The sequence below is a fragment of the Ascaphus truei genome, chromosome 5 (assembly GCF_040206685.1).
Source record: "Ascaphus truei isolate aAscTru1 chromosome 5, aAscTru1.hap1, whole genome shotgun sequence".
NCBI lineage: Eukaryota > Metazoa > Chordata > Amphibia > Anura > Ascaphidae > Ascaphus > Ascaphus truei.
In genome coordinates this window covers 272,856,859-273,103,626 of record NC_134487.1, presented here as the reverse complement: position 1 = coordinate 273,103,626, position 246,768 = coordinate 272,856,859, and the positions used below count along the sequence as shown (strand labels likewise).

Genomic DNA, 246,768 nt, shown 5'->3' with positions numbered 1-246,768 from the left:
CAAGTCCCCACACCCCCTCACCTCCCCTCCACCCCCCTTCCACTCCCCCTCCACCCCACCCTCACACCCCCTCACCCCACCTCACCCCCTCCCCCTCCCCCCCTCACCCCCACCCCCTCCACCTCCCCCTCCACCCCCCAACCCCTTCACCTCCCCCCACCCCATCCCTCCCTCCACCCCCCACCCCTTCAGCTCCCCTCCACCTCCCCCCCTTCGCACCACCTGCCCCCCCTTCCCACCACCTCCCCCCCCTTCCCCCTCCTCACCTCCCCCCCCCCTTCCCCCCTCCTCACCTCCTCCCCCTTCCCACCACCCTCCCCCCCCCCCTTCCCCCCTCCTCACCTCCTCCCCCTTCCCACCTCCACCTCCACCCCCCACCCCCTTCACCTCCCTCCACCCCCCACCCCCTTCACCTCCCCTCCACCTCCCCCCCTTCGCACCACCTGCCCCCCCTTCCCACCACCACCTCCCCCCCCTTCCCCCCTCCTCACCTCCCCCCCTTCCCCCCTCCTCACCTCCTCCCCTTCACCACCACCCCCTCCCCCCCTCCCCCCCCTTCCCCCCCTTCCCTCCTCCTCACCTCCTCCCCCCTTCCCACCTCCTCCCCCCCCCTTCCCACCTCCTCCCCCCCCCCCTTCCCACCTCATTGGTCCCTTGGCCCGCCCCCGCACACCTCTCATTGGCCTGAGGCGGAGTGACGGGCCAAAGGACACACAGGGACACACACACACACACACACACACACACACACACACACACACACACACACACACGTAGACACACACACACACACACACGTAGACACACACACACACACACGTATACACACACACACACGTATACACACACACACACACACGTATACACACACACACACGTATACACAAACACACACACGTATACACACACACACACGTATACACAAACACACACACATATACACAAACACACACACGTAGACACACACACACATAGACACACACACACACACGTAGACACACACACACACGTAGACACACACGTAGACACACACACACACACGTACACACACACACACGTAGACACACACACACGTACACACACGTACACACGCACGCACGTAGACACACACATGTACACGTACACACACACACACATGTACACGTAGACACGTACACACACACACATGTACACGTATACTCACACACATGTACACCGTACACACACACATGGAGACATACACTCACACACGTACACACACACGTATACACACACACACGTATACATACACATAATGTATACACACACACATGTATACACACACACACACACGTATAGACACACACGTATACACACACACGTGTATACACACACACGTGTATACACACACACGTGTGTATACACACACACGTCTGTATACACACACACGTCTGTATACACACACACACGTGTGTATACACACACACGTCTGTATACACACACACATGTGTATACACACACACATGTATACACACACACACATGTATACACACACACGTGTATACACACACACGTATACACACACACACATGTATACACACACACGTGTATACACACACACGTATACACACACACACATGTGTATACACACACAAACATGTTGTATACACACAATATATACATACACACAATGTATACATACACACATGTATACATACACACACATGTATACACACACACGTACACACACACACACACACACATGTATACACACACACACACATACAATGTATACACACAAACATGTATACACACACTATCCCAGCACCACCACATCAGCACACCGGTATCCCATGCCCCCCAGCACACTGGCATTCTCGGCTCCCCGCCATTCCCAGCCCCCATCAACACCATCAGCACCCACACATCGCCACCTTTGCACCTCCTCCATCGGCACACCCACATCCGCACCCCCACATCAGCACCAAACCCTCCCAAATCAGCACACCGATACAATCACCATCAGTACAGCCACAGCAGCACTACCACCGCACATGGGCCGTGTGGACCACTCCCCACCCAAATGCCACACCCACACCACAAACATCCCGGGCAACGCCGGGGCTCTCAGCTAGTTAATACATACAAACCTATGTGTGTTTTCCCTTCCAATTAGACATAGCCACCTGAGCTACCTAATTTGCTCATGGTAACAACTGCTTCACCTTAATAGCATTTATTAGATCCATACCGTTGCCTGTTTCCAACTATTGTGCTCCCCCATCCCCCTTTTTATATTCACAACAGTATTTGTGTCTTCTAGTAAACGAGCAGGATGCACGACGTTCAGTGAAAATCACTGCGGCACCCGAGCAGTTGAAAACATATAATTTTCATTCATTTTTCATGAAAGTTCACAATGCACCATTTTTGCCAAATGACCATGACTTTTTGTGGCTTTCACCCAGATGTTTGTGAAAATTGCAGTACATAAAGACCGCGTGACCCCAGAAAAAAAATGTGTCCATTTATCTGGTAGTCATGGTTTTTTCTCAATTATTTGCCAAGTGATAGTAACATAATACGTTTAAAATAACAACAAAAGGAAAAAAATGTCTGGATCCACAGTTTATACATGGGGTGCTCAACTTCAGTCCTCAAGCTCCCCCCGCCCAACAGGTCAGGTTTTCAGGATATCCAGTTTCTGTACAGGTGGATCAATCAGTCCATGCTTCAGCAGAGGTGGCTCAATCAGAGCCACTGATTGAGCCATCTGTGCTGAAGCTGGGATATCCTGAAAACCTGACCTGTTGTAGGGGGGGATGGGGGGTGCTGGAGTTGAGCACCCCTGGTTTATATAATAGTTTATAAACAGTTTAACCTAAAAAACATTAGAGTCTTTGTTATTCAAACATACAGTTGTGTGAAAAGAAAGTATACCCTCTTTGAATTCTATGGTTTTACATATCAGGACATAATAACAACATCTGTTCCTTACCAGGTCTTAAAATTGGGTAAATACACCTCAGATGAACAACAACACATGACATATTACACCGTGTCATGATTTATTTAACAAAAATAAAGCCAAAAGGAGAAGCCATGTGTGAAAAAACTAAGTACAGTATACCTTATGATTCAATAGCTTGTAGAACCACCTTTAGCAGCAAAATCTTGAAGTAATTGTTTTCTGTATGACTTTATTAGTCTCTCACATCGTTGTGGAGGAATTTTGGCCCACTCTTCTTTACAACGTTGCTTCAGTTCATTGAGGTTTGTGGGCATTTGTTTATGCACAGCTCTCTTAAGGTCCCACCACAGCATTGTCCTGTTGCATGACCCAATTTCGACCAAGCTTTAGCTGTCGGACAGATGACCTCACATTTGACACTAGAATCCTTTGATATACAGAGGAGTTCGTGGTCGACTCAATGACTGCAAGGTTCCCAGGTCCTGTGGCTGCAAAACAAGCCCAAATCATCACCCCTCCACCACCGTGCTTGACAGTTGGTATGAGGTGTTTGTGCTGATATGCTGTCTTTGGTTTTTGCCAAACGTGGTGCTGTGCATTATGGCCAAACATCTCCACTTTGGTCTCGTCTGTCCAAAGGACATTGTTCCAGAAGTCTTGTGGTTTGTTCAGATGCAACTTTGCAAATCTAAGCCATTCTGTCATGTTCTTTTTAGAGAGAAGTGTCTTTCTCCTGGCAACCCTTCCAAACAAACCATTCTTGTTCAGTCTTTTTCTAATTGTACTGTCATGAACTTTAACATTTAACATGCTAACTGAAGCCTGTAGAGTCTGAGATGTAATTCTTGTTTTTTTTTTAAATGTCTCTGAGCATTGCACAGTCTGACCATGGGTGAATTTACTGGGACGTCCACTCCTGGGAAGATTGGCAACTCTCTTGAATGTTTTCCACTTTTGAATAATCTTTCTCACTGTAGAATGATGCACTTTAAATTGTTTGGAAATGGCCATATAACCCTTCCCAGATTTATGGGCAGCAACAATTGCTTCTCTAAGATAATTGCTGATGTCTTTCCTCCTTGGCATTGTGTTAACACACACCTGAATCCTCTAGACCAGCAAACTGCTAAAACATCGGCTTTTATAGAGGTGGTCACACTTGCTGATGATCAATTAATCAAGGTTATTTGATTAGCAGCACCTGTCTGCTACTTAGCATCTTAATTCCTATGGAAGCAGTAAGGGTGTACTTAGTTTTTCACACATGGCTTCTCCATTGTGGCTTTATTTTTGTTAAATAAACCATGACACGGTGTAATATGTCATGTGTTGTTGTTCATCTGAGGTTGTATTTACCTAATTTTTAGACCTGCTAAGGAACAGATGATTGTTATTATGTCCTGATATGTAAAACCATAGAATTCAAAGAGGGTGTACTTTCTTTTTCACACAACTGTACTTGTTTGATATTCCTTAAATCACCGATGTGGAGCACATTAAACACGGCACTTCCATTAGTTCACTTCTTTCCTAGGAGGGACTACTACTTTCATTTTCTACATTACACATTTTCTGAAATGAAAAATAGCCGGAAAAGTAGAGAGTTCATGAAATAAAATGCAATTATTATCTCTAAATGGGACTTGGGGCTGTAAGTCAGAGTGAAAGTTCTGCAAATAAATTACTGTAAGTGTGTGAATATGCGATGATGAACTGTGGGTCTCTATTATTAAGGAATAGTAAAAAAACTATGTGCAATAGGCTCATTGTGGAGTGGGTGAGTGGGTGCTGCTAGGCTGCAGTAATAGTACAGAAAGCAATGGCTATCACACAGCTTAGCACAGTAATGAGGATGGTGGAGGCTGATTACATTCTAATACTGATTGGGAGTTGCGTGCAGTAATTAGAATATCCCCTGGCATATGGATTTAATGCTGATACCAACAAACACATTAACAGAAAAATTTATCCCATCTCAGACATCTGATGCTGCCATCAAAAGCAAAGGACCATGGGAGATTAAAGAAATTCCCACACTGCCTCTCAATCCAGTGCCAAACAGAGGATGTATAAACTCATACACAATATCAATGCAGGCAGCTGAGATAGTAAGGGTGGTGGCTGAAGGAAAGGATTGGATTGCAATGATTTAGCAGTGTGTGTGTGTGACAGTCATTAGTGGAACAGAATGTGCTGCTTTTTATGGCAACATTGAGGAGCCTTAAGGGTAATATACTTACCGTAAGTCTATATACTCCGAAAACGGGTATTCAGTGAAATGTTTGGCTGAAACTTCCCATTATGGCCGTTTCGGCAGATATAGAATTACAGTAGAGGCAGCGATTATTCTAACAAAAACCAGTGGCAATTCCCCAAAAGACCCAGGTACACCCAGGTACATTCTGAATACATGCCTTAAACTTTCCTTAAACTAGCCCAGCATTTCTGCATTGATTAATGGGCCTATCAGATTAACAGCGGGGGTCCCTGGCAGTCCCATTCAAACTGAATGGGACTGCCAGGGATCCCTGCTGTGTTAATCCTATGGGTCGTTAGTCAATGCAGAAATGCCTTAAACGTGCCTCAAACTAGCCCAGAACATACCCAGCACATACCCGGAATGTAACCCGGCTAGTTTAAAGCAAATGTTAGAATAAGCGTTGCCTCTACTGTACCTACTTCGAGCTGTATGAGGAAAGGGAAAAAATAGCGGGTGAAATGAGCAATATGCAGAACTAGGTGTACATTGATGGAGGGTTCATATTGAAATAGCAAGAGGTGACAAAGTGCTGGAAGGAGACGCAGTACCAAAGCTGGGTGAGCAATGTAATAGCAGGGCATTCTACTGGGCAGTATTGAGGGAAGATAGCAGACCTCTATGTATGAAGAATCCTGTGGCAGATCTTTATAGCAATAGAACAAACTCCTGGGTTGATATTAGCAAACAGTAACCCAATCGCTGCGTGCCTTATTGCTATAAAATATTGTTTTTAAAACCCGTGTTCCTTGGAAATAGTGATGCGCAAAATGTTCAGTCAAGTTCACAAATCATGCAATTTGGCCCTTTTTTTGTTAGCTAAAAATATTGCAACACATTTTAGTTTCACCAGGAAAAGATTTGGGATGGGGGAGAAAGCAGGGAGACTACAGTAGTTTAGTCGAATACCAATTGACTTGTATACCTCCGTATAGTCACTTACTGTATACTCCACGTGGAGAGATAGATTTGAACACACCCGAAATACCCAGAAAGTAAGCTAATTTAAATAGACAAATATGCTTATCATCCACGTACTGTATCTCATGTGTTCACACGAATCTCTCCACATAGAGCAGGGGTAGTGTAGAGGGAGAAAGGGGGTGGCCCGGTATTAAAGGGGTTACACCCCATTTGGCCATCCCCTGACCTCACCAGGGAGACAAGGGGTTAACTGGGCTGCGGTCCAGAAATTTGGTCTAACCCTTGTTATAACATGAAAATGTATATTCCCCTGTCCCCATGCTTTATTGTGATATCTGGTTATATCGGTGTCTGCATCACACATACACTGGGATCCATCCAGGAGGGCAAGGGTTAATAGTTCTTTAGTGATTATAGCCCTTTGTGTAATTTTCCCGCCTTTTCAGGCACCATTTTGCAGAGTCCCATAGGTCGCCATTAGAGCTCAATGCATTTCAATGGCGGATCTTGCTGTTTTGGACCTGTTTCCCTCGAAGACCAGCAGGTGGCGTCCGAGAGGAGGAGCGGCGGTTTCCCATTGTAAGTCAATGGGCTCATTGACTTCAATGGAGATTCCTCGACGGCGCTTTCCAGGAACGAGTTGGCTGCCATCCAAACCGCAAAACCGCAAAGCGGATACTTTGTCTGAAAAAGAGCTTTGATCACTGTTAGTCAAATTCAACGTTAAGTGGCGTGGGAGTCTCCAGTTCTAGGGCACCCAGAAATAAAATTATTTTTGCCCCTAGTTCCTAGACCTCCCCCCACTCGACCACCACCGGGTCCCCGTATCCTGGACCCCCGAGAAGGGTTGTGCCGAGAATGCGGGTCATGCCATAGGTTCCAATGGCGGCGGCAGAAACAGCTCCGGAATTTGACTAAGTGCGAAAAGCTACAAACCATGAATCCATACCTCCGGTTCCGGAGGGTCCTGAGGGCCAGGGTTTGGGGTACCTGTAGGCACTGCTCCGGCATGGCTGCAGAACCATCCTTGACCCTCTCGGACCAACCCGACGGAGTATGGACCCCCTTGAAGGTTCGGGAATTCTCCCATAGACTCCAATGGCGGCCAATTTCCATTGACCGGCTATGGCGGAGAAACCCCATGGACTTCAACGGTGGCGATGCCCCGTTGAAAGTCTATGGCGGCGGATTCCCATAGCCGCCAACAGCGGCGGTTTGCCATTGAAAGTCTATGGCGGCGGAGCCCGTTGTTTTCAATGGGGATTTAATGAAAAGCCGTGATTTAATTTACAGCGGAGATTTTTGTATTAAAATAGGAAACGGTTTAAGTTGTATTTGTGTAACTCCGGTTCCGAAGGTCGTAACGGGCTGAAACTCAGGCCATATGGTGTCCCAGTTCCGGCATTAAGATCTGGGTAGTTTGGACCCGCTTGACCTAACGGAACCAGATATTTTAATATGTTTGTGTTTTACCTTTAATACTGTATCCCAAGGCAGGGATAAAACCCAGAGGAAATTCCTTCGGACAAAGGGAAGCAGATGGTCAGAGAGGCGACCCAATGTCTACAATTTAAGTACTGTTCAAAGGATTTTGTCACCCTCACTGTTTACCTGAGGGCGGAGACGACTCAAACCAGAGCAGTCTGTGAGTGTCACATTTTACATCTTCCAACAAAGCGTATCCTGCCAGAAATTCCATTTGGTAGACTGGCTGGCATTCCTGATGTAAATGTGGGGCTACAGAAATGAGACCTCAAGGTCCTAGTGCGCATGAGCTAACCAGCAGAGGGGCATGGATTAAAATGTATTCCCACGTTAAAGATTGGATACAGCTAATTGTTGTCCAATCACCTGTACTTAATGTTAAGAATAGGGTTACAAAAGATATATAAACTGTGGTAACCCCTATATCCATTGTCTTCTATACCATCTTGATTGTTACTTGATTGCTGGAGAATTGCTATTCGATACTTCTCATTCCCCACCTACAAGTAAGTGTTACTTCTTGCTTGTTACTGTACTATATTGCTGTGTTCACCTATGTAAGGAATAAAAATACTTTATTATATCTAAGCCTCGTTCAGTTCAACCCAGTTATTTGGTGTATTATTATAGCCTTTCACAAAGCTCCCGTCACAGGTAGACAACCTATTTTTCCATGTAGCCACAGTTGTGGCGAATGAGAAGTGAAAATAGCCAAACCATGTAAAAGGTATTATGTTGCGCATGCGAAAATGGAAAAAACACAATGTTAGAACAAGTTTATTCAAAACATGAACACTTTGACTACTCAGTTACAACTGCGTTAGACACAAATGATGAAAATGGTTCAAATTGAAAATGTAAGACCATCATCATCATCATCTCATTTCCCCCCTCGTCATCATCATCATCATCATCATAATCATCATCATCAACATCATCATCAATCATCTCCTTCCCTCCCTCATCATATCCTCATCACCCTCATCCTCATCTCATTCCCCCCCTCATCATCTCCTCACCACCCTCATCATCATGATTTCATCCCCCCCATCATCATCATATCATCTAATTTCACCCTCCTCATCACCCAACTCATCTTACTCTTTAATTTATAGCTTTTCTCCTTTACCTTGCAATGTTAATGTGTATGATGTTTTACCGTTTTGTGACTGATGTACAGTATGTATGCAAAAGCTTTTATGAGCACGTGACTTGAGCTATAACACCTTTATAATGTGATATAATAGTTAAGGACTTGGGATCATATACACAGGAGTCTATGCATCAAGACAAAGAAAATTGTCCTTTGATGTAGAGAATTTTTTTCAGTTTGTAACTGTATCAAATGTAATAAGCTTGTTTATGTTAATCACGTCGTACATCTTATGCAGAGCATTAGACAGAGAGGTTATGCTGTCTCTAACGTGGAGAAGTTTTTGATGCTAAAACACTGGGATCAAAAGGATAGAGACACATAACATCTCATTATAATGTGTCTTGCTTAACTCCTCCCTAAGTATTTCTTAAATATTAACAGCTCCCAAGACAAAATCTGGAGTGATTAGGACAAGACGGGCGCTAAATATATTTATCTATTCGCACTAAGAGATTCAGAACAAAAATACCTTTATTAGGCTCCTATTAAATGTAGTTCACAGTTAATGGATTAAATTCCATCCACTTGGCTGGTGCATTATTAACTGTGGTGTACTACACTTCTGAATATAATTAATGGGGCTTTATGCTTGTGACTATACATGCACGACTGTTATAGATACATTATATGTATGAAATTCTGCATTTCGTAATGATAATTAGAGATGTGTGAAATTATCAGGAAAATTAATGCATCTATTCTACACCTGCTGGTTCATTGTCCAAATTCCTACACTGGCTACCCATACACAGGAGAATCAAATGCAAGGTTCTGATTCTCACCTACAAACCTCTCCATGACAGAGCCCATCTCTCCATTTCCAATCGAATGCCCGAGAACTCTCCCACATGCAGTCAATGCTCAGGTCATGACTTAGGGCTCTCCAAAACGTCTCCAGGGCCGTACTCCAACTGTGGAATTCCTTACCCCGCACAATTCAACTCTTCCCCATCTTTCCCACTTTTATAAGTTAGTGAAGGATGCCTACCCTGCCCCCTCCTGACAAACCAATGGTTAATACCACGCTGAGTTGCCATTTACCTAGAGATGGGCACATTTTTGGTGCGAATTTGGATTCGCAGCGGCTCGGCCGTTTCCTTTGGTCCGCGGATTTAAGCAGATTAATCTCAAAACGGGCGATTCGCCTTTTAATTATTATTACCAATAGACTCCACGGATTCCGCAACCCATGGACGGTTATGTAGCATCTAATTCGTGGATTCAGCAATCCGTTGGCGCATTCTTATGCATCCGCCAATGGATCGCTGAATCCGCGGATTGGATTCTACAAATCCGTCAACGGATCGTATCCAATGGCGGTGTTTGATGAATCCTCGAGGATTAAAACCGACCAGATCCGTTTGGGCATTTTACACCGCGAAACGGATTTTGGGGAGAAAATGCGAAAAAATCCGGCAAACGGATGTGGGCAGCTTCACTCGCCCATCTCTCCTTACTGTATACCCCCACCTATTCTTACGCCATCACTCTCTTCGGCTGACTTCACCCAAACTCTTCCTTTTTACATTTTCCAGGACGAAGCAGCTACATCGAGACACTGCACTTCATACTTTGAAACGAATAGAAGAAGATTGGGAGTTTCCATGTGACAGTGCCCCGATATGCACTACCACAGTTTAATTATTAATCCCCAAAGAGAAGCCCTTGACAAATGCCGCTCTCAGGGCCAACTAAAGGACAAAACGTTTTCCGTGTTCCTCGTTCATTAACTTCCTAAACATTTTGGAAATGAAAGGTATTATGCACATAGCAGTTATTATTCGTGCATGAGATGAAAACAGTGTAACAATTCTGGCCGTGCAGGAGAGCGGGCTTAAGATAGAGATTCAATACAGTTCCTTTCCAAAACCTTGGTGAGGTTATGGCAGTTGTTGTGCTCACATTGTGGACGACTGTTACATTCTCAATGGCTGTGCCGTGTTCAAGCGCGATGTTTTATTCCTCTTTGTCTTGCTTTCGCTGCGCCGTTGGCGGCTTAGAAAGAATTCAGTAAAGAGAAAAGAAAAAAATTAACTGGCTTTTTTTTTGACAGTGGAAACGGTGCAATTAGATAAAAAGCACTTAATGTTAATGTTCAACCCGCTCTCTCCCTCGCCTCCCCCACCTTGCCCCCTCTCTCCTCCCCCCTCCTTTTCATCTCTCCCTCTCAATCTCACACCTCCCTCATTCTCTCCTCCTCTTCATTTCTAACCTCACCTCTCTATTAACCCTCTTCACTGCAAGAGGGGCCTGCCAAGCAATGCAAAGTAATTGGCAGCGGGACTCTCTGGCAGTGAAAGAGTTTGTATTCTTCCCATTGTTTTTTTTACTCTTTTCACCCATCTTCTCTCTCTTTCTCAATCTTGCTAATGTGCCTCTTGCTCTCCATTATATCACTGCACAATCCTTCTCCCACCTTATTATTCACATACTCTCTTTCTCTATCGTTCTCTCTCTCTCTCTCTCTCTCTCTCTCTCTCTCTCTCTCTCTCTCTCTCTCTCTCTCTCTCTCTCTCTCTCTCTCTCTCTCTCTCTCTCTCTCTCTCTCTCCATTCTAATCTCACTCTTTTTACTCAAACCTCCCTCCATTCTAATCTCACTCTTTTCATTCTCCCCTTTTCTCCCTACATTCTATTATCTCTCTCGCCCTCTCTCCCAATCTCACTCTATTCATTCTCTCTCTCTCTCTCTCTCTCTCATCTCACTCTCTTCCATTTTACATTTTTCTTTGTTTCTATCTTTGATTATTTCTCATTTGTGATTTGCCTTTCTTCCCTTCTTTAGACTTTCCTTATCCTGTATTGTACTCTTTTCCACACCCCACTTTTCTTTCACATTCTACATTTCTTAACCAGTCGACATCATACTTTGCCATACTGTATTATACAATAATGATGCATTTGTGCTTGTATCTGAGGGGATGTTACTTGGCTAATTAGCTGTACAACATGTATCTAGCAGCTTAATTATCCATATAGTCACACTATATTAATTTATTAGTGCTATGATTTGTTCTTCAAACATTAACCTTTTCCTTTACCATAATATATAAACAAAATGTATGTTTAATATACTTGTAATGACTTGTTGTATTTTTTACGTTTACTTCTGTGTTAGAAGTAGGGTGACCAGATTTTCAAAATTAAAAACCGGGACACATTTATAGATCATTTTTAAAAACAAATTACATCACATGACGCACCCGTTGCCATGACAATGAGACACTGACGTCAGGCAGTGACATGTTGCCATGACAATGTGGCATCACCTGATGCCTCGGCGCCATAATGCGTCCCGTTGTCATGTCAACGTGATGCCGCGTGACGTCACGGAGCGTCTCGTTGTTATGGCAATGGGCATTACGTGACGTTGCGCAGCCTTGTTGAGGGAATTTGGAGGGGAGGTTACAGCCAAAGGCAAGATAAATAAATGTATAATAAAAAGATCTACATTTTTTTTGTTATCTCTGGGTTAGCCTTCAATAGAAGGTGGCAACCCTGGCTGCAGTGTGTGTTTCTGTATACAGATGTGGGCCCTGCTGTGTGTGTGTGTGTATAGAGGTGGGGGCTGCAGTGTGTGTACTTAGAAGGCCTTATTCCTACTATGGGCCTTACTCTATAAAGTGTGATAAGACTGAACCAGCACAAATTAAAGGAGCAGACCCCCCTCCCGAAGGAGGTATGGGTCTGTGGAGGACAGAAAGGGAAGTGTGGTCCTGGAGGGTGTGTGTGTGTATGTGTGTGTGTGTCTGTGTGTGTGTGTGTGTGTGTGTGTGGGGGGGGGGGTTATAGGCCTGGAAGATAGGGGGAGAAAGAGGTTTGGCCCAGGGTGGGAGCGGATAGGAGGTCTGAGTATGAGGGGGAGGGAAGAAAAAGGGGTATGAACAATGGGGGATAGGTATTGGCCTGGGGGGAGGAAGTGTGGGCCTGGGAGAGGAATGGGGAAAGAAAGCGGTATGAGCCTGAGATGGGGGTGGGTGGGGAGAAAGAGGCATGGGCCTCGGGGGGAGGGGGGATAAGTTTGGAACCAGTGTGAGGTGTAGGGAAAGGTAGGCCCACCCAGGAGCTGAAGTTAGAGGCGGAGTGAGAGTCAGGTCCACCCTGGAGCTGGAGAAAGAGTCAACTCAGTGTAAGGTTCGGGGAGCCACGCCACCCTCGGCGCGCTCCCTGCTCACCCACTTCGGGTGACTTACTCTACACTCCAGATGTGTCCCTGTGGCTGTGGGTGGTGTAATATCCATCACCACCTCAGCACCGTGGTCCCGCCGTGTTTGTGGTGAGCACAGCGTGACAGTATTTTCAGCCGAACAAACATAGACCCCGCTGAGGTGGAGAGAACCCTGACCTCTCACGCCAATATGTTCTCTAGACTAGAGAGATACCTCGAGCAAAATGACCATCAGATGGACCTGCTACAGCAGAGCCTCCATTCCCTCACTGTTCAGGTGCAGACCGCCCCTCCCGTATCTACTCCCCCGGCAACTGCCACTGCTTCTGCCAACCCGATTCCCATCATTACTTCTACTGAACCTCATTGTAATGCTCGTGCTGCCGACAAACTAGACAAGACCCCGGTACTGAGGTAGGAAGGAAGAATACCACACACCCACAGCAGCGGAGGCGTGCCCGGAGGTTGGTAGTTAGCGTTGCCGGGTCTGGGCAGTAGATAAAGGGTTAGTTGGTATACTTGCCGGGTCCTGGGTTGGAGATAGCAGAATAATCAAAGTCCGAAAGCCAAGGTCTGGGGTTAGAGAGGGCAGCGTAGTCAGTATCTGTGGAGCCAAGTTCAGGGTTATAGAGGTACAAGAGGTCGAGGGTATGCCGAGGTCCAATTCCAGAGAGGGTTCGCAGGCAGACCTGGTCAAGAACAAGGTACTGTAGCAACTGAAATACAAGACAAGAGCAAGGCACAAGACACTTGACAGCATTAGGCTACGAGGAATTATGCTGAGCACTGATTGTGAGCAGAAAAAGGATATTTAAGGGACCAGGAACCAATAGGAGAGGGGGCGGAATGGAGGCATGGTCCCATCGAGGACCGGGATAGGGCGCACGAGACGAGGAGATCATTAGTACTTGCTGCGTGGCTTGTGATTGTGGCGCGACCACGTGTGTGGGACGCGCTCGCAGAATGCGTGACGCACCGGCGGGGGCAGAGTTGAGCTCTGTGGAGCATGCACAAGAGGAGCGGGTATGCCCACGCTCTGTAAGAAGAGTGGGGTTGCGCGTATGGACAGCGGAGGCAGCAGCAGCTGCAATACCATGAGTGGGTAAGGAGCTTCCTCCCTATTTCATATCTCTCAGGGAGACCGATCGGTCGCCAGATACGATCTGGAGTTCCGCACTATTGCGTTCAAGACAGGATGGAATTATCCTCCGCTGGGCGAGGAAGTGAGAAGAAGGAGATCTCGGTCTCCGCTGTTGACAACGGGAACGTTCAGATCTCCTTCCTGCGTTGGTCCACCCAAATACAGACCGCAATCAGCTCCTCCAGATCAGTGGGGCGTTCCTGGGCTACAAGTTCGTCCTTGAGGTTTTCAGCAAGGCCTTGCCAGAAGGCGGAGGATAGTTTCAGTTGCGTTGAATTCACCTCTTCTCTGTCTCCACAGTCTTGTCCTGTCTTGCCTTGCTGCTTCTTCCTGTGTACCGACCTGGCTTTCCACGACCATCTGCTCTTCTCCAAACCTGGCCTCGGCATTTGGACAAATTACCATTCTGCTCTCTCCTACCTTGACCTCAGCAAACGGATCACGATGACTCTACTCTCTCCAATCCCGTCCCCGGCTAATAGTACCTGCAACGTTCCGTACCTCTCCTCCTCTGACCCCGGCATGTATAATGATGACCCGTACCTCTCCAACCCCGACTCGGCTATTCTGACTTACTCTACACTCCAGATGCGCCCCTGTGGCTGTGGGTGGCATAATATCCATTCCACCTCAGCACCGTGGTCCCCCTTGTTTGTGGTGAGCACAGCATGACACTCAGGACCACCCAGGAGCCGAAGGAAGAGCTGGGCCCACCCAGGAGCTGGAGGGGATATTTGTGGAAATTAGGCCCGACTTTCGCTTGGGTTCAACTTTCTGTTCAGGGCCACCGGTAGGGTTGCCAATTGTCTGGTTTTGAACCAGACAGCCCGGTATTTTGCCCCTGCGCCCAGTATAAAATGAAAGGTAATACCGGACATGTATGTGTCCAGCATTACCTTTCTCCAAAGTAGGGTGCGCAGTTGCCGCTGGGCCCGGCACTCCCCCAGCTGCAGACTGTCTGTCCCACGTCGAGGTGTCTGATGCTGACACGCGCCAGGTCTCTCTTATGTCAGCGCGCATGGAAAGTCAGCTGGGCTCAGCTTCCGGTGCGCACCGGCATGAGAGGGAGGCCCGGCACGTGTCAGCATCAGACACGTCGGAATGAGACAGACAGTGAGGGAGAAGCCTGCAGCTTGGGGGGAGCAGGGCTGGCAGAAACTGCACTGACCGGCTGCTGGCCCATCAGCAGCCACTGCCCCACCCTCGCAGCCACCACTCCCCCCCCCCATTATTTTCCATCCTCGCTGTCACGAATGCACTCTACAACCTGAACTGGACTGCAGGGCTGAGGTGGGGAAGATTTATAACCACCTCCCTAAGCCACGGGGATGGGTCTAGATTGCAGAGTCGTGGACGTGTAGCCGGGTCAGGGTAGGAGAGTGGAGAGGGTAGAAGGTACTTGCCTATGGTCCGGGGTTGGAGAGTGTAGAATGGTCGAGGTCCATAAGCCGTGGTCGTGGAGTAGAGAGAGTAGAAGTCCGTTAAACTAGCCGGGGTCCAGGGGAGCAAAAAGAGACAGGTCAGGTACAAGCAGGGTCACAACAGGGATACGTAAACTGACAGAGACAGGTACTCAGGCTGCAAATGAGCACGGTGCATAGAAGGGGCTATGCTCAGCAACAAGACAGAAGGCTGGGTGGATATAAATAGGAAGATGGACCAATGAAGAGAAGGCAGGGGGGCGTAACTAGGAATAGGTAGTGAACTAATTCTGTAGGCTGTAGTTACCTGTAACGCTTGCGCAGCCCACGAGCAAGATAGGACCCCAGTACTGAGGTGGGGAAGTAGTAAACCACGCACACACAGCAGCGGAAGCGTGCCTGGCAGGCAGATTGTCAAACATAGCCGGGTCTCGGTTGGAGAGAGTGGGTTAGTTGATACTTGCCAGGGTTTTGGATTGGAGAGGTCAGAATAGTCAAGTCCGTTAGCCGTGGTCTGGGGTTGGAGAGTTCAGAATAGTGGAAGTCCGTATAGCCGTGGTCTGGGGTTGGAGAGTTCAGAATAGTGGAAGTCCGTATAGCCGTGGTCTGGGGTTGGAGAGTTCAGAATAGTGGAAGTCCGTATAGCCGTGGTCTGGGGTTGGAGAGTTCAGAATAGTGGAAGTCCGTATAGCCGTGGTCTGGGGTTGGAGAAGTTAGAATTGTAGAGATCCGTATAGCCATGGTCTGAGTTGGAGAGATCCGCAGAGTTGAGGGTAAGCCGGGGTCAGTATTCAGAGGGGTTCCAAGGTCAAGTCGGGTCGGTACACGAAGTGTCAACTGCAGGATGAGATGCGGGATTTGGCTTCTCCTCACTTTTAAAGCTTTACACTATTCTGCTCCTCCTTACATCTCAGCCCTAATTTCTCGTTATGCACCATCCCGACTCTTGCGTTCTTCTCAAGGATGTCTTCTTTCTACCCCCTTTGTATCTAAAGCCCTCTCCCGCCTTAAACCTTTTTCACTGACTGCCCCACACCTCTGGAACGCCCTTCCCCTCAGTACACGACTAGCACTCTCTCTATCCACCTTTAAGACCCACCTTAAGACACATGTTAATGTTACTTTTATGTCTGAAGCACTTATTCCCATGATCTGTTATTTATATTATCTGTTATTTATTTGATTACCAAATGTATTACTGCTGTGAAGCGCTATGTACATTAATGGCGCTATATAAATAAAGACATACAATACAGGAGAAACACAAGGACAGGAAGCAAGGCACAACGGACGCAGGAGCTCAAGGCTACAACAAGTTATGCTCAGCGATGTGGGAAAGGAACTGCAGGGTATCATCACGTGTGCGCGCCACGCGAGAGAGAAGCGCGGTGCGTCCGAGGGGGCGGAGTCACGCTCCGTGGCACACTAGAAGAGCTGCGCTTACACGCGCGCTCTGTAAACAGAGCAGGGGTGCGGGCATGCACTGGTGCCAGAGTGGAAGTCTGAGACAATGCAGGTAAGGAGGGAACATTACGCAAAGGACGTGTTCCCCGATTCCTTACATTACCTTGGAGGCCAGTGCAGCACAGCTGATGGTAGTCCCTGCATTAGTTGCTGCATGGCGTGCATGCGCGGGGGGAGCGCGATATGCACGCGCGGGGGTTGCGCGATGTGCACGCGTGGGTGGCGCAAGACATGAACGTGCGGGAGGTGCGCGATGTGCAGCGACTGCGTTGCTGTCTTGAGCAGGCGAAGTGACGCCATCATGGGCGCGCGTCTGCCTGTTACAGTGCTGGGCGCGCACTCAGAGTGTCTGGTGTGAGGTGTCGGGAGGCCGGGGCTTCGGCGCGACCCTTACACTCGCTACCTCATCGCTCAGTCGCCTCAATCCAGCACCCTGAGTCAAGGTAATTCATACTGAGTAGCCACATAATACAGTACACTGAGAGAGAGGGGGGGAGAGAGAGAGAGAATGATACAACTACAGAACTACTGTATGTGCCAATTTGCATGTACATATTATATGTCATATTACAATTTATACTGACAGAGATTTGTCATCATTGATTAGAAGCTGTGCCAATCCAAGTGAAACGGTGTTAACTCTCAACAGCTGAAAAAAAGAAAATGATTATATATATATATATTATAGGGCTGATGTGCAAACCAATTATGTTTGTTGAATGAATTAAAGGGTCATTCCCATGTAGGTCCAAGTGACTTAATGACAGTGTTATGTTTTATTGGTTCAAAGGTCCCTCGTAGGACTAAGTGACATCATGACAGGCAATCTTGGGAGTCTTGGAGAGATTTAACTGGAAACAGTACCAATCTTGATCCATACACATGTAGTATACAATTTTATAAGCGATCTGGAATTCTGATTAACCTGTAGCTAGGTGCCTTGGAGCTTACAGAGGCTTATTAGAGGACATTAGAGATAATGTTGACACTAAGTTGTCACTGGTGCTCATTCAATATGCTGTTTCGTCTCAGTTCCTGTCCTGAAGAAGAGATGAACTCATTTCAGATAAATGTGACTGATATATTCTTTAGTACGGGGAAGCAGCTTGAGTAAGAGCCATCTACTGTAAAACATTTCTGTGTGGTTTTAGAAGGAGTAATAATAATACCTTTAAGTTACTAATTTAGCGGGTACAATATTAAATTGCTTTAGCTCTGTAAATAACACTATGGATCTGGAGTACCTGTCTGGAGACATAAGTTGGTAACTTTGAACAACCAAAACGCTTTCATTTCACGTTAAACACGTGAGTGCAAATTTTATAGAAACTCCAGCATTGAAGCTATTTTGTTGGAGTAGACAATATTGCACTATTTTGTGTTTTTACTTTCTTTTACATGTCCTGATGTGATTTGCGCACCTGTTTCTCCTTCGTTTGCTGATTGAATTTGGTTTGAATTCTACGTCAGGAGCTGCACTCATTAAGGATAGTATATCATCTGTGTTACCTTTGATTTATTTGTGATATTATTTGCGCTTGTTTTTTCTTTTCACATGTAAATAACACTGCCATGTTTTATGCATTATTCATCCCTAGAAGAGTTGTGGATGGGGAACAATGTCACAATGTTTTACAATTGGGCAAGGTTATATGATTTATTACAATACCTGATCGTAAAAAATGATTTAAACACTACCTACCACCAGACAACCTCCCCCCCCCAAAGATGCTTATAAGGTATTGCCTTACTAACCCTTAGTAACAAGGGGATTAACACCTATCCAGTGGTGGATTTACAAATCTACAAATCCGCCGCCCTTAGGCATCTGGTGCAGCCCTCTTCCTTCATGCCACCCTGCTCCACCTTCAGCGTCACGGCGTCAAATGACACTGTGCTGTCACATGGTCGCATGGAGTCGCAATGCCATGGTAACGTGATGGTAAGGCATCGTTGCCATGACATGGCGACACTGTGTGATGTCACATTGCCGTGGCAATGCGACACCATGTGACAACACAGCATCATTTGACACCACAACGCTGAAGGAGGAGGGCAGCATGAATGACAAGGTAAGAACTTTACAGAGGCTTCACGATCTCCCCCGGCAATCAGTGGGGAAGAGAGTGGAGCCTCTGTATATGGGGAAAAAAAAAGGAAATTTGCCGCCCCAGGACTGGGCCTACAGGTGCGCCGATGAGCATTCTAAAACTTGCCTTGGAAAATCTGGGGCAATCACCAACAAGACCCAGTACATGCTGGGTACATGCTGCAACATTTCAGTGACATTTCTGCAGACAGACTAATGGCCCATCGGATTAACACAGCAGGGGTCCCTGGCAGTCCCATTCAGTTTTAGAATACTCGTCGGCGCACCTGTATTTGACCAAATGGGAAATCCGCCACTGTACCTATCCTCTCCCCTCAAGGGAACCTATCCACCCACATCAAGTTGAGAGGACATAGTATCCCCAGTGGCATTCTATGTATTAATGACAATTTCAAATCTATTTCAATCTACTCTGTAATACTGTTTTATACCATGTTTATTTTTAACAGTTGCTTTTGATTTCTGTTTGAAGCATGACCGACGGCCCTATTAGCCACCTATGGTTAATAGTGCTGTGAGTCAACCCTATTGACAGAGGGGGAGGGTCGCTAGGAAGGTGGGTGGTTAGGCCTGAGGGGGAGAGGGTCCCATTTATTAAAGGACACATTTACTTATGTACCTCCAAATAGAGTCACTTATGCTCCACGGGGAATGATGGTAATTTAGATTAGTATAGGAGTCTGGATTTAAAATGTTTGGTATATTCCTGGGAGAACTGTTAGATTTTCATGATTTGTTGCTCAACATTAGGTCATGTGAAATCTATGGCGACCTTCACACATCTCTAGCTGACACAGGGATATGAACCAGTCTCCCCTGCTTCAAAGTCAGTGTACTATTTTTAGAGTCAGGGCCTTTACTCACTGAGCCGCTCCTTCAGCTGTATAATAGGATATGTCAAAGTCTACACCTGTGTTCCCCGTGTTTTCTTTTACAGAAAGCTCGACAGTAACTTGGCGTCAACGCTCCTAGCGAACAATCTATATCCAATATAATAGAAACTAGAAATGTGCAATCTTGGTTTGTTTCATGTGGATGTACCTGTTTTACAAACATTTCCCACAACAGTGAAAATATTCGGCAAAGCTTCTTATGCATTGTTCTACTTTCAACATGTAACGGTGTTTCCCCCACCCAATGGGAGATTCCCCTGTCACCAGGTGTATGGTGCATGCTACCTGTTGGCTCACAGAATGCTGAGTAGTCTGCCGATGGTTGTGGGGACTGCAGGACAGGCTTCTGGGGTATATACCTGATATTTACTCCATGGTACACAGCGCCTCCATCTGCCGCAGGCTCCAGATGTATGGAGGCAATCTCCTACGGTAGAAACGGTTACCTCTCCCCCCAGTAAGATCACACACCAGGCAGGAGGTATATTCAACTGGAACTGGTTTTATTCTTCTGCTCACATACAGTATCAAGGCAATCCCTGCCCAATACAGTCACTGGCCTGGTCTCCAAACTTAGGATTGTCCCTGGACCGTCACTATGGGTCAAGGGCCCCCGCAGCAGTCCCTGCTCTTCCCGGGCCCTCTACCAGGACCAGGGGAAAAGGTAAACACTCACTCCTCCCCTTAGGGGAGAGGACCAGGTCCTGCCAGTGCACAGCAGCCCTGCGGGATACCTTGTCTCTCTCAATGGTAGAGACACTAATGAATTTCGGGTTGCTACTCCCTTAAGTACAGTAGGGGGAAGGTACTAGGTTTGAACCCAGGATTTGGCAGAACACAGACCTAGTCCCACCGCCTACCCTGTCACTCAAGGGAAGCTGCCTGTGTGGGGAAAACCCATAATTGGCACTGCCTGCTCTTACCATGGCTTGCGTGCCTACGAGGGCAGACTGGTAGCCAAACCAGGCATGGCTACAAACATAAAAACGTTCCCTGTGGAAATTCACCAATTGTTTTGTTATGATCACAAAAAATTACGAAGCTGGCAGCAAAAACAACAAAGTTTTTCAAAAAAATCCACAAACTTAATGACAAAAATTAAATTTCTAAAGTATTGCAAGATACTGGGTTTTGCCAATGTATGTATAAGTCTGCCATGGTCACAAAAAAATCGAGAAGGTCCACAACTGATTAAGTTCGCAGTCGTGCAGAAATATTTCAGTAATTTCTAGTAAGAGCCTTGATTATAAAGCTTCTTACGTAAGATACCAAAGCAACCATAAACCGCCCCAGAAACATTTTAAACAATGGATTCTCCACCGTATATATTTTGCTCGTGCTCAAAAGCTTCAGCTAATTGGTTCAGCTGGGAATTGGTGACATACTTACTATATGTATTCATATTGATGGCCAACTCAGTAGCTCAGACAAATGTTTTTGTTTCATCAGAAGGATTTGTGTATTAAATTTATACAGGTATTAACTCGGATAAACGTTTATATCAGAAGGAATGTATCAGTTCTCCTGTAGCATAAATAAAATTCACTGATACAGGGGCTCAAGTAAATGTTTTAATCATAAAAAGTGTGTCTCCACTCCTGCTGCATAAATGTATTTAACATCTCTGCCATTGCATATTTAACATAAAAAGGAGCCAATTGAATCTACTTTTCTGTATGTAGGACAAGTCTACTTAGGCTTATAATATATAATTGGGCCCCCATGATCTTAATATGTTTAAAGTGTATTCATTTATTAATAAACGTATTACTTTATTACATATTAAAAATGGGAAACATTAACCCTCATTAGAAGTGGAAACTGCTGGCAATGTTTTTGAGTCTGACATGCAGGTAAATACCCTGTCTTGACCAGTGTAGATAATCAGTTTGCAATGAAGTGCAAATACATGGTGTAATCAGAGGTTACCTATTAATCCCATATAATCTGGGGTCCTTGTAAAGTGACCTGTTTCCTACTGTAAGAAAGTGCTTTCTATGTTTTGATTAAGGTTGCTAGCCCAGCTACAGTCAAGTGAAGTACTAGCCATGCATCCTGTAAATACTTAAGTGAATGTACAAAATATAAATTGCATTTATATAGATCTTTAATATCTGAAAATAGTTAACTACCAATATAATCTAGTGTACCCTACCCCATTTCTGTATTTGTATTGTATTGTATGTCTTTATTTATATAGCGCCATAAATGTACATAGCGCGTCACAGTAGTAATACACATGTTGTAATCATATAAATAACAAATAATATAAATAACAGGTCATGGGAATAAGTGCTTCAGACATAAAAGTAACATTAAGGAAGAGGAGTCCCTGCTCCGAGGATCTTACAATATAATTGTATGAATATCAATGGGTTAATTTCACTAAGGGTAATGTGAATGTACAATCTATTTGGCCATTTTCAAACCCCACAGAGGTGTGACATCACTGGAAGAGAGGAGTGAACTATAGTGTATACAAGACCTAGCCCATCACTTTCCAGATAAGTATAGTTTTGTTCCAGTTAATGTTCATGTTGCTATTATGCTCTCTAAGGCTGAGATTATAGTGCTCGCCATGGCGCGCGTGTGCATGTGCGTGCGTGCGTGCGCAGCGAGAATAACAGACTTCTTCCCTATGAGGCCGCCCATAGTGCACACAACAGCGCTAGCGATGCAGAGAAACTGCGCAGAAGATTTTTGAAAAAAACAAATTATTTTGTCTTTTTGCGCAACGGCCACGTCACGTGAGCGGTTCAGCCAATGAGGGCGAACCAGCCTTGTGACGCGTCCACCAAGGCCCCGCCACGCCTCCCCATCGCCCCAGACCTCAGTGCAGGGAGCGTGCGCCTACTATAATCTCAGCCTAGGTGTTTAGAGAGCTTTTCATTAGTCCCTATGTGTATTATTTTATTAGACGCAAAGTAACTTTAGAAGTATTAGAGTTATATGATTTCGACCCTATATAGTTAGGTTAAGTGAATATAGGATAAAGATTCCTACTGTAAGACACCAAAAAAGATCCTTATTCCTCAGATCCGGGATGAAGTATGATATTCTAAAAGCTCCTATCTAAAAGGGACATTGAAGAAGTGTCGTATCCAGAAATCTCCTTGTTATAGGGATCCCGGGGATTCCCAGGGCTCCGCAGAGACAAACCCTTCGGGTCTCAATGGCAGAGTAGTGCATTGTACTTAGATATCAAATACTGATATTTCTCAAGACTGTGCCTTCTCCGTATGATATCTGTGATATAACAGAGGATGAACCCGTTCCCTACTGTCCGTGTGCTTATTTTTCAACCTATTCTGTGGCCGTGCTTTCCATATCGTCTAATTAAATGTCTCCATGTTCTTTTGCAAATGTCTCTGGTGACTATTTTTCCATCATCTTTCACACATGCCCAGCCCATGGCCGAAACCAAAACCCCAGAGAAGATATGCAATAGTTAAGAGGTAAGCTCAGCGTAGTGTTCCCTGCGTGTATATCTCTGCAGCCAGCTAGGAGTTACATTAGATTGAATGTAGGTTGTGACACCTTTTAGCGGGTCAACATTAGGGTTTTTCATATATGAAATTATAATGTACAGAGCTTTTAAAACCTCATAGGTTTCTTCTTCAAGTGTACGCTAATCAGTGGCCTATACGTTTTAATTTCTTCCATGGACTATGAGTTGAATTATCTTGTTATCCCTCTGCTTCAATGAGGAAAACTATGACTGCATCTCCAGTATTGCCAAACTGGTTTTTGGTTTTCCACATAACTCTTTTCTGTAGAGATACAGGTTTAATAATAGCCGGAATCCACTGGGATTAGCGTTAGCTCACATGGACAGGACCAAAGTATCAAGATGACATTGAGCCACCTTGTTAATAGATAATGGGCTTTAAAGTGCTCTGAAGTTTAGCACAATTTTACGAATATGGCAATATTGTGCGAAGTATCAAACTGCTACTTTATACTGTGCAAAGAAAAATGTTTCTCTGGGGTCAATTTGCACCAGGGTCATGTGTAAGTTGCTTTTTGCACTTTTTCCGTTTGATGTCAATATCCTAGGTGCAGAAGTTAGAGCTACTACAAATGTGACTCATTTTATATAAGCAAAAAGAAAACACAATGGAATTGTATGTATGTGTAACACGGTTCTCCCTCCCCCCTTCCCCCCAATCTCACATAGGGACCAGTGCTGGGGAGATAGGCGTATTACCATGTGTGTGGTGCTATACCTGTAGGCTGCAGGAGTTCTGAGTCGTCTGCTTAGAGGGTAATGGGACAGGAACAGGACAGGCTTAGACAGATCTCTGGGTTCTTACTGGGTGTTTTCAGCGCCTCCAGCTGTGATGGAACCCACGGTGTGTGAGTGTCAGCCCCCATCACTGCACTCCTTACCCCTCCTGCCCAGGAACTGACACCAGGCAGAGGTATATTTGAACTGGATTTATTATGGCGATTGCTGCAGCAGCTCTTCATGGCAGCATAGTATCTCTGAGATCCCAGGACCTCTAGATGGGTCTGCCCCTATAGTGTGGGGCTCTGGTCTTGATGGTCTCTAGGCCATCCGGCCTAGAGTGGGCCTGCTTTCCCCCGATGGGGAAGACTGACAGCCTCCCTCTCTCCTTGGGGACCAGAATCAGACTCTCTAACTTTTAGCTACTCCCCTTGTAAAACCCTGGAAGGGGCGGGCTTATGGACTGTACCCACCTCCAAGGGGCTGTGCACAGGCCATGAGTCACCACCTTCCTACACTTTCAAGGGAAGCAGAAGGGGGGTCACTGGCCCATAGATTAACCCACTACTGCCTGGAACTTAACAGGACTTACATAGCAGATATACTATGTGCGGAAAGAAGGGTCCAATTGGACATACCCTGTTATATATGTATGTATGTATGTCTTTATTAACATAGATAATAATATTACCCCATTTGACTTCTCTCCTATACTGCTCCAACAACAACTCGCAGATCTCTCAATGAGTGGTGCTAAGTTGAAACAAACCAAATTCTTACTTCTGAGAGAAGAAACACACCATAAATGTGATGCTCATCTTCAACTTGAACTTAGACCGCGTTTATAGTGCCGGCGACATCACCCGTCGCCACAGGCGAAAGTTAAACTTTAGTTTTAAGCGACGTCGCTGGCGACAAGGCCAGTGACGTCACCAAGGAGGAGGACAGCGCTCTGTGATTGGTTTAGAGACAGTCACATGTGGCGACTGTCTCTAAAAAAAATCAAATTTAACTGGCTTCAAAATTTCAATTGATTTGTTTTGGAGCGATGTTGCGTCGCCAGGCACTATAAGCACAGCCTTAGTCTTTACAGAGTAAAACATGCCAGTTTGGAGGGGTTGTTCTTCTTGTGTCTTTGTTTGATGTTTTTTTTTAGAACTACGCACAAGCAATAGCTTGGTCTGTCAAGGTTGCCATATAAGCAGATTCTCCATGGTCTATAGTTTTCAACACTTGTATGTGTTTGTGTCAGTAGCCCCATTTGATCATGTTAGACTTTGATCTGCCCGTTTGCGTGCGTGGCATTTCAGCCATCACCATACTGACCAGTCTGTATTGGCCCACTGGGGAAAGTCCTCCTGGGCTTCCAGATCTATTTCAGTTCATCTTAAAGCATTTAGTCTTTAATTCCATAACCTCAGTTGTGCCTTGCCACCCAAAGGCACAACACTGGTCATAAAACTCAATTTAAGGTATTTAGTTACTCCTGTGTGAACATATAGTGGATACCTTAAAATCTTCCATCTTCAGTGATCTTTCTCTTTCTTTCTCCCTTCTGATATCAGCGGGTGCAATGCCAGACAAGTACGGACAGGTTAACATTTAGTGTTGGCTTTAGGCATCTTGTTATTCCATGACAGCTGTCATTTAGAACAGGGGTTAGTTTATTGGCATGGAATTATAGTTAATACATACTTTGCTGTGGAGTTTATAGCAGTGGTTCTTAAATTAGCTGGGTTGACGTTCCATCCAATGTCACCCCAAGTAGAAAGGGTTTGGATGATTAGCCATTGAGACTCTCCATCCCAGGTGATGTTGAGTTTCCTTTTATTTCTCAATGACATAGGTGAACAGCTGGCTACCTGTGTCTTTGTTGAGATGGTGCCACGCTTTTGTTTCTTTGGCGAAATAACTAATTATCAAAAACATATGTTATGTTGAATGAAGAAATAACAAGAGCTTCATTAATAGTTAAGGATCTGCAGGTTTTAATGCAGTATTGATGTTGTAATGTGATTTCCAGCTGTCTTTGAACTACAATGGTATTTACAGTAACTCTCCATCAATATGGGACAGAAATTGCCCTTTCTGTCGGAGTGAAAATTCAACCCAGCAGCCACAATGTTGCCAGGCAACATTTTGATACCTGTCTTCTGGGGTATCAGTCAGAGTTGCCATGGTAACTACATCCTGTCTTCCTAGGGACCAACTATGGAAACTGTTGTTACCATGGTGATATATCAGCTACAGCAGAGCAGGGTCATAGTCCATGACTATAATCTGGACAGATTTGTTTTATTATCACCCTAATGTCATTTATTTGTTCCTTTAATTGTTGTGAGCACTCATTTGTGTTCTCCAATATTAAGGATGATGAAAATCATAAGGGTGTAAGGGGGGCAGATGTTTGGAAAGTAGTTGCCCTGGCAACAGAGTTAGGGCGTATCAGATGGTGGTTGCCATGGAGATCTGGATGCTGACGACGGCTGGTAGGGTTGGGAGGACAGATTGGCTTCATGCTTATCTGCAGGCTTGTCAGTCAGAGCCCTTGCCGTCCTCACCTTCAAGATAACAGAGAGCACCCAGCAGAAGGGGAGTAAGACAGAGGAATAGTAAGAGGAGAGGAAAGAAAAGAAATAGGAGGCAGATACGGAGGGAAGAGGTGACCAGGGAAATAGGGAAATACAGGGGACATTTAAGGAAAGATATATTATTATAAACATATTTAAATATACAATATATTGAGAGAGGGTGAGTGAAAGGCAGATACAAGAGAGAGAGGCATTGGGAGAAAGATAGAAAAGGAGAGAGGAGGGTGAGAGACCCATATAGAGGGAACAGGAGAGAGGGAAAAGGAGAGAGGGAGAAGGAGAGAGGGAGAGAAAGAGAGAGAGATATTAATGGGATATATATCCATATAATTATATTTAGAGAGAAGATATTTCTATTAAAAACAGGAAGTGAAAGAGATTACCTAACTAAGCAAAGACCCATCCTAGCTGCTGTGATACCTTTATCCCACCACTCTCCAAGCCAGTAAGGACCATCACAGGGTGATACCAGCATGGCAGCCATCACCTGCACACGTTTCAGTGAGGAATACCAACTCTTCGAGGAACTGGGAAAGTAAGTTATAAGGGGTTTGCATATTTCCCTGCTGCTTCCTTGGGATTTTATTAAAAGGTGGTTAGGGAGAGGGGAGATACAAATATATTATGGGGCTTTTCTAAACCAAAATGTAGGAGAGGGTAAGGCATTCAAATATTGTTGCCGAATTTCAAAGGCTGATATATGTTTTCTATCGTTGGGCAATCAGGGGTAGGTTTGCCATCAGGTAATGTTACCCTATGGACTGTGCAATGCTATTACCTGGTGATAACCCAACTACTGATTGCTTCATTACATCGTAACTTACAATGCTAGGGTACATTTAAATGGAAAGTTATGAAAGGGTGTAAACATGTTGGTTCATGACATACTCCCAAAGGACATCTGCTCATTGTGGTTGCATTGTTTAGGGATTAAATTTGGATCTGGAACTGGTTAGAGACCATGAGGCTTTGTGAAGGAAGCTCTGTGTGTGCCCTATTTACAATCTACATGCTTTCTTCAGTCTCCTCCAGTTTCTGTAGGGGTAGATGACTTCATGGTAACAGCTGTTGTACTGTATTAGGGTTTATAGCACTCCCCTGTCATTACCCTGTTTATCTGTATATGTGTCTTCATTGCAAGACATGGAATCCCGGTTTGATGGGCTGAAGCACCAGGCAGCTCTGTGGTTTGGGGTTGGGTCCTCAAAACAAATCCACTGCCTTAGTAACATGCTGTGTTTTTCAACCTATGATTGTTAAAAGGTGACTGTAAGCACATAATTGCTGGAGCAATGATTTGCAGACCTCCTCAGCATTAATTACATATGTTAACACATTACCTGCAGTGAATGCTATCTGCTAATAGCTTCAAGGTTAATCATTTCAGAGTTCCTTATAGGAAATTGGATCTACAGTAACATATGGTTGTTTGGTGTACTGGGAATTGTCTAACACGAATCAAGGGCATCTTAACCCTTCCAATTGTCAGCTTGTCAAGTGCTATCTACTGTATGTGAAGAGCTGCCTACAATATTTCCTGATGTATGTTACACAATTCTGTCCCTGCTTTACTAATAATATATTGAAGCATAAAAAGCGTTTGTGCTACTCTAATTCTAATGTACATAAATGCATGTGGAAGTGCATCTGTTTGTAGATGCCTAGTTAGAACCTACTGTATGTGAATAACAGTGTAGCAGTAATTGTGTGCATACATTTAACATTGTGTATGGATAGGTGGTGTGTATTAAATGTAGGTCAAATATATAGGAAAGTGTCCTACTGGCAAAACTGTGACAAAAAAGTGGTTGAGAATAACAGCACCAGATTTATTAAAGAAGACCATCACATCGAAATCTGATGCAGTTTGCATATGTATTTATTAGCCCCCTCTATGTGTAAACGAATGCTGTGTGCTTGTCTAATTATACCAATGGGCAAGTACTGACCTCCAAGCCTAGTCATCTATGCTTTAACCAACAGTGAGAACAACAGAAAGAGCAGCAACAGCAGCATGTGTATAAAAGGAAATACATCCTGTTGCGAGCAAAACATTGGTTTAATCATACATCTGGTGCTAATTATTTGTCCCACTATGGCACCAACTTTGCATTTTTTTATATATGGCCCCAAATGCATGTGAATGTTAATCTGTTTGAGTTTGTGTGACCAAGAATGTACAGGCTGAACAATTAAATGTGATATTTGATACACCCCAAGCTGGAACGGCTGTTTCTCATACAGCTTCTCCCCACCCACTGCAGTGTAATGAAATGTAGCACAAAAAGCTTTAATGGGAGACCCTTCGCTGCTCTCCAGACCAGTCCCTAGAGCCGGGGTGGCCAACTCCAGTCCTCAAGGCAAACAAACAGGTCAGGTTTTCAGGATCTATCTGCTTCAGCACAGGTGGCTCAATCAGTGTCTCGGTCATTACAACTGAGCCACTGATTGGGCCACCTGTGCTGAAGCCAGGATATCCTGAAAACCAGACCTGTTGGCGGCCCTTGAGGACTGGAGTTGGCCACATATCAATGGTACTTTGCAGAGACATCTGAAGGGCCATTTGCTGCTTCATAGATTGGCTGCAGTTTTTAGCACAGCCCTCCTATGCAAAAATGAGTTATGAAATGAATACAGTACAGAGCTTTTGACTCCATGTTGGCTTACAGTATTTCAATCAAATCTAATTAAACAACAGAGCTGAAGCAGGTAGCACTTTAGGCATTTCATATGGATAGTGCACATAAGTGGCACAATAGCTTCTAATATGTCCATTGACCAAATTATATGCCAACCATTTCAACATGCAAATTCCTGGTGAAGGGCATTTTACTAAAAATATAGTTTTGTCTTTGTCATTCATGGGAATAAAAATGTAGATGTGATTTAATATCTGCTAAACATATGTTCCTATTTCTGCCAAGATATCTTGAAAAATAATACACTCACATTGATGGGTATTTGATAAAACAGACCTGTCAAGTAATTTGTAATAAGTCCCAGTTGTTGCCAGGAAATCATCAAGTCCCAACCTTCAGACAACAAAGAGTATCGTTCATCAAAGTCAAAATTATTGCATTTATTGTCATACAGTGGGCCAGAATCTTTGCGTTATTTGATAGTTAGGGTATAAAGTGCATGATTGAATGATGAAAAATAGGGCATTTAAGGGAAGCAGTGCCTCTTCGTTTTTTGAGGCATCGAAGCCTCATCTCAGGCTGATTAGCCCTGTTATTAAGTCAGAAGGGCATTCACACTATCTTATTCTGTACTTCAGCTCAAAAAGGAACTGAAAACATATTTAAAAAAAAAAAAAAAGAACATCAGAGTGTTTTTAGGTTACAATAATTCCGTGAGCCAAATCCTTAGTCCATCTCATAAAAATGAATTTGGTCAGGTGAGCATTTTCCTTGTTTTATTTTTAAGCCGTAAATATTAGCGTAGGTAGGAAAAAAAAGTTGTGTTTTCCATACAGTAGATTTATCTTCATTAAAACCAGGGAGACGGGATATGATGTCAGTAGTACTGTATGTATGCAGAACGCAATACATGCTTAAAACAAAATACCAGTACAGTAAGACCCCTGAATTCATGCTGTAGGGTACAGATGACAGGTCTATCAATGACCTCTGATGCTAGTGTTTGATTACAAGGTGACCAGTGCCAGATTAAGCCTTTTTATTTAATCCCTGTGTCCTGGTAATTAGAAACGGCTACTTCTACAGTAAAACCTGATTAGTGAGTAGCCCATTTTTTTAGTGTCTCTTTAGTTGCAATGTAATGTATGGGATTAGGTGAATATTGTCAAGGATCCGCATCCATTATTTCCTTGACTTATCCTGCGCCATGTTTACTAAGCAAGTGTTCACTCTGTTCGCGAGTAAAACATTCAGATTCACAAGTACCACACCATGGAATATTCTTGACTACATAAGTCTACTTGAACTCTGCATAAGGGCACCTGAGCATTTTTCTACATACAGTATTTACTAAGCAGTCTTAAATCAGAAGATACTTTCCAGCGCTGGAAGGCACCCTGCAGCCCTTTAAAAAATTAATGGGCTGTAAGGTGTCTTCCAGAGCGGTAAGATGTCTTACGGCAGAAGACTGCTTAGTAAATAGGAACCATGATGCTCTCTGCTGCCCCAGAATCCAACAAGTCTTGTTAATCCTGCAAAGTTAAATGTGGGCAGTTCCCAGTTTGTGGACAGTTCCAGGGTTAAAGAGTGTAAGGCCTCCTAATTGAGAGAAGATCAGGCCATCTTTAGTACAGTGTATACATCTTTTCGTAAAGAGGCAAGCCAAGCTGTTTTTTTCTCCTAATTTAATTAATTTTTTTTTAATAAAGGGGTCTGTGGCGCTGAACCCTATTAATTTCAGCACAAATTACCCCCTGCTTCCTGAGGTACTCACCTCCATGGTGGGTGCCGGTAGCCACTCCAGGGCTCATATTATGGCTGCTTTTCAAATCTTCCTGTGGGCCAACAGGAAGCAGTGACGTCACCCAGCCCATCCTATTGGCCTATGTGACTGGGGGAGGGGCGGGCTTTAAACTGCAGAAACCTGCAGGGGATACCGGCACACCCCCTTCGGAGGCAAGTATCTCCGAAAGCAGGGGGTCCCTGGATCTGAAATGAACGTGGTTCATCTATGAAGACCCCCCTGCTGCAAACCTGTATTTTAAAAAAAAATGCTTTGATTGCTCCTTTAATGTACCTTATATTTGCAAATTGGAGTTAAAAATGCAATGTGCGTTATCAGTGCGTTATCAACCTTCTTTTTGCAGTAGACATGCTCATTGATGTGACTGTTCAGATAGCCTTACCTATGGCGATGAAAGTCTATGCAAACTCTCTTTTTCACACATTGACACTGTCCAGTAGTTAACTCAGACTATTCTAGAATCCGAGAGAGTCCCCCTTTATATTTATCTCTGCCCTCCCCTCCCCCCTAGTGGGACAGGCAGCTCATTATACCTTAATTTCAAAGGAATTACCTGCTGGACGCATTATTCTGACCATTAAAATTTTTATAATGAGTCCTCCATCGCAGTAGCATACAAAGATGGCAAAAACCTTTCAGAAATTGCAACAAAAAAAAAGTGATCACTCTCTGCAGATGTGCACAGAGCCCAAAATTATGCAAATTTGCTCACCAGGTTAGTGTTATGCAATTCTACATAATTAGACCTCAGAGTCGTGGGAAGCCTAGTGATATATGTGCACATACTCTGACTATACACCCTCACTGAAGCACATTTTAGGTTTTTATTCCTTTCATGGTTACCATGGTAACATCAGAAATGTTTAATTATAAAACACTTTGATTTCCAAGAACATGATCATACATACTTACTCACAGTTGTTTGTTTGTTTTCTCTCTGCTAATAATGCTCTGTGTTTAGAACCCCACAGTACAAGTAATTCTTCGTTCTATATCACGCATGATGCATGTTCGTCCTGTAGGTCACATGCAGTGTAGCACTTTATACAATGACATTCTTCTTGGCAATGCCCTGGTTTTGGCTCAACACAATACAACATGTTCTTGGTTTCTCTTAACATTTCACAGTTTCTCTTTGTAATGCTCTTGGATTGGGTCACCCATGGTTGGCTCTAGCAATGTTTGGTCCTGTTCGGTCTGTGCATGATGGTGCCTTCTACTCCTTTCATGATACCACTGATAAGCCTTCTACGCCCACTACATTAAATTGTGTAGGGAGAATGTTAAAAGGGATAAAAAGTCAGACCCACTTCAACGAAAATGACCCAATAACCAAGGCTTTGGAAATGTTGACTACCTGCATTGGTCCACTGTGGGAGGCCACTTGTCCCCGTGGGAGCCTCGCAACAAAAAAAAAAAAGGCTACAGCTGCTGCGGAGATTTTGGGAGCACAGCTGTCAATCACCACTCTGCTTCTCCAAGTCACGCACCACAATACCTAGTATAGCATTATTATGTCCTGTATTATGGGACGCGAGTCGACGTCTGGTAGCAGAGTCGCTCTCGACTGTGGTCTTTTAGCTCCACAAAATAATCAGCAATTTTCGACGTCCCAACATGTGTTTATAGATTAAAGGGTCAGTCCCATGTAAGATCGATATTATATAATAATAGTGATCCCATAGAGGTTGAGGGTAGCAACTTGGTACATATTTCACAGGAAGCTGTGCAAACCTCCCTGGCTCCAGCCTTGGGTTCATCATAGCAAGGCATTTGTACTGAAAAGGCATTGGCTATTGATTTTTCTCCCAATAGAACAATATTGTTACACGTAATATTATTGCTAACCAAAGTGTATTCCTATGGGTATGCTCTATAGTCGACACCATGTCATGATCATACCAGAGTTTATCATCTAAATATATCACTTTATAGAGTGGCATTCTTTGGGGTAGTGTTATACATTTGGCACTTCGTATTATGTTTGAAATACAGTTCAGTATTTAACACACTCTAGCATAGATTTACTTGAGTTAAACATTGAGTTTGTCATGGTATGTTAGAATGAATTCTCTGGGTTTGACACACTATATTATGTTACATATTAAGTTTATACTAAAACATGGGATTTGTTAATGTAGTAATCGGTTTGGCACACTATTGCTTTGGTTTCCTAGGCAGAACTCTGCACACTGTGTCATGAAAACCAAAGTGCTAGTGATCTAGTCTTAACCCAATAAAGTAAAATATTCTTAAGCGGTTAAAATGTTTGACACAGTATAATGTGGTTTTCCTTGAGATAACACTGGTCATGGATATGCTACAGCACAGCATTCAGACAGGCAGTGGATCAGTCCTGGATAGTATCTAGTAGACATGTTCAGAACTCCTGCTGTCTTTAGGTGCCATTATTTCTATTCTGAGCCCCGGTGCAGCTTCTGCAACAAATTCAATAAACTATTGACCAAACCATCTTTTCTTTCCTAGGGGAGCTTTCTCTATCGTCCGCAGATGTGTAAAAGTTTTATCTGCTCAGGAGTTTGCCGCAAAAATCATTAACACTAAGAAGCTTTCTGCCCGAGGTGAGTGTGGGGTAAAGAAACCAAGAAAACTTTCTGCGCCCCAGATGTTTCAGGTAGATAAAGTCAAACTCCATACTGGGTGTGCATCAGGAATACACCTGGATATTAGTTATGTGAAACTATAAAGATGAATGTAGGATGGAGATGGAAAGTTGTGCATGTGGAAAAAATATGGCAAAGAAATGTTAAATGTGGTGCGCTGCACAATATGGAAAAATATCATTGATAAATGTATGGTATATAATAATTTGCACTATGGTACAAAATCTCTTCTGTGGTTCTCCCGTAAGAAATAACCCACATAAACAAAGCAATAGAAAGAAAAGCAGAGTAAACTCTAATAAGTAAGAGTCTCCACACTGTTTGCTTCAAAAGTATTATATTAGTCAAACAAAAGAGTAAAAAGCAAAATTAGTATAACAAAGGCATACAGTACAAAGAACCGACACAGAACCCTTATGGCTTCGGGACAACACGTCAAGAGAAATGTGTGTGCCAGACACGGAAGTGAGGAAGAAGTAAAGAAGGGTGTAATGTACAGTAGGAGACAATCATGTGTATAAATGCACAGGAGACCATCGGGAAGAGTGTGGGAGTGAGTGAATATGGGAGAGAGAAAGGAATGGGATAGAGAGAACTGGAATGTCTCATTTATTTGAAATGCGGCTCACTCATCAGAAGGCAGTTTTTCTGTTATTAGAAACTTAGATTGTAAGCTCTTTGGGGGACAGGAACTCTTTTTCCTAATGTTTAAGTTTATGTCACGTGGGGTACTGCTGTAAAGCACTATGCACATGGATGGCCCTATATAAATAAAGATATACATACATTAGCATAGGAGTACCAGTTGCTCAACAGACCTCTACTGAGTCTCACTATTTGAAATCAGAATGATCTTTTCCCACAAATCTCAATCACTGTGATCCTTAAAACGTGGTGGCTTTGGGAAAAGAGTGTGAGAAAGACGTTTTGAGAATGTGGGAGCAAAATACAGATTGGATGACAGGGGGAAGTGAGTTGAAGAAGCGAGAGAGGTGTTCTAACTACAGTAAGTGCTTGATTGTGCATATACAGTAGGTAGAGCATGGCGAGTGAGAAAAAGTGAGAGAAAGATGGGGAAAAACAAAAAACGCCATACTTTCTAAATGGCGTTCAATAAATTGAATTGGTTTTTAAAATGTGCCAAAATAAATGTTTGTTTAGTAAATCTGGGTCAAAGTGTACGTGGGGAGGATAGAGTAAGAAAAGGATCAGGAGGAGAGACAAAGAGGTAATAATAGAGATGTATTTATACTAGAGAAGGGGAAGAGGGCAGATAAGAGAATAAAAGAGAGCCAGAGAGACCCAGCTGTTGTAAGAGGAGGTTTCCCCATCCTCCTCCCTTATTTTCTCTACACCATACATGTAGTCAGCAGGCAAGAAGAGCCTTTTTCTGATTTCAATGCTGCTGGGTGAGTTAACAGCAGATGGGAACCCGGGGAGGAAAGTGGCAGAGAAGCGAGTAAGATCAAACCTGCCGGCATAGCTGTGACAATGGCTCCTTATCCCTGTTCCACGAACCTTGAGACTGCCCGGAATTTTGACAGCTCGCACATCGGCAATGCTTCCATACAGTATTTGTGCTATATCCACTGCCTCTGCTCAAAATATTTTTGTGCTGTTAAATGGGACAGGTTAAAGCTCCTTAAGGCTTACTTGAACCGTGGGGACCTCTTATGCTGCTCCATTGTCCCCTGACGTCTGTGGACCCCCCAGTTCTCCTGCTCTCGCACCAGGCAGAATATGTGCCCGCCAGACGCAAAATGGCAGCAGAGTCCGGGCTCAGCCATGACGGCCTGGCAGCCATGCGGCTTTCTACTGGTGACCCCACGACCATCTTTGTAGTTCGGCAGCCATAATTGCAGATGTGTTTGTCAAAACCGACCTAAAAAAAAAGGACAAACATGTAGGTAACTGGCGGGTCCTGAACTCTGGGGGATTGAAAAAGATAAGGTAAAAAATATATATCAATTGAGGGGACGTGTGTGTGTGGGTAATTTAAAAAAACTTCTTGCTCCAAAAAACTTAAACTAAACAAGGCCTACATTGAATTACCCTTTATTTAAATAGATTGTTTAAATAAATTGTCCTTCCCTGCATTCAAGTACACTATATTTTAACCTCGTCTGCTAAAGCAATGTTTTGCTGGCTTAATAAAACTCTGACCAAGAATACAACATACAAAAAAAAGTTCAGGACTGAACAAAAGAAAAGTCAGTCGTGTGATTCACAAAATGCACACATTTTTTTAAATGGGACAAATTTGAAGAACAGGTGCATTTAAAGGCCACTAAAATCTCTTGGCAACAAGAACAGGCAGTATATGTGCTGCCAGCATAGAATTGTTTGTGATGGTTTTTCAGTGATTCCCCACTGTTTGATTACCTTCTGTTCCCTAATGCAATTACCCTATCATTGTGTTGGGGGAAAAAAAAAGAGTTTAAAGCACAGTGCTGTTACGCATCAATGGAACTGACCAGGGCGCTAAAGCCATGGCATTAATATTGGCCATGAGCACCGTAGGCTTTTTCCTATCGGATTATTACACACTCACATGCCAAGATCCTGAACATGGAGTTATATTTTGGTAACTGACACCCAATCATGCTTAGGTCCCATAAAAGACACATGGGCCTGCTCAAAATGTTATGAAACCCAAAGGTAGTCAAAAACACATTAACCTATGGCAGGGATCCATCAAGCCGCGATGCGGGAGTATCATACCCATGTCTGGCGGTAGCTGCAATTTAAGTCAATGGCAGTTACAAAGTTACATAGTTATGAGGTTGAAAAAAGACATACGTCCATTAAGTTCAAGCTATGCTAAATTTAGATGACAGATACTTTATCCTATATTTATACTTACATATATATTGATACAGAGGAAGGCAAACAACCCCACCGTGAAATAATGATCTCTAATGATATCTTCCAAGGGGAACATCCCTGGATCAACATCCTTCCCATGTTTACTTATTTGGTATATCCCTGTATACCTTCCTTTCTAAAAAGATGCCCAATTTTTTTTTTTTTTTTTAAAGATAGCTATTGTATCTGCTATCACAATCTCCATGGGTAATTAATTCCACATTTTAACTGCCCTTACTGTAAAGAACACTTTCCTTTGTTGCTGGTGAAATCTCCTTTCCTCCAACCTTAGGGGATGCCCCCGAGTCCTTTGTACTGCCCTTGGGATGAATAGTTCTTTTGAAAGCTCCTTGTATTGTCCCCAAATATATTTGTATATAGCTATCATATCATAAAGATGCCTCTTTTCTAACATAAACAAATCTAATTTAGCTAGCCTCTCCTCATGAATCAGAAGATCCATCCCCTTTATTAATTTGGTGGCTCTGCTCTGCACTCTCTCTAATTCCATAATGTCTTTTCTATGGAGTGGTGACCAAAATTGTACTCCATATTCAAGGTGTGGTCTTACTAATGCTTTATAAAGGGGAATCATTATGTTTACTTTCCTTCCATCCATTGCCCATTTAATGCAAGATAAGATCTTGTTTGCCTTTGCAGCTACTGCATGATATTGAGCACTATTGCTAAGCCTGCTGTCTACAAACACTTCTAAATTCTTCTCCATCAAGTTTTCTCCTAATTTATCCCCATTTAATTTGTAAGTTGCCTGTTTATTCTTGTTTCCCAAATGCATAACCTTACATTTATCTCTGTTAAACCTTATCTGCCATTTACCTGCCCAGGTTTCCAGTCTATCCAAGTCCTTTTGGAGAGAAATTACATCCTGCTCTGATTCTACTACCTTACACAATTTAGTGTCATCAGCAAAGATGGAGACTTTTATCTCTATGCCAACCTCAATGTCATTAATAAACAAGTTAAAAAGTAAGAAGTACTCCACTCCACTCTACTCGCAACTTTAGCTCAACCTTAAAAAGTTCAATTTATTACAACACTCTGTTGTCTATCCTTCAACCAGTTTTCAATCCAGTTGCAAATATCTTTACCGAGTCCAATTTGCTTTATTTTGTACACCAACCTCTTGTGTGGTACTGTGTGAAAAGCCTTTGCAAAATCTAAGTAGACCACATCAACTGCATTACCCTGGTTTAAATTCCTACTTACCTCCTCAAAGAAACTAATAAGGTTAGTTTGGCACGACCTTCCCTTCATAAATCCATGCAACTATTACTAATAATGTTGTTTTCCATGAGGTATTCCTGAATATTATCCCATACTAAACCTTCTAGTAGGTTTCCCACTATTGATGTCAGGCTTACAGGTCTGTAATTCCCCAGTAATGATCTAGCTCCCTTTTAAAATATATGCACCGCATCTGCTTTATGCCAATCTTGTGGTACTGAGCATGTTCAAATGATATCCTTGAATATCAAATGTAATGGTTTGGCTATTACTGCACTTAATTCCTTAAGAACTCTTGGATAAATGACACCGGGGCCAGGTGCCTATGAACTTCTTCCTCAGCTCCAGCACCAGCAGGTGTGATGCGCAGACACCCTCTCTTCCCCCGAGCCCGCTCCAGCACCAGACGTTGATCCAGTAGGGTGACGCGCTCTTGCAGTGTGACACGGAACTTCTGGGGTCTGCTACTAGAACGCGCTTCTTACCTCGCAATTCACCTACAGTACTTGCCCTGATACTGGTAGCTGCATTGCTAATACCTTGTAGCTGAGGCCCACCGCCACTTTTTCCGTCGCCGCTTCTTCCGCCGCCACCGCAATCAGGTAGGCATGGGGGCACATGGGGGGGGGGGGGGGCGATTGATGATGAGGGGGACTGCTGAAAGGGACTGGGGGAGATGAAGGGTTCTGGGGGAGATGATGAAGGGTGCTGGGGGAGAAGATGAAGGGTGCTGGGGGAGATGATGAGGGGTGCTGTGGGAGATGATGAGGGGTGCTGGGGGAGATGATGAGGGGTGCTGGGGGAGATGATGAGGGGTGCTGGGGGAGATGATGAGGGGTGCTGGGGGAGATGATGAGGGGTGCTGGGGGAGATGATGAGAGGTGCTGGGGGAGATGATGAGGGGTGCTGGGGTTTTTTATATGTTATTTTGTGCATTTTTGTATGTCTGCGGTCTCACCAAATAAACCCTATTTTATTCAACAATGTTGTCCTGCCTGGTGGATTGATCCAAGAAGTTATAAAGGTGTTAAATGAGCTGGTCTTCCGTGACAGGCTTTTAAAAAAAGAAATGTATAATTTTCTATATCATTCTGCTTGAAATTAGACTACATTGTGAAAATATAAATTATAATTATTATTATTATTATCACTGACTCTTTCCTAGTTCCTATTCCTATTCCAAACAATAACTACAATGTAATTTTGTTTCAAGTAAACATCGCAAATAAATGTATAATTTTGAATAATAAATGCCGTTTTACCCGTGCGGCCCGAATCTGTTTTCCTTGGAGCATTTCGGCCCTTCTCACTTTACAAGTTGTGCAGGCCTGATATAGAAGTTGTCGTTTCCTCCTGCGGCACTACTACAGTATTTCAATTGAGTCTTCCCTGGTAAACACAGAGGCAAAGCATTTGTTTAATACCTCTGCCTTTTCCTTATCTCCAATAATTTGCCTGCCCATCTCACACTGAAAGGGTCCTATATTTTCTTTTCTAATTTTTTGTTATTAAGGCACTTAATGAACTTTTTAGGGTTGATTTTACTTTCTATTGCAATCCCTTTTTCATTATCCATTTTTGCTCATTTGATTGCCCTTTTGCAACTTTTGCTACATTCCTTATAATTCTGATACGATGCCTCCGTCCCTTCTGACTTCAAGAATCTAAATGCCTGCCTCTTCTTTTCCATTTCCTCCCCTACCTGTTTATTTAGCCACATTGGTTTAGACTTGTTTCTTTTATATTTATTACCCATGGGTATATACACTGATGAATGTGCTTTTCTAACAACGTTTTAAAGACTGCCCATTTATCTTCCACATTTTCCCCTGCAAAAACATCACCCCAATTTATTTTAATTTATGGCTGTTCCTGCTGGATCGAGTTGCAATACCCTGCATCACAGTTTGATGATTTTGAGACTATGGGACCTATTCTGATCGCTCCAAAGTGTTACAGACCGCTTCTAAAGGGCCCTTTAGAAGCAGATTGGTATTCTTTATATTCTGTAAGCCTCATTGCATGTCCAATCCGTGTCTAAAAGAGTTTTTTTAGAAGCGCTTTCACTCTGGCTCTGCCAATCCGATTGGTTTGTTAAAAAAAGCCTCCAACTCGCATTTTTATTTCAAATAAAACTGCTATTCCAGTAGCTCCGTTATGCAAATCGCTTCTAAAAACTCTCCTTTTTTTCACGCCACCTCAAGGGTGGCCAGATTGGTATTGCGAGATACATCTACAGCCTGAAATATGTGGTTAGGCTGAGAGAGCAAAACCAAAAAAAATCAGATTGCAGATGGAGTTAGCACCACTTCAGGTCATTCCATTCCTAAAACAATCTGGGCTGTTTGACTGTTAAAACGTGTAGTTGGTCAATTTTGTTTTTAGAAGCGGTTTAGTAGAAGCGATTTGCAATAAAGAATAAGGTTTTTCCCACATTTCATCCTGCTACTTCTGAACGTGCCAAACCATGAGGTTTGGCAATGACAACTTCGGAGCTATGGGAACAGGCCCCTATGTCTCTGCATTAAAAGGTGCAAAAGTTGGATTTCACATGCAAGACTCCACCATTGGAAATCAACAAGTTGCAACATTAAGCAATGCTTAGTATGACCACGCAACAGAGTAACCCAGGGGTGCGTAAAGTTTTTTTTGCTGCGCCCTCTCTGTGTGCTGGCCCCAGCGCGTGCATCTCCCCCTCTCCAGTGACCCGGCGTCAAATGATGCCGAGGGTCACGTGACATCGCGTCACTCACGTGACCCCGCAGCGTCATTTGACGGCCGTTACCATGACGACGCGCCACGTCACATGACCCCACGGCGTCGTTTGATGCCGCGTTGTCATGGTGACGTGACCAGAAACCGGTTGAATCCCAATAAGTTGAGGTTGCAGAGGCCTCGCGTGGTCCCCTGGAATTTAATTTAAATGCCTCGGGGAAGAGCGCGGGGCCTCTGCAACCGCCCGCGCCCCTCCCCCCCCCACCCAGGAAAATCCCCAGTTTGCGCACCCCTGGTGTAACCCATAGAACTAATAAAAGCCCCAAATATGCACATGTATTTATAGCGGTTAACTCCAGTTGTCCAAAAAGCAATAGTGTGTTAGAACTATTATGGGGAAGAACTCTGTTTTAGATTGTTGTTCTACAACCATTTGGGAAGGCAACACACAAGGTGCAATCTACTAGCTGCAAAATAGGTACACACCACTGCAGCCCAGAGACTGATAACTGCCCCCCAAAAGGATTAAATCAGATCTCAATAAGATTTGTTCATTGGGATATTTTAAATTATGGTCGGATACAGTGGACCTTCATGCTGCAAAGTATTGTGATGGGCACTATTTGCTGCTACTTCTTTTTATACAAAGTTTATATCAGCAATCCACACGGTGCTTTTTGGGACCTCTTGGGACTGCCGGTGACATTGCTGAGAGAATTGTCAACTGCTCCTTCATTTTGTGGCAATACAACCTGAGATACTTCCCTCGAGTTTCACTCCGACGCACCAAACATCAAGACACAGTTGTGGGTGAAAATTGCCACAGCATTTTATTCACAATCTTGTACATAAGTGAAGAGGACCTTGCCAGTACCACGTGTATATGTAGAGCTCCAGAGGAACATGTACACCAGCCACCAGATGTACTACAATCCGAATTCCGTAACCAACACTGCAGGAGAGCACAACACCAGGCCCATTACCACAGAGTATTAGTATTAGTGCTGCCTCTACTTCAATGAGACCACAGCACCAAACTCTACCTTCAGGCATGGGCTGTAGCCAGTAGTGGGATTCAGAAATGTTTGCAACAGGTTCTCTCTCGACACGTTTGTTTATTTTGGACAATAATCATCCGTGGAATAGCGCGAGTAATAATTGCGACCCTGGAATGTGAATAGCAGCCGTACAGCTTAGGACCAATGATCTGTAAATACTGACATTTTTCACACAACCTATAGTGTTATTTTCTGTACCAAAATAACTACATTTTAATGTGTCTCTGCTAATAGAGGGGTATATTTAGGAGCCCATGTTAGACACGTGTTAAGTTTCTCAGGTATACAACCCCCCCCCCCTGCATCTCACATCACCCTCCCCCCCTGCATCCCACATCACCCTCTGCCCCCCCTCACATCTCCCCCGATCTTCCCCCCATATTGTCCCCTTACAGCTCCCCCAGATCTTCCCCTCACATCTCCCCACACATCTCCCCCAGATCTCCCAATAACCTCAAAGTACGAAGTGGGATGGCAAGCAGCCTCCCCCAGCATGCTCCGGCATTGAATCTCCAGGCATCTTTCCCCCTGCATCTTTCCCCTACAAATCTTTTCAATATGGCCACGCGACGTCACATGGCGCCACGTTGCCATGACAATGCGACACCGTGTAACGTCGTGATGTCACGTAGCGTCCAGTTGACATAGCAACGGGCATCACGTGGTGCAGTTACGTCATGTGGCGTCCCCGTTGGCATGGCAATGCGGCACCATTTGACGCCGCGCGTCCATATTGAGAAGAGATGCAGGGGAAAGATGCTGGGAGATGCCGCCCACCCGCGCAGGTGAGAGAATTAAGGACCGGTTCGGCGAACTTGTGAAATTTTAGGAACAGGTTCGCATGAAACGGTGCGAACCGGCTGAATCCCACCACCGGATGTAGCAATGCCTCTCCCCAATGCGATTAAAGCACTGTCACTCTCGGTAGTTTGAACTCTATCCTGCTTTGGTCACCATTAATTAGCCACTGGTGCTGGTACACTCACGCGGCGTCCAGCTCAGCCGCTCACATTCAACTGCACAACAGAGTAGGTGCCAGGAATAGTGAAACTCGTGGTGTTTATTCATATCTCATGTGCAGAGATGTGTAAACACACTACATAACATTTCAGGGGTGTAACCCCCTTTGGCCAGGTGTATATCACCTACTCTGTTGAGCACCGCCTCTCTCACCATGGGAGGACAGCACTGTCTTGCCGCTCACCATTGGCATGTAGCGCTGCCTCTCCCTCCATGAGCAGACACATGTCACCTACTGTAGCATCACTTCTCCCAATCCACCTCCCAGCATGGGAGATAAAAAAAAAAAAAAACATTTTATAATTATTAATTGAACTCAATGCCATTTTTAATAAGTCTTAACGCATAGTTTGATTTCTATAGCAGGTTTTAACCCCACCTCCCAAGCAGTGCAAGATATTTGCAACTCTTTTCTGTTTGGGATAATTTGTTTTCAATAGTCCCAGCAGTTTGAGCTGCAAACTGTAACAATAGATAATGTTACTTTAGTAATCTAAGGATATATTGTAGCTGCTGAGTTAGACTGACTGAAGTAGCTATTATGTTAGGCACAGAATCAGGATTTTTTTTACAGCTTTATTAGAGGAGCACCAAACTATTGCCAGTTTAGGCAAGAATGTAGATTATACATTGTCACGTGCTTTACATATAAAAATAAAGAAAAAAGAAAACAAAAAAGGGGAGGGGGAATGTACTGTAATGTTGCTGCTTTAAAGGTAGTACGTGGGTGGTTACAAGAGCATAAGAACAAAAGATTGGCGAAAATAAGACTATATTTATCAAAGAAAAAAAATCCAATTGGAATCAATGTACAGAAAAAATGTTTGACGCACAGAATCAAATGATATTTCTGCTTCAAATGTAAGAGAATTTCTTATGTATCACATAGGTTATTAGTCACCTCAGACCTGACACATTTTCTTTTACGCTAGTTAACTTCTCGCTGAAGCAGAATTTAATACATCCCATTATGTGGGACATGTAAATCCTCATGCACAGGGCTCCTATTGACACTCACTATATTTCCAGCTGACACACACTGGATCACATTTGAGCAAAGTGATTGATTCTAAGAGACGCAACGTGAAAATGACAGTTTTGCTGTGAAATTGCTTTGACACATTGCCCCCCTAGATAACGCTAAGGGGGTAATAATATATACTCTAATATTGCTGTCTTCAGCTGAAATCCCCACTCAAGTTACGGGGACTTCCGAAAACAACCCCAATAGCTGCATCAGATGATAGTAATTGAGGCCTTAAGGTCTTTATTCTATATCCACCAAAACGTTAATTCAGGCCATTTTTGGGGGGTACTTTCTATTGACTTCAACTGAGAATTACGCAGGAAAATAACCAAAACTGCCACTTTGCTGGATATAGAATTACCCCCTAAGTGTTTCTATGTAGTGTACCTTTTTCAGAAGGGGAGGGGGGATATTCTTCAAACTCATCATGAAATGGTTCATTTCCAACTATATTGCCGCTAAAACTCAAACCAAGGCGTTCATCCTGTGCTCTCATTCCCAGCATAGCAACAGGGAACAGCGGAGAGTTGCTTCACAGGTAAGGGGTTAACGAACCATTAGTGACTAATCCTTTAGCAGAAATTTATAACACTTGGCAGCTCCACTATTTTGTTCCCAGCTGGCACTTTGTTTCCGCCACAGTTGCACAACTGTGAATGTTATTTGTATGTGTTTGTTTTGGAGAAGGAAGATATTTGGGGGACATGCACTGTGGCTTCCTGTGCTGTGCCTGTTAAGTGTGTTAACAATTGGACTGGGTATTTGTACATTGCTGTTGCCCAATGCCCACGCTGTTTCTTTGCTGTGTATGAATGCAGGGTTTGGTACAGTATATCACGGTTAGGGAACATGTGTCTTCCAGCAGCTGTGTATTGGGTTACGTTTCTTTGATTTTGTCCCACTTTCAACAGCATGCGATTTAGTAAGTCATTAATATTTCAAACGCTGTTGAAAAAAAATAAAGTAGTGGTCGTATGCTTGCATGCAAGAGAGCACAATTATTTTTTAATAAGGGAACCAGGCTTTTTGTACATCGTATTAAAGCTGCAGTTCAAGCTGCTGTTTAAAAAATTTAAATAAAAAAATTCCCATTCAATATGTGCATCAATACAATCTGCACACTGACAAGTGATTAGCTAAGCTGCAGATCGATCCGTTCTCCTGTAATCGATCGCTTGCTCAGGGTTATTTAATTCAGTTCTTGCACAGCATTGTGGGCAATGTAGTCCAACAATATTATGTGACTGGGCAGTTACTAGATACAATTGGTGCACTGCTAGAGAGAGGGTGGGGCTCAAGAGCCAGAGCATATCAGAAGGGGAAGGGGACTGTCACTTTGGAAATGATTCCTGCATTAGAAACATTAAAAATGTCTTTAAAACATTTTTTTTAATGTTACAAGTATTTTCTCATAGTACAGAACTGATTTATTTAAAAAAAAACAAAAAAACAAAAAACACATGTAAGATATTGCTTGAACTGCGGCTTTAATAGAATTTAGATCACGTCATCTATAATACCGGCACAGCACAAGAATAGCAAACAAGGGTAATTTATTGGGGCCAAAAAACACACACATTTCAGTCCCCAAAGGGATGTGTCAGGCCTATGTGTGTTTTTGGACCTAATACATTATCCTTATATGGTATTCGTGTGCTGTGCTGGTATTATAGATGATGTGATCTAAATTGACTTTTTTTTATTTCCTTTACCAGGTCTTCTGTGAGGCACTTGATCCAGTGAGTGTGGTCAGCTTGTTGAACTATATTATCTATCTATCTATCTATCTATCTATCTATCTATCTATCTATCTATCTATCTATCTATCTATATCTATCTATATCTATCTATATCTATCTATATATGTAGAGGTATCAGTACCGTGTTAGCCGAGCTTCAATAATCAAAAAATAAATAGATGATACCGTTCTGTGGCTAACGAAATGCTTTTATTTGTGCGAGCTTTGAGTATGGCAACCCTCAGATCGTTCATCTTACATTTCTCTGACTCTGGCCATAAGATGAACGATCTGAGGGTTGCCATACTCAAAGGTAATCTTAAAACCCCGAAAGAGAGATGGTTGCATGAATACAAATTTATGCAACTGTTCGGGACACTTAGCAGTGGCCTAAACAGAGATCGAAATTTTATGAGTCATTACTGACACTAGCGAACTCTCTTCCCATGAGCGCTAAAGGCCATGTCTGTACATACTGTGCTATATGTATGCACACACAGCTGTCTCTCACACATACTAATACTCCTTATTTTTCCATTCATATACACCAATAGGGACCACATAGTATCCACACACACTTTTAGTTGTGCTACAAACTCTCACATTTCCACACCCACCCACACCATTTATATCCCTCTCACTCCACACACACCTTGTGTAGAGCACTGTTTATACTGTGGGCTCTCCATTCATTTTTATTCACACTGATACACATACACACTCTTTCTTCACTTGCTTTCAGTTACCCTTTGACACCTCTAGCCATAAAACACATCCACACCGGGGGAAGGAGAAGCACAGATAACATTCCAAGAGACACTGTTTTTAAGTTATCCTTGCTTCATTCATTGTAACATCGCCGGAAGAAGAGATCAGTGTATCTCGAAAGCTCGCACAAATAAAAGCATTTCGTTAGCCACAGAACGGTATCATCTATTTATTTTTTGATTATATATATATATATATATATATATATATATATAGACATACGTTACCGTTCCAAGGTCTGGTAAAGCAAGAGACAGCACTCAATTGTAGAAAACTTCACAAAGTGTATTGGTGAAAATAGTGGTACATCAAGAAACCCAACGTTTCGGTCCTCCAAAATGGGACCTTCCTCAGGGGGATACATATATATATCTGGTGCAACCACTAGGTGACATAGGTGGTCGCCTAGGATGGCACATTTTGGGGGGCAGCTGTGGGAGCAGAGGAGGAGGAGGATGCCAGGCCATGGGAATGGAGCAGGGCGTCGGAAGAGACGGGCGGCAGTGCGAGAGGTGGACCATGGGAGTGGATGAGGATGGCCGGAGAGGAGCACGCCCCAGCAATCTGACCCAGAAGTCTTCACTGACTACCGGTGTCTGCCACTACCAGGGCCACCAACAGAAATTTTGGGGCCAAGGAGCAGGCTCCCCCCCGGGCCCATAGCACACCTAGCATGAATGTTATTTTTAGGGTGCAACTTTTACTTAAATGGCAGTGTTGCAAGCCCTATTTAACACCTCGTGAGACCCCTCTATTTCCCTCCCTTTTCCCATGTATTTCTCTCCTCTCCGTCTCACCTCTCACTCTACCCCCTCCATCAATTACCCCATGCTCACTCAATCCCTGCCCCCCGCCTCACATGTATTTATGTCCCCTGCATCTCACTCTTATGCCCTCTTTTTCACTCACCCCTCTCTCCTCTCCCTCTGTCAATTACCCCAACGCTCACTCATTCCCTCCCCCCTCACAAAATATATACCAAAAAGCTTCCCACCCCCAAATACATACAAACAAAATCCCCCCCCCAAATATATACAACCTCCCACACCTCCCAAATACATACAAAAAACCCACCTACCCAAACAACACATACACTGGCGACACACTTTATTCGAGCTCGGCTAGTCCCACGAATTCGGGTATACCCGGGTGTATTGAGGTTTGTGACTGTTTTCTGCCCGAGTGCATTGAGTTATTTTCCAGGCAGGGATTGAAGCATTTTATGCCCGCTGGCTGCAATACTGCACAGTATATATATATACTGCATTACAATTCATGAATTTATGCCATCTGGTAGACACGCGAAGCATTGCAGCCTATTAAATCCTAATCATTATCATTTAACAGATCAGCCGCCCATCAGCCAGGCATGAACCCAGGCTGGGAAGGCAAATGCAACGGGGCTTGTCAGAGGTGAGGAGCGGCGCATTCCAGGTATCTGCCAGGTACATACTGGGTATTTGCTCGAATAAAGTGTGTCGCAGCAGTATAAAACCCACCCAAATACATATTAAAAAATCCCAATGCATCTAAAAAAAGCCCCCCATAATATCTACAGTACAAAAAAGCCCAATCCATTAAAAAAATAAAACAATACAAATAAAAAACAACCCTCCACAATACATATAAAAGTACCCCCAAGCCTCTCAATACATATAATAATTCCCCCAAGCCCCCCAATACATATAACAATTCCCCCAAGCCCCCCCAATACATATAAAAATTCCCCCAAGCCCCAAAATACATATAACAATTACCCAAAGCACCCCAATACATATAAAAATACTAATGTAATAAAAGCTTTATTTGAACGAGTTTCTCTGTCTTTGGACTATTATGTTTCGTTTATTAATATTATCAGGGCTGGCAAAATACTGTGAACTAGACAACCCTAATCTACGTGAATGTAAGTAATAATACTAACACTAATAATAGTCAAGGATAATATAACAAATAGCAATAATATTATATATTTAGTGTACTTGTAAAATCATGTACTAATACATAGTTACATAGTAATAACTGTAATGGTGATATAAATACTACGGGTCATATGTAATAATAAGAGCCAGTTCCCCACACCATAATACTACTAATAATAAATGTGTCGTCGCCCCCTGTGTTTTGTTTTGGTGTTTTAATTGTTAATTGTGGTGTTTATTTGGTATTTTAATAATTGATTGCTGGTAATTTTGTTGTGTTTACTTATTTATTGTTGTTTATTTGGTGATTGTTTGGATTACATTGGATATTGTTTGTGGTTGTTTATTTTTTAGGTTGACCATTGACTGCCATAGTGTTAAGTCATGCCCATATTATATGGGCATGATGTACCCACTGTGCCAATCAATTGGTTTATTGGCATTTGTAATGAGTTTAGTTTTCTATGTAATGTGTTTTATTTTGGGCCTATTTTTTGTTTGCTTCACCATTTATTGCTATAGTGGTAAATCATGCCCATATTATATGAGCATGATGTACCCATTGTACTAATGAATGGGTGGAGGGTGGTGGTGGTTGCCTGGGGAGGGTGGTTAGGCCTCCTGGGTGGGTAGTGGGGGATCGTGGGTTAACCCCTTAATTACTATAGCGGTTATTAATCACTAAAGTGACTAAGGGGGAGGAGCCATTAGATTGTATTTTTATTGCATTGTTTATGGCAACAGAGGACATGGACAGTAATGATGAAGACGGCCTTCATCGTGGCAGGCTGGCAGGGGTAAGTGCAAGTTTTATTTACTTTATTTCTGCTTGTTAATGTTATATTTTAAATGGGCAAGTGCACTATTATCCATATCTGGATAATAGTAATTTTGCCCATTACTGTACTGTATGTGTTAGGGTGAAGGGGGTGGGGGAGGCGGGGAGAAGGGAGAGAGGTGTATTTATTTCACAGTATTGTAAATGTTTTATTTGGGCACAGGATTGGTAACGTAGGCCAGCGGGGACCCGAGGACCCCCGGACATCCGTGGGAACCACCCGAGGGCCCCCTGGACACCCACGGGGACCACCAGGAGGCCCACGGACACGCAAGGGGACCACCTGGAGACCCCCGCCGGCCTCTTGTATCAATGGTGTGCAGAAAATAAAAAATAATGCTTTTATTAATGGCTCAAATCTTTTTTGCGCCAGCCTTTAGCTGGTGAAAATAAATTATGAGCTTTTACAGTGCGATTCAGTTATCACTGCTTTGTGAATCTTGCAGACAGGCAAAAAACGGTGGGTTTGCCATTTTTTTTGCCGACCGCACAACTTTTTTTTTATCACCGACAATTTTTTGGTGATAAAAAGACTTTTAAACACGATACTGCAGTGTTATCACTGCTTTGTGAATCACGCAGCAGGCAGTATCGCGCTATAAAGGCATTTATCATATTTAAAACACTTATCACTGCTTTGTGCATAGCCCCCACAGTGTGTTAAATAGTAGATGATGTTGATAAAGACATGTCTATCGAGTTCAACCTATGTTAAATTTAGATGACAGATGCTTATCCTATATCTGTAATTACAGTACTTTGATCCAGGTGTGTGTGTGTCTAGGGAGAAGTGATGAGACTCTTGCATTGCTGTTACCAACAATTCACCTGTATTTTTATAACTGAATGGTTTTGAAGGGCAATTGTTAGAGTATGCAGAAGTGAGGTGTGTGTCTGACATTGCACCTGCTTATGCTCTGCATAAAATAAAGGTTTAAGAGAGCAGTTTGCATTTGGTTCGAATTAGAGGACAATGGCACTGTTGATCCCCCACTTTACCTGTGTATTTGGGGGAATGGGCAGTGCTTTGGTATTCGTGTTGCCAACACCCCATCGGTGTTTGCACACATTGAAGGCTTCTCCCGGAAGTATTCATGGAGAATGGTTCTGGCATTGTCGGTGCCCACACTGTACCCGTCTATGTAAAGACAGTATATGAAGAGAAAGGCTGGCACTTTTGCTGCCCACACTATCCTTCACTTGCCAAGGCCATGTGGAAAAAGGGTGGTGGAGATCTATCTGCCATATCTGTGTATAAATGGAAAACAGTATACAGGCATACCCCGCATTAACATAAGCAATGGGACCGGAGCATGTATGTAAAGCGAAAATGTACTTAAAGTGAAGCACTCCCTTTTTTCCACTTATTGATGCATGTACTGTACTGCAATCGTCATATACGTGCATAACTGATGTAAATAACACATGTGTAACAGGCTCTGTAGTCTCCCCGCTTGCGCACAGCTTCGGTACAGGTAGGGAGCCGGTATTGCTGTTCAGGACGTGCTGACAGGCGCATGCGTGAGCTGCCATTTGCCTATTGAGCGATATGTACTTACTCGCGAGTGTACTTAAAGTGAGTGTCCTTAAACCGGGGTATGCCTGTATGAAATCCAGGTTGCTTTCCACCTCCCTCTCAACTTCAACTTGTCCCCTGATCTTATTTTCTTTCCTCTCAGATCACCAGAAGCTGGAACGAGAGGCTCGAATCTGTCGTCTGCTGAAGCATCCGAACATAGGTCAGTCCCTGTAACTTGCACAGATGCAACACTGCTTATTCTTACATTTAAAAGACACCCTCTACTTATTTGCAAGGGATTGAGTGCTGGCCAATGTCACCAGGTGTAGAGCAAACAAACATAAATAGCTAGGGCTAATTTGATTGGGTCTATTCCCTAAAATCTCCCAGCGGCAAAACTGGGTCAAAACCAGTGCAAAAAACCGCACCATGGTAATCAAAGAAAGGGATTCCCATTAAAAGCAATCAGTGTTTCCTTTGATACGTCTGGTGTCATTCTTTTGCACTGGGGTTTACCCCAGTTTTGCAGCCAGGGGACTTTACTAAATAACCCACCTGACTTTAAAGATCAACAAGAAACTCCACATCGTAACCGTGCAGTTATTAAGGACGGTGCTGAATCACTATATGGGTATCTATGCCCTTTTTGCCCCATTTCATTACTTAATACTCAATTATTTACTGTGGGAGATGTATACATTCATTTTTCTCTTCTTAGGTTTCTTTATTTTCCCTACAAAAAAAAAAAAAAACACATTGAAAACAACTGCAATCTAAATGAACAATCACAATTACCTTCTATGGTTCATGGGTAGCTGGAAAGGAGGAAAATGAGTTCCAGCCCCAAGGGAGGGGAGATCTTCTCTCTAAACCAACACCTCATTGACTCTCTGATTGTAATAACCCTTTGAGTGGAAGAGCGGCCAGCAAGGCATTGCTTTGCAACATGTTGCTGGCTCCTCTGGAACACAAGGGGTTAATATGTCATTTTCTTGCTTGAATTATTTTAGAAGAAAACTAGACCCGCTTCCTTGTAGGAGCTACAGTACAACAAACATTGACAACACTTACGGTATCATTGAACTAAAGAAGAATCCATGGAATACTAGATTACCATTTTACTATTATTCTTAGGATCTAATACTTAATTTTTTTTAAATACATGCTTATACTGTAGGACTGAGGTGCTGCTAGATACTACACGATGGTATGACAGTTTGGTGAATAAGTTAGACACAGGGAAAAACAGGTGGGTATTAACCCCTCTGTAAATAACTGTGTCAACCGGCGCTCTTACTGACAGAAATAATATATATATGCATACTTGCGCATACAAATAGAAGGGATTTACACAGTGAAACAGAGGGAGAACAAGCAATAAAAAAGAAAAACAATACTTAATACTTAGAAGAGTTTCACAAAATGTGTTCCCAAATATAGAGTCCAATCTTGATTGAAAAAAAATGGGTATGCAGCTTCTTTACATCTGGAACCAACCTCGGGACCAAAAGAAACTAGAGACAGGGGAAACAAAAAAAGAAAAAAGCGCAAGGCCCATAGAGTAGTAAAGTTACTGTATGTTTATAAGCAATTAAAAACGGTTATAGACACTCACAAAAAAGTAGTTGGTACAGGCACTTCGGTACTAAGAATGACCGCAGAAACAGAGGCCTTTTGCTCGTCTGCTTGTTAGAATTGTGTGAGTCTCAGCCCTCCTCCTTCTCTCAATTAGCGATCTGTTTCACTTCCGCGTCAGATGACTCGTGACGTCGGCTTGTGTCATCGATCGGGGGTTGGACTACGGGTAGCCACCAGCTCCTTCTCCAAACTCGGCGCTCAGGAAACTCTGTAGTCTGCGTCTTCTCAGCAACTTAGTGTAGGTTAACAGCACACAATAGCAACCAAGGTTGCTATTGTGTGCTGTTAACCTACACTAAGTTGCTGAGAAGATCGATGACACGCGCCGACGTCACGAGCCATCTGATGCGGAAGTGAAACAGATCCCCTGTCACCACATGATGGTGACTATGTATTGGAGGTTTAAATGACCAAAATTCTTGACCACGGGAGAGCTTCCCGCGGACTGCAATGTAGCCACTGTTGATGACCATGGCTGCACCTTCCCAAGAAAACGAGAATATTTTTTTACCACGACTGCAGGGAAGGTAAATTAGGCTACATCTACTGTATGTAGTCTACAGTATATAATGTATTTAGCATCATTCTCTAGTTTTATTATATAATATAGGCTTTTCTCTACGGTCTACGAATGTTTGAAGGTCGTTGCATATGGAAAACAACAGAGGGTATTACTGGAGACTAGGGGGATACTGTTGGTGAATGGGATTCCTAAAACTGATTATTTGCCGAGTGAAGTAAACATAGGATTCAAATTGCAGGTTGTACTCAGGATTGGCAATAATCAGAACTTCCATAGCATTTCGGTATTACACAATACTGTATAAACACAGCTTTCCAGGTTCCTGCTAATTTGGTATTTGGAGTCATAGATAAAGTCTATATAATCTGAAGTGGTCATTTCATAAATTTTTGAACACAGATGGCCACTTCAAACTATTTAGAATTACCATCCTAATCTCCGGCCAGGTTCTTACTTGAAGTAGAGTGATCCCTGAGCTCCTGATGCAGAGATCTGTACTGCATATCGTCCCTTTCTCAACTAAACTCCCTGAAACTTTCCCAATCCACTCAACTCCCTCAAGAGCGCTGCTACAGTACTTCTCTATGATTTAACCCCATATGATAATGGTATGGCATCAATGTTTGTGGGGATTATTCCAGAAGATCCAAAGCGGCCCATTGACTTGGGAGCAGCTTTGGATCTTATAGAACTAGCCCCTGTGATTTTTTTTTTTTACTACAATATTCCTTATTTATTATGCAACACAAACTTGCTCATTTTAAACTTTAGAAACTTTCTCGATAGCAGACCTGTTGTAGATAAAGATAAGAAACTGGGGTAACAAGATGATTTCAGTACAGTACATACAGTAAAGTATGATACGCGCTAAGAGATGAAATAGGAATCGGTGACACTGCATGGTGTAGAATCCCAGAGATCGATACATAGTTCCTAATGTTCCTTGGGCTATTTAGCAACCTTTTGTCTTTCAGTATGAGGTAGTATTGGCTTAGCATTTACAGTAAATTGTGCTACTGCTACTTTATGTTTTTGAATCAATAAATAACTTTTTGGTCAACACATCCAAGCTTTGCTATTTGGATCTTTCCTAGTATGTACAGTAGTACTACGTTTGAGCATCTCCACCACAACAAGCTATTCCCAAGTAATTACGAGGGACAGAGATAACAAAAACATACAATAATCCTGAAGAGCACACACTGTAGATCTGCTCCTACACCAGTAGGAGGTGCTTAATGATAAGCCCCTGTTGTAAATCAGAGAAGACTGGGTATTAACTGACTACCAGTACCTGCAGGTATCTTGTAAGCACCTCCAGGGTTTTAGGTTCTGCATTTTAAATGCCCAAAGGCAGAATGACGTATTTGGCCATTTCACTATAGATGGGAGGACTGGTCCGAACCCCCTTCTCTGATATTTTAGACAAAATCTGATCCCCAACACAAACATCCACCTGCAGACTGCATATTAAAAAAAATCAGAGCGGATACATCTAAATCCGCCATTAAATCCATTCTGTCCACATTTTTTTCCTATCACTGAAAATCTGCACTGCAGGTTCTGGATTTTTAACGAGGATGAGGAGTTCCATTTGAGTTATGTCTCCAGTTGTGTGTGCAATATATATATATATATATATATATATATATATATATATATATAAAAATATATATATATCATGAGAACCAATCCAAAGACCAGTAAAGAGACAGCAAACTGCACGGGGTTAATCCAAAAAAGTTGTATTCAAAACATAGATACACGTAAGCCGACGTTTCGGTCCCACATGGAGACCTTCCTCAGGGCCGTGCAACCAACAAGTGATAGTGACCAGACATATATACCCCCACCAATGATGCACCACAACAGAAAAAGACCAATCACCAACACCCAATCAGAAATAGCAATCAGCGCAGCTGTGTTCCACAGCCACATGAACCAATACCTGTAAAGCAATGCGATGTCTGCACCCACGAACAGGGAGCAGTCAATCATACAATCAGTGTAGCCCACTCTGACACTCGCGCCCAAGTTCCCAGCGTCGTACAGGAGGCGCGTCACATGTCGAGCATGCGCAGTCAGCATACAAGCGCTGAGAGCCGGACCGCCAATCAGGATAAGACACCGCGCACTGCACTAGTACACATGAGTCGTCTAATGTATCCCTGGCAACATAAGACGCCGGCAAACAGCCTGTGCATGCGCAGTGCTAAACTCTGACAATGATAACGAATACTGTATATATATATATATATACATATATACATATACATACAAAAAACACAGAAAGAAAGAAAAACCCCATAAAGCACTCTAATTAAAAAACTTTTTGGTATATTCATTATTTAAGACCAAATCTAAAATGAGAGAAATATTGTAGATAAAAAAAATAGACAGATTAAGACCAAAGCGGGGACCAACAGAAAACCTCACACAAAATATATGTAACACAAAACCCATAGATATAAACAGAAGATGTAAGGGACACAAATAATGCATATAATGCATATAATGCATTTAATTTCTAATGAAAACCTACTGACACAAATGCATCATATAAGGGGAAATGCCCTGACCCAGACAATGGGATCTGATTAGTTCCCATTGAAAGTAATGACCTGTAAGTCTAAAAAGCACACATACAGTATGCTGATAGAACAGAACTGCTATGCAAAACCTATCCTGTGGCAAAAATCAGTAAAAGAAATGCAAACATTGAAGGGAGAATGGACGTGTCCAAAAATAATACGACACTGTTCCCAGCAAAAAACAAGATGTATAATAATCATGTAATGCTTAATGATCAGAGAAAAATCTCTGAGAATGTAGAAACTCATTGAATGGTGTAAATGAAGCATATCAGCACAGTGGCATTCTGTGCAAGCAAATTTCCAAAGCACTACAAGCACTTGTAAGTATCAATAGACATAGTCCCACATGTTTCTGTAATGGTAATGGGTATAAAGCATATACACATCTTCCATACCACATAAATATGTGGTGATGAGAGGCAGTTTTGTTGTGGCATGAAGGTAGTAATAAGTAAAAAACAGGGTATGTATCAGCCTGTATAGCAGAGCGTAGCCTTGCTCAGAGGGGGAATGGGGATAAAGGTAAAAAAAAGTCCATATCAACAGATAAACACGGCTCATCGATTTGCCAACCCTGCGCAGTCCAGCCACTTGTCGCTCATCAGTGAAGGAAGATGGTAAGGAATAGTTAGAGGCTCGGTCCCAGGAGTGTTGATGGGATATATATATATATATATATATATATATATATCCTCAAATCTAGAGAGAGTAAAGATGACTGTGCTCAAAAACGAGCACACCTGAGGTATCCTGGGAGATATGCTAATGGTTATGCAAAGTATATTTAAATGAGTCACATTTCACACTTCCTAAAAGGCTGTCCCATAAGAACGATACTGAGTTGACAAGCTTAAGGCACCTAATTACTGGACTGGTGTCAGACCCAGTAACCTCTGCTACTCTGGGCATCAGCTCTAGCAGTGTGAGCTAAACCAGCTGATGGATAGTGCAGATGGCTAGCATACTTTTGAGCTCTACTTCTCACTGATTGCTCATGTTTGTACCAAACACCTTCTGGCATGGGATGACACCTTATAGTCCATTTATTTGAATAGCCTGTAATGCATTCCAGCAGCAAAGGTGCCTTACGACAGAACACTACTTAGTAAACATTGCCCACTGTCATTATCCTTTATAAGATTAGAAGTACTAACTGACTTTGTTATATTACCTTCTCTCTGCACCTGCTTTCTTTGCTGTGCTTCACCTTGTTTTTACTTGTGCGTGTCAGAAAACCTGTTTTATTTCGTCTCTCTTGGCCTCAGTAACTCATAGCCCTCAGTACATATTACTTTGTGCTTGAAGTCTTTTCAAGGTTACAATCAACAAAATAGATATCCCTTGGTGATACGCTAGTAGACAGTTATATTAGCACAGGCCATCTGCTGGTTTAACTCATACTTCTAGAGCTGCTGCCTAGGAAAGCAATGGTTGTGGGTGCTAATCCTGTTGGGTCTCACACTAGCATACTATTCCAGTCACTATAATAAGTGCTTTCGCCTTGTCAAGTCAATATACAGTAGTTATTATGAACAGTCTTTCAGGAAATGTGTGTTGTGACTCATTTAAATATACTATGCATAGCCATTTGCATATTTTCCAGGGTACCTCATGTGTGCTTTTTCAGCACAGGCATCTCTCCCTAAATTACTTGGAGGGAGGTTTGAGGGGCTATACATACACAACTGGGGACACTACTAAAACGTGTCTCCTCTTCCTCGTCCATAGAGGCGGATTTTGACTTTTTGAGACTGATCCGTGGAATTGCGCAGATGAATGGAACTGGCCAATCGTCGGCGGATTACAATTCGAAGAAAACATTCGCCCACCTCTATATTTCACCGAACAAGTGTTGCTTTTGAACATACGCTAAAGAGACAGAAGTACTCCCCAAATATAGATGCATACATTCCCAAACATACAATGCAAACACTACACTTGTCAAGTGGTTTATATTATAGTACATTGTGTTGAATTACAATAAAAGAGGCGTAAACTCTTTATTACACATGAGAAGGAGCGGCTCAGTGAGTGAAAGACACTGACTCCGGCACTGAGTTTGAAGCAGGAGAGCCTGGTTCAATTCCCGGTGTCGGCTCCTTGTGACCTTGAGCAAGTCACTTTATCTCCCTGTGCCTCAGGCACCAAAAGAACATAGATTGTAAGCTACACTGGGCAGGGACCTTTGCCTGCAAAATGTCTCTGTAAAGCGCTATGTAAAACTAGCAGCACAATATAAGAACATGCTATTTTTATTATTATTATTATTATTTGGTCACATACAGTAGGCCCATCTGTAGCCTCTAAAGCTTATGTAAGATAACATTTCAACAATTTCCATGTTGGTGTAGAAATGATTCTTTTGGACCAATATAAACAGTAAAACCTTATGCTCATTGCAATAGATTGCAAAGTGCCTTATGGTTTGGCGCTGTTTTGTAATAATGCCCCATCATTCCTTACACAAATATATTCACACACGCATTATTAGACACAGCCTCTTAAAGTTACAGTCTCAATTGGCAACTAACCTTGTCACATGAATAATATGTTGGTGTCACAATGGAGAAAAAGCATTTGTCCTCATCCCTTACACACGTTTAATAATCTCAGTTATGTTTATTAGCTTTGAAAATGTAGGCCTATAAGCCAACATTGGTAACTGTCCCTATTAGAAGCATTATGAAATACACAATATAAACTACAATTTTTAGGCTGTAATTAGAGCTTTATCCAAACTATGTAAATAATGCTGATGCGATTCCAAAGTTGCAGTTATCAGGGGTAGGTTAAAAAGCAAAAAAAAATAAAAATAAATCACAATGATAGTTTTTAAGAGTTTCTTCATAAGATTTACATAATTTTTCCCCTCCAAAACAGAAAACTGCTACAGGCTACTTGGAGGATTAAAAATAATAATAATAATTCCCACAAAGTGGGAATACAGCTTGATGACACATGCACAAAATAGTCTACATTTCTCTCTTACACATGATCTCTCCCTGCACATGCACACATACAGAAATCCTAGTGTCGGTGCTTTATTAATGTTTCATATCATTTATGAGCAGCCTGTCAGGTTCAATTCATCTCCCCACAGCTCCATGCAGGGACCTCTCTTTATATGGGACAGGAGAACTGCCTTTCGCAGTGGAGTTTCCATGGCAACAGAATTGAGAGACACACACCCACACCAGCCCATCACCACAGCACCACACCAGCACATATATACATGAATAAGCGTAATTACAAATACACATAAATAATGTAACATTAAGGTGACCATCTGGTTTCAGATTGTATGGGCTAGTCACTTCTTTCTTTGGCCCATATTCACTAAGCAGTGCTATTTAATAAGGCATCTTCCAGTGCTGGAAGACATCTCATGTGTCATTGAAGTGAATGTCAGGGCACTACTTGGTAAATATGGCTCTATTTGTCAAGAAGAAGTAGCCATTTGATTACGAAAACTGATCTATGAAATTGGAGACCCAGTGCCCACACTCTCTATTCCTGAGCTTCTCACGTTACCTCCATGGTGCTATAGATTAGAGTGTGAGCTCCTTGGATCAGGAATATAGTCGGCCTGTTTTATGCCACGATGTGCAGCATACATTGTCAGTGTTATCTGGTGCAAAGTTCTACTTGATGGCTGCACTGATACTAAAGAGGTGCAGATTTGTTGCAGGTTGTGGTACCTTTTAATGGATCAATGAAAAAAAAAGATCTTCATAGATTATATTATAGTGTACAGAAACGTCACACATCTCATCGCCAATACACAAGAACAAAACCTCTGTGAGCTATCAAAAAGTCAGCACACCACAATTTAATCTATAAAGAGCCATGTTGTTGGTGTGTAAAAAAAGACTATGCCAATCTACAACAAATCTACTAAAGTGCCATGGAAAAATATACTGCCGTACAATGTATACTGAGCGGCATTGTCATCCCGTGTCGCTTAGCTTCAATTATAGCCAGCTTGTTATCTGCGGACACTAGGAATGAAAGAGTAATAGGGAGGAGATAAGTGATGCATGATGTTGTACTGGGATGTAATCGAATCTTAAAGCTCTGTCATGTCGGATATGGTGTAACACCTCAGTTAACAATATGTACCAGCGCACACATCCCAAGAAAAGCTGCCCAAGCTGCCATTATTGACTCGGAACCTGGGCCACTAATTAATCTGTTACTTTGACATTGTGGTGACTAGATGGGGATTTTTTTTTGGGGTGGGGGGTGGGAGGGCATTCATGCGACGAGTACCTCCACCTTTATACAAGAACATGATTTAGGAAATGTTTTAGTGATATACAGTAATGTGCTTGTGTAGCTTTTGGAAGTTATTTAATATGCTCTAAAGCATTATTTTTATGGTATCACATCAAGACTTTGAAACAGAGAGAAACAATGTACTGTACATATATATCTTTAAACAACAGTACTTTCTTTCTTGGTATTTAAACACATATTCTAGACATAAGGACTTAAGATATTTCATTAAAGCTAACACAAACTCTATATTAGTTTGAGATCATTTAGATATTTCTGGACTTCCAATCAGGAGATTGCAACCTTCAAACCTTTTAATGGATCAACAAAACAGTTCTTCATCACTGGGTTGTACACATCTTTCTATAACTCCCAGGTCTCTGTTTCATCCGTGCACGTGGAGAAGAAACTTGCAAAGTTTCAAAAAAACATTTGCCTCTTTGCTGTCTTTTTACTCCCTTAAAATGTATCACAACCTGTCACAAACGTATACTTCTCCAGGATCAATGTGACTACTAGAATTTTGCATTAGACTCATCATTCCTCGTGTGTATAATTTTACAATAAAATCCTGCAAGAACCGACACATAAATCAAGGCTTATACACAAGGCACATCCATAGGTAATTAAAGCCCAGAACACAGCTATGTAACACTACAGGTGTATGGAGATCAACAATGTGACATCAATTTATTCTTGGCTATAGATTGCAGCAGCAACATGCAGCTAATGAGATTCTTATTATAGCCCCAGAGCAGACACATATTCGTTCTCCCTTTCTGCTACAGCATTCCCTTACTTCACTGCCCGAGAACATTTAAAAAGCTGTCATTTATAAAAAAATCTTGTATTTGAATAATTAGTCACTGAGATGATACAAGAGAGAACAAAAGAAAGCGGAAGATTGCAGCTATATGGGGAGAGAAGCAGAGGTGTCCCTAAGAGTCGTACACTAAGCACTTGCTTAAGGCTCAAACAAGCTCAAGGTCACTAATTATTGTGTGGAAAAGAAGCCAGAATGATGTCATTAAAATGTAATTGGTGATTAGCACAGAAGAACCCTTGAACCTAACTCACATAGGTCTTGAGAGATGACTGTCTGTGTGGGAAGGGAGGATTCTAGTTAACGTCTTCACGGAGATGCCCCTCCTGCACAAATCAATCCCTAAACATAGAGGTCAATGCTAAGAGGCAGTGGTAGTGCAGGGTTAGCACTGTGCAGATTTTGTGCTGCATGACAGTATTGAAGTATTGCAGTGCAGTGACAAATTTGAGTGGGTGTTGGGCCAAGTATACAAATAGCAAGGAAAACTGCAGTGTAGAATGACGGTATAGTAGCTGAGCTGTGTATCATGGAATAAGAAACTATTAGTAAAAGATAATGTAATCCAGAACTGATGTGCAAAGGCTGCGTCCATAGAAGCACCGACAGCGCTCCTCCGCGCTGACGCTGAGGCTCGCCTGCTCAATCAGGAGCGATTACATGGACTAGCAGGCGAGGCAGCGTGCGCGATCGGAGGCAGGGCATTGATGTCACTGCGCCAATAGCCCGCGAAGCGCCGACATCATTGTCACGGCGCCGACACGCTGCTTCGCTCTGATTGGGTGTTTCAGCCAACAGCACGTTCGGGAACAAGTTCAGCTGTCGGCTGAAAATCCCAGCGCTTCAGCGCGCATGCGGACGCTCGCGGAAGCCCCTTCTGAAGGCAGCCTCATTGAGGATGACTGGGCTCATCGCGGAGCGTCCGCACTGCTCAGCGCTGTCGGTGCTTCGATGGACTCAGTGTTTATGTATGCAAACTTCTGGTATATGAGCAACTTGAAGCCTACCTGCGAAGGTTTCCCCCTTTCGGTTCAATGCACCTTGGTTTTAGCGTGGGCAGTAAGTGCATTACAGCAGTTCATAACACCTGCTTCTCATTCCAACCCCTGGAGAAGTAGGTCAGACGAGAGTAGCTTCTCCCTAGGGATGCCAGTTTGAAGTGGAAGAGTCTGCTGCATTGTCAGTTCTAGAGACTGACAGACAGTCAGCTCTAGCACATTGTTACAGCTCTTTGCCAGAGAAGATTAGCTGAAGCTCATTGCTGTAGACATGACATACCCTCATGCTGTCAATCACTTCCAGCTGTCATTGTTTGCCTCTAAATAAATAAAAAAAATCAAACAGAAAAGGGATCCTGAGGAGTAGCAAACCCTCTTAATAAGAGCAGAATACACGTATTCACACACATAAAAATGATATGAACTTCATCATCTGTGGAAAGTATGTAATTATTCTATGTACAGATCCCTATTCAATGTGCTGTGAAGCAATCTTCCCCAAGGTGGAGAAAATGTTCATCCCATTCATTTGAATGGAACTCTTCCCTGGCACTGGGAAAACTTCAACTCATTTGAAATGGGGGCAATAGGGTAAAATAAACTGCAAATACCCTCATAAAAGAGACATAAATGTGTTTCCTTATGTAGCACTATCTGTGCAGTAGCATTGTGTATAGGGTATTTTAGGCACAACCAGTCCCCCCTGTAGAATCTACAAACTCATTTTTGAGCTTGAGGCACAAAGAGATAAAGTGACTTACCCACAGCTACAAGAAGAGCTGACACAGCAGGTTTACCTATAAATACAAAATGTCATAAGAAATGGTTATTATAGGTATGTAGCACTGCTCCCCCCCCCCTCTGAGAGATTTGGCCCTTGCTACCGGTGGTGTGGTGCATAGTACCTGTTGGTTCCAGAAGATGCTGAGCTTCCGCGGTGTTGTGGGGAACAGGACAGGCTTTAGGGCTGACTTCATGTTCTTGTCTCCGGTGCTGCACCTCCATCTACCATGGGCCCCAGGGTTGCTAGAGGCAATTCCCACGATAGAACTGATTCACTCTCTTCCCAAGTAACTGCATCTGCAGGCCAGAGTATATTGAACAGAGGAATTTATTAGCATCCACTGCAATCAGCGCATACATCGAATACATTGGCAGTCCTAGCCTATTTATGGTCTTTGTATAGCTGATCCTCTAGTCCTTCTCACAGTCCCCTAAGGGAACCGATCATCCAGTCCCACCACGCAGGGTGAGACACAGCTTACACTTCCAGGACTTGGCTTAGAGCTGTACACCTCTCAGGAACTTGAAATGCACTCAACAGAAGCTTTAACAGAACTAACTATAATTTAGGTATGCCTCTTCCTTAGTGCAGAAGGGGAGGGTCCAAGGTCTGCACCCGGATTGGGCAGTACACAGACCCTGTCACACCTTCACTCCTGCCATTCAAGGAAGCTGCAGAGGGGGGGGGGGGGGGGTAACCCCAAATTGGTCTTGGCACTCAGGTCCACCAACAGAAATCGTGGGGCCCAGGACAAACATTTTAAGTAGCCCCCACCCCCCCTTGTCGGTGGTATTGCGAGCCCGCCCCCCCCAAGTCACACCTCACGAGCCCCCTCTCTTTCCCCCCCTCGTCCCATATATTTCTCTCCCTTCCGTCTCACCCCCTCTCACTCTCCTGCCTCGCATTTATTTCTCTCCCCTGCGTCTCACTCTGACTCCCACTTTTCCTCACTCACCCCCAAATGCAAAAAACGTCCCTCCCCCAACTACATACAAAAAAACCCACCCCCCAAATATATACAACCTCCCCCACTCCCCAAATGCATACAAAAAAAAAAACTCGCCTACCCAATACATATAAAAAACAATACATATAATCCCCCATATATACATATACACACACTATATATATATATACACACACACACACACACACACACACACACACACACACACACACACACACACACACACACACACACACACACACACACACACACACCATATAACAAAACAACCCTACCCAATACATATAAAAATATCCCCAAGCCCCCAATACATATAAATAAGGCGCCCAACCCCAAATACATATAAAAAGGACCCCCACCCCCAATACATATGAAAAAGACACCCACCTCCCCAATACATATTTAAAAAAAAGTCTACCCCCCAATACATATGAAAAAAAAACTCCCACCCCCCAACACATATTAAAAAGACCCCCACAATACATATAAAAAAAAGACTTGACTTGTGGATGATCAGGCCAGGTCCAATGGATGTGGGGGCCCGGCAGCCGGCACGGCAAGTTGGGCTCGACCTCTGGCCAGGCCCAGCTGCCGGCGATCTCGGGTCGGACCCCGACTCTCCCCTCAGCAGCAGCCTGCATGCCTCTATCCTTTTGTCCCACGCCGAGCTTCCGACAGGCCTCCCTCTCATGCCGTCGCGCTGGAAACAGAGAGCACTGAGGTCAGAGAGACCCGTCGGCGTGGGACAGAGGGATAGAGTCATGCAGGTTGCTGCTAAGGGAGAGCCGGTGCCCAGTCGCAAGAGGACCGACAGACGGGCCAGGTCAGAGGTCGGGCCTAACTTGCAGTGCCAGCCCCCCCCCCCCCCTGAGTCACCGGGCCCGGGACGCCAACCCTGGCAGACCCACCCTGTTGGCGGCCCTGCTGGCACTGCCTGCACCTGCCAGGATTTATGTGCCAGGGAGGGCAGACGGATAGCCGGAACCAGCCATGGCTATAGGTACAAAACTCATTAAAAAATTCCTCTATCAAACAGACTGGTTCCAGTCTCTCACGCATGATATGGTATTTAAATTGTAAATATCAATGCTCTAAGGTCGGCATTCACACAAGAACACAAAGGGATTTGTGCTTTGAGTGCAGCAGAGGGAAACAAACATTATTTTACAAATACGTGGTCTTTCAGTTATCCACTGTTTAATACAAATAACAGAATTAATTGGGTAGGTGTAAGGTTGCAAACTATTTTCAGATGCTGTTTTTTTTTTTATTGTCATTTAGGGAAACCTAAACAAACCTAAACAAAAATGCTGTTTAACACATATTGAAATATTTGGGGGCAGACAGATGTGCTCTGAAGTGACATATTTATCTTTTCAAACCATAGCTCAGTTAAATTAAATATAGTACAGTATAATATTAAACTCATCGAAAGCTTTTCAGATAAAATGTCAATATGCCAGTGATATCAACAGACATCACATTATTTTACAGATTCTTTTAACAATTACAAGTGATCATTTGGTACATCGCGCTGACAAAACTAAAGCTGGAAAAAATGTAAGCTGGAAACAAGAAGTGGGAAAGACAATGATATGACTGGTGAATTACATATTTCCTAGAAGGACATTTTGCTCCACGTGTGAATTTTTACCGCCCAACCCAATGCATCCTGTAAAGACTTCAAGATCACAGAATTGACTGATTACAAATGTATTACCGGACCTGAGAACGTTGATCTTCATGGCAATAGGGCATAATAAGAGGTAGGTTGCCACCTGGCTATAAATAATCTAGACAGGTCAAACAAGTCCAGGCTAGAGATCTAGAATTGATCCTGGTTTGGGTTTTTCTCAAAGATATATTTTATATTTATATATATAATATATTTATATTTTCTCAAAGATATTTATATTAACCATGGAAGCTCCAGCCAGCTCTGGATTTTGATGCCCCCCCCCCCCCCCCATCCCAGATTTAGGGACCTATTTTAGTAGCTTCGGTAATTTTATTGCAACTTCGAACGTGTTGGCATGTTCCTAGCTCACGGTATGAAATTTGTGAAAAACAGTATTCACTAAAGCAAATCACATTTTCTATACCGTTTGTTACAAAAATGACGTACCGCACTAGTTTGTAATTGATTTATAAGCAAAATGAGCTGAATGTGCAATTTCCCTCCACCAGTTTGTAAGAACTGAGCAGAGAGAGGAGAGAGATGCGGCATCTTCCTGCACAGGTCTTACATGCGATCAGGGCGGTTATAATGGTTGATTTTACTACATTGGATTGAAGCAGGTGGTCTCCGGAGCTGAACCGCATTAATTTCAGGTCCAGGGAACCCCTGCTTCCCAAGATACATGCCTCTGTATCGGGGGCCGGTATCTCCTGCAATTTTAAATGTCCCGCGTCACGTGACCAGGAGATACCGTGCAGGAGATACCGGCAACCCATACAGAGGCCTGTATCTTGGGAAGCAGGAGGTCCCCGGATATGAAAGTAATGTGTTTCAGTTCCGAAGACCCCCTGCTTCAATCCTATGCTGTAAAAATTAAAACAGAGCTTCATTACCTTAGTGGCTAATCTCTAAGATAATGAAAGGGTTATCCACCAGTGCCTGGTTTGTTGGTGGTAGAGGGGGGGGGGGGGGGTGGGTGAAGGTTGTAGTTTCACAAGGGTGGGTGGTTAGGGCTCCCTCAAGGTTTGTGGGAGGGGTTAATCCCTTCATTACCTTAGCAGTTACTACCCGGGAGGCCTAACCACCCACCCTAGAGTAACTACCTCCCCCCCCCCCAACAACAACCACACAGGAATGGGCAAAAGTCCTATTAGTCAAATATGGGTAATAGTGCCTTTGCCCACTCAAATATACAGTACTGCACATTACAAATAAATAAAATACAAATGTTAAAACAAATTAGCCATTAAATCAATTGATTGTCCCCGTGGTTATCTATGCCCTCAACGGTGGCACAGATAGCCACGTTGGCAATCAATGGACACCCTGCAACCCACCCCTCTACACCTAATAACCCCCCCCTCACCACACACAGTAATGAGCAAAAGTCCTATTAGCCAGATCGGTCAATTATAACTTTTGCTCATTACTGTGTGTGTGGAGGGGGGGCGGTTGTAGAAGGGTGTCCTTTGATTGCCAATGTGACTATCTGTGCCCCTGTTGAGGTCATGGATAACCACAGTGACAATCAATGGATTAAATGGCTAATTTTTTTTATTGTATTCTAATTTGTATTTTATTTCACTGGACTGTATACTTGAATGGGCAAAAGCGCTAATAGCCATATTTGGCTAATAAGCCTATTGCCCATTCCTGTGTGTGGTGCTAGTGGTAGAGGGGCTGGGTGAAGGGGGTAGTTGCCCCAGTTGGTGAGTGGCTAGGCCTCTCAGGTGGGTAGCAGGAGGGGTTAACCCCTTCATTACCTTAGCAGTAGTAACTACTAAGGTAATGAAGCGATTAACCCCTCCCACAACCGTCCTGGGAGTCCTAACCACCCACCCTGGAGCAACTACAACCTTCACCCACCCTCTCTACCACCAAAAAAATAGGTACTGCTATTTAACCCCTTCATTACCTTAGAGGTTATCCACTTAGGCAATGGAGCTTGGCTGTTTTTTTATTAAATAGGATTCAAGCAGGGACTCTCCGGACCTGAAATTAAAGGGGTTCAGGTCCTGAGACCCCCTGCTTCAGTCCTATGTAGTAAAAATAATTGATACACCATCTAATACAACTCACCATCATTGAGGTGGTATTAAAACATTTTTTATTAAAAAAGTGAGCATTTCAGCCATGATTTGCATCTCGGAACTACTTGAATAGCAGTTACTGTAAAATAAAATGCGAGTTTCAGCATTTTGTGAGCTATCGCATGGATTGTTGCAGCAAGAGTGATAAGACAAGTAAAAAAGCAATGCGATAAGGCAGGCCTGCACAACTCCAGTCCTAGAGGGCCGCAAACAGGCCAGGTTTTCAGGATGTCTCTACTTCAGCACAGCTGGCTCAATTATTGGCTCAGTATGACTGAGCCACTAATTGAGCCAGCTGTGCTGAAGTAGGGATATCCTGAAAATCTTGCCTGTTTGTGGCCCTCGAGGACTGGAGTTGTGCAGGCCTGCGATAAGGGCTTACTGAAAAATCACTTGTAAAATGCACTTTATATGCATTAAGGCACTTATAGAAGCTACTACCTCTTGCTCCTACTATAATCCTTACGCTCACACAGATTTTTTTAACTCCTCCCTCTACTCTGGAACCTTTCCCTCCTCCTTCAAACATGCAACAGTTATACCATTACTCAAAAACAGCAAGCTTGACCCTACCTGTCTTTCTAACTATCGGCCTGTCTCCCTCCTGCCTTTTGCCTCTAAACTTCTTGAACGTCTTGTATTCTCTTGCTTACTCCATTTTCTCACCACCTATTCTCTCCTAGACCCTCTACAATCTAGCTTCCGCACTGCTCACTCCACTGAAACATCCCTCACTGAAATAACTAATGACCTCCATGCTGGCAAAGACAGAGGTCATTACACTCTGATCGTATTACTCGACCTCTCTGCAGCATTTGACACCGTGGACCACCCTCTTCTCCTTCACATTCTCCATACTCTTGGTATTTGTAACAAAGCTCTATCCTGGATCTCCTCTTACCTCTCCCATCATACTTTCAGTGTCTCTTCTGCTAACACCTCCTCCTCCTCTATTGATCTCTCTGTTGGGGTACCCCAGGGATCTGTCCTGGGACGTCTCCTATTTTCTCTATAAACACTCTCTCTAGGTGACCAAATCACATCTCTTGGGTTAAAATATCACCTCTATGCTGACGACACACAAATTTACTTTTCAAACCCTGACCTTACACCTGCTGTACAGACCAAAGTTTCTGAATGTCTCTCTACAATATCATCCTGGATGGCCCACCGCCGACATAATATGTTAAACTTAACATGTCAAAAACAGAGCTCCTCATATGTCATCCCAGACCTGGCCCCACTACCTCCTTCCACATTAGTGTTGGAAGTTCTGTCTTACACCCAGTAGCGCAAGCACGCTGCCTAGGGGTCACACGACTCCCCTCTCACATTCTCCTCTCACATTCAAAATGTATCTAAAACCTGTCGCTTTTTCCTCCGCAATATTACAAAGATACGCCCTTTCCTCTGTTGCTCGACTGCTATAACTCTGACACAGGCCCTCATTCTCTCCCGTCTCGATTACTGTAACCTCCTGCTGTCTGGCCTTCCTGCCTCTCAACTGACTCACGTACAATCTATCCTAAACACTGCTGCCAGAATCACTCTACTCTTTCTTAAATCTGTCTCAGCGTCTCCCCTGCTGAAATCCTCTCCTGGCTTCCTATCAAATCCCGCATCACACACTCAATTATCCTCCTCACTTTTAAAGCCTTACACTCTTCTGCCCATCCTTACACACTTGCTTAAGGAAGCATACGAGTAGCTCCGTGGATGATACTATACACCTGATACATAAAGCTTGGCCCCCCTGCAGACGCACTTACCAGAATGCCCTCCTACTGTATCAGTATGTTCCTCCTACCAATTAGATTGTAAGCTCTTCGGAGCAGGGACTCCTTTTCCTAAATGTTACTTTTACGTCTGAAGCTCTTTTCCCCATGATCTGTTATTTGTATTATTTGTTATTTATATGATTGTCATGTGTATTACTACTGTGAAGCGCTATGTACATTTATGGCGCTATATAAATAAAGACATACATACATACTAGAATAGGTCCCTTAATGTACTGGACAAAATATACTTTTAGATTATGGCAGCAACCTGGTAAAAACACAACACATCAGGACCCGTTCAACAATCACAAACAGAAAGCCGACAGTAGCGTTGCCAAGAGTAGCGTTGCCAATTGGACCCATGTTAACTTCAGCCAGTGCTGGATTTTGTGGCAAAAGATTTACGTGCACAAACTGTTTAAAGCTGCTGTTTAAATTTATATATATATATATATTTGATATCAATCTGAGTGCTGTCTCGGTTCTTGCTGCATGGTCTTGGACTCCTGGTCTGCCTGGTAAGGAATCTACATTTTATTCAATATTATATGGGACAAGCACCGGCTTTCTACCTTTATTGCGAGTGACATCTGCCTTTGTACATATAGATATATATATATAAATATATTCTCCCCCCCCCCCCCATTCAATATGTGCATCAGTACAATTTGCACACGGACAAGTGATTAGCTAAGCTGCAGATCGATCCGTTCTCTTGTAATAGATCACGTGCTCCGGGTTATTTAATTCAGTTCTTGCACAGCATTATGGGAAATGTAGTCCTAGAATATGATTGACTGGGCAGTTACTAGATACAATTGGTTCACTGCTAGAAAGAGGGCGGGTCTCAAGAGCCAGAGCCTATCAGAAGGGGAAGGGGGCTGTCACTTTGGAAATGCTTCCTACATTAGAAACATTAAAAATGTCTTTAAAACATTCTTTTTTTTTTTTAAATGCTACAAGTATTTTCTCATAGTACAGAACTGATTTATTAAAAAAAAACCCCACACATTTAGGATATTGCTTGAACTGCTGCTTTCAGGTGTAAAAAGCTTTCATAAAGTTAAAAGCAACCTCTGATAAATGTGTCTCTTTAATCTGGCATCAGGGAGCAACCCTAGAATACTGTAAAATGTATCTGTATAAGAGAGATTACAGTCGGTTGCCAGCGATACTTATTTCAGAACCCCAGGAGATTTTTCCTGGTTGTCTGGTGATAATCTAAGAGAAAAAGAACCCAACAAGTAGCACTCACATTCCCGATCTGATTGATTAGTGTCAATATTAAAACGTAAACTTTAATGGTCATAAAAGTTAAAATAAAGGTGATTAAAATAGACATATAATGGACGCATGCTACTGATCCTGTTGGGTGTAGTGTGCACCCTGGATCAATAGTTTTAAAAGTTAATTGAGATTAATTGGATCGATTAACACTAAGAGGATATCTGATCACTGTGTTCTATACGGAGTTGTCTGGTGTTCACAGGCAGATGTTCAGTGAATTTGTTATTATACCATTTACAGAGGTTCCTTGGAAGATATTTACGTCTCTAGCTATAAATGATCCCAGTGGTCTGTAGTTGGCTCCAGTAGAGAAACGTCCCATGCCAATCCATCTCTCAGTGCAACCGCTCTGCAGTTTATTCTATGATTCCCTTATAAAACGCACACAACTTTGATGCACTGAACTTAATGCAGCTGTGCCACCTTGCAACCCAGCTGAACATCGTTCTAGTTAGCATTCACCATTACGTGCTGATAATGGGTTGTACGTGGAAATCTTCCGATTGAGATAGTAAATTGGAGGCGTTATAGACTTAGACTTCGGGAGGCCTAACTTTAGATATTACTGTAGCCACTTAATGAAAGAATGTTCCGATACTCTCTCGCGGTCCAGTTAGGGAGGGGGCCCTCTCTCAATAGTTACAAAAGGCTTAAGGTGTCTCAAGTTGTGTCAATTAGTGTGACTATGAATGCACTTTTGAGGGCACTTCACACCACAAATATGAGTGGGTTATTTGTCGACTGATTAAATAAATAATTAGAGGATTTACTTGTTGCAATATTAAAATGCAATATACAGCTCAACCCCCTTATAACGCTGAGCTTGGGGTCCAAAGAATCACATCGCGCTATAAGCGGATTGCGTTCGAAACAATGTACAATTGTATGCATTGTACAATAAAGTATTTAAGATGCCAAGAATCGTGTTGTAAAGTATTCATAAACACGAACATTGGGAGCCACGCTTGCATCGCGTTATAAGCGGATTCGCGTTGTAGCGGATCGCGTTATAACGGGGTTGAGCTGTATTAGCATTTGCACTTGAATCGGTAAAGGTCTGAGGTGGCTTTAAATGTAACAAGCACTGTTTGCAATTTTCTTACACAACATTTATGCAAACTGATACTAGCACTGCATCAAAGCACAAATATTGGCTCATAAACCACTGAGGAGGCCCTGTCATTAGTAGACAGTCTGGGGGTTATTCATTAAACTGTGATAGTGTGAATCAGGGTACTATTGCACAAAAACTCATTAAAGTCCATAGAACCGTGTGATATTGGCCCATTCAGCACTGTTGAAGTTGAATGACTAACCCCCTGACTGTCTGCTAATGATAGGACCTAATGATATAGCAAAGAACTTCCTGTGAAACTGTACACATTTTACAGCAATGCTCATCAACTAATTTCCCAAAAGGCCGGATTACAAGAATTGTACAATTAGAAGGGCCAGAAGCGTACTGTACCAAACTTCAACATTTTGTAAGCATTGATAACGCCTGCACCATATATTATTCTTACCTTAGATGTGTAGTACAGCCGTGTGAAAAATAGCACTAAGCTCAGGGATGGCCAATGCCAGCCCTCAAGGGCCACCAACAGGCCAGGTTTTAAGGATGTCATTGCTTAATGGATCAGTCAACGACTGAGCCACCTGTGCTGAAGCAGGGATTGTGACGGTAGGGGTAAATGTGACTGCTTTTAATAAAGTTCAAGCCTGCCATTACCCCTACCTGTCAATAATACATCTGTATTATATAATATATATATATATATATATATATATATATATATATATATATATATATATGTCACCCACCATAACTTAAATAATGTGTGGTGAAGACTTATTTAATGTCTCAAATTACAAAGCTAGTATAACCAACCTCACACTGACGAGACCCACAAGGTCGAAACAGTCTGTCTGTGAGTGGGTTTATTGGCTTTGCATCTCATCCCAGGCTATGTTTAAAAGCTGTGTTTAAAGCAGCATGCATTGGCCTAAGGGTTTAACCATGTAATGTGGTCTTGAGACAAAAGGTGGCACTGTGTGCTCAATTGCATGTCATTTCCCAGAATCCCTTGCTGCAGTGGAAGTGCTGTAGGCTAAGGGATAATGGTGAAGGGCAGGGTTGCAGACCTGTCTAAGACATGTGCATGTGCTCACAAGATATATATATATATATATATATATATATATATATATATATATATATATACACACTAGCTGAGAGACCCGGCGTTGCCCGGGATGTAATTTTGGGGGGGGGGGGGGGGGGGGGGCGTACGACAGGGTTAGGCTTCCCCCCCCCTTGACAGCTAGGTGGGTGACTGAGTTGACTGAGTGTGTGGGTGACTGTGTGGGTGGGTGACACTTGACTGAGTGGGTGGGTGGGTTGGTGACTGAGTGGGTGACTTTGGGTCGGTGACTGGGTGGGTGACTTTGGGTCGATTTGACTTTGGGTCGGTAGGTGGGTGACTTTGGGTCGGTGGGTGGGTGACTTTGGGTCGGTCGGTCAGTGGGTGGGTGGGTGACTTTGGGTTGGTGGGTGGGTGACTTTGGGTCGGTGGGTGGGTGACTTTGGGTCGGTTTGACTTTGGGTCGGTGGGTGGGTGACTTTGGGTCGGTGGGTGACTTTGGGTCGGTGGTTGGGTGGGTGAGTTGGGTCGGTGGGTGGGTGAGTTGGGTCGGGGGGTGGATGACTTTGGGTCGGTGGGTGGGTGACTTTGGGTCGGTGGGTGACTTTGGGTCGGTGGGTGGGTGGGTGACTCTGGGTTGGTGGGTGACTTTGGGTGGGTGGGTGACTTTGGGTCGGTGGGTGGGTCAGTGACTGGGTGACTTTTCCAGGGTCGGTGACTGGGTGGGTCAGTGACTGGGGTCGGTGACTGGGTGGGTCAGTGAGTGGGTAGGTGGGGTCGGTGAGTGGGTGGGTGGGGTCGGTGACTGGGTGGGTGGGGTCGGTGACTGGGTGGGTCGGTGACTGACTGGGTGGGTGGGTGACTGACTGGGTGGGTGAGTGGGTGGGTGAGTGGGTGACTTACTGACTGACTGGGTGGGTGACTGGGTGACTGACTGAATGGGTGACTGAATGGGTGGGTGACTGAGTGAGTGGGTGGGTGACTGAGTGGGTGGGTGACTGAGTGAGTGGGTGGGTGACTGAGTGGGTGGGTGAGTGGGTGGGTGACTGAGTTGACTGAGGGGGTGGGTGGGTGGGTGACTGAGTGGGTGGGTGGGTGGTTGACTGAGTTTGACTGAGTGGGTGGGTGGGTGACTGAGTGGGTGGGTGGGTGACTGAGTGGGTGGGTGACTGGGTGAAAGTGACTGGGTGGGTGGGTGACTGGGTGGGTGGGTGACTGGGTGGGTGGGTGACTTTGGGTGACTTGGGTGGGTGGGTGACTGGGTGGGTGACTTGACTGAGTGAGTGGGTGGGTGACTGAGTGAGTGGGTGGGTGACTAAGTGAGTTTTTGGGTGACTAAGTGAGTGGGTGGGTGGGTTACTGAGTGGGTGGGTGACTGAGTGGGTGGGTGACTGAGTGAGTGGGTGGGTGACTGGGTGAAAGTGACTGGGTGGGTGACTGAGTGGGTGGGTGGGTGACTGAGTGGGTGACTGAGTGAGTGGGTGGGTGGGTGACTGGGTGGGTGGGTGGGGTGACTGGGTGAAAGTGACTGGGTGGGTGTGTGGGTGACTGGGTGACAGTGCGTGGGTGGGAGACGGTGGGTGACTTTCCTTGACCCCGTGGTTGGGGCAGGAGGTGAGCTCGGGAAGCTGGGGGGGCAAGAGTGGCAGGAGACCCGCGCCGCGCTTCCCCTCCATCCGGGAGCCGGCGCACGTGATGGGGAGTCCCGCGCCGCGCTTCCCCTCTCCGGTAGCGGCGCACGTGAGGGGGAGTCCCGCGCCGCGCTTCCCCTTTCTGGTAGCGGCGCACGAAAGGGGGAGTCCCGCGCCGCGCTTCCCCTCTCCAGTAGCGGCGCACGTGAGGGGGAGAGCAAAAGGCCCAGCCCGCGCTTCCCCTCTCCGGTAGCGGCGCACGTGAAGGGGAGAGCAGGAGGCCGGGCCGCGCCGCGAGGGGGGAGGAGCCTGGAGTTTGCTGCTGAGCAGGAGGGCCGCGGCGCACGGTGAGGGTGATGGTGCGGCTGGGGATGTTGCGGAGCGTGGGGATTTGGGTGAGGTGGGGGGAGAGAGTGAGGGGCACCGGGAGAGGAGGGGGGTGTGTGTGTGTGGAAGGTGAGCTGCGGTCCAACTGACGGGGGAGAGTGAGGGTGTGTGTGTGTGTGTGTGTGTGAGGGTGTGTGTGTGTGTGTGTGTGTGTGTGTGTGTGTGTGTGTGTGTGTGTGTGTGAGGGGGGGTGTGTGTGTGTGTGTGTTTTTTTTTTTTTGCCCATCACTCTGCCTCAGGCCAATGAGAGGTGCGGGGGCGGGCAGGCCAAGGGACCAATGAGATTGCCGCTAGGGACGCAGACATACAGTGCTTTCAGAAATATATAGTAGATATACACACACACACACACAGCAAATGGAAATATTACTTTGTGCTCATTTGCATGTCTTAGACAGGACTGCAACCCTGCCCTTCACCACTATCGTCCAGCATACAGTGCTTCCACTGCAGCAAGGGATTCTGGGAAATGACATGCATATGAGCACACAGTGCCACCTTTTGGTTCAAATCCATTTTGACATGGACCCCTATAAGCTTTTGCTTGCTGCATTGCACAGCTTGGGTTTAGATGCATAGCCAGTAAACCTACCGACAGACAGCTGTTTCGACCTTTTGGGTCTCATCAGTGTGAGGCTGGTTATACTGGCTTTGCAATTTGAAGTGTAGGTATCCACCAACCATTAGTTAACTTATGGTGGCTAAAACAAGTGACATATGTATTATGTAGCCTGGATCCAGCACTTCAGGGACAGGGGGTTAATTTTGTTTTCAGCTAGAATGTGGCCAAATGGGCCGTGATCTTTCCAAATAACTCTTTTTGCAGGTAAATTGGTTTGTTGTTGCATTTCCCTCCCCACCAATCAAGGAATGGGTCACATTACCAACACTTTGGGGAAGGTAGACTCCTAATCTCAGTTTGTTTTGTGGGAGAGTATTTTTAAGAAGAAGCAGCAGCTTGGGAAGAACCTGGGAGAAGCTGCAGTGTCCACTCCAGTGCTGCTGCTAAGCCTGGAGTCCTGTTGCAGTAGACTCTAACAACAGAGTTTCTTTAGGGAGGTGCCTGCACCCAGGTTCATAGGGTACCCCAGTTTCCCAGTTGTAATGGGGTGTGTTGATTTACTGTAAATAGTTGTGGATATTTATTTTTCCAATAAATTAATTGTATAAACTCTGTGTTCTGTCTGGCGAATTGATCCCTGGTGTGTTAGTCCTGGTCTCCCGTGACGGGGATATTCTTAAAATTTGACCTGTTGGCTGGCCCTTGATGACTGGAGTTGTCCACTCCTGGATTCAAGCAAATACTTGTTACTATTTTTTTGCCGATAATTTATTCTGTTAAAGTAACAGGCAATGGGAAACTAAAGCAATATGTATACCACATTCTATAAGACCATGATAAGAAATACTACCATGGAACATTATTACTCTTATAGTCAAAATTAGATGGGGATTGGCTCAGTGATTTGGCAAACAGAAGCACAATGATTGACTCTTGCAGGTCTCAAACTGCCATTGATCACCGGTTTTCTTTCTTTGCTGATTATGGCTCTACTCACTGTGTGAATATAGTGCATATGACGGGGGAATTACACTACAATTAATGCATCGAAAGCTAAATTACCAGGCACAGAACGCACAATTGGGTGACAAAGGACAGAAATAGACCAGTATTCCCTCGTTGTTAAAGGCCTCCAAAGATGTAATTACTGTGTCACCTTATGGAGTCTCTCTCCTACCTTGTCCGCCCCACACAGCATGCTGGTTTCCATAACTGAGAGGGTTAATGCAGCAACCCCACCTAGCAGTGTGTAGCAGAGTTGCAATAATATGTAATCACTAAACCAGTGACTTTCATCCTGTTTTTGGTTAAGGAACCCTATGATTATATTGTGACATTCTGCTGAACCCCAACCCTGTCTAATAGCGCGTCTGAAATCAGATGCATTGTAAGGAACCCAAACCCTCTCTAATAGCGCGTCTGAAATCAGATGCATTGTAAGGTGTCCCAACCCTCTCTAATAACGCGACTGAAATTAGATGCATTGTAAGGAGCCCCAACCCTCTCTAATAGGGCGTCTGAAATCAGATGCATTGTAAGGAACCCCAACCCTCTCTAATAGCGCGTCTGAAATCAGATGCATTGTAAGGAACCCCAACCCTCTCTAATAGCGCGTCTGAAATCAGATGCATTGTAAGGAACCCCAACCCTCACAAATAGCGCGTCTGAAATCAGATGCATTGTAAGGAACCCCAACCCTCTCTAATAGAGAGGTCAGGTGCATTATAAGGAACCCCAACCCTCTCAAATAGTGCGTCTGTGATCAGATGCATTGTAAGGAACCCCAACCCTCTCTAATAGCGCGTCTGAGATCAGATGCATTGTAAGGAGCCCCAATCCTCTCTAATAGAGAGATCAGATGCATTATAAGGAACCCCAACCCTCTCTAATATTGCGTCTGAGATCAGATGCATTGTAAGGAACCTCAACCCTCTCCAATAGTGCGTCTGAGATCAGATGCATTGTAAGGAACCCCAACCCTCTCTAATAGCGCTTCTGAGATCAGATGCATTGTAAGGAACCCCACCCTTCTCTAATAGCTTTCTATGGTATGTATGAAGACTTCATACATACAGTATGATGCAGAATTAGTTTTATTTTTGACATATCCCTTATGTTGAATATTGATACAATTTAAATAAAAACAGTTTTTTTATGTAATTAGTATTAGTAAATATCACTTATTATTGTAATATTATTATTTTAATAGTCATACTGTGAAAATACAAATACATTTCTGGGTTTAAATAGCAATAATGGGAAGGATGTTGATCCAGAGAGAAATCTGATTGCCGTTATTTGGAGTCAGGAAGGAAGTTATTTTTCCCCCTTATGAGACATCGTTGGATGATGTTTCACTGTTTTTTTTTGTTTGTTTGTTTGTCTAACTCTAGATCAAAATACTGTAAATACAAATATAGGATAAGGATCTATTGTCTAAATTTAGCATAGGTTGAACTTGATGGACAAACTGTACGTCTTTTTTCAACCTCATCTACTACAGTATGTAACGGTGTAACTTTAGTCTGTGCTAGCACCACCTAGAGTCTTTTTTAGGGTTTACATTTTGAAGCACTTTCATTGATTTGGCGGGCACAGAAATATATATTTTTGGTACATACCATCAACATCTGTACACCAAGCAGAGTCCATTTCTGTGCACCAAAAGAAAATATATATTTTTGACACAGCTGCTGCAGAAATGTGTGGGTAATATATATACTGTAGGTGCACTCAAATGGAGTTTGACATGCGCTCATTATGCACCAAAAAAGCCGTTTGTGGCGCTCCGTACATAAGCCCATAAGGGGTCTATTCATTAAAGTCTCCTGGCGGCAAAACTGGTGGAAAATACTGCCCTTGGGTTTAGCAAAAAGCCCATGGAAAGCAATGTGGGTTTTTTGTTGTTGGTATTTTTACCTTTGATAGATTTGATGCAGTTTTATTTGCACCAGTATTGTTCCAGTTTTGCAGCATGGGGACTGTGATAAATGACACCCTTTGATCAAACAATCCAAATTAGTATTAATTGTACTAGCTGTAGAAAAAGATACATTGTTAATCAGTGAATAATTATACAGTCCTTAGTAAAATCAGTTACAGAAAAGAATCAATAAAAGGAGTGAAAATGTATCCGTTGCTTTTTGGGCCATATTAAAGTAAGCAGTTGCGCTGTAAGATACCTTACATTTCAAGTCAGTGTGCTCTAAGTCGTATTCCAGTCCCACATGGTGTCAAACTTTTTCAGCTGTGGCAGCCCTTCAGACCTTTAAGGAGTGGCATTAAAGACCACTTGTGGGGTTTCCAAAGCTCTGTATAATTTCTCCATAACTCAATCTATGAAGACATTTCCTGTTGATCCATTAAACCTGCAATGAATTTACACCTTTCCAGGATCATGGTAGTTGTGAGAACATTGGGGTCTATGCACTAAGATTGTATTTTTGTGGGCATCAAAATGTCAGTGCTAAAAAGTAATACAAATCTTCCAAAATGTGCATCGTATGTGTTGTATGAAGACTTCATACCCACAGTATGACGTATAATACGTGAAATGATCTTTGACGCATCCCTTATGTTTAGTACCCGATTGATACACTGTACATTGTAACAGAATTCTGTGTATGTTTTCTTGTATAATTAGTAGTTGTAAATAATAATTAGTCGTGCAATATTATTTATAATCGCTGTACAGTGTAAACCTATATTATTAAACATCTGTAAATTTTTGGGTTAATACCTAGGCACATCATTTGGCGCTACCACCATTAAGAGTTTTTTTTAGGGTTTACACCAAGTTGAACTTGGTGGGTGATTGTAATGCACTTTTAATTGATTTTGTGGCACACAGAAATATTCTTACATCCCATTTACTGTAAATCTCTACGTAGTATATTTTTGTACAGAAAAAAAATAAATCAATTTTTTCATAGCTTGAGAAATGTTAACTTAGTAAAGTCCTCGCTATCCAACGTTTCACTTTACAACGAATGGCATATTACAATGCAACCCTACGAGCCGTTTTTCGATGCCGGAATGCGTTATCCAACGCTCACCGCCACTGATTAACACGGGACTCACGTTACAGCGGTTTCACTATCCAACGCTACTCCCAGAACGGATTCCGTTGGATAACCGAGGACTGCCTGTACAGTACATCATCAACACAGCCAAACGCAGTTGAAATTGAGTTTCACGTGCACTTATTTTGCACCAGAAAAGTATTTTGCGACGCTTAGCACACAGTGCCTATTGTGTTGCTGGCATCTCTGGAAACCAGGGGTCATAATTTGTGTTTACAAAATACTTTATTTGCCCTGTCATACTTCCCTGGATCATCAGCAGAGTTTCTCACAGATATAATTGTGTGTACAGAGAGTTTGAAAGTTGACGTCTTTTCTTCAGATCGCACAATAATGAAAATAGTCAAACTGAAATGGTAATGATGAAACATGAAGGTACCTAGAATGACTATTTTTTTTGGAGGTGGTGTTGGTCCCAGGTGTGCAAATCAGTCAAGTGCAAAAAGTTTCATTGATTGACACTTTGTGTAATTGTTCCGCAGTGAGACTCCATGACAGCATTTCTGAGGAGGGACACCATTACCTGGTGTTTGACCTGTAAGTATTTAATCACTGCGTATGTATGTTCATTGGTGACTGCTCAGCAAATAAAAAGATTACTTGTGAGCACATTCACGTCTCAGACAGGTCTGCGGCGCTGCTTTTCCCCATTATCTCTTAGCATACAGTGCTTCCACTGCAGCCAGGGATTCTGGGAAATAATATGCAAATGAGCACACACTCACCTTTTGCTTCTTGTGCATTTTAACATGGACAACCCCTACAAGCTTATGCCTGCGGTTTTACACAGCTTTTCAGCACAGCCTGGGCGAGCGCTCAAATTGTGTTTGCGAGTGTGTATATCCTGTGGGCAAAACACCAAGCAGTTGTACGGTTCTAAAACCAAGAACGCTAAAGCCTTTGAAACATGGTGTCAAAACTCTGTGGACACCAATTTCAAAAGGTTTCTATAATATTTAAGTTATAAGAACTAGAAGGTTAGGATTCCCTTTAAAAAAATAAAAAATAAAAAAAAAGATCAAATTTTCTATAAAACATTGAAGTTCAGTTTCCTAAATAAGTAGTGATACTTGGCACTAACATACACCATCACATTTCCATTATTCTAAAAGTCGTAAGACTTGTGCTTATATACATGAAGGCTGCGATATTATAAGTAGATATGCCGGTGCCCTTTTAGTCTAATGCAATGGTGCGCATACTCCCTGTGCTGTGTCCCCCTACTTTCTCTCCTCGGTTGCGCCCCCCTCGCCTCTAATGTTGCGTCAAATGACGCTGCGGGGTCATGTGACGTCACGTCACGTGACCCGCGGCATCATTTGACGTCACGCCTCTATGGCAATGGGCGTCATTTCACGTGTCGTTGTCATAGAGACACATGACTGGAGCCGGGTAAGTAAACGTAGCCCCTCCGAAAAATCTCATGTCCCCCCAGTTTGCGCACCACTGGTCCAATGAATATTGACAGTAAAACATGGTTTATTGTGTTCTAAATATTAACTTAAAAAAATGTTAGTACACCATAAAATAGCAAAGGATTGGGTGGGGGACTGCAAGGCGTTTGCTCATTTTTGGAATAATGCATATTAAAAAAAGTTAGCAGCTCAACAGTAATTAGCAAAGATTTTGATAGGACATAGATTATACAATATTGTCATTTTGCCATCTAACGTATAAAATATTGTAATATTTATTTTTGGCAGAATACCATTGCTGGTATATTTCAATTAAAAACACATATTCACTCATTGACTTATTAACAAAATGTGTGTTTTAAATTACAAGTTAATTGCATTCTAAATTAATTTGGGTCTTGAATATAGACTTGGGGTGACAGACTCAGAGACACCATTCGGAGTTACTCATACAGTCAGGGCCGCAGACAGATTTCCCGGGGCCCAGGACTAGAGTTGCGTCCAAACCCCCCCCCCCCCCCCCCCGCGGTACCACCCCAGCGCTATTGTGAGTCCCCCCGCCCTCCATTTCACACCTCACGAGCCCCCTCTATTTCGCACCGTCTAGCCATGTTTTTCTCTCCCCTCCGTCTCACTCCCTCTTCCCCAATCACCCCCTCCCGCCTCGCATGTATTTCTCTCCCCTGCGCGTCTCACTCTTACTCCCTCTTTTCCTCACTCATCCCGTCACCTCTCATTCGCCCCTACCTTCCGTCAATTACCCCACTCTCACTCAATCCCCACCACAAAATACATACCAAAAAAAACCATCCCCCAAAATACATATAACCCCACCCCGCAATACATAATGAAAATACCCCGCCCCTGCCAATACAGTACATATTAAAAAGGCCCCCGCCGCCCCAATACTTTTAAAAAAAGATCCCCACTGCCCCAATACATTTTAAAAAGACCCCCCCCCCAATACATATAAAAAAATACACCCCCCCATCAATACATATTTGTTTAAAAACAGACTTACCGAAGACACGTGGGGGGACCTGCAGCACCCCACTACCGGGCGGCAGCAGAGGAGCCTGTGTCGGGTAGGGGGGGTTGCTGCGGATGCCAGTAGGGTCGGGGAGGGGGGGATGCGGATGCTGGTAGGGTCCGGGAAGGGGGGGGGGGGAGGGCTGCGGAATCCGGTAGGGTCCGAGGGGGTGAGGGGGCTTTGCGGATACCGGAAGGGCCTGGGAGGGAAGGGGGTGGCCTGAGGTTTGAGGATCCGGAGGCCTAGGGCCCGGGTGGCTTTGTGGGAGGGAAGACACGTGAGCGGGCTTGCAGCACCACTACCGGGCGCCACTAGAGGAGCCTGCTGCAGATGGCCCGCGGAGGACTCAGTGCCTGGAAGGTGGGACTGGGGGGTGGGGAAGGGGCTGCGGATGCTAGTAGGGTCTGGCAGGGGGTGGGATGGTGGCTGCAGATGCTGGTAGGGTCTGGGGGGAGGAAATCAGAGGATGCGGTAGGGCCGGTGGGGGGGGGGGATCAGAGGATGCCGGTAGGGCAGCAGAGGATGCCGGTAGAGCTGGGGGGAGCAGAGGATGCCGGTAGGGCCAGGGTCAGAGGATGCCGGTAGGGCCGGTGTCAGAGGATGCCGGTGGAGCTGGGGGGAGCAGAGGATGCCAGTAGGGCTGGGGGGAGCAGAGGATGCCGGTAGGGCCGGGAGGGGTGATCAGAGGATGCAGGTAGGGCCGGGGTCAGAGGATGCCGGTAGGGCTGGGGGGAGCAGAGGATGCCGGTAGGGCTGGGGGAGGATCAGAGGATGCCGGTAGGGCCGGTCAGAGGATGCTTGTAGGGCCAGGGGGGGAGAATAGAGGATGCCGGTAGGGCCCGAGGGGGGGTTAGAGGATGCCGGTAGGGCCCAGGTGGGGGGGGGGGGATAGAGGAGAGTACTCACAGTTACTCAACACACAGGACACTACAGAGACAAACACAGGGTATACTATACACACACACACACACACACACAACAGTACATGGTGATACAGATAAGTATTTACGTGCGCATGCCGGGAACATTCAAACACGTTTCTCCCGCCTGTGCAGTTGCTTACATTAGCTGATAGTCCCCGCCCACGAGGAAGGCCCTAATTGGCTCTCCTCTCCTAAAGCATTTCAGCAAAAAAAAAATTCTGACACGGCCGTTGACAGTGCCATGTGCCCTCCTACTCACCGGGCCGCCAACACCGGCTGTCCCCCCCTGTCGGCGGCCCTGCATACAGTTCCATGTCTGAAGGTTCTGGATGTGAGAAAAACAAACAAAAAGGTGTCAGAGTTTAAAACATTGCAGCCTTCTGGGTAATGTCACATCTGGGATTTTAAACGGTTGGCGTCAAGTGCCCTCAAGTGTCACGTGTCTCTCTGCAGGGTTACAGGTGGGGAGCTGTTTGAGGATATCGTGGCTAGGGAATATTACAGTGAGGCCGATGCCAGGTCAGTGCTTCCTACAGTTACCAAAACCATTGCTGTACTTTGTGTATAGTGCACCTTTTCCACTGACTAACATACATTAAAGCCTTAAAAAAAAAGTGTAAACACTCGGACTAATTTCCCTATTACGTCTTTTTCTCATTGCTATATTCCCTACATCTGTTTTCTCTCTCTCGTGTTTGTCGTGGTGTCCCGTTGATTCCGCTCTTTGACACTGTGCTCTTCCAGCGATGTCTTTTTCACGCTGTTACCTTGTCTCATGTCGCTGCAGTCACTGCATTCAGCAGATCCTAGAGGCAGTTCTGCATTGCCACCAGATGGCGGTGGTGCACAGAGACCTGAAGGTGAGCACAGGTCTCAGGAGTCTGAAACTACTGTACCATGCACGGCTACAGAGACTCACTCCTGTAACTAATACACTGCTAGACAATTCTAGTGTAACACTTCAACTGAGCCATATTTAGAACAGCTCTTGATTAACCCCTTCTGTCGTTGTCCTGCTAGACTGAGCTGTTGACAGTTTACTTCCTTAACATGGTCAGAGGAGCTTGCAACTCATTCCTTTGTTATCCTACTACGAAAAACGAGTAACTTGCTTCAGGGACCTGCAGAACATGTCTCTGTCTGGAGAGATACATAGCATTGCTACATTATACCCTTCTGTGTTAGACAGATTGACAGAGCTTTGTTTCATTAACTGCGTCTTTTCTGGAGAGATATGCAGAGTAATACTACAGTACTGTACCAGAGGACACACTTGCACTGTGCCTCATCATTTACAACATGCAAGTAAGATGTACAAATATAACACAAACTCAGACAGCATGGGCCATGTTTACTTCTGCCGCAAGACTCTTTGGGGCACTGGAAAACACCAGTCAATGGACTTTAATGTGTCTACCAGCGCCAGAAGGTGGCTTAGTAAATATAGGCCCATATGCAATATATTATACAAATGTGCTATGCTGCAAAATATGCTAACACCATATATTATTATTAAATTATATAATAAGACAATATGCAAACACACACAAGGCAACCTATACACTATATAAACACACTCTATTAATATATATATATATATATATATATATATATATACACACACAAACACATTATACATACACAAACACGTATTACACAAACACTTATGTGCCATCTCTTCCCAGTTTCACGCAGCGCTTGGTGATTTGCAGGGTGTTAAGGAAACACTAATGATATCTTTTATCTCTGTTCCCCTCCTTTCTCACACAGCCGGAGAACCTCCTGCTAGCTTCCAAATTAAAGGGAGCTGCTGTCAAGCTGGCGGATTTTGGTTTGGCCATTGAGGTGGAAGGGGAACAGCAGGCATGGTTTGGTGAGACCCCTTACAACATATCTTCAACATCCCAGTCTGCATCGCCATACCACTGTAACACCGAGACACCATTGAACACTTTTGTTGTTAGAGGGGCCTGCAATGCATTGAAAAAGTCATGAGTTGATGGTCCTCCTGGCAGCAAAGGGGTTAAAGTTAGAGAAATATACATTTTTGAAGAAGCATATTTAAAAAAAATGTACATTTGTGTCCTGCGAGGGTTGGCAAGATAAGCGTTTACTAAGCATTAAAAAAAAAGGTAGTAAAATAGTCCAATGTTACAAAATGTATTGGAAGCCGTCCATACTCACTTCAAAAAACTGAGAAGGCAGCAACAGAGTAATGCTGGGGTCACATTGTAACTCTATGCTTAGTGTCACCCTGTGAAACACTGTGCTTCCATTGTAAAACACTAACACAAAATCCCGTTTTGTAACTCTGTATAATACTGGCCTTCTGTAACAATGGATACTTGTCTCAATGTATAAATGGTATCTTTTCTTTATGGCACTTTGCAAGACACTGTGGCCTATTTATCAAAGTCTCCCGATTGCAAAACTGAGACAGATCCAGTGCAAAAGAATTGCACCCGATATATCAATGAAAACAATCCCGTTACTTCCCATGGGATTTCTTTTTATTTTATAAATATGGGACTGGTTTTGCGCTGATTTTAACCCAATTTTGTAGCTGGGAGACTCTGATAGGTAGACCCCACCATGTTTCGTGGAATAGCTCCACAGTTCTTTGTTGCCATTGGAACATGTTTTAATGTCAGTACCAAACAAATAAGAGGTGTTCCAAACTTTCAGCAAGAATTAGATTTCCATGTGACAATAATATTACTCCATTTTTCCAAAATGTGTGTCTCACCCTGCACTCCACCATGCGACTAGTTTGAGATATATATGATGGTGGTGATGCATCTCTGAACTGGTACCCCCCATGCTGTCTCTGTATAATGTCCGAGGGGGAAGAGGGCTGAAGGAGTGACTCAGTGAGTAAAGGCTCTGAGAACAATGACACAGAGTTTGAAGCAGGGGAGCCTGGTTCAAATCTCAGTGTCGGCTCCTTGTGACCTTCGGTAAGTCCCTTTATCTCCCTGGGCCTCAGGTACCAAAGTTAGATTGTGAGCTCCAACTGTGCTATATAGCAAAGAATATTTAGATATATGGTTGCACAGATCTGTAGATAAACGATTAGGTCAGGGATGGACAAGTTTAAAAAATTAAGAGCCAACCAGATTTTTTCAGGTGCCATAGTTTAGGACAGGAGGAGCCTAATTTGTCTCCTCCCCCCAGTCAGCAACTATGTGTTAGTGTGTACAGTATGTGACCCACACACAGACACATACGCTTCTCCCCCCTCCCCTTGTCATAATTGAGGGCAGGAGTGGGCAGAGTCCTGGAGCGCTCCGCCTCCCTCCCCCCCACCGCCAGCTCTCTGATACAAATCTCCACGTACCACAGATTAAGCGGCACAGCGCTATGGGACCTGTCAGTCGTCACCCCCAAAGCCGGTCACAACGTGCCCTATCCCGCTTTGCAGTCGCACTAGCAAACCATGATGGGGGGTGCTGTTGTCAGATGCCAGAGGCAAAATTTAAGGCGCCTGGGCAACCTCACATTTTTCTATCCCGTGTCTAGTTAGCCCACCGTTACATGGTATACAACCCCTTCGTTACGTGTACCTGGGGAAAGGGGTTGTGACCCCCCAGGCTTAGCCTTATCCACAGATTTGTGCAATCGTCCTCCTTTCTCTTCAGTGGATACCATATTAGATTCCTGGGGACTGGATTCTGTTTTCTCCCCACAGGGTTCGCTGGCACGCCGGGCTACCTTTCCCCTGAAGTCCTAAGGAAAGATCCCTATGGAAAGGCAGTGGATCTTTGGGCCTGCGGTAAGGCTTAACCCATACCATACAAGTTGTAGCTGTTCTAGTATGCATGCGGATTCCTAGAAAGCAGTTTCCTTTAGCTTTTAGAAATCACTATGGGCCTGTATATGTTTTCTTTTTCTTCTTCATTTTGACATAGATTGTTGTTAGGAACATTTATGCCGAGTAATTGTTGAGCTTTCAGAAAAACAAAACGATGAACCGAGCTGTAGACTGTGACAGATCCTGTACAGCTGGAGGAGCGGATCAGTGAATAAAGGCACTGGCTCGGAGAACAATGACACCGAGTTTGAAGCAGGGGAGCCTGGTTCAAATCCCAGTGTCAGCTGGTCCTTGTGACCTTGGTCAAGTCACCTCTATCTCCCAGTACCCAAACATAGATTGTAAGCATATTGGTGCAGGGACTGTCTGTATTCTATGTACAGTATTGTGTACCATGTGCTATATTGTAGTTGTGAAGCGCTTCCAATGGGGACAAAAGTGCCATATGAAATAAAGTTATTATTATGATTATATTTAATTAAAATATTATAGCAAGAAACATCCCTTAGATATCATTACAATTTCTAGTAGGTCCATTGTTGTACTTCTTATGTGTGCTGCATCCTGTTGGCAGCCTATTTGTCATGTATGTACGTACATAAGACAGACAACAACAAGTGAGGATTTGATTAGCAGACTAATTATAGTAGCAATTGCCTTTTTCTTATCTACCATAGAACATGTAGGCGAGTGTATGAGGGCCCATACTAAGAAGGGCAGGCATGATCAAAACATTAATAAAAGATCTTGAACAATGGTCTAGAAACCAAATCTCCTGGATAGGAAGGGTTAACTAAGTCAAAATGAACCTCCTACCTAGAATACTGTATTTATTCCATACTTTGCCTGTACCAGTCATATGCAAGGATATACAGGTCTTACAAAAAGCCATATCGAAATTTATATGGAATAAAAAAAAAAAAAAAAAGTCAAGAGCACTCTACTACAATAACCCTCAAACTGTGGGACCTGGCTCTGTCAAACGCAATGTCCTATTGTAGCGCGACACACGAGTCAATTGACTTATTGGCATCTCCCTCAAGACGGCAAAATATGGGTGGAATCCATGTCCCTCCTAAATAAGGATTTTTATATGCTTTGCCTAACAAAGCAAGGCCAACGTTGACATTTCCCCTTTCCACAGTGACCCACTCATTAAAAATATGGGATGCAGTCAAATTAAAGCACTCACATCAAGCTCTTCTATGTTGCCATTGTATAACAATCTGGACTTTGTTCTGGATCTTAGCCCCCAGCAGTTATGAGGTTGGAGTATAGGGGGGTGTCACGATAATTCTCCACTTGTGGCAGGCTGGAGGGCTTAGACCATTCGATTACTGGTCCAGGGACTTACCATGCTTTGATTGTTTTCAGTTCCTTCAGCTGAAAGCATTTGCTACCTTAAAACCTCCCTTCTCGGAACTCGCACAGTTCGAGGATTTAGGTATGAACAAAGGATTTAATTTCTGAAGTATGTAATCTTATAGCCCTGGCTGATTCAGCGGTCAAATCTTGATTTATCTCTAAATGGGAGAATCTGGGGGTAGAATTAGATCCAGAAAAATGGGAGGATCTTTTTACAAGGGTAGCAAAAAGCTCAATTTATGTGGTCATCAAGGAGAATGCATTAAGCTTCTCCATCAATGTTATCTTACACCCCTTAAGTTGTCTGTCTTTTATCGTTCTTCCTCCAGCCAGTGCACAAGAGTGTGGCCAAATTGGCTCCTTCGTCCACACGTGGTGGTAGTGCCTGAGAATTAGTGTTCTCTGGGAGACAGCACATGAAATTCTAAAACGTTGGAACAATGGAGAGTATATACTATTGGAGTAGCCAATTTTCCAAGGATTCCTCTTGGATATAAACTGGGGTTCGGGGTATCTCACCCTAGCCGGTGATATATTTTAAGTAGCCTTCAGTATGGTGTTGGGCATTGCAGCCCTTTGCTTGTATACTATGTTTCAGTTGGAGGCTAGTTATCTCAGTTAAACAGATGTACGTCATAAATAGAACCTATATGACTTTGTGTAATATAATTATTGTCCTTATGGTTTTTTCTTTTGCTGACGCCCCTCCCTCGTGTATCACACCCCCTTTTTCATGTCAATTTTAAACTTTATAATAACATTTGGGATTTAAAAAACAAAAACAAAAAAACAGGGCAGGAGGTCCAGAGAAAGAGGTTTAGGAGGTTTAGTAGTGGATGGTGTTTTTTTTTCATCTGTAGGCAAGCAAGAAAAAATGAGCAATGCTAGGATATTTATAGGCAGAGAATCAGTTGTAAACAATTTTATTTGCTATAACAGGGAGGAGAAAAAGCATGGAGTGGAATAGCTTCTCTCTGTACCACAAATATTGCCTTACAAAGTATTATGACATGTGCATATTTACTGTGCACAAAATATGCCCAAATGTTTCTATGCTGAAGATCAATCATCTGGGAGTCACGGATACTCTGAAGACAGTCATTTGATGAACACAACACTGGTGTGGATTTTGCTCCCAATCAGTTGACATACTTGCTGCATTGGTATCCTGTCCATTTAACTACACTATCAATATTTCATAATGTATGAGATTTTCCCACGTTGTGTAGGACACAAATTCTCAGGTTTATAGTGTGAGTTTTAACAGCTCCGTATGTGGTTGAAACACCAATATGATGTCTGTGTTGACAGCGTGGTACCAGAATAGATGTACAAAGCACTCTTGAAACCATTCAAGTGAATTTATTGCATAGACGTTTCAACCCTCACATTTCAACCCCACGCCCTCACTTTGTAACATACAGAAAGACTGCCTGGTATTTCCTTCTGTTCTGTCTGTACAGTATTACTTCCAGATCATAGACCACCTGACTTTAATGTTACAAGATGTTTGTGTGAGTGCATCTTCATGCAGAATTAATGTTAACATAGGGCTACACAAGTGAGCTTTTACTTCTGGATCTTGCTCATTATGTTTCTTACCTTTCCCGGCCAGGCGTTATTCTGTATATATTGCTTGTCGGCTACCCACCTTTCTGGGATGAAGATCAGCACAGACTATACCAGCAGATCAAAGCTGGTGCTTATGATGTAAGTGGATCCACAAACCACAGGATATAAATCGCATCTCTGTTTTTTTGCCACAATCTATAGTAATTGCTACTTACCTCACGGTCCGCAAGGGTCGCTGAAGCATTTCATGCGTTGGGTGGATGATTGATGGATGGATGATAGATAGACACTGTGCAAAGAATAGCGATAAAAAAAAAAAAAGGTATCCAAGAGCACAAATGTGCGATCACACTTGGCTGACAAATACAGAATATTACATTTGCAATGGAATTGGCCTTTAAAAAACATGATCATCCTTAAAGTTAAAATGTCACGTTTTTGGCTTCTTTGAACACTGAGAATGTTTGCAGTATGGATGCTAAAAAGCAGAGTGCATGTGGATTAACCAAGATTGATCAACACGTGGGAGAAAGAAGGTTGGAGGGTACTTTGCCTCTGGAAGTTAGAGGCAAAGCACTGCTGATCGGTGGCAGTAGATAAATGGATTTCTAACCACTCTCGAGTATGTTACCAGGTTTGTAAAATTCAGGTTGCCGATTTTTTTCAGATGCCTTCAACATTAAATTTATTAAATGTACAATGCACCAGTCACATAAACATGCCACTGGGGTGAGTGTAGTGCCAGGAGGGGATATATCTTAATATTGGATGAAGTTGACAAATGTAATGCCAGTGAGCAGAGCATTCAACCTCATTTAGTAACTGGTACTGCGGCATATGGTAAATTGGCCTTGTTTCCATTCATCTGGCAGTGGTTGTTAAACCAAGTTCTCCAACAAGGCTGTTCCTGTTTGAAGATCATGAACCTTTCTCTATTGCACTTTACTGTAGTTTGCTGTGCAATGAAGTTCATGAGGGACAGGTAAAGTGCTGCGGGCCACAGCAATATCAAATATTCCTATTCCTATCCATCACAGTTTCCTTCACCTGAGTGGGACACAGTGACTCCAGAGGCTAAGGATCTCATTAATAAGATGTTGACCATTAACCCTGCCAAAAGAATCACTGCAGCAGAAGCACTCAAGCATCCATGGATTTCAGTGAGTCCTTCATTCCCTTCTCCTATGGTCCTTTCTTCATTCTTTCCTATTATGCCCTTTTCATCGTTCTTCCTCCATCCCTCCTTTTCATTTCCTCTCTTGCTTGCTTGCTTTCAGCACCGCTCCACAGTGGCTTCCTGTATGCACAGACAGGAGACGGTGGACTGCCTGAAGAAGTTCAATGCCAGGAGGAAGTTAAAGGTAAAAGTGAGAGTGAAATCCCATGCTGGATTAATACTGGACATAGTCGCCAAAAGGTGCAACCATCCCATGTCTTATAATAAGACGTTGGGACAATATTGTGTGTTGGGGAGATTTTGGGGCCACACAATCCAAGGGCTATCATGCAAAGTGGATGATATTCTGAGAACTTGGCTAAAGCTAGGCTTATAGTACTGGCTACAGTGACAGCTACGCGACCCGTGACATCACACGTCGTCGTTGCGAAAGTTGCACTGTGGTGGGCTATGTCGCTGGCGGAAGGGGCTATGTGATTGGCTACTGCCAGTCACGTGGTGCGGCTGTCTTTGAAAATCTCAAAATCTTTTGGACTACAGCGATTTTGGTCGCTGTGACATCACAACTCGCCATCGCGCCCACTATGGACGACTACATTGAGTTGCTTTGTGGCTGCACACCATAGGCCAGGACTATAAGCGCAGCCTAAGTTTACCATTCTGCCAATTGGTAAAAATGAAGAGCGGGGTGGAAGGCTCAGCGCCCTTATGTTGAAATTCAGAAGGGGCTGCAACAACCCCTGCAGCTTCACAGTACATGCAACCATGTGTTCCAGCAAGGCTAAATTAATCTCAAGTAATAGCAGAATTACTCTCAAGTAATAGCGTATTGAAGAACCAGGCACTGCATGGAAACATATGCTTGTTACACATGCTCCAAATATACACACACATTTGACTTTAGAAAAGATATGGTGTTGAATTCCTAAGATGCACTTATCCAGAAACATATACTTACTAATTCATCTGTTACCTCAGGTATAGTAAAAAAAATACAATGTAGTTTAATGCATTCTTAATAAAAATGGATAATGACTTTTAAATTACATTTGCGGGGCACCAATGCCAATAGGGGACTTGCTGGAATCGGTTCCCCTAAAATATAGATATAACGATGAAAAATATCAGCGGGCACTCCCAAAAACTTCCTAAGAAAATGTATATATTATATTAGCATGTTAAGTCAAGGCCTGTGCATTTCAGTCCAAGTTGGGACTGTCCTCAGGGTCCCAAGACCGAAACTGCATGATACTGAATTGTTTACTAGTAAATCAATATTAGTAGCTGTCTCTATGATACACTGCATGTTTAAATATATTCTCACTATATAACATGGTAATCGGAAAATATGTGCTGGATAATCCATATAGTACATTACACTGCATGTGACTATATGCTTCTTAATCCTTGTCACAACACTGCACTTTAAAAAAAGTAATCAAAGGACACACACACACACACACACACACACACACACACACACACACATATACAGCTCAACCCCATTATAACGCGATCCGTTACCACGCGAATCCGCTTATAACGCAATGCAAGCATGGCTCCCAATTTTCGTATTTATGAATACTTTACAACACGATTATTGGTATCTTAAATACTTTATTGTACAATGCATATAATTGTACATTATTTCCAACGCGATCCGCTTATAACACGATGTGATTCTTTGGACCCCAAGCACAGCGTTATAAGGGGGTTGAGCTATATATACACAGCAGAGACTGCGACTATTCTAACACAAACTAGTGGCAATCGCCAAAAAGACCCAGGTACACCCAGGTACATTCTGAATACATGCCTTAAACTAGACCCAGCATTTCTGCATTGATTAATGGATTTCTGCATCAGATTAACAGCGGGGGTCCCTGGCAGTCCCTTTAAAACTGAATGGGACTGCCAGGGACCCCTGCTGTGTTAATCCTATGGGTCATTAGTCAATGTAGAAATGCCTTAAACTTGCCTTAAACAAGCCCAGCATATACCCAGCATGTAACCGAGCTAGTTTAAGGCAAGCTTTAGAATAGTCGTGGTCTCTTACTCTTGCTATGTGGATTAATGCGATTACTATCTTTATACAATATGCTACAGCATTTTGCAGCATGCTGACTGGAAGTCTATACTTTATGATCCATCCTGATCTCTTTATCTAATCTAAAGGGAACGTGTTCTTCCTAATCCTTACCAACACATTGTAAATTATACTGTGTTAAATATATATCTGCGACGTCACATAATATCAGAATACTAAACATAGATTTATGATCACTGCTTACTGCATGGTGATGCATGGAAATATATTCTTAGTCATCCATATGACATTCTGTATGTACTGTACTAAACAATATTAGTCAGTATGTTTTTCACCGCATATTTAGAAGAACTCAAAGAAAAACAAGATACATCTGTATATGCAGTACATGTTTATTATGAATATGTGTATTGTACTAAAACTTGCTGACCAGCATTGTACATTCACAAATCTGGCAGGGAAATAGGTAATAATCCAATGTGCTTTTGTAAACTGCATGTGTTTAATTTTAACCACTAAAAAATATATATGTTTCCTAAGCAGACTGTTTTAAATCGGTGAACAGTAGCAGTTTAATCATACGAGTCCATAGTTACACTGGGAACATATGCTATGCAATTCCTAACCTTTTGGTTGGGACTTGGCATGTTACTCTGGATATTACATCAATGTTACAAAAACAGGGGATGTTCCCAGCACTCAGATGAAAAAGTTATGACAAGAATCCGTCAAAATGAATTTTTTACTAGTTTAAAATGTTGCTCGTGTCTGCATTGCTGTTTGACATTGTGTTTATACACACATGGCCCTGATGTATTTAAACTAGTAAATATTCATTTTGACAGATTCTTGTCCTGCCCTTTTCTTCTGAGTGCTGGGAACATCCTCTGTTTTTGTTATATTTATTGAGGGGAATAGGGTTCCCTTTATTACTCCTGTTGCACCTCCTTTTTGTATTATCGCGATTGTTCTATTAGGAATGCTGTTTGACCTCTATACATTTTTTTACATCTATGTTACAGAATCTAGAGTCAATCAGCACTACTACATACATGAGTAAAAAGAGTGGTGCACACAGGTGTAAGGGTCTCCCTAAACCGATACAAAAATAAGAGAGTACTTGCAGCACTCAACCCGCTGTGACACTAATAGGGGTAAAACAAAAGCAATTTAATGTAAAGAGAGCAAACAAGTCTCAAAGCATATTGCACAGGGCACTATTAAGATGCAGCTACCCAACCAAATACTCCCCCAGAGAGGGGTAAACCGAAGAGGAAGGGGGACAAGGAAGACAAACAACACACTGATCTACACACTTCAAATATCACAATAAAGTCCAAAAAGGTGCTACACACTGCCAAAAAGGCATCAACACAAAAAAGAACACAATCCAAAAATCAAAGGGTGCAGCTACATCTCGGGCACTTAGCCCTTCTTGGCCCGTTCCCACATAAGAGTGGCACTGTACTTCCCTTCAGGAGGAAAAAAGGCGTCCCGTAGCTACAATGCAACCTGTGAGTACTTAGTTTGTAGGAAGGTGATGTAGATACGATCTAAAGATCATCTTATCTGCTGCTCTGCAACCCCCACCGTCCGGCATGCAAGGGGAGCGAGTAACATCACACCCCACCATCCGGCATGCAAGAGGATTGTGGCTTTACCCCTCTCTGGGGGAGTATTTGGTTGCGTAGCTGCATCTTGATAGTGCCCTGTGCAATATTCTTTGTTTATGAGACTTGTTTGCTCTCTTTACAGTAAATTACTTTGTGTTTGACCACTATTAGTGTCACAGCTGTTTATGAGTACTGCAGGTACTCTCATATTTTTTAATCTATGTTACCTCCCTTATTCTTGGATGTTACTCTGGATGTTATATCAACTGCATGTCCAATGATCCTGGGACCTGGGATATTACTCTGGATGTTACATCAATGTTACTTACCATGTTCTTGGGATTTAGGATGTTACATGTGTGTCACAGTACTTCCCATGCTCTGTAATCATTACTGTGTATAATACTCCAGTTGTTACTTTGTTAACTGTAAAACCACACTTTGTCTCTTTATCTAGGGGGCTATTTTGACCACAATGCTGGCGACTCGCAATTTCTCTGGTAGGTGGGCGGTATACACACACCTCTTACATTGCATGTTTTCCTGCTTATGCCAATACATTTTTTTTTCTGGGGGGAGATGCCTGGCATGCTGCCAGAACCCCAACCCTTACAACTGTCATTACAATAGGGCAATCCTCTTTAAACAATTATTCCTCCAAACACTTCATGAGATCACTGTCCTAAACATTTAAGGGAGGTGTCTCTCTAGTTGATTCTTGACTTGGCTCAATAATTTTCTGCTTGCATCATCCTGCACCAAATATATGAAAGCTGTTATTGGAGTTTATTATATCTGACTGATCTGTTAGATACAGAATAGAACACCACCTCAAGCCTGATTTATTTAATGGACTACACAAAAAGAAGAATATTGCACTGAGCAATGTCATCCCTAATTCATTTTATAACTACTGGCCAGATTGCTCCCTGGCACAATTGAGGCAAAGTTGATGCAAACAACCTCCATACCTGGACACAAATGTATGCAACCAGAAATATACTCTTGTAGCTTATCATAATGCAACACATGATACACACCCCTTTAGTCTCCATTACTGGGGTACACAGTAGTGAAATATCACTCTACAGGAGGGTCATTGCAATTAGAGGTAAAAGACATTGTAACATGCCAATCTACAGTCATTGGTTTAATTTTAAACTCAGCTGGGTGGGGGTAGGGGTGGGGGTGGGGTTGTAACAACACTTCTACAGAAACCCCTCTACTTCTGCACTCACTACCCCACTCCCTGAATGCCTGAAAGGGGTTTAGGGATGTACTGCCTCAGATTTAAGGATTGCACAGGGGAGTGAGAAAGACGCTGAAGGACAACTGTATATCATGCACTTGTGCAGCTGTCTTCATAGGATATTGGCTTCAAATGACCACAGAATTATTGGTCTAAAATTAGAGAGAGAGAGAAGGGAGGGCGGGCTTACAGGGGAAAGGGAAAGGAAATAAAAAAAGGAGGAGATGTATTGGCAGAGAGAAAGAGACATGCAGAATAATCTTCAGCAGAGCAAGAGAGTGTGATAGGGGAGTCAGAAACACAGGGTGATACAGGGAAAATGGGAAAGAGATTATAAAATGAATGGGAATGTCAGTGTCTGAGTAAAAATAGAATAGAGGATTGGAGCTGGGGAGTGTGGAAGGAGAGGAGGGAGGTTATACAGATAAGAGAGAAGAGACAGAGAGGGTGAGGGAAAGAAAGGTAGCCAATTGAGGGAGACAGTGACAGATTATAAATAGGGAGACAGAGCAAGAGAGAGGCAGGGAGTGGAACAGACAGTCCTGTTATATATAAACATGTTTAGGCCACAGAAGCTGGACATACAGTAGGATTTGTGCAAGAAGAGTCCCTTCACAGGCATCTCTGGTAGTAAGGTGTCTATGACATGAGGGGTCCCCCTAACCCCTTGCTGCAATAAGCTTATATCACAGTCACAGAAGAAGGGGCAGTGTGTTGTTTGGACTGATAGTTCTTGGATACTTCTATTCACTCTGGCTCTGTACACAGAGGAAGGCTCTGCTCATCTCACTCATTATGCTTCTCCTCGCCTTCTGTGTCCTGGTGGTTCCTGGCTTGGGTCTTCTTACCGCTTACCTTCTCTTCCTAGGCAAGAGTGGCAACAAGAAGAACGATGGAGTCAAGGTAAGGACAGGTTTGATTGGAAAATCTCTGATAAAGTCAGGGATTATTACGGGTCTTATTAAAGATGGACGCCACTGTAAGTTTGCTCAAAGTTACTATTTAACCATGCTGTCATCTCTGTTAGTGGAGCCAAAAAAAATCAACTCTCTCAAGATAGATAGTGTGGGAATTAACTTAATGAATCCCCAAAGATTTCGACTTTTGGCTCACTGGTTGCAATGCTGCTATTTACAGTTTCAGTTTCTACAGATTTCTGGCAACTTACCTCAGTTTCAGGCACATTTTTCACCTGCCAGAGGTTGCCTAATCTTCACCTATGCTTATATTTCCTTTAAAAAAAGGTCTGAAGTTAAAGCAACAGTATCCCCCGGATTATTTTTTATCCCCCATTTTGTTGTTGTTGCCATAATGGGAAGCAGAAGCTGAACCCCATTAATTTCAGCTTCAGGGACCGCATGGTTCCCGAGAAAGTTGCTGGTAAAAGTAGTGCGTTCCCGTCTCCAACAGAGGGGGAAAAACGTTATGGTTTAAAAGCAGCAGAACATGTTTTTGTTTAAATAGGTAGGAAGCAGAGGTTCTCCAGAGTTGAAACGTGTTACTTTCAGTGCCGGGGGACCCCTGTTCCCCAGATACTTACTGTACCTCCGTAGGAGTCTTAAAACTCTCGGTTATGTGGACCAATAGGGAGCCGCAAGGGATGACGTCACGGCTTCCTCTTTCCCTGCATGAAGCGGGAGCTTTAAATACACCATTTCAATAGCCCCACATGGTCCAGCCGGGGCTGCTACTGGCACCCTCTCTACGGACTTAAGTATCTTGGGAAGCAGGGCCCACGGAGCAGAAATGAATGCAGTTCAGCCGCGGAGACCCCTGATTCAAACCTATAAACGCTAGAAAAAGGAAATAAAGGAAAGCAGGACTGCTGCTTTAAATCTCTAGCGTTATGCAGTCCAATGGGAAGCCAGAACATCATCCCTTGCGGCTTTTTATTGACCCATTCAGTCAATAACGGCGCCTCTGGCGCTACTTTTACCAGTACGTATCGCGGAAACTAGGCAACCCTTTACCTTCATCCATGAAAAACAGGAGGGGGAACTTCTGCATTGAAGAAGCAATCCCTCTAAAGGACTAAAATGAACTCATAGCAATGGCATGTTTGAAGCTGCAGTTCAAACAATATCCCACGTGTGTTTAAAAAATAAATCAGTTCTCTACTATAAGAAAATACGTGTAGTATTTAAAATAAAATAAAAACTTTAAGATATTTTTAATGTTTTCTAATGTAGCAAGCATTTGTGTTTCTACAGAAACCATTTACAAAGGCACACCCCCTTCCTCTTCTGAGACCGGCTCTGGCTCTTGAGCCCTGCCCTCTCTCTAGCAGTGCACCAATTGTATGTACGGCCTACCAGGTCACATGATCTTCCACACAGAACTTTGCATCCTGGGTACTCGTGCAGTCCTAGCGGATTAAATAACCCCTGATTTGGTGATCGATTACAGGAGAACGGATCGATCGGAAACTTAACTAAATCGCTGGTCAGTGTGCAGATAGTATTGATGCACATATTGAATGGGATTTTTTTTCTTTTATTATTTTTTAAACGGCAGCTTGAACTGCAGCTTTAATAGATTCAATTGTTAATCTCCACTTTTCTTTTCTGGAAACTTACTGTAGTTTCGCTGCCACCATTAGCCAAAAGCCCAAAGTTTCCCATAATTCTATTCTTATGTGGAACCCGAAGAAAATAGTAACTTATGTCATTTGTTATAGGAAACAAACAAGTGAAAATGTTATTTTAAAGGGTGATTGACTCTTTATAAAAGGAAACAACTTATATTGCCAAGTTGTTTCAAATAACTTTTCGCTTGGTATGTGGGGATGCCACTTTAATGCTGTGCACAAGTTTTTGCAGAAGGAAATTGTTGTTTAATAGTGCTACTGTATGAAGCCTCCTATTTTGGGCAGCCTGCACTGTGTTCCTCTGCAATGTGTTTGTATGCTCCTCTGAATAGGTTGACGCTACCAGAAGTAATTCTATAACTCTGTGTTTCAGACTATATGTAAGTTACTACAACTGCTACAGTGAAGAAAAGTTGTAAAAAGGTGCATTAACTCGGACGCATAGTTAAGTTAACTAACATAGGTGTTTAACGCTATTTCTGGATCTGGATCGGGAGTAATGCCAAGACATACGTATGACGTTATTGGAACATAATGCAATGGTGGCGGGACATGAAGCCTGTGCAAATAAAAGATACCAGGGGAGCGCAATCTTTTCCCCCTACCGGCTGTCCCCCTCTCCTTACCCCCACCTTTCTTACCTTGTCTCTGGCATCACGTTGCCATGGCAACATGAGGTCACATGGCCCCGCGGCATCATTTGACGCCGCGTTGCTATGGAGACACGTCACCAGAAGCCGTCTGGACCAGTGTAAGGAGACGTTACAGAGGCCTTCGCCGCTTCCCCAATATTTCATTTAAATGCCTTTGGGAAGTGCGCGGGGACCTCTGTAGCCCCCGAGCCCCCCCTCCCCCCCGCGCAGAGAATATCGCACCCCTGAAATATACAACAGACTTTGTTTTTGCAAAAAATGTAGCTTTGTAGATATGCATTAACCTCAGGGATAACAACAACAGCCGTTACTTTTTAGGTAATGTCCTGTTAGGAGCCCGGATTTAATGGAGCTTTGTGGGATCGGGGCCTTTATTTTAGTACTCGAGTCCCTTTTAGTAAAAGAGTACGCACAGTAAAATTTTTCTGTCTGCGGGTCACATTTAAGATGAAGCCTTTATGATATTTTCCTTCTCTAACAAAGACATCCACATCTTATCATCCGTGGTCTGGTTGCTACAAGTTTATGTAAATGAACGATCCCAAAGTATGAGAGGAGGAGTGAGATAACATGGACATTAGGACAGATCTGAAGGAGCACAACACAGGTCTCTGTGTGATGGTACTAGGAGGAGTATTTTCAAACATGGAGTATTACTCTGGTTACTTTATGTGCAAACGTATACTGTAGTCTCACTTTCTTTTGGAAAGAAAAAAAAAGTGTTTCATGTTCTAATATTATTTCACCAATTACTGTATTGATTTAAAAAACAAACAAAAAAACAAACCAAAAACCTGATCTGCCTTTCTGTTGTAGAGCATAAATATTTTTTATTTCAATGGGATTCAAAAGCATTTTGCCCAAATATTTAATGCTTTAAAATGTCTCAAAATTTGGCATGCTGCCACTAGTTTTTTCGGGATTGCGGCCTCTGTCCTTTATGTCTACAGGTTTTAATGTGTAATATAATGTACAGTACAGATAAACAAGAAAAAGCATGATTAAGGGGTATGTTTATTGAGCAGGGCATATATTCAATGCGCAAAGAGATTTCCCATTCTGTCCATTCCTCATCTTTGCCGAATTTAGGGACCTTTCGAATGAAAGGTCTTCATTGTCATTGCAGTCTGTTGGAAATGTTGATGCTAAGAAATACAGAATGTCATCTTGTTATAGGAGATACTTTTCTTACCTCCGCCCTATCTTCCCCTATTGACAACCCCCAAATCATAATCTAATGACACTAAGCAAAATAATGTATATGTTATCCTCAATAGATGTATGCTCAGAGTTGCCCTCTTTCATAAACGTTAATGCCATGTTAGAAGAGGATATAAAAAAGGACCTGTATATAGTTACATAATAGATGAGGTTGAAAAAAGACATACGTCCATCAAGTTCAACCTATGCTACATTTAGACAACAGATACTTTATCCTATATCTATACTTACTTATTGATCCAGAGGAAGGCAAACAAAAAACCCCAGAGTCATATCATCCAATGATATCTCATAAGGGGAAAAGTAAAATCCTTCCTGATTAAGTATGAGTACCTTGCAAGACTGAAATAACATTTAAAAAAAAGGGTGAATGCAACTTTACAATAATAGTAATACCATTGTTGGAATCCTACGTAATATTTATATTGATGTACTTCCCTTGCTATGTTTCTATTCTGGAGAAATTGACATGAAGATAATATTTGAAGGGTGTATATACAGCACCTATACTGTTACATGGGCAGCGCAACTTTTTTTTAAAAATTAGTTTCTTTGGCATTCAGAAATGGGGGGGGGGGGGGGGAAAGGCGTTACTTGTGCGAGTGCTTTCATTTTATTGGCAAATGACACTGTTTATGGATTGCAATGAACCCACCGTTTTAACAATGCAATGTCTCATTAAATTTCTGTGCCTTCTAGTGTGGGTTGAAGCACTAAAATGTACACAGGGAAATGTAGACAGAAAGCCTCTGTGTTTAGAATTGGATTTGGTTTCCTCAAACCAGATTGATTCAGCATGTTCACTCTAGGATGCACTGCATCCCATTGAGGGAATCTTCAATAGATTTAATTCTTGGTGACAGGTCACCTGCCCTTGGGGCTGTGATAAGAGGAGAGGACCCCACAAAACAGTTGGCTATCATCAGCTGCGCTCCTGCTGCACACTGTCTCACCTCAGTCACTGCACTGTACACGGTTTCAACTCAGTCACTGCACTGCACACACCCTCCCACAATACTCCACACTGTCAAATGCTGCCTCTATGTGCTGTACATATTTGTCAATTTACAACACAGCCCAACCCGCTGCATCACTGCACACAAACTCACTACTGCCCCACTCACTGGCTTACCTGTTGCCTCACATTACTGTCCTCTACCACATCGATTGCCTTATCCCTTGCAGGTTCACTAACCTGTGGCCCTCCACATTGCAGACTGGTTTATTAGTGGCCAGTCACTGCACATTGCTTCTCCTGCTCCCTCACGGCACATGACAGGAGAGACTTCAATCCTTGTCCCTTTGTTTAATCCCACCTCAAGCCTAAATAAATCTGACACCAATCATGGAGGTAAATGGCCACAGCTTTATTGAGTTACAACATAACCAAATAATGCCTGATCAGATTGCCCAACCAGCAGGGTCCTTGACACCATCTGAAACACCACTTAAACACACTAGCGGTCTGACCTAGTAAGACCCCTTTTGTGACCAAACAAGGCCACTAGAAGGACAGTGACAGCCCCACTGCCCTAGTCAGGGCCTGCCACCACCTTCCCCCCATATAAACACTCAAATCCATGCTGTATTTAGCTCAGGTGCAAACATGTAGCCATTAGCTGTGAAAGCAATATATCCACATCCTTCCCGATCCATGCAATAACTTCTCAGCTTCTGGATCAGTTACTGGAAGGGCTACCCTCACCTGATCCTCTTTAATACCACTTAATTCCCACCCCCCTACTCTCACTTGCCTTTCCTAATTCACTAATCACACATTAACCCTATTCTCTTCAAGGGACCTTCCAGTCACCTCCCCCTTTTCTTAATTGCCCTGGGGCGGGGTCTAATGCTCAGCAGCTACTTTATTCACTGCTCTGTCTCACTCACAGCATTATATACAGTACTGCTTCACCTGCTCTCTTTCACGGCATACAAATTGCCATATACCTTGGTAACTCATGTATACTGGCATTTACTGACTGATTCATGCACCTATAGCCTCATTTCCTGCATACAGCCTTAAGGGATGCTTTACAAGTGGCACACGTTCACCTGTTGTACAACTCCCTGTGCACTGTTTTATTGACGGCTTCCTCACTGCAAACCATTTCCAATATGTCTCCATTTCCATGGCACAGTTACTGCACGCTGAATCACTTGTAACACTCCCTGAACACGGCTACACCTGCAACCTGTTTTCTCATTCACTACACTACTACCTCATCCAGTATACTGCAAACCACCTTAAATGTCCCATTTAAATCTCTCTTGCTCTAATACCTCCCCTTTATTAGCATTATCAAAGCCTCCAGAGGTACCACCTCTTGGTACCTTTCTTAATGTATATATCACAGTTCATTTTACTGATTCATTTATACCTCATGCCCCTGCCCCACACACAGACTCACTGCACTCATTCTCTTGCTCTGGTTGGATTTTGGTCACTGCACTCTTACTGACCATTTGCAATATAGTCCTATTCTGTACCACTCCCTTCTTGTGCAGATTGACATTCTGCTGAATGTTACGTTCCACTTTTAATTTGTCTTCCACTGTGTTCCCTCTCTTGCACTTTTTGTGTGCTTATGCCTCCCTGTGCTTCTCTGTCACCCAGGCTATGTCTCATATTTCCTAGTGCAAAACCTTTTAGCAGAAAACAGCACCAGACGTATGAATGGAAAAATGCCATGGAACTTTTTTCTTTGCTAAATCTTGTGCTCATGTTTTCCGCAGAATGGCACATCTTTTGCACCAGGGAATCTGATGCATAACCCCAATGCTTCTAGCTATATGTGCTTCCTGTGCTGCTGTGTGCTTGCTGCCTCTCTCCCTGTATCACTGTGCGTTTTGCTGCTCTCTGTATCACCTTTACTAACTACCTGTGTTTCTGTGTTGCTCTGTGTGTGCTACTGGCTGCATGTGTTTCTGTGCAGCTCTTTGTGGTCACTGTGCTGTTCCTTGTGCTTCTCCCTATAGTCACTGTGCGGCTGGCTGGCTGCCTGTCTCACTCTCCTTCCTATCTGTTCTCCTTGTTTTTCCAGAAAAGAAAGTCCAGTTCCAGTGTCCAGTTGATGGTGAGTCTTTGTTTTGTCTTCTTCAGTGCTGGTTCCTCTGGGTCCTGGAGAAGACCAAAGGCTGCTCGGGCTAGCACAGAAACATCAGAGATACTGTAACACAAAAGCCTCAGGGAAACACAGTTTAGTCATACATGCACATACATAGGATTAGTAGCATTATCTGAAGAGAGTTTTGTGCATAGGATGAGGTGTAGGATGCTGTGTGTGAAGATACAGTTGGCACATATTGAAAATATGGTGATTCTGGGAATGTGTGTTGATTTATTATATTATTATGGAATGCTTTATGAATACAGCTGATTGAATTGGCTTCTGCATAGGAAGCTGTATGCGCATCTGTATATGTGCAGAAAGTAGTCTGACATTATTATAGGTGTATGTATGCAGTAGTAATAACAGGTAGTAGCATAAGGCACTGTATGTGGAGTAGACACAGACTGTATAGCTTAGCATAAGGTTAGTGTTGGATTCTGTGTGTGCATTTGAATGTGGGGTTCGCAGGAAATATGTGAGGGGATCCGTGAGTTTACTAAAGCAAAATGAATTAGAGTGAACACACATAGGTAACATGGGTTGCAATTCTGTGCCAGCCTGAGCAGTATTCTGTCTTTGTCCTCTGACTGTTACTGAGCAGGACTTGCCCTTTGCTAAGCAAGAAGTGGTGAAGGGCAATACTTGGAGAAAGTCTGTGGCTTTATTGTGTCCAGTTCTTGTCCTCTGCCTTCTTGTCCAGCAGAAGGCTCTGCCAGTCTCGGCATTTGGGATCACAGAGGAATGAGCAACTGTGTTTGTAACCACAGCTCTGTGCGCAGTCAGCAGGTGCAGCTGATATAGGGTTAATTTCTGGAGGCAATGGGGTGTGCCATCTACATCCTCAATGGAACACTGCTTACTGGGGGATTGTGGACTAAGCCAGCATACTAAAAACGAAGGTGCAGTAACCCTTGTTCTGCTGCCAGCAAAGAATGGTAAAACCCCTTCTTTGTCAGGTCTGCAGAACACTGAAGGGTTGAGAGTACGGCATTTCTAAACATTCTAACTTGTATTTTTTTCCTGGTGAGTGGTGGCCACCCATGGTCAGTATAACAAGTGCAGGGGCATCTGGACGTACACGGGGCACTACTCTACAGGTTTCAAGGAAATGTGCAATGACATGATGTGTATACAGTATATAAATCCTTCTTCAGGACAGGGTGCTGTCCATGGTACCAAAAACATGGTACTGGAGTTTCTCCTGGAGTAACACAGCTCTTCCTCCTTTTTGCATTTTGTTCAGGAATCTTCAGAGAGCACAAACACTACTATTGAAGATGAAGATACCAAAGGTAAGTAGGGGAAAGAGGCAAGAGTTTCTACTGACCCTATAGAACTTCCAGATGTTAACAGACTGCTGTTGGAGCAGAGTTCAAAGATGGATATTCATCACAGTCTTGATTCTATTCATTATGGTGCAGACTTGTTCAATAATGCTGCAAAATACAGCATTGGTTATATCAGAGAAAATGCAATTTGAAGCAGTGAGATTTTTTTCCATTGAAAAATGTATTCTCTGTGTGTCCTTTGGAATACACTTCCTATCACAGCTTCTATATGCTCACTACTCAATACTTTGGAACTTTCCCCCTATAATTTATAACTATAGTTCATTGGGTACGTCCTATAAATAAATGCAATATTGTCTATTTTGCTATGCATTCTAAAGACAGAATAAATTGCCGGTACCTTGGTGTTTAAAGCGAGAATACTTTTATTTTTCTGCAGCCCCATCATTAAGGAATTAATGAATGCTCTTATTCATTCATTTAAATTATAACAGTTGCCTGATTCTAAAAGGTGGTGCTCGAACACTGAAATTGCATTAGGAATCATGGAGAATTGTTGAAGTCCCACTTGTAGCCAGTCATGTGGTACTGCGTTTTTGGTTACAGATGTTCATCTTCGTTTTGACTCCATGACTAAAGAAATAAATCGGCTACCCAATCAGTACCCCAGCACTATACAAAATGTCAATGGCCATCAGACATTTGAATTATGGAGTATATCACCTTTTATAAAGTGCTTTGTAAAGACCCTTATGCACTTAATACAGTATGTCCAGCAACCGTAATGTCTGATGTTTTACTAGACCTCATTGAAGAGGGTACGTGGTGATCTACGTACAAAAATACACACTATTCATAGTTATGTCATCAGAACACCAGCTAATTAATAAAACCACAGCAACAGATGTCAATAGTCAACCTACAAAACAGTAGAAATTACATCTAGTGTAGTTACTTTAGCTTTAAAGACTTTAACTTTATTTATGGGCATAATATTCCAGGCAACCTTAGTGTGAGGCTCCGGAGTTTCACCAGCTCTCACTGACAAGGATAGATGTCACTGTTGGATACATATTATTACACTTCTGTAGCTATTATTTGAATGTTGACAACCAATGCATTTTATTGAAGTTGTATTAATTAGCTAGTTTTGTTGTGATGATATAATTATGAACCATGTATGTATTTTTGTGCCGATGTTCAACATTGACTAACTCTTTGAATTAGTTATTTACATGTCTCTATACAGCTGTTTCCTTTCTTTCCTTTGTGCTTACAGAATGTTATGACTTTTATTGTAGTGACTCCAGTGAAGAGATCTGGAGCAATTTATGCACAGTTATCAGCAGTTAGTTCTAGTGATTCTCCTTTCAGCTAATTTATCTGCATTCATATCAGTCTTCTGCTGTTTACTCTGTCTATTCTGTGACATTCGAAACTACTGGGTAGTAAACCAAGGCTGAGGTCCTGATCTGTGTGATCTCACTGGCTTTTCTCATTGTTGCAGTAAGGAAACAGGAAATTATCAAAGTCACGGAGCAGCTGATTGAGGCAGTTAGCAATGGGGACTTTGAATGTTACACGTGAGTATTGCAATCAGGGCAGAGCTGGAGTGACAAGTAGAAAGTGGTATCCACTTAGCCAAATTAGCCAGTCAAGTGGACCTACCAAGGATTGTTGGGGTCACGAGCAGGGTTTGGTGGCAGGCAGCAAGCAGGATCGTCGGGGTTACAAGGAGGGTTTGGCGGCAGGCAGCAAGCAGGATAGGGGAGCAGGGACTGAGACTAGGAAGCAGGGACTGAGACTAGGAAGCAGGGAACAAACTGGGACAAGCCAGAACACTAGCAAGGGCATTTAATAAGTACCAGACTCAATACAGAACAGAACTGGGCAGAAGCATGAGCATGGGAGTCTGGACACAAAACAAAGGCAAGGAAGGAAAAGGAAACTATAAGGGCAGAGGACAGGAGCAACAAGAGGAGACAGACACACAGAGGAACCCCAGAGCAGACGGAAACCAGAGCACACCCGGTGGACAGAGATAGGAACTATGGATAGAAGCAGGATGCCTAGGAGGCCCTGACATTACTCCCCCCTCTCGAGCGTTCTCCGGACAATCCTCCAGGCTCTTCCCAGAAGCCTTGATGAAAGGCAGACTCAGGGTGACCCACCTCTGGTGGTTTGTTGACGGGCAAAATACTTGTCCCCACCACGACGATGGAGGAACCAGTAACCGGTACATCGGGCGTTACAAGGAACTTCCTGATGGGTGTGTTTAACTTAAATGCAGGGTCATGGACATCAGAAACATGGGCATCAGGAACGTGTGCATCAGGCTCTCCATACGAGTCAGTGGGGGCATTGAGTTCCCTTTCCGTGGTCTCTTTTTGTGTCCACCATATTTCCTTTTAGTTTTGGAATCTCCTTCTCCAACTTCATCTTTCAGACTCCAATTTAGCACGAAATGTCTGTTCCTTGTAAACCTTGCTCAGGTCTAGCAAAGCCTCTGCCAGCTTGCTTTTGAATTCTGTCTGATGTCCGGAATCTGTTTCTACTGTCCTAGTCTCCTGCCATTTTGTGGTATCACTTAATGAGCATTTAAGACCAGCTATTTGAGTTTTTAGCTCTTGAAGTTGTCCTTTTGCATTTCCTTTCCCACTTACCGTGATGCAGTTGCCAGTTCAGCTTCCTTGGAGTTGAGTCACGATTTCACATCTCCCAGCTGACTCAGAGCAAGGCTTAAATCTGTTTCCTTTTCTTTATTTCTGACCTGCAGCTGCCGGTGCTCCTCCCGGACCTTGTCTAGCTCCAGCTGCAGCCGGCCTTCTCACGGGCTGTGTGGTCAAGCAATTTGCAGGCATAGGCCATTTTGACCTCTAAGCACAGTGTCAGGCCGGCCACTTGATGGACGGACACCTCTTCTCTCTTCCCTTTTAGCGAGCTGTATTTTGAGCTCAAATATAGAGATGGATAGATGGACATATTAAGAGCAGCTAAGTGAGATTGTAAAGAGACTCCCAAGTATGATATATAAAGATTGGGTAGGTAGTAAATGGTATCCTGATGTAATGGTGTGCAGTATATATGTCAAGGTTAGTATCTTATACACTCACTATCTCCAATGAGCACTTGTGAAAACACTGCAACACAAACTACATTCAGAAAAGGACCATATTAGGAACGCCAATTACCCAAAATATATAATGACTCAATGATAGAAAAATATTGTATCAGCATTCTATTCCTGAAATATTACGAATGTAGATCACTGTTTGTACTAACGTAGACATCAATGGAGTATAGCAAATATATTTATCTTAAATAGATATGCCTCTAATGGACATCTTCAATGATAAACTAATATCTATATTCCCACACAAGTATGTGTCACTACTAGTTGGTACACAGTACAGCAGTGGCATGGGCGTCCGCAGGAGGGGGCAAGGGGGGGGGGGGGCTTGATCCAGGGCCACCAACAGCGGGGGACAGAGGGCACTGGCGTGACAGGATTTAGCGCGCTCACAATGTGCAAGGAAGCGCGCGCGTCTGCAAAAATAAAAAAAACTCCCTTGTCTCCTGATTCGCTGGCGCGTGTTGGCACGCTGCCAGGATTTTTTTTTTTTTGGCCCTCGCAAGCTCTATCTGAGCCTGCATAGCGAGGCCCGCCCTTTGGAGTATTCCAAAGTCAGGTGAGTATTGCTCCATGCCACTCTCACTTCCCCCTTGTCCTCCTGCTCTGATTCCCCCCCCCCTCTGCTCCGATCCCCCCCCATTCCAAAATCTTCCCCCTGGTCTGGTCCCCCCCGTTCTGATTCCCCCCCCCTCCTGCTCCGGTCCATCCTTCCCGTTCCGATTCCCCCCTGCTTCGGTCCCCCCCCCGTTCTGATTCCCCCCTGCTCTGGCCCCCCCATTCCGTTCCCCCCCCTGCTTCGATTCCCCCTTGTTGCGAGTGTCTGAGTTTGTGTCTGAGTGTGTGTGTGTGTCTGAGTGTGTCTGAGTGTGTCTGAGTGTGAGTGTGTCTGAGTGTGAGTGTGTGAGTGAGTGTGTGTGTGAGTGAGAGTGTGTGTGTGTGTGTGTGTGAGATCAGGGGGGGAGGGAATGAATGTGAGGAGGGCGGATTCAGGGAGTGGGTTTGAGTCAGAGGGGGATAATTGATGGAGGGGGAGAGTGAGGAGACAGGGGGTGTAATAGAGGAAGAGAGGAAGAGAGGGGTGAGGGGGGAGAGTGAATGAAGGAGAGGGGGTCAGAAAGAGATGGGGCTACACCTTGGGACTATCTGCATTAGAGTGGCACCAGACAAGGTGTGTGTGTGTGTGTGTGTGTGTGTGTGTGTGTGTGTGTGTGTGTGTGTGTGTGTGTGTGTGTGTGTGTGTGTGTGTGTCTGAGAGTGAGAGAGAGTGTCTGAGAGTGAGAGAGGGATTCTGAAGGGGAGGGAATCTGAGGGGGGGGGGGAGTCTGAGAGAGTCTGAGGGGGAGAGAGTCTGAGGGGGAGAGAGTCTGAGGGGGAGAGAGTCTGAGGGGGAGAGAGTCTGAGGGGGAGAGAGTCTGAGGGGGAGAGAGTCTGAGGGGGAGAGAGTCTGAGGGGGAGAGAGTCTGAGGGGGAGAGAGTCTGAAGGGAAGAGAGGCTGAGAGAGTCTGAGGGGGAGAGAATGTCTGAGGGGGGGAAGTCGGGGAGAGGGAGAGTCGGGGAGAGGGAGAGTCGGGGAGAGGGAGAGTCGGGGAGAGGGAGAGTCGGGGAGAGGGAGAGTCGGGGAGAGGGAGAGTCGGGGAGAGGGAGAGTCGGGGAGAGGGAGAGTCGGGGAGAGGGAGAGTCTGGTCTGAGAGGGAGAGTCTGGTCTGAGAGGGAGAGTCTGGTCTGAGAGGGAGAGTCTGGTCTGAGAGGGAGAGTCTGGTCTGAGAGGGAGAGTCTGGTCTGAGAGGGAGAGTCTGAGAGGGAGAGTCTGAGAGGGAGAGTCTGAGAGGGAGAGTCTGAGAGGGAGAGTCTGAGAGAGTCTGGTCTGAGAGGGAGAGTCTGAGAGAGTCTGGTCTGAGAGGGAGAGTCTGAGAGAGTCTGGTCTGAGAGGGAGAGTCTGAGAGAGTCTGGTCTGAGAGGGAGAGTCTGAGAGAGTCTGGTCTGAGAGGGAGAGTCTGAGAGAGTCTGGTCTGAGAGGGAGAGTCTGAGAGAGTCTGGTCTGAGAGGGAGAGTCTGAGAGAGTCTGGTCTGAGAGGGAGAGTCTGAGAGAGTCTGGTCTGAGAGGGAGAGTCTGAGAGAGTCTGGTCTGAGAGGGAGAGTCTGAGAGAGTCTGGTCTGAGAGGGAGAGTCTGAGAGAGTCTGGTCTGAGAGGGAGAGTCTGAGAGAGTCGAGTCTGAGAGGGAGAGTCTGAGAGGGAGAGTCTGAGAGGGAGAGTCTGAGAGGGAGAGTCTGAAAGGGAGAGTCTGAGAGGGAGAGTCTGAGAGGGAGAGTCTGAGAGGGAGAGTCTGAGAGGGAGAGTCTGAGAGGGAGAGTCTGAGAGGGAGAGTCTGGTCTGAGAGGGAGAGTCTGAGAGGGAGAGTCTGAGAGGGAGAGTCTGAGAGAGTCTGGTCTGAGAGGGAGAGTCTGAGAGGGAGAGTCTGAGAGGGAGAGTCTGGTCTGAGAGGGTCTGGTCTGAGAGGGTCTGGTCTGAGAGGGAGAGTCTGCGAGGGAGAGTCTGCGAGGGAGAGTCTGCGAGGGAGAGTCTGCGAGGGAGAGTCTGCGAGGGCGAGTCTGAGAGAGTCTGGTCTGAGAGGGCGAGTCTGAGAGGGCGAGTCTGAGAGAGTCTGGTCTGAGAGGGCGAGTCTGAGAGGGAGAGCCTGAGAGTCTGTCTGAGGGGGGGGGAGAGTCTGAGGGGGAGAGTCTGAGGGGGAGAGTCTGAAGGGGAGAGAGTGTCTGAGGGGGAGAGAGTGTCTGAGGGGGGGAGAGTCTGAGGGGGGGGGGGAGTCTGAGAGGGTGTGTGTGTGTTTGTGTGTGTTTGTGTCTGTCTGTCTGTGAATGAATACAGACACCAGTCACCCACCCAAGTGTCACTCAGCCACCCCGTCACCCACACAACCCCCACACCCACTCTCTCTCTGTCTAGTTAAATTTATGCCCCCCCCTGAAAACATTTCTGCGGACGCCCATGAGCAGTGGCCATAAAGGGCTTGTACAAAAGCACAAAACACCCGTACATAAACAGTGCTAGCTTATGAGGTGTTACTAATAACGGCTATAGAGAGCCAGCATAAGGGTACAGTTCATCTGCACATAGGTTGTAGTGGCCGCGGAGGACCAGTAAAAGGAATAATACACACTAATCCAAAAAAATGTCCAGCACTCACTGTCTATAGAAATCAGAATTCAAGAATGGGATAATTCCAAAAAGCATAATTTAATATATACACAAGAGAACCTATAACAGAAACGCATACCCTACATCCAATAAAGTGAAATAGCAATATGTCAAAGCATATGGGGGGGAAGGAAACAAAATAAAGAGGACAAGACAATACACAGGTGGGTACACTGAGGGGAAACAAAAGGGGGGCAACGTTTCGGGGAACACCCCTTCATCAGGCCCGTTCCCCCTCGCTCCAGAGGAACATAGGGGTACTTCCCTGTCCCCACAACCCACAGAAAGTGTCAAGCCCCCCAAAAAAGAGACTTAACAGCCCCCACACAAATTTGAAGATAAATAAACTTTGCTATATGGCAATTGATATATATAGTATAATTCGCAAAGGGAGCAGAGCAAATATACAAAGGCAATACAGGCATACCCCACATTAACATACGCAATGGGACCGGAGCATGTATGTAAAGCGAAAATGTACTTAAAGTGAAGCACTACCTTTTTTCCACTTATCTATGCATGTACTGTACTGCAATCATCATATACGTGCATAACTGATGTAAATAAGGCATTTGTAACAGGCTCTATAGTCTCCCCGCTTGCGCACAGCTTCAGTACAGGTAAGGAGCCGGTATTGCTGTTCAGGACGTGCTGACTGGCGCATGCGTGAGCTGGCATTTGCCTATTGAGCGAGATGTACTTATTCGCGAGTGTACTTAAAGTGAGTGTACTTAAACCGGGGTATGCCTGTAATATGGACAAAAAGCAAACCACAGGCAATCTGTATGTAAGTTCAAAAGTCCTGCTCCTCTCATATGCAAAGGGCGTCTGTGATATGCATATATGAGAGGAGCAGGACTTTTGAACTTGCATACAGATTGCCTGTGGTTCGCTTTTTGTCCATATTATTGCCTTTGTATATTGGACACAATAAATCTTCTCTATCTATATAGGGGGTGCAGTGGTGGGTTTGCTTTAGGAAAACTAAAAAAAAAAACGTTTTCTGCTGAAATTCCCACAAAAAAGAAAAATGGAACTCTTCTCAGGGACAAAAATCAGGATATAACAAACCCTGAAGAAAAACTTGAAGCAAGCACTTTAGGAATTCACAATTTCCAAACACCAAGAGAGTACTTATCTTCAACCCAATGCAAGCAGGAGGGTCTGCTGAAGCAGGCAGGTGATGAATCTGTTCCAGCGAGGTCCAGAAGTGGCCTTTGTTTTCTGTCAAGGGGAGACTCCTGGAGCGGGTAGGACCTCGGTGGCCAGAACAGCGGGGAGCAGGCAAGGATTGTTGGGGTCACAAGCAAGGTTCGTGGCAGGCAGCAAGCAGGATTGTCGGGGTCACAGGCAGGGTTCGGTGGCAGGCAGCAAGCAGGATAGTCGGGGTCACAGGCAGGGTTCGGTGGCAGGCAGCAAGCAGGAACTGAGACCAGGGACTGAGACCAGGGATTAGGGAACAAACGGGGACAAGCCAGAACACTAGCAAGGGCCTTTAATAAGTACTAGACTCAATGCAGAACAGAACGGGATAGAAGCATAAGCATGGGAGTCTGGACACAAAACAAAGGCAAGGGAGAAACAGGAAACTATAAGGACAGAGGACATGAGCAACAAGAGCAGACAGAACCCAGCAGCACACCCGGTGGACAGAGAAAGAACCTATGGCTAGAAGCAGGATGCGTAGGAGGCCCTGACAGATTGCATATGTCCAATCCCTCTGAATCCCTAAAAACTAATAATACCCAACTACATAATTTCTTTTGTAAGGTTTCTCTATTCTCTTCAGTGTTTTCTTCATCTCTCATTCTTTGTTTTTTCACTTGTGCCCTTTTTCTGCCACTCTTTTTTTAACTTTCGATTTGTCTCTTGCCATTTGTTTTGCCAATCCTTTTACTCTGCTTTCCTTTTTAATTAACCCCCATATTTTGAACCCCATTTGCCTTTCTGTGGTCCTCTCTCGGTCTCCCTTGCTCTTTGTCTCCATTGCCCCTCTCTCTCTGATCTGTTTACTCTCTCGCCCTCCTTCTGCTTCTCCCTATACTCCATTACTCCCGCCTCAATTCCATATTCCCCATATTTCTAACTATCTTCTTCTCTGTTACTCATGATACCCTCTCTAAGCATTTGTGTCCACTTCCTAAACTTTCTGCCATTTTTACCATCTCTGTGTATTACTACATCTCTCCTTACATTTAGTATGTTCCTCTCCTTTATTCTGTCTTCATTTCTTTGGCCCTCTGCTGTCCCCTTACTCTGTCATCGCCAACCCTTTTTAACCTGTTCACCTCTCTTCTCGTCTAACTCCAGTAAGATGTGTGACCCTGGAATGACTGCGTTTGAGCCTGAGGCCCTGGGAAACCTAGTGGAAGGCTTGGACTTCCATCGCTTCTACTTTGAGAATTGTGAGTTACCTGCTGCCTTTGCGCTTGTAGTGGGGTTTGCAGTGGGGTAGGATTAGCATCACATTGGGGAGTAAGAACCTTCTTGAGGGCAAGTAAATGTTCAATTCATTTTGTGGTGAGTTTTCAAAGATAACTTCAAAGTCACAGTCCTTGGGACTAAAGAAGGGAGAGAACGGCATATTTTAATCCCATATTGCAGTTGGAACGGTACAAAACATATGATTGCACAATAATTTCCATGCAACCTGAATGTCTAAATATTTTGGGGGACATTTTTATGCTTTGGAATTGCTGCAGCTATCAACCTTTAGTGCCCTTATAACGTACCTGGCTCTACAAGGACCCTAATGCTACACCAAGTACGTCATGGACACTTGCTTGTTTATTAAGGGCAGATCGCACTGGGGTCTGGGGCGCACTGTTGTCGGACCCCTGGTACTGTCAAGGGATATTTGGAGACCTCTCAGTATTGAGTTATGCATATCTGTCTTTATGATTATTTGCATGCACGTTTTGTTACAAATATGCCCTGTTTCATGAGATTTGTCTCGATTTGCACTGGTGCAGGAGGGGGAGAGAGAGTAACTGAACCTCTGTATTACAGTAATCTCCCTCTCTCCCTACCACCAACACAAGTAACCTATTCAACTGGTGAGACACGTATTTAAATAAGAAATATGCATGCGTAATATGCAGCAAGACATGAAAACTGCATGCAGATTTTATTTTAAGTTGACCATTTGATTCTTACCTATCTAAAACGGTTACCCAGTGTTGTTGGTATATAAGGAGAGATTAAAACGAATTTAATACAGAGGTTCTCTTGCTCTTTCTTCTCCTCCCTCTCCCTCTCAGTAGACAAAAAATACAAGATTTTCTGTCGCCTTTATTGAATAGCATGCCAATACTTCATTTTTTTGAGATTTCCTGATTTTTCTATGTGACACGGAATTTCAAAGCCCAAACGAAACTGCTAACTAACAGTTTTCACACGGTTTGGGCTCACGAGTAGTCCATAATGAACTTTTCATGTTACGTTGTCATTACCTACTTGAAAAGTCCATTCACACACTTCAATGATTTAGGTCCTTATGTGTATTGCATTTGCATTTCAGTGCTTGTCTTTGTATTGTGCACATTGGCAGTGTTCGACAAACCTATACATTTGCTCGCCCCGGGCGAGTAGATTTAACCCCCGGGCGAGTAAATATTGGCCCAAGCAGCACACGTTTGGTACTAGGTGGCGAGTAGATTTTTTTGTGTGGCGATTAGATTTTTTGGTGATTTGTCAACCACTGCACATTGGTATAAAAATGAGCTAATAGCAGCCATCTGCCTTTCTTCCAGTGTGGTCACGAAGCAATAAACCAGTTCACACCACCATCCTGAACCCCCACATCCACCTGATGGGAGAGGAATCTGCCTGCATTGCCTACATCCGTATCACGCAATACCTGGATGCCAGTGGTGTACCCCGCACTGCCCAATCAGAGGAGACCTGTATCTGGCACCGCCGTGATGGCAAATGGCAAAATGTTCACTTTCACCGATCAGGAGCTCCTTCCGTACTCCCGCAGTAAGAGCCTCACTTAATTCCTTCTAATTGTGAATAATTTCCCTTCCTGAAAAAACGTCAATTAAGACCTAACGCAGCAGTAATTGACCAACAATTTTGGGAACCACTCTACTAAGACTTATGAAATGTTGCTTGATTTATTTTCCCCATAGAGCCCTAAACTGCGTCACTTAAGCCCTGCAACTCCTTATTCTCCAATGTCTACATTCTATATGTCTATATTCTCCGATGTTAAATACTGTAGGGATGGGCGAACTTGGCGAAATTCTGTCCGCAAATTCAACGCTGTATTTTAGATGCAATTCGATTCCCAGGCGACTATTCAAATGCAAATATGGTGTATGTAAATCCAGCAGCAGCCACCATTCACAAGAGGGAGCAAGAGAGACCTTTTTTTGTTTTTTTTTACTAGAGTCCTAAGTGCTATATATAACCCCTCGCACGCACTTTCAAACACGTGGACCGATGCCTGTGCACAGAAAGGAGCCCATCTGAGATACCTGGCATATGTGCTAATATGATATGAAAAGTATATTTAAATGACTCATATTACTAGTATATATCCCAGAAGTGCTCCTTTTTGCGCACAGGTATCTCTCCACTTGTTGTTTGAGGGGATCTCTCTCGATCCGTCTTGGGACTCTAGTAAGATTGGTCTTCTCTCCTTTTTTTCTCATCCGCGCCCGTGAAGAAATGCCACATTGACGGCGGAGAGGAATGTCTGCAAATAACTGCAAAGGTACTTCTGAAGGTGAAAAGATTTAACAACCTCCCCCCCCAAAAAACCTCACAGCATCACCTAAAACACACATTAAACTGCAGTAGGGCTGATCAGGGCACTGTAGCATGGAAACCCGGATTTTGAGGTGCCCGATCGGCACTACCACAGTTTTATGAATAACTTCCACAGTGATGGTACAAATACATACAGCCCTCCCTCAACAAACTACCAGTTTTCCCCAAAACAAACAGATCAACTTCCTCTGTCAAAAACGTGTACCCTCCCCGAACACTGCAACCCCCATAACAAAAACCCATTTCCTGTCTAAATGTATATTTTAACCTATTTACTGCCTAAAAAGCTTGCAGCACATAGGTCTAGCTCTGGTAGCAAAAGGGATTACAATATAGAAGTATATGTATTACAGCAAACGTGAGCAATTGTAGGTTAAAAAAAACCCCATATATATATATCTATATATCTCCCAAAGAATAAAATGTCATTGAAATCAATAGGATTTCCTCTTGGATACATGTGGTGCAGTTTATTTTGCCCCAGAATTCGCACCTCCTTTGCCTTGATACATATCCTCCAAAGATCTTTGTGTGTTTGAGCTGTCCAATGAAAATCTGTGAGGTCCAGGAATTCTGGGACATGTGGTTTTATGACCTCTTCTAATTAGCATCAAGTGCATAACACCACTCCCAGCATCCCACGATACTCCGTAAAGAGGTCAATGCAGGAACTCTTTATGGGCTTGCCCAGAATAATCTGGGGACCTCTGCTATTCCACAGACTAGGGCTTCAAAATTCCCTGGTTTATATATGTTCCCTCAGATGGGAAGGCGTGAATTATGTTCCATGCATGGAAGTGTATAAATGATGCTTTTAATTTTAAGATCATGTCAAACTCTTTCCTATGAGGAACTTGTGAAGCATTGTCCAACCCCCTTCCTGCCAGTTGTGCAGACAAAGCAACCCACAACCTAGCTGTAGAAAGAGCGGCATAGTTGCTAACTTGCATAAATTGTTTTATATGAAATTCAATGACAGCGTTAAACACCCAACAGGTCTTTTCTGTATGAGTAGGATACCACTAAAAATGTAATGAAAGTTTGAAATGTAGTGCTGCTACTCCTCTCTGTCCCTTCTCCTTGTGTAAGCCCCTTACCTTTAATTCCAGTAGGCTTGTGTGTCTTTATCAAGAGAATGTTAGTTGTCAACTGCAAATAATCACTTACCCCTTTTTAAAGCTGCAGACCAAGCAATATCCAACATGTGTTTTTTTTTAATTAATCAGTTCTGTACTGTGAGAAAATACTTGTAGCATTTAAAAAAGACACAGATACTGCGTCAATACTCCTCTGCAGTTATTTAGTGAACCCCCTAAGCCGAATTGTCGCCTATCGATCACAGGAGAACGGATCGATCGGCAAATTAGCTAATTACTTATCATTGTGTGGATTGTATTGATGCACGTATTAAAGGGGCAAAATAAAAAATAAAATGTAAATAAAAACCCCGGCAGCTTGGACTGCTGCTTTCATGCCAAGGGGCCAGCAATACGTACTGTACCTACCCAGGTTGCCTTAGTTGCAATTAGAGCTTGGTTAATTACTTATTAATTAGAGAAATATTGAAATGCATCCTTTTGAGTTGCCCTTATGAACTGACCTTAGACAAGCCTGACTTAAATCACACATTAAGGTCATGGGAGGGCATAGGGAAGGCAGACGATATGAGCGCTACGGGTGTGTAAAAAGTGTCAACTTTGCTTGTATTTTACAGCTGAAATGTCCGCGCAAGATATGGGCTCTTGTCAAGTACACCGGAAGAGGAAGCCCCCTCCTGCACCTCTCCCCCTCTCTCTCTCTGCACCCCTCTCATACAGTGGTCCAGCTATGCCTCTTTATTTCTTTCACTGCTGAGGGACCAGGTGACTGAGATATTTATAGTGTGTGAGTGTATGTATAGGTGTGTGTGTGTATGTATGTCCACTGTGCACAATACGTGCCACTTACCAATGTGAGGTCAGGAAGAGAGGGGGGTGTCTTCTCTGGAAATTGTCATAAGAGGTGAGGTTGGTGATGTCAGCAATTTTTTTAGTAACATTGTTGCAGAAAACACCATTCCCCCAGACCTTTCAAAGTAGTTGTCTCTTTGTAGTAACGGAGTGAACTCTGGATGTTACAGAGGATATTTCCTGAAGGCTGACTGCGGCTAACAAGCATCAGCACGTTTGATACTAAAAGGGCCTGCTACTTCGCAAGACTCACCTGTGTAAACTGGCAAACATGTCAGCCATTAATAGTAGTCAAAAGCACAAGTTTGGGGTCTCGTAGAGGCATCTCAACATTTTCATACCACAGGATATTCTAGGAGAACTAAAGTTCTGGATCCCTTTTTGATCAACTTCCATTTGCACATCAATACCCTCTCTGCTTAATACATTTTGTTTTGGTTGGTGGTCTCGAAGGTTGCCTTATTTACGCAGTGCATCCTATAAAATCGTGCCTGAGGCAGCAGCCAACAGGGAAATTGAACTCCGAGTGTGTAGTATTAGTGCAATCTAAAACCTGATCCTCGCTGTGTTACAGGGGCCGTGGTCTTCACCTGGCGCTTTACAGAGAATGTATATTTATTTCAGAGATGGGGGATTGATCATGTGCTGCTAGGGAAATACAGAGTGCAGTACTATAAACTAAAGCAATGCTGGGCTGGAGTGCACGACTCTAGCAATGAAGCAATTAACAACAACACTAATTGTCATTACAGACAGATAATGCAAGTTTTAGTAATAATAAATATCTATAAATATACATATATATATATATATTTTGTGGGAATTCTTCTGTATGTTGAGGAAAAACTGTATTTCTATTGCAAATCTATAATATGCATGCTTTTTAAAGAAGTAAACCATTCTTGTAATAACTTATTTGAAACATTTTGATTACAAATGTTTTCGTTTTTTTCAGTTGGAACCAATCTGAACAGCAGGTCTATTGTGTGTGTGTGTGTGTGTGTGTGTGTGTGTATGTGGAGACGGGTAGTGCTGGATTTTTATCTTTTGAAAGTTTGTTTGGTCACTGAATGTAAAATCAGCTGTTGTATGAAATGTGGGGAAGGGAAGTTGGCTGTTGTTGCATTCTGCTGGTTTAAGGCAGGGTTCCTCAACTCCAGTTCTCATGCCCCTTCAGCCCAATCCCCCACCCCCCCATCCAACAGGTCAGGTTTTCAGGATATCCCAGCTTCAGCACAGGTGGCTCAATCAGAGTCGAAGACTGAGCCTCTGATTGAGCCATCTGTTCTAAAGCAGGGATATCCTGAAAACCTGACCATTTGGGGTGAGGGGGTTGGGGGGGGGGGGGGTGAGGGGGGGCAGGTGAGAGGAGGGAGGGCTTGAGGACAGGAGTTGAGCACCTGTGGTTTAAGATGTAATATTTTTCTTTTGTAGTTGTCTGCTAGTTCTGATCTTACTCATTGATTTTTGATTTATTTATGATTTTCTTTTCATGTGGAAACTTCAAGTAAATAAGTTACCAGGTGTGCAGGGCATTTACCTTTGTTGTTTTTCTCAAAGATAGTTCCTAAAACAGACTGATGACTCATGCAGGCATGGAAGCAGGTTAACCAAGGCTGTGTGTATGGGTCACATCAATTATGGGTGTTGACGGTGCTCATACAATAATATAGGGTCCTACAGACATTGGGATGATCTGAACAGTCAATGTATTTATCGGATATCTACGAGCTAATTTTGGTTGATCCTTCTCATCCTACATCGTGAGAGCACTAGAGATTGATTCACTTTTGTCTGTCCTAGACTGTATTTTCTTGTTTTAAATAGTGGGTCTGTGGAATTTCGAAAAGGCCCACACACAGAGTTACTCTAAGGATCAGGTGGATGAATTTCAAGGGTGCCACTGTTGCATTCAGTTTGTGTATGCTGCCTGTGAACAATCACAAGAAATATCTTACAAGTTGAACAGAAGAAGACATATTGCAAGAGACTTGGATGGAGCATCTTCAGTCATAATGAAGAAGTCTATGATACCAATTGCATAAAGATAGGTTTTTGTGGGTCATTTCCTTTTTCTGGCCCCGGTCACCCACAAGGAATGCACGATTTGTGAATATTTGAGCACACATGGGTTTTTCTTTCCATCTTGGTTGGTGTTTATCAACGGATCATCTCCAGAGAAGACATTCTCTCTGAATAATGAAATCAAAGGTTAACCTTTTTGTTGCCAGTTGCCTTTTTCTCCTCTATGTAGTGAATAGGGATCCATGTTGGAGTTAAGACATCTTGGAGAAGGTCATCCATGGATTTTTCTTGGTTGCCTATCAAGCTTCATTACTGAATGCGTTAACTGTCCTGTAAATAAGAAGCTGAAACAGGTCAAATGGATGATACCTGGGGACTAGAGCATTCTTAATTGGACCTCTTCTTACTTTTTCATTTCATGGAGACATTGACTTATCATGAAGATGGTTTTGCCAGTGTGATAAATTTGATGTTGGGCTAATGTTTCCAACCTATTTGCTGTCAAAGGGACTGCATTGCAGGTAAATTAGTGGCCCTTTCAACAGTATGTATAATTAACCTTTCTCCCAAACAGGTTTATACACCATGCTTTCTACGTCCAGTAGATTCAAAGCAGGCTTGCATGGGATATCTGTTGCCCTGTCCATGGGCTGTGCCAAATGTCTCCAAAGCTAGACAATTTTCCACTTCCCTTGTGGGCTAATTTATAGGGTAGGGTTGTTTGCAGAATGTCTTGTTTCTTGTCTTCCGAATATTGTACCTATAATAAATACATAGTGTTGTAACTCTGCTTCAGCAAATACCCTCTCTGCTGCTGTGGAGCAAAGTGTTTCAAGATGAGAGTTTAAACTAGAGGTGGGCAACTCCAGTCCTCAAAGACCACCTGCAGGTCGGGTATTAATGATATCCCTGCTTCAGCACAGTTGGCTCAGTCTTTGACTAAGCTACTGATTGAGCCACCTGTGTTGAAACAGGCATATTCTTAAAACCTGACCTGTTGTTGACCCTTGAGGACTGGAATTGCACACCCCTTGTTTAAAGAGTGCTTTGGAAAGTATAATGATTTGTTGGTTTGTCATTATGTTAAGCTCTGTTCGTTATTCTCCAGCAAACAGAGGCGGCATAAGGATGGTTAGTGTTTTGCCTTCAGCTCTGAACTCCCAATGGAGTATGTGTCTTGGCATCATGCTGAAGTTCTTTGGTACCACAGTGAACAACACACCCAACTTAATCCTGTTTTAGAGACCTCCCTCCTATTCCATAATTTAACACATCGTGCCCTCTTTCTAATCAGCTTCCCTTCCAACACCCACCCTGTAGTTCTGCACTAGGGCTGCCATGCAGCAATACCCTAGTATTCTAGTTTTCTATCCTCAGCAGGCACAATCCTGTGCATTTTATTTGTCCTATGCCAATCCAACCTCACCTCATACATAGATTAGTTTTGCTGAAGCTTCTATACTCTGCACAGAGACATATTAAAGTGCTCACATTAACACCTCCAGGGCAAGACTACCACCTCTTGGGAGTGCAGTGTACGATTTGCCATTACACAAGATGAATGTTTTCTGTTAATTTAAATAAGCAAACTTTTTACTGCCTTGCCTGCATCGTGACCTATGGTTTTAGAGGTCACACTATGCCAGCTTTAGCCAGTCTCTGTTAATTTTCTGAGCGAGGACATACTTGTATTCTCTACCCTGGCACTAAAAATAATAATTCCTTAAAATTCAATTGGATTAATAAATGGGTACTTACAATACTATATTTAAGGTACAGAACGGCACTGCACTCCTAAAATACATCTATCCTGAAAGTAGCAGTACGGATATGGTGGAAAACAAATCCCTCTCATCCCAACGAGAATATAAAATAATAGGTGCGAGTGGGAATTGACTGCCCCTCAAAGCTTTTCCTAATTGAAAATACAAGAAACTCCAAGGCTGGACTCCAGGCGTGTTGGAGACCCTGACCCTCATTTTTTTTATTTTTTTTATATACATTTCCTCTTTATTCTACATCAGTTGTCGGTATTGAAGTCTGTGGGTTATTCATTAAACTGCAATAGTGGTGATTAGGAAACTATCACCCAATTTGCAGTCAATGGGAGTTTGTGTGCGACAGTGCCCCAATCGGCACTATCGCAATCTAATGAACAATTCCCCCCCAGACCCAAAGAGAAGCTCCTCTTCTGGCCATGTGCTCTTGTAGCATTACATTGATAATCTTTCTTCTCTGTATACAAGTCCTATGGTGACTCAAGTACATAACCATGCTAAATATAAATGCTGCAGTGTACAAACTACACTGCTAATGTGTATAAACGCCAATTTCTTTATTTCCTGTTCTTCCGTCTAAACTAATAACATGGTAAAGAGACTCCCTATTAATCAAGCACAGCGGTGTGCCGTAGATGCTATGGTGATGGCAATTGAACATTTATTCAATTAATTTGCATAAGGTACAAAGCAGCAGGTTTAGAAATGCTGCATATTATTTTTTTCAACCTATCAACTATCAACCTCTAATTGCAAATTTTGTAATGTTTTTATATTGATGTTATTTTATCCAACATTACCTTTTTCCTCTTTTTTTATTTTATTTACCTTTACTCCAGCCCTGGTTCTCCAAGTCAATGCATGGCTATTGTGAGCCATAATATATGTGGATTATAGTTGGAAAACAAAGACCAGATCAGAATACCAATTCTCACCATTATGTGTATTGGTGATATGATCTTAACATAGTCAGTATACAGTACATGTACATATATACAGTACATGTAAGACCATCTTACAAATGTTAGGTTTAAATTGCCAGTAGCTGCACTACCTAATTGGCTTCTCGGAGAGATCCACCAAGTGGCACTTCATCTTAGCTCATAAAAAAAATAAACAGTTTCTAAAACAACTTAACTATTTAATTGGGGTTATTAAACCAATGCAATCATCCTTAAAGCAGAGATTTGTCTTTTGTGGTCGATTGCAAATCAAGAAAGATTTTCTTTTTAACGGGGACCCTAACAAGGATGCCGGTCAAGACTTCCACCACCCCGAGGCTGCTCCCCTCCTGCAAGAGAACCAAGTAAGGAGAGGACTAAAAGGGCACTTTGCTTGTAGAAGACAAAGCAGGTCCTGTTGAAGCAGGAGCTAAAGAAAGTCAAATCCCTCCCATGTCAGTTTACAATGCTTACAGACGAATTTAGTATTATTTTAAATTAGCAGCAGGTGTTTAGTTTAAAAAAAAATGCATTTATCACCCAAATATAGTCCCATAAACGCCTTATTCTATATGCGCCATAGCGGCTGTTTTGGGCCAAAAATCCCTAATGAGCTGCCGCCTTGGCATATATAGTTACCTCCTAAAAATGTCTCTGCCATTGAAAGATTAGGGTTGTAGGAGGGACAGCACCTTTTGACGCTCCAATTGAATGTGTGAACTCATTCCCCAGGGGAGCGGTCTTTGAAATGCATTGACCCTACAGCAGTTGAGAGGCAAATGCACAACAGCCACTCTGCTCAAGACTGAAATAGTTTTTTTTTTTTTTTTTTTTTAAAGGCTTGAAACAGCTAAAAATATAACTTTGTTTTGTAAATAAAAATACCACTCGTGCGCACATTCACATGTCTCAGAAAGGTCTGCAACCCAGCTTTTCTCCATGATCTCTTCGCATACAGTGCTTTCACTGCAGCCAGGGATTCTGGGTAATGACATGCAAATGAGCACACAGTGCTGTTTTGTAAGTAAATTTTAAGCCCGTGGTCCGGTGTAACGTGTTGCAGAAGTATTCGTTTAGGTTTCTTCCTTTTTTTCCCCCCCCTCCCTATCCTGTGGCTGTTACACTGGTGAGATGGTGGTACAAACCTGGGGTTTATTTTCTGGCTGTATATTTTAATCTTGATGTTTGATTTCAATAAATGGCACAATCCGAAAGAAACTTGCTTCTGTCTAATGTGTGGCTGGAAGCGGCTTGATTTCGTCCTTTGCAAACATCCTCCTAACTCTTTCAATGTGATGGTGATAGAAGATTCCTCTTATCGCTATCAAGTACTGTTTTGAAATAACAGGTGTAAAGTAGCATCACATTCGTATTGTGCTAGGTCATTGTTACAGTGTTGCTGCCAGAGACACAATCTCATGCCTACTGGGTGACCTTGACAGGTCATTGGCAGCATATGCAGCACAATACTGAAAGTGCAGGTTTGCTTTTTTTTTGTGTGTGTTGCAAGCATACATGAAAAGCAACCTGTATTTTAAAGCAGCAAAACATGTGAAATCTTATGGGTTTTTTTTTATTTTATTTTTCTAAATCAATTGTAGTATTAGATAACACAAAAATGCAGTATTATCTAATACTACAGAATTTATTTATAAAAAAAAAAAGAGTTGAATAATACAAAAATGCAGTAGTATTCCATTTTTTTAAAAATTTCGTTAGATACATAATACAATTATTCACTTACTAATGCTAATGATCTCTATAGCAGGTTTTAGCCCCCCTCCCAAACAGTGCAAGATCTTTGCAAAACTGCCTTTGGGATAATTTGTTGCCAATATTCCCAGCAGTTTGAGCTGTAAACTGTAACAATAGATAATGTTACCTTAATATAGAATACATTGTAGCTGCTGAGTTACACTGACTGAATGATTGATTAAAACGGCCATTATGTTAAGCACACAATTACAGATTTATAACAGGAGCAACGAACTGTTGCCAGCTTCGGTAAGAATGTAGAGTTATACATTGCTACACGCTTTACATATACAAATAATAATAAGGGGGGGGGGGATGTAGTATTGCTGCCTCAATGTCAGGGCATCATCAAAGGAGCTGTTCCCGGGCAATAAATGTTGGTCTGGGACGTATCGCCACCGCCACCACCATTTTTAGCTCAAGAAAACAAAGAAAAAAGCAGAGCACTACTTCCATAAGGAAAATGAACGCAGAGAATGCGTTCCCATGAATGAAAAAATTGTTAATTTACTGGATCATTAAAAAAGACATGCAAGAGCTAAAGGCCCACACCTACGCGTTTCACGCCTAGGTGCTTTGTCAAGGTGACCACCTTAACCCCTAACCTGTTAACCCCTTACCCTAAAACCCCCTAAGGCTGCGGTCCCAGTACAGCCTTAGTGGGCCCACTACGCACCGTCACGCAGAAGGTGCATCCGCGCCGTGCGGCAGGGTTATTCACAACTCAATAAAATTGAGTTTACTCCTAGCGACGAAGGCGTGGACACGCCCCCACCGGCGGTTCACCCAATGAGGGCAAACCAGCCGCGTGACGTAATGGCCACGCCCCCGCAAATCCCCGACCACGCCCCCTCCCGTCGCAAGCTCCCCTCTTCCTGTCAGACCGCAGATCGCGGTTAGCGCTGTGACACGCGCCGCCCCCCCCGCCGGGCGCGCGTGTCACAGACATTACTGGGACCGCAGCCTAATGCTAATCTTTACCTGAAAAACCATAGCCCCTTACCCCCTAATCGTACACCTTACCTTAACCCTTACCCTGTCACCTTAACCCCTAATGCTAATCTTTACCATTAAACCATTAACCACTTACCCTAAAAAACGTAACCCCTAAAGTCATTGTGGGCTGAGCGACAGCGGCGATAGGTCTCATTCCGCTGAAATGTCCCCCTTACCTGGGCCATTCTTCTCCCACAACTCCTCTGCAGACAAAACATAGAATAAGCAGAAATTCTGAATACTTCTGTTTTTTTAAGATTGATTTAGTTACATAATTCAAACCGGGGGCTCTTCCAGAGCTGAACTGCTCTATTTTTTTTTTTTAGTCCCGATTTTCGTACTTACTGTACAGGTTAGGCCAGCGGTGCGCAAACTGGGGGGGGGGGGATTTAGGGGGGCGCAGGCGGCGTGTGGCGAAACCTGGGGTGGGAGGGCGGCCAAGAAGATGTGCGCGGGCGGGCGGGCGGGCGGCCGAACAAGCTCAAGTTCCGTGTTGGCCTCCTTTGTAGGTGGGGGTGAGATAGCATCTGTTTCAGCACTGGTATACATTAAGTTGATAGCCCGCCATTTATTTTGTCATTTGTATATTCCACGTACAGTACTGCCCGTCTTCATACAGTACATACACTTATCGCTTGCATTACATAAACTTCCCCATAGATGGCAACATCTGTCCACACTGAGCACAGTTCCTTCCAGTCAAGAAAATACCACAAATGACATCTCTACAGCTTGGGATCAGACCAAGATGACCTTACTTGACCTCTTCCCTGCAGATCATTAACCTGTTTGATTACGCATCTATTTATATAGGAAGTTTTGCATCAGCATGCTATTTGTGTTTCCTTGTACAGCAATGGAACTGTAGGGTAAAACAGGCTTTCTGGTAGCAAAGGGGTTAACAGAAACTTCACACGTGTGCACCAGTGCACATGCTCATGTACACGTACACACACAGGGTTTATTTTTTTGTTTCCTTTCCCGTTTTCTAGTCTTTGTTCTTACGTTTTATATACCAATCTTTAAAAAAAAAAATATGTTTAAAAAAAAAAATATATATCATGTCTGTTAAAGAGAAAATACTTGTGTAACCAAATGAGACCCTCATTCAATGCACTTTGTAGTCACTTCTCCATGGCAGGGACGGCATTCACTTCAATGGAACTCAAAGACTTCCCTGTTATGGAGAGGCAGCTTCATAGTATGTTCAATTTGGGCAGTGGCTCTCAAACCTCCTCTAATCAACAGAGGGCCACACCAGGTTGTATGAATAAGGTGAATATGTGTATCTTTATTTTATGTAGCACCATCCATGTACATAGGGCTTTACAGCAGTAACCCACATGACATAGCAGCAATATGTGCTTCATACATAAATGTAGACGTTCGGAAAAGGAGTCCCTGCCCCGAAGAGCTCACCGTCTGAGTGGTAAGTAGGGAGAACTTACAGAGACACTAGGAGGGTGTTATGGTAAGTGTGCCTGCAAGGGCTGAGATGTATAGATGAGATGTATAGTATCAGACAGCGGAGCTACCCATATGCTTCATTAATGAGCTGTGTTTTTAAGATGGGCTTTTAAAGTGGAGAGAGAGGGTGTTAGTCAGATGTTGAGGGAAAGTGATACTGTATGTTGGTGTTTTACAAATAACAGCGATAATAATAAGGGCATTCCAGAGGTGTGGGCAGTTGGTGAAAGGTTTTCGGCGGGAGTAAACTTTAGATTGGGGAGAAATTAAAAAATATGCTGCCCTTAGGCACTTACCTGGTGCTACCCTCCTCCTTCAGCATAATTTTGACGCCACACCGTTCAGTTGCCATGGCAACGTGACAAAATTAATGTCGCGCTGCCTGCTGCGCATGCACGATCGGTGCTTGCCAGCCGTGCATGTACACGTGCGACTAGCAAGCGCCGATACATGCCGCTCCCAAATTTAAAATGGCCTTAATGGGAAATCCGCCACTGGCTTTAGATACAAAAGGAGTAGACAGAAGACATCCTTGAGCAGAACGCAAGGTGTATAGCGAGAAATTAGGGCTGAGATGTAAAGAAGAATGTACAGTATAGCCTTAAAAGAGAGAAGGAGAATTTTGTAATTAATCTGGAATTTAATAGGAAGCCAGGAGAGGGATTGCAGCAGGAGAATGCGCTGTGACAGATTAGGAGAGAGTAAAGTGATTCTAGCCGCAGCATTAAGGATAGATTGCCGGAGGCAGGAAGGCGGACAGTAGAAGGTTATAATAGCTGAGATGGGAGAGAATGAGGAAAAATGAACCGGGTTTAGCTACATTGAGAATGTGAGAGGAGTCAAATGTGACACCAAGGCAGCGTGCTTGTAATACTGGAGGAGCTCCGTCTTTGGCATGTTAAGTTTGAGTCAGCGGAGGGCCATCCAAGTTGATATAGCAGAAAGACATTCAGAGACTTTGGTCTGTACAGCAGGTGTAAGGTCAGGAGCTGGAAGGTAAATTTGTGTCATCGGCATAGAGGTGATAGTTGAACCCAAGAGATATGATAAGGTCACTTAAAGAGAGGTGTGTGAAAAGAAGAGGTCCCTGGTGTACCCCCACAGTGAGAACAACGGAGGAGGGGGTATATGAATAGAATGTCGCGTGGTTGCCTCAGGAACCTAGCTTGGCTCAGGACCCCATGGAGAGGTTTTAGAAGCACCGAATTAGGGTCTCAAAGCAAAGCTGTCAACGCTCACTGATTTTCTGATCTCACTGATTCGGTGTCATGCTCACTGACTTTAAGCATCGGCGTGTCTCATAGACTTGAGTGGTCTCACTTATTAAAATCAGTCATTTTACATTAAAATGCCATTCTTTGTGCCAGAGCCCCCAAATATAACTGATTTCAGTTCTTGGAGGTTGATATCTCTGTCAAATTCCCAAACCTTGTTGCATCTACTCAATGTCATCTACTCAGTGAAGTGCACCTCATGATACCATCTAACCGTAATAATATGCAATAGGAGTGTCTATGTTGCTGTTTTGAGGTTAAATATACGGAATGCTTTTGCTGTCTGAGCGACCTTTAAGGCATCGTTCAGCAATATGTTGCTGCCCTCTCTGTTAATGGGAAGATTAAGGCAGTGCAGCTGGTATATATCAGTAATTACAATCATTTCTGAGGGCTCACTGTGGAATGTCCCCGTAACCATCCGTGTGTCATCTAAGTCCACATTTTCAGAATGGTTTGCTCCAGCCCTTTTATTGAAAACCCTTCACATAGTCATAATTTTAATTTAGGAAGCAGTGGGGTAGAGATCCCAGCATGATAATATTTAGGAGCACAGAACCAGAATGTTAGTTAACAAATACGTATGGCTGAGCAGACTCTGACCACTTAAGTTCCTCTGTCCATCCAGGGAGGTACGGGCTAAATGATGCAGTTGAAGGACCTTTGCATATAGTAAACATTCTAGCAAAAGAAGGAACTGTATTTGTACATACTTATATACAGCTCCAAATATATAAACATGTTTTACCAGGAAGTAATGCATTGAGAATTACCTCTTGTTTTCAATGACCTATAACACAGTATTAGTTCATATACACAGATACACTGAGTACTAATAGTGGAGCAGATATAGTATTACTAAGCTCGGTGCAGCAAATGGCTATTGAGAGAGTATTGTGGTCACTGTATACAATTTATTGGAGCACTTTTCTGCAAGTTATCACCATTTTGTTTGTATTTTTCACACAATCGCCTACATATAATCACGTTGTGTCTTGTGTTTGTTTATCACTAGCTATCCCTTAAGGCAGGGGTGCTCAATTCTAGTCCTCAAGCCCCCCCCCCTCCAACAGGTAAGGTTTTCAGGATATACCTGCATCAGCACAGGTCACTCAATCAGTCCGTGCTTCAGCACAGGTGGCCCAATCAGAGGCTCAGTTCTTTGACTGAGCCTCTGATTTAACCACATGTGCTGAAGCAGGGATATCTTGAAAACCTGACCTGTTGGGGTGGCTTGAGGACTGGAGGTGAGCACCTCTGCCTTAAGGGATCCTCTGGACAGTGTCCACTACTTTAGGAGATTTGGTGTTACACTGACCTAATACCACACTTTGCCCTTATGCTCTGGACTCAACCGTGTTGCTGCTTAAGTCATTTTTTAAAATTATTTTATTTAGTCCTTAATGGATCAATAACATTAAAAAAAATTAAATTATTAAAAGTTATATTTGATTTTCATTCAGCTGAGGCTCTTGAGTGCATCCTATGGGGAAGCCCTTTCTGCAAATGCCTTCATGCTTCTTATATACACACAGACTAAAGGAATATGTATCTTTGATCCAGTATTTATTTTTTAGATCTATTTGTTTCTTAGATCAGCTAGGGATTTATTAGACTTAGGGTGACCAGGTGTCCTGGTTTAGCCGGGACAGTCCCGGTTTTTCATGTGCTGTCCCGGTTTTTCATGTGCTCTCCCGGTTTCCAATTAATTCTCAAAATGTCCCGGTTTTTACTTGGGTTCCCGGCTTTTGGGGCTGCAGGGAGCGGAGGAAGCTGGCTGCCCTCCCAAGCGGGTGGGGTGGGGCGCAGACATAGCAGGAGAATGCCGGGCTGTGATTGGAGGATGCGGGGGGGGGGTGGAGTTTTGATGAGGTGCTGCAAGCCGGGCCTCCCCTTCCCTCAGCACTGCCCCCCTCCCTTCTCTCCTCCAGTAATGCCAGGTCCCCCCCTTCCTTAGGCTCCGCGGGCCTGCCAGTCTCATCTGCACCGGCCATGCTGCTCCAGCAGCCCATCCACGGGCCCCAGGTAACCCACATGCCCTCTAATACCCCCCTCCCAGGCACCTTACCCACCCCAAGGGGGGAGAGGCCTTATTTTTGTGTGTGTTTGCAGAGGTGGGCTTATTGTGTGCGTGTCACTGTGTCTCAGTGTGTGTGTGTGTGTGTCACTGTCTGTGTGTTTCACTGTCTGTGTGTGTGTCACTGTGTGTGTATGTTTATCTCTTTGTCACTGTGTATCACTGTGTCTGTGTCACTGTGTGTGTGTGTGTCACTGTCACTGTGTGTGTCACAGTCGATGTGTGTGTGTCTGTCACTGTGTGTCACTGTGTCACTGTGTCACTGTCTGTGTGTCTGTGTGTGGCTCTATCCTCCCCTCCAAATTCCATCAATATGGCTGCGCGATGTCACGTAATGCACATTGCCATAACAACGAGACGCTCCTTGACGTCACGCGGCATCAAGTTGACATGACAACGGGACGTATTATGGCGCAGAGGCATCACGTGATGCCACATTGTCATGACAACATGTCACCTTGTGGTGTCAGTGTCTCGTTGTCATGGGAACGGGGTGCGTCACGTGATGTAATTTGTTTTATAAATACATTTTTATTGACAGTGGGTGAGCCAGGGACATGGGGTCTGGGTCGCAGGTAAACAACAACGCCCCCACCCCCCCTGCGCTCAACAACCTGGAAGAGATCAGGACACAGGGAAGGGCTCAAAACACTGGTGCAGTCCAGCTAAACTGTTACAGTTGGAAGGTATCTGGTATATGCATCAGAGCCTGTTTATTTTACAGGAGTTGGTCCCCAAACTCCCACTAATCAGGTGATTCTGTATCAATGTCTCCCAGCTGTGAGATCAGAGACATAACTGCAACAGATTTATCACAGCAAAGAATCCTGTTGCTTGCCACAGGATATATATATTTTTAAAAAAATCAGAATTTTTTTAGCCCTAATTTTGCAGCCGGAAGACATTGAGAAATTGTCCCCCATATAGTTGTCATTCACAAAGATACACACAGGCGCCAGCCCACTGTGGACAATGGCTGAAAACTCTACAAGGAGATGTGGTCGAAAACAATGTGGCAGATCTCTACATTTCTGCCCAGTACGCAACAACCTCAGTTCTGTTTTCAAAAAGATCTGACCTCTGTGCGATAATCTCCCTGTAGTTATGTTTCCTTGTTCGTTCTGTGTTCCATACCCATAAGAGGCGGATGCACCAAGCTCTGATACGGGATATAACACCCGATCCAGCATTGCCTGATATTGCGCCTAAAAAGCCATAAACCAGTTCAAATTTGCCCTTTTTTTTTCCCGTGAAGATTTTCGCATAAATCTGCCAGCTTCATCGAAAATATTCGCATTGCATTGAGAAAGGTCACCTAGCCCTCTAAATATTGTCATCTTTTTAAACTTCTGGCGAAATCTTATCCAAGTTGTCAATAAGGGGCAAAACCTGCTTATTTTTGAGAAATGTGAGAACCTTTTCTAAGAAGTTATTCGCACATCTTTACTTGGGACCATGAAGTGTGGCAGCTGTATCCCTAGATCGTACATATGTATTGCGCTGCCAGTCTACAGCAGGGATGCTCAACTCCAGACCTCAAGACCTCCCAAGAGGTCAGGTTTTCAGGATATCCCTGCTTCAGCACAGGTGGCTCAATCAGTGGCTCGGTCAAAGACTGAGCCACTGATTGAGCCACCTGGGCTGAAGCTGGGATATCCTTAACACCTGACCTGTTGTGGGGGGTCTTGAGCACTGGAGTTGAGCACCACTGGTCTACAGTATGCTTTCCTAAATAGCTCACAATCCAATGAGTGCAATCTCGCATGACTTAAGGGGCCACAATTGGCCAGCAGTGCGAATCCCACTGTATCCATTCATTAAAGTGCAATAACCCTTATTAGCCGTGGTATGGTGGTACTAGCGATTTTTATGTCTTTCTACTATTTTTTAATTAATAGCATACCGTTCCATATTATTTTCAAGGAAAGGGGATTTATTTATGTATTTTAAACTGACTTTCACCTTATTTTTAGAGCATACAGTAATTATTGAATAAGGCTTTCTACAATAAAGCTGGCCGCCATTGTGTAACAGGTTTAGAATTCTGTGAAATGGGACACAGCAAGACCAAGAACAGGCAGTCCTCGGTTATCCAACGGAATCTGTTCTGGAAGTAGCGTTGGATAGTGAAACCTGTGTAAAGTGAGTCCCATGTTAATCAGTGGCGGTGAGCGTTGGATAACGCATTCCGGCGTGGAAAAACGACCCATAGGGTTGCATTGTAAAGCGTTGGATATGCCATTCGTTGTAAAGTGAAACGTTGGATAGCAAGGACTACCTGTACCTATATGTTTTGAGGCCCATTCCATAACTTCTGGGAATATTTTGTTTCCATGTCAAAAAAAAAAGCATTTAAAGTTTTCACAAAATGACAGTAAATGAAAACTGATCTCCCCCCTCTCTCCTCCATCTGAGCAGAGATTTATAGCCAATGTTCCAAGGCTCTAATAAAAAGCTGAACACTATATTACTCATAGAGGTAAATTAATAAATTGCTCTGGGGACAAGTATCTGGTTATCTCCATGAGCATCTTGGGGCAGTGAAGTGGTTAATGAGATAACTAACGACACAGCAATTATTGAATGACATATTCTACTTCCTAGTAGCCATACTTATGTGCACATCTCAGGGTGAGGACCAATGGGCACGCAGGCAGGAGTGGAAATACCCAATGGAAGGCGGCTGATGTGGCTAAACTGTGTGACAGGCTCTGCTTGTGTAAACAGTGTCAAGGTCAGAGCGAGGGCATCATTCCACCCATAAATCTTTTATTGCTCCTGCACTGCCATAAAAGCAACTTTCCATAAACTATTCTTTTATGGTAGGATGCTAATCATTAAACCTGAGGCTCCCAGCACTGCCACAGGTTCCCAGAGCCACGCAATGCACACTGGCATTTCCCATCACCTGCTCGGAAAGAGGGAACTTGTGTACCTTTCGCCTTCCATAATCTGCTGAGAAATGCAGTGCATTCTAATTACACATTGTGGGAGATTTGTAACATCACAGAGTTACCGGCTGCCATCAGACGCATGTTAACTAGCTACAGACTCCTGCTCTAATTGTATACCATAATGTTTTATTCTTATATAGTGATTCTAGTGACGGCAACACTGTATAGATCACACAGTATATAATATATATTTCCTACGGCCTCAGACACATGAAGACAACGAGAGTTATTGATTAAGCTGCGGTAGTGCCAGTCGGTGCGCTATGGCAAGGAAACTCCCATTGACTTCAACGGCAATTTAATAAGTCACCCCCAAAGTGGTTTGCACAAGGTCATACTGAGATGGAAGTGGGTCCTTGAGAAACTGGCAATGCTCGCTGATTCTCTGCGCGTCTTGGGAGAATGTCACCTTAAAGAATTGTGAATAAATCTCTGTTTCGAGGCACTGCTCGATTTGTCTTCTGGCATCATATGTTAGAAAGTGTTTTGTTTTATACACGCGACACAAATGATTAGCCAGAAAATGTTACCCCACTCTTGACGTTAATACAATTTAAACAATTGACGCACAGAGATGCAGAAGTTGATACATTTCTTTATAATCTGTGCATCATCTAAATCCTCCTATTGACGCTCCCTAAATTGCAAGCTGACCCACCTACATGAAATGGGATGAAAGCTGGGGCAAAGCCTTGATACTGTACCTAGACGCAAAGAGACACAAGATAAAAATTACGTAATTCACATCAATTCTGCTCTAAATTTGCCTTGATACATTTACAGATAAAAAAAATAAACTGCGCAACAAATGTGTAAAATTGTGATGTTAAAACTAATAGTGAGTGTATATAACAACCTTTCGTTTACTTCACTGATCACTGGTGGGGCCCGTTGTGGACCTACGGCGTGTTGAGGTGACGTCAGAGTCCTGGTCTGTGAGTGTGGCGAGTCGGAAGCTTTGCTGTTCCCTGACGGGCTTTGAGCTGAAGCGGATCGGACGGAGCACGAGAGATTTGTTTCCATTTGTCTCTTCAATATAACCTTTATTGGGTACTGTGTTACGGACAATACTTGCTAGCGTTGTTTGGCTACCCCTGCTGCTACTTAATATACTGAATCAGGAGCAATGTATACTGAAGAAGCCCCACGAAGCAAGTCCCCATCTTCCAGAGTGGTAACATGTACCCCAAACATGCCCTGCTCATATGATTAGTCTTTCTTGTACGTGCAATCATTTACACTTTATTATTGTCACAATATAATTACTTGTTTACGCTATGAGAGTCGTGCCCTTTGTTCTTTTTCTCTTGATACATTTACACCTTACTGATTTGGAGTCTGTCTCACTGACTTTTATCATCAGCAGTACATGGGTCTTAATCCTATATACTGCTAGAGCTCGGTATCGGCCATATTGCATATGGCGCTTTCACGGCTTACTTTTTAAAATGCCATTTTTTGGACCAAAATCTCACTTATATTAGTCATTGGAGGTTGACATGTCTGGTCTTCAAATGCAAAACCCCAATGCACATCCAATTTGATAAATGATTGCGTTGATTTATATATGTTTTTTCTTCTCATGGGTATAGATCATTTGCTTCAACCTTTGGGCCAAAACATGTTAGCCTGCAACAACGTCGAGGTAGATCCTTTCAGTTGGTTCTTATATTACCAATGTTATTCTGGGTATTTCTAACTACAAATGGCTAAAACAGAGCTCCTCATACTTCCTCCCAAACCTGGCCCTACTACCTCCTTCCACATTACTGTTGGAACTACGATCATTCACTCAGTAGCCCAAGCCCGCTGCCTAAGGGTCACACTCGACTCCTCTCTCACATTCGCCCTTCACATTCAAAACATATCTAAAACCTGTTGCTTTTTCCTCCGCAATATAACTAAGATACGCCCTTTCCTCTGTTGCTCGACTGCTAAAACTCTGACTCAGACCCTCATTCTCTCCCGTCTCGATTACTGTAACCTCCTGCTGTCCGGCCTTCCTGCCTCTCACCTGTCTCCCCTACAATCTATCCTAAACGCTGCTGCCAGAATCACTCTAATCTTTCCTAGATCTATCTCAGCATCTCCCCTCATGAAATCCCTCTCCTGGCTTCCAATCAAATCCCGCATCTCACACTCCATTCTTCTCCTCACTTTTAAAGCTTTACACTCTTCTGCCCCTCCTTATATCTCAGCCCTAATTTCTCGTTATGCACCATCCAGACTCTTGCGTTCTTCTCAAGGATGTCTTCTTTCTACCCCCTTATCTAAAGCCCTCTCCCGCCTTTTTCACTGGCTGCCCCACACCTCTGGAATGCCCTTCCCCTCAGTACCCGACTAACACCCTCTCTATCCACCTTTAAGACCCACCTTAAGACACACTTGCTTAAAGAAGCATAAGAATAGCACTGTGGGTATTCTGAACACATGATACATAAAGCTTGGCCCCCTGCAGACGCACTTATCAGAACTCCCTCCAACTGTCTCTGTACGTTCTCCCTACCTACCAATCAGACTGTAAGCTCCTCAGGGCAGGGACTCCTCTTCCTTAATGTTACTTTTATGTCTAAAGCACTTATTCCCATGATCTGTTATTTATATTATCTGTTATTTATTTGATTACCACATGTATTACTGCTGTGAAGCGCTATGTACATTAATTTCGCTACATAAATAAAGACATACAATACAATACAAATGCAATCTCTCAGGACAGAGTCCATGAGGATTCTATGCTGAGTTTCCTTGCTACTAACCTTGTCCAAGAAAGTGCAGCAGTTTTAGTAATACAGTGCAATACACATGCAGTATATGACATGAAATGAAGTAACATTCTGTCTCACACATATACATTTAATACGGAGATTATAATGGACTAATCTATCACAAACACTCCAGATTCCAGTTGCCAACACAGTTATGGAACTCATAAGGCTTACTACCTCCCGTAATGCGCAAATACAAAACTAGCAACAGTTTAAAGTCCTAGTCACACATTTTGATCTAGACATAGTTACTAGATGGCGATACTCACATGAAACAAGTGGCTCGCACCAATCACACATTAATAAAATTTCTATTATCTAAATCCCATCAGACATAGAAGTAGAGTTACTACTGTAGCTCCTGCACATACCATATACTTATTACATGTGCACATCAAATATGCAACTAGTTAGTTGTGTTTACCCATGCACATGCAGAATTAGTTGCTCTTCCTTGCTCTATTACACGTATACAACTTGTTATAGTTACTACTTTGTGCCATATGCACCTGTAAGTTACAGATTTTCGGCAAATGTGTTAACAGTTATCCATAGTAGCGTAACACTGGAGGCATTCACATTTGAAGACTGCCAACATACACATTTGGAACTACAGTATATATAAATACTTGGTGCTAACCAATATACCAGCTACCATCACACATAAGTGTAACGGGTATATCCCCCCCCCAATCGCAGATTCTACTGTGTGGGTGCAGGAACATATATTGTTACTCGGTGTGGTGCATACCTGTTGGCTCACAGGAGGGCTGAGCTTCCGCCACGGGGAAACCTGGGGCAATTACACTAGGGATAATACTTACAATAACGAACGATGCAGCGCCTCCACCTGCGATGGCTCCCACCAGAGGGGGAGTGGTTCCTCGCAGGACAATCTCAATAAACACATACACAGTGATTATACTAACGAATACTTTACTAACATGTAATACCATACACATGCATAACATAACCTGTGTCCCTCTCTAGAGGAGACACCTACTGCGTCACGCAGGACGCTTCCCCAACACTAAGTGAGCCCACCCAGTGTCCAGAGAAACCCCACCCAATGTCCCGCTCTCTTGCAGAGAGTCAATGGGTGACTGCGCAGTCACAGTTTAATCTAAGGGCCCGGTGGTGCACATATGATTGTATAATACCTGCCGAGCACTCCGATGCTCGGGTCAGCAATACTTCGCAAAGGATCAGTCGGGCGATGCCTCCTTCTGATCCTCCAACCGAACTCCTTGCACGTGGACCGCTAGAGCGGTCCCACTCCGGAACAGTCTCTGTGGACCCCAACGTGGGTCCAACCGCTTCACGGAACAGCACTCTTCACTGTGTCCCTATCTTCCTAAGGGCACGTGCTACACTATAGGCCGTCCCTACAGTGCAGCAACCTGTGGTGGCTTGGGAAACTCCTATGGGCCTAAAGGGGTTAGGACCTGTCCCACTCCCCTAACTACCCACGTCCCTACAGCCTCACTAATGCTGACAGCCAACGTGATGTCAACTAGGTGCCTGCCTGTCAGACCTCACAGCACTGACCGCTGTGACTCTGACAAGGCAGCACTCTAATACTAAGGGCAGCGTCCCTATCTTGGGCCTCCCTCAGCAGTTAACCCACTACCTTAGTGGGGGGTTGGGGCCTAACTGGGGTGCGAGTACCTATAGGGCCGCAGGAGCTGTACTCGCTCCCCGCGCCCTTCCTTCCCTCACAGATCCCCTGCTCCAACTGTAACTCCTGAGTGACAGGGTCCCTCTCTCTAGAGCAGTCCCTGGCAACACTCTCTCTATATCAGAGTACTAAGCTACCTCAGTCCCAGGGGGTGCTGGCCTAGTACAGCGAGTCCAGAACTCCTGTACCCTACCTCCTTCCTTGGGCTGCTCCGGTCTCTCACTGCTCTGCTTCTGACTCCAGTGACTCTCTGACTGCTGTCTCCTGTAAGCCCGCCAAATGTATCTATTTCTCCTGGGCTCCCTAAGCCCTATTGGCTCCCTGGTGTCACAAGGGGCGCGCAAAGGCTCTTGGGATATGTAGTACCAGCTCAGAGCCTTCCATGAATGGCTAGGGGTTCGCGGGCTTTTCCTACCCTGCCCTGTGCTTGCGCAAGCTTTCCCGGGCTCTCTGTACTTCCTCTCGGCTGCCCCTACTCTCGCGCGACCTTGCCCTGTCTCTGGGGCTCTCCCTGCGCCTACGCGTCCCTGCGCATGCGCAACACGGTCTTCAATGGCGGCGCCCTGCCTCACCGGCCGCCGGGACCTTAGAGACGCGATCGCGGCCTTAGCAACTGCTCCCTGCTCCAGCCCCCACCCTTGGAAGCAGCCGTCGGGTCTTTCAGCACCCGCAATCGAGCTGCACCAGGGGAGGGGGGTCTCCAGGAGCCACAGGAGCTCCAGGCTATATAAGTAACTAGTCTTAATTACCAATCGGGGTTCTGCGGCTGCTGCATGATATGCCCTGCGGCTGGGGAGACTAAGAACATTTAAACAAGGTGGCGAGGTGACCAGAAGCGATGGTTGTGAATGCAAGGCGAGTAGGAGAGACACATTTAGTGTCTGCCTGTGCGAAATAAAGTCTCGGGCTGGCAATGCTTCCTGCCCCCTCTGCCCCCTGTGACTCTCTGCCCCATCTGTCTCCTGTGACTCTCTGCCCCCTGTAACCTGTTACTCTCTGCCCCCTGTGACTCTCTGCCCCCCTCTGTCTCCTGTGACTCTCTGCCCCCTCTGCCTCCTATTACTGTCTCTGCCTGCTGTCTCCTGTAACTCTCTGCCCCCTGTAACCTGTTACTCTCTGCCCCCTGTGACTCGCTGCCCCCTCTGTCTCCTGTCTCCTTTGCCCCCCTCTGTATCCTGTAACTCTCTGCCCCCTTTGACTCTTTGCCCCCCTGTGACTTGCTGCCCCTACTATCTCCTGTGACTGTCTCTGTCCTATGTCTCTTGTGACTGACCTGTCCTGCCGTACGGGGCCTCAGCAACTGAGCACTGTGATTGGTGGAGCCCCCAGAGAAAAAAGGTTGAAAACCACTGCCATTGTCATTCATCTTTCTGCACTTGAAGCAATGAAGCTCCCCTTGCTAACAACTCTCTGGAACAAGTTCTCAGATTTATCTGGTAGTGTTATTTATAGACAAAGTGTTTCAGACTGTATTCTGACACTCCACCTGCAGATTCATCTCTGGTGGGGAACATAAACGTGGTGAGAATGTACAGTATACAGTATGTGTCATAACACGTTGCTACAAACCTGCATAGTTATGTCAATATATGTCTATCAATGTATGTTGTATTCTGTTATATAAAAACACTTCCCCACACTAACCTAGACTCGGGGCTCGGTGCAGAGGAAGTTTGGCAGGGGCTCTTACCTGCGTCAGAGCTGGCATCTCCTCCTGCTGCAGCACGTTGCCTTGATGACACGACGTCGCATTGATAAGACGTTGCGTGATGACCTCATGTGATGTGTGGGGCATCTTGCCCGCCCATGCATCATGTGATGTCACATCGTCATCGAGAAGCAGCTCTTGTGGTGTCACGTTGTCATGGCGATACGGTGTCCTGTTGCGTTGTTAGGGTGCCAAAAGTTATGAGATGCTGAAATTTGCAGGTGCCCCGTGCTCTTCCCCGGGCTTGGCGGTCACAGTTTAAATGTTAAATGCCAGCCCTGCCTAGAGTCCCTTATCATAAAGGGAGTTTCCAATTATATTATTGTACAGAATGCCATTTATAGGCACATCTAGAGCAGATGAGGGTTGTTCAGGATATTCCCACCACACCAAAACAATATGAATGACGCTCTCTTTTTTTTTCCATTAAAGTTTAAAGCCTCATCAAATGAATGGAGCTTAAAGCTTCCAGAGCGAGTGGACGATGGCGCCAAAGCCTATTGCATAGGTACCAGAAAGGTTACGGTGGATCCCAAGTGGTAGAGCAAAGATAAGAAACTCATGAGTAGAGATGGGTGAATTTTGTCTTCGAATTTAGATCCGCCACTGATTGACCAGTTCTTTTGAGCCACGAAATTTCCGCCATATTTTTTCTATACCTAAAAAGCCGAGATACCGATTGTTAAAAATCTACACTCGGAATAAATCAAGAGAGGGAGAAATAAATTAGGTAGACATGTCTGTGCTGAAAAAGGAGCACACCTGAGATACACTGGGAGATATGCTAATGCTATACAAAGTATTAAAATGAGTCCCATGCCATCTCGCACTTCCTAAAATGATTTCCATACCAACTATATAGAGTTGGTAAGTCTAAGGCACTTAGTGACTGGAATGGTGTCAGACCCAACGGGACTAGAACCCACAACCACTGCTTTTCGAGGCAGCAGTTCTAGCTTTGTGAGATATATAATATGTACACACACAACTGGAGATACTACAAAATTGGAAGTCTCTCTCTCTGTGTCTCTTCAATTCATTGTTCAGATTCGTAAAAATCAGACAGCACATCTACTCTGGCCCCAGATCCATGGCTGGCTCTTCTGGGCCACCCTTTTCGGGAATTCCTAGAACATCCCATAAGCTTAGATATAAATATTATAAGGAAGTGAGTCTGGTACATATCAACAATGGAGAAGATAATAGCATATCCAACGGATAAAACTCCCAAATTCTTGCAGATATGGGAACCCTGGCTGACGTGAGAGGGGAAGACGGGCTATGACTTGAGTCAGGCCATGTTATAACATCATGGGTAAGCCCTCTTTGGGGCTGAGATTGGAACTGAGGGAATGAAAGGCTGGATTCCCCCCCCCCCCTTTTTTTTTCTTCTTTCTTTTAGTGTTTGTCTTTTCCGGTATTACATATGTATACTTTGTGTAATTATTTTGTATTATTTTCAGTTTCTATGTGAAAGGATCAATGTTAGATGCAAACAATGCCAAGGTTTCAACAGGAGCATCTTGCGCTCCCACTTGTTGATTACTTTTCCCCTTTTCATTTCTGTACCCCATAAAAATTGACATACACAGTTGAAAGAAAACTAATGGTATCCAATGGCGGATTCGGATTAGTCCTCTTGGATTGGTAGTACCCAATCCGCAGACGGATTTTGGTGTGCGGATTGGATTGGACATGTAGTCCTACACAAGGTGTTTCCCTGATACTACATATTGGGAGCACTGGGAATGTGATGAAGTCAGTTATGTTCATGGCAAGCGTTGACGTATAAATATTGCACTAGTATTGTTACTTGCCAAACACCTACTTGAAGAAAAGCCACGTGGGCCTGAAACGTCACGTTTTTGGGATGTTTGCCTGATTCCTCGTCAGTGAAGGCATTTTTCACAAGCAATCGAAAGTTTTTGTGATTATTCCAGCTATGGACTAAGATGCTGAAGCAGTGAGTGTGTGCTTGAGTGTGTTGTGCCCTTCTTTTTGTTGTGTGTGTGTTGTGCCCTCCTTTTTGTTGTCTATTCTCTATCACGCAAATGCCCAGATCCAAGCTCCGGTTAGTCTGGCCATTTGGGAAGACGATAAAGAAGACGTTATGGAACATCACCAGAAATCATCAACTGGAAACATCTAAACAGAGTACTTTCATGCCAACTTGCAAAAATCCTGAACATTAGCAAATATTAGGTGTACATTAATTACCCCTGCGACCCCTTCCTGCTACATGCCAAGGAAAGCAGGGCAGTTACAAAAGGTCAAGGAGAGACGACAGCAATTGCATTATCAGATCAGACAGTGAGCTTGACCTTCCATTCTACCCAGCTTTAAAATGTGTTGAGAACATCAGGCTATATCCGTCTTGCTAATAACTTGATGTGCTGATTGCAGGCGCTCTACATCACAGGCGGTTCCTGGGCCAGCTGTGTACTGTATCTGAAACACCTGCTCAGATGCTGCTGGCATTTACCCTGTCACTGCCAGTGTGAGGACACACGAGTGGTTGTAGTTCTCCAGCAGGTTTAAAAGATGAATTTTTTCTCCACCTGCAAAACCCTACTAATGACAGAGGCTCTGTTAACCAATCGCTTGCCTTGGTAATCTTAAAGCAGGAGGTCCACGTATCACTCTTTGTTTATTTTGAGACAAAAACAGTGCATAATAAATGTGACATTCTATATATATATTTTAAAACAGATTTTATTGCAGAACAGTACGTTTTATTATACCAACGTCAAAAAAAGTCCTTCATAGACATTGTCTTAACTGTTTACTAAAGCTTTACACAGACAACAAAAGTCTCCACTGGCTTTGCAACAGGAATCCTTTCCTAACGAGTCTCCAATGTAGTAATTACATTCAAAAGGTATCTCAATGATCATTTAGAAGACACTTCACCCAATATTACTATATTAAAGTTCTTTGCAGCAATTCTGGTTACTTCGTCTATTATATGTGTCCGACAGCAGGCTAGAAAGGTGAGGTTATATTAAATAAAGGAGGTGTAACAACATACATGAGCCACAAAATTGTTCATTATCAGCGTTTCACTAGGGTTTCAAGGGCCCTCCGGGGATACCTAATGAACTAAAAAGTTACAATAGGGCTTGAAAGGTTTGATACTTTGTGTGTGTGAGATAACCCCTCCCTAACTACTCCCCACTACCCAAATGGTAAGCTGATACACATGGTAACAGTTGGTGCAAAGTGCAGCTCAGAGGGGCATATTCATTAAGGCTGCGGATATATAGCCGAACTGCAGGGAGCGTGCATCTGTGACATCACAATAGCGACGTCGCAGAACGACATGCGCACAAGCACATGCTACTGCGCACGCGGCTGCTGGCTGAAATCTGTTTTTTGATTGGACGGCCACGTCACGTGACGCGGCAGTCGCAACCCGAAAACAAATTTTGAAAACGCTGCAACTGTCACCCGCATTGCAGTAGCAAGCAGGGAGACAGCCACATTTGGTATATGCAGTTTTCACGGAGCTAACAAACTTGTTTTTGCACCACGCGATGTCGCTACTGGCAACACCACAGGCGTTTTTCTGTATAATCGCAGCCCAAGATGGAACACAGATCGCTATATTTATTTGTAGGAGGAACGCGCACAGAGGTATGCAAGGGAGGCTGGTTATTGTGAAATTAAATAAGGCTTTTATTGCGCCTGTTTCCTTACCATCAGAAAACCATCCAAACAAGGGGTCAAACAAAGCTTCTATTCACTTGGGAGTATTTCTAGTGAAACCTATGGTCCACAACTCCCTTTAGATAAGCATGTCTCCCAGCCCCAAACATATATCTTGATATAAGCAGGTATACCAAAAGTCTTATAAAAGGAAAGTCTTATCTGTTTGTAGTGGTTGGAGGGAAAGTCTTCTTTGTTCCTGGGTTGCTGCCTTTTTCCTCAGGTTTTGTCAGCCCTCAGGTTTAGAGGTGTTTTCCCCTCTGTCTTGCAAGCAGCTCTGCTATTCTTCTGGCAGGCTCAAGACATCTGTCCCCATGGTCAGTCTCACAAGTTGTGAGACTCAGGAACAATCTCCCTTCCTGTCTCAAAAGACAGGCTTTTCTAAGAAGCTAATCAGGCAGGTGGTGTTGGATAATTGACTACCAGCAGTTAACCACCACACTGCTGGATTAGAGGCACATTTCCTGAACAGGGATAACTCCCCTGTTACATACCTCCCCTGTTTGTGGGAAGCTTGGGCTTGCCACGGCCAAAGCCCATCCTTCCACTCTCATTCTAGATATCTCTGTGACTTGAATGAGAGTGGATGGAGGAAAAGAACCCTCAGTCACGCTGGGATCGGAGCCCTTTCTCCAGTTCATTCGTGTCTCCTCCCGAAGGTGCTTGAGATAAGCACTCCTCAGTCGCTCGAGGAGGACTTTTTCTAAGTGTAGTCTTTTTGCTACGTGCGCGATCATGAGATTTCCCTCGCGTCGGGTGCTCTTTTTATTGTAGGCAGACTGTATGGCAGCAGTTGCAGAGCATTTAAAAACAGCCCTTTGAGTTTTCCGCTCTTGAAGCTGTCTCTCTGCACTTTTCCCACTTAATGGAGTTGCTAGTTCAGCCTCTTTGGGATTAAGTTGCAAATCCATATCCACTTCCAGAGAATGTCCCATCTTTTCAGCTTCATCAGCTAAGGATTCTTCTGGTTTTGATTCAGCACGTGTACCTTTTTTGTTGCCTGTTGGGTGGCTGGAGGTTTTGCTAGTGCTTGTTAAGGTGGTTCAAATTTTGCAACCTTGTTTTTCAGACGAGCGGTATTCCCAGCTCTCACTGTACCCTTGTCTTCATGGGTTTTTGTGGCTGTGGGATACTGACGCTTAGTCAGGGTCAATACTTGTCCTTGTAGAACTATAATCTTATCCGCGAGAGATCCCTGTTTTTTGAGTGCGTCTTGCAAGTCGCTTCTCAGGGAATTTACCTGCACACTTTGTTTTCTCTGAGCTTGCTTCCACATTTTCACAGCATTGTGAAGCACTATGAATTCCTTTGCTCGGGCCACAGTTACTTGTCTCAGTTTCTGGACCTTCTTGTGCTCCCTTTTGTGCCGAGTCCCCTGGGTTCTAAGCTTGGCCTCTAGCGATGCTTTGGTGAGGGTCGGGGTAGCCTTCAGTTTATCATGTTGCTTTGCGGGGACATACTGGGTAATCAGACGTTCCTGCAGCACCTGTATTTCTTTAACAGCCTGCAGATTGTCTTCCTGCAGAGTTCGCTGCTTCTCCTCGGCCATCTGGAGTTGCGTACGCAGACCTTGCAGTTGGTTCTGCAGTCGGTGCTCTGCTTCAAACTTCACACCTTCCAACAGTCTAGTTATTTCTTTAAGCTCGTGCATCTTTTCATACTTTTCCTTGACTTCGTCTGTCAAATGAAAATTTTCTTCTTTCAGTTTTAAGTTTTCTCTTTTTAATCTTTAGAAATGTCCAGCTCCTCAGTGAGACTGTGTAGTTCCTTTCTGGAGACTTCCAGGTCTGTGCAGCAGCTGTTGGTCTCATGATGTGAGGCATCCAGTGCTCTGCGGAGTGTCTGAACCTCTTTCTGAGATACGTCCACCTCTGTCCGGACACTGTTGACCTCCTGTTGTGAGGCATTCAGCTCTACACGATGAGTGTGAACCTCTTGCTGAAAGACTGTCATCTGCTTCAGTGCCTCCTCATACTTCTGCTTCAGCTTAGCCATAATTTTATCAGATTGGCTCTGCTTTTCATCCCTGGCGGAAATAGTAGCATTCGCAGTATCTAGCTCAGTCTTGAGATCGTCCAATTCTGTCCTGGCCAAAGAGTAAATTGTGAGCACATCTTTCTGTAGCTTCACGTTATTTTTCTGTAGCTCTGTGTAACCATCTTTCTTTTGTTTCAATTGTTCACGGAGCATATCACAGTCATGCCTGGCATTTTTCAGGGCATCTTCAGGGCTGGTCAAGGGATCGACACTCACTGGTTCCGGCTCCGCTTCCCTGGGATGGTTGGTTAAGGGTTCCTCACTGTTGGCACAGGACAGACACTTCTTTGGGGTACACGACTTCTGCCTTGGGCCCTCTGGATATTCGGTTAACCGCGGGACGAATTCTCCATTTCTCTAGGCTGCAGGGCAACTCGGCCTCCCTTTTTCTCCACAGGATCTGCGGACGTGTCTGTTCCTTCCACGGTAAGTGAAGAACCACTTTTCTTTTTCCGTCTTTTTGTTTTGGATGACTCCGTCCCATCAGGAATACTGGGGTCTCCTTCTTTATTTGATACTTCAGCAGCTTCATTATATACGGCAGGCTTTTCTTGCAGTTGCTTTAGCTGACAGAAATATTGTGTGATCTGCTGCTCCCGCTCTCTCTTGTCGACCATATTCGTCATCATAGAGAGCGGTATTTTCTGTTCGTGCCAACTTCAGGCACCCCACCATTCTTGGGGTGTTTTGTGGGTGTGACTCGGTTCAGGTTCCCTGTAAGAGATGTCTTCCTCTTTATTGGACTGGAAGGGCCACTCTTCCGTCGGGTAGGGTTCATTACAGGAACGCTGCATCTTGTCCTCCATTTTGGGGCTATCAGGTGTAGTTTTCTTCCTGACCTCAGGAGGCGCTATTGCAGCTGTTGCCACTGTATTTGCTAGAACCCCCAATTGCGGTAGTCCTACAGGTGGGCATATTTTGCTTGTAGAGGTCGTGGCTCTCACAGGCATCTCTGTAGACTTTTCTTTTTCTTGGGTAAGTTTTACAATATCAGCAGTCTGTGCATGCATTTTCTCTCTTTAGGTATACTGGATGTGCAGTTGCTAGGAAAAAACTTCTATTTTCTTTACACCATTTACTTGCTAGGTATAATCTCTCATTAGGTATGCTGGATGTGCAGTTGCTAGGTAAAAACTTCTGTTTGCTTTACACCATTTACTTGCTAGGTACAATCCCTCCGCTTCAGCCAAATAATGTGGTTTTCTGCTTGAGTTCAGTCTCAACTTTGTGTATTATGGCATTCACTCTTCACACTTTGGGATACCTTTTACATAGCTCAGCAATTACCTTTTCCCCAGTAGGGCAATTTTACCCTCAGCACTTGTTTACTGAAAATTCCCCTGCTTCAGCACAGTCTTGCATCAATTATCACACTTTTCTGCATATACTCCATTCACAACTGGTAGTCCTATGCGGTGTGGCTCCAGAAATTGGAAGGGTTCTATGGCTGTAGTTCCTGCAAAGCCTGCGAATACAAACAGCAAGATAAAAAGGGATTTAAGTGCAATAATAAAAATGAGGAATACAAAATAAAACAGTACATGAATTGTAACTCAAATTATATAATCTACCTCCTGGAATGTCCCTGCGGGCTACAATATGTAGGAAAGACAACAAGAGCCATTAAGACACGCATTTTAGAACACCTAAGTAATATTAGATGCAGTGTCCAGACACATAATGTCTCTAAGCATTTCTCCATCTTTCACAACTCCAATATAAAAGGGCTGAAATTCACTGCCATAGAACATGTTGCACAACATTGGAGAGGACGAGACAGAAATTTAGACCTAAGTAAAAGAGAGATGTACTGGGTGTATAGACTCAATACACTAACACCCAATGGTCTAAATGTAGACTTTGAGATTGCACCTTTTCTCTAGTCACTGTAACTGCACTTTTCGTTTTGATACATGTCAGTCTTATATTATTAATTTATATTTGATAAATTTTATAATTATGCTGTTGTCTAACTCTGTGTTTCCTGATTCAAGTACCCATTATTAACTCATGTCTTTTTTTCTCCTCCCTCCACATACAAGCATCACTCCCCATTGGCCCCCTATTAATTGATTTTTATTATGTTTTTTTATGTTTTTAAATCTGTGTAGGCATTTTAGCTTTTTTCAAATCCTCTTAAAATAGAGTAAATAAACTTATTTATGTACTTTATGCGTCGCTTTTTTGGACCACAGAGATTATGTACCCACTTTGGGAGACTCTGTGTGTAACTGTGTCAATTATTGTAGTATAATTATGTTGATTGTTTTATTAATTGCCTTAATTGAGTAGGCTATTTAAATAACACCCAGTAGGGGACATAATCATTGCTCCTGAGGAAGCTGCGGTATGCAGTGAAACGCGTTGAGCCAAGCAAGTCCAGCCAGCTAGCAGAGCCCAGCTGAATTTACAGTCTGGGAGTCTGACTATCTGCTGCATCCACGGAGGCATAGCTGCGGTCCGGCAATCCTCTCCCCCTTCGATCTACCCGCTCCTACCGGAAGTCGTCACCTCCAGGCCAGGAAGTGACGACAGACGCCATCCATCCGACACCGGATGAGGGGGCACCCTCGTGGAGGGTTAGTGAGTGGAGTGGAGGACTTTTTTCATCTGCCGAGCCGTTAATCTACTGCCTAAAGAAACCCCTATGTGAATGTGCTCATGTAATACATTGTGAGTACATTTCTTACACGTTTCCCTGATAAAATTTGGTGTTATCTGGTAAAACACTATTGTTTCCTTTCATCTCTGTATGATTGCATATGACTGATTGGGAGCTGATGCCGATGTGAAAACATCATCCTGCCTGCCACCAGCCTTTATGCTGCGGTCCTAAGCTGAGGTGCCCAAAGACCCATCTTTAAAACAAACCTGCTATTTTGAATCTTACATTTTGTAAGTAGGTTATCTACAAGAGCCAAGTTTTACAGTTTGACCCACATTTATTATAATACTGCACCATGATCATTTTTGTATTTTTTTCTGGGTGTTCCTGAGGATACTGCTCCCTTCCTGCCCTGGATCCTAAACTATGCGGTGTGGCAGCCATTAGTACCGCTCGCGTGTCACCATCTGTATTCACTGCTTCAGCGAAACATTTGAAAGCAACAAACACCTATCCCTTTTAAGGGCTAACTTACTTCTTGAACCCTGACTACAGCTGGAAGGAAAAAACCCTATTTCAATGACCATATTACACATTATTTGTGATAGGCAAATAAGGTTTACCTGCTTCAGCACGGTCTCTCTCTCTCCTCTTGGAATCGGGGAAAAGAGTCCATCTGTGGTTTTGTAAGTTTTAGTGCAGTGTAGGTGTGGGTGTGTCCCTTTAATTAACTCTGGTCTCTGCTTCATGAGATTCTTTGTTTTTATGTTGCTCAGGCTGTTTGTAGACAAAAAGCACAACAAAATTTCACAGGCAAACTCCGGGCCCCTTTAAACTCTCATCCCACTTCTGACACCATATGTAGGAGGAACGCGCACAGAGGTATGCAAGGGAGACTGGTTATGGTGAAATTAAATAAGGATTTTATTGCACCTGTTTCCTTGCCATCAGAAAACCATCCAAACAAGGGGTCAAACAAAGCTTCTATTCACTTGGGAGTATTTCTAGTGAAACCTATGGTCCACAACTCCCTTTAGATAAGCATGTCTCCCAGCCCCAAACATATATCTTGATATAAGCAGGTATACCAAAAGTCTTATAAAAGGAAAGTCTTATCTGTTTGTAGTGGTTGGAGGGAAAGTCTTCTCTGTTCCTGGGTTGCTGCCTTTTTACTCAGGTTTTGTCAGCACTCAGGTTTAGAGGTGTTTTCCCCTCTGTCTTGCAAGCAGCTCTGCTATTCTTCTGGCAGGCTCAAGACATCTGTCCCCATGGTCAGTCTCACAAGTTGTGAGACTCAGGAACAATCTCCCTTCCTGTCTCAAAAGACAGGCTTTTCGAAACGCGTAGAGTCGGGCTTTCGTCGCCATCTTGGTAGAGGAAACAAGCAAGGGAACTCTCATGGTCCTCCGTTTCGGCGAGAAGTGACGACACAATCCGGAAGTGACGTTCGCGGACGCCGTCTGCAGGAACCACTACACGAGACGATCCACGCTGTAGCAAAGATTGTATCCCAAACGCTGTTTAAACCTCCTAAAGCCGTAAGCCTCCAATTGTCTTTTATGCTAGATAAAGTTTATTTCTATCTACACTATGGCTGTTTTCTGCTTTTTCAAGATGTGCTGACCCATATACCAAACCTCCGGAACGGGCTGCATCACAGAGTATTATTGACTCACATGCTTGTTTTCCTGCTACTTTTGTGAGTAGGAACTTGTAAAAATCACATTTTATTGATTGTTTTTTGCAATATTACACTATCCACTGTTTTCTCTTTTTTGGCATACGGCGACGCTCCCCTGGAACTTCATCTACACCACTTCTGCGAGACTTCTGGAACAGTCTTTTGCTGGGGTCGAGTGATAAGTTGTTTTTGCCTTTATTTCACTGTTAATATTATTCACTGTTTATTATGTTTATTTGATTTCACTGCACAATTTTTGCACAAATTTAATTATCACTGTCTTTGGTGCAGTAGAGCGCCATCTAGTGTTTTTTTACATTTTCTAAGAAGCTAATCAGGCAGGTGGTGTTGGATATTTGACTACCAGCAGTTAACCACCACACTGCTGGATTAGAGGCACATTTCTTGAACAGGGATAACTCCCCTGTTACATTACTATATACAGATCTTTAAATTTTGTTCGAGATTTTGTTTTCGTGATGCAAATCTGCATGGCATTGTATACAAATGAGAAAATAGTGCAAAATGTGCTATTTACATGGTATTCACAATGATGCAAGATTGAAAGAGACAGTCAAATGCAACTACAAGACACCACTGCGAAATGCTCAACGAACTAGATTGGTCATCACTTGAGTCTAGGCGCAAAGTTCATCTTTCCTGTCTTGCCTTCAAATTCTTTCTGGGCAAACTACCAGTCTATCTGAACAAGCTCCTTACCCCTACCCCATGCAGCACTTCTCATCTGAGATCTGCCTCCAAAAGACAGTTCATGGTCCCAAGGTTCAACAAAGTATCTGCGGCTCCTCCTTCTCTTACCGTGCACCTCACAACTGGAACAATCTACCGGAAACTCTCACAGCCGACACCAGTCTAAATTCAAAACTAAAGCTGTCTCACATTTTAATCTGGTCTGTAACTGTTACATACGCCTATAATATATTATCTCTTACTGTGGGAATGTCTTGTATATAAAGTTTAACCCTGCTCACTTAATGTAACGACACTATGTATTTGTAACCATGTATCTGTCATCATAACTCTGTGCCCAGGATATACTTGAAGATGAGGGGTAACTCAATATATTACTTCATGGTAAAATATTTTTATAAATAAAATTTTAAAAAGTCCTCAAATCTCATCTCTCTGGACACCAATATAATCATCTCCCAATCGCTTTGTACAGCCTCACAATAGATAATCTCTTCAATTTGCAGAGAGGTGTAGTATTTTTTTTCACTACATTTTCAATTATACTGAAAAAAATAGTTAAATAAATACAAATTTGCTTGCTGATCTTAGTGGTCTTGGGAGAGATGTGGTTCTCACCACTTGTGCATATTTTTATGAATTTGGCAAACTCTGGACATTTTGGAAGACAAAAAAAAAAGTTATGGAACATCGCCAGAAATCCTCAGCTGCAAATATCGTACTTAACTGAGCACTTTAATACCAACTTTCGTGCATATTTTGTGCAAATGGTGAATATTGGCAAATAAACTGACATATTTTGACAAATCTTGCAAACATTTGCATAAATACATTGAGAAACCTCTCATGTTAAATCAGAAAACATGTGAAATCTTATGTTGTTGTTTGTTAATCAGTTCTGTAGTATTATAAAATAGTCACTGTTTAAAAGAAAAAGATATTTTTTTTAGATTCAACTCAATGCCATTTTAAATTAGTTTTAAAGCATTCTTTGATTTCAATTGCAGGTTTGAGCCCAACTCCCAAGCAGTGCAAGATCTTTGCAACACTTTCCTGTTTGTAATAATTTGTTGCCAATTTCCCCAGCAGTTTGAGCTGGAAACGGCAACAATAGATAATGTTACCTTGGTAATATAAAGATACATTGTAGCTGCTGAGTTACACTGACTGATTGATTTAAACTTCAAGGCGGCCGTTATGGATTGTTACAGACTTATAACAAGAGCCCCAAACGATTGCCAGCTTAGGAAAGCATATCACATGCTTTCCGTATAAAAAAAGAAAAAAGGGGGAAAAAAAGTGAGGATAGTAGTATTTAAAAAATTTAAATATTTACACAAAAACAACATGTTTGTGCAAGTATTTATGAAAGGGGTTGACGTTTCCTGCACAATTTTTTTTATTTTTAAAAGTGAACAAACTTTTCACTGAATCGTCCAGAAAATTGCAACAATTGTTAAATAACACAATGAAAACCGCCACATTTTGCACCAGCCCACCCCCCCCTAAAAACATTGTGGTCATAAGTTGCTGGCTGATTAATTTGCCAATCTTGATATATTTTTTTAAAAGCCGCGAATCTCTATTCACGTCGTGTGCCCAAATGTGTACCCGTATTCACTCGCCATGCTCTTCCTCTCTGTCTGATCTGCAGCAATGAATCCACAGTTACTTTCACAGATGGGGTGAGGTTTGCATGGAAGGGAGCGTGAAAGAACGAGAACAAGGAAGACGTGGAACCCATAAATGTGGAGACAGAACAAATGACAGTCGTTTCAGAGGTAGGAAGAGCGTGGGGGCCTTTGTGCTTTATCCATTCGGTACACTGGCCCCAGAAGTAGAAGACCCAATTTTTAGACACTGCTCCAGCTACTGGTGACAAACAAATGTCCAATTACCCAAATAAGTTAGACTGTTAGCTCTTCAGGGTAGCCATGTGTTGTTACCCTTACGCTGCCCTTGTGGCATTAAAAAGAAATGATTATTGTAAGATGCTGGAGAAAAGCCCAATAGGAGTGAAGCAGATTAAAAAGTAAATCATTATATGAGCGTGACAGCAGAATGGATCTGGGGCCAAGTTTTTTATTGGTGACATGATGTGCATGTGAAGCACCATCAAGCTTTTCACAGGTTGGCAGCCTTGCTATCCAACACGGCTCCTCTTATTGACAAAACCCTTTCTTCCTGCTAAATTCCAGGAATATGACAACTCAGCTTATTATGTCAAAAGTCATAGGGGATAGGTGTTTTTTTTTTTATGTTAGTGCTGCCAAATTAGACTTTGCTTTATTTATGTGCATATAGTATAGCACTGGTAAAGCTATGTAGAGCAGGAGTGCGCAAACTTTTGACCATGCGCATCACCCCTCCCCCCCCTCCCCCGTTCGGCTCTGGCGTCAAATTATGCCGCGGGTCATGTGACATCACATGACCCTGGATTACCATGATGGTGCGTGTCGCTAGTAGGCAAGGTTAGTTGGTCACGGAGGCCTCGCGCGGTCCCTCGGCGCTTTATTTAAATGCCTTGGGGGAGAGCACAGGATTGCTGAAACTGCCGCGCCCCCCCCTCCTCAGAAAATCTTCCACCCCCCCCCCCAGTTTGCACACCCCTGATGTAGAGGACATATGTTGCAATAAATAATATGAATATGCAGTGTTCGACAATCCTATACATTTACACGCCCGGGGCGGGTGGATTTAATCCCCGGGCGAGTAAATATTGGCCCATGCAGAACACGTGTTTGTTTTTTAAAATTTCCCCCGCTCACGCTGCTGTTTTTCCCGCGCTCGCGCTGAAACAAAAATAAAAACTCCCCCTACCTGCCAGTTGATTGGCGCGCGCTCCCAGGCTTTGTGGGCGCGCGGCCAGGCTCTATATGAGCCCGCCCCCAACGAACGGCCATTTTTTCTGCCAGGGGATCTGTTGGAGAGTACGAGAATAAGTACTCTCCAATCCTCCATCCCCTCTGCTCCTTCCCTGCCTCCAGTTCCCCCTTACTCCCCGCTTCCCCCCCCGGAGATGGTAGCATGGGTGTTCCCGCTTCTCTCCCCGGCACCCGCGCGGGACGGAGGTGTCCCCCTCTTCTCCCCCCCCCCCCGGCTTCCCGCACGGGATGGAGGTGTCCCCCCCTTCTCCCCCCCCGGCTTCCCGCGCCACTTCCCGCTTCCCCCGTTCCCCTGGTGATGGTACTGGGGGTGTTCCCCGCTTAACCCGGCTTCCCGCGTGGGACGGAGGTGTCCCCCCCCCTTCTCCCTCCCCGGCTTCCCGCGCCACTTCCTGATCCCCGCGCGGGGCTGGTTGGGGATGTTCCCCGCTTACCCCGGCTTCCCGCGCGGGACGGAGGTGCGCCCCCTTCTCTCCCCCCCCGGCTTCCCTCAAGGGATGGAGGTGTCCCCCCCCTTCTCGCGATACCCGCGCGGGGCTGGTTGGGAGTGTTCCCCGCTTACCACGGCTTCCCGCGCCACTTCCTGATCCCCGCGCGGGGCTGGAGATGGTCGCGGAGGGGCGAGCGGGGCAGTGGTGGTGGTGCTCGGTCACGCGGCCTTTCCTCTTTTTCCCCCTGTCGTGTGTGTGTGTGTGTGTGTGTGTGTGTGTGTATGCATACATGGGAGAGTATGTGTGTGTATGCATGCGAGAGTGTGTGTGTGTGTGTGTGTGTGTGTGTGTGTGTGTGTGTGTGTGTGTGTGTGTGTGTGTGTGTGTGTGTGTGTGTGTGTGTGTGTGTGTGTGTGTGTGTGTGTGTGCATGGGAGAGTGTGTGTGCATGCATGGGAGAGTGTGTGTGTGGGTAGGATACCAGAAGTGTCCCGTCACCCCACCACCCAGTCACCCCACCCAGTCACCCCGTCACCCCAGTCAGTCACCCCGTCACCCCAGTCAGTCACCCCGTCACCCCAGTCAGTCAGTCACCCCGTCACTCCAGTCAGTCACCCCGTCACCCCAGTCAGTCACCCAGTCACCCCAGTCAGTCACCCCAGTCAGTCACCCCAGTCAGTCACCCCGTCAACCCAGTCAGTCACTCCAGTCAGTCACCCCGTCACCCCAGTCAGTCACCCCGTCACCCCAGTCAGTCACCCCAGTCAGTCACCCCGTCACCCCAGTCAGTCACCCCGTCACTCCAGTCAGTCACCCCGTCACCCCAGTCAGTCACCCCGTCACCCCAGTCAGTCACCCCGTCACCCCAGTCAGTCACCCCAGTCAGTCACCCCGTCACCCAGTCAGTCACCCCGTCACCCCAGTCAGTCACCCCATCACCCCGTCACCCCAGTCAGTCACCCCAGTCAGTCACCCCATCACCCCAGTCTGTCACCCCCGTCACCCCAGTCAGTCACCCGTCAGTCACCCCGTCACCCCAGTCAGTCACCCCGTCACCCCAGTCAGTCACCCCATCACCCCAGTCAGTCACCCCGTCACCCCAGTCAGTCACCCCGTCACCCCAGTCAGTCACCCCGTCACCCCAGTCAGTCACCCCGTCACCCCAGTCAGTCACCCCCGCCCCAGTCAGTCGCCCCAGTCAGTCACCCCCGCCCCAGTCAGTCACCCCGCCCCAGTCAGTCATCCCACCCCAGTCAGTCACCCAACCTCTCTCTCTGTGTATCACCCACACTCTGTGTGTGTCACCCACCATTTCTCCCCTCTGTGTCTCCCACCTCTGTGTCTCTCCACTCTCTCCCCCCCCACACTCTCTCTCTCCCCCCACACACTCTCTCTCCCCCCCACACTCTCTCTCTCCCCCCCACACTCTCTCTCCCCCCACACTCTCTCTCTCCCCCTCACTCTCTCTCTCTCTCTCCCCCCCACTCTCTCTCTCCCCCACTCTCTCTCCCCCCCACTCTCTCTCTCTCTCCCCCACTCTCTCTCTCTCTCCCCCACTCTCTCTCTCTCTCCCCCACACTCTCTCTCTCCCCACACTCTCTCTCTCTCTTCCCACACTCTCTCTCTCTCCCCCACACTCTCTCTCTCCCCCACACTTTCTCTCTCTCCCCCCCATACTTTCTCTCTCTCCCCCACTCTCTCTCTCTCTCTCCCCCACACTCTCTCTCTTCCCCACACTCTCTCTCTCTCCCCCACACTCTCTCTCTCCCCACACTTTCTCTCTCTCCCCCCCATACTTTCTCTCTCTCCCCCACTCTCTCTCTCTCTCTCCCCCACACTCTCTCTCTCCCCCACACTCTCTCTCTCTCCCCCGCACTCTCTATTCACACTCTCTCTCTCTCCCCCGCACTCTCTATTCTCTCCCCCACACTCTCTCTCTCTCTCCCCCACACTCTCTCTCTCTCCCCCACACTCTCTCTCCCCCACACTCTCCTCTTCTCTCCCCCCACACTCTCTCCTCTCCCCCCCACCTCTCTCTCTTCCCCCCACACTCTCTCTCTCCCCCCACACTCTCTCTCTCCCTCCCCTCTCTCTCTCTCTCTCTCTCTCTCTCTCTCTCTCTCTCTCTCTCTCACTCTCTCTCTCTCTCTCTCTCTCTCTCTCTCTCTCTCCACTCTCTCCCCCCTCTCTCTCTCTCCACACCCCCCTCTCTCTCTCTCTCTCTCCCCCCCTCTTTCTCTCTCCCCCACACTCTCTCTCTCTCCCCCACTCTCTCTCTCTCACCCCACACTCTCTCTCCCCCACACTCTCTCTCTCTCTCCACTCTCTCTCTCTCCCCCCACTCTCTCTCTCTCTCCCCCCCACTCTCTCCCCCCCTCTCTCTCTCTCCACCCCCCCCCCTCCTCTCTCCTCCCCCCCTCTCTCTCTCTCTCTCTCCTCCCCCCCTCTCTCTCCCCCACACTCTCTCTCTCTCCCCCCACTCTCTCTCTCTCCCCCACTCTCTCTCTCTCCCCCACACTCTCTCCTCTCTCCCCCACACTCTCTCTCTCCCACACACTCTCTCTATCTCTCCCCCCACTCTCTCTCTCTCTCCCCCCTCTCTCTCTCTCTCCCCCCCACTCTCTCTCCCCCCCACTCTCTCTCTCCCCCCCCACTCTCTCTCTCCCCCCCCCCACTCTCTCTCTCTCCCCCCCCCACTCTCTCTCTCCCCCCACTCTCTCTCTCCCCCCCACTCTCCTCCTCTCCTCCCCCCCCACTCTCTCTCTCCACCCACACTCTGGATCTCTTATTTACCCTATATATCTTACTTGCCCTATACTACACCGAAATAACCTATACTGCTGTCTTCCAGATCTGACTCAAGCTTCACACGGAAGACATCGGAACCCCCCTTAACCCAGAAGACAGGTAGGGAACGCCTTCCCTCCAATGTATAACATTGCGGGAATGAGGGTATCTGGACATTGAGGGACTGCGGATCAGGTAAGATCCCAGGCGGGATTGCTGCTTTAGATATTATGAAGCGGTGGCATCCAGACACTGGTTAAGAGGTTCAGGAAACTAGTCATTCACACCTGGCTTTTATTTCTAGATCTGACATTTACACACACACACACACACACACACACACACGTAACAAGGCCTAATTGTAGTATAATGTAATACAATAAATACATTTATGTCAAAAATGAATGTTGTTCTGACTAGGAATTTATTAAATGTATTTTATTTATATATTTTATTTTAAAGCGGGGTTGGGGGGGACTAGGGTTGGGGGCGGGTCTAGGGGCGGGGTTGGGGGCGGGACTAGGTGGCGAGTAGATTTTTTGGTTGGGCGAGTAGGTTTTTGGGTGATTTGTCGAACACTGTGAATATGTACTTACACATTTCCACTGGAACAGTTAACATTGTTAAATACAAGTGCTTTTAAAGAAGCCTATTCAGCTACTTTGAGAAGCAGCTGAATAAATGGTATAACGGAAGCCAGGTCAAGCTCAGTTGTGACAGACAGACAGACAGACAGTACTTATGTGAAGCCGGTCACGGTGCACTGATTATCTCCTTCCATACCCATGAACTAGATCCAGGTCATAATAATCTATCCATCCGTACCCGGAAGTGACGCGGACGATCGCCGGAAGTGACGTGACGGCGTGCGAGCGGCCGGAGAGATCAGAGGGATCGAGCCACCTATCATTTTTATGTGTCCATGCCATATTGTACAAGTGTAAGTGCAATATTTTTCTGTCAATATATCACATTTATGAACATACAAAGTTGCACTAAGTGTGATCTTCTGTTTCCAACCGAGGAACGCTATGAAGACAACCTGAACTGAAAACCAATTGTGTTTACACTGCTGCCTATCCATTGGGAAAGTGTGAGTCCCCATTTCTGTTATTTTCAAGATGTCATTTATCTAAAGAACTACTGCACTATATATATTTATATATTTCTTACATATGGTGACATCTGCGCTCCCCACAACCACCACTGGAAATCATAATAATCTAGGCCAGAGGTTCCCAACTCCAGTCCTCAAGAACCACTTAACCACTGTTAAGGATACCCCTGTCTGTATATGTTCGTTGAGGAATGCCGTTACGTACCTCTGATCTAGGCCATTCTTTCTTACTCTATTACAGTGATTTTCATCCTTCCAAGAACTGTAGAATACTTTAGACAGGTCATTTAGCAAAAATGTAATTATTGGGTCATGAAAAGAATAATATCCACCAATATTTAATTTTCTAAGGAAATCCCTGGTAGCCTCTCATGGAACCTCGGGGTTCTTCGGAGCACAGGCTGAAAACCACTGGTCTACTATACCAAAGTAGCTAACAGACTAGCAAATGTGCATACATAACCAGAACTATATCATCCCCACTGTTGACCTTGAGTTTGTTGGCAGGTATGTAAGACATGCAGTATATCCGCAATCGGCTAAAATGACTATGCAATCCTGGAGAAATCCTCCAATTCAATAACATCATCAACAATTTCCTGTTTATCTATTAAAAAATAAAGTGGGATAGTTCTATAATAGAATATTATATGGTGTGGTGTTTGTATTGCATAGTGAGAGAGAGACTGATGGGAACCTCCATTGCGACCCTGATTCAACTATTCTACTAAGCCGATGCTGTTAGCAGGGAAAAGCTACTGCAGCTAGTGCCACAATAGCCCTGGTAGCAATAGGAAGGACACTTTACCCCTGAGGAATTGTTCTGGTTCTGTGTTTTGTGGAGGGGAATTATGATGCCAACAAAGACACAGACAGAAGAATGAATTCCATGTTGTATAGGCTTATACACTGCGTGTCACTCGGCATGTAGATTAAGCACTGGTTGAAGAGCTATTAATAAAGAATTGTTCTGTTTTCAGAAGAACATACTTCTGCTATGTTAGGGGGATCTTTATGGGCATCTAATTTAAAAGGTTTATGCTACATTTATGATCTAAAAACAAAAAGGGAGAAACCCCTTTTCATACAAATCGCATAAAAAAAATATTAAGAAAAGCACAGATTTGTAAGGAAAAGCAGTGATCTTTATGTATCCCTGTAGATTCATACTTCAAGATCCCACCAGAGGGAACTACAACATTTTAAAACACAATGCAAGGCCCTTCTGTCGATGAAAAGGTTAATAATGGAAACATATGGCACCATTTAGCTCTTAAGAAGGCGTGACTCTGCCAACCATGGCACTGAGTTCAATTTCCAGTATTAGCTGTGTCATGGAACAGGAATACCCCTGTCTCCACTTTTGTTTTAACCCCCCTTTTTATTGCAGCCCTGCTTGTCAGCTTATTAGAGCCAGCTGCATGTGTTAGGTTCTGCTCACAAACACAGTGCCAGTTCCCCTCTTCCAGCAGTATGCTGCATTAAGATGCAACATTTCTGTTACATGTTGCAGCTTCCCCAGACACTCCTGTGAGTTGTCATGGCAGCCCCAGCTTTCCTCTCAAATGGGCTGGTCTGCTTCTCCCCCTCTGTTCTGCCCACAGATGGTTTGCCCCCAGACCATTTTATCACCCAGTATGCATCACCACCTTCTTTCCACCATTTCCCCTGGACTTGTGAGTACCCTGCTGTAATCCCTGTAATGGTGATGAAGAAGTATCTTTTCACCTCCCTTGAATACTGAGCACACACAGAGACACCTACACCTCTACACAAGAGACTGTACCTTATCCTGTTTTCCCTCAATAAAACTAAGAAAAGAAACAGATCTTGTCGTGCTTAGGAAAGAGGGCGAGTTGGCACTATCTGAGCTAAGTCATAACCACGTGATCCTCTGGCTTCCAGAATAGTGAAAAGATATCTGTGCCTTACAGACACTTACAGGAGCGGCCACTCCAGACTCCATGATACACAGAGCAGCCTCTACAGCAGTACATGCAAGCAGCATACACAGCTATTCAGAGCAGCCTCTACTACAGTACAAGCAAACAGCTTACACAGCTAACACGGAGCAGCCTCTGCAACTGCACACAGCCTGCAGCTTTCACAGACAACCAGTAGCTCAAACTGCACAGCAGCCTTGCAACAAACAGTGCTTCTCTCACAATAAAACAAGAAAAAACACAAAAGCGCACCAAGATGAGAGATAGATATTGTATTAGCAACAAATAATAAAATTAGTAACTTACATATAAAATTTCTTTAATAATCCCCGATCTGGTGTCTATCACAGGAGTAGGGCATCACATAGGAAATATGAAGGGTAATCTCAGTTCTAAGAGATCAGACCCGCGCGCTGGGGCTGTCTCTGTTCACTCTCCTGTCCTCCACGTGTGGTAGCGTGGTGCAGAGTGTAGCACACATGTGCAGGAACCGGGGCCTTCAATAGGTGTCCTTAGGATGCCTGTCCGTTTTTGATAGCATAAAAACGATCCGAAAAAAGCAGGAACGGTACACTTGAGTGTGTACTGATGGTGGGTAATAAAACCGCCAGCCACAACAGTCGCGTCATCATCATCATCTGAGACAGACGCCCATCGCTGACAAGGTAAAAGACCGCACGCCACACGCACTGGCAAAAGGCCTACACACACCTACAGCATGGCAGAACTCAGAGCCTCACCAGACATCACGCAGGAAAGCGATCTCTCAGACACAGAGACCGCTGCGCATCTGCAACAGGCGCAGGCAGACGCAAGGCCTAAATGGACAGTCACACTGACACAAAAGGCCCGCGAAAAATATGAGACTGACATTGAAGCGCACCGCGCCAAATTAGAGTTGGCCTGGGAAACAACCGCACTTGGGGTACGCAATGTCGCCGCCGCCGGCAATTCTGTACAACAGCTCGAGCAGGCAATAACTCAATTAAAGATAGACCATTTATACTACCAAGAGATGTCAGAGGCGTACGTCACTTACCTGGCCAGGGCTAATACCGGCGAAAGCCTGCATGAAAGGGACTTACAGCATAACCTTGACTTGACACGTGACAGCCGCGTGCGAACCTCTATCACGGAAGCCGAAAGTAAGAGGAAAGACCTTTTACTGGAAACCGCATCGCAGCGCTCAAGCACATCCAGACACTCATCAAGGTCAGCAAGATCAGCACAATCTAACGCGTCCAGCGCAAGCGCGAGCGCTACCAAGGCGCGAGCCACAGCAGAGGCCGCGCGTGCCAGGGCCAAATATGGTCGGAGAGAGGCAGCCGTAAGGGCAGAAAAGGCGCGCATAGAAGAGGAGGAGCAGAATGCTGCCAATGCCGCCGCCAATGCCGCCGCTGCCGCTGCGCATAAAAAGGCCGAATTGGACGCAGATCTAGAAGCCCTAAGCAAAGAGGAGGACGCCGCGGCCGCCATAGTCCAAGCCGAAGTCTTAGAAGCAGCTGCGAGACAGGACGGCGGGGAGCTACCGTACAGACGGATAGCCTCAGAAGACCCAGCCCAACACACCGAAGACTACGTAAGGAGCCTCTTCAGTGCAAACACCAGCGCGCCATCTCTACACGGAGGCAGCGACTCCACAGACACCGAAGACTTGCTAGGCCCACGAGGAGAAGATGCCGTTCCTGCAATGGTACATGCTGCCTGGGATAGCCACAGCCGCAACAGTGATCCACACGCCAGCGTGCACACGGATGCACCACAACAGGCTCGCAATCCAGGTACACCCACGCGGGAGAAAACAGCCCCTCACACTGGCCAGCAGCCATCACGCATCCACGCCAAGGAAGAGGCGACCGCACAGGCCGTCCCAGCAACTACCTCAGAACGGGACAAACACGCCGATGCCTCAGGTCTGACAGACATAGCCAAGTACATGATCCGGCGTGACTTGGTGCACGCAGGACTCATCAGCTTCGACGACCGCCCTGAGAACTACCGGACGTGGAAGTTCACGTTCAAAGACGCGATCAACAGCTTGGACTTCTCAGCAAGGGAAGAGCTCAACCTGTTAGTCACGTTCCTGGGGAACGAATCCAGGGAGCGAGCGAAGAGACTTCGGGCGGCAAACGCGCAGCAACCCCAAGTAGGTCTTGACCTAGTGTGGGAAAGGCTGGAGGAGTCCTACGGCAGCCCTGAAGCGGTCGAGGATTCGCTCTTCAAAAGAATCGACAGCTTCCCCAGGATCACAACTAGAGACTACTCAAAGTTACAAGAGCTCGGGGACCTGCTGCAAGAAATGGAGTCCGTGAGGAAAGACCATTCCTTAATAGGTCTCAACGCCCTAGACTCAGCTCGTGGAGTGAGACCCATCCTGGAGAAGCTACCCTACAACCTCCAAGAAAAATGGATCTCACAAGGCTCCAAATACAAAAGGGAGAAGCAAGTCGCCTTCCCCCCATTCTCATTCTTAGTGAGCTTCATCCGCGAAGCGGCAAGGACAAGGAACGATCCCAGCTTCTTCTTAGGTGCGCAAACCACACACAGTGCAAGCAGCCTAAGGAGTGAGAGACCAGTGACGAGATACGGTACCACTCAAACACCCATCTCGGTCCACAGGACGGACGTACCTCCCACGACCCAAACTACTCCCGGTCAGTCGGTCGCCGAAGACAAGGAACCAAGGGACCCAAACAAGGAATGTCCCATACACAAGAAGCCACACCCACTTAACGAGTGCTTTGGGTTCAGGATGAAGTCCCTAGAGGAACGCAAGAGGCTACTTGGAGAATTCAGAGTCTGCTTCAGGTGCTGCGGTTCCACGACTCACCTAGCCAGGGACTGTAAAGAAGAGATCAAATGCACAGTGTGCGAAAGCGACAAGCATGTGACATCGTTACACCCAGAGGCGCTGACACTCCACCAACTCCACAACCCACCCTCCATAGCGGAGCATCGCGGGGAGAAAGAAGAAGGAGAGCCAACATCCGTCACATCTCAGCGCACTGAGATTTGCGGAAAGGAAGGTCGACAAATTGTCCTGCGCAAAAATATGCCTTGTCGCGGTGCACCCCCAGGGACAACCTGAGAAGGCTATTCGGATGTATTCAACTTACAGGACAATGCCTCACCCTACACCCTCAGGACCTGTGCAGGGTCAACTGAGTCAACAGGGAGAAGAGCAAGCGGTTACGTCATACGTTCGGTAGATAGCAGAGTGAAGATAGCTCTCCCCATGCTCATCCAGTGCAGCCACATGGCCACAAATAGGGACGAGATTCCCACACCGGACATGGCACGCCATTATCCTCACCTCAAAGGAATAGCCAACCACATCCGGCCGGTAGAACAAGGCGCCAAGATCTTGCTGCTGCTCGGCAGGGACATCATGAGTACATAAAGTCCGTAAACAGCTTAACGGACCCCACAACGCGCCATACGCCCAAAGACTTGACCTAGGATGGGTGATAGTAGGCAACGCGTGCACTAGCAAAGAGCACGGGCAAGACTATGTCGACGCCCGCAGAACGGAGGTGACAGAATGTGGACACACATCTCTCTCCAAACCATGTTTTGGCCATTTCCAAGTGACTGAAGGGCCAAGTGAAGAGAAAAGACAAGGTCATGCCCCTGAGATCAACAAAAACATCCTCACATCGGGGGGATGTGACAATGGCCTGGGATGCTCCGCAGTCCAGACAGCTAAGGATGATGAGTCGATACCACCAAAAGAAGAAGGTAACCTCCCAAAGGTGACCGACCAAGGGATCGTCCAAAAGACAATAAACGATCAAGCAGTCCTCTCTCGAGCCATGGCGCGACTAAGATGTACAGTTGTCCTTCTCCATAGAGTACCAAGCGACAAAGCAACCAGCTGCCACGGCTGGCATAGCCACAAAGGATTGCGCCCCACAGGCGAAGCCACAGTGTCAAAAAGACTGTCCTCTCACACGTCTAAAAAGAGACAGCCACAGAGACACTCCACGAAGGGATTTACTAGGACAAAAGAGACTGTTTTCGTTACGTCCAGGGAGACAATAACCTCCCAATGGCAGTCAACAGAGAGACGCAGAAGTGTTCCACCAAACGACATGGAGATGTTCTCGTGCAAGAAAAATGCGCCGATGACCTATGGTGCACAGCGTTCCAAACAACAAGGGACGGCAAACGAACACCATCAGGGGAAGATAAAGGATTCCTGAGGTTAACTGTCAAGGAGCTCTCTAAAGACAGACTAAGCAGTTGGATGGCTCCGCTACCATCCCATCCACCAAAAGGACGCTTCCCAAACAATGGAGAACATGCCATCTCTAGGTTCACTTCGCGCCTCCGCGATCTAAAAAGGGAACCAGAGACCAAAAACAACCTCGTGGCCTTCATCCAGAAGATAGTCTTTACCGGCCACGCAAAGCCAACACCTCTAATGGAGAAAGGTGAAGAATGCCGGTACCTCCAATCATCTGGGGCCTACCACCCCCAGGAACCCGATCAAATCTGGGTAATGTTCAACCCCAGTACTCAGCTTCAGGGAATCTCTCTGAAAGACGCCCTCGTTACTGGACTAGATTCGACAACCAGTCATCCAGAAGTGTTGTTCCACTTCCGCAAGGAGCCAAAAGCCATCTCCTTCTGCCGAACGCCAGGCTACCACGACTGGCACACCTACAAGGGGATGTACTCTGTGGGTAAAACTACAGAGACAAAAGGACTGTTTTCTCACAAGGCTAAATGGAAGCAGTGCCAGAGACTCTTACAAAAGACATTGTGGTGCGCTAAGCTAACCAAGAGCTGTGCATCCACCTGGCTTCCCTTACTGGAAGGCCTGGCCAAAGGACTTTGACGCCAGTGGTACCGGCCGGTATCACATTGCTATGGAAATATGGACTTTGCAGTATATCGTTATGTTGTATGTATTGCACATATGTTCCACATTGCCTGCCATATAGTGGTATCTACAGATACCAGACGGGGAGTGTCATGGAACAGGAATACCCCTGTCTCCACTTTTGTTTTAACCCCCCTTTTTATTGCAGCCCTGCTTGTCAGCTTATTAGAGCCAGCTGCATGTGTTAGGTTCTGCTCACAAACACAGTGCCAGTTCCCCTCTTCCAGCAGTATGCTGCATTAAGTTGCAACATTTCTGTTACATGTTGCAGCTTCCCCAGACACTCCTGTGAGTTGTCATGGCAGCCCCAGCTTTCCTCTCAAATGGGCTGGTCTGCTTCTCCCCCTCTGTTCTGCCCACAGATGGTTTGCCCCCAGACCATTTTATCACCCAGTATGCATCACCACCTTCTTTCCACCATTTTCCCTGGACTTGTGAGTACCCTGCTGTAATCCCTGTAATGATTATGAAGAAGTATCTTTTCACCTCCCTTGAATACTGAGCACACGCAGAGACACCTACACCTCTACACAAGAGACTGTACCTTATCCTGTTTTCCCTCAATAAAACTAAGAAAAGAAACAGATCTTGTCGTGCTTAGGAAAGAGGGCGAGTTGGCACTATCTGAGCTAAGTCATAACCACGTGATCCTCTGGCTTCCAGAATAGTGAAAAGATATCTGTGCCTTACAGACACTTACAGGAGCGGCCACTCCAGACTCCATGATACACAGAGCAGCCTCTACAGCAGTACATGCAAGCAGCATACACAGCTATTCAGAGCAGCCTCTACTACAGTACAAGCAAACAGCTTACACAGCTAACACGGAGCAGCCTCTGCAACTGCACACAGCCTGCAGCTTTCACAGACAACCAGTAGCTCAAACTGCACAGCAGCCTTGCAACAAACAGTGCTTCTCTCACAATAAAACAAGAAAAAACACAAAAGCGCACCAAGATGAGAGATAGATATTGTATTAGCAACAAATAATAAAATTAGTAACTTACATATAAAATTTCTTTAATAATCCCCGATCTGGTGTCTATCACAGGAGTAGGGCATCACATAGGAAATATGAAGGGTAATCTCAGTTCTAAGAGATCAGACCCGCGCGCTGGGGCTGTCTCTGTTCACTCTCCTGTCCTCCACGTGTGGTAGCGTGGTGCAGAGTGTAGCACACATGTGCAGGAACCGGGGCCTTCAATAGGTGTCCTTAGGATGCCTGTCCGTTTTTGATAGCATAAAAACGATCCGAAAAAAGCAGGAACGGTACACTTGAGTGTGTACTGATGGTGGGTAATAAAACCGCCAGCCACAACAGTCGCGTCATCATCATCATCTGAGACAGACGCCCATCGCTGACAAGGTAAAAGACCGCACGCCACACGCACTGGCAAAAGGCCTACACACACCTACAGCATGGCAGAACTCAGAGCCTCACCAGACATCACGCAGGAAAGCGATCTCTCAGACACAGAGACCGCTGCGCATCTGCAACAGGCGCAGGCAGACGCAAGGCCTAAATGGACAGTCACACTGACACAAAAGGCCCGCGAAAAATATGAGACTGACATTGAAGCGCACCGCGCCAAATTAGAGTTGGCCTGGGAAACAACCGCACTTGGGGTACGCAATGTCGCCGCCGCCGGCAATTCTGTACAACAGCTCGAGCAGGCAATAACTCAATTAAAGATAGACCATTTATACTACCAAGAGATGTCAGAGGCGTACGTCACTTACCTGGCCAGGGCTAATACCGGCGAAAGCCTGCATGAAAGGGACTTACAGCATAACCTTGACTTGACACGTGACAGCCGCGTGCGAACCTCTATCACGGAAGCCGAAAGTAAGAGGAAAGACCTTTTACTGGAAACCGCATCGCAGCGCTCAAGCACATCCAGACACTCATCAAGGTCAGCAAGATCAGCACAATCTAACGCGTCCAGCGCAAGCGCGAGCGCTACCAAGGCGCGAGCCACAGCAGAGGCCGCGCGTGCCAGGGCCAAATATGGTCGGAGAGAGGCAGCCGTAAGGGCAGAAAAGGCGCGCATAGAAGAGGAGGAGCAGAATGCTGCCAATGCCGCCGCCAATGCCGCCGCTGCCGCTGCGCATAAAAAGGCCGAATTGGACGCAGATCTAGAAGCCCTAAGCAAAGAGGAGGACGCCGCGGCCGCCATAGTCCAAGCCGAAGTCTTAGAAGCAGCTGCGAGACAGGACGGCGGGGAGCTACCGTACAGACGGATAGCCTCAGAAGACCCAGCCCAACACACCGAAGACTACTGTGTACGTAAGGAGCCTCTTCAGTGCAAACACCAGCGCGCCATCTCTACACGGAGGCAGCGACTCCACAGACACCGAAGACTTGCTAGGCCCACGAGGAGAAGATGCCGTTCCTGCAATGGTACATGCTGCCTGGGATAGCCACAGCCGCAACAGTGATCCACACGCCAGCGTGCACACGGATGCACCACAACAGGCTCGCAATCCAGGTACACCCACGCGGGAGAAAACAGCCCCTCACACTGGCCAGCAGCCATCACGCGTCCACGCCAAGGAAGAGGCGACCGCACAGGCCGTCCCAGCAACTACCTCAGAACGGGACAAACACGCCGATGCCTCAGGTCTGACAGACATAGCCAAGTACATGATCCGGCGTGACTTGGTGCACGCAGGACTCATCAGCTTCGACGACCGCCCTGAGAACTACCGGACGTGGAAGTTCACGTTCAAAGACGCGATCAACAGCTTGGACTTCTCAGCAAGGGAAGAGCTCAACCTGTTAGTCACGTTCCTGGGGAACGAATCCAGGGAGCGAGCGAAGAGACTTCGGGCGGCAAACGCGCAGCAACCCCAAGTAGGTCTTGACCTAGTGTGGGAAAGGCTGGAGGAGTCCTACGGCAGCCCTGAAGCGGTCGAGGATTCGCTCTTCAAAAGAATCGACAGCTTCCCCAGGATCACAACTAGAGACTACTCAAAGTTACAAGAGCTCGGGGACCTGCTGCAAGAAATGGAGTCCGTGAGGAAAGACCATTCCTTAATAGGTCTCAACGCCCTAGACTCAGCTCGTGGAGTGAGACCCATCCTGGAGAAGCTACCCTACAACCTCCAAGAAAAATGGATCTCACAAGGCTCCAAATACAAAAGGGAGAAGCAAGTCGCCTTCCCCCCATTCTCATTCTTAGTGAGCTTCATCCGCGAAGCGGCAAGGACAAGGAACGATCCCAGCTTCTTCTTAGGTGCGCAAACCACACACAGTGCAAGCAGCCTAAGGAGTGAGAGACCAGTGACGAGATACGGTACCACTCAAACACCCATCTCGGTCCACAGGACGGACGTACCTCCCACGACCCAAACTACTCCCGGTCAGTCGGTCGCCGAAGACAAGGAACCAAGGGACCCAAACAAGGAATGTCCCATACACAAGAAGCCACACCCACTTAACGAGTGCTTTGGGTTCAGGATGAAGTCCCTAGAGGAACGCAAGAGGCTACTTGGAGAATTCAGAGTCTGCTTCAGGTGCTGCGGTTCCACGACTCACCTAGCCAGGGACTGTAAAGAAGAGATCAAATGCACAGTGTGCGAAAGCGACAAGCATGTGACATCGTTACACCCAGAGGCGCTGACACTCCACCAACTCCACAACCCACCCTCCATAGCGGAGCATCGCGGGGAGAAAGAAGAAGGAGAGCCAACATCCGTCACATCTCAGCGCACTGAGATTTGCGGAAAGGAAGGTCGACAAATTGTCCTGCGCAAAAATATGCCTTGTCGCGGTGCACCCCCAGGGACAACCTGAGAAGGCTATTCGGATGTACGCAATCCTCGACGACCAAAGCAACAGATCATTGGCGAAGACGGAGTTCTTCAACCTATTCAACTTACAGGACAATGCCTCACCCTACACCCTCAGGACCTGTGCAGGGTCAACTGAGTCAACAGGGAGAAGAGCAAGCGGTTACGTCATACGTTCGGTAGATAGCAGAGTGAAGATAGCTCTCCCCATGCTCATCCAGTGCAGCCACATGGCCACAAATAGGGACGAGATTCCCACACCGGACATGGCACGCCATTATCCTCACCTCAAAGGAATAGCCAACCACATCCGGCCGGTAGAACAAGGCGCCAAGATCTTGCTGCTGCTCGGCAGGGACATCATGAGTACATAAAGTCCGTAAACAGCTTAACGGACCCCACAACGCGCCATACGCCCAAAGACTTGACCTAGGATGGGTGATAGTAGGCAACGCGTGCACTAGCAAAGAGCACGGGCAAGACTATGTCGACGCCCGCAGAACGGAGGTGACAGAATGTGGACACACATCTCTCTCCAAACCATGTTTTGGCCATTTCCAAGTGACTGAAGGGCCAAGTGAAGAGAAAAGACAAGGTCATGCCCCTGAGATCAACAAAAACATCCTCACATCGGGGGGATGTGACAATGGCCTGGGATGCTCCGCAGTCCAGACAGCTAAGGATGATGAGTCGATACCACCAAAAGAAGAAGGTAACCTCCCAAAGGTGACCGACCAAGGGATCGTCCAAAAGACAATAAACGATCAAGCAGTCCTCTCTCGAGCCATGGCGCGACTAAGATGTACAGTTGTCCTTCTCCATAGAGTACCAAGCGACAAAGCAACCAGCTGCCACGGCTGGCATAGCCACAAAGGATTGCGCCCCACAGGCGAAGCCACAGTGTCAAAAAGACTGTCCTCTCACACGTCTAAAAAGAGACAGCCACAGAGACACTCCACGAAGGGATTTACTAGGACAAAAGAGACTGTTTTCGTTACGTCCAGGGAGACAATAACCTCCCAATGGCAGTCAACAGAGAGACGCAGAAGTGTTCCACCAAACGACATGGAGATGTTCTCGTGCAAGAAAAATGCGCCGATGACCTATGGTGCACAGCGTTCCAAACAACAAGGGACGGCAAACGAACACCATCAGGGGAAGATAAAGGATTCCTGAGGTTAACTGTCAAGGAGCTCTCTAAAGACAGACTAAGCAGTTGGATGGCTCCGCTACCATCCCATCCACCAAAAGGACGCTTCCCAAACAATGGAGAACATGCCATCTCTAGGTTCACTTCGCGCCTCCGCGATCTAAAAAGGGAACCAGAGACCAAAAACAACCTCGTGGCCTTCATCCAGAAGATAGTCTTTACCGGCCACGCAAAGCCAACACCTCTAATGGAGAAAGGTGAAGAATGCCGGTATCTCCAATCATCTGGGGCCTACCACCCCCAGGAACCCGATCAAATCTGGGTAATGTTCAACCCCAGTACTCAGTTTTAGGGAATCTCTCTGAAAGACGCCCTCGTTACTGGACTAGATTCGACAACCAGTCATCCAGAAGTGTTGTTCCACTTCCGCAAGGAGCCAAAAGCCATCTCCTTCTGCCGAACGCCAGGCTACCACGACTGGCACACCTACAAGGGGATGTACTATGTGGGTAAATCTACAGAGACAAAAGGACTGTTTTCTCACAAGGCTAAATGGAAGCAGTGCCAGAGACTCTTACAAAAGACATTGTGGTGCGCTAAGCTAACCAAGAGCTGTGCATCCACCTGGCTTCCCTTACTGGAAGGCCTGGCCAAAGGACTTTGACGCCAGTGGTACCGGCCGGTATCACATTGCTATGGAAATATGGACTTTGCAGTATATCGTTATGTTGTATGTATTGCACATATGTTCCACATTGCCTGCCATATAGTGGTATCTACAGATACCAGACGGGGAGTGTCATGGAACAGGAATACCCCTGTCTCCACTTTTGTTTTAACCCCCCTTTTTATTGCAGCCCTGCTTGTCAGCTTATTAGAGCCAGCTGCATGTGTTAGGTTCTGCTCACAAACACAGTGCCAGTTCCCCTCTTCCAGCAGTATGCTGCATTAAGTTGCAACATTTCTGTTACATGTTGCAGCTTCCCCAGACACTCCTGTGAGTTGTCATGGCAGCCCCAGCTTTCCTCTCAAATGGGCTGGTCTGCTTCTCCCCCTCTGTTCTGCCCACAGATGGTTTGCCCCCAGACCATTTTATCACCCAGTATGCATCACCACCTTCTTTCCACCATTTTCCCTGGACTTGTGAGTACCCTGCTGTAATCCCTGTAATGATTATGAAGAAGTATCTTTTCACCTCCCTTGAATACTGAGCACACGCAGAGACACCTACACCTCTACACAAGAGACTGTACCTTATCCTGTTTTCCCTCAATAAAACTAAGAAAAGAAACAGATCTTGTTGTGCTTAGGAAAGAGGGCGAGTTGGCACTATCTGAGCTAAGTCATAACCACGTGATCCTCTGGCTTCCAGAATAAGCTGCTTGCGACCTTGTGATCATTGTCCCTGTGTCTCAGGCATGAGGAACAGATTGTAAACTTTTGGGGCACGGACTGTGTCTGTAGCAATCCTGTGTGCTGTGCTGTAATTGTGAAGTGCTTCGAGTCCCGTTGGGAGAAAAGCACCATATGAAACACCTCTCTTTTCTAGGTGTATGCATTGCTCTGCATCTAGCCAAGCACGCCGGTTACGTATAATAAAGCTCACTGACATTTCTTTGGGTGAATGGTAAACTCGCGTTTTTAAATGCTTCGAACTTTTGATTGGAAATGGGATGGCTTTCTGAGGGAAGGTTTATTTTTGCTTTTTTCTGCAAAATATGTGAGGGTTTTCCTATGTTAAAAGTGAGATTCCGCCCAGATCGGTCATGTTATCAGCCAAACTAAGAGGAGGTCTGGGGGTCTCCGATGTGGTCAGATACTACCTCGCAGCCCAGCTAAAGCAAGCCGTAGTTTGGAATTGCGACCCGGCAGCGGCCCGCTGGCTCGAGATAGAAACACATTACGCAGCCCCGTTTCCACTTCAGCTACTTATGTGGTCCCAAGGAGGAAAAGAAGGAGGATCAAGGAGGTTTGATCTGGGAGCAATGAGATGCACGTGGGACTCGTGGCTGAAAAGTAAAGGGAAGTATGGCCTGCTAAACACCCCCTCACAAATCACCCCGATCTTTGGGAACCCGAACTTCCCGCCCGGGTGCTCCAAAAAGCAATTTGCCCAATTTCAGGGGCTTGGAATTAGGCTGGTTGCAGACTTGCTGAAAGATGGAGAGATTCTAACATTTAAAGAGGTACGGGACACATACCAAACTCAACACCTCCACCTATTCAAATACCTACAAATTAGACATTTTCTGCTCTCGCTCTCGCAGAACTCCAAATTTCCCCCACCCACCAGATTCGAAACACTATGCAGTAAAGGCAGGTATCAAAGAGGCCTAATATCTGAGATATATAGGGGGATAGAGTCAGCATCAGAATCCCCGACCCACCACTATATGCAAAAATGGCCGGCGGACCTAAATATACAAATTGACAATGAGGAGTGGGAGGATATCTGGGAGATGGCGGCAAAAACCTTAATCTGCACAGCAACAAAAGAGAATATCTACAAAATTCTATTCCAATGGTACCTGACCCCGAGCAGACTGAGCCAGATCTTCCCCGGCACCCCAGACCTGTGCTGGAGAGGATGTGGTCAAAAGGGAGATATGGCCCATATTTGGTGGTCATGTCTGGAGATTCAGAGGTTCTGGGTTAGGATCCAGACGCTGCTCTATGAGACAACGGGAATTCCTCTCCCCCTAGATCCATTGTCCCTGGTGCTGAGTAAACCCTTTGACGACCTACCCCCACCCATGTGCAGATGCTAATGCTAATTATTGACTATGGAGACATAGTATATGGCTCGGCTCCTCAAACCCTCCTTAGCAAACTTGACACCCTCTACAATTCAATTTGTCGTTTTATTCTTCAATGCAACTATAACACACATCACTGCGAAATGCTCAAAGAACTAGATTGGTCATCACTAGAGTCTAGGCGCAAAGTTCACCTTTCCTGTCTCACCCTCAAATACTTTCTGGGCAAGCTACCCAGCTACCTGAACAAGCTCCTCACCCCTACCACATACAGCACCTATCACCTGAGATCAGACTCCAAAAGACTATTCATGGTCCCAAGGCTCAACAAAGTATCCGGACGTTCCTCCTTCTCCTTCCGTGCACCCCAAAACTGGAACAACCTACCAGAGACTCTCATATCCACCACCAGCTTAAGTTCTTTCAAACCTAAGGCTGTCTCACACTTTAATCTGGTCTGTAACTGTTTCATACGCTCATAATATATATTTTCTTTAACTGTGCACGCAATGTCTCTGTATATAATGTATACCCTGCTCATTATGTAACTGTATTTGTAACCATGTATTATTTGTTTTACTCTGTGCCCAGGACATACTTGAAAACGAGAGGTAACTCTCAATGTATTACTTCCTGGTAAAATATTTTATAAATAAATAAAATAAATATGTAGACTGGTCTCTGCAATCTTGACTGCAGCCAGGTGCTCAATAGCAGCTGCCTGGAAGCAGGTCAAAGCCCCTGCAAGAAACACAGTCATAAGGCGGGTGGACGAAGTAATGTCTATGGAAAAACTAACAGCTATGCTGCACAAAAAAATGACACAGTTCTGGAACACATGGGACCCATGGATAGTCCCCCAGGGCCTCAGATAAAGATATAAAGTGCAAACTCTATTGAAGGGAATAACCCAGATTCCAAAGGTGGGAAACGTAGACGAGTCAAGGGGGACTCCCCCCCTTCCCCCCCCTCCCCCCCACTTTCCCCATCTCCAACCTTCCCTCCCCCTCCCCCCTCCGTCTGTCTACCCCCCTCCACTCCCAGCCCCCCCCTCACCCCTCCCCCTCCTCCACTCCCTCAACCCCACCTATTAAAAAAAAAAAAAAAATGTTGGCTAGCAGGCACTCAATACAGTCAAACGTAAACAGTGTTATGTTATTGAAAAGTATGTACTCATTCCTGTAAATGTTAATGCCAATAAAAAAAGATTGATACAAAAAAAAAGTGAGATTCCACATTTTCATTTTTACACACGTGTAACACGATAGCTGAACAGATTTACACCAACATACCACAGTTGTAGACCAAATCTTCCTTCGGTGTTTTTGTATTGGTGCTAAATGTGAAATATCGGTGAGGAGAGGCAATTCAGCGGGCACCACGAGGCAGAAGAAAAAGTTGCTGAAGCTGGACTGTGCTGTATAACAATTCTTTAATGAAGCATGATTAAAAAGAGGGGGGACGCATACCCCTGCACCTCTAACGCGTTTCACCCGCAAAATGGGCTTTTTCAAAGAGAACATTACCCGTGCGCAGGTCATTGATATACCGGGAGTTAACCGGATGTGACGCCATCCAGCCAATGGGCTGTGAGTATGTCGCGAGCGGCATGATGGGATGCCCAGCCCACTGCCTGACGGCGTCCACACGGAATGAACCGGAAGTGACGTCATCCAGCCAATGAGCTAATGGCTTGCCGCAAGATAGTAATCAATTACAATTAGAGAAATTAAAGATATAATGACATCATTTCAACTTTGTAATATAACTAGACTAACAAAGCATTACATGATTCAGCATGATATTGGTTATCAAATTCATCATTTTGAATGATAGAGTGCACCAGTGTGGACATAGCAGGTCTCATAACCAAAATGATGAATTTGATAACCAATATCATGCTGAATCATGTAATGCTTTGTTAGTCTAGTTATATTACAAAGTTGAAATGATGTCATTATATCTTTAATTTCTCTAATTGTAATTGATTACTATCTGATTGAACAATGATATAAACAAACTGTACCAATTATAACACAACTGTAATAGCTGTGTGTTTCAATATCATTAGAATATAACATTTATATATTGGAAAATGTCTATTACCTCTGCCATTACTTGTTTTTATTTTTAATTAATTATTTTCAATTAATTCTGTTTTTTCATTTTTGCTTTCTACAATAATTTATACATATACTTTATGAAATGTATGTTTTCATATCATTTGTATTTCATTAACATCATATTGTTATATCATATTTGACACGTAGATTGCTCAAATGTCCTAATTTTGTTTTGTTTTTAACCTTCCTGTCCCAACTGCGCATGACACTGATGCCCAGGGGTTCCGTGCGATTACCATCCAGCCTGGACTCAGTGTTCCATCATGCAGCTTGCGGCAAGCCATTAGCTCATTGGCTGGATGACGTCACTTCCGGTTCATTCCGTGTGGACGCCGTCAGGCAGTGGGCTTGGCATCCCATCATGCCGCTCGCGACATACTCACAGCCCATTGGCTGGATGGCGTCACATCCGGTTAACTCCCGGTATATCAATGACCTGCGCACGGGTAATGTTCTCTTTGAAAAAGCCCATTTTGCGGGTGAAACGCGTTAGAGGTGCAGGGGTATGCGTCCCCCCTCTTTTTAATCATGCTTCATTAAAGAATTGTTATACAGCACAGTCCAGCTTCAGCAACTTTTTCTTCTGCCTCGTGGTGCCCGCTGAATTGCCTCTCCTCACCGGAACAGGCATACTTCCTCTGCTTACCACAATCAGCTTGGAGCACACAGAACCGGTGGATTCACAGTGAGTAACATTGCTGCCCCATGAGAGCTGCCCCAGGCATTATAGGATGATTTAGTACAGAGAGACTGGAGAGGTCAGGGGGGTGGTTTCACGACTCCCCCCTACAACTCTGCACAACTCTGCCACCTTGTGCCATCTAGGGGATTTATGCATACAGCCTCAAGCACGCATTTTTCACATTAAGTGACCCGGTTCATAAGCAGTTAGATACTTACATTTTTATTATTTTTTTCATCATTGTGGGTTATTACAAAGCTCTGTAGCACCGGGTGATTGGGGTCCTCTACCCCATTTTTTCCTGCTAAATGTGAAATATTTGGTCTTCATGCTTTTTATCTAAAAGATAACCTCCTGCTCATGGACAGACGTGTTAATCATTGATACATGTACAGTAGAGAGTGCAAGATACAAACTGTACTCTTTTTATGATAACCTATGATGGCCTATCCCCTTACTCAATATATTATGACGCCGATTCCCTGTGCTGGAGAGGTAGTTAGTCTCATTTGTATGAATGGTGCTGATCTCTTCCCTAGCACTGGGAAGCCACTTTGCAGCATATTAAATAGGGGCCTTAGATTCATAAGAGCCACCAAAAAATGCAACAAAAGAAGAGAGACAGATCTCATATATAGACTCACTGTTTGCAGATAGCTTGAAAGAAATCTTCAAATCCAAAGGTTTTAGTAGTAATTCTTGTGCCATTTATTCAAGAGCATGCAACAGATGAAACATTTCAGGTCTCTAAAAGCCTTCCATCAAATAGGTGAGTCTTAGAAGAGGCATACAATTCTAAACATAATGCATAGATGAAAGGCTAATGCTGGGCTCTCTGGGACAGTTATTACACTGCTAATGAAGCAGGTCCGTACATCCAAAAAAAAGAAGAACTGTGATTTTGTGGCTGCAATAATATTTTCAAAATGGCAGAATCCAGGGTGGTTCTTGGTAGTTGTTTCTCATATGATTAAAAACAAGAAGAGGATTGAAATGGATTATTAAAAACACATTAATGGAATGTTATACATCTTATCTCTTCTTATAGGCTAAAAGTTTAGAACGTTCACAAACCAAGCTTTCTGATTGGTCTATATTCTAAGCAATAATGCCCACAGGAGTGCTCATTTGAAACGGTAAAAGCTGCCAACACTAAAATTAATGTTAGCATTAAATGAAAAAAAAAACTGAAATAAATTTAGACTACAGGTGAAGCAGGCGTTATTACACCCGCTGGTGCAGAAGCGTGGTAACCACATCCCATTTTTGGGGGGGCTACGTCTAATGCAGTTATAATAGCAGCTGCTCTCGCTGGCGTACTGTGTTTGTCTCGCCGCAACGCGTCCGCTGGAGGAATAACGGCTGTTAGAACTATATAATAGTAATAAACCAGAACAGGGTATTACCTAGCCACTCAAAGGATTCAAATAGCAAAATATACAGATTATCTTCTATGAGTTGGTTCCAAAAGAGGATTGCAATAGGGTTTGTGATATCATGATACATTTAGGGAGAGAGGTACTAATAATGTTGTGATAATTGATATTGTGATTTAATTGCAGGTGATTTAATAGAAGGCAAAAAGTTTAATTGACAAAAACTAGTGTAACGGATTTTCTGGCTAAGGCTGACCCACCCAGTCTCACATTGGCCCCTGTGGTCTAACCAGTCCCCATTACATGGTAGTGTCTGGTGGTGCACCTGTTGGCAACAGGACTCCTGCGTCTCCCGCATGATGTTAGTGGGGATATCAGCAAGACAGGCAGCTGAGGTAGCGTGTATGAGTCCTACCTATATCCAGTGCAGCGCCTCCACCTCATCAGGATCCCTGCGTCCGCATTGGGATGGTTCTGATGAGGAACTCCTCCGTGGTGCCTTCCTCTGCAGAGTAATTCCAGACTCACACATGAGGGTATCTTTGATCAAAGGCATTCTTTATTGTTCGTGGTATGGGCAAGCTGCCCCTCACAGCCAGCTCACTTAGCCGCACATTCTTCTTGTTACTGTCCCTTTCCAAGGTACGTCCTCCCGATGGAGTAGGATCCCCTCTCCCCTTAGGGAGATAACCCCTGTGCCAGGTCCCTGGACACAGTGTGGCCTGGTCAGCCTGGCTGCTGCTTGACCGTGAACTGGGCCACTAGTTGAAGCACTAGTGCACCCCTTGCTCCCAAGTCTCAACTCAGACTTGTTCCTCTAACCACCTTGTAGAACACTAACTTTGGACAGTGCTGTGCCTTATATACCTCAGGAACCTGGCACATCTCTGATGTCACTAACGGTGGACTCAGAGCATGTTATCACTCCCCTTGAATACATATGACACCTCACCAGGGTGTGAGGGCAAACCTCCATGATTGATGCTGGCAACCCTGTAACTTACCAGGCTTACTGCCAGCATGAGAGGAGACTGTGGACCATTTTACAGCATGGCTACATTCTCCCCCTGGTGAATCCCAACGTACCGTCTGGGACCTAAATTTGGTGTACCTTTGTCCAGGAAGCACTGTAAAATATAACACATAATTAGTCATAACATATCAGTTTTCATAATTCACTGCTCTAGTGCTCACTGACCAGCAGGTGGCACTGTACTATAAACAGACCCCCCTACTTCCCAAGTCTTCCTAATAATAGTGGCGGGGGTCTGGCTTCTTTACCGGCCGACCAGCAATGTCGATGACAGTTACACTGTGTTCCCGAGGCAAGCCACTCTCGGGCCTATACACCACCTTGTGTTTATAGATGTTGCGCCCTATTCTCCACACTCTCATTAACTGGGAAATTCTCTCCTCGGCCCAGCGCTCCTTCAGATCACCACCCCGGTTGACTATGTACATTTCTATAGTCTCCCGTAACCACTCATCCCTCCGATCCTCGATCTCTTGCATGAGAGGTTCCGGGACATATGGGTACTCTAGCCCAGGGGGGCGCAAACTTTTTTCCCTCCGCCCCCCTGCCGGCTGTCCCCTCACTCCCACGCCCCCCCCAACCCCAACTTACCCGCGCTCCGGCGTAATGACGGCACGTTGCCATAGCAACGTGACGTCACATGACCTCGCAGCGTCATTTTGACGCCGCGTTGCCATGGTGACGCAGGAGGAAGCCGCCGGAGCCACGGTAAGTTAGGTTTGCAGAGGCCCTGCAGTTCCCCCGGCACTTAATTTAAGTGCCTTCGGGAAGCGCGCGGGGCCTCTGTTAACCCCGCGCCCCCCGTCGGTAGTCTTGCGCCCCCCCTGGGGGTCGCGCCCCACAGTTTGCGCACCGCTGCTCTAGCCCATGGGAGTTTTTAAACTTGGCTACAATGGCCCTCTCGGCCCGGCTAGTCCGAATTAATCTAGCATTCCCGGCTTTCCCCGGCAACACCCATGACAGGGGCTCATCAGGCTCCACCAGATCCCCCAACCCGGTCGCCACCTTGGGGTTCTATCACCCCCGAAGTAATGTCATACCAGCGGAGCCTTATCGCTTCTACACGATCCTCCTCAGTAAATTCCCCCTGAGCCCACCAATAATAATATACGCCAGTATAATAATATACGCTCAGTAAATTCCCCCTGAGCCCACCAATAATAATAAACGCCATCTTGATTCAAGAGGAACCTGATACGATCTAACCAGGCCTTGTACCCCTCAAAAGTGGGCGCCCACCAACGGGTCTCCCTAATCTCCTCTGGAGCTGACTCGACTACCTCCCTCTCTTCCGCTTCCCCTTCGGCCTCCCCACCGGAGGATATACCCGACGTACCGGTCGAGCGGGACTGGGACCCTAACCTCTTGGGTCTACTTGAGATCGTAACACTGACTGCACTAGGGCAATCACTCAACACCGATACTCCCCTTGTGTACCTAATGTAGGTCTGACTCGTGTTTGCACTACCTCAGGTTAGGCTCACTCTTCCTGTGTATGCTGTGTCTCTCTTCCTCTCCCAGTCTGTGCTCCCTTCGGTGAGTGGTCTGGAATGGGCTAGAGTACTCTGGTGCTTCCATGCAGTACTGGGGCGTCTACCTACTGTTGGCTAGCCTAGCGCAGACCCTCTCCAGGATTCCTGACCACGTTAACAGGCTATCCCTTTAGACATCCTACCAACTAGCACTGCCTCAAGGTGACTAGGACAGCTATAGCCCCTCTCCAGACTCCCACTCCTCTGAGGTCCCCAGGTCGCCCCCGGTTTCCCTCCCAACACAGCACAAAGTGGCAGCATACACTCTCCCTGTTTCCTAGTGTGCCTAGCAAAAGCCTGTCCTGTTGATGCAGATCTCAGCAGCTCGCCTCCAAATGTAACAGATTTTCTGGCTAAGGCTGACCCACCCAGTCTCACATTGGCCCCTGTGGTCTAACCAGTCCCCATTACATGGTAGTGTCTGGTGGTGCACCTGTTGGCAACAGGACTCCTGAGTCTCCCGCATGGTTAGTGGGGATATCAGCAAGACAGGCAGCTGAGGTAGCGTGTATGAGTCCTACCTATATCCAGTGCAGCGCCTCCACCTCATCAGGATCCCTGCGTCCGCATTGGGATGGTTCTGATGAGGAACTCCTCCGTGGTGCCTTCCTCTGCAGAGTAATTCCAGACTCACACATGAGGGTATCTTTGATCAAAGGCATTCTTTATTGTTCGTGGTATGGGCAAGCTGCCCCTCACAGCCAGCTCACTTAGCCACACATTCCTCTTGTTACTGTCCCTTTCCAAGGTACGTTCTCCAGATGGAGTGGGATCCCCTCTCCCCTTAGGGAGATCACCCCTGTGCCAGGTCCCTGGCACAGTGTGGCCTGGTCAGCCTGGCTGCTGCTTGACCGTGAACTGGGCCACTAGTTGAAGCACTAGTGCACCCCTTGCTCCCAAGTCTCAACTCAGACTTGTTCCTCTAACCACCTTGTAGAACACTAACTTTGGACAGTGCTGTGCCTTATATACCTCAGGAACCTGGCACATCTCTGATGTCACTAACGGTGTACTCAGAGCCTGTTACCACTCCCCTTGAATACATATGACACCTCACCAGGGTGTGAGGGCAAACCTCCATGATTGATGCTGGCAACCCTGTAACTTACCAGGCTTACTGCCAGCATGAGAGGAGACTGTGGACCATTTTACAGCATGGCTACACTAGATATTGTTTCAGTATTGGAAAATCATAGGCCCTTATCAAAAATGGTACATATGTAGGACAAAGGAAATAAAAAAGATAGTTGTATTTGGTAAAGAACATACAAGGGATTGATATACACAGGAAATATACTTGTCCTATGAAGAAATACACAAATTTATTTCATAGTTGTACAATCCAGTAAAGTGAAATAAACATTTATATTGTAAATTGTCAACATACCATCACACCCTCTGCTACTACATACATACATTTTTTTTTCTAAAACATTTTTTTATTTAATGTTTTATATTTAGCTGCTCCATTTTTTACATAATTATATACTGTGTGTAATAATAATTGTTTGTTCTTGTATAGTGCTGCTTGTTTTACGTAGCACTTTACAGAGACATTTTGCAGACACAGTCCCTGCCCTGTAGAGCTTACAATCTATGTTTTTGGTGCCTGAGGCACAGGGAGATAGAGTGACTTGCCCAAGGTCACAAGGAGCCAACACTGGGAATTGAACCAGGTTCCCCTGCATCAAACTCAGTGCCAGCAAGTGTCTTCACTCACTGAGCCACTGCTTCTCCATATGTATATACATATAGCAAATAAAAAGATCACTTGTGAGTACATTCATATGTCCTAGACAGGTCTACAACCCTGCCTTTCACCATTATCACCTACAATACAGTGCTTCCACTGCAAGGGATTCTGGGAAATGACATGCAAATGAGCATACAATGTGTCACCTTTTGCCTGAAATCCTGGTAACTCCCGGTCAAGAAAAAGTCCCAGTCTCAGAAGAGAATGGAGCTGTGTGGAACTTCACGCCGATTTGGGAACCAGGAGATTCCGAGCTAAGCCCTGGTCAGTGTAAAACTCTTATTTAGAGTTCCCTGCACCTAGAACAGTCTAGTTTTTGACCCCCAGATCCCCAGTAAGTGTGCTTTTCGCCTGTATTTTGTGTTTAACTGTGTGTATGCAAATTTATGCAAATAAATTACAATTTATTTCTTTATCTTGTTTTGCTCAATGAATGATCCTGATATAAAGGTGTAAACTGCCTGGTCTCCCGTGACAGGCTATATTTAAAAGGTGACACGTGTGTGCTCATTTGCATGTAATTTACCCAGAATCCCTTGCTGCAGTGGAAGCACTGTATGCTAGGTGATAATGGTGAAAGGCAGGGTTGCAGACCTCTTTAAGACATGTGAATGTGCTCACAAGTGATCTTTTTATTTGCTATATGCTATACAGTGGAGGTTTCTTATTGCCTTTATTACCCACCTTACTTAAAATGTGTATGGTACACACACACACAATAATTTTTTTTTTACTGTAGCACTCTCTGTAGGGAATAAATAAGGGTATAAATAAGGTTTTAATCAAGGTTTTAATCCATGAAGATGTTGAGATATCTGTACTGTGTTAGGCAACCTTAATAATCAAAAATGAATAGACAATACCGTTCTGCTTTTATTTGTGCGAGCTTTTGAGATCACATTTTAAGTTATGTTGGGTGAAAAAGGCAACAAGAAACCTCCACCGTATTGCAAATAGCAAATGGCTTTCAGGCAAAAAGTGACACGCTGTGCTCATTTGCATGTAATTTCCCAGAATACCTTGCTGCAGTGGAAGCACTTTATGCTAGGTGATAATGGTGAAGGGCAGGGTTAGAGACCTGTCTAAGACATGTGAATGTCCTCACTAGTTATATATATGTATATATATATATATATATATATATATATATATATATATCAAATGGAAATATTACTATATGCTCATTTGCATGTCTTAGACAGGTCTGCAACCCCGCCTTTCACCATTATCACCCAGCACACAGCACTTCCACTGCAGCAAGGGATTCTGGGAAATGACATGCAAATGCGCGCACACTGCCACCTTTTGCTTCAAAACCATAAACATATGTTATATTAATATTAGTTTAGGGGAAAAGAAACACCAGTATTTTTGGGAGACTTGTTTTACAGTCCCTGCTGGAAGCTTGTCATGAATAAGGTTGAGGTTCTATGTGAATGCTCACACTCTACCCCTAGAGTGTATGTTGCAGGCTGAATACATTGAACCGAACACAACTAACCCAATGCCTAATTCTGCAGTAACACCTATTGAGTTTCATATATATATATATATATATATATATAAAAAAATATATATATATATATATATATATATATATATATATATATATATATATATATATATATATATATATATATATATATATATATATATATATATATATATATATATATATATACACATACATACTGCCAGTATCCTGAATAGAGTGCTATTACCTATCTGAGTTCATCATACAAGGACATCCACGTATGGTTTATTGGACTCTTATTTGACATTTACACTGATTTTTCCCATTAAGTGCCCATCATTTTTTATTCATTTTCAATATATTTGTAGTCACTAGCAATATATTGGTATTTTATTATTTAGGATTTTATTTATATGTGTTGATCAATCATGTTATAGTTGATATATAATTTCCCTGTGTATTCATTTGTTGGTGGCACATATATAGGGGCTTATATCATATCTATATATAGTTGCAGTTTTGGATACCAAAGGTGCAGTCTTTTTGTTTGTGTATATATATATATATATATATATATATATATATATATATATATATATATACACACACACACACACACAGTTGTGTGAAAAAGAAAGTACACCCTCTTTGAATTCCATGGTTTTACATATCAGGACATAACAATCATCCTTAGCAGGTCTTAAAGGATCCTATCAAGGTCTTAGCAAGTTCCTTAGCAGGTCTTAAAATTAGGTAAATACAACCTCAGATGAACAACAACACATGACATATGTCATAATTTATTTAACAAAAATAAAGCCAAAATGGAGAAGCTATGTGTGAAAAACTAAGTACACCCTTACTGCTTCCATAGGAATTAAGATGCTAAGTAGCAGACAGGTGCTGCTAATCAAATGCCCTTGATTAATTGATCATCAGCAAGTGTGACCACCTCTATAAAAGCTGAAGTTTTAGCAGTTTGCTGGTCTGGAGCATTCAGGTGTGTGTTAACACAATGCCAAGGAGGAAAGACATCCACAATGATCTTAGAGAAGCAATTGTTGCTGCCCATCAATCTGGGAAGGGTTATAAGACCATTTCCAAACAATTTAAAGTCCATCATTCTACAGTGAGAAAGATTATTCAAAAGTGGAAAACATTCAACAGACAGTTGCCAATCTTCCCAGGAGTGGACGTCACAGCAAATTCACCCCAAGGTCAGCCCGTGCAATGCTCAGAGATATTGCAAAAAACCCAAGAGTTACATCTCAGACTCTACAGGCCTCAGTTAGCATGTTAAATGTTAAAGTTCATGACAGTACAATTAGAAAAAGACTGCACATGTATTGTTTGTTTGGAAGGGTTGCCAGGAGAAAGCCTCTTCTCTCTAAAAAGAACATGGCAGCATGGCTTAGGTTTGCAAAGTTGCATCTGAACAAACCACAAGACTTCTGGAACAATGTCCTTTGGACAGACGAGACCAAAGTGGAGATGTTTGGCCATAATGCATAGCGCCACGTTTGACAAAAACCAAACACAGCATATCAGCCCAAACACCACATACCAACTGTCAAGCACGGTGGTGGAGGGGTGATGATTTGGGCTTGTTTTACAGCCACAGGACCTGGGAACCTTGCAGTTATTGAGTCCACAATGAACTCCTCTGTATACCAAAGTATTTTAGAGTCAAATGTGAGGCCATCTGTCCGACAGCTAAAGTTTGGCCGAAATTGGGTCATGCAACAGGACAATGATCCCAAGCACACCAGCAAATCTACAACAGAATGGCTAAAAAAGAAAAAGAATCAAGGTGTTGCAATGGCCCAGTCAAAGTCCAGACCTCAACCCAATTGAAATGCTGTGACTGGACCTTAAGAGAGCTGTGCATAAACAAATGCCCACAAACCTCAATGAACTGAAGCAACATTGTAAGGAAGAGTGGGCCAAAATTCCTCCACAACGATGTGAGAGACTGATAAAGTCATACAGAAAACGATTACTTCAAGTTATTGCTGCTAAAGGTGGTTCTACAAGCTATTGAATCATAAGGTATACTTAGTTTTTCACACATGGCTTCTCCAATTTGGCTTTATTTTTATTAAATAAATCATGATACGGTGTAATATGTCATGTTTGTTGTTCATCTGAGGTTGTATTTACCTAATTTTAAGACCTGCTAAGGAACAGATGATTGTTATTATGTCCTGATATGTAAAACCATAGAATTCAAAGAGGGTGTACTTTCTTTTTCACACAACTGTATATATATATATATATATATATATATATATATATATATATATATATATATATATAAATCGTCTACAGTTTGTAGCCCCAATCTGTACCATCACAAGTCTGTTTGTGACTGGGAAATGTAAAGATGGCCTCCCCCAGAGCTACTACTGTCGTTCTTTGGAGTCTTTGTTTTACATTTATATTTCCAATGATTGTATAACAAAATATCTCCAAAATGAATAAAAGGGACAATAGAATTAGTGTATGGGAAAGAACCACTCATTAGCCGAACTATGCCATATGTGCTTTAGGTAAGCAGAGCTCTCTCTCGTCACATGTTGGTTACCATATATAGATTTGTTTTCTGCAACGAAAATGTGACTGTATGGGAAAGTACCACTCATCAGCTTAAGTGTGCCATGACATGTGCTTTAGGTGATCGGAGCTCTCTCTGTCACATGTTTGCCATATATACAGTTGTTTACTACAGAGAAAGATTACGTTTGTATTTTTTGCTACAACACTAGCACTGATTGGAGGAAGCCTAACAAAATATGCTATAAATAAGAGCCTAGGCTGGGATAGTGCCAGAAGCTTCTCCATGGACTGTGCAGGTGCTCTGGCCAGGGTTTCCCCTTGTTCTCTTGGGATCAGACTAGACTGATTGGGACTTCCCAGGGGGTTTGGAGCTTTTTCCTGTTGTATGCTGTTTAACTGTGCAAGCTGTAACTGAGAACATAACCAAAGATAAGTAAAAACCCTTTTTGACTACATTTCTAAGACTGTTTACTGACTCAGAGTGTGCAAGTTATTGTCTGAATCCAGAATCTTTGCATTACAACGAGTAACTTATGGCTTTGGAAAACAATGACTCATTCCCAGCATCAGGGGAGTCTTACTTATTAAAACAGAACTGTGCTATTTTGGTCTAGAACTCCAGTTTCTCACCATATTTAGCTATTGCACCTAGACAGCTATGGTACATTCATATCATATGTTTGAATAATGTATTTGTTACCAGACTGGTACTTGATCAACCAACAGTGTCCATCATTACTGTAAACGTGAGGATGTGACAGGAAGACTATAAAAAACCCCTGTATGTTATGCCTTTTGTTTTTCAGCTGGTAACCTGACTGCCAATGACGACTCATCATTCTAGCTCCTTTCTTGACCTTCAATAAACTTGAAGTCTGTACTAAGCAATGCTCAACAGGTACATAAGGAAAGCAGGTGTCACCCAAGCATAGAGACATTATATACACACAAATAGTGTGAAATCACCATAACATGACAACCACAAAGACAGCTCTGCACATACTTCCACACAAAGAGCAAACATATGTCTTAATCTGGACCTCTGTCTGGAGGGGCCAGGTTGGACACTGGAAAAAGAACAGCCATGTCCTGTGTCAGGGAAGCATTTCTAAGCCCCGGAGGGAGAGAGGCCTCTATCTCACTCAGTTCCACCTGCCTCCCTCCTTAGCATCACATCATGGACTCCTCCTCTATCTCTCTGTCCACCTCAATGGCTGTATTTTCATAGCTTGTGATTCCGCCGTATTTTCGCATGTGGACCATCAAGGGTTTGGGAGACTGGCTGCCTGCTAAGGTGTTCACATACAAGCCCGTCCTATTTTCTTCCAGGGATGGACCCCAGTCCATGGCTGGTCGACTGGCTTGCCGGATTCTCTGTGGGGAGTTGGATGGAGAGTTAAAAGAAAGAACAGGGTATAACAATCCATGCTGCTCATATATTTTTAATATAACCTGAACCTTAAATGTATCCCAGAGTCAATTCATGGCCCCCCTGACCTTCATCACCCTTAACGGTTCCTGAGAGATTAGTAATTTTCCCTGGGTAAGAGATAATGTTGCTGCTTTCTATTTATGACCCAAAGGCCATATCTATATATTTTTTTTGTCAGAAACTGGCACACAAAAAAAATAAAATAACAATATCTTAGGACTCTGGGGGGATCCCCATAGGTTAGAAGACAGTGGAACCCGGCAAACATGGTACAGGCATGGAGCAAAAACACTGCACTAAATATATCTAAGGGAAAAATTCAATTGACATGAACAGAATCTTTGTCTTTGAAACCTCTGGTGCAATTGTTTGGCCCCACAAGGGGACCACTTTTGCCTTGATATATGTACCTCTTAGAGGTGAAGGTTGCTGATGCATACCTCACCAGTACCTTAAATCCTGGGCCCTCATTGACAAAGCTGTGCTATGCCAATGAAAATATCTCCTGGTACCCGAAAACCGCCTAATTAGTTAGTAATTATGGCACTTTCTGTCTATGAGTCACTTTATCTGTGCTTTGTGTTTTGTTGGTCGCTGGTTGTTTTTTTCAGACAGATCAGCCCGTGCCATGCATACTGCACCGACACACTTTATTCGAGCAAATACCCAGTATGTACCTGGCAGATACCTGGAATGCGCCGTTCCTCACCTCTGACAAGCCCCGTTGCATTTGCCTTCCCAGCCTGGGTTCATGCCTGGCTGACGGGCGGCTGATCTGTTAAATGATAATGATTAGGATTTAATAGGCTGCAATGCTTCGCGTGTCTACCAGATGGCATAAATTCATGAATTGTAATGCAGTATATATATATGTACTGTGCAGTATTGCAGCCAGCGGGAATAAAATGCTTCAATCCCTGCTGGAAAATAACTCAATGCACTCGGGCAGAAAACAGTCACAAACCTCAATACACCCGGGTATAACCGAATTCTTGGGACTAGCCGAGCTCGAATAAAGTGTGTCGCCAGTGTAGAAATCTAGTGCCTGGCTTCCGATAAGAATGCCAAGATCTGGGCATTCTCCCTCTCTCTGCTTTGTTTTCCCACAGCAGCTCGTTAAAATAGGCCGCGCCAATGCACAGGCTCATTAGGCTCACTTACGGCTAAGACTCCTGAACATGCTATTAAACATCCCGCTGCATTTATCCATTATCCCATTGAAATGAACATTCCCTTCCCACTGAGACCCATGTGTGGAGCAGCTGAATGCTGCAAGAAGCCAGTGGTAGCCGTACGTTTTCTAACAGGGAGATGCTAAGAAACGTGCCTATAAAGTGGAATAGGGAGCTGGTATAGCCAATGGAACACTAAACAAGAGCAAGAAAAACCAGTTGTGGGCACTCAGCCACCTTGCTGGATGATATGTGAAATTAGATTAATAAACTATTTACAAAAATCAAAATATAAAATAATGGGTATTAAAATCGAACAATGACGCGGAAATGATCCTATAGTACTGAGGTAGGTTCTGGGATCAGGCAAGTGTGTGTAGGAGATAAGGAAAGACGTATAAACCTAACTCCTTGTTTGATTTAAATACGCATTATTTTATATTTTGATTTTTTGTCAATAAAGTTTATCAATCTAATTTCACATATCTTCCAGCAAGGTGGCTGAGTGCCCACAACTGGGTTTTCTTTCTCTTGTTTAGTGTATGTAGCCAGGACTGGTTCTTGGCTACCCGTCTGCCCTCCCTGACAGTTAGCCCTGGTAAGAGCAGGCCTGCCAGTATCTATTATGGGTTTTCCCCACTCCCAGCAGTGCCCTTGAGTGACAAGGGAGGAGGTGGAACCAGGCCTGGGTACACCCAATCCTGGGACAGACCTGGTGCCCTCCTTCTGGCTGTACTTAAGGGGAGTGCCGCCCAAATTTAGTCAGTGCCTCTCCCCACTTGAGAGAGGCAGGTCACACACAGGTTGCCTGAACAATGGTCTTCCCTGTTCCTCTTCCCCACGGGGGAGAGTGAGTGTGCACCTTTTCCCTGATCGAAGATCTGGGAAGAGCAAGGACTGCTGCGGGGGCCCTTGACCCGTAGTGCAGGTCCTCGGACCATCCTACAGCTGGATACCACACCAGAGACTGCATAGGGCAGAGGCCTGCTGTGACTGCATTAAGCTGGACAGAATAAACTGTTCCAGTTATTATACCTCCTGCCTGGTGTGTGATCTTACTGGGGGGAGAGGTAACCGTTTCTATGGTAGGCGATCACCTCCATACATCTGGAGCCTGTGGCAGATGGAGGCACTGCACTGCTAGAGATCTATGTCAGGTAGGTACACCAGAAGCTTGTCCTGTGTCCCCACAACCATCAGTGGACGACTCAGCCCTCCTGCTTACCAAAAGGTAGCATGCACCACACACGCTGTAATGGCAGAATCTCCCATCGGGTGGGGGAAACACTGTTACATGTATATCGTTAACCTAACCCAGAGGAGCACCACCACAACCCACACATTAGTTGGAGCTGAAGCCGGGGTACTCATTCTAGTATACCCATATCCAATGGAACTTTAGGATTTAAGAAATAGAGGTCATCACTGAGTTTATGGCAGCTATATGGTTATGGAATAAATAGGCAAGAGGGTTTGTCTGTGCAAATAACAATTACCATGCTTAGTGGCTTGAACATTTGGTAGACACATTTAAGTCCCTATTTAATATGCTGTGAAGCTGGATTTCCTATGCTGGAGTACATTTTAGTCCTACTCATTTGAACCAAGCTAAACTCTGCTACAGCACAGGGAAGGGGACTTCACAGCATGTTGCTTACGAGCCTTTCCATGTGTGGCTCACTAACTCAGCCGTACTCAATTCAGTTGTTCAATCATTTCACAGGCTGGGTTGCTCAAAGGGTGGGTAGCACAGTACTGACATTTGTTACCTCCATGTCTCAGGAAAGGCACACACGGCTGGCAGTATTTGGAGCTAAGCATGAGCATTTTGTGCACTGAAAAAAAGAGCGATCAAGTAATGACTCAAAATCCAAAGAATAGTGAGCTACTGGTGTCGTGTTTTCAAAATATGAGATTAGCGAAATCTACAGCGTCTCTGAAGATGTGAAGGCTTTACACGTCTGTGCTTCCCTCTCTGTCTCTCTCTCTCTCTTCGGTGGAGGAGGTGCGGGAGCTATTCACACTGCAAGTCATCCTTCTATATGATTCATAAAAAGCAGCACAGTGGCAGAAGGCTCGCAACATGTGTGGCTACCATAGCAACAGAGAACATGGACCAGCATGTACAAATGCAATGTGATCCCTCCACAGGGAATGGAGATACTTTATATATAAAAGGTGTCGGGAGGTGTAAACATGCTGCATTGTAAACCTTACCCCAAAACACGCACATACATACTACCGGAGACTCAGACACACAAATAACAGGTGCATTACAGGTAGTGGCAGTGGTAGCCTTCTCCATTACACATGCACACAGAATACTGATGAAAAAGTGAGGGTACATTGCAGGGAACAGCAACGAAATCTTCTCCCACCACACACTGCCATGTCCTTTATTTACACAATATTATCATTGCAAGCTGCATACATGCCACGTTTTATTTACCTACTGTCACAACTTTGATTTATACAAAGAATGTAGGTGAGCTGGGGCAGGGTCTGCACTGTCCTGAATACCCTACTTTTATACGCAGGGCAAAACGGTACACACTGCAACACCTTCCCCTCCTACCTAAGCCTACACAGAACCCTTTATTTATACATAGACGACAAACCCAACAACCTTTAACTGCATGCATTGTGTTTCATTTAGGACCTTGTTTCTTAGGTTCTCACCTCCCACAGGGTCCCTTCTTCCTTGAGCACTGCAACCAGCATCCCAATTGGAATCATCAGGCAGGAGAGGAGTCCCATGAGGATTCCCAATGCCTCTGACCAGAGGGGGAATTGATAGCTTCCATACTTTGAAGGCTGATATTTAAGTATACTGTAACCCAAGAGGCCCTGAGGAGACACAAGGGGCGGTGATGGTAAGAAGACAGTTTCTAGCTATCAAAGTTCAAATAGGATTCTCCAACATACACACAAAACAAACAGAAGTTAAAGGAGCAGTTAGACCGGTTTGTTTTTTTGGGGGGAAGCAGGGGGTCTCCGGAACTGAACCGTGTTTATATCAGTTCCGGAGACACCCTGGATCCTGAGATACTTACTGGTCAAGGTGCCACCTGTAGCATCCCTTCTTGGGGAAACAAAGTGGTATTTACATCTCAAGTGTTACCAGGCCAATAGGAATCCACGCCATCATCCGTTGTGACTTTCCATTGGCACACGTGACGCTGGCATTTAAACAAGCAGGAAGTAAACCGCACACCTTCCCGGGTATGTAACTCGGAACTAGGGGATCGTCGGAGCTGAAATAAACGCGGTTCCGCAACAGAGACTCCCTGCTTCCTACCTATATTTAAAAAAAGGGGGCGTGCAACGGGGACAACTCCTTTACGTGCGCATTATATTGTGTTTATCGCAGGTCAACGTGATAGAAAACGGGCAACGTTTCTATGGTTTAAGTCCCTTCCACAGTTGTAGCAGCCAAGATCAATAAAATCTTTAGTTGAACACTTTCAACACAGAAAGGGTCAAATGCAACACAGCAGCAGAGTAACCAGGTAACTCACACACTGCCCTTATACCCGATGAAGGACCCAGAGAGGTTTGAAAGCATGTAACATATAGACTACTTGTTGGTCCTATAATAGATATCATACCACCTACTCCCTCTCACTCCTTTGTTACTACACTGCCCTTCTGAATTCTGTACTTATGTACAGGACAAGGAGACAGGCTCTGCAATACTACTTATACTCAGTGGTCAAAGTGGTTTGAGAAAAAGTAGTGGTGCCGTCATGGCCTCTGACAGGGGTGGGGAGAGCCGCGACTGCTGCGACTGTGGGGTGGCCCAGCTGGCTGGCACTGGAAGTTGGGGCCGGCCACATCTGGCTGCTGGGCCCCAGTTTCCCTGACCTCCCCCCCCCCCGCCCCTGCAGTGGGCCCGCTCTCTCTCCTTCCGTGCAGTGGGTCTGCCCACCGATATAACCTCCGCCCCCCATGCAATGAAAATTGGGCTCAACCTCCAAATGGTGTGTGTGTTATAGTAGGTGTTATTGTGTTTGTGGGGGGTTGTGTTATGGAAGGGGGGGGGTATTGTGTTATGGAAGGGAGTGTTATTGTGTTATGGGGAGTTTTTTTGTTGGCGGAGGGCGAAATTGAGAGGGGGAGATAGGTGGAGGTGAGAGGGAGAGAGTGGTGGGGGAGAGAGATGGGGTGAACAAGGGAGAGAGAGGTGGGGGCAAGAGAGGGGGTGTGAGGTGGGGGCGAGAGAAGGAAAGAGGTGGGGGCGTGAGAGGGAGAGAGAGGTGGGAGCATGAGAGGGAGAGAGGGAGAGGGGTGGGGGAGGAAGAGAGGGGCAAGATAGGGAGAGAGAGGTGGGGGCAAGAGAGGTGAGGCCATGAGAGGTTAAGGGTGAGAGAGTGAGAGAGAGGTGGGGGCGAGAGAAGGAAAGAGAGGTGAGGGCGTGAAAGGGAGAGAGGTGGGGCGAGTGAACGAAAGAGATGGGGGCGTGAGAGTGTGAGAGGGAGAGAGGTGGGGGTGAGAGGGAAAGTGGTGGCGGAGAAAGAGAGGGGCAAGATAGGGAGAGAGAGGTGGGGGCAAGAAAGGGGGAGACATGTGAGGTTGTGAGAGGTTAACCGTGAGGGAGTGAGAGAGAGGTGGGAACAAGAGAGGAAGGAGGCGGGGGCATGAGAGGGATAGAGAGAGAGGTGGGGGCGTGAGAGGTGTGCAGGAGAGGTGGGGGGAGAGAGAGGTGGGGGCATGAGAGGTGTGCAGGAGAGAGAAGGGGCAGGAGAGGTGGGGGGAGAGAGAGAGGTAGGGGAAAGGGATGGGGATGTGAGGGATGGGGGTCTCACAAGGCCAGTAAAAAAAACTCCTGGGCCCCGGGAAAGCTGTCTGCTGACCTGGGAACTGTACCTGGCAAAAATAAATCTACCTTATTTAACATTAGGGAAAAACTATTCTGACCATATATTAGAAAAGGTGTATCCAATATTTATGCTCAGAAAGGAGAAAGAGATAGAGACTTCCTACAATAAATCAATTTTTCTTTCAAAACAAAGTGAAATCATTAGCCTGTCAATAAAAAAAAGTAGTGGTTCTGTGGAGTTGTAAATGAAAAAGCAGTGGTACTGCGTACCACTGCGTATCATCCCACTTCAACTACTGGTAATACTGCGCTTTTATGTGGTGCTCCCAGTGCACAATAAATCCCCGCTTTGATAAACACACCACACAATAATTTTTAACACCTGTGGCAAAGGAAAAAAAAAAAGTGACATGACACAGACTATATTTCAGCCGCATGACAGGTCCCTCGGGGTCTGCACCAACCCGCTAGTGTAAAATAGCATTGAGGTGTATTCAAGAAAGCGCAATGGCTCTTTATTGAATAAGCTCAATGGAGCCATCAAAATATGCATGTCTTAATATTGGTTTCCTGGTACAGCACATTGCTCTTATATGGGGGGGGGGGGGGTGTGTTTAAGCAAGCACATGTGTCAGCACCTGGCAATTATTTACAACAACAAAAACTCAATGATATACAGTATTGGTTTCTAAAGAAGACATTGACTTACAATGGAATTTTGTTCTTTGATAACATATGGTGTTTTGAATGGTGTTTATTTTTTTTAATTAATGTAGCGTTGTAGCGTTGTTCTTGCTTCAATTTTGCCTCCGTTTTTGAGCTTTTGATTGGCCACAATGATGGTTATTTAAGACCATTGTGCCCTATAAAAAGACAACAGCAGAAGCCAAGAAACAGAGGTCCCCACAGCCTGGGCTGGATAAATCCCATTCATCACAGTCATATCCATATGCTAGAGCAGTGTTTCCCAACTACAGGCCTCAGGGAACCCCAACAGGTCAGGTCTTAAGGATATCCCTGCACCAGCACAGGTGGCTCAGTCAAAATGACTGAGCCGCTGATTGACCCACCTGTGCTGGAGCAGGGATATCCTTAAGACCTGACCTGTTGGGGTTTCCTGAGGACTGGAGTTGGGAAACACTGTGCTAAAGTGCCTAATTTGGGAGAAAACAGTAAAATAGGCTTCGGTTTTTATACTAATGTACAGTTCCAGAATGATCATATTCATACACGCAGGACAGGTGAAATAAGGGCATTGACCGTTTCAGTGCAAACTTCTCTACCCCACCCACTATTCTTATCAATCAGCTGTTTACCTTACATGCAGAACAAGGACAGAGCGGGTAAAGGAAGCGTGAACCTCCTACGCATACATATATGAATATAAATACACACTGCAAAACCCTATACACAGCACAGGTAACATGAGGTAATGCAACCCCCTCACATTGCCCTGCCAAACACTGATTTATACACAGGAAAAGCACATACAGTGTAACCGGTCCTGTCTCCATTCTATAATACTCTATAGAGAATTACTACTCTGGAATACAGGGATTATGTTAGATGCTGCCCTTTGTTGAGGGATTGCTGCTGCTTTCCTGGCAATTTATGATGTGTAAATGATGCAATTAATCAATTGTCCAAAGCAGAAAGTATTTATAGAGGGCTTCAGCAATGTGTGTATCTGTGCAGAGGAGGGGTGTCTGTAGCCCTATGGGTGCTGCAAGCTGTCACATACACTGTCACAAGGGCTTCCCCCAATAACTCTGCTTCACGCATGCTCCACTCAAAACTCTATCAACGGAATCTTTTCTCTTGGATCCTACCTGCCTCTCCTCCAGTGTCTTTCTTCCAATGAACTCCGCCCCCTCTTTCTCTGTGTAACCCCTCTCTCTCCCTCTATCCTTTACCACTCTAGTTTCTGGAACCATTGTCTCTTTTTTCCCCTCACTGTTTTTTTTCACTACCAGTCAACTCTCTCTTCTTCCTCCATAGGCCGTCTTTCCTTTGCTTCAAAACATTTCAGCTTCATTCAAATGAGTGGAACTGAATGCTTCAAGGATCAGGGGGGCAGGTTGATTCACAGTATATTGTATAGGGGCCTCTGTCTCTCAACTGCCTTTTCCTCCACCTTCTCTCCAACTCATTCTATTCCGTAGAGTGTTTATGAAAATGTCGTCCTTTTCTTTAGGTTAGATTTAAAAAAAATTTGATCCACTTTTAAAAGGGACAATGTTAGGGTCGCCACATTTAAGTTTTTATAATACACAACGCCAAAATCCAGTGTGAAAGTGTGACGTGATAATGAGTGATGGATGATTGGCAGATGCTTCGAGCTGTATAGTATCTCTCACTTGAGCGCTATATTCTTTGGTTTTTATCATCTCTGCTCTTGGCCGGGCGGGGAAAGACGCGCGCTGAAGTGGCGGTGGGAGAAAAAGTAACGCCTATAGGGGTGGGTGTCATGGTATTAGGAGAGGACCAGGCAGTGTCTTGACTTTATTACTTTAATACATTAGTACCAATAAGATATCGGATAAGAGAACTATTACAGTCACGTAGGAATCTATTACGTTTTTATGATTTCATTACAGTAATTTTTAATCAAGGCGCTAAAATATAGGACAATAATGCATCCTGACCGACCTTTCCGGGATAACAGGACACGTCAATGAAATAAGGGGAAATCCCGTGTATATACAGGACGTCTGCCAACCCTGTCACTGACCCTGTGTGACGGTGAAGCGGTAACCAGGCCATCAATAAAGGTATTATTCCTGGCTGGTTACCTCTGACCCATATTTGTGGGTTTAGAGTGTCAGCTCTTGGACCCATTGGTTGTACATGAAATGTATGCGATTGTGCAACAATAAATAATTTATGTGTGTTTAACCTTTCCAGGAGTGCTAACCAGTGGAGATTCTCAGGCTATGAGTTTCAAGGGGGGGGGGGGGGGGTGTTGTATTGCGGTAAAAGTGTTGTTACATTGTGTCTACCCCAGAAATGTATCCGGGAATCAAGTCAGATTCCCTGTGACATATAGGCACAGACGGCCAGTCAAAATCCTCCCTTGAAAACAGTTACGCGATTCACCACCGAGATCCCTGCTTCAGCATAGACCAGAAAGGTAAAGGGGGCATAGGGATGCTCATGTAAGGGGATACTCATTTAATGCCCAGGTCACCCAGAAGCTGTATAGGGCGTGACTCACCACTAAGTTCTCTGCTTCAGCACAACCCAGAAAGGTAAACGGGGCATAGAGATGTGAGGTGTCGCTGAAACAGTCAAGGAGTCCGTAGGATAATGGGGATACCCAGTAAATGCCCAGGTCACCCAGAACCGGTATAGGGGTTCTGGGGATACTCCAATCAGCTACAAGATTGAGAGGGGACTTTTAAAAGTCCAGTCCTAATTGTGGTATAGAGTGTGGGGTACATGGCTAGTAAGAAATAATGTGCAGCTTCTTATTCTATTTCCCATAACCAAAAGACTTAGGATATTGTTAAAGTGTATATTTTAGGGAACATATGCTTGTGCAAAGTATAATGAGCTGAGACTCTCAGACAGTGCCACTATGTCTACTCATACAGTGGGGATCAAAATCCAGAGAGGAATTCTGAGGTGACAAAACTATTTGGACAGGAGGGAAGAAGTCAAGTACCCACGTCCTCAGATCAATGGATGCTCTTTGAATTTCCATTTGGCCCACCAGACTGGCTGGGGCCCATCACCGTGGGTGGCATTGAGGGAATCAAGGGCCAGAAGTGCCAAATTGCACATGCCCCTTGGTTCATTCAGATTTCCAGGCAACCCTGTGCGTCCTACCAGCTTGTCTCTGATTAGCTGCGGGGATTTTTCTCACGCTCCTGATAGGGAGGGGGCAGTAATCTGTAATGAAAGTCAGAGGTATTATAACCCCTTGTGGCCATGAGGTAGTTAGTTCTCCAAAGTGTTTGTTCTCCAGAGTTTCCCAGTTGTAAGTCTCCAGCAAGAAAACGGCTGCTTCAGTGAAAAGCTGCCTGGAATATTTTCTGTCCTGTTTTTGCAACTGTGATCAGGGATAGGATTCCCTGAAGATAGGAGAGTCTAGGTTGTTACCCCAATTTCCAAGTAAATGTGTCTTTTTGCTGTATTTTGAGTGACACTGTGTGTCTGCCTATTTCTGTGAATAAATTTACAATTTATTTAATTAACTTGTTTTGCTCAATGCATGATCCTGGCAAAAAGGTGTAAATGGCCTGGTCATCTCGTGACACCATGCCTCCCCCTAAAAACATTAGGACACATTTAACACCATTTTACAAAATGGACGCAGGTGGTTAAATTACACAGCTAAATCAGCAAGCAATTATTTTCGTTTATACTTGTGTAGCCAAGTAACCTGATGGCTACTATTCTGCCCTTGGGCTGGCAGTAAACCCTGGTACAATCAGGTTGCCAGTAGGCTAGTAGTTGTTATGGGGTTTTCCCCCTTTGAGTAACTGCATTTGAGCGGGTGGCAGTGACATCAGGCCTGGGCATGACCAATCATGAGCCAGACCTGGTGCCCTCCTCCCAGTTGTACTTAAGGGCAATACCACTCTAAATTTAGAAGTCCTTCCCCCACTTGAGCAAGGCAGGACACACATTGGAAAGGTTGAGATTGGGCCTTCTCCAGGCCTCTTCCCCTCGGGGGCGAGTGAGTGTGGACCATACCTCTGCGTCTGTTAGGGAGGTGGGGAAGAGCTAGGATGGCTGCGGGTGCCTTTGGCCTGTAGTGACGGTCCAGGGACCATCATCCAGTGAGACTACATTGGGTAGAACCTGCCTTGTTCCTGTAACTGTACAGAAGTGTAATAAAACCGTTCCTGTTTGCATATACCTCCTGCCTGGTGCGTGACCTTACTGGGGGGGAGGTAATAAGTTCTACCGTGGGAGTTCACCTTCAGTTCCTGGAGCCTAGGGCAGATGAAGGCACTGCACTGCTTAAGAGATATGTGGGGTATGAACCCCAGAAGCCTGTTCCTGTGTCCCCACTACCATCGGCGGACGACTCAGCCCTCTAGTTACCAGCAGGTATCATGCACCACACATGCAGTAATGACCAAATCTCCCACCGTGTGGGGTAAACACCGTTACACTTGTGTACCCATTCATTGTGTTTCACTCTTTTCTGACACTAGCGTTTCTTTGCTTGTTTAAAGTAATGCATAATAAAATCCAGCCACAGCTTGTCCTACCCAACCACTGATCCCTTAGATAGATTCCCTTTGCTTACCAACAGTGTCACCGGTGTTAGAAATGTCCAGCACACCCTGAAGTAGAGACCAGGCTTGAACCCGAGCATCATTTGTATATCTCGGCAAAAATTCTTGATTCCTGGAGAAGCAGAAGCAACACGTGAACAGCAAGAAGCTTTAATGAGTGATAGGGTTAAAGATAAAGGTCACATCATCCATAAGCCACCCAGTGAAAGACCTCCGGCTTTCTTTGATTCTCTTGGTGTATTAGCCATTAACCGGAAGAAGAGAAAATAGCCCTCTGTAGAGCATGACATGGGGGGGAAGAGAGAGAGATCGAGGCCCTGAGGTAACGAATAGAGTTAAAATAATGTGATGGTCAGAGGAGGATGGGGTGGGGGTGTAAGAAGATGAGGGAGGAAGTGCTCACCCTCTTTTTTGCTGCGGGTGGCCAGAAGGATCCTGTCCTTGTTATTTGGTATGTGTTTTCATTGAATTTTTTTATGTTTGTTACATAATATATATAAATATATATATTTTTTTCATATTTATTTATTTAAATTTTTTTTTAAATACAAAAAAATAAAGGAAAGTAGCAAAGAGCTATGGAAATAATTTATATCTACAAAAAAAGAAAGAAAAGAAAATATGTGTGCGGTTTTGTTTATTGTTACAGCTGGTGGTGGGGGTAGTGTTCAGCTTGCACGTGGGAAGGAGGGATCACTGATCCAGTTGGAAATAAGGTGGGGAAGGTGTTGCTGGGCTGTGGTCATTGTACCCCAACTTTGGAGTCTGTGTCTGATGGGTTGGGGGTTGGGTTGTGTTCAGGGGCTGGGGCGGTAACTCAAGACCTCCTGACGTCACAGAACATAATAGAAAGTAGGACACTGAAGGAAGACTAACGTCTGCTTTAAGAATAGGCCAAACAGGGTGGTTATAATAGCAAGAATAAATAGTGACCTTTAATCAGCGGCATGGAAGGGAAGCAATGAGGCACTCAGACTTACCATACACTCGAGAGACCACAAGGCAGAAGGTGATCACTATAGTCAGGAGACCAAATCCAGCACTGTAGTCATCCAGCAGAACCAACCAGTACATTCCACCCTGAGGATGACACATGTTCAAAGCCAGTTAGGGCTTACTAAGTGGTGTCAAGCTGTAAGGCACCTTGGGGCAGATCCACAGAGCTCCGTTAAATCTGGGCTAGTAGTGTGATGCTACCTAAATAAATAACCTGAGTTTAACGGATAGCCACAAAGCTAAATATACTGATTCAGCGGCCATTATTCGAATACATCTCGGCGCCGATTTTGAGTTCTCTGCTGTTCCCCACGCACCATGAACGCACCATGAACGCGGCCAATCGCCCCAGGCACCCGCGCTTATCGCGGATGTTTTGTTTGAATTTCATGGATTCTGTTTCTTCGTTTGCAATAAAATGCATGAATTGTAACGTGTACAGTACTGTGCTACTGTGCTACTGTGTCAAGTTCATGTTTTGAATAGCCAGAACACTAAAATTCATTTTTCGGCACTCGCCACGCTCGCATCTTAGTGCGGGGAGGCTGGAATTCATCCCGCGGTTTCAAATCGGGATTCCGATGTACATGACGCGTGAAGTGTTCGAATAACGGCCGCTACATCAGTATGCAAAAACAATGGCCATTAGTGATCTCATTAACATAGGCTTAACGCCATGTGAAGTTATCTCTCGTGTTAGCTCCAACTAACATGGTCTTACCCAGAGGTAGCGTTACTACCATCAAGACCCTGAATAGGTGTTTAATTAAAGTTAAAAAAAAAAGAGGAGGAGACAGGAGAGGGAAAAAAGCCCTCTGGTTAAATCAAATGATAGTTAAATCATACCCAACTGTGGTCTTACACTTATCCTGACTCTGTAACAGACCTACAGTAGTATTTCAGGGTCTGGATGTAACAGTGAGCTAAGTCACTAATTGGTGCTTTGTGGATCTTCCCATTATCCGTAATTCAAGTGAAGGGACCTTAAGGTGGCTCATGGCTTTGCAATGCTTAGTAGATATGGCCCGTAGTGGCATAGCATATTAATATGGGCATAGCATATTAATAGCTGCACACAAGGGATTATTCATTAAACTGTAATAGTGATGATCGGAACACAGAACCTCCCACTAACTTCAGCAGAAGTTTCTGTGCTGTAGTGCCCGATTGTCCATAGTGCAGTTTAATAAATAAGCACTATAATCTCATAAGTGCAAGCTCTGTGCGAGTTTGTAATACAGTAGGTATAGGGCACTGTGTATTTGTTCCATGATGGGTGTGAGTGATGGAGAATAAAACAACAATGAGTTGACTATAAAGAGATGTAACTTACGGATGTTGTAAGGACCAGCCCCATCAGGAACAAAATAATGCAGATAATAGCAGAGAAAAAAGCCTTCTTCGGTCTCAGGTAGTAGGGAAACTCATCTGTGATGGATGTCACAATAGTCTCCATGAATGCAAACTGCAGGGAAAGTAGTAATCAGGAATAGGAACATACACTGAGATCCCATAACGCAGCGGTGGGCAACTCCAGTCCTCAAGGGCCACCAACAGATCAGGTTTTCAGGATATCCCTGCTTCAGCACAGGTGGCTTAATCAGTAGCTCAGTTATAATGACTGAGCCACTTGTGCTGAAGCAGGGATATCCTGAAAACCTCACCTGTTGGTGATCCTTGAGGACTGGAGTTGCCATCCGCTGCTCTAAAATTTCAGCCATCGCAACAAAAAAACAAAAACCCTCTTACTTGGCTGTCCAAGCCCAGAGTCAGAAGCATGAAGAAGAAGAGGAAGGACCAGAAAGGAGAGAGTGGAAGCATGGTCATAGCCTGTGGATACACAACAAAAGCCAACCCAGGACCTGCAAGAAACACAATAGGTGTAAGGCAGTTGCATGTCTGTCCCCTTGCTATAGAAATCAAACACGATCCCTTCGGATTACGAAATGAATGTCCCAGTGGGAGTAATAAACTGTAGTAAACTATGATTACAGATGCAGCGGCCATTATTTTAACAAATCACGCGGTGTATACCTCGGCATACCCATGTCATGGCGTGGGATTGCTTCCAACCTCCCCGCCTTAAGACGCGAGTGCAGAAAATGGCATTTTAGTGTTGTGGCTTTTAAACACCTGAAATTGACACAGTAGCACAGCACTGTACACATTACAATTCATTCATTTCATTGCATTTAGTTGCACACAATCCATGAAATTCAAACAAAGCAACCGCGATAAACATGTGTGCCTGGGGCGATTGGCCGCGTTCATGCCACGTGGAGTACAGCAGCGCATACGAAAACGGCTCCGTGATTTCTTAAAATAATGGCCGCTGCATCCAATACATTATTTGCGTGTGTTTTTCACCGGAACTCTGTGAGCACAGAATGTGTTTGCCTTCTACACATAGGAGGCACTTTTCACCACTGCTCTTTCCACCACTAAGTAAGCATTAGAGTTAATGTAGCAAACCTGGTTATTTGGTCCAAAATATTTATTACTTCATCTATCTACAATTTGCCCTTATTTTGCCTTTATCATAACAATGACTGCGCAAAAACAAAAGAATAACCAGGATCTCCTTCTAATCCCCATACGCAAATATTAGCTAAATACTCTAAAGTGGATATTCAATAGTGCCAATATAAATCCCCCAGTTTTGGATGTGTGTGTGTAAAATAGTGAATATAGTGCGAAAATTTAAAAAAAAACAAGAACAAATATAAACGTGACAAGAGAATAAAGTTGCATGATAATATTAAATATTGATACAAATGGTATCAATATTTTGGTACCGCGGCTCAAACCCAAGTAAACCATCCCAGCCGTTCTTCTATTCGTTACTTCGCTGGGTATGGGGAGCACAAGATAATAACCAAAAGAAAATAGAAAAGACAACAATAGGATAGATGTAAGAGCTCTGTTCTGTAATTGATGATGAATATAAATTTTGAACTCGCATAGCCCCTAAGGGTCAAAAGCTTGCGAATTTTGGGGGGCAAAATCAGCCCCCCGGACCCCGCTTTCAAACTTATCTCAGCAAAAGTGCAATCACACATAGTTGAACAGTTGCATTTCTTAGGTTGCGCTTATAGTAGGTGCGCACGCGCAACGGAGCGCATGGCGTCGCACGTGCCTGCCGCTCGAGCGATCTCTGCACTGTGATCCGAGGCGACGGGGAGGCGTGGCCGTGACGTCACGAGGCTGGTTCGCCCTCATTGGCTGAACCGCTCACGTGACCTGGCTGTTCAATCAAATTTTTCGCGCACGCCCTCGCGATCACTATGGCCGGCTCTTTAGAGCTGCTGCGCTTTGTTGTTGCCGCACGCTCGCTCTCACCATGGCGCGTACTATGGACGTAGCCTTAGGGCCTCTGAATGGGGGAAGTGCTTGTCCAATCAGGTGTTTTCTTTACCCTTATCCCACCCTGTCCTTATCAGAGAGCCAATAAAATTAGGGGTGGGGGCACTTGCTAAACACACAGTGACATTGCATAAAAGGGAGCAGCCAGGGGATATTAAACCTTTCCCAATTCTTAACTTTAAAAAATAGATGTAAAATACTTTTTAGGTGTCAGATTTGGGTAAGAAGATGTCTATTACCCAGATGAGACGCCTTACACATGTCACTGGAATTAGTTCACTCTGATCCTAGGAGGGACTGCCCCTTTAATGTCCTGTGACAATGTCACTCCAGGTCAGTGAAACCTCTGAACTCAATTCAAATGAATAGAGTTCAGAGGCTTCACTCATCTGGAGCTTACTGAATAAGGCTTAGGAGCTAAATCAATACGATCCAAAAGCAGCGATTGGTTGGAAAACCCCATTGACTTCAGATTATATTGACTTAGCTGCTTAGTGCAGGGGTTCTCAACTCCAGTCTGCAAGACACCTCAACAGTCCCCTCTGCAGTCTGCAAGACCCCTCAACAGGTCAGGTTTGCAGGATATCCCTGCTTCAGCACAGGTAGCTCAATCAGTGGCGCAGTCAAAGACTGAGCCTCTGATTGAGCCACCTGTGCTGAAGCAGGGACTGATTGAGCCACCTGTGCTGAAGCTGGGATATCCTGAAAACCTGACCAGTTGGGGGGTTTTGAGGACTGGAGTTGAGAACCCCTGCACTAGAGATAAGTGCCTTGTAAGGGCTTGAAAACAATTAGAATCCCAGCGTCATCACCTTGTGAAGTCATTTTACCTCCATCAGGAATCAAAGAATAGATTGCAAGACTTTAGGAGCAGTGCTGCAAAATGTTAGCTACATTATCTCTGCACATTGAAGTGTGTGTGTACTCAAAATGCAGTATATATTATATACTGACTGATCTGGGATACTTCCCAGTGCCCTGTCCCCATCTGAGTCTAAATGTGAAAGCTAAAGAAACTTAAAAGAGCATATGCGCAACCCAACCCCTCCCAGTGGGTCACTGGAGTTGAACCCCATTAATTTCAGCTCTGCAGACCCCCAACTTCCCGAGATACATACCTCTATCGGGGGTGCCAGTAGCAGCTCTGCAGGTTTAAATGTCCCGTCACGCGGGCCAATATGAAGCCGCAAGCGATGATGTTGTGGCTTCCTATTGGTCCGCATGACACAGGAGCTTTAAAGCCGCCATTTCTGTAGCCCCATATAGCTCAGCCAGAGCTGCTACTGGCACCTCCTATGGAGGTAAGTATCTCTCGAAGCAGGGGGTCCCAGAGCTGAAATGAATGCGGTTCAGCTCCGGAAACAACCTGCTTCAATCCTATACAAAAAAAAAAAAAAACTCAAAACAGGAGGGCAGCTTTAAAGATAACAGACAGAGAAGGTGTTACTGGAATGAGTCATTTCACACCATTGATTGCTGTCGCACTATACAGTTAGTGCTGCATTGCCTGAAATAAGGTCTGCTGTCTTGAAACCTATTGCTGCTGTATGCCACACAAGTCCCTCTGCAAATCACAATGACGTGTGTATGACGTTATAACAAAAAAAAACAATGCCTTCACAGGAACATGAATTCAATAATGTGTGATAATTTAGCTCTAAAAAATATCCGTAAATATGTTAATCTGGAGTTATGGTTCTTTTCTTTTTTTTTATTACAAACAGTTTTATTGGGGTTTTCATCATAAAAGAAAACAACACAAAAACAAAGATACACAGATGTACATCATCCAATAAATACATACAAGTATACAGATCGAATATTTAGAATAAACTCCCACTGGTATGACTTTGTCCTGTGCTGTAATGGATCACCCAATACAAAGGGATGTAACAAGGGAGGTGTCACGGGGGCGGGAGGTGTCTAGAAAATGGCTGCGCGGCGGCAAATGACGCCTCTTTGCCATGACGCTACGAGACAGCATGACGTCACAGGGTGTCACGTTGCCATGGCATCATTTGACGCCGCGCAGCCATTTACACGGGAGTTGACAGGGGAGACACGGAAAATGCAAGAGAAGGCCGCGAGACGCCACACCATGCCGCCGCCCCCCACCACCGGTAAGCACTCGACAGCAGGAGGGGGGGTTACATTTTTTTTGGGAGGTGGGGCGAGTGACTTTTTTTTCGGGCGAGCGACATTTTTTTACAATTTGTCGAGCCCTGTATATATTATATTAACCTATTTGCTGATAAGCAATGCTTTGCTGCCTCACCTTGCAGTGCTTATTGTTAGTTTCACTTGAAAAATACCTTGTTGTTTTTATTGGGAAAATCTACTATTTTGACCAAAATGACTTGCTGTCACTGCAGTGATCATGGAGACTCATGTAGCCATGTAGGACATTAAATACAGCAAAAGGAAGTGGAATTAACTGAAAGGAATCGCGGAGGTTGCCAAATATTCAGGCAGTGATCCCAGCAGAATCAGACCTCAGTAGAAAGGAACCATCTGGCTTTCTGAATGTGTACATCAACAGATATCCCGTGTGGGATGCAGACAGTTACAGCACTAAAAGCTGATACTGTTAGATCAATGCCTTAAAGAGGCAATGCAAGCTGGGGGTTTTTCTTCATTATTTTCATTTTTCAATACAGGAAAGAAGCAGCTCTGGGGACCCCCTACTTCCGGAGATATGGACCTCCAAATGGAGTGCCGGTAGCCAGGGCCGGCAACAGAAATCGTGGGGCCCGGGACAAACATTTTAAGCATGGCACCCCCGTGTCGGCGGTGTTGCCCGCCGCCTCCCCTCCCCATTTCACACTACACAAGCCCCCTCTCTTCCCCCCCCCTTCCCATGTATTTCTTTCCCTTCCGTCTCACTCCATCTCACTATCCCGCCTCGCATGTATTTCTCTCCCCTGCTTCTCACTCTTACTCCCTTTTCCTCACTCACCCCCTCTCCTCTCCTTCCGTCAAATACTCCACGCTCACTCATTCCGTCCCCCCTCCCACAAGATATATACCAAAAAACTTCCCACTCCCCAATGCACAAAACTTCCCACCCCCAAATACATTTAAAAAAAATCCCCACCCCCCCCCCCAAGTATATACAACCTCCCCCTCAAATGCATACAAAACAGTGCTGCGTGGTCACAGCAGTTGCCACCGGCCCCGCTGCAGGCACCTGCGCTGCGCCCCGATGCTGCACCCGCATTTCTACCATGGTTTTATATATATATATATATATATATTGTTTTATATATATATATATATATATATATATATATATATTCAAAAAATAAATAGATGATACCGTTCTGTGGCTAACGAAATGCTTTTATTTGTGCGAGCTTTCGAGATACACTGATCTCTTCTTCCGGCGATGTTACAATGAATGAAGCATGGGTATACTTAAAAACAGTGTCTCTTGGAATGTTATCTGTGCTGGTCCTTCCCCCGGTGTGGATGTGTTTTATGGCTAGAGGTGTCAAAGGGTTACAGAAAGCAAGTGAAGAAAGAGTTTGTATGTGTATCAGTGTGAATAAAAATGAATGGAGAGCCCACAGTATATACAGTGCTTTACACAAGGTCTACATGGCCTAAACAGAGATTGAAATTTTATGAGTCATTACTGACACTAGCGAACTCTCTTCCCATGAGCGCTAAAGGCCATGTCTGTACATACTGTGCTATATGTATGCACACACAGCTGTCTCTCACACATACTAATACTCCTTATTTTTCCATCCCTATACACCAATAGGGACCACATAGTATCCACACACACTTTTAGTTGTGCTACAAACTCTCACATTTCCACACCCACCCACACCATTTATATCCACTCTCACTCCACACACACCTTGTGTAAAGCACTGTATATACTGTGGGCTCTCCATTCATTTTTATTCACACTGATACACATACACACTCTTTCTTCACTTGCTTTCAGTAACCCTTTGACACCTCTAGCCATAAAACACATCCACACCGGGGGAAGGACCAGCACAGATAACATTCCAAGAGACAATGTTTTTAAGTATACCCTTGCTTCATTCATTGTAACATCGCCGGAAGAAGAGATCAGTGTATCTCGAAAGCTCGCACAAATAAAAGCATTTCGTTAGCCACAGAACGGTATCATCTATTTATTTTTTGATTATTGAAGCTCGGCTAACACGGTACACATATTTATGGTGAAGAGTACCTACCAAACTCTGATATATGCTTTGTTCTGTCCCCTGTATGGGTTTTTCCTTTGCCCTATGGCTGCGGTTACTGTTCAGTATTTGTTTGTGTTACTGTGTAACTTCTCGTTGGCTCCTCAGCCTGTTGCCTAGCAACCCCTTCTTCTGGTCCCTCTGATTTGGCATAATCCAGGGAATCCCTCACACCCGGTTTCGCCCTGCCTTATTTCCTGCTTGTATGGTTTGTGGTTATTCCCTCACTGCTCTCCCCTTATTCTGCTAACCCCAAGTCCCCTTTTGCTTTCTGTTTGTACTTCAATAAAGTTTTCAGAAACTCAAGAAGGATTCTGCGTGCTGGAAAAGGAGACGAGTTTAGCTGCCTGTTTCTACTAATTAAGCCAGGGGTGCGCAAATTTTCCGACGTCACATCTCCATGGTAATGGGCGTCATTTGATGCTGCGTTGCCATGGAGACGCGTGGACTGAAGCCGGCAAGTAAATTTACAGAGGCCTTGCGCTCTCAGCACCGGGGCCTCTGTAACCACAGCGCCCCTCCAATAAAGTCTCGCGCCCCCCAGTTTACGCACTGCAGCATTAAGCCACAGTGAGCTTGGGACAGAACATGCATATAGATGCTCAAACAAGTATTTGGTTTCTTTTTTTTGTGTCAAATGTAAAGTTTGCTATTTTTAAGCTCTGCTTAGTTTTAGACAGGAAAGTTTATGCCGAGGTAGAGGCTGGCACACATTTTTGATCTTGGAAAAGTAAAACAAATGATGCAGTTTCAGACCCATCCATTATAATATGGTCAAGTAACTCCTCTAATCTCTCTATAACTCTTCCCCAGATTACTCCCACACAGATGAAACTAAGAGTCAAAGTTTGGGTGACCAGATTTTCAAAATGAAAAACCGGAACACATTAAAAAATTATTTATAAAACAAATTACATCACGTGACGCACCCCATTGCCATGACAACGAGACACTGACGTCAGGTGGTGACATGTTGCCATGACAATGTGGCATCACGTGATGCCTCGACGCCATAATACATCCCGTTATCATGTCAACTTGATGCCGCGTGACATCATGGAGTGTCTCGCTGTTATGGCAATGTGCATTACGTGACGTCGCGCAGCCATGTTGATGGAATTTGGAGGGTAGGATACAGCCACACACAGTGACACACACACACACACGCAGTGACACACACACACACACACACACACACACAGTGACACACACACACACACACAGTGACACACACACAGTGACACAAACACACACAGTCACACACAGACAGTGACACACACACACAGTGACACACACACACACAGTGACACACACACAGTGACACACACAGTCAGCCCACATCTGCAAACATACACAAAAATAAGGCCTCTCCCCCCCTTGGGATGGGTAAGGTGCCTGGGAGGAGGTATAAGAGGGCATGTGGGTCACCTGGGGCCCGTGGATGGGCTGCTGAAGCAGCATGGCCGGTGCAGATGAGACTGGCAGGCCCGCGGAGCCTAAAGGGAGGGACAGAGGGGCAGAGCCTAAAGGGAGGGGCGGAGCCTAAAGGGAGGGGCGGAGCCTAAAGGGAGGGGCGGAGCCTAAGGAAGGGGAGGACCCAGCATTACTGGAGGAGAGAAGGGAGGGGGCAGTGCTGAGGGATAGGGAGGCCCGGCTTGCAGCACCTCGTCAAAACTCCCCTAACCCCCCTCCCCCCCCCTGTTGTGCTGTCAAGAGGATCCCGCCTTCCCGTCCCTTTTTGGTTATTGGTTGAAATGTATTAATGTATGGTTCAATATGTTGTAATAAAAAAAAAAGAGGAAAAGAAGGCAAAGGATAAAAAGTAAAAGGTATGTTTGTTTGCCTCAGCTGGCATTTGGGGTAGTGGTCAGATTGCATTTGGGAAGGATGGCTGTAGGAAATACAGTGAGGAAGGTGTTGCTTGAATATAGTTAGGGGGCCGGTCTGGTGATGTCCTTCCGAGTTGGCCGGTGGTATTTATATATCTCTTGCTAGGTAGGCTTTGTGGTTATTACCGGTGTGGGTTGAGTAACACAGGCTTAGTGCAATCTGACGCTTTTAATAGTTGGTATGATTGCTAATAAAGCTGTGGCCATTTGACCCCATTTAATTGTCCTGGTTCTTATTGGGGAGAGCTTGGGGGTTTAAGTGTATGGAGGGGTCAACTTGAGACCTCCGGCGTCATAGACTGTGCTGGGCGCACGGATGTTCATGGAATGTTCTACTAAATAATGTTTCTGTACACCCAAAAAAGTCTAAACCATCCTCCAAATTCAACATGGTGTAAACCCTAAGGGGCCTATGCAGAGAGCAGCGCTAGAATAAATTGGAGAGTTTAAGAAAAAGTAGCTTAAATGGAGAGTTTTTTTCTCCATATGCAGAAATGGTCGAAATTCGCAATTTATGGCATGAATGCGTGTGGCGAGTTTAAAAGGGAGAGATGCGCGCTGCACAAAAGTGAGAGAAAAAAATCGCGCATTTTTTTTTTCCCTATGGCCGGCGAGCTCCAGCTTCTTGCCAACTTTTTTTGGCGGAGGTAATTGTAGAAAATCGCGCCATTTTCTTGGCGCGAACAGCCGCTAGATGGCGATCGCGCCTTTCTGAATTCAGATATTTTTTACACTGGCGAGATGTAGGTTCTCGCCAGCCGCGCGGCGAGATTCAGAAATAGAAAAAAAAATGGCGCGTTTTTCGTACCTCGCCATTTTCTGCTGTTTTCTGCGCGCATTTCTCAAAAAAATCGCGAGATTTACTTTAGCGCTGCTCTCTGTATGAGGCCCTAAATGTCTGGTAATAGTGTCAGCGCAAGATTAAGTTGCTATGAATCAACCAAAGAGGTATTTGACGCAGCAAAGATGTCTCATGATATAAGTTAAAACTTTGTTTATTTTCACAGTACGGCTATTACAAATAATATTACACTAATAATTGATTTTGACTAACACCTGTTATAAATAAATCATCATTAAATTGTATCAATCAGTTATTCGACATGGAGCAGTGCTTCCAAAATTCATTTTAAACAACTAATTATGTATGACGCCTACATACATACTGCGCAAATTTTATAGAGGTACTCTTTTTAGCACTAAAATTTAGAAAAAAACGAAAAAATTCTAATATGGTCTTAGTATATATGCCCCATATTCTTTTGTCAACTTCTGTGTTTTTGTAAATTTCGTAGAAGAAGAAATCTCATTACATTTTTCTCCATACTTACACTGCTCCAATATCTTCTGGAGGAGCCTGTGACACGTTCCTTCGTCCTCCAGCAGTGAAGCAGTTAAGCTTTCTATCGATTACAAGAGTCTCTCTGGGGGCCTTGAAGAAGCTGCATGTGGCTTCCAAATCACAGCTGGAGAACCACTAATTCAGAGCTTACACTTATGACAAGTAACGTGACATTAGTTACATAAGATTCAGCACTACAGGAGGCTGCAGAGAGATGCTGCCTGCAGACAGCTTTAGCATCCGTTCGCTTTAGGGGTCATACCAGTTAGATGGTAAGCTCTTTGGGATAGGGAATCCTTTTCTTAATGTCTACTTTTATGTATGAAGCACTTATTCCTATTATGCCATGTGTATTACTGCTGTAAAGTACTATGTACATGGGTGGTGCTATATAAACAGTGGTCGACAAATCACCAAAAAATCTACTCGCCGAACAAAAAAAATCTACTCGCCACCTAGTACCACACGTGTGCTGCTTGGGCCAATAGGAGCTCGCCACGATGGTAAATCCACTCGCCCGGGGCGTGCAAATGTATAGGTTTGTCGAACACTGTATATAAATAAAGATGTACATACATAGGGATGTGTCCAATGAGCACACTTTCAATCATGTTAAGCTTGTTCTACTAAGAGGCAAACAAAGTATTATTGAAACTCCATAGCAATTATAGCAGATGCTTATTACTCCCGCCCACTCAACCCTCCCCCTTGTATCTGAAGCTCAGATAGTGATAGAAAAACACTTGTGGGGAAGCACTTACTATTAATTATTATTATGAGCTAGAGTGCAGTGGGTGGGTGAGGCACCAAACATGGCAGACCTGTTGTGTTCTCGGACTGTTTTCTCTATGTACAGGAAGCCTTGGGTGCTGGAGGTGAAGTCCAGTATCTTTATACATGGTGTCCGAACTAAAGAGGCCCGGTGTATTTACTTTAATCATGTCCGTGCCTCTTTTAGTGTGGACACCCTGTACTGTATAAGCCTGATGGAAATTTTAGAGAGGATGGGAGATGAACCCCCAGATTACACAAAGATACCGAGAAGCTGAAATATGAGATTGTTGTGATCTGTCAATACTGTAGGGCCGACGATTATTCTAAAACAAACCTGGGGCTAATGTCCAAAAAGACCCAGGTACATGCTGGGTATATGCTGGGTACATGATGCAACATTTCACACATTTCTGCAGACAGACTAATGGCCCATCGGATTAACAGCGGGGGTCCCTACCAGTCCCATTCAAACTGAATGGGACAGCCAGGAACCCCTGCTGTGTTAATCCGATGGGCCATTAGCCTCTGCAGAAATGTCACTGAAATGTACCAAGCATGTAAACTGGCTAGTTTAGGGCAAGTTTAAAGCAAACTTTAGAATACTCGTTGGCTCGTCTCTACATTGTACATTCTTTGTTTAGTTCTGCCCATCCCCCTGCATTTCTGATCCAGAGAGCAAAGCATAGTAACCCGAGACCAGGTTTAATAATAGGACTGGAAAACCTTTTTGTGCTATTTTTAGTGGAAACGTATTGATTGAAGCATCAGCGAATATCTTTGCTGCTGGGTCACCTGCAATACGTTGTTCATTTGTTCCATCATGTAAGGCTTTAAGAGATGACATGATCTTTCCTTGCTTGTGTTTCCGGCACTTCCGTAGAATAGAATATCAGGCTCACCCAGCTGCATCTGGTCAACCCACGTTGACCACAACATTCTGAGTTTATACATGAGCTACAACATTAGTAAGTGTAGCTGATTGTTATGTAAACTACAAGATCCCATTGCATAGCAGCTGTAATAGTTTTGATGGACATCTGTGATTTTTCTTAAGTAAACCCATTTTTAATTTTTAGCAATTCAAATACTTTTTCAATCATTTCTCCTCCGTTTGTAGCTCCAGTGGCTCTTGAGATTGGATTTCCATATGTGTTTGAAACTGTCTAATTGCCACATTATAACACATCTGAAAAAGTACTGTATAATTTAATCACCAAACAGTAGTACACAAGAAAATCACAGAAGGAATGGAAACTCGTGTTTCTAACCTGCTTTTGCCACTTGGTCAACAGGAACCCCCAGCTCCTTGGACATGTAGCCCAACACTGAGAAGATGGCGAATCCAGCCAGTATGCTTGTGAAAGCATTCCCCAGAGTGACAATAAATGTGTCCCTATGATATAAAAACAGGAGCTGACATTAAAAATTCTAAGCCAACTAGTCTTACTGCCTGGAACATTTCAAATAAAGCTGGGGCATGTGGAGAAAATCCAACTAGTGCTTCCTTAGTAATGCAGGAGAAGAAAATGTTACAGCCCTTAGAGAGTTTGTTTAAAAGTAATATTGAGATTTATTGTCAGTACTTTATTGTTGGGTCTTGGTTGAACTCTCCTGAGACGGTGCTTCTGTTTGATTTTGGATTAGCTTAATTTTGTCAAACTTGGTTTTCTATATACAGTACAGTATTCACCTTCTAGTGCACAAAATGTGTCCATTAATTGATTAAAAACACGGTTATTAATAGTGTAAATAAACCTCACACAGATTTTAAGGAAGGGTTTAAAGAATCAACTTGGACACTTACCTGTAAATGTTCTGATGGAAAGTGTTATAAGATGCAAAGGTGAGAAGACCCCCAAACCCAACACCAAGGGAGTAAAAGATTTGTAAGGCTGCTTCTATCCACACCTTTACACAAACGAAAATGAGATAAAGAACAAGTCTATGCATTAGAGGGCTTCATATCACTGAGAGAATGGATAGAATCATATGGTCTATTGCAGGGGTGGCCAACTCCAGTCCTCAAGGGCCACCAACAGGTCAGGTTTTCAGGATATCCCTGCTTCAGCACATAATGACTGAGCCACTAATTGAGTCACCTGTGCTGCAGCAGGGATATCCTGAAAACCTGACCTGTTGGTGGTCCTTGAGGACTGGAGTTGACCACACCTGGTCTATTGAAACAATTGACACAGGTAACAGCTCTTTACATTGTTGCCAACAGCATGTATATGCAATCTGACCTACATGTGCAATACTGATCTTATGGAATTAGCTACCATACAGATGCAGCGGCCGTTATTCGAACAAATCGCGGCACCGTTTTCGTGTGCGCTGCTGTATTCCACGCGACATTAACGCGGCAAATCGCCCCAGGCACTCGTGTTTATCGCTGTTGCTTTGTTTGAATTTCATGGATGCTGTTTCTTTGTGTGCAATGAAATGAATGAATTGTAACGTGTACAGTACTGTGCTACTGTGTCAATTTCAGGTGTTTAAAAAAACAGAACACTGCCATTTTCTGCATTGGCCGGCACTCGCGTCTAAAGGCGGTAAGGTTGGAAGAAATAACGCGCCATGACATGGGTATTCCGAGGTATCCAACGCGTGAAGTGTCCGAATAACGGCCGCTGCATCTGTAGGTGTTCTCTTTTGTCTTCGGTGTTCTGAGAATTCTAAAACATACAAACATCGCCTTAACCCAATTTGGAGCTGACAATATGTACAACACACTGAACACATTACATTTTCCACTAGTGGGTTTTAAACTTTTGCAGTCGGTCCGCAAATAATGCAAAAACAACCAATCAGAGACACCCTCCAGTATTTACCTTTGACGACAACAAGTGGTCAAACTGAGGAGTAAGGTAGAACTTGATTCCTATCCAGGCTCCATCCAGTGTAACTCCACGAATCAGCAGCATGACCAGAATTATGTAGGGAAAGGTAGCTGTGAAATATACCACCTGCAGGAGGAGAGCAAATGAGTAAGCTATTCCATCCTAGCCATTGGCAACAGTCTTATTTCTATTTTTCTATGATATCCTTATACTCCCTTGTGAAAAGAGGAGATGATGTGATACAGTATATCCATATTCACACAATAGGTCAGTATTTTTCAACCAGGATTCCGCCGAACCCTTGGGTTCCGAGGGGGCATGCAAGATAGGCCCAGCTGGAAGTCACACCCAACTTCCTGTATCGGCTGCCTTGGTGGGCCCTCCTGCATCAATGGCTTGGCACTAACAATAGGATGTTGTGGGTAAAAAAAAGGGGGAACGAGGGGGCAGGGTGTTTAAAAATGGGGGGAGGGGGTGTTGTGAGTTAAAAATGGGGGGTTGTACGTGTGCGTGTAAAAATGGGGAGAGCGGGTTGGGGTTCTGCAGAATTTCACAATATAATGATAGGGTTCCTTAACTCAGGGGTGCGCCGAACTGGGGCGGGCGGGAGATTTTTCTGGGGGGGCGCGGGCGGTTGCAGAGGCCCCGTGTGCTTCCCCAAGGCATTTAAATTAAATGCCGGGGGATCGCTTGAGGCCTCTGCAACTCTATACTTACCAAGATTCAGACGCTCTGTGACGTGTCGCCATAGCAAATGATGCCGTGGGTTCATGTGACATCACACGCGTCAAATGACGTCATGGGTCACGTGACATGACCCAGCAGTGTCATTTGACGCAGCTCTAAGGTAAGGAGGGGGGGGGGGCGTGAGCATAGAGGCAGGGAAGACAGGGGGCGCAGCAGCAAAACGTAACCAATAATGGGTTGTAAGCCTGTGCAATAGGTTATTCCCAAAAAGGAATACGAGCTGTAGAGTTACAGACTTGAGTGATAAATGTATATACTAAATGTTTATCATAAAATACAGTATACAAAATACATAATTGTTTTTCCTACCAGTAGCTGTGTAATCAGATTTATTACATTTGATGCATGTCTGTTTGGCAGATTTATGCTGTTTTAGAATGTTTTTCCCACAGGTAAAAGGGAACAAAGTCGTGACAACATGAAAGTGTTGGTACACTTCAACCACATCATAATATGACACTGTGTAACATCTCCCTAACTCCTATTTCTCCACATAAACACGCCCCTAATTAAAAACTAGTGCAACGAGTAAAATGTAAGCAAAATAGCTTGATATACTAAGACTAATGGGCCTATTCTATAAGGCTTCATTTTTAAAAATCGCCAGGCCGGTTACGATGCCAGTTATGTGAGCGTTGCTATCACGGTATTCAGAAAGCCTCAATTACCTGTGATAGCAAAATTCCCAAAACGGGCGAGTAACTGGCAACGTGATGAACGCCTCTCTCAAAAGGGTTCACCCGGCGATTTATTCCAGCTGCAGAAAGAGCTGCACAGAGAGAGCCGCCTCTCCCTGCGCACATCTTGCCAGCGATCGCAGGCTTTTAATATACATTTTAATACTAGTGTAGCAGGGGTCTCCGGGGCAGAACCGTGTTGATTTTAGTTCCGGGGACCCCTGCTTCCCGAGATACAGGCCACGTTATGGGGTGTCGGTATCTCCTATGCATTTAAATGTCTTGCTTCACGTGACCGTGGGAATAAAATGCTTAGGAGATACCGGCACCCCCTAACGAGGCCTGTATCTCAGGAAGTAGGGGTTCCCCAGACCTCAAATCAATGCGGTTCTGTTCCGGAGACCCCCTGCTCATACACTAGTATTAACATTTATATTAAAAAAGCTTCATTACCGCAATGAAGGGGTTGAGCCTCAATAGCCTGTTTCTTGGGGCAGAGGGGGTGGATGAAGGAGGCAGTAGTCCCAGGGTGGGTGGTCAGGCCTGCCTGGAAGGTTGCGGGAGGAGTTAACCCCTTCAGTACCATACCGGTGGGAACCGCTATGGTAATGAAGGGGTTAACCAGTCCCGCTACCCCCCCCCCCACCACCGGAAGGCCTAAGGCAGCATACTGCGGAGGACATGGACCTGCAGTATGCTGATGAGGGTGCCCTTCATGATGGCAGGGTAAGTAGAAAGGTTTATTTACTTTATTTATGCTGGCTTGCTAAAGTTTGCTTTTATAATGGGCAAATGAGCTATTATCCATATCTGGATAACAGTTCTCTTGCCCATTAATGTACTGTATGTGTTGTGGGGGGGTTGTTGGGGGTAGAGGATGTGGGTTGTAGGGTTGTTGTGTTTATTTTTGTTTATTATGGGTAGAGGAATTGGATGAAGGGGGTATTAGCCCCAAGCGTGGGTGTTTAGGCCTTGTGGAGGGTTGCGGGTGGAGTTAACCCTTTCATTACCTTAGAGGTATAAACCGCTAAGGTAATGAAGGGGTTAACTCCACCCGCAACCCCCTGCAAGGCCTAAACACCCACCAAGGGCCAAATACCACCTTCACCCACCCTCACTACCCACAATAAACCAGGCACTGTTGGTTAACCCCTTCATTGCCTTAGCGTTAGCCGCTAAGGTAATGAAGTTGCCTGTAAATGCATTTTTATTTCACGGGATTCATGCCGGGGGGCTCCGGTGCTGTTATTAGTGGGTACCAGCTACGCAGACTCCCGGCATCAATTCGATGCAGGAAAAATGCATTTTTTTTCAACGTCCTGTATCGCCGCCTCTCAGCAGCTTCTCACCAGCATCACACAAGGCTTTTGGGAGAAAGTCGTCATTCTAGAGTCGCGATTAGCCTCGATAAACTAATCGAGGCTACTAGAATTGCACGAGTTTCAGAATCTGCCGATAAGTGGCTTATCGCCTTTATCGCCCACTTATCGAGGCTTACAGAATAGCAGTAGGCATTTGAGCTGAAAAGGCCTTGATAAGTGGCTTATCGAGGCTTATAGAATAGGCCCCTAAGAGAGCAAAATCAGGTCTGATCATAACCCCTTAATAATCATTGGTACAAATGGCGGTGTTTCAAATGATTAATTGGTTGGTTTTCGTTCAATGCAGCCCAGATACCTCTTCCTAGTAAAGTAGTGGTTCTGTAACCTCTTATCTGTTCAATTCCTTGGTGAAAGGATATCTCTAAGCTTCAATAGTGTAACATGGTAGCACAATGACATACCTTGCCAGATGATTTCACCCCCTTAAGAATGCAGAGATACACAATGATCCAGGCGAGGAGAAGACATAGACACAAGTTCCACCGAATTGGCCCTGGATCCCCAATTCCTGAGCTTCCTTGTATGTGAAGAACGTAGCGACTGCAATCAGAACAGGTGACCAAAATTACTACTGAACACCTCCAACAAGGAAAATGTAATATATATTTAATCAAAAATGATTACACGATACCGTTATATATATATATATATATATATACAATGGTCGACAAATCACCAAAGAATCTACTCGCCGAACAAAAAAATCTACTCGCCACCTAGTACCACACGTGTGCTGCTTGGGCCAATAGGAGCTCGCCACGATGTTAAATCCACTCCACACGGGGCGAGCAAATGTATAGGTTTGTCGAACACGGTATATATATATGTTATGCATATATAGAGATATATAGTTACATGGAATAGATAGATACTGTATATAGATGATTAAATAAATAGTCTGAGGTAATACTATACTATACTTTAGTTGTTCTCTGCTACCTGTTAGCAGATATGTTGTCTTATTTTCACTGCTATCTGTCTTTCTCTGAGATCAGGATAGACATGCAGAGCATCCTATCTCTCCACCACTCTCACCTCCAGTACTCCTCGCTGGGGCTAACCGTGCTGCTCATGTTGATGGGCAGGGCAGAGTTGCTGGCCCGAATGATGTGGTGGTCCAGGCAGAGCTCAGTGTTCCACCAGTTGCCGCAGTGCTCCCAGGGCAGGCTGTTGGTCAGAGAAGCGAAGAGGTAGAATAGCACATAGGCTATGATCATGTTGTAGTAGATGGCCACTAGAGCCACAATTAGGAGCATGCCCATCCCAACACCTGTGGAACACACCGGAAGACACATCAGAGCTTCACAATAGATGTTCCCTGGACTCTGAATATACAATCTGACTATATGGAGATGAGTGTTAGGACCTGCTACGGTCATGCCTTGAAAGTGGCAGCAGGCTTAAGACGCTTTGGCCAAAGGTTTAAACTAAATGACCCCTTTTCCAAGAGAATATATAAGTATTGCACTGTGTATTTTTGTCACATTGGAAGTGGCTTTGGGCATCTTTGTCTATTTTTTGTTGTATACATTTAGCCACGCCCAATAGCACTCCTTTTGACACTTATATACATATATATATTAGGTGGTAATGGTAGGGGTTTCTCAGAGCTTGTTGGGTATCTGTGTGTTTATATGGAGATGAATAGATTTAATTGGCTCTGTAGTTTGTAGCACAGTGTATAAGCCAATGAACTTTGTTGGAATGTATAAAATTGTATGTATCTCCATACATTGAAAAGTTATGGTGGGTTAAAAAAGTGACAGCAAATAAAAATACCGCTTGTGAGCACATTCACATGTCTCAGACAGGTCTGTCTTTTCCCATTGTCTCTTAGCATACAATGCTTCCACTGCAGCCAGGGATTCCTAGTAATGAAATGCAAATGAGCGCTCAGTGTGTCACTCTTTACTTCTTACCCATTTTAACATGGACACCTATAAGCATATGTCTGCCGTATTACACAGCTTTTTCAGCATAGCCTGGGTTAAAGAAGTGCACAGCCAGTGAACCTCCTCACAGACAGCTTTTTCAACCTCTCCATCAAATAGATTCTCTATGCTCCTGTACCAATGTTCTCCGTACAAAGGGGATTCCATGCTTAGATTTAGACGGCACTCTATATTAAACAATGTACAGCGCTGTGCAGATGATTATTGTATGAGTGGTCTACTTATTACAAAGAATTAAGCTACAAATAACATTTTTCTAGGGCTTACCCTTATTTAACATTCTGTCAACCTCTCCACATGTCCATAAACATAACAAGTCCACGTATGTAGTTCATTTTGCTTGAGTAATTGGTTTTGTAACATGTCCCCGACCTGTACGACAGCAAATAAGCTTAAAGTCTCACCTTTGAAGAGTGGGCTTATCTTCCACACGGCCAGGGGCCCAAGACTGGAGAACTGTCCAAGAGACAGCTCCATGAAGAACAGAGGGATTCCACAGATGCCCAGCATGATGAAGTAGGGAATAAGGAAAGCTCCTAGGAGACAGGAGAAGAGCTCTATTATAACAGTGATCTTATGTGATAAACAGACCCCTGAGGTTTCTAAAGCTCTGTATGCATTATTACGTAATAATTCTCCTGCTGGTCCAGTAAGAATCAAAAACATGCGTTGCATGTACACTTCTCCAATACAAAACAACTACTTTAACGGAGCGCTAAAAAAGTGATTACATAAGGAAAGCAAAGTGAATTCTTCCCGTTCAGAATCTCAAACGATGTTCATAACATACTGTAAATTGAATTGGTGATGTACTTTTTGGCAGTGCAGGAGCTGAAGATGCAGCTTAGTGATAAGAACAGTGCCATTGAAGCTTAGAAGCCTAGGCCTAGGTTCATTGAAGGTCGATAGAGCTGGGTTTAACCGTGGCGTTGTTACAAAATGGGATTGTATCATTGTAGCAATATTCTTTAGGACTGCTGCTGTATTCACCAAGAATTATTTACGAATAAATGGGTAGCAACATTCATGTAATTTGTATACACACAAAAAAAATGCATGAACTCAGCGTTAAATAGTCCAAGTGATACATACAAGTGATTACTTTTAGAAAACTGTGTTAATCAGCACTAACTATGCAAATATCCACGGGTGAGAGATGTCACACTTTGCTACCATAGAGTTATGTCAAAAGATTTCATACAAAACCCTATGGTAGAATGTATTTATAAACCCCTGAGGCTACCAATACATTGTAAAGAAATGCCTTCAGCCATCAAAGGTATTCAAATACAACATAAACTCCCTACAAATAATACACAAAAGGCATTATATCCATCAGTGCAAATAATAAGCTTTTAGTAACCCAAGTGGCCAGCTAGTCAAGGGTTAACCTTATGATTTTCAGCTGAGATGACCACCTGGATCCCAAAATACAGGTAATTCCTTGTATGTAAATCTCCTGCCTCACGCGGGCCAAAAGGAAGCCCCAACGGATGACACTGCAGCTTCTCATTTGTAATGCATGAGATTAAAACGGCGATTTTGTTCCCCTTGCAGGGAACTAGACCGTGCAACTTTTACCAGTAAGCGTCTCAAGAACCAGGGGGTCCCGGGAGCTGAAATTAAGGCGGTTCAGCTCCGAGGACCCGCTGCTTCCAGTCTTAGTTTTCTTGACCCACCACCACCACCACCACCACCCTTTTTTTTACTATCAGGAGAAACTGCTGCTTTTCGGTAATTAGGATTTAAGAGATAGCTTATCCTGCAATATACAGTACAATGGCCGAGGAAGGAATGAGAAGGCATCAGTTTAACTTTTGTTTCAGAACATGAGAGATTCTACAGGTAAAGTGTAATGTACGAGTAAGCACAACGGGTCAGTGTTTCAGTCAAAATGTATCATATGCATGGGTTATGGATGGTAGTGTCCAAAGATTAGAGATGTGTGAAGCGCTCGCCTGAGTTTGTGAACCATGAAATATTGGCCAGTTTTGTCTTGTCCGTAAAACCGCAGTTCTGTTTTTTGGACAGGACTGGAACGTTCAACTTTTACCAGGAAGGATCTCGGGAACCAGAGCTGAAATTAACACGGTTCAGCTTTGAGGACCCGCTGCTTCCCAAACCTACAAGGAGGAGCTGCTACTTTATGTAATTAATTTTAACAATAATGTACTTCAGGAGTTAGCTTAACCTCCAAAGATTAGAGATGTGTGATGGTTTTGCCCAAGTTTGCTAATCATGCGATATTGGCAATTTTTTTTCATGAAAAAAGTTGCGAGGTTAGTCACGGCACAATCAAAATTCTCAAATCATTGATCCGGAGATAACGGGTTTTGCTGGAGATGGGAGGAGAAAATATTTGGCAAATCGCTTGCGAGTTGTGACTGAGCTGTGATTCATTGGCGAATCAACGAATTGATGGTGAAAATGTCTGATTTCTGAGAAAATCTACGTCCTTAAAAGATCTAAAAAAAAAAGTGAACGTTTTCCAATGTATTTTGGAACGTTTTGCACGTTTTGCACATCTATACCAAAAATGGAGCCATAATACCAGCTATTTGTGAGGGCCTACATCATATGGTTTGAAGAATTGAAAACCAACAATATTTGGTGGAGAGAGGAGAGAGGAGAGAGGAGAGAGGAAGGATTCCTCAGAAGCCTTTAGGGATTCAGTAGATATCTTGAAATTATATCATCATTGTAGATGTTTTCTCAATGACAATTGATGGGAAAAAGTACTGTCTTCTAATGCAGAATTCTACGCTAGCATTTCAAATGCAAATTGGACATTAAGCATAACACACAACATTGCTAAATTGGGTTTGAGAGTTTGCCAACAACGCAGGGAGCAGATGATGAGCTGGTTTGGGAAAAAATGTTTCGGATGAAGCTGCTCCAGTTTAAATTAGGGTACTTTCAAATACAGAATGCTCGAGGACAATTCTTAATAAATGCATAACTATTTATAAATTGTGCAGAATAGCATATTTGTACGTTTCTGCACAAAAACATCCTAGCATGTAAGTCTATATCATACAATCAGCAGGGGAAGGACTCACTAGGGGAGATATAGCAATATAAGAAAAAGATTGAATTTACACATTGCACCATCTTCTGCGTGTGGTTGCATTAAATTTCGTACTTGAAACACATTATTAACTACAGACGTTTACTACCTTTGACAAGGCAGATTTTTTTTAATGCTTACCGGTGGTGAAAAATGGCCACACAATTTGATGCATCCTAAAATTTAATATTTACATTTGTTATGTAACTCCTCCGATTGACAACCCCAAATCACAAGCTGCTGAGATGACACTGGGAAAACTGAAGTAAAGTACTTTGGTGGAACTGATGCTAAGTGATGCAAGATGAAAATGATGCACTTTGCTTCATACACCATTCCCACCCTTCATACACCATTCCCACCCTTCATACACCATTCCCAATCACACATAAAGGGATACAAATGGAAGGGATATCTAACAGCTATACTAATTAGAACTGTTAACTAACTGTTCTAATTAGTATAGCTGTTAGATATCCCTTCCATTTGTAACCCTTTGTGTGTGATTGGAGAAACAGATACTACACAGATTATTTCTGATAGTAAAGAATGTAGCTAGTTGAAATTTTTGACTTTCAGTAGATAATATTACAATGGCTGTTGAAAATATCTGAAGCCAATAAGTGACTTGGATTTATTACAGACAGTTGTCATGGGCTATCTATGACTGAATTCGCTAATAAGATATCTCTGTTAGACAAAGTTTGAGCTCCTGATTTGAAAGATAAAGAGGTGTGATTTTATGTCACATAGACAAAAACATGAAAAGACCATATTCAGAGATCATACTCAGAATAGAATGCTCTCCGTAGGGAGTTTTCTATGGATAACAGATTCGCAGAATTGCAAATCAGGAGAGAAGGATAATACCAAGTAAGAAAGGATTCCATCGAGAGAGGAAAAAGGGACAACAGATAACATAAAACATCTTTGAAAAGGATATGACATATTTGATGTGAACTACCATATATCTGCTATATGTAAGTAATAACTTCGGACAATAAAAGGTATTGACTTTCAACAATAGCATTATGAACACTGGCCATAAAACTCATTCACACACGGGGGACATTTTTTTTTCAACCTTCCATTTGGATTTTAAAAGCTGGAATATTGCCACAATGGATTGCAGTTTCTATGAAGCAAGCCTCCCAGGTAAAACTCTTACTCCAAATAGAAGGAGTGTGGTTAAGTACCTCCTCCATTGGTGTAAGCTCTGTATGGGAATCTCCAGACATTCCCAAGGCCAACACAGTATCCGATGCAGGAGAGCAGGAAATCCAGCTTCCCAGACCAGTTTCCTCTGTCCTCCGGGTATTCCATGTCCAGCTCTGCATCATCACGGTCACTGGGGCTCATTAGCAGATCCGGTGTGATGGGCTGTGGGGTGAGAGGTGGAATTAGTCTCAAAGAACCGAGATAAAAACAGGGAGAGCTCAAAGGGAGAGAGAGGCATTGAGATGAACACATACATAAAATGAACTTTAAACATATGTCCTTATTTAATATGATGTGCAGCATCTTCCCAATGATGGACAAGAGTTCAGCTCCATTCAAAAGAATGGGACTGAAATATTTTCCAGCACAAAGAAGTGACTTCATAGGAAACAAAATATTGCCCACGAGAGTAGAAAAGGAGGTGCATGCAGAGATAAATAATGAGATAAACATAGACTAATGACAAAGACAGACAGGGAAAGAAGTGAAAGATTTAGCAAAAAAACAGTACAGAGGGAGAGGCATAGAGAGCACAATGAATGAGACAGGGACAGACAGCAGACGAACTTCGCAGACAAGAATGTGAGACAGAGAACAGGAAGAGTAGAGAGGGGAAAAGTGCACACAGGAGTTGGGAGAAGCAGTGGAGAGCAGAGTGTAAGGGTTGAATAAATTAATGCAAAAAATAATTAAAGTTGTTATAATTTAGGTGCAATCTGATCATATTTAATGCAGGAATCACGCATACCAGGGGCTCATTTTGTAAACATTTTAACAGCATTGGAACCGGGGGTCTGCAGTAGCCGAGCCGTTTTATTTTTAGCTCTGGTGACCCCTCGTTCTCGAGATACGTAACAATGTGTTGGCTGATGTTCTCCTTCCCTTTCAGTACTTCAATATGGCCATCAAATCTCATGCGTCCCGCAGGCCAATGGGAAGCCGCTTTCCTACCTACAGGATGGCCATTTAAATGGCCAGGGAGAACACTGGTAACCAAACTACAACACTGGTAAGTAAAGTATCTCCGGAACAGGTTTGTCGCAGGAGCTAAAATAAATGTACCTCTTCGTTCAAATTCTGTAAAATAAAATAGATTGGATAAATAATGTAGCTTTCTATTGTCTATTAACAATGTCAGGCTTTGGAAGTTTAGTGGCTATGATAACAGTGTGGACCAAAATAAGATGTTTAGGCTTCGTCCATGCTGACGCTGAACGCGCTTGGTGCACTCATTGCAATTAAAATCAATTGGTACGGCCACGCTCACGCGGCGTGTGCACGCACGCTCTCCCAAGCTTGGCACTTGGGGAGACAAACAAAATTGACTTTGACTGCTGCCGAGTGTGCTTCAATGCACACAGAACATAGCCACACACACACACAGAAATAGCCCCAATCCATACCCCCTCCCCCCCCCCGCTCGTGCTTGCAAAATTATGCAGGACACCCTGTGCTCATGCTTGGAGAGTTGGTGACATTACCGCTCTCAAGCATGAGCGCGCTCAGCGGCAGCATGGACGCAGCCATAGAAACAAATAGGAGCAATAGTAGTGGTGTATTGTAAGTTCACTGCTCAATGCATTGTAAATTGTCTGTGGGATGCATAAGCTTTCTGTGTCCTGTTAGAGCTCAGAGCCGCTATCTGCTCAGACCGAGAAAGGATCCCACTCTGAGAATGTTGTAATAAATCCTTCTGTTTCTTCTTTCCTCTCTCCGGTTCTTGGGCTGCCCTTTTAACAGCGGGTTGTGCTGCAGCTGTGAAGCCTGCTGCACTGTTTCCATGGATACATAGATATATTCAAACAGTACATCAGCTGATTTAACACACACACACACGAAGATATATATATATATATATATTATATATATATGTAGAGGTATTAGAGAACCTCATAATCTCAAGAAAATGATGTTGAAGAGTCAAGTATTCAACAGTACAACTGAATGCAGGACAAGACCATGCCAGGACACAAGATGCAAAACCTGCGCAATGCTCCACACAGCGGGCACAATACAAATATCACACAGGAATCTGGAGTACAAAATCAGAGGAAGGTTCACCTGTTCCTCCAGCAATGTCATGTACCTCATCATTTGCATGAAATGCCCAGTGGGCTGCTACTACATAGGTGAGATGGGACAGGGGCTAAACAAGAAAATGAATCTGCATTGCCACAACAAGAAACAGTCCTGTCGGCGAACATTTCTCCGACTCTGGCCATAAGATGAACGATCTGAAAGTGGCCATACTCAAAGGTAATCTTAGAACACCGAAAGAGAGACGGTTGCATGCATACAAATTTATGCAACTGTTTGGGACCCTTAGCAGTGGCCTCAAACGAGATCGCAGTTTCATGAGTCACTACTGACAATAGAGAACTCTCTTCCCATGAGTGCTAAAAGCCATGTCTATACATACTGCTATATAAATGCAAACAAAGCTGTCTCTCGCACACATACCAATTCACAATGTAATTCCATCCCTATATACCAATAGTGACCACATAGTATCCACACACACTTATATTATTGCAACACCATTTTACATTTCTACTCCTACCCACACCATTGAAATTTATTTATTTTATTTATAAAATGTTTTACCAGGAAGTAACACATTGATAGTTACCTCTCGTTTTCAAGTATGTCCTGGCATAGAGAATACACTCCCACTCCACACACACCTTTTGTAAAGCATTGTATACACTGTGGGTGCTTTATAAATGTATATTTACATACATACATACATACACACACACACACACACACACACACACACACACATCACAAACATTCAGGGACGATTTAACACCTCTAGTCATAAATCGCATACAGCACAGGGGGAGGGATAGGTTCCAGTCACAGATAACATTCCAAGATGCACTGTTTTTAAGTTGAACCTTTTCTGCTTTATCCATTGTAACACCGCCAGAAGAAGGGTCAGTGTACCACAAAAGCACGCCCAAATAAAAGCATTTCGTTAGCCAGAGAACGGTATCGTCTATTCATTTTTTATTTTATATATATATATATATATATCTATCTCTTTCCCCATTATCGCCCAGCATACAGCGCTTCCACTGCAGCAAGGGATTCTGGGAAATGACATTATATTACAGTAATATTTACAGTTGCTTTATGCTTTACTGTGGAGGGTTTTTGTCACTTTTTTTACCCACCATAACCTTAATAATTGTGGTGATTATATATATATATATATATATATATATTTTTATATATATATATATATATATATATATATATATATATATATATATATATATATATATCTTACACATAAATATTTTAATGTTGAAAATAATATAATGTAGATAAATGGGTGTGTATATATGGATAGACGGACCCCCTAAATATTTTAAAAAAATAAGCAAATGTCACCTAGATTGCCTGATTATCCTGTTCCTTCTATTGCAAACTACCAGGAAACATGCACAAACATTTAATTTTCAAGTAAATACTGACAAATAGTACTGTACATAAAAACAGACAACGATAGAACTCAATCAAGAGGCGTCTTTCCATAACATATTTTTCTGAGAGTGCTGGGTATCAGCCCAGACAAGTGACAGATCCGCACAGTGTATTATTATTACTGTATTGATCATCTGCTTCAAATAGCTGGATAAAGTAGGCCACAGTGGTCTGAATCTCCCATTTTTCCCAGAGCCAGTCACATTGTTCTGAACTCAATAATATTTCAATTATTTCTGAAGCTCAATAATCAGACCCCCAGCTGCATTATACCAGATGTAAAGCTGTTGCATTAGACTTGGGAAAGTGGAAAAGTATTGATTAAATAGCACAGTGTTCTTTGAGAAATCCGGTTGTTTCACCAGTTTTGCAACTGGGAGACTTTGATAAATAAGTTGGTCGGGGTTTTCAGGCCATATCTATTAAAGGAATCGCATGACGCTGGGGGCTCGCCTCTTACTTGTCTAGTTTCAAACTCTTGACTAGAGATGATCGAAAAAATGATGCCGGATTTTGATCCGCTGCGGATAAGCCCGGTTCCTATGGTCCACGGATTTCAGCAGATAAGTCTCAACTATGATCGATTTGCCTTTTTGAGGATTATTATTTTTTAACGCCGACAATCCATCCGCGGATGGGATTCTTTAAATCCGTCAGTGGATTGTATCCAGTGCCGGTTTTTGGATTAATCCGCGCGGATGGAAACAGTAACAATACGTTGCCGGATTTTACACCGTGGAACGAATTTTGACCGGTTAGCCCCTCTCTATTCTTGAGCAGATCTCTCACGGCAGTGGGAGCACAAGGTCAGGCAGATGCCTTAAAATCATGTGCCTTTCATGCATCCAGGTTTGAGAACATCCAACATTAACCATTAGCACATCCAATTTTATTAAGACAGTGGGTTTTATTGATGACCATCAATTGAGGAGATGAGACTGATTATTAGTCGCCTGCTGAGTTTAATGAATGAAAACAGTTTCTTTGAATTTATGCTCCAGCAAGCGGCGCCCTTACTGTATCATACGCTAAGGAGAAATCTGAGCTTCATTCCACTTCATCATACTAGCTGAAGCAAGCTAATCATATCCTCATTTCTCAGCATTAAAAAACTATTCCACAGGAAATGTATGTTAAGGCTGCAGTATGGTTCACCTATTTAGGATTAAGGGGACACGTTTATTGAGTAGTACTGCTATCCCATAAGACCTCTTGCGATGCCGGAAGACACACTATGGCTAACTCCAGTCCTCAAAGGCCACCAACAGGTCAAGGTTTCAGGATATCCTGGCGTCAGCACAGTTGGCTCAATCTGTGGCTCAGTTTTTATGACTGAGCCAACTGTGGTGGAGCTCGGATATCCTGAAAAACTGACCTGTTGGTAGCCATTGAGGACTGGAGTTGGTCACCCCTGCACTATGGCCTCTGTAAGTGAATGGGCCACAAGGGGTCTTCCAGTGCCAGTGAGTGTCTTACGGAGTATGAAGAATGTGCCTGTCGTGCGCTATGAATTTGCCAAATAGCTGTGACTGAAGCGGGGGGAGGTTCAGCGGGAGTCCGTCAGGTATGGAAGTCCTGTCCTGGAGATATTAGTTTCACTGTGGTCACTCTCCTATAGGGACAGCTCCTCTGACCTCAGGGATTTAAGGTTCCGTCGGGGACCCGGGTATGGGGTATTGGAGGTAAGGAAAAGGATCACTTACCTCCTAGTATGAAGCCCTCCTCCATACCGGGTCCCACTTCTGAATTGAATGCAAACTGCACGTCCGCGGTGAAGGAACAGCCCCTCCTCCACCCCTCTCGTGGTGCCGCCGGCAACAGATAGTAATTGCAGCAGAGACGGTGGATGTCAGGGCACTCAGACAAGATCAGGAACAGGCAGATATATATGAAACTTGATAAAAAGGGGTACCAGCATGTGCAAAGGTAAAAAGGCTTTGTTTAGAACAAAAAGTGGGTGGTAGACAAGACAAAAAAGTCTTCCCACGCGTTTCTCCTTGAGAAAGCGCAACACTTGCATGAAACGCGTGGGAGGACTTGTCTTGTTCCTGATCCTGTCTGAGTGCCCTGACATCCACCGTCTCTGCTGTCTTACGGAGTAGCACTGCTTAATAAATACGGGCCCAAATATAAGGGAAATGCAGTTTTAGGTGCTGCATTCTGCTTCTTCATGATATCAGAAATAACATCTTCTAATCATCAAATGGATTGTGTCAATGTAATTTTGTCCTCTGCCACTTAACATCCACATATCAATAATATCCTGCCTTTGTTCCACTTTTACCTAATGAACATCAGTTTATGATTTGGTCAATGATTATAGGAAGAGTTTGGGAGCAGTTAAGAGGCATTTAGGATGAAAAAAACCTGGAATGCCTGATGTAGGCCATTTATTGAGCAGATTTATTACCTCATCAGCCTGCTGGTAACTTCTTCTAACATTTGACAAAGGAAGAAAATAAACTTGAGTGTGTTTCAAAGAACACTTTTCGTCGCCTTGTTATGTAGACGTCATTATGTAGATGTTTGGTGAGGCTCGAGTTGTAATAATGTACAGTATCAAATATTTTTATATCACACTGACAACTTATTTATGTATAAAATATTTTACCTGGAAGTAATACATTGAGAGTTACCGCTCATTTTCAAGTATGTCCTGGGCATAGAGTTATAATGAAAAACGCATGGTTACAAATACATAGTTACACTAAGTATTAAACTTACGCAGTGCTGGGCAAAAAACGTGCCATACACCAGGGGCGCGCAAACTTCTTGAGCTGTGGCCCCCTTCCCGGAAGCCGCAGCGTTCGTGCCCCCCCTCTCCCAATGGCTCGGCGTCAAATGACGTCACGGGTCATGTGACGTCACGTGACCCCATTGCGTCATTTGACGCGCGTTGCCATGGCGACGCGTGATGTCACATGACCCCGTGGTATCATTTGTCGCCGAAGTGTCGCTGAAGACCTGGCTGGAAGCAGGTAAGTGAGTTACAGAGGTTTCACGCCTCTTCCGACATTTAATTTAAATGCCATGGGGAAGAGCGCGGGGCCTCTGTACCCGCCGCGCCCACCCTAGAAATTCTCCCGCCCCCCCAGTTTGAGCACCGCTACCATACACAATGCACCAAAGAGCTTGCAATATAATTATTAGTGTCTGAGGCACAGGCAGATAAAGCAAGTTGTCCAAAGTCACAATGACAACTGACACTGATACTACAATTCAACCCAATTCAAAGGATATATAAATTCCTATCACTCTTTCAATGAGCTGCTGAGGATCGTTTGATTAAATCCTGATCCAGAAATCTTGAATTTTCTATATTTTCGTCTATGATGAAATATATTGCAACCAAACTATTTGTTATTGTAATGCAGTTTTTCCAACTCCAGTCCTCAGGGAACCCCGACAGGTCAGGTGAGGTATGTCTCCAGCCCAGGTGGGTCATTTAGCGGCACAGTTATTTTGACTGAGCCCCCTGTGCATCCCTGCTCCAGCACATATGGGTCAATCAGCAGCTCAGTCATTTTGACTGAGCCACCTGTGCTGGAGCAGGGATATCCTAAAGACCTGACCTGTTGGGGTTCCCTGAGGACTGGAGTTGGGAAACACTGATCTAATGCATTTCCTTATGGAGAATTCTGTGCTGCAAAACAAGAGAGCCTACAGCACATAGTGATTGGGCTGCTTACTGGTGTCAGTGGTGTAACTACTGCCCGTGATAGAGTATATCCAAGATGTGAAGGGAGCGATTTTCAGGAACACCCCAAAAGGAAAAGACACAATAATAGTGTAATAAAATCACACAATAGTGGTACAGATATGATCTTGGCTCGAGTAGATCTCCTACTTACAACAGGTAAGTGAAGAGTCAGCGTTTAACAGGAAAGCAGGATTGGAGGATATTCAGGTGCACTCTCATTCAGGAGCTGACTGAGGAAGCTGACGTTTAGATCAGCGAAACGCGTAGAGCTTGTACACCGCATGCAGCCGTTCCTGCTTCAAAGATAGAGGTGAAGAGTCTTTCGTGCCGCCTTGCCATCCGCTCCTGCCCTCCGCTTTACCGGAAGTCGTCCGTCCTTGACGGATGTGACGTCAGACGCCGGTTACCACGATCGGATCGAGGAAGTTTCAAACTGAAAGGCCAGACTACCACCCTTCCTGATGCGAACCACACCGCCTCAGAAGATACCTTTATGTGTCCACAATTGATGTACATATTGTGAGTACATTTCATATGTTTTTACTTTTATAAATGTTTGCCAATTGGTCCATACTATGGTCTCTCCTTGCTGTTTTACATGAATACAGCCCTGAATGAGAGTGCACCTGAATATCCTCCAATCCTGCTTTCCTGTTAAATGCTGACTCTTCACTTACCTGTTGTAAGTAGGAGATCTACTCGAGCTAAGATCATATCTGTTCCACTATTGTGTGATTTTATTACACTATTATTGTGTCTTTTCCTTTTGGGGTGTTCCTGAAAATTGCTCCCTTCACATCTTGGATATCCTCTATTGCCTATGAGGGAACATGTACAAATTCCCTGTGAAGGTTGAGAATTTTCTTATACACCTTACAAGACACTGTTTGTATTATCACTATACTGTGTTTTAGCGCCTTCTAAATCACTTGGGTTAATTTGACTACTGCCCGTGATGCCAGGGCCCCAGCTCAGAGGGGGGTGGGCCCAAAGGGAGTCGGGACTCTCCCTCCAGACTCTTGATGAGCCCCAAAATGGTTACAGAGGCCCCCGTGCTCTTCCCCACAGCAATGAAACCGATTGCCGGGGAGAGAGCTTACAATTACAGCAGCCCTTCTCCATCACGTCACAGCGTCATGTGACAAATGGCGATGCCGACATCATGTTGCCCGGGGGCCCCTTAATGCAAAGTTACAACACTGACTGGTGTCATATCCAACAAGATTTGAACCAACAACCACTGCTTTTCCAAGCAGCAGCTCTTCCAGTGTGAGCTAAACCAGCTGCTGCCAAAATAAAAATAAGTATGCCCATGAAACGGGCGAGGGGATGTACACATGTGGAGAGACCTGGAGGGATAGAGAGGAACATGTGGGGCAAGAGAGGGACACAGAGGGAGGAAGCAAGAACAACATTGGATTTAGAGAGAGATGTAATGGGAAGCAACGATGAAGAAAGATAAAGGAGACACTAAGGATTCCGGAGGTTCGGGTTTAAATGAGAAAGTCTAGCCACTCCATAGGAAAAATCCAAGAGACATCCTTGGCATTAACCTTTAATGAACTCATTCTCTATGCAGGACCATTATAATACGTGGAGAAAAAGATATATAGATGGTTGATAGATGGATAATACCTAGATGATAGCGGGAACATAAAGATGAATGAATCGATATCACAGGCTATATAAATTCAGGCTATATTTAATATATATAAATAATGCAGAATAAGCTGCTTCATAACACAGTTCCATAAATAAATTTGAAGGTCCTCGCATCATTAACAAGCTGTATAGATATTTTAGTCTTGCATTTTCAGAACATCAGGCCTTTTAGGCAAATAAAGGGTTTGAAAAGGGACCAAAAACTCCCCGTGTAGAACCTCACAAATGTATACCCTCAAACAACCTCCCCCCAAACACACATCAACAGCCACTTGTATCTTCGCTCTATGAAGTGTCTGAACAACAGAATAAAACCATTTTCTGCTCACGAACGCTATAAACCGAACAATCAGCATGTGTTTCCTCTCCCTCAATGTGAGCTGTATGTAGCAGTGTGTCCAAGTTCATATTTATATTATTTCATGAATAGCATTACTATGTGATTTCCCTACATCTAATGGCATCTGTCCTTTTTACTATTCTTTATTTTTAACTATTTCTTTTAAATCCTCATTCTGCATGTTTATTGATTTTTCTTTATATATCTATATTTCTATATCTATCTATCTATCTATCTATCTATATCTATCTATTTATATATATATATCTATTTATATATATATCTCCACATGTGTGTTGTATCTTGCACTATAGATAGCTATAGGAATAAGCGTTACAATTTGCTAATGCTAGGAAACAGACAGTATGAGGAGAACACAGAGGTTCAGCCCCCTGGGTTAATGTCTCTAATCACATGAAGCTGCTCCTTACCTGCGGCAGATGATGCTCTTTGTACCTCTTCATCCTGTTGCTCTGGGCTTCCCTGTCTCGCTCAGTCAGATTGTGTACCCAGCACTGAGAGACGTGAGGGCTGCCTGCCCGAGAGATGCTCTCTCTCTCTGCTCCTTGCTCTCTCTCTGTGTCTGTGTCTATCTCTGGTACACAGGTGATTGGCACAGAATGGGGATGAGCTTTTTATATTAACCCCTTTTGTGACAGATTAAAGATGCAGCCAGATGGATAGAGATGAGAGAGAGGCCTGTATCAGTGCTCACCAGATACATCTACAGTGGTGCAGGGGTCTGAACACACACACACACACACACACACACACACACACACACACACACACACACACACACACACACACACACACACACACACACACACACACACACACACACACACACACACACACACACACACACACACACACACACACACACACACACACACACACACACACACACACACACACACACACACCTGATGCATTTAGACATACAAGGCTTTGTTTCAGGGGAACCAGTGGAACGCAGTTCCCGTACCTTTTTTCACAGACCACATGGTACATTTTATAGCATTATTGTGATAATCTAAAAAAAAATACACATTTTTATATGTTTTATAAAACAATCAGAATGTAATAATTATTATTTACAAAAATAATAGATATATTTGAAACGATTTTGAAATGTGAATAAATGTGTATATTAATACGCATGTCAAAGAATAATTTCCCCGGCTGGTCCCATCCTCACGTCAGCGTTCCCTCACCTTTTTCCTAGAAAAAACAAACCACTGTAGACATATACACAGATACTATAACTGAGACACATATGTATATAAGAATGTTATATATACTCGCACACATACTAATGCACCATACTAACTTATACTCGCACACACACACACACACTAATGCACCATACTAATTTATACTCGCACACACACACTAATGCACCATACTAACATATACTCGCACACACACACTAATGCACCATACTAACTTACACTCGCACACACACATATAAATTAACACAGAGACATTCACAAAATACAAACAATATTAACATAAACACAAACATATGCAAACAGAAAATACACATGGACAGAGGTATTAAGCAACTTGTTGATCTGCAAATACAGTCAGGTAGTTCACAAAAACGGGTGTAATAGCGCACGTCCTGTCGTTAAAGAGGAAGTCCGCGCGGCACTTAAATAATAAAACGTTTTGTTTTAATACATGCAGCCATTGATTATCTTTATTGAAAATTAATTACCTAAGCTGCCGATCGATTTGTTCTCCCGTGAGCGATCAGCAAAAATCCTGCTGCTCACTAAATAGCTGCCTTTCAGTTTCAATCAACCCTTCAATGTAATTCAGCAGCTACAATGTATTCTTATATTACAACGCTAACATTATCTATTGTTACAGTATGCAGCTCACACTGCTGGGAATATTGGCAACAAATGATTGCAAACAGGAAAGTGTTACAACGATGTTGCCTTACTGGGGAAGTGTGCTAAAACCTGCTATAGAAATCAAAGGACGCTTAGTATATTAAAACTAATTAAAAATGGCATTAAGAGTTGAATTAAAAAAAAGTTAGTAAGTATTATCTAATGCCGTATAACTGATTTATTTAAAAAAAAAAACATATAGGATATTGCATGGATTTCTCCTTTAATACACACAAATGCAGGTGTTCAGAGGCGCACACACATACATACATAGCAAAAACTCACATTTGCTAAATATTCATAAATGTGTTATATATACCCGCAAACTACTTTACACGCAAACATACCAGATCGATCAACTCTCACTGATTTTTAGCATCAGGGCTGTCACAGACTTCAATGGAGTCTCGCTGATACGAGTCAGGACACTTCCATTAAAATGTCATTTTCTGTTCCGTCCTGGACCAACCCCCTCCTCCTACCCCCGATCCTACTGCATTCAAATGGAAGTTCTAGTGTTACATCTCCAAACCTGACAGATATTACCTGGGACACATTGCACGGTCCTCGTACCCTGCACCCCAACATTGCTCTGTCTTTCGTCCCTTAGTTTGTCTAGTTTTACAACTATGTTCATAAAAAATGACTATACCTAAAGCCTAGACTATGCTATAAGGCTATATATACTATGTCCTCGGACACATCCAGTTAGACCAACTCTAATCCTCAAGGGTCACCAGCAGGTCAGGGTTTCAGGATATCCCTGTTTCAGCACAGATGGCTCAATCAGTGGCTCAGCCACTGATTGAGCCACCTGTGCTGAAGCAGGGATATCCTTCTAACATGACCTGTTGGTGGCCTTTGAGGACTGGAGTTGGCCACTCCTGGCCTACCCAGTTCTGTACCGCAGGCTTGTCTAGCACTACAAGGGTTGAAGCATTTATATGCACGCCTCTCACACATCTCCTTCCACTGTTTATCATATCTGCGTGGCTCTCTTGTTTCCGTGGCTGCCATTTCCTTTACATTTTCTTTGTTTTTTCTCACCCCTTTATATTCTTTTGATGTATCCAGGTAGTTTGCCTAGTTTTGCTTTGGTGCCGGGTTCCCCGCCTACTCCAGTTGTCAAAATTCCACTTATCTGGAACCTCCTGATACCTTCAGAACCTCTGAGAACCCTCAAGTTCTCTGCCCTATTTATTATGTATGGGGCTTATTGCAATATTCATCTTATATTGCTGTTACCCAGGCCATACATGAAAAATAGATGCACATTTCAAAGCATCTTTGCATAGGGGATATGCTTAATCAATTCTGTTTGGCATCTTTGGTTATTCTGGTAAATGACTGCAGTTTCGCCTATGGAAAAATCTAATTGGATGGTAAAGATAAAAGCAGGAGTGACTGTGGCTAAAGAGGTGGGTACTATACACCCAATATGTCCCTACTGCGCCCTCTTTGCTTTTCTCTCCCTTTCTCATTTGACGTCTCCATTGCTTCATTTCTCATTCTTCCCCTCCTTGTATCTCCCTTTGTTTTTTTTTCCAATCTTCCTTACGCCCCCCTCCTCCTCCTCCTCCTCCTCCTCCTCCTCCTCCTCCTCCTCCTCCTCCTCCTCCTCCTCCTCCTCCTCCTCCTCCTCCTCCTCCTCCTCCTCCTCCTCCTCCTCCTCCTCCTCCTCCTCCTCCTCCTCCTCCTCCTCCTCCTCCTCCTCCTCCTCCTCCTCCTCCTCCTCCTCCTCCTCCTCCTCCTCCTCCTCCTCCTCCTCCTCCTCCTCCTCCTCCTCCTCCTCCTCCTCCTCCTCCTCCTCCTCCTCCTCCTCCTCCTCCTCCTCCTCCTCCTCCTCCTCCTCCTCCTCCTCCTCCTCCTCCTCCTCCTCCTCCTCCTCCTCCTCCTCCTCCTCCTCCTCCTCCTCCTCCATCATTTCCAGTGTCCTGGCTATTTGCATGATGGCTCTAATTAAAGAAGTTGAGAATGACGTGTCCCTAACACCTTCGCAACTGAGCCAGCTACCTGACAGATGGAGCTCTTCCCCACTGCACCCTCTGCTGGTAAAACATTGGTAGTGCTAGCAACCATTTCTTTTTCAGAAGTTGGACTACTATGAACACATATGCAGTACATGTCTCAGACTGGTCCACAAACCTGCCTTTCCCCACAGCCACTCTGCATGCATTGCTTCCACTGCAGTCAGGGATTCTGGGTAAAGACATGCAAATGAGCACTCACAGTGTGTCACTTTTTTGCTTCCTGTCCTTTTTAACATGGACCCCTCTCTAAGTTTATGCCTGCTGCTCTACACACATTTTTCAGCACAGCCTCGGTTAAAGGACTCTTTAATAACATATGTCCTTATATAACGCTGGAAATGTACACAGTGCTGCACATAGATTGTAAGCCCTTCAGGGCAGGGACTCCTTTTTCCTAATGTTACCTTTATATCTCATGTTATATTATTATGTCGCATGCATTACTGCTGGGAAGTGCTATGTACATAAATTGCGCTATATAAATAAAGATATACATACATTCATAGAGTTGTTCAGGTACAATATGTCTCTGCCCCAAATAGCGTACAATCTAATTTCAGTGCTGGAGATGCATTGAGATAATATTCCTAGTCTCAATGAGAGCTGTCACGGGGATTCTCTAGGGGTAACTGTGTTAGCTGGTTTCATTTGCAGCTGTATAGAGTGAGTTCTGCCTGACTGCAAGAAAAGCGAAGATTGTTCCCAAATCTTTTCTGAACTATTTATCCCAATAAAAAAATAAGTATAACGAACAATTACTATGCTCCTGTATTGTGACCTCGTAGGACAACCCCCGGTGTTATTTTTTACTTTAAAAAGACCAACCGTGTTTATAAAGCTAATGCAGTGGTGCTGGTATTATGGGGAGATTCACTAAGCGTTGATGTGGGTATTGCCCCCGATCTGGTGTTAAATGCCTTTCAAGTCAATGCAGTTATACCCCACACCTATGCTTAGTGAATACCAGGGTATGTAGAGGAAGAGGCGGCACCTAGTGGGTCACTTGTCACTTATGCATAGGGGTTTCAGGTGTCCAGTATTGAACTGGACTGTCCTGTATTTGGACACTGTCCAGTAAAAAAAAATTAGAGGTGATATTGCACATGTATGTGTATATATATGTGTATGTGTATATATGTATTACCTCTCTGGACATAGTGACCTGACCGGCTTGGGGGGCCACGGGATTTCCTAGACCAGGGAGAGAGCAGGGCTGCTGCTAGAGGGCTGTGTGCTTCCTCCATTCTGATTGGCTGCATTACCCAGCAGAAGCCAATCAGAAGGAGGTGTCAGGAGCCTGGGAGTGGGGCCAAGGAGAGGAGGAAACAGCATGGAGAGAGGTGTGTGTCCAGCGCGTCGCACCTTTCACCATTGTGTCCAGTATTGTTGGAGAAGCCGCCTCCTGGCAGCCTTACTTATGGAGGTAATTTCCGGATGGCCATGACATTTCCTATGTGCCATCGAATACCAACCAATGTCCTAAGTGCGTTTAAACGTCATATCCAAAAAGAGTCACACCGCATTAACACTCCGAGTGCCAGAGATGGGGGTCAGCGTCACGCCCCAAGGCATTTTAATAATTTAGCAGGGGTTGTTTATTTGACGTTTCCGTTTTGGGTGTTTGTATTATCTGATGCTAGGGGGACTTAGCATATATTAATACCTTCTCTAGCCAAGGCGACAGCAACACATTACAAAGCAATGTATTTCTGGGCCCTCTGCCAGCAACGTGCTTAAATTACCCCTCTTTTTTGGGGTGGGGGGGTTTAGGGGTGTCCAAGAGTAAGAATGATGTCGTAATACATCTCCAGACACCCCCCCCCCTTCCCATTCAGGAGAAATATTGTTGTTTATGAAGAGGCTTTTCCCACTTTCAAAATGTCTGTCACGTAGCGTTCTGGCTAGAGACAATTATTAGCAGCGACGTCAGCAGCTGCCTCTCGGTGACCATTTTAAATTCCCCCAAATACTGATATATTATAGGTGAATATCTCAGAACCAGGAAGGCTTCTTAGAGTAAAACAATTTGACGTAGGTACGTTTTTAGGGGGAAAAAAAAGTTGTCATTGTTTGGTAGATTTAATTATGTGAATTTTCCAACGTATCGCATTGAATTTTGTTTTTTACAAAATCCTTACACTCCTTCACCCCTAACAAGTGAGTATTGAGTGTTAGGCCTCGTCCATAGCGATCGCAACAGCGCGACGCGAACAAGAGATGGCTCCTCTAGGAGGCCGCCCACAGTGAGCGCGTGATGAAGTGCGACGGCGCGGCAGCATTTCCAGAAGACAAGATGTGTGAGTTTTGGTGCGATGGCCGCTTCACGTGGGCGGTTCAGCCAATGAGGTCAAACCAGCTCCGTGACATCACGGCCACGCCTCCCCGTCGTGCGCGTCAGAAATTGTACAGGCCACGGATCGTTCAAGCAACAGGCACGAGCGGCGCTCTGCGAATGCGCTATGGGCTTGGCCGTGGGCTTCACATTTCCTGTTATACTGCGAGCTAGTCGCATCAGTTGGAGCCGGCCTCTCTTACAATCAGTTTATACAGACGTACCCCGCATTAACGTACACAATGGGACTGGAGCATGTATGTAAAGTGAAAATGTACTTATTGATGCATGTACTGTACTGCAATCATCATATATGTGCATAACTGATGTAAATAACGCATGTGTAACAGGCTCTATAGTCTCCCCGCTTGCGCACAGCTTCGGTACAGGTAGGGAGCCGGTATTGCTGATCAGGACGTGCTGACAGGCGCATGCGTGAGCTGCTGTTTACCTATTGGGCGATATGTCCTTACTCGCGAGTGTCCTTAAAGTGAGTGTCCTTAAACCGGGGTATGCCTGTATTTTATTTACATATTATCACCATCTGTATTCGGGGAGGAGGTACAAAGACAAATATGAGGAGAAGTATTTTAATGTGCTAATATTGTTTTTTTTCTCCACTTGATTATCCTGGTGCCAAGGCAAAGAGATGGAATGAGAAAATAATACAGAACTCTGTACAATCCGAAACACACCAACCTTCTTATGTATCCCCTGTACCGTATGTATCCCCTGTACCGTATGTATCCACGTAACAATAATAATAATATTGTGTTTTCTTGTATAGCACTGACAGTGTAAGCAGTTCTGTACATAGAATTTTTCCAGGTACGAGTTCCTGTCCTGTAGAGCTTACCATCTATTTTTTGTGTGTGCCTGAGGCACAGGGATATAAAGTGACTTGCCCAAGGTCATTAGAAGCTGACACCAGGATTTGAACCAGCACCCCCTGCTTTAAACTCAGTGCCATTGTTTTCAGACCCACTGAGCCGCTCCTTCAGCCCTCTTCCTTATAGATTGTAAGCTTCTTGGGGCAGGGCCCTCCTTACCTACTGTTACAATGTATGTCAATGTTTGTTATCTCATTGTTTTCTTGTTCTCCAACCCTATTGTACTGCACTACGGAATATGTTGGCGTGTTATAAATAAATGATGATGATGATGATAATAATAATAATAATAATAATAATAATAATAATAATAACATATTCAGGAGATGCTTGTTTAGCACTAATGTGCCATGAACTTCTATAAAGGCAAAACACTTCTTGAAGCAGGGTAACCTCCCTGAGATTATATGGGAAGGAAGAGGTTGGCAGAGTCCTTTTCTGATATAAGTTCTACTACTTCTCTTTCTCTCTTGCCCTCTATAGGGCAAATGTTAGAACATGATTCGTTTGTTGTCTGAAATTACGTTTGACACAATGCGTCGTGTTACCTGCTTGATACAATTTAAAATAAAACAGAATTATTCATTCTCCTCTCTTTTTTTTATAACTGGTATTAGTAAATTTCAATGATTCGTTTAGTACATTTTATAATATCCATGCTGTTGTTTTGTTAATGTGTATATTGAAACATCCATGCTACATCTAAAAGATTTTTAGTTTCCTACATAGTCACCAAAGCACGTCTAATTTTGCTCTAACAATATAAACAGACTGAAGGGTTTACGCCGGGTTTAACTTAACAATTTTGACACAGTGTAGACACACATATAATTTATTTTAGTACATGCCATTTACATGTGATAGGTATCACTTCTGCTCTGCCTCTTCTAACACCAGTGTATGCCCCCTCCACCCCCACCGTGTCTGCGGCCTTGTGACCCCTCCGCTTTCCCTCTGTCTCTCCCTCACTCTCCCCCTCTCTCTTTTCTCCCCCCCTCCGCTATTACTCAATTACCCCCACTCAATCCCCCCTTTCACATACTCATTTCCCCCTCCTCCCCTGGCCAAACACACAATTCCCCCCAATACCCATACAATTCCCCCTCCCAGACTGCCCACACAACCCCCCCAATACACAGTCAATACCCCCTCCCATTACAAAACTACACCCCCAAATACAGATACCACTGCACCCTCTCAGATACAGAAACCACAACTACCCCCCCAAATACAACCACCACCAACCCACCGCCAAATACAATTCCCCCCTCCACTAATACAATTCCAATCCCCCACAAATACACTTACCACCCCACCCCCACAAATACACTTACCACTTACCACTGGTTGCTTCCGCTGCCGATCACTGGCTCTCCCTAGCTGCTGCTGCTGCCTACGCCGGGCCTCTCTCTCCCGCTGGTGCACGCAGGAGGCTGAGCCTGACTTCCGGTTGCACACAGGCTGGAGAGAGAGAGGCCTGGCTTAGGAAGAGGAGACAGCTACTGAGGAGAGCCGGAGCCCAGTGGCGGCAACCAGAGGCCCGGTCATGGGTTGCCACCACCGACCCCCGCTCTCCCAATCTGCTGCCTCATCCCACGCTGGGCCTCTCTCTCCAACTGGTGCGTGCTGGAAGATGGGTGCAACCAGAAGTCAAACACAAACAATGGGTACTACAGCGCCATAATACCCGTTGTGTGTGTGTTTGTTTCATTTACGGTTGGGAGGCCGTGGGTATTTGGCAGGATCTGGTTGGGAGCACATGTTTTGTTAGATATATTGGCATTTATTTTAGCCATTTATTATTCAATTCACATTTTTAGATAAAGTTTGGGTTTGTGCTTTTTTGATTGTCACTGCACCCAGAAGTCCGGCTCAGCTTCCAGCACCCACCAGTTGGAGAGAGAGAGATAGAGGCCCGGTTTGGGACCAGGCATCATCTGGCGAGAGCCGGGAGTCAGCGCCCGGGGGGCGGCAACCAGAGGCCCGGCCACCCGGCATCTGGGCGCAGAAGTAGTTTCAGCGCTGTTCACAGCCACCGGGCCCAGGACACTTGTCCCAGCTGTCCCCCACTATCGAGACGCCCCTGTATATGGCTCAAAAGAATTACTGACACATACCGTGCACAATGTAACATTTAGTACATAGACGCACATACACAATATACTTTTTTGGTTTCCTTGCATCAATTTAATTCTAAAATTCAATTTGGGAATCTTGGTACATCATCCTTTTCTCTCGCACTCTCAATATGAAGGATACGTTTGGGAGGGCAATTCCATCAACGTTTCTAGGGTAATATAGAGTAATTGCCTGATAGGCGGGATCTGACTGATCCCATAGCGTCTGTAGAGTATGATGGAGTGAGGCTATTCTATTGAATGGAGAACAAGTGTGAATTTCCGCATAGGCCTCTGTATGGGTGGAGTTTTTGATGGCACGCTGCATCGTGTCTCAGCAACAGGTCATGGGTCATCAAACTAGGTCAGGGGTTCCCAACTCCAGTTCTCAAGACCCTCCAACAGGTCATGTTTTCAGGATATCCCAGCGTCAGCACAGGTGGTGCAATCCATCCCTGCTTCAGCCCAGGTGGCTCAAAATCAGAGACTCAGTCTTTGACTGCGCCACTGATTGAGCTGCTGAAGCAGGGATATCCTGTAAACCTGACCTGTTGGGGGTTCTTGAGGACGAGAGTTGAGAATCCCTGCACTGGGTGATAAAAGTCGCTGATTGGGATTATCTGGAAACAATGTCACATGTCCTTAGGAAGAGGAGGTTAAAGTCATTTCCCCCCTCCCCCATGCCGAACGATTTGTGTCTGGTAGGGGGTTATATGTGGGTGGTGAAGAGGATAGGATGAGTGTACACTTTTATTGCCTTTTCCCAGCAGCACTTGCTGCAGCACACACCTTGTGAGGATCGTGCAACCTGGAGGACCTTTGGCCTGGTGAGCATTCTGTTCAAACAGCCAAAAGCTGATATTGTATCAGCAGCACCAACTGCTCCTTATGACTTTCCAATGCCTTCACCCCCCTGTTCTCTCAGCCTTTGGGGGACTGCAGAGAGTGTAACCAAACCTCTAGAATAGTGGCTCTGATACAGCTTGTAGTGACACTCTGGTGGTCATAATCCCAAGCCTGGTGTGGCACAAACATTTATACAACAAGACAAATTCAAGCAGGGGCACTTCTTTTTTTAACTTCTTTTTTACATAGGATTGAAGTAGGGGGTCTCCAGAGCTGAACCCCATTAATTTTAGCTCCAGGGAACCCCCTGCTTCCAGAGATATTTATCTCCGAAGGGGGTGCCGGTATCTCCTACAAGTTTATAGCTCCTGCTTCATGTGAGCCAATAGGAAGCTGCACTGGATGACGTCACGACTTTCTATTGGCCCGCCGGGCGCGGGAGCTTTGAAAAGTGGCCATTACATGAGCCCCAGCTAGCGAGCCATAGCGGCTACTGGCACTCCCTACTGAGGTATCTCTGGAAGCAGCTGAAATGAATGGGGTTCAGCTCCGGACACCCCCTGCTTCAAATCAATGTAAAACATAAAAATTGGGGGGGGAAGGGGGAACGGCCATCTTGGATTGCCTCTTAAATGAAGAAATTCAATTCTGAAGCGCTGGTTTAGGACAAAAATCCATATTGACGTAAATTAGCTTCCTTAAAAGGATACATGAAAAATACAACTTTAAAAAAAATAAATTGGAATATATTGATATCACCTGTAGTTAAAAAAAACTAAAAAAAACAAGCTAGGGTCGTCGCCATGTTTAAGAACTAATGTTCTAGCATAGAGATATGCAACATTTTCACCCGCGTTAGTAAACCATGCAAAATTTAACAGGAAAAAAAACTGTGCAGTTTTCATAGTATTGTATTGTATGTCTTTATTTATATAGCGCCATTAATGTACATAGCGCTTCACAGCAGTAATACATGTGGTAATCAAATAAATAACAGATAATATAAATAACAGATCATGGGAATAAGTGCTTCAGACATAAAAGTAACATTAAGGAAGAGGAGTCCCTGCCCCGAGGAGCTTACAGTCTAATTGGTAGGTAGGGAGAACGTACAGAGACAGTAGGAGGGAGTTCTGGTAAGTGCGTCTGCAGGGGGCCAAGCTTTATGCATCATGTGTTCAGAATATCCACAGTGCTATTCATATGCAGTTTGCCAAGTACATGTAAGAGTCAAGTGCGTACCTTAAAATAGGGCTTTTGCAGCATAGAGATAGGGCCAGGTCCCCGTTGCAGGGACAAGAGATGCCCCTCAATGGGGCCGGGCCCACAACAAGGGCGCGGCCAGTTTTTCCTTAAGACTTGAAAATTGAGCTCAATGCTGGCGACGAGTGTGGTGGCCACGCCCCCGGGCGGTTCAGCCAATGAGGGTGAACCTGCCCGGTGAAGTCATGGTCGCGCTCCCCACCACGCCTCCGCCACTCTCCCAGCCCCATCTTTCCCCCTGCAGCTCACTACAGACCGGGGATCAGAGCTGGACACGATGCCAGCCTGGCAGGCGCGAGCGGAGCGCAGACAGCGGGGCCGCAGCCATAATAGAGAGAGAAGGAAATATGCAAATTTTAAATCATTTGACTATATTAGGCATATTTAAATGTGCTTATTTCACAGGTATCTCAGGTGTGTACACAGGTATCTCCCCACATGAGATATAAATGACTATTGGGAGGTATCTCTCCCCCCCGAAACCCATATTTCAGGGTTCAGTTTCTGGATGTTGTTTGAATACAGAATCTTTGGGGGAAATGAGACGTTCCACCTGAGTTTTTTGAGTTAAGGCCAATTTTCAACTAACTTTTTTAGCTATAAAGTTTAAGCAAATTTCTCAAATTTTTTTTTTTTTAAGTCTGTGTAACAAAATTTGCAAAAACGGATTTAGGGAAGTTTGCACATCTTCATTCTAAAGTGTCTAGTGTTTTTAATAATAATAGTGTTTTTAATAATATTTCCGCCCTCTACGCAGTATTCCCTTGATTAACCACGAGGAATAGAATAGAAGTGTGCACGTGCATAGTTTATATCTGCATTGTTAGAGACAGGTGGCAAATTTCCATCTCGCTTGTGTTATTATTCTGAAATGTCTGCTTCCAAATATCTATTTTTATCAACATAAAATGAGCAGTAAGTAACCCAATGAAACATCCCTTAGTAGAAGCCAGTAACATATCCCCTTAATGAAGGGGGAGTGTGCAAGCCTTTTGGTTTGGAAATTAATTACAAGTTGAATTTCCTAGGGGGCTACTAGCTTGAGGGGTGTTTGTCAATCTAGTATGTTCTTTACCCTAAAACCAACCTGCCCTTGTCAGAGAGCTAATAAAAATAAAGGGGAGATGGCTATGTTGCCTGTGCAAACGCTTGTTGACATCACACGAAAGGGAGTAGCCTACAAAATCTCACTTCAACATATTTATGAACCTTAAAACTGCAGTTCAGGCTCCCGTTTTTTTTTTTTTTTAGTTTTTTTTTTTTAACTTCAATAGTTTCATCTGGGCAATCTCTACTTACCTAAAAAAAACTGCATAGCTACCAGTCAATTCGTTCTCCGTCTATTGATCGGCAAAGTTTGGCGCCATCTTTAAATATGGGGAATGTAAATCGTTGCTATAGGAACAAGCATGCTTGTTAAAATAGAATACAAGAAAATTGGTCTTTCAAAGTTGTTTTTTTTAAAACAGAAAATGCTAAGTATTTTTTCTTACTACAGAACTGATTTATTAAAAAAAAACACACACATGCAGGATATTGCCTGAACTGCAGCTTTAAAGAAACAATTAATGCAATATCCTGCATGTGTTTTTAAAAAAAAAATCATTTATGTAGTATTAGATTAGCGGTGCACAAACTAGGAGGCGCCCCCCGAGACTTTATTGCGCGAGGCCTCTGTAAATTTACTTACCGGCTTCTTGTCCACGCGTCTCCATGACGCCCATTACCATGGAGACGGGACGTCCAATGACGCCGCGGGTCACATGACGTGATGTCACACGACCCGCAGCGTCATTTGACGCATCATTAGAGGGGGGGGGGGGCGCGACCGAGGAGGCAGCAGGTAAGGGGATCGCAGGCGCAGGGAGTTTGCGCACCGCTGTATTAGATTTTATTTACATTTTTTCAAATTCAACTCAGTGCCATTTTTAATTAATTTTTATATAGTGGGCATCCTTCAATTTCTATAGCAGGTTTTAACACACTTCCCCAGTAGTGCAAGATCTTTGCAAAACTTTCCCACTTGTGATCATTTGTTGCCAATGTTCCCAGCAGTTTGAGCTGCAAACTGTAACAATAGATAATGTTACCATAGTAATATAATAACACATTGTAGCTTCTGAGTTACACTGACTAAAGGATTGATTGAAACGTAAATGCCGCCATTTAGTGAACCCCGAGAAGCAGGATGTTTGCTGATCAATCACAGGAGAATAAATCGATCGGCAGCTGTGGTAATTAGTTTTCAATAAAAGTAACCAAAGGCAGCATATATTTAAAAAAAAAGTGCCGCGTGGATTCTCTCTTTAAAAGATTAATAAGAGTTGTCGGGGGGGGGGGGGGAGAGAAAGGAAAATAGCACAAATGATGGTTAGTGTGGTATAGAACATAGGTATCCCATAACTAAGCCCCAAATACACAACGAAAAGAGAGAACGTCCCAGCACACCAGTGACTACACCTTAAAACCACAGCATCATGTGAAAAGCAGGGCATGTTCAGCAGACAAAATTTAGCTGGTTTTCAGTTAAATCAACTGACTTACTTTAAACATAAAGATAACACACAAGCTCATGGTAGTCATTACCACTGGGGTACACCCCACGATTGCCATGTAGGATAGATTGAGAGATTATATAAACTGTCCACAGTGTCAATAACGTGTTGTGTCTACCTGACCATGGATGATGGAAGCACATACAGATGTAGCCAACAGTTTCAGCCCTAAGGTGAATTCATCAGGGTGAGTATATTTCATATACATGGCTTGGAAATAATAGTGCGAACGCTGGTCCTGTCCTTAGTATATTGGACGCAGGTACATACTGCAAAATGCGTCTTCCTTTTTGCTGCAAAAACCCATGTTCATCGCCACTTTTATCCCTGATAAAAATCCATTCATCCATTTCTCCAAAATGAATGTCTCATTAATTATATGGCCCATGTTTACTAAGCTGTGTTTTGCTATGAGACACCCTTCGGCACCAGAAGTCACATTCTGCCCCATTCACTAGAAGGAAACGCTACTCCATAAGACGCCTCCTGTGCTGGAATACACCTTATGGCCCCAATCAAGGGAGGGCTATATTTGTTGAGCGGTGTTACTCTAGAAGATACCATGTGCATTGGAAGGTGTGTGGAGTAGCACTGCGTAGAAGATATGGCCCTATATTTCTTTCACCTTTTGTCCCACATTGATGATTGCACATAAATTCCATACATTAGTCCCAAAATAGACTTCCAAGAGACATCCTTCCTTAATAACCCAATTAGAATCAAATCCCTGCCATTGAGAAGTCCAGTGGTTAACCCCACATGTGCCAAGAGCTAGCAATGTGTAGCTTGTACCCTGAACTAAAACGGTTAAGATCTCCCTAGAACAGGGGGGTGGGCAACTTCAGTCCTCAAGGGCCCCCAACAGGCCAAGTTTCAGGATATCCCTGCTTCAGCACAGGTAGCTTAATCAGTCAATGCTTCAACACAGGTGGCTCACTCAAAGACCAAGCTACTGATTGAGCCACCTGTGCTGAAGCAGGGATATCCTTAAAAACTGACCGACTGGAGTTGCCCACCCCCATCCTAGAACATAGAGCAGACTTCTCACTATCTATCCGAGTTTGGCAGGTATGCTCAGACTGAACGTTTCGTACCTTTCACCTTTAGCGATTTGCCATTTACCTGTTGTGTGATCCTCCCTCTGCCAGCTGCTCCCACTGGTATCTCGGAATGTTTCATGTTTATTGCAGTGGGATATTCAGTCTGTTAGCAGCCATAAACACTGATTAGATGAGGTTCTGAGACACTGGTCAGAATCCAAAGGGTTTATAAGGGTCTGACCTTGCTCTTTGCCCTTCGCTGCCACCCCAATCGCACCTGTTCTCCCCCTCCCCTCTGCTGCCATATTTAAACACCTTTCACTAGTTATGGAGGTAATACTTTATTAACCCTTTCTGTGCGGGTCTTTGGAAGAGATTTACCGTCGGTTACCTATTGAAAAAAGAATACTTGCGATAAAAATTTTTTTCTGTTGTATTAATTATATGGCTGCTGTTTCGGTAAAAAGCAGTGAAGCTGCTCTGAGGTTATACTGTATATCGTTGTGTGTGTGTGTGTGTGTGTGTGTGTGTGTGTGTGTGTGTGTGTGTGTGTGTGTGTGTGTGTGTGTGTGTGTGTGTGTGTGTGTGTGTGTGTGTGTGTGTGTTTTTTTTAATATATATTTTTATATTGCTTTTTTTCTAGAAAAAAGATTAAGGGAAATGTGACGTGAGGATGGGAACGGGGGTGGAAATTATTCTTAGACATGCACAATAATATACACATTTATTCACATTTCAAATCATTTTGAATCCATCTGTTTTTGGTAAATTATAATTATTACATTCTAATTGTCTTATAAAACATAAAAAATTCGTTTTCTTAAATTATCACAATAATGCTATGAAATATACTATTATAGACAAAATATTGTCTATGAAAAAAGGAACAGGAACTCCATTCCACCTGAAAAAAAAATCTATTACGTACGTACATACATACATATTAAAGTCAGGTTATAAAATACTGCACCGTGTTTCTCAAATAAAATCCTATTGGTTTCAATAAAAATGTGTTTTCCTTCACAAAACCTGCGTGTGTTATTTTACCTTGCCATTAGCAGCTGAGAGAACTTGATACATGACTTTGTTTGTGGAGGTTGTGTCTAAGTGAGTCAGTCAATATACGCCGAAGTGGAGTGTGACCTAAATGGCTGTTTTTGGCCAAATTATTCTTTAAATGTACCACCCGAATCTCCTTGCTGGGCACTAGTGAAAGCACAAAACTGGAGCAGGGTGTTAACAAATTACATTGTTTTCAAATCGTTGTCGCACACACCTATCAGTTTCCTGGAGGCCTTAGGTCAGGGGAGGGCCAACTCCAGTCCTCAAAGGCCATCAACAGGTCAGGTTTTCAGGATATCCTTGCAACAGCACAGATGGCTCAACAGATGGAGCAGGGATATCCTGAAAGCCTGACCTGTTTGGTGGCCCTTGAGGGCTGGAATTAGCCACCCCTGCCATAGACAGTTTCAGCAAGACATAATTGATTTATTTAGTGTAATACATAGTCGCGGTGGCTTCCCACTGAAGGAGCCTCCCATGACGCATTTCATTACTTCTGCTACAGCATAAGAGGCGAATCCCCCTCTGACACGTCGGGGGAATAGGGTTGCCAGGTGGCTCCTCCAAAAATACTGGACACAATTGTGACATGTCGAGAGAGACACACACACACACACACACACACACACACACACACACACACACACACACACACACACACACACACACACACCACCTCTCTCTGCTCCATGCTGTTTCCTCCTCTCCCTGGCCCCACCCCCAGGCTCCTGACACCTCCTCCTGAATGGCTGCATTACCCAGCAGCCAATCAGAATGGAGGTAGATGCCCAGCCCCTTAGCAACAGCCCGGCTCTCTCCCTGCTCGGGGAAATCCCGCGCCCCCCCCCCCCCAAGTCGGTCAGGTCACTATGTCCAGTGAGGTAATACCGGGCACATACATGTCCTGTATTACCTCTGATTTTTTTTTTAGTGGACAGTGTATCCAAATACAGGACAGTCCGGTTCAATACCGGACACCTGGCAACCCTACGGGGGAGGCGCATTCAGGGTGCCACTGCCACTATGCCTTATACTTTGAATAAATAATGTCTT

The 246,768-nt window shown here is 44.3% G+C and overlaps 2 protein-coding genes and 2 long non-coding RNA genes across 15 annotated transcripts; 1 reads left to right on the top strand and 3 right to left on the bottom strand.

Annotated features, from left to right (window-relative positions):
• Positions 1 to 26,165: 26,165 nt before the first annotated feature.
• Positions 26,166 to 31,253, bottom strand: LOC142495933 (uncharacterized). Its single transcript, XR_012801863.1, has 3 exons — positions 31,180 to 31,253; positions 29,742 to 29,798; positions 26,166 to 26,736 (listed from the first exon to the last, which is right to left on the bottom strand). It is a non-coding gene; the product is annotated as an uncharacterized LOC142495933 (long non-coding RNA).
• On the top strand, positions 26,635 to 118,145 carry CAMK2A (calcium/calmodulin dependent protein kinase II alpha). Of its 5 annotated transcripts, none has more exons than XM_075602075.1 (20): positions 26,635 to 27,301; positions 33,697 to 33,791; positions 50,710 to 50,769; positions 79,273 to 79,327; positions 82,612 to 82,677; positions 82,946 to 83,018; positions 83,929 to 84,031; positions 85,847 to 85,930; positions 88,950 to 89,044; positions 89,944 to 90,066; positions 90,184 to 90,267; positions 94,201 to 94,243; positions 95,861 to 95,895; positions 102,498 to 102,530; positions 103,810 to 103,858; positions 105,363 to 105,438; positions 112,492 to 112,586; positions 113,934 to 114,162; positions 114,854 to 114,901; positions 116,672 to 118,145. In XM_075602075.1, the coding sequence occupies exons 1-19, from the start codon at positions 27,240 to 27,242 to the stop codon at positions 114,891 to 114,893; spliced, it is 1,500 nt and encodes a 499-aa protein (XP_075458190.1). In that variant the 5' UTR covers positions 26,635 to 27,239; the 3' UTR covers positions 114,894 to 114,901; positions 116,672 to 118,145. The 5 variants fall into 5 exon arrangements, with proteins under 5 accessions (XP_075458190.1, XP_075458189.1, XP_075458191.1 ...); XM_075602074.1 differs by having other exon boundaries at positions 114,854 to 114,913; XM_075602076.1 differs by lacking the exon at positions 102,498 to 102,530 and having other exon boundaries at positions 26,637 to 27,301; positions 114,854 to 114,913.
• Positions 34,163 to 82,563, bottom strand: LOC142495932 (uncharacterized). 8 transcript variants are annotated; one of them, XR_012801856.1, is made up of 8 exons: positions 81,227 to 82,238; positions 62,306 to 62,480; positions 62,162 to 62,197; positions 51,947 to 52,063; positions 51,232 to 51,282; positions 50,590 to 50,783; positions 39,206 to 39,332; positions 34,163 to 35,715 (listed from the first exon to the last, which is right to left on the bottom strand). It is a non-coding gene; the product is annotated as an uncharacterized LOC142495932 (long non-coding RNA). The 8 variants fall into 8 exon arrangements; XR_012801860.1 differs by having other exon boundaries at positions 50,590 to 50,747; XR_012801857.1 differs by lacking the exon at positions 81,227 to 82,238 and adding an exon at positions 82,418 to 82,563 and having other exon boundaries at positions 51,232 to 52,063.
• Positions 118,146 to 183,090: 64,945 nt separating the features above from the next.
• SLC6A7 (solute carrier family 6 member 7) lies at positions 183,091 to 230,353 on the bottom strand. The gene is made up of 14 exons (XM_075602072.1): positions 230,108 to 230,353; positions 220,461 to 220,644; positions 216,602 to 216,733; positions 215,281 to 215,515; positions 214,647 to 214,785; positions 211,431 to 211,565; positions 210,404 to 210,507; positions 209,868 to 209,992; positions 198,758 to 198,870; positions 198,342 to 198,473; positions 196,993 to 197,092; positions 196,024 to 196,124; positions 188,624 to 188,791; positions 183,091 to 184,714 (listed from the first exon to the last, which is right to left on the bottom strand). The coding sequence occupies exons 1-14, from the start codon at positions 230,138 to 230,140 to the stop codon at positions 184,511 to 184,513; spliced, it is 1,905 nt and encodes a 634-aa protein (XP_075458187.1). The 5' UTR covers positions 230,141 to 230,353; the 3' UTR covers positions 183,091 to 184,510.
• Between the last annotated feature and the right edge of the window lie 16,415 nt (positions 230,354 to 246,768).

Bases quoted from the DNA above. Each gene is read 5' to 3' on its own strand.
- CAMK2A (XM_075602075.1), top strand. From the start codon at position 27,240: ATGGCAGCCATCACCTGCACACGTTTCAGTGAGGAATACCAACTCTTC. The intron at 82,678-82,945 runs GTCAGTGCTTCC...ATGTCGCTGCAG, and splicing joins TACAGTGAGGCCGATGCCAG to TCACTGCATTCAGCAGATCC. The intron at 95,896-102,497 runs GTAAGGACAGGT...TTGTTTTTCCAG, and splicing joins AGAAGAACGATGGAGTCAAG to AAAAGAAAGTCCAGTTCCAG.
- SLC6A7 (XM_075602072.1), bottom strand. From the start codon at position 230,140: ATGAAGAGGTACAAAGAGCATCATCTGCCGCAG. The intron at 210,508-211,430 runs GTAAATACTGGA...GTTTGTGTAAAG, and splicing joins ACCACTTGTTGTCGTCAAAG to GTGTGGATAGAAGCAGCCTT. The intron at 196,125-196,992 runs GTAAGTCTGAGT...CTGCTTCTCCAG, and splicing joins TGTGGTCTCTCGAGTGTATG to GAATCAAGAATTTTTGCCGA.